This window comes from Carassius carassius, chromosome 27 (genome assembly GCF_963082965.1).
Source record: "Carassius carassius chromosome 27, fCarCar2.1, whole genome shotgun sequence".
In the NCBI taxonomy this organism is placed as follows: domain Eukaryota; kingdom Metazoa; phylum Chordata; class Actinopteri; order Cypriniformes; family Cyprinidae; genus Carassius; species Carassius carassius.
This window is the reverse complement of record NC_081781.1, coordinates 29,215,918-29,504,275: the sequence shown is the minus strand read 5'-3', so window position 1 is coordinate 29,504,275 and position 288,358 is coordinate 29,215,918. Positions and strand designations below refer to the sequence as shown.

General features: G+C 39.5%; 2 protein-coding genes across 4 annotated transcripts; both read right to left on the bottom strand.

Moving 5' to 3' along the window:
* Nucleotides 1-53,352: 53,352 nt before the first annotated feature.
* On the bottom strand, nt 53,353-242,858 carry scara5 (scavenger receptor class A, member 5 (putative)). Of its 3 annotated transcripts, none has more exons than XM_059513342.1 (10): nt 242,648-242,858; nt 222,729-222,850; nt 177,152-177,283; nt 122,854-123,039; nt 93,358-93,846; nt 86,532-86,612; nt 85,289-85,396; nt 72,381-72,446; nt 65,587-65,775; nt 53,353-54,161 (listed from the first exon to the last, which is right to left on the bottom strand). In XM_059513342.1, the coding sequence occupies exons 2-10, from the start codon at nt 222,838-222,840 to the stop codon at nt 54,028-54,030; spliced, it is 1,497 nt and encodes a 498-aa protein (XP_059369325.1). In that variant the 5' UTR covers nt 222,841-222,850; nt 242,648-242,858; the 3' UTR covers nt 53,353-54,027. The 3 variants fall into 3 exon arrangements, with proteins under 3 accessions (XP_059369325.1, XP_059369326.1, XP_059369327.1); XM_059513343.1 differs by having other exon boundaries at nt 177,152-177,280; XM_059513344.1 differs by lacking the exon at nt 122,854-123,039.
* LOC132107372 (E3 SUMO-protein ligase ZBED1-like) lies at nt 228,631-230,945 on the bottom strand. The gene is made up of 2 exons (XM_059513596.1): nt 230,728-230,945; nt 228,631-229,762 (listed from the first exon to the last, which is right to left on the bottom strand). The coding sequence occupies exons 1-2, from the start codon at nt 230,928-230,930 to the stop codon at nt 228,631-228,633; spliced, it is 1,335 nt and encodes a 444-aa protein (XP_059369579.1). The 5' UTR covers nt 230,931-230,945.
* Nucleotides 242,859-288,358: the final 45,500 nt, after the last annotated feature.

The window sequence follows — 288,358 nt, the reverse complement described above, 5'->3', positions numbered from 1 at the left end:
ATTAGGAAAACAGTGTGTCAATAATGCAAAATGATAGTTAAAGGCAGTTCATCATTGAAATTCAGTGATGTCATCTCTGTTCAGTTTAAATAGTGTCTGTTCATTTGTTTGCAATCAAGTCAACGATATCGCTGTAGATGAAGTGACCCCAACTAAGCAAGCCAGAGGTGACAGCGGCAAGGAACCGAAACTTCATCGGTGACAGAATGGAGAAAAAAATGGGAAAATGGCTAATATGGTCACCCTATGCTAAAGGTGAGTGGTATAGCGCCTTGATCATTACTATAAAATAGACATTTTGCAGCTCTATGTAGTTCATCCAGCTCTAATGCAGCTTCCAGATAATCTTGGTCAGTTTGTTTGAAGCAGGGAAGTTCTAGTTTGTCAAGAAAATGTTTACTGGTACCATCATCATCAGAAATTTCTGATTTGTATAAATATTAATAAAATCTTAAGAATGTGTTATTAATGGCCTGAGGATTAGTGGTACTTTTGCCCTCGGCTGTATTTATTGCTGTAATGTGAGCTTTTGTTTCACATTCTTTAAGCATAAGAGCCAATAGGTGACTAGGCCTCTCTGCTTCAAAATAGTACTTTTGTCTGGTTCTATGCCATATAAATTCTGCTTTTGATATGACCATTGTATTGTATTCATCTTTTAAAGAGGCCCGCAGTTTAGACTGATCATCTGAAAAGCTATGTTTTTGTAGATTCTCTAATGATTATATTTTGTTTTCAAGATTTGTGATCTGAAAAGCTTTTGTTTTAGCTAAAGTTGAGGAGAATGAAATACAGAAACCACGGATAAAACACTTTGTGGCCTCCCATAAAACTTGTGGATTAGAGCAATCCTTTGTGTTAGTATCTAAAAAATCCTTTAGTTGTACTTTTAGTGAACTAAGAAATCCGGAGTTAGTTAGTAAAGATGTGTTTAAACGCCATCTGGGGGCCTTTGTCTTAATGTTGCATAAAAGTGCAGAGGGATCAGATAATAGAATTGGCTTAGAATTGGCTTAGAAATTACGATATTAATGATAAGATATTAAGATATTAATGGACTTATGTCCTGTAATAAGTGTTGGGTTAAGAAAGATATAATTTATCCGGGAATTTCTTTTCATGTCTATTGGAGAAAAATGTTTAATCAGTAGTATTTTGTATACGCCAGATATCCACAAGATTTAAATCTTTGAGAAGCGACTTCAGTAAGGTAGATGAAGGATTGCCTATTGCATCTGAATTAGATTTAGAAACAAGTGCAAACAATCAACTATGTTGATTGGTTCACCCCTTCAAGCGAGTGAACAATGCGAGTCAAGTTAGGAATTTTACATCACATTCACGATAGCCCATCGGGCAGAGCGGGGATATATTTTGGAGCACGACTGGAAAACACAATAGCCCCAGGATGTCGGGCTAGGGATTTTAGGAGCCCTGCACCTCAGATCTATCCAGTTTGTGAAACATTGGTTTCCACACTGGTTTCGTTCAACAAAATAAATTATTATTTTAAAAGATTGACTCAAAAGAATCATCTGTTCACGAATCGGAAGATTATCTATTATTGAATATCTCGAATAAATAAGGACTTAAAGTTCATCTGTACAGCACATAAAGCTATCGTTCAAGTTTATAAACTTCTATTTCATGCATGATTCCTATTGATCTGTTAACTGAATGCAAAGTGAGACTTTTTGGTCCAAGTCCGCCCCTGTATTAGGTGTTAAGTTATCTAAGATTATTCCGCCATGTCCACTAAATTGCCTTCTCTGGTGTGAGGAGGATCCCCATGGTTGTTTTCTTTGGTCGGGTTTGAGGCTGCATCAGTAGCACCACCGTCTCGCCATACAGGTGTAGAGGTGGACCTCCGCAGAAAAGAGTTGATAAAATCTTCAGCGGGCTGGTAGAGTTGAACAACTTCCTTTTGCCTTTATACTGTAGTATTATGCATCCAAACCCTCCACTGCTTCTGATAAGCCAATAAGCCTTACATTATTTCTTCGTTCCCTGTCCTCCAGGTCTGTCAACTTTGTAGTGAGCTGGTCAAGCTGTGTCTTTAGTTCGATAACCGATCGCCTGTCCTCTCGTGCAGCCATCTGAACAGATTCCACATGGTCTTGAGTCCGTTTAGTAGATTTGGCTACCTTCTCAAGTTCACTGCTAATCTTCTTCACTGTTTCATTAGTCTTTTGGATTTCCATTCGCAAGTCACATAGTGCTGGGAGCAGAATGGATTACACAGCTTCCCTGACAGTGGAGGCTACTGCCACATCTAGACCACATTGTTTTTCTTGGAGGGCTAGCTTTATGCCATTAGCAAAAGCTGCATTGAGTTCTTCCTTGGAGATGGCAGAATCCTTGAATTTTTTCTTTATAGGCGATTGTTCATTTTCCCTTTTCTGTGCTTCTTTGCTTGGGGAAGGATTCATGATGAGATAGATGTTGAAGTATTTGAAGTGTGTTAAAGGATTATTGAAAAAATAAGAATAAGGATATAAATAAGAAAGGATGTGACGTCCCCGATCTGAGAGATACTGCCAGTCGCTGAATAGTCAGGGATCGTTATGGTGTAATCCATGCCCACATCTGGGCAGAGTCTAAGATCGTCCCCAGAAAGACAGCCGCTGTCTGGGTGACCAGTGACACTTTTTGCGGGTTGATCTTCAACCCAGGTGCTCAAAGTGGCTGAGTAACAGTGACTAATTCCTGTTGCGATCTGGCTAGTACCAGCAAATCGCCGAGATATTTCAATATGCGGATTCCCATCTTTCTCAGAGGGGAAAAAAGTTATCTATGCATGTTGCGGCAAACTGCCCGTTACCCCGCCTTCCCTCATTCGTACCAGGTGAAGCAAATCCACTATCTGTTTACGCTTGCCTGGGCTGAATAAAGCAGCGCACCGGTTTAATTATTGTACACACGGGGAACTGACGCTACGCAAAGAGCAGTGCTGACTCAAAGAAAAACTATTATTCAAGCTTGATATCACTGTGGGGAAGCAGGTACTCACCAAAGAACTCTGAAGTGAAAGCCGGTTTTTCACCTACATAGCTTAATGCTATAAGCCAATAAATGGATGAAAGAAATTCACAAGGCCTATTCATTGAGTGGAATCCAGTTTAATTCTTCAAATAGTGAGACCTATCTTTTTCAAGTGTGGGAGAGCGCATAGTTAAAGAAAACACTTGACAGTGAAAAACCGCCGCCAGGATTGGAGGCTTTCACCTGGAGGCCTGGAAGAAAAAAGGTAAACTGCTGTGGTGTCATTCCAAAGTGTGCATCATTATTCCGCCGTTCCAACTGGAGGGTATGGCGGAAACAAAGCCATTGGAGCAGCTTAAAGCTGAAAGAACCAGTGCAAAAAGACTCTTCTCTCGGCTCATCAATTCCATTTCAAGAACCCATATGGATATGGGGGATGAAGAGCTCAGAGAAAGCCTCAACAACCTTTCACTTCAAGCCACAAAAGTCATGGAGGCAAATGAGGATGTGGAGGCTGCTTTCATTATGGAAGGTGAGGCTGAGCAGGATGCAGAGGATGTGCCAGCATTAAGTACACAACAAAAGGCTGACCTAGAGAAGACTGCAAGAGAATGTGATCAGAAACTGAATGAGAGCAAAGATCTAATTCTAAAGACTCTCTGGACCAGTTTTGGGGATCCCCAAATGTCCCTGGCTTTCCAAGTGGCAGAGGCGGAATGTGACCGGGTCTTTTCTGTTCAACCCTGTGCGAACCTGGAAGCATATGATTTCATGCTGAGCCACCTGGGAGGATTGGTTAAAGCTGCAAGAGATGCGCATACCCGGTGGAATCGTTGGGCCCCTTCTCCTAAGCAGAAAGATTTTAACAGTCGGCTGAGGGAGCTTGAGATTTGTCTCCCCAAGCTGGTTTCCAAAAAATCTAAATTTATTCAAGCAAAATTCAAGCAGGATTCTGAGAGCGAAGCAGGTATAGCCCACAGTTCTCCAAGGCCAGCAATCAAGTTGAAACCTACTTCCCTTCCCAGGTTTGCTGGAAGCTAGTGGGAAGCTCTGCAGAGGCAAGGCGAACCAACCAGGTCAAAAGAGGTGAAGAAATTTCAGCTGCTGGATAGTCTTGACGATAAAGTGGCAAAAGAGTTTCGACTGAAAGCTTATAGTTCAGCAGAAGAAATATTCCGTGTCCTGGAGAATCGCTTTGGAAATAGAGCTGCTATTGCCCTCAAAATTGTGGAAGAGTTGCAAGCAATGCCACCAGTAAAAGGTCACCAAGCCAGGAAAATAGTGGAGCTGATTCAAACGGTTGAAAAGGCCCTGTATGACCTAAGTGAGCTTGGAGACACCGGTGCCATGAAGAATCCCTTGGAGAGCAAACTCCCAGAGTCACTAAAGAAGGAATGGCTGGTTTATATTGCTGGTTAGGAAAATGTTGTTGCACCACACACACGTTTCGATAAGCTCCTTGAATTCCTTAAAGAGCAAGAGGCAATATATGAGCAGCTGGAGCAGTTAAGAGAAGATGAACCGAGCAGGAAGGATACCAGGTCTGATCCGAGGCATGCTAGAACAAGAGCCACCAACGTGAGCAGTGACCCAGCAGGTTGTATTGTCTGTGGAGACAGTAAACACAAGAAGAAGCTGTATTTCTGTAGGAAATTTAAGACCCTAAAACCTTCAGAGAGAAAGGATATGGTAAGCAGGCTCAGAGCATGCAACCGGTGTCTGGAAATCCATGATAGTGGTGCATACTGCAAAACCACTTACCTGTGCAGAAATGTGGAATGCAAAGACCAACAAAATCCTGAGCACCATTTTTACCTGTTTTCATATGCTGAAACCAAAAGTAATCCCTAGAGAAGAACAAAGTCTGGCTCCGTGGGAGGTGGAAAGGGCACAGAGGCTCAGGAGGAATTCCTCTCCAAGCTGTTACCTGAATTGGCTCAGCACTGTCGAGATGCATTCTGCAATTCAGCATCCAGGACCTTCAACTCCGTGGCAAGTGAGCAGGGGCTACTAGCAGAAAGTGGTTTGCATGAATTTCCTGTCATCATGATGCTATTGCAAGTAACGGCCAATGCAGGACAAAGAGTTGGAACATTGATTGACCTGGCCTCGGATACAAATTACATCACCCACAAGGCTGCTAAGGAATTAAACCTTCGAAGTGAAGACGTAACTTTGGTGGTCCATGGAGTTGGCGGGATGAAGGTATCAGTTGAAACGAAGCGGTACCTACTGAAGATCAGAGTTCGCACCCCCAGAGGTACTCTTAAGTCACACCAGTTAGTGTGTTATGGACTTGACAGTATTGCAGAGATCCATCGGCATGTGACAGCCAAAAAGCTGCAAAGAATATTCCCTGACATTCCACTGCATGAATTGGTAAGACCCCAAGAAATCCAACTCCTTATAAGCCACAAGGAAGGACAACTGGTGCCCCAGAAGATTCGTGTAGTTGGAGATCTTGTCCTCTGGAATGCTCCCCTGGGGATAACTATTGGAGGTGCTCACCCTGACCTTTTTGAAGAGCTTGCTGTAACTGCACATATGTCAAAAACTCATTTTGCACGTTCAATGAGGACTGCGGCAGTCAAGTACGAGGAGTTCACCTGTAAAGGTCCAGCTACTCCTCAGTCTCCTGTGTATCCCACTGTTCAATCAAGCACTGCAGCCATAAAGCGAGATTTCCTGGAATGGTGGAAGTGGGACAGTACCGGAGCCGCTTGTGAGCCCAAGTGTGGAGGTTGTCGCTGCGGAAATTGCCAGCCAGGGGGCAAAGAAATTACACTTGCTGAAGAAAGAGAAGTGGAAATGGTGAAAAATGGCTTGACATATGTAAATGGAGATGAGCACTGTGAGGAACCACACTGGCATGCTAAGTACCCATGGACAGAGGATCCAGCTTCCCTGCCAAATAACAGAAGGGCTGTCGAACCAACATTCCTCAGGACAGAAAAACGGCTGGCAAAGGAACCAGAATGGAAAGCTGCCTACGCAGCGCAAGTGCATGACATGGTCCATCGCAAAGCAGCAGTAAAGTTGTCAAATGAGGAGATTGAAAGCTGGACTGGGCCAGTGTGGTATGTCAGCCATCTAATCGCTCCAAACCCTCACTTTGTCACAACCCCTGTAAGGCTAGTCTGGAACAGCAGTCAAAAGTTTAGAGGTTTGAGCTTGAATGACCTGTTCCTCAAAGGTCCAGATGTGCTCAACCCCATTCGTGCTGTTCTGTTGAGGTTTCGAGCTGGAGCCTTTGCTGCCTTGGGTGACATACGGAAAATGTATAACTCTATCTGGCTGGAAGACACAGAAGTCCATCTGCACAGATTCCTCTGGCGTGACTCTGGAGAAGATGAAATTGAAGCAGTGTTGTATCTGCGTCGGAGCTGCAGTCAAGGTATAACTGTAAGGCTTGTTGAATCTAAGGCCAAACTAACCCCCCTCGACCATAACGGTGATGCCGTAAAAGCAGAAGTGTGCGGAGCTGTCTTTGCTGCCCGATTAAAAAAATATTTCCAAAGACATTGCAGGGTTCCAGTTGAGAAGTGGTATCATCTTGTTGATAGTCAGACCGTTTTAGGGGCAGTGCAGCGCGAAAGTTATGGTTACCAAACCTTCTTTGCGAACCGAATTGGGGAGATTCAAAGCAGCACCAACGTCCAGGATTGGTGGTGGATTCCAGGTCAAATTAATATCGCAGATATCATCACAAGAGGAGCTGGACCAAAGGATTTGGATGAAGACTCTGAGTGGCAGTCAGGTCCAAAGTTCCTCAGTTTACCAGTGAACGAGTGGCCAATTAAATCTGCTAAAGATGTTGCTGCTGCAGCCAGAGAAAACATCACAAAGATTCAGAAGAAAGCTTTTGTTGCAGCACTTACCAGAGCTCAGTTGAAGAAACAAGAGCCGGAAGAAAATCTGAGTTTAATCCAGACAGAGCCGAGTAGACCACCTGGTGGAACAGTAGTTCAAGAGTTAATTGATGTGAAAAGATTCAGCAATCTAGCACGGTTGATAAAGACGGTGGCATTGGTCTGGAGAGCTGCAAAAAAGTTTCTTCAAGTCAAGACAATGGACAAACTAAAGTGGGAGGCGGTATCATCAGCTGGTATTATCACTCTCAAAGAAAGAGAAGATGCATTCAGAGACCTCTGCTTAGCAGTGTAAATAGATGTGATCTTCTCAAACACCACAATAGATCGACTGGTTGTTTACAGGGACATGGCAACTGGACTTTTGGTGTGTGGTGGCAGAGTTCAAGTCTTTAAGGAACACTTCAAAACTGTTCCCCTCTTGCCCTTTGATGCCTGGATCGCAACCTTGTTGGCTTGTGAGGCTCATGAGGAGGCTCATGATGGAGTGGCGGGCACCTTGTTGAGGATGAGAAGCAAAGCATGGGTTTTGAGAGGAAGAAGAGTTGCCCAAAAAGTCGTTGATCGATGCATCTTCTGCAAAAAAACAAAGGCCAGAGTATGTCAACAAATTATGGGTAAACTACCTGAAGAGAGAATGAGACCTGCTGCACCATTTGAGTTCACTGCCATTGACCTGTTCGGACCCTACCAAGTAAAGGATGATGTCAAGAGAAGAGCATCAATGAAAGTTTGGGGAGTTGTCCTTTGCTGTATGGCAAGTAGAGCTATTCATGTAGAGCTAGCCAATTCTTTTTCTACAGAGAGCTTCCTATTGGCATACCAGAGGTTTACGGCAGTTAGAGGTCATCCCCGAAAGGTCTGGTCAGACCCAGGAACCAATTTTATTGGTGCAAAACCTGTATTGAAGGATCTGTATGCTTTTCTGGAAGGTCAAGATAATGCAACTTTAGAGGAGTATGCAGTTAAAAATGGAACACAGTTTGCCTGGAAAGTGCATCCAGCCGATTCATCACACCGAAATGGAGCTGCGGAAGCTGCAGTGCGTGTTACAAAGAAAGCTCTCCAAAGTCTTGAGAAAGGGTCGGACCTTACGTTCAGTGAGTTCTTAACCGCACTTCAAATAGCAGCCAATCTTGTAAACGAGCATCCTATTGATGTAAGAGTTCAGAGTCGGGAAGACTGCATACAATATGTTACGCCAAACTCACTATTGCTTGGTCGAACCACACAGACAGGGGATTACAAGACATTCGACTTTGCCAACTACCCCTATAAACAGCTGAGAGAGATACAAACCCAAGTCAATTGCTTTTGGAGATCCTGGAGCCAACTTGCTGGTCCAAACCTGTTTGTGAGGAACAAGTGGCATACAGCAGAGAGGAACGTTGCCGTTGGAGACATCGTGTGGCTCATGTGATCAAAATGCACTAAGAGGGCAGTTTAAGCTTGGAAGAGTCATCAGTATAAACTCTGATCAAAGGGGCATCGTAAGGGACGTAAATGTTCGGGTGTCTCCAAACTACTGTGTTCCTGTCCAGAATTCAACGGTCAAAGAATCTGCATCCTGTGAAATGAAGAGGGTCTGTCAAGGTACTGTGCTGCATAGAGACGTTAGACGCCTTGTTGTTCTTCTCCCCATCGAAGAGCAAATGAGGATTAAGTAAAGGCTATAAATTGGCACGGTTGCTAAGCTGTGCGATCTTCCAAGTGGACTCTGAAAGGTCGAGTGGGAGGTGTTGCGGCAAACCGCCCGTTACCCCGCCTTCCCTCATTTGTACCAGGTGAAGCAAATCCGCAATCTGTTGCGCGTGCCTGGGCTGGATAAAGCAGCACACCGGTTTAATTATTGTACACACGAGGAACTGACGCTACGCAAAGAGCAGTGCTGACTCAAAGAAAAACTATTATTCAAGCTTGATATCACTGTGCGGAAGCAGGTACTCACCAAAGAACTCTGAAGTGACAGCCGGTTTTTCACCTACATAGCTTAATGCTATAAGCCAATAAATGGATGAAAGAAATTCACAAGGCCTATTCATTGAGTGGAATCCAGTTTAATTCTTCAAATAGTGAGACCTATCTTTTTCAAGTGTGGGAGAGCGCACAGTTAAAGAAAACACTTGACAATGCACTTTTTAAAAGTACGTGGTGCCAGAGACAGTCTAAATGGTATAACTGCATACTGATAGGCCACTCCCTTGAATGCTAATTTCAAGAACGGTCTGTGATGGGGGGCTATATGGATATGAAAGTAAGAATCCTTCACATTCACTGTTAAAAACCATTCCTCTGGGCAAATATGCGCAAGGAAGTTTACAGCAATACATGAAATTGCATAGACATGAACAACCATCAATCACTTAATTAACCCTCGCATTGAGTTCCTCAATGAGGTTAAATTATATTAGATACAGCAGTACAGATCAGAGTCTGGAGGTACTTTACTTGTGTTGCCTGTGTAAAGGGGTTCCTTTTGTTGTCATTAAAAAGGGGATTTCCTGAAGTTGCTGATTGGCTGGATGTTCAGTAATGGTTGAAGTGACGTTTTGGGAAGCGGATATTGGGTGTGGCGGGTCAATCCTAATATCTGACCTTCGACCCTTGCAGGGTGTCTACACTGTAAAATATTTCACATTGGTTAAACTTATAAACGAAAGTTCACCTGCTGCCTTAAAAATGTGAGTTAACTCAACTTACAGGTAAGGATGGCTGAAGCGAAACAGTCGTTCCGAAGCTTTGCGAGATCCCGAAGCGCAGATGTGTCGAAACACTGATCCGAAGCGTGATTCGAAACACCCATGTCACGTGACTATGACCAAAGGAAGCCTTGAAGTGTTTCACTAATTGTTTCATCAGGTGTGGTCCGCCGAATCAGCGTTTGATTGGAACGGTCGGGAACAGACCACACAATCGCACATCTGTATAAAAGTGAAATAAACGCATTTTGACCTCGTGGGTTTTTGTGAGAGGAGTTTGACTTTGAGATAGCGGATTTTTAGTGATATAGTGACATAGTGCGATTTGATTAGTTATAGGCAATTTAGACTTACATTTAAATTTACACAACACATTGACTGAGAGGCTAGAGACAGACAGAGTATACATATAGTGACACATTAATAGATACATAGATATAAATATATATAGACAGCTAGATTAATAGATAGATACATATATAGATAGATTACAGATACATATATAAATACATATATTATAGATAGATACATATATAGATAGATTATAGATACATATATAAATACATATATTATAGATAGATACATATATAGATACATAGATTATAGATACATATCTAGATACATAGATCGATTCATATATAGATAGATAGATAGATTTGGATAGATAGATAAAATGGAAGCTCCCCAGAAGAGATGCCGTACATCTGTTGTGTGGGAGCATTTCCATTTAGAAACCCCAAATAAAGTGAGATGTGTGTATTGTGATCGGCAGCTAGCCTACTGCAACAATACATCATCCATGATGCGCCATTTGAGGAGCACTCATCCTGCCATTTTGCAGGGTGCAGAGGATGGCATTCCCCCTGTACCTAGGCCTGCTACTGACACTGCTGGGCCATCTAAGCAAGGTATGCATTGTTTGGGATATAATTATAATTGAAATATAATTACAACCTTTTGGGACACTGTTTATAAAGTTTATAAGTTATATAAAGCACTGATTATAAACACTGGAAGGTTTCCAAATAATGAACCAGTAGGCTATACTTTTAATAGATGTGCACTAATTGAAGCGGTATTTTTCCAATGTATTTGTCTGAAAGTATGTTTTGTCTTCTCTTTTAAAAGCCAGACAGAGGGAATTGGATGAGGCTCTTATAAACATGGTGGTGAAGGATCTGCAGCCCTTCACCATCGTGGACGATGAGGGATTCAGGGCATTTGTGAACAAGCTTGATCCAAGCTATGTCCTCCCATCCCGGAAGGTGCTTAAAATAATGGTCAGCGAAAAGTACAACAAAGCCAAGGAGAAGACAATGGAGGACCTACAAAAGGCCGAATTTGTTAGCCTTACAGCTGACATGTGGTCCTCCATTAATATGGATGGATATCTTGGTGTGACTTGCCATTACATAACACCAGAGGCAAAAATGGCAACTGTTGTACTGGGTGTAAGGAGGTTTTACCAAACCCACACAGCCCAGCATCTCATGGAGGCTAAAGCCTTGCTAATGGCTGAGTGGGGAATAACCTCCAAAGTTCAGTGCATGGTGACTGACAATGCATCTAACATGATCCTAAGTGCCCAGCTACTCCACCTTCGCCATGTCCCATGTTTTGCTCATACTTTAAATTTGATTGTGAAAAAGGCACTAGATCAAACCCCAGTCATCAATGAAATACGCCAGAAGGCCAGAAAGATAGTGGGGTTGTTCAGATCCAGCTGCAAAGCAAAGGACAAGCTTGTGGAGATGCAGAGCTTGATGGGAAGACCAACTCTGAAACTGATACAGGAGGTTGACACGAGATGGAACAGCACATTTGACATGCTACAGCGCTTGTATGACCAACGTGAACCAGTGGCTGCTGCACTTTCCAACTTAAACAATGATACTGCTCCCCTGACAAGTATTGATTATGACATTATTGAACAATCATTGTCAATACTGCAACCATTCAAACTCGCAACAACAGAGATGTCAGAGGAAAAGAGAGTGTCTGCTTCAAAGCTTATACCACTGTACAGGATGTTGCAGCACAAGCTTGCACAGAAAAAAGGAAATGCAACGCAGGAATCAACTGTTCAATTAGGTAAGCCACAATGACCATACTACCCATGTGATTGGCCATAACTGTCATATTATTGTCTTTTATTATAAATATGTGTTTCTCCTGTTTTGGCTCATAGGCTCACATCTGCAAGAAGGTCTGCACTCCAGATGTGGAGGTTATGAGAGTTTTAGAGCCTTGGCACTGGCTACACTGCTGGACCCAAGGTTCAAAAATGTGGCATTTGGAAATGCTGCCAAAGCCCAGGAAGCTGAAAAGCATATTACACTGGAGTGAGTGAATATGGGTGGTGTTGGCGCAGTGGATAAGAGACACGTCTTTGACGTGAGAGACCCGGGTTCGAATCCACTGTGAGACACCAATGTGTCCCTGAGCAAGACACTTAACCCCTAGTTGTGCGTGCGTGCGACCTCTGACATATATAGCAATTGTAAGTCGCTTTGGATAAAAGCGTCTGCTAAATGAATAAATGTAATGTAAATGAGTGTGCTTCACTGATGCGTTCAAACACAAATCCTGGTGAGCAGTTTCAGTCTGTGTTATGTTATGTAATCTGAATCATGTAATATAATATATCCTTCATATATGCCGTCAGTTTAGGATTTGTTACTAATTGCTGTTTTCATTTTTATTCAGACCCAGAAATGTCAACATCACACCCATCATCATCACCATCAACATCAACACCAGTAGAAACACAGGACAGTTTATGGGAACTTTTTGATACTCGCATCCATCAAACCAAGATGATACACAATGCTACAGCTGATGCCACAGTGGAAGTGAAAAAATACATCAACGATGCGTATTTGCCCAGAACTCATGATCCACTAACTTACTGGAAAGAGAGAGCAGTAATCTTTCCTCATTTGTATGTCCTTGCAAAAAAATATCTTTGTATGCCAGCAACAAGTGTCCCTTGTGAGAGGATTTTTTCAAAGGCTGGAGAAATTATCTGTAAAAAAAGAAGTAGGCTAAGTCCTTCCACAGCAGATAAATTAATATTTTTGAATAAAAATCTCTAAAAAAGTGAGACATTGTGGCTTGATTTCTTTTATTAATATTCATTTTTCATGACCAAAATAACATTATGCACAGTGAGGAGCCTATAGGTTACAAGCTTCACATATTAGAACATTATAATAATAAAAAAACAACACATTATTTTAATGGCTCGTCAAGGTTGTTTCAGATCAACACCTGCAAGTGACCACTAGGTGTCACCATTGAGACGGGTGTCGGATTGATTCGAAGCCTCGAAACAATATGGCACATTTGGTTCAACTGTTTCATTGGTTCACGAGGCCTCGATTTTGCCATCACTACTTACAGGTACTCTTTGTTTCAACTCAAGAAGTTAAGTTTTACAATTTATTAAACTAATGGTCATTTGTTGTTTCAACTTGATGCTAATTGATGAGTTAAAACAACTTACTATGTTACATTATCAGTTCAAGAAAACGTACTCGGTTACTAAACGTAACCTCGGTTCTCTCTAGAAGAGCGAACGAGTACTGCGAGTACTCTTAGCTAAGACGCTACGGGAAAAGTCTCTTTTCACGAAATACTGAAGCAAAAAATTATCCTTAATTTTGTATTTTTGTAAAGCGCATTTGCAGCAGTACACAGCCATAAGCGAGACGGCTCGTTCGCTCATTGGCTTGTTCTGCGGCAACTGCACAGCCTATCGAGCGCAGGCTGATGCAACATCAGACCATTGCAAAGATATTCTTGGTTCTCTTAGTATATATATATATATGTGTGTGTGTGTGTGTGTGTGTTTGTGTGTGTGTGTGTACGTGTATACGTTTCCTTGATGTTGTCAGGCCTTTCATGTTAAAGGATAATTTATGGACACTTAATTCCTTCACTGTAAGTTTTGTTCTCAGGATTGTATGTTGTTGTTGTTGTTGTTGAAAGGTGGGGTGGTGAATGTAATGCTTCGCACCCTTCTTGCCAGTTCCCGCCGAAACGGGTGTGGCCCAACCTATAAAAGGAGCTTGAAAAGGCTGACTCACCTGATTTATTTCATCGCCGAAGCGAACCAGAGTGAATCGTACGCACGGCAGAGAACGCAGTACTCGTTCGCTCTTCTAGAGAGAAACGAGGTTACGTTTAGTAACCGAGTATGTTCTCTTACGAGAGCTCTCTTGTACTGCGTCTTAGCTAAGACGCTACGGGAACCCAATGTAAAACGCCGTGCGCGCAGGGATCACACACCAATAAACCTGAAGCAACGCCCAGGATTTACAGTGCACAGTCACCTGAGGGACTCACAGAGAGTCCAGGACAGGAAGGGGGGAAGCCCTCCGTTCCATATCTAGCAACATCTGTAGATGCGACAATATGACATCTCTATTCATAAACTTTGAGCATGGATGGGGCTCTGCCCTTATCCAACAGCTCCTGTAGGAAGGAGAGAACCTCCGTCACTTCACAACTAAGGGGTGAACATCCTTGAGCTGTGCACCAGCTGGAGAACACCGACCACTTCGAGGCATACAGACGTTGTGTCGACAGGGCTCTAGCCTGAGTGATGGTATTTAGCACTCCCACTGCGAGATCAGCGGGTAACCGTTGAGCCCACACATGGAGGGACCACAACTCCGGTTGAGGGTGCCAAATCGAACCCCTTGCCTGCGAGAGGAGGTCTCTCCTCAACGGTACTGGCCACGGGGCGACATCTGCTTACTGTATCAAATCTGGGAACCATGGTTGGTTCTTCCAAAGAGGTGCTACAAGCAGTATTGAACATCTCGTTTCTCTCACTCGTTCAATCACCTGCGGAAGGAGGGAGACGGTAGGGAAAGCATAAAGCGGGCAGCACGGCCATTTCCGTCACAGCCCGCTTTCGTTCTTGGAAACGATTCTGCAGATTCTGTAGCCCAGGCTCATGCACTGTCCTCAGCGAACGCACGTTGCGCGGAGCCCAAACCAGGAGGCGTTCCGCCAGCCTGTACAGGTTTTGGGACCCGAGACCGCCCTGGCTATTTATGTAGGACACCACAGACATGTTGTCCGAATGGACCAAGACGTGTTGGTCCTTGATTTGGGGACAAAAGCGCATCAGCGCGTTCTCCACTGCCAGCATTTCCAGAGAGTTGATATGATGGAGCTTTTCCCGTTCTGACCACAGGCCAAAAGACGGTCTGCCCTCGAGCAGCGCTCCCCATCCCAAAGTGGAGGCGTCCGTCCACACCATCTTCACATTCGGGGAAGTCCCCAGGCTTACACCTGATCGGTACCAGCCGTTTGCTGTCCAGGGTGTCAGGGCTGTGGCACAGCTCTGATTGACCTTGAGACGCAGCCGGCCAGACACCCAAGCTCTGCGCGGCACCCGCGCCTTCAGCCAGAGCTGCAGGGGGCGCATGCGGAGCAGGCCCAGCTGCAGAGCCGGAGATGCTGAGGCCATGAAGCCCAACATCTTCTGACAGTGCTTGAGCGACACGGTCACGCCGCAACGCACTCGCTGCGCACTGAATGCCCAATGCGCGCTGTGGTGACAGCCGCGCCATCATGGAACACGAGTTCAGAACTATCCCCAAAAACAGAATCGTCTGACTGGGGTTCAGCGAACTCTTCGCCCAATTGACACTGAGACCGAGCTTCTCGAGGTGATCGAGTAAAACGGCCCTGTGCTCCACGAGCTCCGCTATATATATATATATACATATATATATATATATATATATATACATATATACATATATATATATATATATATATACATATATATATATGTGTGTACTGAAGCAGTAGCATATCAGTAGAAGCAATATAAACTAAGCATATGGCATTGTGCTATAAAAAAATCAGTAGACAAACAGCTGTCAGAAACTTTTAAAAGTAACTAAAATATAAGCACTGAAAACCGAAGTGAAATATTAAGCAATTTTAGCGTTTGAGGCTCTAGGAAACTGTCTTGATAAGTGTGGCTGGTCCCATGGATTTTTCCATCGGTTGGGCTGAAAACGGTCGTAGACATGGGTGTCACATTCTCTGTGCTCTTGATGGAAGACTCTGGTGTTGTGATGCCACTGGGTGTTGTCCAGTGCAAGGCTTGAGTCTTTGTTAACAGAGTTCAAGAGTGTGGAGGTTCTGTTACCTTTTTTTGAGGCTATCTTTTGCTTGTTTTAGGCCTTCTGTTTTAGGTCATGCAACTGTTGGATGGTCATGGAGCATAGAGCATGGTGACTGACTCCAGGGTGCAGATTCTTTAGGAAGAGGCTTTTGAAATTCACATCCTCTTCAAGGTCTGGCTCGTTGGGTGTACCAAAGTAGGCTTGTCGGAGTCAGTTGTTGTAAGCTTGTGGAGTCTCTTGTCGACTTTGTTTGGTTTCCAAGGCAGTCAACAGTCTGTGTTCAAACTCTTTAATCAGGACCTCACGAAGTCGCTGGTAGTTTGACTTTGTTTGACTGGGCTGTCGATCTAGAAAGTTTCGTACCACGGGACTGGACGTGGCTCTAAGGAGGTATAACCAGTCTCTGTCAGTCACATGAGGTCTCATTTCCAGAAGAAATTCAATATCTCGCAGGTAAGCCTGGATGTCGTGGCCCTCTTTGGAGTTCGGGTTGAACCTGCTGATGTTTTAGGCCAGCTTGTTGAGGTCTTTGATGGTCATCCCGTGTGCAGCTCCAAGGTCAGCTTGGACGGGAGATTTTCTTTCGTTGTCAGGAAAGGGTTGTGTGGCAAAGGCAGGTGAGATTTTGGGTTGTGGCCCTTCGCTCCTTTCGTCATATGCCAGTTCTTGGACGTGGGATGTCGATTTCAGTTCTGTACCTTTCAAAGTGGTCTTCCAAAGCACTGATTTCAGAATTCTTGTTCCTGATGTCATTCTTGGCTTTCTCTAGTAGCTGTTCGGCATACTAGGGTCTGTTTACAACATCTTTCTGGGCAGCTGTTGCATGTTGCTGGTCGAGCTGAGCTGCTGCCAGGGCTGCATGGAGCTTCTTAACTTGTTCCATTTTTTCCTGCTCCCTCTCGCTGGGTGCTTTGAGTTGATCTTGAACTTTCACTTCCAACTTGTCTATGCGATGATGAGCATGTGTCAGCTCCTCTTGAAGGTGGGTGATGTGCTTGTCGCTTAGTTTCAGCTGGGTTGTGAAGCTTAGGGAGCTGGTGATCTTGACTAGCTCCTTGTGGTTGTTGTTCTGTCAGGAATCTTGTGTCAGGAATCTTCTCAGGATTAGGATTATTATTAAAAATAATAACAGTTCAAATGTCTTGGGGGTGAGGCTGTCTGTCATGCCTTTCTGCCAAGTGTTCACATCTTCCCCATGGGACATTGGGTCTGCAATCTGCGGCATGTTGGCACGCTGGGTAGAAGACAGCCTGACAGATCTGTGTGGAGTAAATGTGTGATGGGACAACTAAGTGTTGTATCAGTGATTATGAACCACTAGTGAAGTGTGGTGATGACTGTGTTGGTTTTAGGTTGTCCAAGTAGACTAGAGATGTGAAGACTGTCACTCTAATGAGAAAGTGGAAAAGAAAAAGAGGTGAAAAACAAATTCAATGAAAAGCAACAATTTCTGTTTTTCAAATGAGGTAATAGAAGGTTTAGGACAAAAGAATACAAAAATAATGCTGATAATCTCTTTCCTTAGTCTGACAGGAATGACACAGTGACACAGTACTTGCAGTTGAACCGCTCACCAAGGAGGCTGCGAAGGTGACAGTTGTTCAACACATCTCTATTAGATTGATCGTTGGATGAGATGATAAAACTTGGATTGTGTTTCCAAATGTAGGGAGGTTAGTAAGAACAAAGGAGGGGTTGATTACAATAAAATTCATAAGGATTATTCATCGTCTTTGACACGATTGTGTATTTCATTCACTTAGAATTGATTGATGGTTCTTACAGGTCCCTACAAATGTGAAAAGTGAAGAGGAAAGGAAAGGAGAGAGGGGACTGGGACAGTAAGTCTCAGTTGCGGTTATCTCAACTACGAGGACGGAGAGTGTTGTTTTAGTTGCTGCACAACTAATCGAACAAAATAAAATTTAAGTGAAAGAGAGTTGTCTTTCTAATTTATTTAAACTCATAGTGAGGGATAACAATGTCTCCTATTAGGGCTCAGGTGTGTCGTTCCCAAGATAGGATACAAAGAGGAAAGGAATGGTAATAAAAAGTCAAATTAAAAAGTAATAAATGGGTAAAATAAGCAAAAAAATTGAATAAAGGAGGAAATCAATAAATAATGCAATAGTGACTAAGTGTATAACCAAAACAGGAAGAAAGATGGGTAAAACACAATAAAATGAGTAAGTACAAGTCTGAATAGAATATATTAAGATAGGTAATAAATAAATTAGGTACAATAAGTTTACTTAAACTTTCAAAGTTCAAGGCTTATTCATTCCTAAAATAATTAGGCCCAAAAGAGAATACTAGTAGTAATGATCATATGAAATGATCTGAGAGGGAAATTTGAATGATTCAAAATAATTTGAATGTTTCAATTAAATGTGAATTTGACACAATTAATAATTGAGAGTCAGTATTTCCGTTTCTAAAATCCAAATAAATGGTATAGTGAGAAAAGGGAGATATAAGAGAGAGAAAGACAAACAAGTGTATTAGTTGAGATGTTTAAAGGGTTAAATCACTTCAGCGTTGCCCAAACAGACACTATTCAACCACTGGATGTTAATGCTAATGGCTAACCTTTGAGGCTACTTTCTTTAGTATAGACGTCGATGTAAATACAACTGTTTTGTTAGCCTAGCGACGTGTGGAGTTTGTTTACACTAGCGTCGATGCGCTGTGCGTGCTCAGTTCAAAGTTGCTCTGGAAGTACGTTAAGACTTCTGTGTCACAGTCGTAACTGTGGCAACCAAAACAAACTCTAGTGGACTAGCACTTGAATCATTGTATTGCAAGTACAGTTAAGCATGTTACATGAAATGTTGGCTCATTTCAACATTGTACAAATAACAACAACGCTTTTAGTTTTTTTTTTTTTTTTTTGCGATGTGGCACTTAAAATCTCAGTTCTTATAGAGTTAAATTTAACTTAATTCAAATAGCAGCTTCGTGCTGCAGTTAAGGAAAAATGGCGATCTAGGCGGATCTGAAATCTTCGTGCCAGTTTCTCTGGACACAGACACAAAACAACAAGTTTTCTTTGCTGTTGGTACAAACTTAAAATTTAATTGATCAAACTTTTAAAACACGCCCATTCAAATTACTCTCGGACACACGCAGTGTTATGCGAGATTGCATTCACTTTGTGAACAGACGCAAACATTATTCTTAAATGTTTAACCCAGGAAGTACAATAGCATTTGATTCGGCAGTGGAACATGCACAGCCAATCAATATTGTACGATCTCAGATGTTAACTTTAAGTTCACTTACTGCCATTTAACAATAGAGAGACGGACTTAAGTTACAGCCTCCTCTGTGTTCATTCATTTAACCAGTCACGCGCTGCTTACGTCAGAAGTCACACACACACACACACACACACACACGTCTCGACTCAGCTTCTCAACTTTCATCCATAACAAAATAAAACATTAAAAAACTTGGTTTATGCTCACAATTTAGATTAAACTGCCTGCATTCTCCACCAATAATATGAACAGAAACAGGAAACGGGTCAATTTAGCTCAAAGGGAATCAATTAAGATTTTAAAGTGAATTTGAACAGAATCACTGTGTAACGGCTGATCACAAAGACAGCCAGTGATTTGTTGAACGAGCCGTATAACATAAACTCTGCAATGGATATTAATATCCAAAATATAGTAAAAAACACTATGAAATAGCACAGTAACAAGATCGGACATTAAGACATTAACTTGTAAGCACGAAACACAAGATACTTATCTTTTCAATATGAATAAGGCTTTATTAGATAAATTTGAGACATAAACTAATCTAAAATTTAAGCACACGCACTCACACATTCACACAAGTTGAAGGAAGATAGAAAGTTAGGAAAGAACGAGTTTAAGAGAATGGAAATGTGAAATCCCAAGTTTACAGCAATACGTGAAATTGCATAGACATGAACAACCATCAATCACTTAATTAACCCTCGCATTCAGTTCCTTAATGAGGATAAAATTATATTAGATACACCAGTACACAGATCAGAATCTGGAGGTACGTTACTTGCATTGCGGGTGTAAAGGGGTTCCCTTTGTTGTCATTGAAAAGGGGGTTTCCTGAAGTTGCTGATTGGCTGGAAGTTCAGTAGTCGCTGAAGTGACGTCTTGGGAGGCCCGTGGTTGGGCGTTGGCTGACAATGTTGAGTTGTGGGCTGGTTGTAGTTTTAGGCGTGCACTCGAGGTCAGACTCGGAGGCATGGCATTACAAAACTTAAATCAGAACACGAAACTCTCAACAGAAAAGAAAAGAAACTAAAGTAAAAGAATAGAAGTAAAGTCTGATGAGACGAGGTGGTGTTTCTTCTCATCGTGGCTAAGTAGCAGCAGGTGTGCAGGCCGAGGCATGCTGGAACAGCGCTCAAAGAATGCAAAAAGTGATGACTAAAAGCTGCAGCTAAAAAAAGTTTGATGGTGTCCTGAGTATTTAAACTAATTAGATATTGTCTTTGCTCGTGGTGTTGCGATGTTTCTCTACCCCCATAGATAAATCATATGTTATCATATCAATCACGTGTTCCAAATTTTCCCGCTCTTGCAGGGTATAATTTTGGAAATATTTTCTATAACAAGAATATGACACATTTGACAAATAACTGATGGTCAGAAACCTTTCAAGTAAGCAGATTCAAACATATACATACTAAACATGAATATGAATCCTTAAGCTGCTCAGTAGTTATTAAAAAGACATACACAATAAGGGATTAGAAACATGATAGTGAAATGTTTGGGTTACAAATAAATGAATGTAGAGTTAAGGAATGGACTGATATTCATTTTTAAGTCTTTTTGAGTTCATTTTGGTGCATCTACATCTATAAAAGACAGTTTCTGTGCCATTCTCTGACATATATGGATGTTCTGTGGAGACCAGAGGTTAAAAAGTCCCCTTAGGAATTTCAGTCTTCTAGTCTTCTAGGTCTTGTGATCATGATTATTATCATGGGTTTACATGTGATGGTCAGACTGTGCATCTCTTTGACCATCAATCTAGATTACTTGCCCCGAATTTGTCAATCTCTTCTCCGAATTGAAATTGTCAATAATTCTTCTAATGGTGTTAATGTTAAAAGCTGTTCTATGAAAGAGTTGGTTGGTTATCTTGCTTCAGACTGTGGTGCCAGGAGTTGATTAACAACATCCTGTTGCCTTTCTGTGGAATTCATCTCATGTTTCAACCGTGCTCCCGATCGAATCTTTAATTTGTCTGGTTCAGGTCTGATACGCTACAAAAGTGAGTGATTCAGATGCCTTGTCTAATGGAGATGAGGAAGTAGTGGCTGAAGAAGCTGACTCCCTGTCTGCTGGAGGTACTGCTTCCACAGCACCTTTTGTAAGTAGTGTCTGTACTTCATGATGGAGAATGTAAGCCTCGTTGTCCAAAACCAAAGTCTGAATAATTCCTCTGAAATGACATGGCCTGCGAGCAAACTGAAGTGAATAACATCATTCTATTTTGTTTAGAACCCAGCTTGACATGCCTGGGATGGCTGACCAAGACTAGAGCTGGGATGCAAGGGGCTATAATTTTGGTGAATGGAAGATTCTGCAAGGAGGGTGGGGAACTTGCAATCATGAGTGAAAGTGAGAAAAGAGGAAATTTGATCTGGAGTATGTGGGTTAACTATAACAGCACTAAAACATTCCGGTACACGCTAAACCTGCAGGATGTCCCCCATTTGAGATGAGTCTCCATCGCTCAGAAGTGTTTATAGGGGTGGAGAATTAACATGAACTTTGAGGGGGTTCCAGCCGAAGCGAGAACTGACCCTCTACTCTTCTTCTCTGCAAGCGATTCAAGATGGCTTCTGAGGCTCAGGGTCATGCACTACTCGAGGGTGGGGATCCTGAAGCTTATGGTAGGGAAATCACTTCACCGTCTGAGGGCACTGCTGAAGCCCACGCTCTGACTTTCACTGGTGCTGATGCAGCACCAGCTTTGCAGGCTGAGTGGCAGGGTTTTTTTTGCGACTGGCAGTCACAGAACCGGAGCACTTGGGGAGGAAATGACATGGCGCCTGCAACATCATCTGAGCCTACGAAAAATGCACTTCTAACCCGTTCATGGCGGGGCCAAACACGCCCTTTTGGTGAGACTGGCAAGTCAAGAAAGGCCATCTTCTCAGCGTCATCTCTGTGAGGTTTAGCCAGAGATTGTGTTCCAGTACAGCAAACTGGCCTTGGCCATGACTTTTTTGAGCGCAGAGCCAGGTCTGTTGCTGTGCGCAGCTCCTTGAAACCTTCCTCTTGCTGTTGGCCAGACTGATCCATGCTGCTGAGATGCTTGGACTGGAACACCTGAAGTATCTGTGGTAGGTCCCGCAGGGCTTGTAATGATGCATATATAAATAGGGCATGGAGGCAACCACTCCAAGCCTAGGTCCTCTACCACCTTAGGACGCGGATGAGTTCACTGTCTGGTCTCTCCTGAGCAGGTTGAGAAGTAAGCCATCTCCAAAGGCATTTCAGAGAATTTGGCAGTACATCCAATCGGCCCAATAACTGCAGACCATGTGTAATCACACAAGCCAAGGACCTCCACATTCAGCATCTTCACCTCTAAGATCGTCTGAGACCAGCCACCCGGACAGCTGCTGCAACAATCAGTTTGCATAACCAAAGGATTTCTGTCAGAAATCATCTCAGGGAAGCTCATCTGCATGCTCATCATCCACATCGGGGTCTCGACCTGACTGCAGTTCATCGACGTAACCAACTTGAGTACCATAACCCCACTGCCACCATGGGCCACTCGATCCACAGCACTGACATTAGCAAACTGCTCACCCACATGATGCCATACATGCCGTCTGCCATCTGCACTGTACAGTGAAAACCGGGATTCATTTGTGAAAAGTACACCTCTCCAAAGTGCTAGACGCCATCGAATGTGAGCATTTGCCCACTCAAGTTGGTTACGTCAACGAACTGCAGGTCGAGACCCCAATGAGGACGACGAGCATGCAGATGAGTTTCCCTGAGACGGTTTCTGACAGAATTCTTTTGGTTATGCAAACCGATTGTAGCAGCAGCTGCCCGGGTGTCTGGTCTCAGACAATCTTAGAGGTGAAGATGCTGGATGTGGAGGTCCTGGGCTGGTGTGGTTACACGTGGTCTGCGGTTGTGAGGCTGGTTGGATGTACCGCCAGATTCTCTGAAACGCCTTTGGAGACGGCTTATGTTAGAGAAATTATGTCATGCTGTCTAATCAGCATCTTGATATGCCACAGCTGTGAGGTGGATGGATTATCTTGGCAAAGGAGAAGTGCTCACTAACACAAATTTAGACAGATTTGTGAACAATATTTGAAAGAAATAGGCCTTTTGTGTACATAGAAAAAGTCTTAGATCTTTTAGTTCAGCTCATGGAAAATGGAGGAAAAAACAAAAGTGTTGAGTTTATAAATTTGTTCAGTGTAGTTGTGTAATATGCATAGGAATAAAATTACCCTGCCTCAATGTTTAATGTGTTTAGTTAATATATTGTCTAAGGGTGTATTTTGCTTATTTCCTGGAAAGGCCTCATACAGGCAGATGTGTTACTTGTTGTAGAGGAAATTAATCAATTGTCCTAATGCAAATGTGCCTTTCCTATGTAATATCTTGGTACTGTAACCAAATACCCATGCTATTGTAATTGTTTTATTAAGAAAGTGGTTTATTAAGAAAATGTTTATAACATATAAGGAAGAGCAAAGCTAGAGATTAAGCAAGAGCTTTGAAGAAAAGAGAAGGTGGGCATTACCTCAGCTTGTCTTCTGTGTGTTTCAGAAGAAGCGTAGAAGACAGCAGAGCAAAGAATCCTAAAGAAGAAAAATGGAAGGCTTTATAAAAGAAACTTCTGAGGGAATTTCCAGACCTCATGACATCACAAGACATCGGGATGCACATGCGGTCTATAAAAGACTGAAGTGTGATGATGAAATCAGATTCGATACCTGAAGAGCTCTCCAGCACCAGAACCATCGCTTATATTGCCTTGGGCAAAAAACTTTTTCAGAATTAAATTATATTTATTTTACTTGTATACATACTTGTAGAATACTTGAACTGTTTACCAATTGTAATAAATAAACTGACTTGTGTGTGAATATATATAAAACACAAGTCTGCATCACCTGGCATTTATTTATAGTTAATAGCAGACCTGTTACTGGTTGCTGGTATGTGAATGAAGGGGGCTAGAGGAAGACGATATACAAAAGGGTACTTTTAATAATCGTAGGAGAATAAGGGCACATCCAACATAATACTATATACAAACATAGGATACAGCATTAATCAAGGACAAGGAGGAACTCAAAAGACAGGGTATTTAAACACGAGGGAGAAATCAGGTGAATGGAGACAGGTGGGGATTAATCAATTAACCAAACAAGAAAAGGAAGATGACCAAATAAGGGAACATAGTTAATGTACGTAACAGTTCGCCCCCTTCCGGAATGGTGCGTCTTCGCACCACAAGAGGAATACCAGGGGAGGGAGGGTGGGGGTTCTGGAGGAGGGCGTGGGCCAGGCAAGGGGCAGGCAAAGAGTGAGCAAGGAGCTTGGAACCATGGCGGAGTGGATGGATGGAGGAGCCAGGGAGAGCCAGAGCAGAGCAGCCGCAGAGCCAGGGTGACGCAGAGGGTCCGGAGGTCCAAGGCAGCGCTGAAGGCACTAGCGACGGAGAACGGAGGTGGAGCCGGAGGGATGGAGTGATGAGGCGAAGTCGTAGGAGTGGAGTACTGAGGCGGCGGATGGTCGACGACTGACCAAGGTGGAGCCTGAGGGACGAGGGAGCCCGGTGGAGCAGTTGGGATGACGGGCCACAGTGAAGACGAGGGAGCAGGGTGCCAAGGCTGAGCCGCAGGGTTGAAGGACTGAGGTGGAGTCCAGGGCTCGGAGGCTGGAGGCGGAGACAGGGAATCCACACGCCAAGACCGAGCTGGAGACTGGAAGTCCCGCGGCGAACCATCGCGCCTAGATGGCGCTGACTAAGGGTGAGCTGCAGGACTAACTGGCACCAGCAGAGATGAGGTTGAGGAACTGGCTGGTCTAGGAGGAGATGAGAGAGGGAGGCTGGGAGGAAACACAGGAGGAACAGGACTGGACAAAGCCAGCGGATAAACAGGAGATTCAGGGCTGGGCGGAACCAGAAGAAATGGAGCAGAGGAACTGACTGGTCTAGGAGGAGATGGGAGAGGGAGGCTGGGAGGGAATACAGGAGGATCAGGGCTGGGCAGAGCCAGCGGAGAAACAGGAGATTCAGGGCTAGGCAGAACCAGGGGAGAAACAGAAAATCCAGTGCTGGACAGAACCAACAGAGAAACAGAAAATTCAGGGCTGGACGGAACCAGCGGAGAAACAGAGAATTCAGGGCTGGACGGAACCAGCGGAGAAACAAAGAATTCAGGGCTGGATGGAACCAGCGGAGAAACCGAAAATTCAGGGCTCGACGGAACCAGCGGAGAAACAGAAAATTCAGGGCTGGATGGAACCAGCGGAGACACAGTAGATACAGGGCTAACCTCCACAAACCATTCTATAAGGTCCTCCATATAATTCCCAGAAAACTAATGCAGCTCACCCTCAGTCGCAGAAGTGTGGGTAGGGCTTTCCTCCACGCCCTCGATCTCCACCAATACTCCCACGATGCACGGTGTTGCCGGCTCACACACCTGGTCAGTCGCGCTCTCGAGTCCTTGCTCTCCGATAGCGATTGGCTCGGGCTCTGCGGCTGCAGTGGACTCTGGCTGTATCTCCGTGCAGCGGGATGGCGGCTGGCTGGTCTCTGGTGCGGGAGTGGGGCTGGAGATATCCTCTTCAGCGGTGCAGATGGTAAACGAAGATCAATTTTTCTCCAGCACCCACTCCACGAAGGCAGTGAAATCCTCTCTGGGACCGTTCGCTGGCAGGTGTGCCTTACACCGCTTGCTCAGGCCAGTGTAATAGAAGTTAGAGAGCGAGCGGTCAGGGAAGTGGGTAAGGCACGCCAGATCTAGAAAGTCCCTGGTATGGTCCTCCAGCGAATGGTCCAGTTGCTCCAGGCATAGGAGTTGGACTGCTGGTAATGCATTCCGGGAGAGGGAGGGAAGCAAAACAAAAAGAAAGAAAAACGCAGCAAAATAAACTGTTGGGTCCGTGATTCTGTTACGGGTTGCTGGTATGTGAATGAAGGGGGCTAGAGGAAGACGATATACAAAAGGGTACTTTTAATAATCGTAGGAGAATAAGGGCACATCCAACATAATACTATTTACAAACGTAGGATACAACATTAATCACGGACAAGGAGGAACTCAAAAGACAGGGTATTTAAACAAGAGGGAGAAATCAGGTGAATGGAGACAGGTGGGGATTAAACAATTAACCAAACAAGAAAAGGAAGATGACCAAATAAGGGAACTGAAAGTCCATGTACGTAACAAGACCATGGAGAAGTCTTCTGTGACCTGTTTTGTAAGTATGAATTCAGATGCTTATGAGATAGGACAGATTTAAACTGACAAAAAATAAAATAAGGTTGATGGTCTATCAGGGCCATGCACAGACATTTTGAGGGGCAGTGACCCAAACCAAAAAAAGGGGCACAAGGAGGATTGTTTCTGGTTAATACAAATTATCAATTTGTTACAAATATACAATTAAAAGAGAAGATTGCATACTCTGTAATAAATGACTTAATTGTAGATGTTTTGATAAACAGATGTAGATGTTTTGATTCATCTTCAATGGAAGTACGGGAGAGTGGGGTAAATTGAGCCAGTGGGTAAGTTGACCCACTCCCAGCATCTTGGGAACTGTACACTTTTACTGTCATGTGACCATTTATTTTGGAACCACCCATCATTTCTGCCAGACGTTGAAAAGGAGAAACACATGGGGGAACTACGGCCATAGCCGTGCTATAATAACCCCACTCATTATATACACTAAACACTTTAAAAGAGACAGATATGTAGATGTTTGTGAAAGATTTTTTCTCTGTTTTGGAGGAATGAGCATTAAGTAAATTATATCACATTGCACCATTACTTTAGGTTAGGGGTATATAATTTTATCAGTTTATTATTCATTTAGCAATTCATAGGCCTATTACTGTTATATTTTTCATTAATAAACATTGCGATATAGATGATAACTTTGTCTAGTGCCCTTATGAATGTTGTTGGCACGACTGAAAATTTAACTACAGTATGAAATGGCATAGACATAACATACTTGTTCGACAGATCTCTGTAGTGTTATATACTACAGTGATAAAATTTCTGATGGATAATATCATGATGTTTTTTCATGATCGCGTTTGCCTTACTGAATGTGGTATCCTGTCAACAATGTCTGTGGGCTCTTTTGATTAAAGTCAAAGTCAAAGTCACCTTTATTTATATAGCGCTTTAAACAAAATACATTGCGTCAAAGCAACTGAACAACATTCATTAGGAAAACAGTGTCAATAATGCAAAAATGATAGATAAAGGCAGTTCATCATTGGATTCAGTTATGTCATCTCTGTTCAGTTAAATAGTGTCTGTGCATTTATTTGCAATCAAGTCAACGATATCGCTGTAGATGAAGTGTCCCCAACTAAGCAAGCCAGAGGCGACAGCGGCAAGGAACCGAAACTCCATCGGTGACAGAATGGAGAAAAAAACCTTGGGAGAAACCAGGCTCAGTTGGGGGGCCAGTTCTCCTCTGACCAGATGAAACCAGTAGTTCAATTCCAGGCTGCAGCAAAGTCAGATTGTGCAGAAGAATCATCTGTTTCCTGTGGTCTTGTCCTGGTGCTCCTCTGAGACAAGGTCTTTACAGGGGATCTGTATCTGGGGCTCTAGTTGTCCTGGTCTCCACTGTCTTTCAGGGATGTAGAGGTCCTTTCTAGGTGCTGATCCACCATCTGGTCTGGATACGTACTGGATCCGGGTGACTGCAGTGACCCTCTGATCTGGATACAGACTGGATCTGGTGGCCACGGTGACCCCGGAACAAGAGAGAAACAGACAAATATTAGCGTAGATGCCATTCTTCTAATGATGTAGCAAGTACATAGGGTGTTACGGGAAGTGTTTCCGGTTCCGGTTTACCTAATTAATGCAGCCTAAAAATCCTTTAACGGATTTGGATAATAAAAGCATATTAGTATGTTATGTGTATGCCAGGTTAAAGAGATGGGTCTTTAATCTAGATTTAAACTGCAAGAGTGTGTCTGCCTCCCGAACAAGTTAGGTAGGTTATTCCAGAGTTTGGGCGCCAAATAGGAAAAGGATCTGCCGCCTGCAGTTAATTTTGATATTCTAGGTATTATCAAATTGCCTGAGTTTTGAGAACAAAGCGGACGTAGAGGATTATAATGTAAAAGGAGCTCATTCAAATACTGAGGTGCTAAACCATTCAGGGCTTTATAAGTAATAAGCAATATTTTAGAATCTATGCGATGCTTGATAGGGAGCCAGTGCAGTGTTGACAGGACCGGGCTAATATGGTCATACTTCCTGGTTCTAGTAAGAACTCTTGCTGCTGCATTTTGGACTAGCTGTAGTTTGTTTACTAAGCGTGCAGAACAACCACCCAATAAAGCATTACAATAATCTAACCTTGAGGTCATAAATGCATGGATTAACATTTCTGCATTTGACATTGAGAGCATAGGCCGTAATTTAGATATATTTTTGAGATGGAAAAATGCAGTTTTACAAATGCTAGAAACGTGGCTTTCTAAGGAAAGATTGCGATCAAATAGCACACCTAGGTTCCCAACTGATGACGAAGAATTGACAGAGCAACCATCAAGTCTTAGACAGTGTTCTAGGTTATTACAAGCAGAGTTTTTAGGTCCTATAATTAATACCTCTGTTTTTTCAGAATTTAGCAGTAAGAAATTACTCGTCATCCAGTTTTTTATATCGACTATGCAATCCATTAGTTTTTCAAATTGGTGTGTTTCACCAGGCTGCGAAGCTCTATATTTCTGAGTATCATCAGCATAACAGTGAAAGCTAACACCATGTTTCCTGATGATATCTCCCAAGGGTAACATATAAAGCGTGAAGAGTAGCGGCCCTAGTACTGAGCCTTGAGGTACTCCATACTGCACTTGTGATCGATAGGATACATCTTCATTCACTGCTACGAACTGATGGCGGTCATATAAGTACGATTTAAACCATGCTAATGCACTTCCACTGATGCCAACAAAGTGTTCAAGTCTATGCAAAAGAATGTTGTGGTCAATTGTGTCAAACGCAGCACTAAGATCCAATAAAACTAATAGAGAGATACACCCACGATCAGATGATAAGAGCAGGTCATTTGTAACTTTAAGGAGAGCAGTCTCAGTACTATGATACGGTCTAAATCCTGACTGGAAATCCTCACATATACCATTTTTCTCTAAGAAGGAATATAATTGTGTGGATACCACCTTTTCTAGTATCTTGGACAGAAAAGGGAGATTCGAGATTGGTCTATAATTAACTAGTTCTTTGGGGTCAAGTTGTGGTTTTTTGATGAGAGGCTTAATAACAGCCAGTTTGAAGGTTTTGGGGACATATCCTAATGACAATGAGGAATTAATAATAGTCAGAAGAGGATCTATGACTTCTGGAAGCACCTCTTTTAGGAGCTTAGATGGTATAGGGTCTAACATACATGTTGTTGGTTTAGATGATTTAACAAGTTTATACAATTCTCCCTCTCCTATGGTAGAGAATGAGTGGAACTGTTCCTCAGGGGGTCTATAGTGCACTGTCTGATGTGATACTGTAGCTGACGGCTGAATGGTTGCAATTATATCTCTAATAGTATCGATTTTAGAAGTAAAGTAGTCCATAAAGTCATTACTGCTGTGGTGTTGGGAAATGTCAACACTTGTTGAGGCTTTATTTTTCGTTAATTTAGCCACGTATTGTATTGAATAAATACCTGGGGTTATGTTTGTTTTCTTCTAAAAGAGAAGAAAAGTAATCGGATCTAGCAGTTTTTAATGCTTTTCTGTAGGATATGTTACTTTCCCGCCAAGCAATACGAAATACCTCTAGTTTTGTTTTCCTCCAGCTGCGCTCCATTTTTCGGGCTGCTCTCTTTAGGGTGCGAGTATGCTCATTATACCATGGTGTCAAACTGTTTTCCTTAACCTTCCTTAAGCGTAAAGGAGCAACTTTATTTAAAGTGCTAGAAAAGAGAGAGTCCATAGTTTCTGTTACATCATCAAGTTGTTCTGAGGTTTTGGATATGCTAAGGAATTTGGATACATCAGGAAGATAACTTAAAAAGCAGTCTTTTGTGTTAGAAGTGATGGTTCTTCCATACTTGTAACAAGAAGTAGAATTTACAATTTTGGCTATATGAATTTTGCAAAGAACTAAATAATGATCTGAGATATCATCACTTGGCTGAATAATTTCAACACCATCAACATCAATTCCATTTGACAGTATTAAATCTAGAGTATGATTTCGACAATGAGTAGGTCCTGAAACGTGTTGTCTAACACCAATAGAGTTCAGAATGTCTATAAATGCTGATCCCAATGCATCGTTTTCATTATCAACATGGATATTAAAATCACCAACTATTAAAACTTTATCTGCAGCCAGAACTAACTCGGATGTAAAATCACCAAACTCTTTAATAAAGTCTGTATGGTGCCCTGGTGGCCTGTATACAGTAGCCAGTACAAACATAACAGGGGATTTATCATTAACATTTGTTTCTCTGGATAATGTTATATGAAGCACCATTACTTCAAACGAGTTATACTTGAAGCCTGCCCTCTGAGAAATCCTGAAAACGTTGTTATAAATTGAAGCAACACCTCCACCTTTGCCTTTTAGACGTGGCTCATGTTTATAACAGTAATCTTGGGGGGTGGACTCATTTAAAATAATGTAATCATCAGGTTTTAGCCAGGTTTCTGTCAAACAGAGTACATCTATATTATGATCAGTGATCATATTATTTACAAAAAGTGTTTTCGTAGAAAGGGATCTGATATTCAATAAGCCAAGCTTTATCATTTGTTTATCCATATTGCTTCTGTTTTTTATTTGTTGAACCTCAATTAAATTGTTAATCTTAACTTGGTTTGGACGTTTTTTGTTTTTTCTAGTTCGGGGAACAGACACAGTCTCTATAGTGTGATATCTAGGTGAAAAAGTCTCTATGTGCTGAGAATTAACTGACCTCTGTGACGGGAGGCAGCTAGCAGACGGTCGGTTTAGCCAGTCTGTCTGCTTCCTGACCTGGGCCCCAGTTAGTCAAGTATAAACACTAAGACTATTTGCCATATTTCTAGAGAGAAGAGTGGCGCCACCCAAGGAGGGATGAAGACCATCTCTTTTAAACAGGTCAGGTCTGCCCCAAAAGCTCGTCCAATTGTCTATGAAACCTATGTTATTCTGTGGGCACCACTTAGACATCCAGCCATTGAGTGTTGACAATCTGCTATGCATCTCATCACCACGGTAAGCAGGGAGGGGACCAGAGCATATTACAGTGTCTGACATCGTGCTTGCAAGTTCACACACTTCTTTAATGTTATTTTTAGTGATCTCCGACTGGCGAAGTCGAACATCATTAGCGCCGGCATGAATAACAATCTTACTGTATTTACGTTTAGCATTAGCCAGCACTTTTAAATTTGCCAAGATGTCAGGCGCTCTGGCTCCCGGTAAACATTTGACTATGGTGGCTGGTGTCTCTATATTCACGTTCCGTACAATAGAATCACCAATAACTAGAGCACTTTCATCAGGTTTCTCAGTGGGTGCATCACTGAGTGGGGAGAACCTGTTTAATGTTTTGATCGGAACAGAAGAGCGGTGTTTTGACACACGACTACGCTGCCTCACCGTCACCCAGTTGCCCTGCTGCTGGGGCTCTGTTTCCGGAACCGAACAATGTACAGGAATCCCTGAGCTAGACGCATCCAAAGCCGTATCTAGAGCCCTAACATTCTTACTGTCCTCAATTAAAGTTTGGATGCGTGTCTCTAATTCTGAAATCTTCTCTGTCAGCCTAACTATTTCCCTGCATTTATCACATGTGAATCCCTCATCAGTGACAGAGATAGATAAACTGTACATGTGGCAAGAGGTGCAAGTAACAATGACGGGAGAAGCCATTACTCACTGGGTTGATGAAATATTATTACTGCGGTTGTTTGATGAACTTGTGAAAAACTGGAGCGAGGGAGAGGAGAAAAGAAAACAGCGATAGGTTCGAATGAAAAAGCTAATGACAAGCTAACGAGTGCTAACGCTTTGCAGGTGTACTGCACTCACGGATATAAAATAAAAGTGAACGATCAAAGTTAATCTGATAAGATTGATCGATAATATCAGAAATATGGTGTGAATTAAGTTATATTTTACCACTTTAAAAAACAGAGAGTGATAGTAAGATAAAGATTCTAGAGAAAAAATAAAATAAAAACAGCTACACGGAGCTACAATTTGCTACAGAAGGCCAACAGGAAGTAGAGAAAACACTGTCCAACAGCGAATTACTGTCAGTTTAAGTTCTGTTTAAGCAGTGTTGCCAGATATTGCTATGAAAACAAATAAAAATAAATAAATAAAAATATATTTCCACCTGTAGTCACTAATGGCCAATAAACTCTGTTTAGTCTGTTTTTAGGAAGGCTACAACTTTGTTCAACATACTGTTTCAGAAACAAACAATTAAATATTGAAATTTAAACTTCATTTGGTTGGTTTTATGTTGTTAAAATACCTTTAAGAAAATAATGTTTATTTCACATGGGTTTGAATCAGATTCGGTCTGATTACTATAAATAATAATAAAAAAATTTGTCTATAAATTCTGACAACAACAGTGAATTTGGTGTTGTCTATATTAGATCTGATCAGGTACAATAATTTGATTAGACATTCTAATTCTAAGAACATATTTTATACAACACTTTTAGAAGGCTGAGTCATTACAGACAAAAACAAACAAACTACCAACTAATTACTAATTCAGTGGATCAACCACTGACTAATGTGGATCTTACTGCATCTATCTGTTAATGCAATGACATTTGGGTGGTCTCCACTCTCCAGAGAGCAACACACAGATTGTGAATGATGCTGCAGAGTAGACGGGAAAAACACAGAGTGGATTAGCATAATCAACGGATCATTAACAAAGGTGTTTGGTTGAAATTATTTACAAATCTAAATATTCTTAAGCTTCCATTTTAATGGATATAGCATATTAAACTAATTTTAAATGCTCAGCAATAGGGCTGTAGTACAGTCCGGCCTGGAGACATTTTTCTATAGTCTCGGACTTGTCTCGGACTCGTTGCGTTTGCACTTGGACTTGTCTCCGACTTGGTCATTGGACTCGCCAAATGTTCTCCATGGTCTCAACCAAGTCCAGCAAAAAAAATAATAATAATAATAATTCTTCTTCAAAACAAAACCACATTTGCATGCCGCGACTGAAAACATGTGGAAAACGCTAGGCGCGCCGCTTTCTTTTTTTTTCCAGAGCACTCTGCAGCCTGCGATCTCTGCTCGTGCTCCAGTGGCGCCTACTGTTGCTAGGCAACAATGACCTGCTCTCCATGAAGAAAAAAAAATGGATTTCCAGCGCTAAAAATCCCTTGCAGTAGTTTTGCTAATAAATTCATTTAAAAATGGCTATCCTTGTACTGCTATGATCAGCTGTTTTTCCATCTTGGCTTAGCTTTAAATTGTTACGGGAAAGGATGTGCATGACCAGCGGTGCACTTGCTGCTTTCTGAAACATTTTGATGTTTCTAATTTAGTTTTCTACCTGTTAGATTGTGTTTTATTTACGTCTACACCTAGATAGCCTTAAACTTCTCAAATCTTTAAAGAAATACGAATTAATACTGTACAGTATACGGGTTGAGAGACTACTGATTTCTACTAGTCGATTTTTTATTAAAAAAATACTTGAGTTACTCGACTACGCTATTGTAAATGAAAACACATTAAATAGTTTTTTTTATCAATAAACGCTTATTAATATATAACATTATGCAACAATTACATATGTAAATTTTATACATAAAAACTTTATAATTATGACATTACATATTTAAATTTTCATGTAACAGCCAGGATTTGTATCTGTAACAATCACAACATTTTTCGTATCTGCATTCGGACACAACGTCGTACAGTTACTTGATAAGACCGTTATGACTTGTTAAACTAAAATAATTGTTAATTTCTAAAATAATATTTATCATGCAAGCAGAGAGATGTCATGCCAAACGTTTAGTGATCGTTTGAACATGACTGAATCCATTCAAAACGCACATTTTCATTACGCAGAACTCTTTAAGCGAGTTTTAATGTTTGGTTAACTCCAATAAACAAATGTGTGCATGCCGCGCAAACCAGCAAAAGGTGAAGATGCAAACATGTAGGACAAGTAGAAAATTTATCCGTATCAATCGGATTATAAGTCTATTCTCTAGAGAGAGAACTGGTTTGGTTTTTGAGAGACTGAGACGCGCAGCATGACTGTTTGATTGGTGAGCGCGCTGTTCTTATTCATTTCATATCGTAGCTTAAGGTTTAAATCATTGCCTTTATATATATATATATATATATATATATATATATATATATATATATATATATATATATATATATATATATTTAACGTGTATGATGTATTATTATAGGTGATATTACTCCAATTGATTTGCCCTATTTTCATTAATAAAGTTTACATTGATTCACTTCACCCTCGTGACTTTAGAGTTCTGTGTATAATATTGCGCTGATTCCCTGGCTCACCTGTTATCTAGCAAACACCAGACTGTGCCAGCCTCAGCAGAGTATTCAGGCAGAATTTTTCCTTGTCCGTTATTCGTTTTTGAAGTTATTATCTGTGCCATTCCGAATAAGGTATTCGGCTTCAGGCACAACCCTAATTATTACATTACACATTTTATTTTTACATGCAACATAGATAAGGTCATAGAAAGTAACATTTTTGTTAACAATATTGTAATTCTAAAATTCACATCGTACTTGCAAACATTTTGTATGTATTATGGTTAATGCATGCTCGAGTAGTCGATAGTTTCGACAGCGCCGACTAGTCTATGCAAGCCCTAGTACAGTATGACAAAAATGTCACTGTATTTATACACGCATGCCCAGTAGAGCCAAACGTTTACCTTTTTGATCATAAGAAAATAATAATGTAAAATTATTTTCTTATAATAGGATATACGCTGTCTCTCACATCACATACAATATCAGTAGTTAAGTATGTGGTCTTGAAGAAGACCCTTTTTTTTTCTCTCATTTGGACTCGGTCTTGACTCGGTCTCGACTAGTCCTGGACTTGGACTTGACTTGGACTCGACAAAGCTGTACTTGACTACAGCTCTACTCAGCAATACATTTTATTAGAAAAACAAACAAACAAGGGGTCACGTGATGCTAAGGAGCTGAGTGGATGTGAAAGACAGCTCCTTGAACTAGTCTCGGTTTAACCTTAAAACAATAATGAATATGCTGATATTCGACAACTTTGAGTACATACTGTATACAGGTGCATCTCAATAAATTAGAAGGTCATGGAAAAGTTAATTTATTTCAGTTATTAAACTCAAATTTTGAAACTTGTGTATTAAATAAACTCATTGCACACAGACTGAAGTAGTTTAAGTCTTTGATTCTAAGTGTGATGATTTTGGCTCACATTTAACAAAAACCCACCAATTCATGATCTCAACAAATTAGAATATGATGACATGCCAACCAGCTAATCAACTCAAAACTCATGCAAAGGTTACTTGAGCCTTCAAAATGGTCTTTCAGTTTGGTTCACTAGGCTACACAATCATGAGGAAGACTGCTGATCTGACAGTTGTCCAGAAGACAATCATTGACACCCTTCACAAGGAGGGTAAGCCACAAACATTCATTGCCAAAGAAGCTGGCTGTTCACAGAGTGCTGTATCCAAGTATGTTAACAGAAAGATGAGTGGAAGGAAAAAGTGTGGAAGAAAAGATACACAACCAACCCAGAGAACCGCAGCCTTATGAGGATTGTCAAGCAAAATTGATTCAAGAATTTGGGTGTATTTCACAAGGACTGAGGCTGGGGTCAATGAATCAAGAGCCACCACACACAGACATGTCAAGGAATTTGCTGAACCACAGACAATGTCAGAGGCGTCTTACCTGGGCTAAGGAGAAGATGAACTGGACTGTTGCCCAGTGGTCCAAAGTTATCTTTTCAGATGATTGCAAGTTTTGTATTTCATTTGGAAATGTCTTGGTTACGTATGTTACCCTCGTTCCCTGAAGGAGGGAACGGAGACGTTACGAATGGGATCTTGCCCGATAGCCCAATCACCTTCGAGTGGTACGAAACAAGCCAATGGTATAAAGTACATTGGTCTGCGGAATTTGCATCGCGAGCTCCTCCCCGCAGAGCGGGTATATAAGGAGCAACGAGAGCAACTCGCATTCAAGTCTTCGCTGAAGAGCCGAGCCAGTGACCCGGCCGTTCAGCGGAACAGCGATGTGGCAAGGGGATGTAATATCTCCGTTCCCTCCTTCTGGGAACGATGGTTGCATACGTAACCAAGACGTTCCCTTTCAGTCGGTCACTTTCGACGTTACGAATGGGGTCCCTTACAAAACGCCACATGGCTGTCTTCCAGCGACCCGTGTGAGTGATAGCACCCTGTCGTGAGGCCAGCACAAGTGAGGGCCTATAGCTCACACAGAATACACTGGGTAGCATATTCCAGCTGGACATATGCTAGCAGGCTGCCTGCCCGTGGGAGGACTTACAGAAGGCAGGTATCTACCAAGGTGGTGATAAATAAGAACTCTGAGGTACCCAGCCCGCAGGGTGGAAGTTTCAACGACAGAGCTGGCAAGGGGCTTGCCAAGGGAAAGACACATGCTGTGGAGAGACTTACTGTGGACATACACACGTGGGATTACCCAGAAGGGGAATCACGACACATGGAGGCACCTAGTCCCACACATGGCTGACCAAAGGGCATGTACACAAGTGTTGGACATCAACAATGCTGGAGGAACCCAGGGTTCTGACTGAGGAACTCACCTGAGGGGAATAGCGCACGCATCCAGTCCGCGGAGTGGAATGGTGCAGCAAGCGGATTGACACCAAGCAGGTCCTTACTGGCCCGAAGGGGCGAGTACCCGGGAGGACACGGGCTCTACACGGAGATTATAAAACCTCGCGAATGTGTTAGGTGTTGCCCAGCCCGCAGCTCTACAGATGTCTGCTAGCGAGGCGCCATGCGACAGCGCCCAGGAGGAAGCTACGCTCCTAGTTGAGTGAGCTCTCACCCCTAGGGGGCATGGCAGGTCTTGAGCCTGATAACCCAGGACAATAGCATCCACTATCCAGTGGGATAACCTCTGCTTGGAGACAGCCTTTCCCTTCTGCTGGCCTCCGTAACAGACAAAGAGCTGGTCTGAGGTCCTAAGGCACCGAGTTCTGTCCACGTAGGTGCGGAGCGCACATACTGGACAGAGCAGCGCCAGGGCTGGGTCTGCCTCCTCCAGGGGCAGCGCTTGCAAGTTCACCACCTGATCCCTAAAAGGAGTGGTGGGAACTTTGGGCACGTACCCAGGCCGGGTCTCAAGATAACGTGAGAGTTAGCCGGCCCGAATTCCAGGCACGCTTCGTCAACTGAAAATGCCTGCAGGTCCCCGACCCTCTTCACCGAAGCCAAAGCCGTCAGGAGCGCAGTTTTCAAAGATAGAAATTTTAGCTCTACTGAGAGCAAGGGTTCGAAGGGAGCTCTCTGCAGTGCTGATAGAACCACTGCGAGGTCCCAAGAGGGGACTTGCTGAGGGCGAGGTGGATTGAGCCTCCTTGCTCCTCTCAGGAACCTGATGATCAGATCGTGCCTCCCAAGAGACTTACCTTCAACAGGGTCATGGTGAGCCGAAATGGCGGCCACATAGACCTTGAGGGTGGAAGGAGACAGCCTTCGTTCCAACCCCTCCTGAAGAAAGGAAAGCACTGACCCAATCGGGCATTTCCAGGGGTCCTCACGCCATGAAGAACACCAAGTGACGAAGAGGTTCCACTTCAAAGCATAGGCATGTCTGGTGGACATGGCTCTAGCTGAAGTGATGGTAGCTACCACCTGTGGTGGCAAGGTACCTAAACCTTCCTTGACCCGTCCAGAACCCACACATGTAGGTTCCACAGATCGGGACGTGGGTGCCAGAGGGTGCCCCGTCTCTGAGAAAGAAGGTCCTTCCTCAGAGGAATTGGCCAGGGAGGGGCTGTCGCGAGGAGTACAAGTTCGGGGAACCAGGTCCGGCCGGGCCAAAAAGGCGCAACCATGAGGACCTGCTCCTCGTCCTCCCTGATCTTGCACAACGTCTGTGCAAGAAGGCTCACTGGGGGAAACGCATACTTGCGCAGGCCCAGCGGCCAGCTGTGTGCCAGGGCGTCCGTGCCGAGGGTGCCCTCGGTCAGGGAGTAAAACAACTGGCAGTGGGAATTTTCTGGAGAGGCAAACAGGTCTACCTGAGCGTCTCCGAAGTGTTCCCAAATCAGCTGAACCGACTGGGGGTGGAGTCTGCACTCCAGAACGTGCTTGTCCTTCAGCAGGGCCCTGAAGCGGTGCAGAGCAAGACGTACTGCTAGCAACTCGAGGCAATTGACATGCCACTGAAGTCGGGGTCCTGTCCAGGAGCCTGACACAGCATGCCCGTTGCACATGGCACCCCAGCCCATGGCAGAGGCATCTGTTGACACAACAACATGTCTGGACACCGGTTCTAGGGGCACGCCGGCCCGTAGAAACGAGGGGTCCAGACACGGGGTGAAGTATCGGCGGCAGGCTGGAGTGATGGTCACTCGGAGCATGCCCTGTTGCCATGCCCATCTCGGGACTCGGTCGTGAAGCCAGTGTTGAAGCGGTCTCATATGGAGTAGCCCGAGCGGTATGACCGCCGCCGCGGACGACATATGCCCCAGGAGCCTCTGAAACAGTTTCAGTGGAACCGCTCTCTTGCCCTCGAATTGTCTCAGGCAATTCAACAGTGACTGCGTGCGCTCGTTCGTAAGCTGCGCGAACATGGGAGAGCTTGCTCTTTTCCCAGTTGACCTGAAGACCCAGTCGGGCGAGGTGTCTGAGCACCAGATCCCTGTGCTCGCACAACCGCTCTCGAGAGTGAGCTAGAATCAACCAGTCGTCGAGGTAGTTGAGGATACGGATTGGCCGTAACCCACCTGTCTTCTTGGGTACTATGAAGTACGGGCTGAAGTTGAAAGGCAAAGCGTTCTTGAGCTGTCTTTGCATGGAAACTGGCAAGGGGAGAGGAGAACGAGAGCGGCGAGGAAGCACGTCGCCAACTGTTGTTCGTGGCCTCTTGGGACCCGGAGGTGGAGGAAACAGCTCTTTTAGTGAAGGTTTGGGTACCACCCCAGTGGCGGAACAAAAAGAAAACGAGAACAAATGATTCTCCCCCGGCCCTCCTCCGGGGGAAGGAGTGGTCCTGCTACCATCTCCTGATGAGCTGACGTCTCCAACTCCGGGTCGCCAGTCTCAGGAACGCCGCTTGGCCTGGCGTTTGGCAGGTTTAGGGGCAGAGATGGGTTGCGCCGGCCTTCTGCGGCCATCTCCTCGCTGCGGCCGGGGTGAAGGCTGCTGCTGTGGCCGAGCGGGAGTGGAGGAGGCCGCAGGGGGGCGCCCTCGGCGACGAGCAGGCTGAGGCAGTTGCGCCGGCGGCGGGGTGGAAGCAGCAGTGGGCCGCCGGGGCAGGACTTGTCTGATGGCCTCAGACTGCTTCTGGGTGGCAGAGAACTGCTGGGCAAAGCTCTCTACCGCGTCGCCGAAGAGGCCATCCTGGGAGACCGGGGAGTTGAGGAACTGAGCCCGATCAGACTCCCTCATGTCTGCCATGTTCAGCCATAGGTGGCGCTCCTGGACCACCAAATTTCTGTTTTTGCTCTGTTATACTATTGTTAGCAATTTCTTTATCGTCCAATTTATCTGGTGTACACACTTTTATTTTCATAATAAACTTGTTTGTTAGATTATAGACAGTTACAGGGGTCTATAATAAATATTAACGGGTTTTATTCAACATGTTTAGAATGATTGAAGTAGGCTAATTTTTTTAAATGTAAGTCCAAAAAATAAATCAAATAAATAAATAAAAAACATTGGAAAACAATAACTGTTGTACTTTTTTTATACATTTTGTATAATTTCATAGTTTATGCATTATAATTATAAAAACAAAAATAAATTTAGCCACTCACATAGAAATATCTTAGGCCTTATCCTTTTCTGACAGTTTTAGGGTTTTTTTTAAATCCTGAAAAAAACTTATTTGTGCTGCAAATAATAATTTCAAACTCATTTGATACTGACCTCTGACACCCTGTGACATGACATGTATCTGAATTTTCATAATCTCATGGATGTAACAGTAAAACTGTTCAGCTCACAGATCAAGACTAAGCTGTAATGCAAGCAGAACTTTCACAAATGCTTATAAGTCATTAAAGGATTTTATAACACTGTAAAATAATGTCTAATTAGTTAACATTAGCAAATGCATTGATAACACTTCATAATAACTGCACTCATTAGTAAATAGTCAGTTCATGCTTTATAAAGCCTTGTCCCAATATTAATAGTCAGGAGTAAGCAGTTTATAAATACAGCTATAAATAGCTTGTTCTTGGTTTATAAGCACATTTATTAAAAAGGAGAGTAAAGGGTCTGTTATCTTCCTATGAAAAAAATTAAAAAACAAATAAACAAACAACAACACTGATTGATACAGAACTCAGAAATTTTATTGTGGATTTATGATAAAATCAGCCTGTAAATGAATTCATACTCCTCCAAGAAGACACAAGAAGTTCACACCAAACTTTTTCAACATGATGCCAATATACTGAAGATGTTAAATTGCGAATGGGTTTAGGATACCTTAAATGGTGTGGCCATAGCGATTTATTAAAGTAACATAAAACAATACAATAGTTATTTTACTATATCTTTACAATTTTTCATTCTAACTCTTCATATTTTTTTATATACGTAGAAGTCATCATTTGAAGGAAGCACAGTAAGTTTCATAGCTTTATTATGTTCAGGAGCCATCATAAAATTAAAACTATCATAACTTATAAATCAAGCTTGCAATTCCTAGTACCAATAATGGCCACCAGATGGAGCTATAGGATTACTTTTAAATAATTATTGTAGAAACGAGTATGATTTAAATCATTTATAGAAATTTTTCAAAGAAAAATAATCTATATTTTATGTATTTTACTGATGAAATGACCCTCACTTAATTAGAATAACATGCTGAAGTATTGTGAAATACTGTATATTAAGAATAGTTCTTTATAGGCTTTATGGACAGATGAGTTTTGACTGACTCTTGAAGGATCAGCACCACATCCTCTTTTACCACTGTTTAAAGAATTTATCTTACAGAACAGGTGCGAATGAATTTTGGATAGCTTGAATGGTTTTGTCGTGTTGATTTTTTGAAATAACAGTAAAAAAGGAACCAGTAAATGTGTGTGTGTGTGTGTGTGTGTGTGTGTGTGTGTGTGTGTGTGTGTGTGTGTGTGTGTGTATGTGTGTGTGTGTGCTGAGTTTGTGTGAATGTGTGGGGGAGGGGGAGGGGCTGGGTGTCAGAGAGAGAGAGAGAGAGAGAGAGAGAGAGAGAGAGAGAGAGAGAGAGAGAGTGAGTGAGAGGTAGGGAGACTTAATCATCTCCTTAATCACCAGAATTATAGGTCAATAAAATCATTACAAACCACAAAGAGAGAAAGAGAGAGAGACAGAGAGAAACATCTCAGAGTTAACATCTCTTTAATCACCAGCAGAAAAAAATCTGTAATTTTGTGTTGTTGTTGTTGTTTTCATCATTACAGCTTAAGAAATATCTTAGGCCTCATCATTTTCTGTCAGTTTTAGGGACAAAAAAAAACTAGTACAAGTTAATTTGTAATCCTAAACCAGTTAATTTAATTAATTTACATAACACATTAACTGAAAAAGAATTAAGAATTAAAGTCAAGAATTAGGTGTGAAACTATCAGGGAGCATTTAGTCTCCAGCGCAGATGCACACACACAGAGCAGTGAACACACACACACTGTGAGCACACACCCGGAGCAGTGGGCAGCCATTTATGCTGCGGCGCCCAGGGAGCAGTTGGGGGTTCGATGCCTTGCTCAAGGGCACCTAAGTCGTGGTATTAAAGGTGGAAAGAGAACTGTACATGCACTCCCCCCACCCACAATTCCTGCCGGCCCGGGACTCGAACTCACAACCTTTCGATTGGGAGTCCGACTCTCTAACCATTAGGCCACGACTTCCCTGTGGTCAATGACAGTGGTCAATGACAATGGTCAAGTCTTAACTTATCCATTTCTGTATTGCATTTGTGTTTGATATTTCTCATGGGGATTTCATAATTTTCGACTTTACAGTTTGAGTTAAAACTCTTTTTTAGCGCATTTCATCTGTAAAAGAAAATATGCCAAAAAATTCTGCACACATGAATATAAGGAGTTTTTCTCTTCCAGCTTTCCTGGACTATTGTATATCACTCATAAATTAATTAATAAAAAATAATGGTAGTTATTAAGATTGATATGGTTTGGAATTGGTAAAATGTGCTTGGAAAAAAATACATAATAAAACAATGTTTTAATGTTTAAGTTTGGAATATTAACTGACATGAATGAATGCTATATAAATATTGTTCATCTTATTGTAAAGTGTTACTAAAGTTATATATATATTGTTCTGTGAATGTGTCATGAAAGTCATGAAACTTGACACACACGTCAGAACTGGCAAAAGATTAGGTATAATATGGTTTGCTAAGGTGGGTGTGGCAAAATGGCTGGACAGCGCCACCTATACATTTTTTAACGAAGTGCATCTTGAGCTACGTTTCACGTACTTGTACGAAAATCGGTACACACATGTAACACACGAATATCTACAAAAAAGTCTCGTTGTACGAAATCCAAATCCCAACAGGAAGTCAGTTATTATTTTTTTTCTCAGCAAAAATTTTGTCTTTTTTGCCATTTTCAGGGGTTGTACTTTTACGAACTCCTCCTAGAGATTTATTCAGATCAACACCAAAGTTTGTCAGTGTAATCTAAAGGCCTTTGCGATGTTAAATTGCGAAGATCTAGAGTTTTCGTTTAAGGGCGTGTCCATGGCGGCCTGGCAAATTTCGATGATTCGCCATGAAAAATGAAGTTGCTATAACCCAGACATACAATGTCCAATCTGCACCAAACCTCACATGTTTGATAAGACTCCTGACCTGAACAGATCAACATTCCCAAATTTAGTTATAGTCATAGCGCCACCTGCTGGCAACAGGAAGTGAATGCTTTACGCTGCAATGAACTACTCCTAGAAATTTTATAAAATCAAAATTGTGTTTTGGTGAGTTTAATCTAAAGGCCTTTGCGATAGTGAATTGTGAATATCTTGAGTTTTCAATAAAGGGCGTGTCCTTGGCGCCGTGACAAATTTTGATGTCTCGCCATGGGAATAAAATTTGTAACTCAGGCATAAAATGTCTGATCTTCCCCAAACTTCACATGTTTGATAAGAGTCCTGCTGTGAACACATCTGATGGCTAATAGTCCATCGGGTGCATGCATGTGCCAGACAATCTGTCCACAGGTCTGTCACACTAGACGACCGTGTGTCAGCTCTTCAAGAGCATGATTACCTGTAGACAACCGAACCAGTTAAGATACTGCTAATCACTTCATGTTCTCAGATGGCTATTGTTTAAGTTTGTGTAAGTTATGGAGGTAATTTTAAGACTATAAATATATACTATAAGTCACATAAATATGAATAAATACAGATGTAAATATTTCAGTTTAGATGTGTGTGTATTTATACATGCATATAAATGTACACATTGCACACACATAACCGGGAATTCGTATTACAGTTATTTGAAATTCTAGTAGCATATCACAAATGTCACTTGGGGGTTATATTACTTTGAGTTTAATTTTGCAATATGTATTACTTTATCCCCGGGGTAATTTTAGATTTCCACTTTTTTCCCCACTCATTTTTGATACCCAAATTTAAAGTCCTTATCTTGTACACAACAGTTCATTTTTCTGACATTATTATAAAAACGTCTTAAGAAATTCCCTTTTGGTGTTGCTTTAAGCTCTATTATACTACTTTATGCAAAAGTTAATGTGGTTTTGTCTGAAGCTTTCTGCTCTTTTTGTAGAAATTAAAAAATAAAATAAAATAAAAATAGAGAGAATAGTTTTAAATGTGACTTGGTGTATGGATATTTCTTTAAAGTGGGGCCCCCATTCTCAAGACAACATTTTTCAGATGTTAAGATGTTGCTTGTTTAAAAAACAGCTGGAAACTGCTACAAAATCAGTGTGCACACATGTAACACACAAAGTTACTCCCTATTAAGCACTTAACAACTGATAAAATAGCTACTGGAAATACCTGGAAATTAATATTATCAACAAATCCGTGAATATCCTAACATAAATACATGTAAAGAGTGTGTTTAATTAAGATTAATTTTCATGTTCACTTACTCAAGCCCTTTGATTGCAGCATTATGGTTTCTAGTGAAGAAGTCTTCATCAGTGGATGAGAACAAGTGTGTGTTCATCAGTCCCTGTAACATCAAAACATGATTTAAACATTAGTGATGATTAATGATCAATGATCAAGCTGAGGCACTTATTAACAATAGTTTGCCATGCAAGGTATTGTAGCGTATGTCACCTACAGCAGCAGCAGCGCGCCAGCGCCGCGTCAGGCACGCATCTGGTGTGACACAGAAAACGCAAGGCAGCCGCCACGTTCCTGACACGCAGCAGAGACGCCACGCATCCAGTGTGTCACCGGCTTAGAATCAGCTGCAGGGTGGGATTTGCGCTGAACGCGGAGACTTCCGCCACTTAACATGTTCGTTTGGAAACACGAAAATGTACTTCTGTTCCGCGCACAAAATATTGCATTGTCATTCGGTACACACGTGCACCGTACCGAAAGCCCTGTACCGAAATGGTCCGGTACGAATACACATACCGTTACACCCCTAATATATATATATATATATATATATATATATATTTCTTTTCGTCTAGTATTTTTCTGTTTTTGCTTACATTACAGTTCAAAAGCATAAATAAAATTTTAAAAAACAAGCGTTTTTACAAATTCTGCCTCTCATTTGCTACCCCAGTTGAAGAATGACCCTTAATCATTATATATAATTGTCCATGAAGGCTGGAAGTGAAAAATCCTTATATTCAGGTATGCATAATTATTACACAGGTTTTCTTTTACAGTTAAAATGATCTAATCCCATTGCTTAAAAAAAAAAAAAACAACTAGCTTTCTAATCTTTTTGTATTCTATCGGTTTTCTTTTCTTTTTTTATTCAATTAGCAAAAGCAAAAACGACCTCTAACACTAGCTTGCTCTATTATATTATTTTTCTGTTTTATCAGTTTCCTTTTTATTTATTATTTTATGTAAAAAGCACTTGCTATGTGTAATGTGTTAAGCTAACTGAGACTTGTAACAGTCAAAAAAGAAATTCTAAATTTGCACTTTATGTAATTCAATTACATAACAATTTTCCATCCATTTTGATTACATAGTTTTAACATAAGAAATCGTTAAATTAAATGTGATTCATATGCTTCAGTCATACATGAATTAAACCGGTAAGTTTTACGCATGTAATAGTATACAGCAAAGTCCATACACTGCTCAGTGTTCATGTGTTTCCGCACTACAAAGTGTTAAAGTAGCATTGAGATACTTTTTTTTCGATAACTTTTAGATAACTTTTTTTTTCATTAATATGACCATCCACAAAATGCTTGCTACAGTGCATGCTTGGTAACGCTATAGTAAAAACTCCCATCATGCACTGAATGAATGAATGATAATTTTCACCACTGTTGAGAATCGCATGATAAGTATTCACGTTTAAGTCTGAGCTGATATGGGTCTTCTTTTTCCCCCCAATATTTAAGCATTAAAGTGTTACTTGTTTAATACGATTTTTCATAGTTCAGTAATAGCTAAATATAAGACAACAAACCAAAGAGAGACACCTTCATAATGTTCATTCAAATGCTTTATAATCAGAAAGTATAAGCTAATTTGCGATCTCAAGCTTTTAATTCAATGGGGCACTAATGTTTATTGTAATTCTTAAAAGAGTCAAGAGACAAATTAAAGCAAACTGATCTTAAATCAGCTTAATTATGTAGTTTTAATTAATTTAATGAATTTTGATACTTATTGCATGCATAACAGAAAAAGGAGAATGATATTTAATAACTTCTGATTGACCTAGTTTACCAACCCTTGCCTAATAACACACAAAACCAGCACTGTTCATTAATAAAAGAAAGTCAAGTTTAACAAACCTTACATTTACTGGTATTTCATTATTTCTTTCATAATCACATTTGCAATTGGTTTGTAAAAGGTGTAATTATACATGTTTGGATTGAGTTTTCGTTTAGTTTACACCATTTTGTCAGCAGGTGGCGCCAGCCTGTGGGGTTTTCAGCACTTTGAAACAGTGAATCATTTTGCAAGGCTGTGAGCGCTACTAAGCCTTGTTTCTCTCATTACTAATTTCACCAGTTTAGATGGAGTTTGGGAAAGGGAATTGTGTTGAAACTGTTGAGAGATTGATTAATTTGTTTTGCCATCAGTGTTTGATATTCTGGAATATATTATTTAGCATTAATGTTTAAATATATAAATAACTTGATTTTAAGGTGGCCCCTGGCTTGGCCCTGGTGGTTGGCAGTCTTTGCTCAATGGTTAAATCTCTCTCTACTGGAACCACCCCTATAATGCAAAGGCTGTCCAGCTGTTTGAATTCCTCCATAATGATTCACAAACAATATTCTGATATAAACATACAATTTCTGAATGCAATTCAGCAAATTTTTGAAAGGGAAATTGTATTGGTAAGGATAAGTATACACAAAGGAAAGCCTCACTACTATTAGTGTAGCAGGGAGGCCATGCCAAATTAGACTACTTCAATCTGTTGTCCATTGTAGACATTACTATCCTTCAAGCAGGTAACATTATTATTGCTAACATAGCAGACCCATCAGAAAATACATTGGCATCATTTGTATTAAAGAGAAAAAAATTACTTCATCAGATGTTTAAGTGAATAAAATAGCCTTGACAGCCAAGTTCCACAACTATTGACTTTGATCTCTCTCACCGGACTTGTGTGTGTATGTGTGTATATATATGTGATGCAGGGTTGACAGGTTTTTGCAAAAAAAAAAACACCCAATTGCTTCTCAAATCTAGCCAAATTGCATTTTAAGGGGGGTTTTCCAGTTCAAATCACATTCCAGGGGATAAATATCATGTTACTGGGGTCACTTCAACCAATGGACATAAAAAGCAAACTGTAAAATCAGTGTTAGTAACCCATTTGGCAACACTGAGGTGATGTAAAAGAGGAAAGCAGGCATTTGATTTTAAATGATGATTTTGCAGGAGTAATGAACACCTGCTGTTATTGAGAATTACAGAGGATCAGATGTTGATGTTTTATTGGTTAAAATCAGTGGAGATCAGTGTTTGCTTTAGTTGGGCTCTGTGTTAGCTCTTTAACAATGCACGTAGTGCTGAGAAGCAGAGAGATCAGATAGTCATCAGCAGCTGGCCTGATTACAATCAAAATAACTTTTTACAAGTATGAGTTTAAGATTTGCACAATCTGCCATGTGAAAATGCAGAACACAAGCACAATACAGCCCTGATATTTTCATGGAATAATTTTATATATATATTTCACAAGCTAGGACCACGCCACAAACAAACTAAGGAACTGGGGAAGAGTAGAAAGAGGATGAAGGGGTCGAGGGAATGGGATGATGGTCAGGTTGATCAGGGCGTCTTGAATTGAGGGCTCAGAGAGACTCAGGGTGGGGGTACCGTCTCTAGCGTATATTTAGGCCAGACAATGATATTGATTTTCAATATCGAAGCATTATGACACTGTTTTAGTAGGACTTTTATTTGCAGATCAGGAACAGCTGAATGTCAGACAATAAACCAAAGAGAGATCACTCAATGATGTTCATGAGTTACAGACAGAAAGAGTAAACTAAGTTGCTACTTCAAATTTTGATTCAGCAAAGCTCAAACATTTGTTGTGGAACAATTTTGCAATTTTGCTTAGAAGCAAATTACTTCGATTTAGTAAAAGGGTCAAGAGACTACCTTGAAAAGCAAACCTTGACCACAATTCTTTTTTTTCTTCTTCAGTTTATTTCATCCAAGGCTGTGGCAGTGAGTTGCAGTTCTTGTGTTTCTCTTTTCTTTAGTGATTCTGCTTGTTAAGCAGCTGCTCATCACTACATATATATACAGAGTTACAGTTACATGTCTGTGTGTATATATATATATATATATATATATATATATATATATGTATATATATATATATATATATATATATATATATATATATATATATATACATACACAGGCATGTAACTGTAACTCTGTGAAACATTAGTATTATAAGAATCTTAAAGGTTCTTCTTATGTAACACACCCCGCTAGAAGACAAGGATCATAAACATTCCCTCCGAAAGTATAACTCCTCACTGGCTCACTCAATCTGAAATTGTCACTTCACGATTTCGTGGGGAAGTCATGGTCTAGGAGTTACTTTGGATGGGTTAAATGCAGAGCTTGAATTCTGAGTATGGGTCACCATACTTGGCTGTATGACACTTCACTTTAAAAGATCAAGAATGCTGAATTCTAAGAGAGGTCACTGAAGATGAAATCAAAGATCAAATACTTCCCTAACTTTTATAACCACTATTATTGTATTCTTTACTCTTCTTCTACTATGAAGTCCCCAATTTGAGTAGAGCTATATAGTAAGAAATTTATTTCCCATACCACAGAAATTAACATTTCTCAGATTTAATAAACAAATTACACTGTGTTCACTGCCCAATGGGTTAAAAATGAGTTAGAATTATCTTAATTATTAAATATAAATATAAATATTAAATATATTAAATATAATATACATTAATTATTAATATTTTAGAAGCTAATTTGCAACAACGTGTAATTATATATGAGCATGAAGAACCAAAGAAATATAGCAGTGCTGTTCAGTGCCTCTGATTCTTCACACTTCATCCCTGGTTTAGAGAGAGTATGCCTGAAGCTAAAACATAAAATAAAAAATAAAACACTTTGATCATATGTCTGGAGTATTTGTCTTGAGTAGAACAGTTCCACTATTCTCTTCCTTGAATTCCCTTTTCCTTCAAATCCTTCCAGATTATTACTGGAAAGTCACAAATAAAGAGCCACTGTTTTATTTCAAACATCAAAGACTTAGAAGCTCTTTTTCTGGATGACCATGTCTTACATTAATTCTGTTGTTAAATGTATATCCGTGAGTGGTTTTCTTCCCCTATAATATATAGGAATATATAAGAAGAAGAATTTAGTTATAAGAATACATGAGTTTATGAACACATTATTTGCTTTGTAATCTCTTCAAATATAAGTATACACAGCTATGAAAGAAATGAATCTGACTGCAAAATCTGAAACCTGTATGAATTCAAATGAGTCTGGATGTGCGCAGACTTGTGCATACGATTCACTCTGTGCTATCCTGTCTATAGACTGATCATGTAGCCGGGGGCGTACATTTCGTCTAATAGTAGAATTATATGCCTGAAGAAGGTCATGGACTGAAGCTTTATGAGCAAATACATTTATATTTTTCTTACTCAAATTATTCTTATTGTATTTTTCTAGTGCTCAAATAAATCACTTATATGATGTCTAAGTTTCTGTCTAGTGTTTTATAATTAAAAAAAACTATGCAGTGGTATGTTTACTGACTAAATAGTTTGTAGAAGCCTTCAATACTATTGGGAAATATATTTTTGTATTTTGGGTGGGTGATGGGTCTTATCATAGTCTCATAAAAATATTTGCAGGAGTCTCATTTTTCATGATATCTTATTCAGATTTTAAATAGAAACTCATGAGACATGTGGCTTTCAACCCATTACTTTTCTAGATTGCTCCAGGACTCATTTAATGTATTTTTATATATATATATAAAAAATTTAAGTGTGGTAAAAAAAATTCAATGCACTTCAGTGTCTATAACTTTTAATATTTTTGAGCATTATCATATCTGGTTGATAAAAAGTAAAGCCCAAAGGGTCTTCTTTCCAAAGACACCAAAATTATGTTTGTAACACACTGAAGTAGTAAATTGTTAGGAAAAAGTTAGGTAGAGCACTTTCAGCTGTGAGTCCCATAATGGGGGGTGCTGGCTAACAGGTTAAGAAAATAAGGTACAGAATAAGGGACGATCCAAATATTTGTAATGTACAATAATATAGGCCTACATCTGCCTGCAGTTAAAAAGTTATCATATTTGTTTTGCTTCACCCATTTATGTTTTACAATGTATTACAATTATTCTAAAAAAAATTATGATAATGGTAATAATAATATTGTCATAAAAAAAAATACCATCGGCCTGAGTAAATTTTACCATTATAGAATTGAGATAGTAATTTAGGAGGTGAAAATACTGTGAAATTAGAAATGCATATTTTAAATTTTAAAATTTTAAAGCATAATAACTGAAGGTCTATGCAACAGTCAATAAAGCATGTTTTTAAACAATGGCACTTAAAGTTTTGAAGTAAAATATTATTTCAACCATATAGCCTGTGAATAAATAAAAAGCATACTTTTCAATGAAAGAACTCTTAGAGAGTGTAGACTGCTCCTGGTGTTTGGATTTGTAATTCAATAAAATGACATCCAAGTTTAAGGATAGCCTACACTAGTGTTTTCTTTACTCTCTATTTAACAGAATTAACTTACAATGAAATTCGTCTTCCTTTAGGTGGACTGAATGTTTTCCTGACTTGCTAAATGTTGGGCTCATGTTATATTCGGCTCAAACTGATTTTGTAAAATCAAAACATGCGGATGGTGAAGCTGCATCAGTTAGCGCGAGTCACGCTCGCTATGAAGCGGGAGCAGCTGGCGGAGGATTCCGCTTGGTCTTAAAGAGGTTGGTGTTTGGTATAGATCTGTATAGCTTTTGGGGGTTGTGAATTTCTTGCTCTTTCATATGGACAGTGTCTTATGAGGGTTTCAAACTTGCAGAAAAGGTTTAGGACAAATGCCAAGTCTTTTTGGTTTTAGGACAACTTTGAAAAAAGGTTTTGATCTACTTCAAAAGCTGACTACTGTATAGCGCAATAAAGTTGATTAGTTAGCCTATTATAACTTAATTTCAGAGGAAGTTGCCTTAACTCAAAAATAAATAAATAAATGATGCAAACTGTAAATTTTATTTGTTGCGTCCATACAATATTTTTAGAGTGTAAAATATAAATTCTCACAGAATGTAGCTTATTCATCACCATTATTTTGAACCATCTCTTTATGTTTTTCTAAATCCCAAACAGAGTCTAGACATCAGTAAAGTATCCGTCTATGATCTGTTTTATAGGCTATTTTATATTTAGGAAATACACATGCGTTACAGACCTGATAATATATTCTGTAGACTTTATGTGATTTACAATGCACAAGCCAGAAGCAACAATATCTGGAGTGAAGGGTTGGCCACTCTCAAAACATAAAACATACATTTTATTTCAATTTTAGCTTTTGTGTTTCAGAGGAAAAATCAGGGGCGGGGCGGCAGTGGCTCAGTGGTTCATGTAGGTTGTCTACAAACCGGAAGGTTGGTGGTTCAATCCCCGGCTCCACCTGACCAAGTGTCGAGGTGTCCTTGAGCAAGACACCTAACCCCAGCTGCTCCCGATGAGCTGGATGGCGCCTTGAATGGCAGACACCGCAGTCGGTGTGTGAATGTGTGTGTGAATGGGTGAATGTGAGGCAAAATTGTAAAGCGCTTTGGATGGCCATGTGGTCTGTTGAAAGCGCTATATAAATGCAGTCCATTTACCATTTACCATTTAGGAAAAATCCGTGTTAAGGCATCTCTCCATTACGGACCATTTTGAAAGCAGAATTTATGCAAACGTGTATAAAATACTTTAAAAACTTTAACAGAGATGTCTTGAGGGTATTTAATAGGTCTCCCCCCCAAGTAAGAGAAATTTGTCATTATTCAACTAATCGCAGGTTTAGATTAAATTTACATCTATAATCAAGCCTTAATATATTCTGCGACATTTTAATTATTTATTAATAAAAAAAACATTCTGTCGGCTGCAAGATGAAATTCACAGTGCTGCCTCTCATCTCCACAGTATACTGTATGCGCCTTTAGAGAGAAAAGCAGCCTTCACAGATTACATAATTATTTCGTTTTGAATTGATTAATTTATAAGCAGACAAAAGTAGCTTTATGTAGATATATTTCTCATGCACAAACACTTGAATATGAATATGAATAATAATTCACATTTTGCATATGCATTACAAAGTAAATAATTTTTTTTACATGCAATAATCAAAAATAACCAAAAAAGATTTGTAATGAAGATAAAATATGTAGACAAATAAGTATAAATGCTGCGCATGCACTCAGCATCACACGCACCTCGCAATTCTTGCACTGTGAGATTTTAAGACATATGATACACACCAGCATTTAAATGTGGGCTGCAATTTATTTATTTATTTTTCCTTTACTTAAGTTATATAAAGACAAGTAAAGAAGGAATCCCTTTAAAATCACTGAAGTTGTCAATTAATGAAGCGCTTTTTTACTTTGTGTGCATTTTGTTGATTATAATGAGAGAACTTGAATTTAAACTTGAGGATGTTTTATCAATCAGTTCATTATTTTGAGTTTCAAGGATTAATTATATCTTGCATGTTTAATTTATTTGTTTCTTGATTTAATTAAGTCAAAATAATGGGAGCAAAATTATACAGTGCCTCACGATTTACGATTCATAATTTCTTAATCAGTGTACAGACAAATATCTTTTCCCAAAAAAGTTAACTGTCAAAATAAAGGACAGGTAACGAATAACAAAATAGTGCGTGATAAAAATACATGTTTTATTAAAGGAATTTTAAAATATAAATTAAAATACAGGACTAATATGTGAGAAAATTTACATTTTGCATATTCCACCAAACATTGGACGTCGGAAAGACGTCGGATATATCAGGTCCATCGGTCCATGACCATTTCTGAACATCTATTAGGCGTCCAAACTAGCTTCACTATTTGGACGTCCAACCATGACCCAACTTGGACGTCATCTTTTACACTACTTCATATAGTGTAGCTCACTAAAAAAGGCTACCACTTTTAATGCTCCGATGCAAAGTAAACCACCATTTCTTTAGGATAATATAACACATAATTAATATTATATAAATAATACTGCACATCTATCAAATGTGTCAAATCTATGTCTTGTTTGATAACTTGTGGTTAAAGTGTCCACTAGAAAATCCAAATAGTCATCTTTAAGTTAAATATAACATATTTACAATTATTTTGTTAAACATTCAAAGGCCATAGTATATATTGCATGTTGCAATTAATCACTATTTGATAAATGATATTTAGAATATATATTTTATTGAATCATTCGCATTATTCGCATTGGATAATGCTATTCAACACTAAATTAAGTAAAAAAAAATGTACTGGTTAAAGATGAACCAATACTGATATTTTAGTGTTATAATGAAGCGAATGAACAATTAATACTGACTGTAATTGGTCCTCACCATTAACTGAGGTATACAATTGCTGACCATGCCATGACATGACATGTCTGTTATGATTGATGTTTTAGGCACATTTGGAACTACATTACTATTTTAAATCCTTATGAGTTAAAAGTTATAAAAAATATACTAGTGCGTGTCCATAAATCTCTTTGGAAAGTTAAATGCATATATCTATAAACAACATAAACTGCAACTAGGTTTTTGTTTAAAGATAAAAAAATCTACAAAAAAGCAACAGCATAGAGCACTCACGCACGCACGCACATGCAAACGCATGTGGAATATTCTTCCCCCATCTGATGGATATGGCTGAAGTATTTGGGTAGTAGTTCTTTGCAGGTAGGATTTGAGCCTGTGGCTGATATGTTACTCTGCCACAGATTGGTTCATAATAAGGACACAGACACGGCTTCCACAGAGCCTGCAAATAATCCACATTTACATCTTAACTGTCCATTTTACAGGATATTGAAGACTTGAAACAGGCTATATGTTACAGGTCACGCCTGCATCTTCTACGTGACCGCAGTTGGTTTTTCCCCATCCTGAGAATTTACACTGGTGAATAGAGTCTTCAGTACCAGCACAAGCAACATCATCCATCCAGATTAACCCAGTGCCTAAAAGAGAGAGAAAATTAATCTCATGCTTCTCATCAATCTTTATGGTCAATTTACCCTTCTCAAACCATCATGACTGTAAACTGTTAGAAATCGCTGTAAAAAAACAGCCAAATTTTGACAGTAACATGCCGTTTATCATTCAAAGAATGCATTCTGGGTAATATTAGTCATTTTCAAGAAAGTAGCCTGCTGCTATTTATCATGAATTAACAGCGTTCAAAGTCAACACTCAGAGACTGTGTTTCAAATCACATCCTAGTCCCTCATTCAGTATTCCCTACATGAGTTTACTAATATAGTCCACCTGACAGGGAGAATGAACACTAATGAGTGAATTCAGTCACTGATGAACAGCTGCTGTTAACAAACAGAATCACTGAAGAAAAGAGAAACAAGACTTCAGCCACAGCCTTGGATGAAATCAACTGAAGATTAAACAATCATCAAACAGCTTTACCAGCTTCACTCATTACTAACCAGACTTACTTTATTTCTGTCAGATGACTACAGAAGGTCTTATTAAGAGTTACAACTATTTAGATGATGACATTTAATTGTTTCATTTGACATTACCATTGCAGAGATTAGTGTTCTCTTTAGTTGTGATCCTGACCCTTGACTTCTGAACATTAGTTCTCTTACGAGAGCTCTCTCGTACTGCGTCTTAGCTAAGACGCTACGGGAAAAGTCTCTTTTCACGAAATACTGAAGCAAAAAATTATCCTTAATTTTGTATTTTTGTAAAACGCATTTGCAGCAGTACACAGCCATAGGCGAGACGGCTCGCTCGCTCACTGGCTTGTTCTGCGGCAACTGCACAGCCTATCGAGCGCAGGCTGATGCAACATCAGACCAATAAGGGCGCTTCGCGCCCTTCTTGCCACTTCCCGCCGAAACGGGTGTGGCCCAACCTATAAAAGGAGCTCGAAAAGGCTGACTCACCTGATTTTTCATCTCTTCAGCGAAGCTCACGCATCGCTGGATCACGAGGAAGCAAGCGCCGTCTGGAAGAGCACATCAGCAGGACGAGCCACCCTGAAGCCGCTGGCACCGCCGCCTTCCACTGCCGTTCCTGCTGCGCTATCCGGCGCCCATATCCTTTATAATCCTTGTTCTGTCATAATCTGTGTGTGTGTTCGCCCTGCGACGCACGTTCACAAAAGAGCTGCGTCTTTTTAAAGATGCCTTCATGCGGCTCGTGCAGAACCCCGCTCAGCGAAGGAGATCGTCATGTCATCTGCGTCTCCTGTCTGGGTGAAGACCATGCAGCGCTCGCGCTCGCTGATGGAGGATGTCCTCATTGCGAGCTGATGCCTATGGTGACTCTGAGGACTCGCCTGGCATACTTCTCGAAGCCTGCATCATCCGCTGCGCCGCAGCGCCGTAAGAAGCGCCGCTCGCAGCGCCTACCAGAACCGCCTCCAGCTCGGCCGAGCTCGCCGGTTCCCTCCGCTTCGCCGGTCTCCCCTGCATCGCTTCCCGATGCTCAGTGTCCGCTGCTTGCCGACGCGTCATCGGAGGAAGTGGATCTCAGGCCCGCGTCGGAGGAAGAAGACACGTGCTCTCTGCTGGCTTCGGGCAGTGAGGGTTGGACGAGCTCCGTGGATCTCGCGCCAGCTGCTCAGAGGCCCAGCAGACGGGGGGATATCGATAAGGAGCTGATGCGTGTACTCTCGTTGGCCGCGGCGAGCCTCGGCCTCGAGTGGTCTGCACCAGCGCCCCCTTCACGTTCCCGGCTGGATGGTAGCTATCTTCCGGATGAGCGCTCTTCCTCAAGCTCAAAACACGCCCCTTTTCTTCCTGAGCTTCACGAAGAAGTGGCGAAGGCTTGGGACGCTCCATTCTCGGCGAGAATCCGCTCATCTGTTTCGCCAGCATTCTCCACACTGGACGGTGCTAAGAACAGAGGCTACCTGTCACTTCCGCCGGTGGAACAGGCTATAGCAGCGCACCTTTGCCCGCCCTCTGCTGGACGGCGGACTAAGGCGGCGTTGCCATCCAAAGCCTGCCGCATGACGTCATCGCTGCTCACACGGATATTCTCTGCTGCTGGGCAGGCTGCGTCTGCGTTACACACCATGGCGACGCTACAGATTTTCCAGGGCGATCTTCTCCGCAAGCTGGATGAGATGGGACCTGAAGCGATCTGTCTCGCGGATCTGAGGAGTGCTTCGGATCTCTCCCTCCGCGCTGCTAAGTCCGCTGCACAGGCCATGGGACGGGTTATGGCTTCCGCTACGGTGGCTGAGAGGCATTTGTGGCTGACGCTTTCTGACATCAAGGAGTCTGAGCGCGCTGCGTTTCTTGACGCTCCGCTAACTCCTACCGGCCTCTTTGGATCTTCCGTCAACGAGTTTGTGGAGAGATTCGCCGAGGACCAGAAAGCTTCACAGGCGTTCAAGCACTTCTTGCCGAAGCGCTCCAGTTCTGCAGCTAGCCGCTCTAGACCGGCCCCACAGAGCTCTCAGTCACGCCCACCGCCTCCTGCTGCGCCATCACGACAGCGTCAGCAACGCAGCTCGGGACCCCGTTCTCGCTCTTCGAGCCGTCGCCCCGCGCCGCGGGAGCCGCGGCAGAGGATTGCGGTGAAGCCTGAAGCCCCGAAAGCATCCTAGCACTGCTGGGAAAGCGCCGGTGTTCGAGTTCCGCTGCGGCCGAGCTCTCACCCAAGCGCGCCGCTGTTGCAGTTCCAAGAGTTGCGACTGCCTCAGTGTTTTCTGCAATGAGCAAGCCTGCACGAGTGCCCGCTTGCCTGCACACAAAAGCCGTTATCACGGCTACCCAGATGTTTCACAAAAACAGCGTTTTTTCTGGTGTCCCGGCCACGGCCGATGGTGCTATAAATGTTGTGACGATGCCCACTCCTCAGTGCCCATCTCCACATGTAAGCACAGCCCTACACACAGGGCCTGCGCTCATAATGTCGACTCAAGTCGGTCGCGCACACTACATAGTAAACGTGCCCACCCCTCAGTGCCCACAATTACTATGTCACACGCGTCATGCGGTTTCTGTAAAAACGAAACCCGTGCACGCTCGTCCGGCCACGGCCGATGGTGCTTTAAATGCAGTGACGATGCCCACTACCCAGTGCCCATCCCCACATGTAAGCACAGCCCTGCACACAGGGCGGGCGCACATAAGATCGACACAGATCGGTCGAGCGCGCCGCATAGTAAACGTGCCCACTTCCCAGTGCCCACATACACTATGTCACTTACGGCGCGGGGCTTCTGTAAAAACGAGGCCCGTGCACGTACATTCTGCACAGGCAGACGGCGAGTTGGAAGTGGTAAAAGTGCACACATGCAACCCACGGTTACTCGCAGATATATTGAGTCCCACGGGACCCGCTCAGCCTCCCTCCAGTCGGTTAAGCGCCGGAACGGGGTCGAGGATGAGCGATCTGCCCGCTGTGATCAGCGCGCTCCCCGCCTCAGATGCGCAGCACACTCGAGCGCCGCCGTTGCCCAGTCAACGGAGCGCGTGTCACATCCAGCCCTTAGCCATTCATGCGAATGCATGGTCAGCGCTTCCAGGGGTTTCGGATTGGGTGCTAGGCATTATAAAGAGAGGCTACTCGCTACAGTTTTCTCGACGCCCACCGCGCTTCTCAGCGCGCGTCGAAACTACGGTCAAAACAGAAGTAGCACACATACTTCGGGCCGAAATATCGAAACTGTTGAGCAAAGGGGCTGTAGAGCCTGTGTCTCAAGCCCAAAGCGAGGGGGGGCTGTACAGCAGATACTTTCTGGTGCCCAAGAGAGACGGGGGTCTCAGGCCCATACTGGATCTAAGGCAGCTGAACAAGGCATTGATGAAACGCAGTTTCAAAATGCTCACGACCAGGAAGCTCCTCGCGCAGATTCGCGGAGGGGACTGGTTTATGTCAATAGATCTGAAGGACGCGTATTTTCAAATACAGATAGCGTCAAACCACAGGCGGTTTTTGAGATTCGCCTTCGAGGGCCAGGCATACCAGTTTGCAGTCCTGCCATTCGGCTTGTCCGTAGCTCCTCGTACGTTTACGAGGTGCATGGATGCAGCGCTCGCTCCTCTCAGACTCAGAGGCATACGAGTGCTGAATTATTTGGACGACTGGCTAGTTCTGGCCCAATCACGAGTGGAGCTCGTGAACCACAGGGCTGTTTTACTCGATCACCTCGAGAAGCTCGGCCTCAGTGTCAATTGGGCGAAGAGTTCGCTGAACCCCAGTCAGACGATCCTGTTTCTGGGTATAGTTCTGGACTCGTGTTCCATGACGGCGCGACTGTCACCACAGCGCACGATGGGCATTCAGCGCGCAGCGAGTTCTTTCCGCTGCGGCGCGACTGTGTCGCTCAAACACTGTCAAAGGATGCTGGGTCTCATGGCCTCAGCATCTCCGGTTCTGCGGCTGGGCCTGCTCCGCATGCGCCCCCTGCAGTTCTGGCTGAAGGCTCGGGTGCCGCGCAGAGCGTGGGCGTCTGGCCGGCTGCATTTCAAGGTCGATCAGAGCTGCGTTGCGGCTCTAGCACCTTGGACAGCGAACGGCTGGTACCGATCAGGTGTAAGCCTGGGGACTTCCCCGAGTGTGAAAATGGTGTCGACGGACGCCTCCACTTCGGGATGGGGAGCGCTGCTCGAAGGCAGACCGTCCTTTGGCCTATGGTCAGAACGGGAAAAGCTCCATCATATCAACTGCCTGGAAATGCTGGCAGTGGAGAATGCGCTGACGCGCTTTTGTCCCCATATCAAGGATCACCACGTCGTAGTCCATTCGGACAACATGTCCGTGGTGTCCTACATAAATCGCCAGGGCGGTCTCGGGTCCCGAAACCTGTACAGGCTGACGGAACGCCTCCTGATTTGGGCTCAGCGCAACGTGCGCTCGCTGAGAGCGGTGCATGTGCCTGGACTGCAGAATTTGGGTCCAGACAGGCTGTCCAGAGGCAATGTCCCTACGGGCGAATGGTCTCTACACCCGCAAACAGTTCGGCTGTTGTGGGAGAGATTTGGCAAGGCGGAGGTGGACCTCTTTGCGTCCCACGAAAACGCTCACTGCCCCGCATTCTTTTCCAAGAACGAAAGCGCGCTGTCACGGAAATGGCCGTGCTGCCCGCTTTATGCGTTCCCTCCCGTCTCCCTCCTTCCGCAGGTGATAGAACGGGTGAGAGAAACGAGATGTTCAATACTGCTTGTGGCACCTCTTTGGAAGAACCAACCATGGTTCCCAGATTTGATGCAATTAGCGGATGTCGCCCCATGGCCGGTACCGTTGAGGAGAGATCTCCTCTCGCAGGCCAGGGGCTCGATTTGGCACCCTCAACCGGAGTTGTGGTCCCTCCACGTATGGGCACTCAACGGTTACCCGCTGATCTCGCAGTGGGAGTGCTAAATACCATCACTCAGGCTAGAGCTCCGTCGACACGACGTCTGTATGCCTCGAAGTGGTCGGTGTTCTCCAGCTGGTGCACAGCTCGAGGTTATTCACCCCTTAGTTGTGAGGTGACGGAGGTCCTCTCCTTCCTACAGGAGCTGTTGGATAAGGGCAGAGCCCCATCCACGCTCAAAGTTTATGTGGCGGCCATCGCGGCGTTTTCTGAAACGGCGTCCGGTCAGTCAATAGGAAGGAACGATTTAGTCATCCGGTTCCTCAGAGGAGCTAGGAGGCTGAATCCTCCCAGGCCTCTGTCAGTCCCTATGTGGGACCTCGCGGCGGTTTTGGAGGCCTTGAAGGGTCCCCCTTTTGAGCCTATCCAATCGGTTAGCCTTCAGCATCTGTCGTTCAAGACAGTATTCTTGTTGGCTCTCGCTTCTGTGAAGCGTGTGGGTGATTTGCACGCGCTCTCGGTGAGCCAGTCGTGCTTGGAGTTTGGGCCCAATGACTCAAGGGTCATACTCAAACCTAGGCACGGTTATGTGCCGAAATCCCTCAACACACCGTTTCGGGCTCAGGTTATTGCCCTGTCCGCCCTGCCGGTGTCAGGGGAGGATGGAGACTCGAGTCTTCTTTGCCCTGTCAGGGTTTTAAGAGCTTATGTGTCTCGCTCTGCTGCCTTTAGGCAGACGGAGCAGCTATTTGTCTCATTCGGTGGACGTTCCAAAGGAATGGCTGTTTCGAGACAGACTCTATCCAGATGGATAGTTGACGCCATAGCGTTAGCTTACGCTTCCAGGGGCCTTCAGTGCCCGTTGGGCGTCAGAGCACACTCCACAAGAGGCGTTGCCTCATCGTGGGCGTGGTCTACTGGGATCTCCTTGCAGGATATATGTATGGCGGCGGGTTGGGCCTCGCCGTCTACATTTATCAGGTTCTATAACCTGGAGGTTCCCGCCTTGCAAGCAAGGCTGCTGTCGGTATAGAAGAATCAGGGCCCTGAGGGGAATTCTGAATTCATGAGCGCTAGACGCTGCCGACTGTTATATGGGCAGTATTGCGTAAGACCCGCATTGCCACATTGGTCAGGCCTTGCCTCGGCTGTGTGATGTCATATTGCCGCATCTACGGATGCTGCTAGATATGGGACGGAGGGTTTTTTCCCCCTTTTTTCTGTCCCGGACTCTCTGTGAGTCCCTCAGGTGACTGTGCACTGTATATCCTGGGCGTTGCTTCAGGTTTATCGGTGTGTGATCCCTGCGCGCACGGCGTTTTACATCGGGTTCCCGTAGCGTCTTAGCTAAGACGCAGTACGAGAGAGCTCTCGTAAGAGAACGTACTCGGTTACTAAACGTAACCTCGGTTCTCTCTAGAAGAGCGAACGAGTACTGCGTTCTCTGCCGTGCGTACGATTCACTCTGGTTCGCTTCGGCGATGAAATAAATCAGGTGAGTCAGCCTTTTCGAGCTCCTTTTATAGGTTGGGCCACACCCGTTTCGGCGGGAAGTGGCAAGAAGGGCGCGAAGCGCCCTTATTGGTCTGATGTTGCATCAGCCTGCGCTCGATAGGCTGTGCAGTTGCCGCAGAACAAGCCAGTGAGCGAGCGAGCCGTCTCGCCTATGGCTGTGTACTGCTGCAAATGCGTTTTACAAAAATACAAAATTAAGGATAATTTTTTGCTTCAGTATTTCGTGAAAAGAGACTTTTCCCGTAGCGTCTTAGCTAAGACGCAGTACTCGTTCGCTCTTCTAGAGAGAACCGAGGTTACGTTTAGTAACCGAGTACGTTTTTGTTTGATTGCTATAAATCTGTCTTTAAGATTAATCTGTTATAGCAGAAGTGTTGTGGTTGTTTCTAATACCTATTATCTACAAGACTGATCTACAATGCGTACTATAGTGTACTATATTTAATTTTCTGGTTATTTACAGTGTAAGATTGATCAGTGATGTGGTAACCACAACATAAAGCTTAGTTCTTAGGTCTAAAACATTAACTACCATGTCATTAACACGCAAAGAGAAACATCAAAAATCAGCATATGAATCTCAAAAATGGTGACAATCAAAAGCTTCATGACACAATGCATGCTGGGTACCAGCATAGGACAAAACTTATAAACTTAAAACTTAAGTATATGGAATAAATTAAGACGCTGAATTGTCCACTTATTTTCTTGAATTCTTAATCTGTGCTTATATTTTTGCTTTTGTCTTGAGTTTCATGAGAATGTTTTGTGATGTTCAGAACTGATCTGTTTATTTTGTGTATTGTCACCATTGTTGCAATTTAGACAGACACCTCAAGAATCAGTGTATGATTCACAACAAAGATTTTTTTAGGGAGTGATGTCTTTTTAATGCATCTTTTTCTTTAGTATTGATACCCAGTAAACGAAAAAGACACTGGATAAAATCAGTGTATCAGAAATTAGATGAATGTTCTTAGCAATCTATAAACAACACCACCATATTTTTTTTTCGTTGACAAGTTTCAAAAACACATTTTTACAACAGGCAAAAAAAAAAAAAAAAACACCTAAACCTCTGTAACTCTCAATAAGATCTTCGTTAGACGTCTGATGGGAATAAAGACTGTCTGGTTAGTAATGTGAAGCTGATTTAGGAGTTGTTTAATCAGACCTTGAGAGATTTAATTTTTTTTTAAGACTGTGGCTGTAGTTAGTTGTAGTTGTGTTTCTCTTTCCTTCAGTGATTCTGTTTGTTAACAGCAGGTGTTCAACACTAATTCTCAATCATCAATTAATCACATAATCATCTCATTAACTTCACTGATTCAGTGTCACTCTAAGGGGGCTTTCACACTGGGAGTTTAGTGTTGAGGAAACAATGATATCGACAGTGTTACGCATGCGCGGGATACTTTACTTCCTGAACAGTTAGGGAGCAACCAAACTCAGACCACCTTCTCCAGGTAGTGTTGGGTTCGGTACCCCAGTGCGCACCAGGGTCCGATGACAGCGTTCACCTTAGCAATTTTTCATGCGAACCATGCCCCGTTCCGCACTAAACTCCCAGTGTGAAAGCCCCCTTAGAGTGACACTGAATCAGTGAAGTTAATGAGATAATTATGTGATTAATTGATGATTGAGCATTAGTGGTGAACACCTGCTATTAACATTCAGAATCACTGAAGGAAACAGAAACACAAGAACTACAACTGACTTCAGCCACAGCCTTGGATGAAATCAACTGAAATAAAAGAATTCATCAAATCTCTCAAGATCTGATTAAACAACTCCTAAAACAGCTTCACCAGATTCACATTACTAACCAGACTGACTTTATTTCTGACAGATGTCTACAGAAGATCTTAATGAGAGTTACAGAGGTTTAGGTGTTTTTTTCCACTACCATGATGGAGATCAGTGTTTAATTTAGTTGGGCTCTTGAATAGTGACTTTTCAAAACTAAGTTTTATTTTTATTTTTTACATACTGTAACAATGTGTCTTTGGAACTTGTTATAGCAAAAAAGTCAGCTGCAAAGAAAACCTGGTATTGTTGTACAAACAAACCTTCTCTTATTTCTTATCCAATCCTGTGTACCTTCTCTTATTGAATGTTGATACTACAGCAAAAGAACACTGCAGAGCCATAAGTTATGAAAGACTTAAGAAAATATCACTCATTTAAAAAACAAAAAAAAACCTTCAAGATATATCAAGAATCAGCGTAAGAATCACAACAATGGTGACAATCCACAAAATAAATAAACAGTTAAGTTCTGAACATCACAAAACATGCTTCTAAAACTGAAGACAAAAGCAAAATTATAAGCACATAAGAATTCAAGAAAGTAATTGGTCAATTCAGGGGCATAATTTATTCATGCTGCAATGCATGCTGGGATTGATTGATGCGTTTTATCCTGTGCTGGTACCCAGCATGCATTGCATCATGAACCTTTTGATTGTCACCATTGCTGAGATTCATATGCTGATTGTTGATGTCTCTCTTTGAGTGTTGCCGACGCTGAAGCTCAAAATATTTCAAACCAACCTGCTCTTATATCCCTATGTTCTGGTTATCACATTACTGTTCAATCTTATGAAATTAAAGAAAAATAATTATGTTATACACTCATATATCTCCAAATATTCTAGCAATACTTTAAGGCAGTTTAGTAGATCGTGGCTGTCAAAAACAGCCATAACCACTTGACCGTCCTCATAAATATTGCTATAACAGATGTATCATGAATACACAAATAGAGCAATCAAACAAAGCTTAAAGTTCAAAAGTCAAGGGTCAGGGGCCCAACTAAGTCAAACACTGATCTCCAGAATGGTAACGTCAAACGAAACAGTAAAACATCATGATCTAAATCTCTGTAATTGTCAATAAGATCTTTTGATCTCTGATCTGACAGAAATAAAGTCAGTCTGGTTAGTAATGTGTGAAGCTGGTAAAGCTGTTTGTTGATTGTTTAAATCTTCAGTTGTTTTAATCTAAGGCTGTGGCTGAAGTCAGTTGTAGTTCCTGTGTGTGTCTTGTTTCTCTTTTCTTCAGTGATTCTGCTTGTTAACAGCAGCTGTTCATCAGTGTCTGAATTCACTCATTAGTTTTCATTCTCCCTGTCAGGTGGACTATATTAGTAAACTCATGTAGGGAATAGTGAACGAGGGAGTAGGGTGTGATTTGAAACACAGCCTCTGAGTGTCGACATTGAACGTTGTTAATTTACAATATATAGCAGCAGGCTACCTTCCCAAAAATGATGAATATTACCCAGAATGCACTGTTTTAATGAAAAACAGTATGTTACTGTCAACATTTGGCCGTTTTTTTACTGCGATTTTTAACAGTGTAGTTTTTAAACTTGAACTGTTTGAAGCAGTGGGAGCGGAGTTAATTTCCATGGTAGAATTTTGGTAAAACACTGTAAAAAAAAAATAAAAAATAAAATAAGAGTTGTAAATTAATGGTTTGGAGCTGTAAATTAACAGTACCTTACTGGCACCCCTGCTGCCAGTAAATTACTGTTATTTAACGACACATTTTTTTACAGTGTAGATATACTAAAAGAGTTCAAGCATATAACAATGTTTACATTTTAAACCTAGATAAATTACACTATATACTATACAACAGTCTGTGCGGAGAGTAGAAGCTATGCACGCTTTGACATGGAGACGCCAGCATGATCACTAGCATGTTCTCCATGGATACGCCGTCATTTTTGCTCATAAGGTAAGAGTAATTCATCATTCGTAACTGTAAAGGGTATACTTCTATTTTTGTTCACTCACAATATCAACAACATGTGCTTTTATAAAATACAGAAAACAAACGTGATGCGATTTTTACCATCTGCTCTTGAACAGGAGTGCTTCACAAAAATGAATACATGCCTAACAGACATGATAAATATATCTATAGAAAACTTTTAGCAATATCCAAATAAAACATTGAAAACATCCGTATAGATGCATTTCTTAAAGGTGCATCTAATGAGGAGATGGCGAGCACTGCACATGACCAATTGGCTCATTGTTTGTCATGGTAAATCAAAACTCTTTCAAAATGCAGCTTTTTCTGAATCATTGGGAACTTTTAATAACTCCCCACGCTCCAACTTCTCCTAATGCTCTGCATGGTTAACTGTCACCTGCAAGCTAATGCGTGTGTATATGCGTTGCGTATTGCACAGGCGAGGTATATTATTTATAATAGCCTATAATCATTATAACAGTATTTCATACAGTAGCCTATGTGTGCTCTGCATGTATATGGGCACAATAAAAGGAGATTAAATGAGCTAAATGAGGCCGACCCAAGCCCGATTTTTAAAAAAGAGCCCAGCCTGAATGGACTCAGCATGTCGAGCCCCGTCGGTAACCAACGGGCTTGCAGACCTCTAATTCACACATTGTCTACTCTCTCAGCTACAGAAAGTTAAGAAGTCAAGCATGGCTATTTGTACAAAATGACTAAAAATCCTTTTAGGGCACAGTACTATAGAGTGCACTAAATGCAGTCACTCTTGGTTGCTTTGTAACTCTTTGCAAGCATGTCTGTAACTGCCTTGGAGTCACTCTGACCTTGTCCAAACCGGCCTGTTTTGTGGATTTCTTTGGCGCCACGGTAGCCCAGCATCCTGCACACAACGTCTCCATCTTTCATGTCCCAGACATCATCACACACTGTCCCCCATCGAAGCTCATGGAACACCTCCACTCGACCCTGGTGGGGCCCAGAGCCATTCACCAGCCTTACCAGTGTTTCTTCCACTGAAACACAAATTCATCATAGAGTTAATCAATTGGAATAACAGCATACAGAGAAATAATTAGTCATGGAAAAATAAATCCCATTTATATGTGCTTTAATTGACTTTGTGTCACAGAAATTAAGTCTAGTATAAGTGTGGTGCATATTATACTGTATATACGAACATACAAGAAATATATACATGTTAAATTCATAATAATAATAATAATAAAGCATAAAAGTATAGGTGGATTCAAAAATATCTAGTATCTACATATACTGTAATTGTGAAAAGCTTTAAAAAGAACATTGCAGGAGAGGATGGAGGACTAAGCATGATGTTTTGACATGTCAGTCTTTGTCAGCTTGGAAAGTCTCTGGGAACAAGGCCTGCAGCAATTCACTTTGTGAAGATGTAGATCTTGTGTAGATCAGCACCTCAATCGATAGTTAAATCCTCAACATCTGTTTCAACAACTGTATAATCAAAGTTTGTGAACAGTATGTCAACATTAAGGATATGCACATAAGAACAAGTGATTATAATTACAGACTTTGAGAAAAGGTATTTGTACTAATTTCAGATTCAAAGAAAGTCGTGATATTTTGCATTTAACCCATCCAAGTGCACACACACAGCAGTGAGAAGTGAACACACCATGAACACACACCAGGAGCAGAGGGCAGCTATATATCCAGCGCCCAGGGAGCAACTGGGGGTTTAGTGCCTTGCTCAAGGGCACTTCAGTCATGGGTATTGAGGGTGGAAGAGAGCACTGTTCAATTCACCCACCCCCCACACAGTCTCTAACCATTAGGCCACAGCTGCCCCTGATTGTTTATAATTGATTATAATACTTAAAATATATTACATTTTGTCATTTACCAGATGCTTTTATCCAAAGCAACTTTCAAATGAAGACAATGGAAGCAATTCAAACTAAGAAAAGAGCAATAATGTATAAGTGCAAATGACAAGTTTCAGTTAGCTAAACACAGAACACGTAGCAAGGTATATATATATATATATATATATAACCACACACACAAAGACACACACAGACACACACAGACACATACCCACAAAGATACAAGTAGATATAATAGAAAAAAATAGAAAGCTAGTGTTTTTTTATTTATAAAAAAGATATATAGATATAATAGAATTAAAATAGAATACAGAGTCCTAGAGGGTCAAATAAAGATGGAAGAGATGTGTTTTTAGTCATTTCTTGAAGATGGCTAAGGACTCAGCTGCTAGGATTGAGTTGGGCAGGTCATTTCACCAGGAGGGAACAGTTAATGTAAAAGTCTGTGAAAGTGACTTTGTGCTTCTTTTGGATGAGCAATAATGCGTAATTCACTTGTAGAATTCAAGTTTCTAGAGGCACATAAGTCTAAAGTAATGAATTTAGGAAAATGGGTGCAGAACCAGTGGTGGTTTTGTAGGCAAACATTAATGCCTTGAATTTTATGCGAGCAGCTATTGGTAGCCAGTTAAAATTGATAAACAGAGGTGTGACGTGCATTCTTTTTGGCTCATAAAAACGAATCTTTTTGCCATGTTCTGGATTCATTGTTAAGGTTTGATAGAATTGGCTGGAAGACCTGAAATGAGAGCATTCCAATAGTCCAGCCTGGACAGAACAAGAGCTTGAATAAGGTAGTTGTGCAGCATGTTCCGAAAGAAAGGGCCTGATCTTCTTGATGTTGAATAAAGTAAATTAGCAGGACCGGACAGTTTTAGCAATGTGGTCTGAGAAATTCAACTTATTATCAATCATAACTTGTTTTTAATGTTTTTGAAGGAGTTATGGTTGATGTGCCTAACTGGATGGTGAAATTTCGATGAAACGAGGGTTTGTTGAAACCACAAATATGGCGTTATTTCCCTGTCAAATGTCGAGAGCACATTATTGTTTTGCAAAAGTACATTAATATAATGTGCGAGCACGAATCTCTCTCCTCGATCGCGGAATATAATGTGTGGAGCACGAATCTCTCTGCTCGCGCATGGGAACTGGGCGAGCGCTCTCAGATACACGTTGCTCTTGTAAGAATTTTCTCTGGGCTCACTCAGAGAGTATGCCTGCACTTAAAACATGTTCAGTGCAATCGCGAATCTCTCCTCTTCGCTTAAAATAAGAGTGTATTCGCTTAAAATAAGAGTAGACTGTGTCCCGTGCGTTCGTGCATGGCCAAGTAATCTTCTCTTCGATTTCTTTCTCTTTGCTCTTGGCATAAACGCTGTCAAAACGGCAACAACCAATCAGAAATAGGCTTCAATGACTGACCAATGAAAACGCGACATCGTACATGGAATCTAATTGGTTGATATTGAACTGCACATTGAACACATGGAATAAGTTCACTGAAGTTCAATCAAGACCAGCCGAGATAGATCGACGATCTCAGGTAACCAGTTTTATTTGTTTTGATGTTAAATATGTAAAATGTATCTTAGAAATGTCTGGGAAGAGGGTGATTGGAATATTTTACATATAAATTACCTAGACTGTCTATCTGCACAGTATGTTTTGTAAACATTGGTACTCCACACTCTAAAGTTATCTGAAACGTGTATCTGAGAGTGGTCACCCAGTTCCCGCGAGCGAGCAGAGAGATTCGCGCATGCGCATTATATTAATGTACTTTCGCGCTACAATAATGCGCTCTCGACATTTGACAGGGAAATAACGCCATACACAAGCAGTTCTGTCTTAGGTTGAGTTATATGTATATTTATATGTATAGTTATATTACAAGTAATTACATTTATATTATTTTTTATATTTACCATTATTTCTGAAAAGATATCATGCATTAAAACATACATTATGAATACCTTTATAATGTTTTATATGTAAAGGCTTTAAGGAAAGTGTCCATACAGAATGTGACTAAGCACACAGAAGACAAGTGACAAGCACATTTAGCTGGAATGTGTGCATGAGTCTGAAACTACAGCAATCCATTATTAGAGCATATATCCACCATACTATTTCTACCATTTTAAGCAATTGTTATTGATGTCAAAACAAAAGTTCGGTCATTATTTACACACTTTCAATGCTCGTTCCAAAAAATCTGCTGTTATTCAGACATTGTATGTTACATTTGGTTGCTCCACATACACACCTGCGCATTAAATAATGCTTACTAGACTCAAGGTGCTGTTGAGAGGTGAATTATCAGGTAATAATGACTTTTGAGTTTTGTTCGGTTCATATCCCCCTTAATCATATACAGTAAACGGCAATATATGCTTATGTTCTCTGAACCATGGCAAATATGAAATTACTTCATTGAACATGACCTGCTCACCCCATGTGGATACAGTTTCCTACCAGCCATGATGTCACATTGTTTACACAAGTAACGTTTCAAATCATTAGCCTAGCCCCAATACATTTCATGCTTTAGTTAGCACTTGACCCGTGTCTTCCTCCGTTCCACTCAAAACACTCCTGAGCTCCGAATAATCAAAGCAATAAGTCAACACCTTACACAGCTATACAAAACCTGGACTTCATCTATGTTTCACTCTAACCATATTCTACATTACAGGAGTGCCCCACATTAACAATAGGTAGAAAGCGCAAACATTAATTTTATCTTTTTCCAATCTAAATTTTGTCCGTTGCATATAGTACTAAGGCCCAATCCCAATTCTATTTTATACCCCTTCCCGTACCCCTCCGCCTACCCCTATCGCATGTCCCTTGAAACAGAGTGTCAAGGGGTAGGGGAGACAATATTCCCCTAAGGATTAGGACACCACTACCATGACGTCACACGCCATCATTCGTCGTCTAGCTCTTACAATACACATATATACTGGTGTGCATTAGAGCCTTTAATTATCATTCTGCATTAATGAGCTGCTTACTGACACACACACATATCGGAAATCGCGCAGCTCACACAACCAGGAGAAAATAAACTTGTCAACGCTGCCCCATGACTTTTATTAAATACAGTTTAAATACTGAATCGCTACATTATATTTTCCAGCGACGAGAGGATACAATCGCTGTTTTTAAATAAACTCACTCTAAAAAGATAAATGCACAGACGCGAATACACACAACTTCCATTTCTCTTTCTCTCTCTCACTCTTCTCTCTCTCGGATAGGCAATATTTGAGAAAATGGTTTAACGATTTCTAATTATTGGGGGATTAGTCAACGGCAGTTATCGCCCTGATCAGACATGTGCTGTGGCACTATCATGCAGTCTGTAATGATATGATGTTAGCAAATATTGGCGATTTTTTGCAAACATTTCTTTGAGTAACATGACCATTAAGTAACATGAACTCACAATTGAATGTAACATAAAACAAATGATTACTTTTCATTAAAATCTTTATTTATGCCAAAAAAGCTTACATTTATGTGTCTTTTTGTTCGCTGTAGCAGCCATGTTTCCAAGATAAAAATTCATACCCCTTCATTTGAAGTGTGGTCCCGAAAAATCTTCGTTTGAAGGGCTATCTGGCCCTTACCCCTACCCCTCCAATCTAAGGAGAATCGAGACACCCAAAGGGGAAGGGCTAAGGGGTAGAACTGGGATTGGGCCTAAATGTCTGTTTACACCACATCAGCTAAATGTCATCAATCACAAAGCAATGACAGGATTTTCTGCATTAAAACTATCTACACTAAGCACTAAACAGTCATCCAATATAAGCCAAAATAAAATGCTTATGTGCTTCCCAAATCAGATCGTTTGTCTTTATATGTTAGCAAACCACACAATGGCTTTAAGTGACACAACTGAGGTATGGCTGTGCAATTCATGTGGTTGAGCAAAATAGGAGTGACTTTTAAGACCTGTCCACACCACAGCTATAACGATAAAGACACAGAGAAACTATATCGTTGGAATAACTTTCAGAAATATTTTTTCCAGCTTATGAAGGATACAAACATTGGCAGCCTATCAGAATCCACCCTGCTATAACGAGCAGATGAGCATGCGCTTAGAATCAACAGAAAATATTGTCCTCTGGTGTGGACACTAATATTGTTATCTTTATAGTTATGGTTCTTGGTGTGAATGGGACTTAAGTATTAGACTTGTATTAGTATTAGTATTAGAGTATTAGTATTAACCATAGACATTTATTTATCCTAAATCATAAACCTATATTCCAAATCCCCATGGATTAAACCCATGGCAAATTACCATCCTACAAATTGACTTCATGACTTACTAACTCTGCTGAAAGGTGCACTTTTGTTGCATCTTTGTTCTGTAGTGTTTCCTTTAGTCTGCATTGGATTCGCTTTTGGAGTGAAGAGACCATTCGTTGGTAATCTTTCTCTTTTTTAACATCACGTTTGGCACTCGATGTGTGTGCGTTGATCAATGTTTATATGAGAATATAAAGCACCTAGAAAGGACCTCTACATCCCTGAAAGTCAGCGGACACCAGGACAACTAGAGCCCCAGATACAGATCCCCTGTAAAGACCTTGTCTCAGAGGAGCACCAGGACAAGACCACAGGAAACAGATGATTCTTCTGCACAATCTGACTTTGCTGCAGCCTGGAATTGAACTACTGGTTTCGTCTGGTCAGAGGAGAACTGGCCCCCCAACTAAGCCTGGTTTCTCCCAAGGTTTTTTTCTCCATTCTGTCACCGATGGAGTTTCGGTTCCTTGCCGCTGTCGCCTCTGGCTTGCTTAGTTGGGGACACTTCATCTACAGCGATATCGTTGACTTGATTGCAAATAAATGCACAGACACTATTTAAACTGAACTGAGATGACATCACTGAATTCAATGATGAACTGCCTTTAACTATCATTTTGCATTATTGACACACTGTTTTCCTAATGAATGTTGTTCAGTTGCTTTGACGCAATGTATTTTGTTTAAAGCGCTATATAAATAAAGGTGACTTGACTTGAGAATAAGAGTGTTTGAAATAAAACGTTCTGTGAGATGATGTGGCTTCTCACACAGAATAAGGCACGCAACGTTTTATAGTAATCTAAGCAGTGATAAAGACATTGCATTATTATGTAAACATTTCATTATAATGTAAACATTATAATAAGACGAACTCAGATAAACCATAAAATGTTGAAGTTGTGTGTTTATTAGTCACGTTGGCTCAATGAAAGTGGTTATATCTTTGTTTGTTCAGCTAGCGCTCTAGTTCTTCTGTGGGGTGCATTTGGAGTTTCTCTGGCCTTCGGATGGAGATCACAGCTTCACTGACAGCCGCAGCTTCAGTCTAATTATCCATTTTGATTTATCGTGCAGACCTAATATAAAGTGATCTCGAGTCTCCTCAGAAAACTTGGATTAAATTGCTAAATTCATATGATTTTTTAATAATCTCAGTATGAACTTTTGAAGCATCAACTGTTTGGTCAAATGAACTGAAAATGGTCATTATTACTTCTGTTTTTCTAAGTGATTATCAAGGAATATGATCCTTTAAAAATACATTACATTATATTAACAAAATACTTACACTAGGCATCATATGTTGTAAAAACATAAATGCAATGTTATAATGTAGCGATTTATAATGTTAAGAGAGAAAACATATCAAATTAGCTAGCTGCATGTTCATTTATGTTTACTTTCTCCATGAATAAAATCTTCACCTGTTTTCCCTCCTTTGTCTCCACGCTCTCCTTTCTCTCCTTTCTGTCCTCTTTCTCCTTTCACACCTGCAGATGAAGCAGAGTCATGTTTACTGGCCAGTAAAATTCTTCACAATTTAGAAAATTATACAGTTCTGGAACAACATGAGGGTGAATAAATAATAATCTTTAAAAAAATTAAATGGGTCATGGGGAACCAAATCTTTCTCAAAAGTTCTGATGAGCTGTAGAATGCACTCTGAACTTATAAGTCACAACTACCAGTTCTGCAATACAAACACAAATGTTATGTTTATATAATGCAATTTTTGCTTATTAGTATGTTTGAGTTGGACCAATAAGTGTCAACAGCAAAGACATTGCTTAAAAAAATGGTAATTAAATATATAAAGGATATTTGTGTGTTTTTTTTTCCGTTTAATTACTGCAGGTTTGCATTATATTCTGAGTTTGCATTTTACTGTTTTTATTCATTTTGAAGAAAACCAAATCTATTTTTGTGCAGGTGAGATGAGTAAATGCATGCTAAAAATTTAGTCTAGAACTACAGTGAGATCATGTTCACACAGTGCACACAACCCCTCTGCACTTACTCCTGATTTCTCTAAACATGAGGACAGGAGAGCTGTCAATCAATACATGGAAAACAAAGGAACTGGTGTTACTTATTTGAAGAAGTAACTCAGATATCAGAAAAAACTCAGAAAAAAAGTAATCTGAAAAAAATAATCTGAAATTTAGTGAATTAACCTGTTAAATTCACTATTTACATCATGTTTACAAGAGCATGGAGATCTCAGTGAGCTCAGAAAGAAAGTTTATTTTGAGATTGAGAGTTGAGCAAGTTCTGACAAAGTTAACCACATCTGATTAGCCTTTGCATTCATGAACTCAACAGACATCATTATGATTGACTACAATACTCAACCGCTGCAAAAACATGGTGTTAATTGAAACCTGTGATATTCCTCTGAGCATGGAGTTGTTACTCTGTAGCCTACTATAGATGATGGCTGCTATTGCCACATTTCTACAAGTTCAGTAATTACTTGGTTACAAATAAGAAATACATCCCTCATAAAACTTGTTCTGAAACACACAAAAATAATCTAGAAACTTTCCTAAATTAAGTTTAAGTCTTATAATGAGGTGCCAATAGCCTCATGGGCAATGTGCACATGCTACTCGAGTTTGATTCCCTTCGTCACTCCTATGTCTCCCTCTCTGCCCAATGCTTTCCTCTCTCATCTGTACTTAATAAAAGTATAAAAACTCCACAAATATAATCTAATATTACACTGGACTTAATTCAGTGTAATAATTATTTTCAATTGGTGACAAATGAAAATGAAAACTGAATCTGAAAGGGAAAGTGGCTCTATTTAAGTGATTCAAAAAGATAAATACTAATATTTCAGTTGTTTTCGACCACAGAGCTCACTCTGCTGGGCTGTGCTAAGCAGCAGCATGTTTGGCCAAATCACACTGATCTTTCCCAGCTGTTTGTCTCACACTGTGAAAACATGACTCATCTATTTCAGCCAAGTGCGGTCATATGTTTTGTGAGGCCCGAGGTCACAGCGAATCTTAGTGAGAAATAGTGATTCTGTTACAAAAACAAGGTTCTGATTTCAATAACATGAGAATGAGGCAATGAAAAAAGGAGCAATGCGTGTAATGTTTTGATGGAGGTTGGGGATGAAGAGCAATTGGGGGATGGTGTGGTGTTCTGGAGAACATTAGGGGAAATCATTACATGTTTTGGAAGGTGTTAAAGGAGCAGCACATGTTCAGAGAATGAGATCATTGTGTTGGAGTCGGAGCTCAGAGTGAACCTGAAATACAGAGTGAAATAGATACAAAGAAGTAAGTAAAGTCTGAAGTCAAAGCTGAGATAGAAGCTGAGATAGATACCATGTCCAAACAAAGCTTCCAGTGAATTGTCTTTTTACAGTGAACAGAAAATTTCTGAGCGACATGAGACAATATGAAATCAGGATAACAGAGTTTGAAACTACAAGAACACACAGAGTCCCCCTTCTCTTCCTACTGTCCTGGGCTGTTGCAAAAGCATCGTACAGTAGGTGGCCAATCAAAATGATCATTCTGCTGCCGTGAGTGCCGCCACCATCGCGAGTGGTACTTTATCCACAAGTTATCAAATAAGCTTATCAAAACACATTATCGTAAATAGCCGTCAGCTTTGCCTCACCGATGTGTTACATTTGACAACTGCAGTCTGGGAAAATGAAAGAAAAACACTGTAGTTAAAATATTTAATATTCGCAGATAAAAGTTTATTACTTGAAGTTATTTGCATTTCTTAGAATGAATTCAAGCAGGATAAATGTCAAGCCTTTGAGCCTGTGCTTATATTTTCTCTAAGCTACACAGTATTACACCATATTTTAGATTTGACACATTTAATAGGTGTGCAGTATTATTTATATAATATTAATTGTGTGTTATACACTGTAAAAAAAAAAAAAAAAAGTTTAGTCAACTTAAAAAAATAAGGCAACTTATTGCAAGCGCTTTTTTGAGTAAACTTAACAAACGGGGACTAAAGTCCACCCAACTTAAAATAACTTAATATCACAAGTTGTCACAACATAAATAGTCATGTTAACCTAAAAAAATGTCAGAACAAAATGTTTTTTGTTTACTGAACACAAGGCCTATTATCTATAAGCAATTTTAAAGTGACGTGACATTCAGCCATGTATGGTGACTTATACTCAGAATTCATGCTCTACATTTAACCCATCCAAAGTGCACTCACACACACACACCGTGAACACACACACAGAGCAGTAAACACACACACCGTGAACACACACCTGGAGCAGTGTTCATCATTTATGCAGCGGCACCCGGGGAGCAGTTGGGGGTTCAGTGCATTGCTCAAGGGCACCTAAGTCACGGTATTGCCAGCCCGAGTTTCGAACCCACAACCCTTGTGTTAGGAGTCAAACTCTCTAACCACTAGGCCATGACTTTATATTATTCAAATAGTCTAAATAAATAAAAGACCATAACACGAGTCAAATAACTTTTTTTATTATTGAAAGTTTGTGTCCAAAGCACAAGGACATACCAAGTCTTGTATATTAACTTCTTTACTCAATGCATTTTACACTGAACTCAACACATGGTACATAATGCATGTTAAATAAATCCAGTGTTAATTATACCTTCATACGTTGGCAGTCCCCCTAACCCTAAAGGAATTATTACGTGAAAATTACTATACTGTGTATTTTAACATCAACCTAATCCAGTGGGCAAAGTTACGTCCAGTGGACGTCTTTTTATGTCTTTGCAGACGTTGAAAAGACGTCCACTGAGGAAACAATGTTTTTATGACGTCTTTTTTTTAAATGTTTTTTATGTCTTCTGTACATCCGATATAGACGTTCACAGATCCTCCTTACAAGGTTCTGTGACTTTATTTCTGTCAGACATCTAGAGAAGCTCTTATTGAGAATTAACAGAGGTTTAAATGTTGATACTTGATTGCGTGCGTGCGTGTGTGCGTGCGAGCGCACACTTTGGATGGGTTAAATGTAAAGCATGAATTCGGAGTATAAGTCACCATACTTGGCTGAATGTCACGTCACTTTAAAATTGCTTATAGATAATAGGCCTGGTGTTCAGTAGACAAAAAATATTTTGTTCTGATATTTTTTAGGTTAACATGACTATTTATGTTGTGACAACTTGTGATATTAAGTTATTTTAAGTTGGGTGGACTTTAGTCCCCGTTTGTTAAGTTTACTCAAAAAAGCGCTTGCAATAAGTTGCCTTATTTTTTTAAGTTGACGAAACTTTTTTTTTTTTTACAGTGTATTATTCTAAAGAAATGTATATATATATATATAATATTATAATATTGAAAAAAAAGTGGTAGCCTATTTTAGTAAGCTAGGCTACATGGATTTATATGCAAAATGTCAATATTCTCATATATTAGGCCTATATTTTAATTTATATTTTCAAATTCCTTCAATAAAACAACATGCAATTATTATTCACATGGTGCGATTTGTGAGAAAAAAAAGGTTTATTAAATGGTTTTAATACGATGTGTTACGAATTAACAAAAGTCTCTACTCAAAGAGAACAGAAGAAACATTCATAACAAATAACAGGGATCCAAATAAGATCCCTGGAGTCCCCGCTCTCACTCCCAAGGCTTCAAAACACCAAAGATACTTTAAAGTATAAAGAGTAAGTTTATTAAACATAAGGTAGTAAAGAGCATATACATTTCAGGAGGGGGAAAAGCCAAAACAAATAACAAAACAAAACTAACTATATTAAGGATTCTAACCTAGAATTCAGATAATAAACAAAATATACAAAAGCTTACCTCCCTACTTATCACAAACAAGAGAAAACGAGTAATAAATAAAAGAGGCACCCACCTCCCTACTATGCTCCAAATGATTAGGGTTTAAGATAAATATTAAAGTTCCACATAACAGATCAACTTAGAAAAGTAAAGTAATGATTTACAACAGTTGTCTCATTCCACAGTCAGCATGTACACCGTATGTTACAGCATAGACACAAAACAACAAGTCTCTCAATCAAGGAAGCCATGAGAGCGGGGAGCCCCAGATCCATGCTTCAGGTGGCTTTAAGTAGCAACAATCACTCCCGTCCCCAATCAGGTTACTCATTATCAGCTCCACCTGCGAGTCATGATAGTTAAAGGGTAACAAGAAAGAGAAACCCACCAAAAGGAACACTAGACCAACACAACACAATGCATTCCCACGTAACACCTCCCCACCAAAAGAAATGCTAACAAGAAGTTTGCATTACCTACACTGCACCGCCGCATTTAGATCTTACACTTCAGCACCATAAACGCGGGACAGCGCATCCGCAACAGTATTCTGCGAGCCTTTTTTATGTCGAATATCCAAGTCAAACTCTTGAACTATCAACGCCCAGCGCATTAAGCGTTGATTTGAATTCGTCATCCGGGCCAAGAACACAAGTGGGTTGTGGTCCGTATAGACAATAATTGGAAATGAACTTCCACCTAAATACACCTCGAAATGTTGCAACGCTAATAACAATGCAAGAGCCTCTTTTTCGATGGTACTATACCTGCGTTGACATAACGTGAACTTTTTCGAGAAGTAACAAACTGGGTGATCAACATCAAACTCACTCTCTTGAAGTAAAACCGCACCAGCGCCAGTAGCAGAGGCATCCACTTCCAGCTTGAAAGAGCGTGTAAACTCTGGCGCTGCCAAAACAGGAGCGTTACACAGCAAATCCTTAGCTGTACGAAAAGCTTCCTCACAAGCAGGAGACCACACAAATACTCGAGCTGTGCTGAGGAGATCGGTTAAGGGTGATACAACACTGGCAAAGTTACGACAGAACCCTCTGTAATAACCTGCCATCCCCAAAAATCGACGCAGTTCTCTTTTATTCACTGGTACTGGAAACTTCATAACAGATGCAATCTTCGCATCAATCGGGCATACCTGACCCTGACCCACCCTTGTCCCCAAGTAAACCACTGTTGCCTTGGCGAACACACATTTTGCTAGGTTCAGAGTCAGAGACGCATCACAAAAACGTGAAAGCACTTCACGCAGGGAACTCAAATGTTCTTCCCAGCTAGAAGAATATATTACAATATCGTCTAGATAAGCCTCACATTTCTGCACTCCACTTAGTACAATACGCATCAAACGTTGGAAAGTTGATGGTGCATTTCGCATCCCGAACGCCATAACGGAGTACTGCATAAAATCATCAGGGGTCACAAACGCTGAAATCTCTGAGGCCCGAGAAGTAAGAGGTACTTGCCAGTACCCCTTAAGAAGATCTAATTTTGTCACAAACTTTGCGGGACCCACCCGATCTATACAGTCTTTCATCCGTGGAAGTGGGAATGAGTCAGGTTTAGTTACTGCGTTGACTTTGCGATAGTCAGTGCAGAACCGAACCGATGAATCAGCCTTGGGAACCAACAAGCAAGGCGAACACCACGCACTCAAACTGGGTCTCGCAAAGTTATTCTCACGTAAATACTCGACCTCCGCTTTCATTAACTCACGCTTTCTCGGATTAAGCCGAAAAGGGTGCTGTCTTATTGGCTGCGCGTTTCCGACGTCGATATCATGCTGAAGTACTGTAGTCTGTGATGGAATGTCACCAAATAGTGAACGATGACTTTCAATTAACTCAACGATATCTTTCTTTTGATTCGGAGCTAAATAACTTAAGTGAGATTCCAATTTATTCAAGATTACGGAGTTCGACAGATGACCACAAGGTACAGAAAAATCCTGTTCCATCTCCTCTATTACAGTCGACCCAACGACGACACTCGGCTTAACAAGGGCAGACTCGTCTTGCACATAAGATTTTAACATGTTAACATGAACTATCCGCGACTTCCTCCGACGATCAGGCGTGCAAATCAGATAATTCGTGTCACTCAACTTTTTCGTCACCCTATAAGGACCTGAAAATCTTGGTTGCAGAGCAGACCCTGGCACTGCCATTAATAGCAAAACAGATTCACCAGGATGAAAAGAACGAGCGACAGTTTTACGGTCATAATGCTCCTTCATCTCAGTCTGCGACTCAGACAAATTTTTCTTCGCAATGTCACAAGTCCTACGAAGACGTTCACGAATAGAATGAACATACTTGGATACGAGAACAAGCGGGGTGTCATTACTAACAAGTTGTTCGCGTAATAACCTTAAAGGACCTCGAACCGTATGTCCAAAAATGAGCTCTGCAGGACTAAACCCCAACGATTCTTGAACGGTTTCCCTTATCGCAAATAAAAGCAAAGGGAGATCATCAGCCCAGTCGTTACCGGCTTCCACACAGTGTGCCCGCATCATTGATTTGAGCGTCTGGTGAAATCTCTCTAGCGCTCCCTGCGACTGCGGATGATATGCACTCGACACTACGTGATTAACGGAAATTCCTTTCAACACTTGCTCAAACACTTTAGATTTAAAATTTGTTCCCTGATCGGTCTGGATCACACGAGGTAACCCAAACGTTGAACAAAATTTAATCAACTCTTTCACAATGGTTTTCGCTTTGATGTTACGCAATGGTATTGCCTCTGGAAAACGAGTCGTGGCACACATTAGCGTTAAAATATACTGGTAACCTGATTTCGATTTCGGTAGGGGACCAACACAGTCAAGAATGAGTCGCTCGAATGGTTCTCCCATCACTGGAATAGGCTGCAAAGGAGCTGGACGAATTGTTTGGTTTGGTTTACCAGAAATTTGGCATACGTGACATGAACGACAATGTCTTGACACAGCAGATCTTAAACCAGGCCAATAAAAATACTTAGCTACTCGCATAAAGGTTTTAGTACTACCTAAATGACCAGACAGTGGGTGGTCATGAGCAAGTTTAAGCACAGCCTTTCGGTAACCAGAAGGTAATACAATCTGACAATCTGGACTTACTCCAGCCTCCTTCGCATTACGAGATAGCCACTCACGCATTAAGACGCCTCGGTCCCAGAAATACCGTACCCCATCAGCATTACCTCCTTTCACTTTACCCTCCACGGCCTCAACACAGCGCGTTAGAGAAGGGTCAGACTTTTGAGTTTTTCCAAGTTGTTCTCTCCCCATCGTCAGAGAAGGTTCTTGATCAGAAATATCATTATCACTGTTGCCCACACTAGGATATACAGATAACCTTAATTCAGAGGGAGAATCTGGAGAAACAAGAAAAGTGTCAGACAGATCAATCACATCCTCATTTTTGCGTGCCTGTGCACGAGTGACAGCACATGCTGAAAATGTTGAAGGAAATCTACTGGCAAGCTCCGCATCACAAACCGGAGTCTTCGCTACAATTGGGTGAGGAAAAACTTTAGCACCCGCCAGGTCATTTCCCAAGATTAGACTTACGCCCTCTACAGGCAGTCTTGAGCGTAACCCCACTTTAACAGGACCTGTAACTAAATCAGAAGTCAAAAACACAGAGTGAAGAGGAATTTTAACACAGTTCAATTCGATTCCCCGAACCAACACATCAGTTCCAGTGTACGTCACATCTGAGAAGGGTAATGCACTCTCCAATATAAACGATTGAGCTGACCCCGTATCCCTCAAAATCATGATTGACTTCATAGCACCACCAGGAGAAACTGACACACTACCCTTAAATACAAAGGGAGTAAATGCAGAACTGTCTGAAAAGTTCTCAACACCGGACATTTGCTCAAGAACAATATTAGCTACCCCTTTAGGTTTGAAGGCAGCATTCTTTTTCTTCCAAGCATTACAATCAACAATAAGATGATTTGGATCTAAGCAATAGAAGCAAACCCTTTTATTCTCACCACTCTTGCTCTGTTCCTTACCCTGCACTGCAGAGCGCATCATAGGTTTCGTTGAGCGAGTGTACATCAAAGGTTTCTCCACACTTGAAAGCATCGGAGTACAAAACACCAAAGATACTTTAAAGTATAAAGAGTAAGTTTATTAAACATAAGGTAGTAAAGTATTAAAGTTCCACATAACAGATCAACTTAGAAAAGTAAAGTAATGATTTACAACAGTTGTCTCATTCCACAGTCAGCATGTACACCGTATGTTACAGCATAGACACAAAACAACAAGTCTCTCAATCAAGGAAGCCATGAGAGCGGGGAGCCCCAGATCCATGCTTCAGGTGGCTTTAAGTAGCAACAATCACTCCCGTCCCCAATCAGGTTACTCATTATCAGCTCCACCTGCGAGTCATGATAGTTAGAGGGTAACAAGAAAGAGAAACACACCAAAAGGAACACTAGACCAACACAACACAATGCATTCCCACGTAACAATGGAAACTTGAAAGCATCAGAGTACTATGATTCGGGCTCGAAGCAGAAGAAAATACAGTCTTATGTGTCAGAATATATTCATCCGCCAACACTGCAGCGGCTGAAAGGGAATTAACCTTTTGCTCATTTAGGTAAATCACTAAATTGTCTGAAAAACAGTTTTTAAAATCCTGCAACAGAATCAGTTCTTGAAGTTGCTCAAACGTAGTCGTTTTAGAAGCAGCACACCATTTTTCTAACAGAGCCCTCTTATCACGTGCAAACTGCACAAAAGTTTGTTTAGCAGATTTAGTATAGTTACGAAACTTTTGTCTGTACGCTTCAGGCACAAGTTCGTAAACTCGCAAAACAGCAGCTTTCACCAAATCATAATTTAGAGACTCCTCAATGGGCAAAGCAGAACATACTTCTTGAGCTTTCCCTACTAAACTGCATTGTAGCATTAACCCCCACATATCTTTCGCCAGTTAAGCTTAGCAGCAATGCGCTCAAATGCAATAAAATAAGCATCGGCTTCTGACTCTCGAAAAGGAGGCACAAGTTTAATGTATTTACTTGGATCGAACAAATTAACAGCAGCAGGCTGCGTAGATAAAGGCATGCTTACATGCCCAGTAGTCACCACAGGTGAAACAGCAGCAAACGCACGCTCGCTCTCTTTTTCCATGTGCACCAGCTCTAATTCACGTAGATGTAACGTACTATTCTCATGTTCTTGACGTTTTATTTGTAACTCCACTTCTTTTAATCTTAACAAGAGCAAAGGATCTGGTTGAGAGGTCAAATCAGTTTTAGCAGCTTCTAAAACATCACTCTTTTCAATTTCGCTATCCATATCAGCAGAAAAAAACCTCGCTCAACCAGTTTAGCATAAACTTCAGCTTTCACTACCTGTTTAGATGCAGAGCTTACTACAGAAACCTCCAAAACTTCAGCAATCTGTATTAGATCTTTCTTTCGAAATGCCTCAAACTGCTGTATAGTAGGTTTTTCTATAAATGATCTGACATCCAACTCCATTATTAACATTCATTACTGCTTTACACTTAAATCAGCACGACAAAATTGGAGTACATTTTACTCACCAAGACGACAGTACATGGATTGTTAACACTTGTTCGTTCCTCATACAATTAGACAAGCGGTCACTTCCACTTGTTAAATCAAAAAAAAAAAAAAAACAAGCGGACGAGCCCCCAATTGTTACGAATTAACAAAAGTCTCTACTCAAAGAGAACAGAAGAAACATTCATAACAAATAACAGGGATCCAAATAAGATCCCTGGAGTCCCCGCTCTCACTCCCAAGGCTTCAAAACACCAAAGATACTTTAAAGTATAAAGAGTAAGTTTATTAAACATAAGGTAGTAAAGTATTAAAGTTCCACATAACAGATCAACTTAGAAAAGTAAAGTAATGATTTACAACAGTTATCTCATTCCACAGTCAGCATGTACACCGTATGTTACAGCATAGACACAAAACAACAAGTCTCTCAATCAAGGAAGCCATGAGAGCGGGGAGCCCCAGATCCATGCTTCAGGTGGCTTTAAGTAGCAACAATCACTCCCGTCCCCAATCAGGTTACTCATTATCAGCTCCACCTGCGAGTCATGATAGTTAGAGGGTAACAAGAAAGAGAAACACACCAAAAGGAACACTAGACCAACACAACACAATGCATTCCCACGTAACAATGGAAACTGTTTTTAGTGTGATCTCAGTTTAATAAAAACAATGTAGGTCTACTTAAGGCCTATTAATTGTAATGATTTAATGTCCACTGTTATTCAAACAACAAATTATATAGAGAAAGCGTGCAAAGAACACAACAAGCTTTTTGAAACTCCAAATATCAGTTAAACCATTGCGTCGCAAAATGATTCACTGTTTCAAAGCGCTCCAATCGGATCGTGTATCATGAATCACTGGATTCAGATTGGGACGCCAGAGCGGAATAATTCAGAAGATCCAGGGTGCATAGATCCCCCCCCCCATCCCCCCACCCACCGGTAAATCGCACCACGATTGTTCATATTCAAGTGTTTCTGCGAAAATTATTAATTGGCATGCATGACAGAGGCGGCCTCTTGATCACTTAAATTTTTTCCTGATAATAAAATAACTTAAAGTTGGAGTGTCTCACATACATGAGAAATATATCTACAGAAAGCTTGAAATGTCTACTTTAAAATGAATCAATTCAAAATGAAAGCATTATGTAATTTGTGAAGGTTGCATTTCTTTCTAAGCACTGTGAATTTCATCTTGCATCCGACAAGAAAACATTTGTTTATTAATAAATAATTAAAATGTCTCCTTTTTCACAATTATTAGGCTACTTCTGCTTGTGCTTTGTGGCGCGAAGCGAACAGTAAAATTTACGAAAAACTTTTTAAAATGTTATTTTTTTAGGTACAGTCTAGCTTGTTTTCTGTGTGGGTGGTTACACACCGTGTGCTTCACGTGGACCATTATAATATCTTTAGTGCACTCAGCGCATGGGCCCCAGAGGGTTAATCAAAAAAAACAAAACAATGTTGTATTTTGAAATTTTTTTACTAATCTAGAGAATTAACTAATGACTATTTTGGTAATTATGTAATCTACTGATTATTCTGATAGGGAAGTTATCTGATATTTTTAGCAATAAAAATAGACCTCAGTGAAAACCGTCTTAGGTACGAGTGGATATGTATATATTAAACTGATGATGAGATGATAATTTGTTTAAATAAAGTATCAGAACCAAGTAATCACATTTATTAAACAACACTATTAAAATACATAATGTAATATAGATACATAATATGAAAATAACCCACTTAAGTACATTATGTATTATAACAAATACCTGCAGAGGTTGCCAAAGGCCCGGTGATGTTTCACTTTACAGCGTGATTCAACAACGATTAAATCCATTTCATTTTAATATTTGCAAACCCAGCAAACTTTTTATTTTGAAATCACAATTTACAACAAATCAGATATATGGAAATATGTTTATGTATTCTCGTGTGTTGACAGGTTTGTAAAGGATTTACGTTACACATAGTGAGATAACATGCACTGTTTTCCAGTTTTCCAGCAACCCAAACTCACAGTATATGCAGAGGAAGAGTTTATGTCCCGAGCGGCTGAGATGGAGACTCCACACTTGTAAATGATAACAGCACAACCCAAAGTGCATCAGACTTTACATGCTTAACCAAATGCACATGATTGGAAACCCAAACAAACAGCACATGCACCAAAGAGCGAGTCATATAATGCAAACACTATCAAAGGTTTTACCACAAAACCAACTTTATACTGATATCGCGAGACCGCTTTTCACCTCGAGGAGTAATATCACAAGATCTCATGCACTGCCAAAAGCCAGGCAAAATGGCTGTTTTTTTTTTTTTTGTGAGAAAAAAAAGTTGTTTTTATCGAAAACAATAATGAACACTAATTTCACCAATACTGAATTTTAAACATTCAAGTAATTTTCATGTACCCTTTCAAAAATATGGCTATTTACAAGGGTTTATTAGGATCAAGTCAAATTCAAGTACTTCAAGCACTCTAAGTTCCTTGTGCAAACCCTGTATGACACATTAGGCTGGAGAAACATTTCATTTTGAGTCGGAGAGCACTAGGTTACCTCAAACAATGAGAGAGTGTGAAAAGATTAAAGGCCCTGAGATACTTCAAGCGAAATCGAAGAACGAACTCCTATGACATCAAACCAAATCATGGGTTACACTTTATTTTGAAAGTCCCATTTATACATTCTACAAAACTATAAGTAACTTTGTACCTACACTGTAAAAAATGATTCGCTTTATTTACTCAAAATATTACTGATTAAATTTAAGAGATTAGAATTAATTAGAATTAATCAAATGAGATGCTTACAAGCAACCATTTAAAATGAGTAAAATAACATGAAAGAAATTAAGTAAAATTTACACAAAAATGTTGATTACATTTAATCAAACAAAAAAGCAAACAAACAAACAAAAAAACACTATGCTAAAGAATACTGTGTTGTGAATGCCAGGCCAGTAGGTCTAACCTTTGGGTCCTTCAGGCCCAGTATCTCCTTTATCTCCATTGTGTCCATCTTGGCCACTTTGTCCTGTCAGTCCCCGAGGACCTTGAATGCCCTTTTCTCCTGGCAAACCTGACAAAGACAAAAAATCATGATATATACTCCCAAATGCTCTTAAACAAGACATATAACTTTGAGTCAAGATGAGCCGTTGTGCTGTGCTGTGTATACATGTGAATGATCATGTGGTTGTGTGAATATTCATGTTAAGCCTTATTCGGACAGTGATTGTTTCTCATGTGGACATCTGTAAAAATACATTTACATGCCACCTTGGTAATAAAAATTCCAAGTTTATTCACAGTGGAGGAGCGAGTTCTGTGATCCTATGAACCTGGGAATGCACTGCTCATGTGGGCATTCACATAATTGTCTGCTGTAAATAAAAGGAATATTATTTCCAAAGGTATTCTTATCATTGTCTCAAAGGTATTAAAATATGTATGCTTGTTATTCCAAGCATATTTCATAATATATAATCCTATTTATTATTTATTTAAATCTCCTGTTTAAAAGTAAGAGAATAGACACACTACAGTTGTATATGATTACACATAATATAGTTATTAACTTAACTGTATATAATACATATTTAAAAAATTGTATTGCATACCTGCTGCTGCCATTATAAAGTACGATTTTAAGCATTTGCCTGCTTTTCTTCTCTTCCTGCTTCCTGTCACTGTGGTGAAGCAGTTCTGAAGTATTACTCTTGTAAAAATTTTCCACCATTTCAGAAATAAATACACATGCAAATTACAGCGAAGTACAACAGTTACCGTACGTTGCTCAACAGTGGTAAGGAACATTAATAATTTTAAAGGATTTCTTGTCTTAAAATAAGAGATGTGGATTCAGATGACAATAAAATCACCAACTACCCCCTGTGAATACTGAAAATTAAATTAAATGTATGCATTTAGCAGACGCTTTTATCCAAAGCAACTTACAGTAGTGCATTCAGGCTATCAATTTCTACCTATCATGTGTTCCCGGGGAATCGAACCCCCAACCTTGCGCTTCATAGCACATTGCTCTCCCAATTGAGCTACAGTAACACTTTTTTGAATTTGAAAATAACAATTACTGTCCGAATATTGCTATAGACTGTGACTGAGCATAAGGCGAAGAGATATAACTGAAGGAGTAGCTATAATATCACTGCTCAGACAGTTGCTGGTGGTAATGTATTTTGGTTGTGCTAGACCTCTTATTCCTGTCAGACCAGGAAGTCCAGCTGGTCCTAGGGGCCCCACATCACCTTTCTCGCCCTTTGGTCCTGGTGGCCCTGAAAAGCAGATAAACAACATATAAAAATTGAACACAAAACTGAAAAACGTTTAATTACAGGCTCTTGATTCACCCAACAACAGACTTCTTTATTATGACCTAGACTAGCAGACTCTGTTCCTTTTGTTTAGTCTTATTTGTATAATCCAGGACACGTTTACATAGCTCTTTGGAGTGAGTGAGTGAGTGAGTGAGTGAGTGAGTGAGTGTGTGTGTGTGTGTGTGTGTGTGTGTGTGTGCGTGTGTGTGTGTGTGGAGTATCAATGGAAGGAGGTCTTCTGTGGAGACTTTGAATAAAATGACTTTTACTTAGTTCTTTAAAAATGATGTGTTGTTTCTTTTTTTAATGCTATATTACTCTGTCCCATCATTATAAGTATTACATTCACAAGTTGATTTTCCCCCGAACGGTTATTCTGTGATGCTTTCAAATGTTTGTTTGAGCATCACAAGCAGCCCGTCACAGCAACACTGACTCAACTAATTGACCTATCGGTAAGCCCCTGCTCTCGAACGCAGATGAGCCAATGATAGTCGAGTATTAGTTGCATGAGGAGTGGAACCCAGACATTTGTAGGTTTCAGCGCCATAGAGAGACATTGGTAAAAATTGGTATGATAGTGTTTATGCTAAAAATGTAAAAACTATGTCCCTGTGGTACTTGTAACACTGATTCCAGATATCCCAAGAGGATGGGCAATATCATTTATTTTATTACATTTCCTAAACCCAAACAAAACTGAGAGCATTCAACCCCAATCCCAATGAAGACAAAAACATACATTTTCTGGATGTCATACTCTCATTAAATTACAGGTTCCATCTGCTGAATCAGAACATTAATGTCATCTTGTTGTTTCGGCAAGGTATTTCAGGCTCAAACTAGTAAACGTTAGTAAACTAGTAAAAGTTAGTGAGTCAATGCTATTACAAACCTAAATAGAGGACTATTCTGACATCATGTACAGTGTTGGTCAAAAACACAGACTAAGGTCTACATACTCTAAAAAAGCATGACCTTTTCACTTTTTATAAGTGAGGTTTACACCATGACAATTTTGAGAGAATAAGCTCTACTCGGAACATGTCAATAATAACAGTAATTATAACAATAATAATAAAACTATAAATTATTACTTAAATTATTAATTTAAATGTTTTATTATTATTATTATTATTATTATTATTATTATTAAATTAGTTGTTTTTTATAGTGTTTCTAGAAAACACATTGACTTGTCTTATGGCAGATTACAGTACAGATTGCATTACAATTGGTTTGTAAGAGGTTGTTTTATCCATTACTTCTACTGAGTTTTGTTGCATGTACATCACTTCAACCTGCAGTTACCGCAAACTATCTCTAACATCTCATGTTCAAGAACTGCCATCTGGCCAGTATGACATCAACACTCATTATCAACATCAAAATTTGCACATAAGACTAAAACATCTCTGAACATTACAAAACAAGTTAGAAAAACCTGCACAAAAAATAACAATCACATTAAAACCAGAAAGTAAGACCGTATAATTGAGCCGCAGTGCATGTATGCAATTTATTACAATGCGGGCACCCAGAATGGATTGCAGCATCAATCTTCATTTTCTTCCTTTACAATAACACAAACCAGAATGATTCCTAGAAACACTCATGCATTGGCTAGAGAATAAATTAAATACACATACAATAAAAAAATAAAAAAAATCATACAATCCTAAATCTCATTGGACCTAAGTTCCAGTGGCGGCTCTAGACAAATTTTACTAGGGGGGCCAAGGAGGGGCCAGTGTTTAACCAGAGGGGCACATTAAAAATGGCAACATATTTTATTTAAATGTAATGCAAATAAATACAAAAAGTAGTTCTTGAAAAAATCCACACAGTAATTTTATACAGTCTAAACATGTTAATAAAAACAAATTACTATTCGTACTCTTATATAAATTCAATCAGGCAATCATACATTTCACAATTTAATATTTATATATGAATGTCAAGAATTCAGAAGTGTATATATTTATAATGCTTACACTACACTACACAGAAATAATATACAATTAAATTATGCTTATTTTAAATCTATTGTGCAGGCTAAAAATATAAAAAGCTTTTAATAATCTTTCAGTGCGCAAAACCATGATAATATGAAACGCTTCAAAACTGAGCTCACAAAGTGATTTTAAAAGATTATGGCTTTTAAAACATGTGTGTGATCTAACAGGCACAAGCGAGTCTTTTAAAGAAAGCAACAAACATAAAATACAAATACACAAAATAAAGTCATTTTATGCAAATCCACAGCCGTTTTATCTACAGATTAAGCATTATAATGTGAGTATATAATATTGGAGAGAGTTTTACCATACATCCTGCTGTAAATGGACGAGGTGCGCGCTATTTGAATACTGAATGGAGAATGATTGACAGCCGCAGAGGAGGGACAACAAGGTTTCCGTAAACTTTAATTTAATGATGTAAATAGTCTTCTGTCCATAACATTAAGCTATGGAATTGCTTCAGATGACTTTGAGAAATTATAATCAGACCCAAGTCACCCAAACTGATGTGAAAAAAGCGCGATGTTTGCATCCCTGAATATGATTAAGTTCTTAAAGTGTTTGGGTGCGCTGCACATAGTTACCCATGTAGAAAGTTGCATCACATTAGTTCCGCTTTTGGCGCTCGCGTGTAAAATCATATTACTTTTTTTTTTTTTTTCAGCACGGGGGTGGCCACAGAGGTGTCCAGGTCTACAGAGGTAGGGGCCTCCCTAGGCCTCCGTGTAGAACCGCCACTGCTAAGTTCCACTCCTCATGTACTGAATATTACACACTGTTGAAGTCACACAGCACACACTGATTGTGGAAGTTTAGAATAGGATATTTTATGATAAATCCCTCGATTTCCACAGCAAAAAATATCAAATCACACAGCCTGGTGAATCATCAGGGCAGTCAAGAAAGTATGTTAGAGGACACACAATGCGGAGAAAGTTTCCCATACAATCAAACACTGCTGAACCAAGATAGTGTGATGCATCCCTGCAGAAATTAACTTGCAAGTTCCACTTCCGTTGTTTCAACAGTATAGAACTGCTTGTTAATGACAGTTGTTTATTAATTCCCCACTGGTGGTAGAGAAATCATTTCTGTTAATTGGCTCGAAATCAAGTTAATGTGTTAATTATTATAGCTTATTTTCATTGGCCATCAAAAAAGCCATTTCTTTTTATTTTTGAATCACTTTTACAGTACATGCACTATGTAACTGGCAGACACTTGTCTCCTGTATGTGCAGCTTTCACTCACGCTGCTGTAATTAGTAAACATTCTCCACTGTATTGCTTAACTTTGAGCTGTTTCTTTCCCTTTTGTGTACTCATCAAAACATTGCATTACACACACACACACACACACACAGGGAGCTCCATGGGCGTATTGGTTTTTAAACAGTATTATCTATCCCCTTTCCCTAACCATACACCTAAACCTAACCCTCACCAAAAAATGTCCCTACAATAGAAATATAATGGCATTACTATCCCTTCTGGGACATCTGGTCCTCATCCTGTAGTGAATACCAGGTATATACACACACACACACACACACACACACACACACACACACACACATAAATACAGTATATACACTGTATAACCTGACAAGTCACGTTACTCAAACCGTTTGAGTAAAAACATTGCCTTGGCTTAAACCATGTAAGTTTTAAAACGTTGCAATTAAGTAATTAAGTGATTAATTAAGTGATAATTAGGCATTAGTGATGAACACCTGCTGTTAACAAACAGAATCACTGAAGAAAAGAGAGAAAAGAACTACAACTGACTTAAGCCATCAATTGATGATTGTCATCATAAATACACATGCTGGTCATATAATTAGAATATCATCAAAAAGTTGATTTCACCAATTCCATTCAAAAAGTGAAACTTGTATATTAATTCATTACACACAGACTGATATATTTCAAATGTTTATTTCTTTTAATTTTGACGATTATAACTGACAACTAAGGAAAATCCCAAATTCAGTATCTCAGAAAATTAGAATATTGTGAAAAGGTTCAATATTGAAGACACCTGGTGCCACACTCTAATCAGCTAATTAACTCAAAACACCTGCAAAGCCTTTGAATGGTCTCTCAGTCTAGTTCTGTAGGCTACACAATCATGGGGAAGACTGCTGACTTGACAGTTGTCCAAAAGATGACCATTGACACCTTGCACAAGGAGGGCAAGACACAAAAGATCATTGCAAAAGAGGCTGGCTGTTCACAGAGCTCTGTGTCCAAACACATTAATAGAGAGGCAAAGGAAAGGAAAAGATGTGGTAGAAAAAAGTGTACAAGCAATAGGGATAACTGCACCCTGGAGAGGATTGTGAAACAAAACCCTTTCAAAAATGTGGGGGAGATTCACAAAGAGTGGACTGCAGCTGGAGCCAGTGCTTCAAGAACCACTACACACAGACGTATGCAAAACATGGGTTTCAGCTGTCGCATCCCTTGTGTCAAGCCACTCTTGAACAACAGACAGCGTCAGAAGCGTCTCGCTTCAAAAAGGACTGGACTGCTGCTGAGTGGTCCACAGTTATGTTCTCTGATGAAAGTAAATTTTCAGAGTCCCAGAATCTGGAGGAAGAGAGGAGAGGCACACAACCCACGTTGCTTGAGGTCCAGTGTAAAGTTTCCACAGTCAGTGATGGTTTGGGGTGCCATGTCATCTGTTGGTGTTGGTCCACTGTGTTTTCTGAGGTCCAAGGTCAGCACAGCTGTATACCAGGAAGTTTTAGAGTACTTCATGCTTCCTGCTGCTAACCAACTTTATGGAGATGCAGATTTCATTTTCCAACAGGACTTGACACCAGCACACAGTGCCAAAGCTTCCAGTACCTGGTTTAAGGACCATGGTATCCCTTTTCTTAATTGGCCAGCAAACTTGCATGACCTTAACCCCATAGAAAATCTATGGGGTATTGTGAAGAGGAAGATGTGATATGCCAGACCCAGGAATGCAGAAGAGCTGAAGGCCACTATCAGAGCAACCTGGGCTCTCATAACACCTGAGCAGTGCCACAGACTGATCGACTCCATGCCACGCCGCATTGCTGCAGTAATTCAGGCCAAAGGAGCCCCAACTAAGTATTGAGTGCTGTACATGCTCATACTTTTCATGTTCATACTCTTCAGTTGGCCAAGATTTCTAAAAATCCTTTCTTTGTATTGGTCTTAAGTTATATTCTAATTTTCTGAGATACTGAATTTGGGATTTTCCTTAGTTGTCAGTTATAATCATCAAAATTAAAAGAAATAAACATTTGTAATACATCAGTCTGTGTGTAATGAATGAATATAATATACAAGTTTCACTTTTTGAATGGAATTAGTGAAATAAATAAACTCTTTGATGATTTTCTAATGATATGACCAGCACCTGTACACTACAACTACTGATCACATTGTCTCTTAGCTTTTGTGTTATAACAAATATGTTTCAGAAACACATAGTTATAACAGCCTGAGAAAAAACTAAGACTGAGGTCAAGGGTCAAGAGCCCAACTAAAGCAAACACTGATCTCTAACTTCAAATGAAACAATAATTCAACATCTAAACCGTAGTTAATTCTCAATAATATCTTCTTTCACTCTGGTTATTAATAGGAGGAGCTGGTGATGCTGTTTGTGAGGTTGTTTAATCAGATCTTGAGAGAATTAATGTCCTCTTTTATTTCAGTTGATTTCATCTAAGGCTGTCTCTGAAGTCAGTTGTAGTTCTTGTCTCTCTTTTCTTCAGTGATTCTGCTTGTTAACACAGTAGCTGTTCATCACTAATGCTCAATCAGCACTTAATCACTTAATTACTTAATTGCAATGTATATCTTCTTTTAGTGAACTCAACTGAATGAAGTTCAGAGTACTCATAACTGTTAGTTTGAAAACTTAAATGGTTTAAGGCAGTGGTTCCCAACCACGTTCCTGGAGGCCCCCCAGCACTGCATGTTTTCCATGTCACCTTAACCAAACACACCTGATTCAGATCATTATCTCATTAGTAGAGACTCCAAGACCTGAACTGGGTGTGTCAGACAAATAATAGATGAAAAATCGTGGAAAAAATGTGGTTGGGAACCACTGGTTTAAGGCAATGACTTGTGGGGTTTTACAGTGTACACTGTAATATTATGCATTGTTAATGTATTTCATGTTTATGTTCATGTTTCAGGCTCCGTTTTTATGTTTATAGTGGATAAACATGATTCACTAGAATCTCGTGGCATTATCAGGTAGGACAGTGTCAGATACAAGACCATACAAATGAAATCCCCACTCACAATATTTCTACACTCTAAGCATAACAGTATAAAACGTTTGGTAAATTCTCTGACTAACACATTTTTATGGATGAACTGGCAGCTGACCAAATTTCTGTCAAGCACAAAGGGGAAAGATTTGTAAGGCAACCAAACACTATCAGCAATCTTTCACTCACTGAAGGAACACCTTGAACCACACAAGTTGAGCTATGGAAAATCTCTATAATGATGAATTCCACTAAAAGTATTTATTATTAGTATGACTACTCAGACGTGCCTACAACTTTTAACATGTTTATTCGGTGAGTAACTCGACACAGCCATCTATTTCTAAACACTTTAACCAACAACTACTTTTGATTTTAGTAAAATTGTATAATTGAAACAATAAAAAGGAACAAAACATACCTTGTAATACAGTTAAGTTTTGGAGTGCCATGGAGTGCTCCCATGCTTTTAGCCTCAGATCTGCGGTGATGACATTCAGCACTTCAATCTCATTCCTGAGCTGCTCCTCCAGGTGTAACTGTGTGATCCTCATGCTTGTGGTGTCATGAGACACATTCCCAATCTTCTCCTGCAGTTCACAGATTTTCACCTGGTGCAGACTCACATCTCCACTAATCGAATGGTTTAATGTCTGTACTGTCCATCCCACCTCCTCCAGACGCTCCTGTAGTGTCTCTACTTTTACCACCATTGTCTTTAAAATTGCGTCTTGGCTTCGAATAGAGCCAGCAGCAAAGGCTAATTCTTCTCCCAGTCTGCTGCTGTTCCTCTGGCTGGAGTGGCTGATCATGGCCAGATGGTCCCAGAGTTGAGCCACAGAGTCTGTGGTGTGTTCAGAGAAGGCCTGCAAATCTTTGATGTCACGCTCCAAGCCCTGTGCCAGACGCCCTGCTCAGGTTAGTAACAGAAGTGTGAGGACAGTATTAATCACACTTGCACATGTAAACTAATTTTTATGTTGGTGTGATGTAAGCTTTGTTCACAAAGGCAGATCAAATCCAGATAGACTAAAATAAGTGTTCATGTACTGTAGCTCAAACAATAGACCGTGGGGCTAGTATTGGCATGGGTTAAATCCTCAGGGAATGCATTTAATATTTCTAAATGTATGGGCCTATGCACTTACCTTAGGGTTAAGTTTAGGTAGTACAGGTTTAATGGCTTGGTTAGATTTAAAAATGGGTACAGGCAGGGTCAACACTTTAATTAAAAGCAATTATTAATTGAAATGTTGGTACATATTAGTTAAAGACACTTAATATAAAGTGAGTAAGATGCGTTGCAAGCATTTGCAAATGGATAAGTGTAATTACAAGTTGTTTTGTTATATTACCAGCATACAACACTCCTTTCACCTTTGCCAATTTTACTTAATCCGTTCATGTTGTGATTACTTAAAAAAATTAATTTAACAATGTGAACTTAATTTAATCTAGTTCATTCAACAAAATAGTGTGTATTGTCAGCTTTACTTCAAAATTATTTGTTCAGCCAACATAACATTGTTGCATAAAAGTAACAGATTAATAAAACCAATACAGACTGGCATCTCATTGGCTGAGGATTTTGCAGTGTATTATGGATAATTGTTGCTCTGTCAGCCTCTTGCAGAAGTGTAGCACCATTAGATAGGTAAGTGAGTAATAAGTTGTCAAGTTTGAGTCAATGAACTTGTTCCAATATACTTTAAAACAAAGCAAACAAATAAACAAATGGTTTGAAATGTTATAATGCATTTCAAATATCAACAGAGAAGGACAGCAGCTTGTGAGTGTTTTGTCTCGTTTTCTCATTAGACTACTGTGTGATCGTCATTGCTAGGAAAGTTTTTGGTTTAAATTGTGTGTGTCTTACCCTGGTAAATACGTGCTGAAAGTGGCGCTTGGTTTTGGGTTTGCCTATCGCGGGACTGCCCAGTTTCGATCTGCTAAATAGTGAGGCGTGGCCAAAGACAGTGAAAGTACTTAATTAGCTGTTTTGAAAGCACTTGTCAGAAGAAACCGTCAAGCAACAGAGAAGGACAGCAGCTTGTGAGTGTTTTGCCTTGTTTTCTCATCAGACTAGTGTGTGATCGTCATTGCTAGGAAAGTTTTTGGTTTAAATTGTGTGTGTCTTACCCTGGTAAATACGTGCTGAAAGTGGCGCTTGGTTTTGCGTTTGCCTATCGTGGGACTGCCCAGTTTCGATCTGCTAAATAGTGAGGCGTGGCCAAAGCCAGTGAAAGTACTTAATTAGCTGTTTTGAAAGCACTTGTCAGAAGAAACAGTCGAGCAACAGAGAAGGACAGCAGCTTGTGAGTGTTTTGTCTTGTTTTCTCATTAGACTACTGTGTGATCATCATTGCTAGGAAAGTTTTTGGTTTAAATTGTGTGTGTCTTACCCTGGTAAATAAGTGCTGAAAGTGGCGCTTGGTTTTGCGTTTGCCTATCTGCTAAATAGTGAGGCGTGGCCAGCTGACTTCAATCACAGGTAATCAGGCAAATACAAAAGCGGTAGGTTTCACTGCGGCAGCCCTCGTGTGAATCCTCCTCGTGTGAAGACGGACGAGTGTAAAGACCATCGACTCTACCTGCGCGACTCCACCAGGCAAGGACACCGACCGGGCACTTGAGTATTGCTTTTCTCCTCTTTCTTTACTGTTTGTATAGCTTGTTCTCAAATATTTCTTACACGTGTAGTCACTATGTGCTTTCAGATCTCTACTATCACTACTTACACTCGGAGAGCACGCTACGTACATCGCAGGAAGGCCTGTCTGACAAACGTACGGCCTGTTCCTCTGACCTCTACTTCTACTACTACTACTACTACGCGCTCTATTCCAGTTGGTCTCTGGAACTGCCAGTCTGCAGTTAACAAAGCAGACTTCATTTCTTCTATTGCTACTCATTCCCGTCTCAACCTCATGGCACTGACTGAGACTTGGATCAAACCTGAAGATACTGCCACCCCTGCAGCCCTCTCCACTAATTTCACTTGTTCCCACTCTCCTCGTACCACTGGGAGGGGTGGAGGTACGGGTCTCCTTATATCAAAAGAATGGAAATTTGATCTTCAGCCATCACCTACAGGTAATGGTTCATTTGAATCACACGCCATTACTGTAACCCACCCTGTTAAAATCCACTTTGTGGTCATTTATAGTCCCCCAGGTCAATTGGGAAACTTCTTGGAGGAGTTGGATGTGCTGCTATCAAACTTTCCTGAGGATGGTACTCCTCTGGTACTGCTTGGTGACTTCAACATCCACCTAGATAAACCCCAGGCTGCTGACTTCAAAACTCTGCTCGCCTCATTTGATCTCAAGCTAGTGTCTACTACAGCGACTCACAAATCAGGCAACCAACTGGACCTCATCTACATGTGCTGTTGCTCTGTGGACAACCCTTCAGTTGCTCCACTGAACACCTCAGACCACTTCCTCATTACTGCTAACCTAGCACTTACTCCTGAAGCGCCTCACACTCCAACGCAGGTCACCTTTCAACGGAACCTACACTCACTCTCTCCATCTCGCCTATCTTCTGTGGTTTCATCCTCACTTCCTGCACTCTCTCAGTTTTCAGCTCTGGACACGAGCAACGCTACGGACACTCTTTGCTCCTCTTTAACATGTGTGTATCAGACTCTCCTTTCTTCCTTCTCTGCAAATGCCTTTACGGCTAAAACATCCTACTACCACAACAAAATTAACAGCTGTTGTGACGCTCGGACACTCTTCAAGACTTTCTCTTCTCTTCTTAATCCGCTGCCACCACCTCCTCCATCGACCCTTACAGCAGACACTCTTGCAGTTTTCTTCACAAATAAGACAAGAACCATCAGTGACCAATTCCCCACACCGCAGACTGAGGACAACTTCGCAATGACCAACGCACACTCTTTCTCCTCCTTCTCCCCACTCTCAGAGATGGACGTTTCCAAACTTCTCCAGTCCAATCATCGTACTACTTGTCCACTTGATCCGATCTCCACTCAACTCCTTCAAGCGATCTCTTCTTCAGTCATACCTTCGCTTACTCACATTATCAACTCCTGTCTTCACTCTGGAACATTTCCCTCAGCATTCAAGCAGGCTCGGGTAAGCCCACTGCTCAAGAAACCATCTCTAAATCCAGCGCTTCTTGAAAACTACAGACCGGTATCCCTTCTTCCATTCATTGCAAAGACACTTGAGCGAGCGGTGTTCAACCAGCTTTCTATGTTCCTTGTACAGAACAACCTCCTGGACAGCAACCAATCTGGCTTCAAAAGTGGCCACTCAACTGAGACTGCTCTGCTTTCGGATACTGAAGCCCTGCGACTAGCAAGAGCAGCTTCACAATCCTCAGTACTCATCTTACTGGACCTGTCTGCTGCTTTTGACACTGTTAATCACCAGATTCTCCTGTCCACCCTCAGAAAGATGGGCATCTCTGGAACCGCAGTCCTGTGGGTTAAGTCCTACCTCTCTGACAGATCCTTCAGTGTGTCTTGGAGGGGTGATGTTTCAAAGTCACAACACCTTGCTACTGGGGTTCCTCAAGGCTCAGTACTTGGACCAATTCTCGTCTCCATCTACATGACGTCATTAGGATCTATCATTCAGAAGCATGGCTTTTCTTATCACTGCTACGCTGATGACACCCAACTCTACTTCTCATTCCAGCCAGATGACCCGACGGTAGCTGCTCACATTTCAGCCTGTCTGAGTGACATTTCTAGCTGGATGAATGACCATCACCTTCAGCTTAACCTTACGAAGACGGAACTCCTGGTGATTCCAGCTAACCCATTGCTTCATCACAACTTCTCTATACAGCTGGGTTAATCAACCATTACTCCTTCGAGGACAGCCAGAAACCTAGGAGTTGTGATGGATCATCAGTTAAGCTTCACAGACCACATTGCTACAACGAACGGTCCTGCAGGTTTGCCTTATACAACATTAGGAAGATTAGACCCTTCCTGTCAGAGCAAGCCACCCAACTTCTTGTCCAAGCTCTTGTTCTCTCCAGACTGGACTATTGTAATGCTCTCCTGGCGGGCCTTCCTGCATGTACTGTCAAGCCTCTGCAATTGATCCAGAATGCAGCAGCGAGGGTTGTCTTCAATGAGCCAAAAAAAGTTCACATTACTCCTCTCCTCATCAGGTTACACTGGCTACCAGTAGCCGCTCGCATCAAATTCAAAGTACTGATGCTCGCCTACAAGACGACCACTGGCACGGCACCAACATACCTAAACTCACTGGTTAAATCTTATGTGCCCTCCAGAAGTTTGCGCTCTGCAAGTGAACAGCGTCTTGTGGTGCAATCCCAAAGAAGTTCAAAATCACTCTTACGGACCTTTTCCTGGACTGTGCCCAGCTGGTGGAATGACCTCCCAATCTCAATTCGTACAGCTGAGTCTTTACTCATTTTCAAGAGACATCTAAAGACTCATCTTTTTCGCCTGCACTTAACCAACTAATACTAGCACTTTTCCTTTTCTTGTCTTTTCATTTATAAATATATATATATAAAAATAATAAAAAAAACTGGCTCTGCGTTCTATACTAGACTAACTGAGACTTGTCATGGCACTTGTATACTGTTGTTGTTCTCTTGTTGACCTGACTGCATCTATTGTTCTCATTTGTAAGTCGCTTTGGATAAAAGCGTCTGCTAAATGATTAAATGTAAAATGTAAATGTAAATATGTTTGTGATATGTTTGATAAACTATAATTTAAAAAAAGTCTGTATGATGAGTTGTATTGAGCAGTTGCACTCTGATTGATTGATTTGGTGTTATTGACATTAAATCCTACAGTCAAATGTATTTCACTAAATTAAGAATGAACATGTAACTAAAAAAAAAAAAGCAAATGAGTTTAATGGAAATGTTAATATCATGTTTAACCAACACATCTATTTTGTGTTCAAATAACATGATAAAGGTTGGTTGACTTAACTTGGTTGGTTTAGATGGAATATAGGTGGCATGATTAAATCATGTTCATCCAATTAAAATTTTTTTTTTTGAGTATAATTTCATGACATGCTCAATCTCATTTTGACAGGGAAACAGTAAGATTTTTTTTTTTTTCAAAAAGCAATTTGTGTGCTTCATTGCAAGCAAGAAAATGTGTCTATCTGTACAAAGCAATTAACCCAGTCAATGTCACAAATTGTCTTATTCGATTAGTGACCAAGAAGTAGTGCAGAATGTAATATCATTTATTGTTTTACATTTTAAAATTTAGTTAAAATCATTCCAGATTTTCCGTTGTTTAATGTATCTCATAAAATCACCAGATGCCACTGTTTTCAACATTTCCATTTTCTGCTATTCCATAAAGCATTTAAACAACTAATAATTAAAAACACATTGTATGAATTCAATTTAACTAAGTTTTTTAAGAAAAAACTCTTCTCCCATATAACAAATCATCATCATTTACAAGTATTTCACATTAATGAAAAGAGTTTTGCTCCTAATTACTGCTGGCTAATTACTGAAAGGTAGCTTTTTTAGAATGTTATGTTTGGGTATTGGTTACGCTTAAGGGATCCAGAATATGGTCATGCAGAATAAAGCATTAACATGTGCTTTGTAAGTACTAATAAATAGCCAATATTCTAGTAATATACATGCTTCTAAGCAACAAGTTAATAGTGTATAGTGTAGCTTAATCTAATGTGTTACCTTGAATGGTAACATATCTGACCAAATTTACTAAACAGGGCAAATGAGAGTGGACCTCAATCCCATAAAAACGCAGATAGTTCCGCGGATGATCTACTGACAATGCACAGTTTAAACATGACAGACGCAACTCACATCCATAATGACCAATGCAGTCTACCAAGAGCAGGTTTGTCAAGTGAAAAATTGGTGAAGATGCTTTTTTACTAGTAAAGTGACTATTGCAATCCTTAGTAAATCATTTCATTTAAATACTGTCCTCCCATAAATTTAACATCTGAAAGGGACACTCCTTTGGCCCTTAGTCTTCTAATGCAGTCTCATGAAAAGTATGCTAAAAAGTACAAACCAATTCAATTTATTCTGACAACTAAAATTATTCATGAGGACTCAACACTAAATTATAAAGTTAACTTTCATTTGAAAAATGTAAGCGAACTGACGATTATGAAATAATGTTGTGACAAAATGTTCAGGAACTGTTGGTTGCTTCAGCTCATTTTGTAATTTGGAACTATGCTATTGTCTACTACAGCCAAAAGGTACGAAAACTACATTGCCTGAAAAAAAGAATCTGTGAAAAAAACCAGTGGCCCCTCAATATGATATTACAACAGTGGGTGTCAATGTGATTTACAGTTCTTTTTTCCAACTACTTACATTTTCAAAACTTTTGCTTTTTTCCAAATCCAAGAATTACACACACAAAATGCTAAATGCCTGACATCTTTTGCAAAAAAAAGCACTGCATTCAAAATATCACAAAATACCAAGCAAACAACGTTGCTAACAGCTTTACCATAATATAATATTTTTTAAAAACCTAAAGCTCTTCTTTCATAAACTACATTTAGGTACCAGACGGTAAATTTCACGGTAAATATGACAGCAAGATTAAAACTGATTTTTCTTTTTTTTTTCTGTAAGCATTTGTCGCATGAATACAGTATTACTGTGTATGAAAGAAAAGAAGTACATTAAGCATGTGTAATTGTGTAGATGTGTCTTTATAGGCCTGTTCTAAAGCATGATTGGTTGGTGTTCAGTGAAGCACATGTGAGGAGTTAGTGATGAATTAGTGTGGCATTTTGATTGGTTGTGTTTGAAAAAGGAAATCAAGATACCATATTTTTCGGACCATAAGTCACACCTAAGTATAAGTCGCATCAGTCCAAAAATACGTCACGACGAGGAAAAAAAACATATATAAGTCGCACTGGACTATAAGTCGCATTTATTTAGAACCAAGAACCAAGAGAAAACATTACCGTCTACAGCCGCGAGAGGGCACTCAATGTCTTCAGTGTACATAGACTACAGGAGCACTGAGCAGCATAGAGCGCCCTCCCGTGGCTATGGACGGAAATGTGAACTCTTGGTTCATTTCTCTCGATTCATGTCAAATTAATTTTGATAAATAAGTCGTACCTGACTATAAGTCGCAGGACCAGCCAAACTATGAAAAAAAAGTGTGACTTATAGTCCGGAAAATATGGTACTTCCTGTTAGATTTTTGAGTATAACATAGAGAATTATGTGTTGTGCAAAAAGTGTGAGCTTTCAGAAATTGTGTCAATTAACGATTTTGTATGCAAGCAGTTGAAAAAAAATGTATGTGGACCTTTTTATTATTTTGTGCTGTGATGTGGAAAACTTCAATAATAAGGTTAAAAAAAACAAACAAAAAAACACCTGAAATATTTCAGTCAGTGAGCTTACTTAACATTTGTCACATTCTGTGTTTGCTCTAAACTGGTCCTAAAGCATACTATCAGATTTAAGAGTCTTCATGAGTCCAGTGATTACTTCAACCACTAGTCAGTGATGTCGGAAACAATCGACTACTCAGAGTTTTCAAGTACGACGTGATTTTTAGGACTACAATATTGTGTGTAGCTGTTACTTTCTATGACTTGATCTATGTTGAATGTAAAATTAAAATATGTAATATTTAGGGGTGTGCCTGAAGCTGAATACCTTATTTGGAATGGCATGGATAAATTCTTCAAAAAGGAATAACAGACAAGGAATAATTGTGCCTGAATATTCAGCTGAGGCGGACACAATCTGGTGTTCGCTAGATAACAGTTGAGCCAGGAGATAAGTGCAATATTAAACACAGAAATTTAAAGTCACACAATAGAATGTGAAGTGAATGGACTTCATCAATGTAAAGATCGCAAATCAAACACCACATTGCTGTTGCCTCTCCGTGCATCTCTCATAAACCAGAGCTTGGCAAGAGTAATATCACCTATAATTATACACCATACACATTCTGTTATATGTATATATTTAAAAGGCAACGATTTAAACCTTAGGCTACAATATGATACTAATGAATGGAATAAGCACATCGCGCTCACCAAACAGCCGTGTAGTGCATCTCAGTTGCCTTGTTTCCACTGTCGGGCCTAAACCGGGCTTGCAAATGCGTGCCAGGGCCAGTCGCGTTTCCACTGTCACTTCCGGGGCTTGATCGTGCCTCGTCGGGGCTTCCTCGGGGCTAACGGCCAGGGTTTTTTGGCCCGACAAAAACCTTGGGCCAAAGTGGGCCAGTTGGGGCTAGAGGAGTGTTTATGAATAAAGGCGGAGTTTCGCCACGTCTGGAGATCATCAGCCGCGGATCATTTCAGAAAGGTAACAGCATTAAAGACTTTTTAGAATAAGTTGAGCTCAAAACTCAGCAGGAGTGTTTAAAATAACTTGATCCGATGTGGATTATAATCACCATACCATGCAGAAATATTTATAAGCGATGCAAAAGACTATGCACGCTAGGCATTAACATTACCATAGTAAACATTGTAAATATGACCACTTGAAGAAATCGGATGTCAGCTTCTTATTCTCTGTCACAATCGTGCACTTATTTAGTAACATATTTTATCTGTCATAAGTCTTGTCTAGTTTTTGTTCGGGAGCTTTTATAAAAATATATAAATTATTATTCTTTCTAAATGTGATGTAAAGGCGACTGTGACTTCAAATAAACAGAAACAGACTCGACTGAATAGGAGACTATGTTCATAACATTTTATTTCTGTGACTAATTTTCCATCCTGATAAATTAATTCATTATGATCAATGTAACACTTCTTATAGTAAAACAATGAGGCTTTTGGATTTAAATATTTAACAAAGCAAGCAAACAAACAGACGCTTTTATCATCTTCGTTTTGAGATCACGCTAGTTCCAGTGACTTATTTCTTATTCGTTTTCTTGTTTTAGTGAAGCGCAGCCGAGCTTCAGGCCCTGACTGTGTAAACCCTGCACTATTCTGGCCTCGGTGCTACTGGCCCGAGACTATTAGCCCCGCACGGCCCGTTTAAAGCCTTGGCTCACAATGGCCTGACAGTGGAAATGCGGCTACTAGTCTCTCAAAAACCAGTTCTCTCTCAAGAGTAGGCTAATAATCAACTTAGATACAGATACATTTTCTATTTGTCCCACGTTTTTATCTTTTTATTTTGCTGGTTTGCGTGGCACATGCACATTTGTTTAGTGAAGTAAAAAAAAAGGACTCGCTTAAAGACTTCTGCGTAATGGAAATGTGCGCATTGAATTAATTAATTCATGTTCAAATGATCACTAAACGTTTGTCATGACATCTCTATACTTGCAAGATAGATATATTTTTAGAAATGAATAATTATTTTAGTTTAATATGGTATACTTGTTCAATGATAGTCATAGTCATAACGGTCTGTAGTGACTGTACAGCGTTCCACCTGGTTTTATCCGAATGCAGATACAAATAATTTAGTGATTGTTACAGATACAAACACAGATAAAGATACAAATACTGGCTGTTACATGAAAATGTAAATATGTAATGTCATAAATATAAAGTTTTGACAATTTACATAATTGCTGCATTTGGCTATAAATAAAAAAGAGTTTATTGATAAGAACTATTTCATGTCTTTTCATTTACCACGAGTAATGAACCATGAGTAGTCGAGTAACTTGAGTATTTCTTAATGAGCAATCGTCTAGCAGAAATCAGTAGTCGTACACCCCTATTGGACACAGACCTGTGCAGAAACGAGAAGTGCCATAAATGTATTACCAGGGCCTGGCTGGAAAACTAAAGACTCAAATTTGGACCTGATCGGCACAGGCTCCACAGCTAATTGCTATTAACAAGTTAATTTACAAGTTGTGAAAATTAAACTTTCTTTCTTAGTTAATGTAAACTTAGCAGCCTTCTCCCCTAAACCTGACCATGATGCATACAATCCACTTCTATTCTATGGCATTTGGAAATGCAAGAGCTCTCAATAAAATCGAGACACCCCACGCTGCAGACTGTAGCACAGTGATGTCACGTACGTATGTGTTTACCGCGCAATTTGCAAAATGACGTAAGGTATGTCAATAATAGTGTTTTCGGGAGGCGGGTTTCTGTAGTGTAGTGGTTTTCACGTTCGCCTCACACACGAAAGGTCCCCGCCTGCCATTCCTCACATACCCAGGTGGCCAGTCTATAAATATCTCACTGCACTGGGTCAGTGAACATGGCACACGGAAACCCTGGTTGTATTGTGCAGACAATGCACTCCAGTTCACAACACCTAATTTACATAAAAGAACAAACATTATTAAAGCAATATTAAATTATTTTGAAGGCAGAAGAACCATATAAGCAAAATATTTTAAATATATTTTTAAATATATTATAGGATGGTGTTAGAAAAAGTGCTATTTGCTTTGTCTGTAAAGTGTAAAGATTTAATTTATAACCAGCATTAACATCAACTAAATTAATAAAGTTTGTCGAGTCAAAATTTAGGTTGACTTGGCTTGAGAAAGCATAGCCTGAAAGTTTTCTATATGAAAATTTTACAGTTGAGGGCACTACAGTCTATCAGATAAAAACAAAAACAGATAGTTGAGAGGAGTCAGACCCTCATACTTTTTACAGTACTCACTACATATTAAAGGGATAGTTCACCCAAAAATCAAAATTATGTCATTAATAACTCACCCTCATGTCGTTCCAAACTGACTCTCTGATGTCACATTGACTACTTTGATGATGTTTTTCTTACCTTTCTGAACATGGACAGTAGACTGTAGACACAGTTTCAATGGAGAGACTGAGAGCTCTCGGACTAAATCTAAAATATCTTAAACTGTGTCCCAAAGATAAATGGAGGTCTCACGGTTTGCATCTCCAATAAGCATTAATCCACAAATGACTTAAGCTGTTAACTGTTTTAATGTGTCTGACACTCCGAGTTAAAAAAAAACAATATCCCGGAGTAATTCATGCACTCAAACAGTACACTGACTGAATTGCTGTGAAGAGAGAACTGAAGATGAACACCGAGCCGAGCTGGATAACGAACAAAATACTGACTCGTTCTCGGGTAAAAAAAAAAAAAAAAAATATATATATATATATATATATATATATAAACATTGCAATTCATGCAACTATCAATGGCATTACTTATATTAATAAAGTCTTTCTGTTCTATTTTAAGACCTCTTTAAAAGCTCATCTTAGTCAAAATAAGACATTTGAAGACCCTTTAAAGACCAGCACTTTGAATACTATATCATAAAACATGTTTGAATGTTGTTTGAATGTTGAACATGTTTAAATGTTTGAAATCGCACACATTGGCAATGACAATCTTTATGACCAAAGCATCCTCACAATTAAAAGCCATTTACAAACGCAAATTTTCAAGAAAACAAAAGTAATTAAATGATTTTTGCCTTTATTGTTACCTAATCTCAAAATCCACCATACCTTACGAACATCCGGAAGTAAATGGACCTGGATATGCGCATTAACCAGGGGGCAGGGTTTAATATTTTTTTGAAGCATCCCTGGGCGCCGCCATTGGCTAGCAGACCCCCACCTGCTGTTAGCATTCCATTGACTCCCATTCATTTTGGCGTCACTTTGACAGCGAATAACTTTACATCTGAGGGATTTAAAGACTCCATTTGTCCATTCATTATTTCTAAAGAAACACGAACATGTATAAAAGGCCCCATTACCTTGTATCTTATGCTGTGGCCCTGTAGAAGCAGTTTTTGTAAAAATAGGCTAACGATTGCATCATAACCTGCGACTCTCTGTCGCACAGTATAGAAATTACCATATGGACAGGAGGAGAAACTCAGAGGCAATCTTTTACTGTCTATGAAGCAATCGGGGGGATGTAGAGGCATAAAGTCAAGGGAAAAGCCCATAGAGAGTCCATAAAATCAAGGGGACAAAATCATTCAACAACGTCTGCAAGATTCGGTGGGTGATTCAGATTTCTCTTGGCACAGCGATTAGAAGACTTACAGGCTGCTCACGTGACATTTACTTCATCTAGCTCAGTTTGAGTCTGCGCAGTACACTTGACCCCCAGGAAGTGCGTGCTTCTAATTGACTTCACTTGTCTCCGTTGAATCCAATGGGGTCGCTGTGTCCATTTTTTTTACTGTCTATGGCATGAACGCCAGTCAGAACGACGCGCATGCGTGTTTACAGTAAATACATATGTTACTGCGCACGTGCGGTAAACACATACACGTACATACGTGACGTCACCGTGCTATGTAGTCTGCAGCAAGGAGTACTTGATCAAATCAGACGATCTAGCTGTAAATCAGTCCCTGATTGGTCTTTATTCATTGTCCCTACTCACTAAACCCACCTAGTGGTTGATCGTCCCTATGCTTTCAAATTATGTTGGAAAACACAGCCCAAAAGCCACATGTGTATACTATTAACTAGGGCTGAAACGATTCCTCGAGTAAACCTCGCGGGCAAACGTAAAGAGAACATCGTGGCGTGTGTCCATTGCAAGATAGAGCTGGCACACCACAACTAGGGCCCTATGATTTCCGCGATGCAGAAAACGCGGAGGGAATCGCGGAATCCAGTCATAAAAACGGATTTTACAGTTTAACACGGAATGGCAAGGAATTTGCCAAATTTTGAATGAATTCATAAAAAATAGGTCATTGCACTTACATCAAATCATGATATGGACTAATATCTGTAAATATTAAGCTGGAACAGTATTTAACAGTATACAGAACAGTATTTAAATATGGATCCTGCATGTTCTGCGTGTCTCTGTTAATGAATGGAGCAGAAGCGCGACTTCCTTTATCACACACAATGAAGCGCACGTGACGCTCGCAGTGATTTCAGCCAGCATATGCTGTCTCACTAAATAAGGACGTGAACACATGAACAACATCTCCAGAACTGCTCTGACAGTCACTTCATGAGCATTTGACCATTTGACTTGAGTAAAACTAGCGTCACATCACATACACAGAACTGTAAAGGTACGTTAAATGCACTTAAATCATCTGTCAACATTATTGTCATTGTTCACAGTACAAGTACAGACAGAGAAACAATGGGTAATAATTAAATGTTCATTTTTGATGTATGCATTGCATTCTATGCATTTTGTTGGCATTAATGGAAGTGCATTAGCATGGTTTAAAACGTACTCAAATGACCGCCATCAATTCGTAGCAGTGAATGAAGAGGTATCATATCAATCGCATGTGCAGTATGGAGTACCTCAAGGCTCAGTACTAGGGCCATTATTCTTCACACTTTACATGTCATCCTTGGGAGATATCATTAGAAAAACAAGGTTTTAGCATTCACTGTTATGCTGAAAAAAGAGAGGAGTTAATTACAGGACCTAGAAACTCTGCATGTAATAACCTAGAACAATGTCTAAGACTTGATGGCTGCTCTGTCAATTCTTCATCATCAGTTAGGAACCTAGGCATGCAATTTGATAGCAATCTTTCCTTAGAAAGCCATGTTTCTAGCATTTGTAAAACTCCATTTTCCATCTCAAAAATATATCTAAATTATGACCTATGCTCTCAATGTCAAATGCAGAAATGTTAATCGATGCATTTATGACCTCAAGGTTAGATTATTGTAATACTTGGTTGGTTGTTCTGCACACTTAGTAAACAAACTCCAGTTAGTCCAAAATGCAGCAGCTAGAGTTCTTACTAGACCAGGAAATATGACCATATTAGCCCTGTTCTGTCAAAACTGCACTGGCTCCCTATCAAACATCGTATAGATTTGAAAATATTGCTTATTACTTATAAAGCCCTGAATGGTTTGGCACCTCAGTATTTGAACGAGCTCTTGTTAAATTATAATCCTCCACATCCGCTGTGTTCTCAAAACTCAGGCAATTTGATAATACCTAGAATATCAAAATCAACTGTGGGTGGCAAATTCTTTTCCTATTTGGCACCTAAACTCTGAAATAACCTACCTAACATTGTTCGGGAGGCAGACACACTCTTGCAATTTAAATCTAGATTAAAGACCCATCTCTTTAACCTGGCTTACACATAACACACTAATATGCTTCTAATATCCAAATCTGTTAAAGGATTTTTAGGCTATATTAATTAGGTAAACCACTTCCCATAACTCCCAATGCATTTGCTACATCATTAGAAGAATGGCATCTACGCTAATATTAGTCTGTTTCTCTCTTATTCCGAGGTCACCGTAGCCACCAGATCCGGTCTGTGTCCAGATCAGAGGGTCACTGCAGACATTCAAATTCCTCAGCACAATCATCTCAGCAGATCTCACATGGTCAGCCAACACCATAGCAGTCATCAAGAAGAAACAGCAGCACCTTCACTTCCTAAGAATGCTGAAAAAGAACAACTTGGTGGAGAAGCTGCTGGAGACCTTCTATCACTCTGCAGTGGAGAGCCTGCTGACACACTGTATCACAGTATGGTATGGCAGCTGTACTAAGGCAGAGAGAAAAGGAATACAGCAGATCATCAACACCGCGCAGAGGATCATTGGCTGTCCTCTTTCCTTTCTGAAGGACCTTTACAACTCCCGCTGCCTCAGCAGAGCTCAGAACATTGAAAAAGACCACTCTCACCCTGGTTCCCACCTGTTTAACCTGCTGCCCTACGGCAGACACTACAGGTGCATCTAACCACGGACAAACAGACTCAAGGATAGTTTCTTCCCCAGAGCTATAATCACACTGAACACACACACACACGCACTAACACCCCCATCTTACTCCATGCAATATCTGTATATTAGTGACGTGACATTCAGCCAAGTAAAATGGCCCCTACTCAGAATTGGTGCTTTGCATTTAACCCATCCAAACTGCACACACACAGCTGTGAACACACACCCAGAGCAGTGGGCAGCCATTTATGCTGTGACGCCCGGGGAGAAGGTTGGGGGTTCGGTGCCTTCCTCAAAGGCACCTCAGTCGTGGTATTGCCGGCCCGAGACTCGAACCCACAACCCCAGGGTTAAGAGTCAAACTTACTAACCACTAGGCCACAACTTCCCCCTATATCATATTTCTGTGCAATTATGCCATGTTTTTCTATATCTTATTCCCTCAGAACAGTTTAGCAATATCTTTTAGTGCAATATCTTCACTTTTAGTGTAATTTTTTTGTTTTTATTTCATTTTTAATTAATTTATTTTATATCCATTCCTTCAGTGCACTGTGTAATGCTTGTAATACTATAATAATTTTACTAAGAGCCAGAAGTTTACCTCATATCAGTGCAATAATCATTTTAACAAGCTGTCACTTACTATTAATCTATTTTTAGACACAAACAATTATATCTATTTCATTCTCTTGTCTTAGCTTAAACGTTTTAATTGTACATCTCTTTTGTATCATGTATATTTCTTTTTATTTTCTTTTGTATATTATGTACAATGCACCTTACGCAGAAGCTCTGCAATTTCATTGTCTCTTGTGTACAATGACAATAAAGTATTCTAATTCTAATTCTAATGCAAACATTGCACCATCATGGTAGTGCCCAAAAACAACAACACCTAAATCTCTCTTAATTCTCAATTTGTCATGCAATGTGAAGCTGGTGATGCTGTTTAATACAGTTTGTTTAATCAGATCTTAAGAGATTTAATGTCTTCTTTTTTTCAGGCTGTGTTGGCTGAAGTCAGTTGTAGTTCTTGTGTTTCTCTTTTCTTCAGTGATTCTGTTTGTTAACAGCAGCTGTTCATCACTAATGCTCAATCAGCACATAATCACAGAATTATCTCATTAACTTCACTGATTCAATATTACTCTAAAGCCGAGTTCAGACTGTACGATTTTCAAAGTAGTCGGGTCACGGTTCTTTTCACACTGCATGACTATCTTGTCCAGCATTCAGTCACTGCTGTGTTCACACTGCGCAATGGATCGGCAACAGAAGGTTTCACACTGCATAACGGTCAGGGTATATTCTGGCTAACTGTTTAACAATCACGTTTCGCAATCGGCAAAGCAATCTCTGGTACATGTCACTACCAACACGCGATGGGTAACTCTCAAAGCACAATGTCCCTCCGTGTTTTCAGCACGATACCATAGAAAGTAAGAGGTTTAAGAAGTAGAAGGCGGGGGAACAATTAAAATATTTATAAGTTAAAGTTCATGCAAACAGATATTAATAGACAAGTTTCAGTCAAATATTTATTGTTTAGGCCTATAACAAAACCCAGTGTTAAAGCAGAGCGCGAACATTTATATTTGGAACATTATAATACTGTAGGCTATCCAGTATGCAGTCACTTACGCGTATTCATCGCGGGGATAAAGAACACAATTTTATTAGGGATCACCTGAATAATTATGTCCAATAACAATATAATAACAATATAAGAAAAATTTAGCCATGGTTTAAATGTCCTTTGAGATAACGCTAACCACTTGTTTTGGTATGGTGGAAATTTTAAGTAGATTATTAATTATTACATACATTTACGGTCATATTAATCTATATTTAACACATATATTGGGTTGATATATGGGTGTATATATATATATATATATATATATATACACATATATTGTATATATATATATATATATATATATATATATATATATATACAATATATTGGGTTGAGATCCGGTGACTGTGGGGGCCATTTTAGGACAGTGAACTCATTGTCATGTTCAATAAAAACAAATTTGAAATGATTTGAGCTTTGTGGCATGGTGCATTATCCTGCTGTAAGAGGATGGGTATATGGTGGTCATAAAGGGATGGACATGGTCAGAAACAATGCTCAGGTAGGCCGTGGCATTTAAACGATGCCCAATTGGCACTAAGGGGCCTAAAGCGTGCCAAGAAAACATCCCCCACACCATTACACCACCACCACCAGCCTGCATAGTGGTAACAAGGCATCCATGTCCCATGTCCCATCCATGTTCTCATTCTGTTTACGCCAAAATTCTGACTCTACCATCTGAATGTCTAAACAGAAATCGAGAATCATCAGACCAGGCAACATTTTTCCAGTCTTCAACTGTCCAACTTTGGTGAGCTCGTGCAAATTGTAGCCTCTTTTTCCTATTTGTAGTGGAGATGAGTGGTACCCGGTGAGGTCTTCTGCTCTTGTAGGCCATCCGCCTCAAGGTCGTGCGTGTTGTGGCTTCACAAATGCTTTGCTGCATACCTCGGTTGTAACGAGTGGTTATTTCAGTCAAAGTTGCTCTTCTATCAGCTTGAATCAGTCGGCCCATTCTCCTCTGACCTCTAGCATCAACAAGGCATTTTCGCCCACAGGACTGACGCAAACTGGATGTTTTTCCCTTTTCCTACCATTCTTTGTAAACCCTAGAAATGGTTGTGCGTGAAAATCCCAGTAACTGAGTAGATTGTGAAATACTCAGACTGGCCCGTCTGGCACCAATAACCATGTCACGCTCAAAATGGTTTAAATCACCTTTCTTTCCCATTCTGACATTCAGTTTGGAAAACTGAAGTTTTAAACTTAATTTTTATATATAAATGTACACATCACAGACACACACACACATACTATATATATATATATATATATATATTAGTGCTGGCCAACGATTAAATATTTTAATCGCGATTAATCGCAGCATGCGCAAAATTCAATAATGAAATCAAAAGTAGTGTATTGCATAATTTTATACTTTCAAAGTACTGCTGTATGAACAAAAGTGCAATAACATTTGGTTTGTCAAAACTTTAAACAAATAAAGTGTTTTTTTTACAGCAGTTAAAAGTTAGTAGCAGTTAACATTTCTTGTAAATCTTAACTTAAACATTAATGTAATCAAATTAAATATAACATTAGCGTATAAATAAAACATTAAAACATTAATGTTTTATTAAATAAAACATTAACGTTTTGTTTAGTTTGTAAAAAAAAAAAAAAAAATGTCCAGAACCTCAATCCTAACATAACTGGCCCCTTCCGAGCAACAACATCAATCTCCTTTAAGAGACTGAGAATTTCAATCCCAAAAAAAAAAAAAAAAAAACTTTCAGTGATGCAGGTTGAGTGGACAAAATTAACTGCATTTATCCATTCTTCCAACTTTACATTTACTTACTCATCTGCACCAAGCCAGTTGCTAAGACACAAAAGGTCATTCACATTTTCAGATGATAAAGAAACTCTTCATCTATACAATATGACCAGCAAGAGAAAACAACCTTTCACAGGGTACGGATGTTGCAGGTGTGGCCAAGTACTTCTGTGCAATTGAGGCCAGCCTGCTGTGTGAGCCTGCATGTTTGGACCACCACTGTAATGGACAGGCCTCTGTATTGATGGTGGGTTCTGCTCTGTATCGACGCACACCGTTCTCAATTGAGTCTTCCTCGTGTTCAGAATCAGACTCTGATGAAGCAGCCAATAGGGCAAACTTTCTCTTTGATGGCTTTGATGTTGTTGTTTCCACAGGTTGCTCTGCATCAACCCTCTGTTCCTTGAGTTAGTTAGTGACTGAGGCCCACACCTCAACTCTCTCAGCTCTGGGTATACACTTGAGGTTCTTGAATCTCGGGTCCAATGCAGTTGCAATCTTCAGATATGCAAAGTTGGCATTTTCCTTGCGTGTCTCCAGGTCTGTTCTGAATGTAGACTTGAATTTGACCACATAGGCAGGGTCATCATCTGAGCTCTCCATCACCCAAGTGAGATGGCAAAAAGCAGGCAGAACCACAGAGCATGAAACATATTTTTCTCCACCCAGAAGTTCAGTCACATACCTGCAAAAAATCAAACCAATTTCACTCAAATGTTTTGCATTCACTTATACACCCAAAAAACGTCCTCATATCCATGCTTACACACACATACAAACACATTGTTTCTCTCTCACATGCACTCAGACAAGACAGTGAGAAATATATGATGTAAAATATACCTGCAGGGCTCCCGTAGCATTTCCTCTGCAGTTTGTCCATTTCAGCTGTTGTTGGCATGCCAATCTTCGTGTTGTGTGTGGTGAGGACATCCCTGTTCGTTTCCGTTAATTAATTAATGCGTTAACGCAATAAAAACACGTTAACTTGCCCAGCCCTAATATATATATAACTAATATATATATATAATATATATATATAATATATATAATATATATATATTATATATATATATATATATATAAATATATATACTGTGACAGGATGAGCACAACACAGACTCAGTGGGTGTGGCGTCAGGCCTCGGAGAGGCTTTTATTAACAGAAAATCAAATAAAAACAGTGGATAAAAGGTGGCCAAAGGGGAAGAGTGTCCAAAATAAACAGGGGATCTGGTGTCCTCGTCGTGCTGCTGGGTTTGTGTGGGTCGGGCAGTGTTCATGGAGGAAGGGTCCAGGTAAGGGGCGGAGTCCGGCGGCCGCACGCACTCCCCTCTTCGGTCCGGGGCGCGAAGGGCGGCAGGTTCCTCTAGCGGCTGCATCACTCTCGTTGGCCGCGGCGCTGACAGGGGATGGACGGCCTGGCATCGTTACACGTCGGCCGTGTAAGTGGGTGCGGTTCCGATCCGGATCGCAGGTCTGGCAGCTCACGTCTTGGTGGCGCAGGAGTCCCTCAACGCACCCTTCCTGGACCCACAAGGACACCAGTGTGCATGCACGGGGAAGAGACCGGTCTCCCGAGGAGAGGCGCGTTGGGATTTTAAACAGCGGCGGTGATGAGGCTTCATTTCCTTCAGGTGTGCCCCAGTTTTGCCAGATTGAAAATGTCCAAGTATCGTACCAGAAGTTCAAAATTATCGTATTTGGACAACATTTTGACACGACCTGCAAATTACCACAATAGATAACAAGGCATATTGTTGGATGGAAGCAGTGAGACAAAATACTATCCCATTATTTTCAGTGACTGTCTGCGTCGCGGCGCATATTAACACATATTAAAATGATTTTTAACACTTGCTTTGTCGCGTCCAGTGAAGAAGGAATTTAGCTGTTGCTGCTTGGTGCAGTTAACTCCACATCTGAGCCGCTGTCATCGGAATCCTGTGTGTTGCCAGATGTTGAAGGGGTTTTTGCTGTCATGGACCGCAACTAGTGCTCGTTGGCTTTAAAGCAGGGCAGTCTCCTGCATTCTTAACACACCCTCAGGTGCACATAACGCATTTAGAGTGTCTGTAATGAGCCGATTTCTTATATGAGTAAAGAAGCCCTATGACTGCAACTACCATCATTTAAATTTTCATAAAACTCTGAAATTATCATACATTACGGGATTTATTTCATTATTGATCGTAGATCGTACAGAGGTAAAAATTATTGTACAAATACGATAATTATCGTACTTCTGGCAACACTGGTGTGCCCCATCACACGCCGCCAGCCCTGACTCGTCCAGCGCCCCTCCTCTCACACACCCACTCCAGTTGGGAGCCTGGTGAAGGGCGGCGATTTAGGACGGGTTGCCGATGACAATCAGGGAGGAGGCAGCTGACTCGTCACAATATATACACACATACATACTAGAGCTTAAGATCTTTGCCCGAACCCGACGGGACCCGATGGGACCCGACAGGTTCGGTCGGGTTCGGGCTTAATTTATATCATCTTACGCGGGCTCGGCTTGCGCTCCGGTTTGCGAGGTAAACGAGCGGTCATGTGATGTCTTTAGATTAGCGTGAGAAAGATGCGAAAATGGATGCAGAGTAGGTGTAACAGAGTCTTGCCTCTGTGTCACGCTGTCTAGTCTCTGTTTCCCTGGGTGGGCTCACTTCCCCTTCCCCTGGAATCACTAGAATTCCACTAGTCTTTTCCTTTCATCACAGTAATTGCACTCCTGCTAATTGCACCAGGTGCCTTCACTTAATTGTCATTAGTCTCCCAATATTTACCAGTCTTTTCATGTTGTCTTTATGGAGTCCTTACCCTTCGTGATCCCAGTCTTCTCATCCTCCGAGATTCCTCATCTTCCTGTTCTCTTCCTGTCCTTTTCCTGTTTGTTTTATTTTGGATTGTTCTCTGGATTTGACCCTGGCTTGTTTGACTTCGTTTTGGATTATCCCATTAAAATCATACCTGCAGTTGGATCTCTCCCTCTCCTGTGTCTTACTTGGGTTGCGATCATCACAGAAGGACTACAACCATACCGATCCAGCGGTATGTCCTTTCATGTCTCCTCCCCATAGGGTATGGTGGAGTGGAGGGCTAAATATTTAAAGTTAACCTCCCTCCAGCAGGAGGGTAATGATGTGGGGGACATGGCACAGGTGTTCTGGTCCCTGGCTGAGGGTATGGGTTATAATGAGGTGGCCTTAAAGGACTATTTTAATAGCGGGCTGGATGACCCGATTCCACAAGAAGAACTGGCTCAGCTGGACACATATGGGTTCTGGGAATTCGTGTGTTACTTACAGCATCGACTTCCGTGGGATGCCCCAGCCACTTCTGTCTCTTCCGGTGGGATGGCCGCCAGCCCAGCGCCACTGCCCAAGATGGTCGCCAGCCCAGCACTACAGCATAAGGTGGTCACCAACCTAGCGCCACAATGCAAGATGGCCGCCAGCCCAGTGCCACAGCACAAGATGGCCACCAGGCCATCGTCACGACGCAAGATGGCCGCCAGCCCAGCGCCACAGCACAAGATGGCCGCCAGCCCAGGACTACTGCCCAAGATGGCCGTCAGCTCATCGCCACTGCTCAAGATGGCTGCCGGCCCAACGCCACTGCCCAAGATGGCCGCCAGCTCATTGCCACTGCCCAAGATGGCCGCCGACCCATCGCCACTGCCCAAGTTGACTGCCGGTCCACCGCCACTGCCCAAGATGGCCGCCGGTCCTGAGTCGAGTCAGGTTCCCGTTGACCCTCCAGAGTTGAGTCAGGTTCCCGTTGACCCTCCAGAGTTGAGTCAGGTTCTGGTTGACCCTCCAGAGTCGAGTCAGGTTCCCGTGGACCCTCCAGAGTCGAGTCAGGTGCCCGTTGACCCTCCAGAGTTGAGTCAGGTTCCGGTTGACCCTCCAGAGTCGAGTCAGGTGTTTGTGGACCCTCCAGAGTCGAGTCAGGTGCTTGTGGACCCTCCAGAGTCTGGGTTAGTCACCGTTGACCCTCCAGAGTCAGGGTTAGTCACCGTTGACCCTCCAGAGCCAGGGTTAGTCACCGTTGACCTTCCAGAGTCAGGGCTAGTCATTGTTGACCTTCCAGAGTCAAGTCAAGTCACTGGTGATATTCAAGGACAGAGTCAAGTAACTGGTGATCTTCAAGGACAGAGTCAAGTCACTGGTGATCTTCAAGGACAGAGTCAAGTCACTGGGGTTCTTAATGGGAGAATTCAAGTCACCAGTGATCTTCAGGAACAGAGGCAAGTCACCATTGATCTTCATGAACAGAGGCAAGTCACGATTGATCTTCATGAAAAAATACAAGTCACCAATGATCTTCATGAACAAATACAAGTCACCAATGATCTTCATGAACAAAAACAAGTCACCAATAATCTTTGTGAGCAGAGTCAAGTCAGCATTGATCTTCTGGAATCCAGCATAAACACCATGGGATTACCAGAGTCTCGTCACGTCTCTGAGGGAATACCAGAGCCTCCCCACATCTCTGCTGAACTATCAGAGCTTCTCCACGTCTCTGATGAACTACCAGAGCCTCTCCACGTCTCTGCTGAACTACCAAAGCCGTTCCACGTCTCTGCTGAACTACTAGAGTCTCTCCTCGGCTGATCTACCAGAGTCTCTCCTTGCCTCTGCGGAACTTCCACAGTCTCGTCACGTCTCAGTCGAATTCTCTGAGCACCCGACTGATCCTGTTGTGGCCACGGAGGCTACCCTTAACTTGTTCATGTTTTCTGTTTCAGACTTGCCCAACCAGACTTGTCCTCCTGTTTATTCGGCCGCACGGAGGTGGTGGTCTTCTGCTCCACCCTGGGGGGTTTCCGTCCCGACCACATGGTTGTGATGGTCTTCTGCTCCGCCCTGGGGGGTTTCCGTCCCGATCACACGGTTGTGGTGGTCTTCTGCTCCGCCCTAAGGGGTTTCCTTCCCAACCACACGGTTGTGGTGGTCTTCTGCTCCATCTGGGGGGCTGCTGCCTCGACCACACGGATGTGGTGGTCTTCTGCTCCGCCCTGCTGGGCGTCACGTTATGTCCATCTGGACTTGTGTTTTTGTGGTTGTTTTGTTTTGTTCTTTTGTCTGTTCTTCCATCTATGGACCTGGCCCTCCATCCCTCTCCCTGAACCTCCGCCGGTCCACCTCCCTCCTGGGTTTCTTGTCTGTGTCTTTCTTTCTGTTTCCCTTTAAGGACCTGGCGCTCCGTCCCTCCCCTTGATCCTCCGCTGGTCCACCTCCCTCCTAGACTCCTTGTTTTGTGTTGCACTTCTCTTGTCTCTGTTTTCTTCATTTTACCTGGTCCTCTTGTCTCTGTTTCCCCATTTTACCTGGTCCTCTTGTCTCTGTTTTCCCCATTTTACCTGGCCCTCCGTCCCTCCCCCTGGTCCTCCGCCGCTCCACCTCCCTCCTGGTCTCTTTGTGTCTTTGGTCTTCCCTTGGGTTCGGGTGGAGCATCTGGCAGCTGCTCCATGGAGGAGGGGGTAATGTCACGCTGTCTAGTCTCTGTTTCCCTGGGTGTCCACTAGTGGGCTCACTTCCCCTTAGGCACTTCACCGTAGGCACTAGAATTCCACTAGTCGTGTCCTTTCATCACAGTAATTGCACTCCTGCTAATTGCACTAGGTGCCTTCATTTAATTGTCATTAGCCTCCCTATATTTACCAGTCTTTTCATGTTGTCTGTATGGAGTCCTTACCCTTCGTGATCTCAGTCTTCTCATCCTCCGAGACTCCTCATCTTCCTGTTCTCTTCCTGTCCTTTTCCTGTTTGTTTTATTTTGGATTGTTCTCTGGATTTGACGCTGGCTTGTTTGATTTCTTTTTGTATTATCCCATTAAAATCATACCTGCAATTGGATCTCTCCCTCTCCTGTGTCTTACTTGGGTCGCGATTGTCACACTCTGGCAATTACGTTTTGGTTGCACCAGCAACTAAAGCAAAATCTGAGGTGTGGAAAAGTTTTGACCATGTTTATAATGAGAATAATGAGTGAATAATGACGCACCATCAGTGAGCGCAGGTACGCACTGAAGCCATCTACAGTGGATTCAATCATTTTCCAAAAACATGTAGGCTTAGCCTAATCGCTGTGAGTAATAAAGTTTTTTAAAATGAAAACTAAATATTCATTGAGTCTTAAATGCATAATGTGGGCAGAGTATATACGCTAATGTTGGCATTATTATTTTATTAAATGACAGCTGCTAGTGGCGAGGCAAATCCGGCGGAGCCTTTATCTCAATTTCGTTATTGCCAAATACCCATCTTAATTAAAAATTTATCTTAATTTAATTTGTCAAAAAAACAGTTGTTTTTATTGGTGCGTTGGTCTATTTATAGGTTAAATGAGCCTATGTCTAGAGTGCTGAGATGTTACGATGTCACAGAGGACTTATTTTATTTCTTTATTCCAACTTCCAAGTGGTGTAGTTAATAAATTATGTTAAAACATGAATAAATGACTCATTCTTGACAAAAGAGCTGTGTACGTGCATACATTTGAATAATGTCGGGCTGTAAACGGGTTCGGGCTTTTAAAAACCTTTCAATCAAAATGTACTTGTCGGGCTCGGGTCCTGTCGGACCTAACTTTTAAGGCCCGATTACAGCTCTAATACATACAACACACATCCATAAATACATACACACATACAAAGAAAACAAGTAGATAGAATTTAAAAAAGAATACAGAAAGCTAGTGTTGAAGTTTTGTTTTTTTTGTTTTTTTGAAAAACAAACATTTTGAAAATGAATGAAGAGTGCCAGAGGGTCAAGTGTTTGTTTGTTTTGTTTTTAATAATAAAAAAAAAGATAAAATATACAAACCCGATTCCCAAAAAGTTGGGACACATTGTCCAAATAATTTACAAATCTTTTTTGAGATGTGTTGATGCCATTAAATTTAAAATCAACTGATTTTTCCCTTAAAATGATACATTTTCTCAGTTTAAACATCTGATATGTCATAAATGTTGTATTCTGAATAAAATATTGAAATTTGAAACTTCCACATCACTGCATTCTGTTTTTATTCACAATTTGTACAGTGTCCCAACTTTTCTGAAATCGGGTTTGTAGTTGGAATAGAGAGTACTAGAGTTCGAGGGTGAATAAAGATGGAAGAGATGTGTTTTTGGATGTTTCTTGAAGATGCATGTGCATTACTGAGTGTGTTACGTACCCCTTTAAAAAAAGATCTAGGGATGAAAGGGGTGTAACAAATAAACAGTGGAGAGAGACTGAGAGAACTGCCGTCTTCAAGTTCCAGGGCTGACACACAAGAAAGCTCAGTAACACCAGTTTGAGCAGACAAACAGAGGTATTTTATTTAACAGAATGGAAAAAAGATACGTAAGGCTTCAGGAGAGGAAAAGCCAAAACAATAAACAAAAATTTCCTCTAACTAAAGTTTTAAGTATTAACTTACCTATCAAAAGAAAAGAAAGAAGAAAAAAAACACAGATACTTCCCTGACTTCCTCTATAACTCAAAACAGGAGAAAAAGGGTAATTTCTAAAATAAATGACATCCACCTCCCTACAAGAAAATATTCCACTTCCACTTAAGCAGTTAAACAAAAAAACTGAGACACTCTGCTACTCTCAATAACTTCACTTTAACGCTATAGGTGAAGCAATCAACAAACACTTAGGTAGGCAAGAGTTTAAACAAGAGCTTAAATCACAACACTGGAACTGGAAGATGGCAGTTGCAAGGATGGAACACCTCAGCCTCTCACACTGGACTGCAGCTCTTGGGGGTTCTTTTATACTCCAGCCAACAAGCTCAAAACATGAGTCAGGTGGCACTCATTAGCCTGTCAAGCAGAGAGAGCAGGAGGAGTAAAAGAAACAAGATCACAGTCTACACACACATACACAAAAAACCCAATTGTTAATTAAGTCATAGAAGACAGAATAACTTATGTCCCTATGGACGTAACACATGTAAAATATATTTTGCTTTGCAATATAACAATTTTAAAGGTAACAATGTAATTAAAAAGGCAATGGTTGACATACTGTAGTGTACTGTTTGTGTGTATTGCTATTAGATCTTAAATATCAAAGTACAGCTGTGCAATAAAGGCGTTCTATTCTACAAATTCAGTATAACGAAAGTGTGTAATATATTTAACTGATACAGTAATTGTCAGGTAAAATACAATAACAAACATTACAGTATGTCAACCATTGCCTTTTTTATTACATTGTTACCTTTAAAATTGTTATATTGCAAAGCAAAATATATACAGCCCTCTGATCAGCATTAAACTGTAAAAAGGCCTACATCTTAAATCAACTTTAGATGCAGCTTATCTCATCTCTGAAGTTGCTTTTAGATGTAGGCCTATTTACAGTTTAATCCTGATCAGATGACTGTACATGCATTTACATAGCAATTACAACTGTATAATGAAATAATATGAACATTTTTAACAGAAAGATGTAATGACAAAATGAAATGAATGATAGGTCTACTTTATGATACTTATGAAAGTAAAATTGGTGATACTTATAGGTGGTGGTAAGTCACTGTGTTAACAAAGAAGCTTTTTATTCAATCTATTCGTTCAAGATTATGATTCATTCAGGAATAAATTCAAGTGTCTGTCTTTAATAATTGGTCACTGAATTGTCTATTATAATGGGTCTTGTTATAAGCCTAAACAATCAATATTTGACTGAAACTTGTCTATTAATATCTGTTTGCATAAACTTTAACTTTGAAATGTTTCAAATGTTGCCCCGCCTTATACTTCTCAAACCTCGTACTTTCTATGGTATTGTGCTGAAAACACGGAGGAACATTGTGCTTTGCGAGTTACCCATTGCGTGTTGGTAGTGGTGTGTACTACAGATTGCTTTGCCATTTGGTAAACAGTTTTGGTAACAGAATTGCCGACAACTCTGTCTGGCATGCAAACTACGACGAGATGTGACAAGGAAACAATGCGATATCCTGCGTAAGACCAGAGTTCTCACCTGAGACTGGGATTTTTATTAAAAATGGTAGCCCGCAAGAAGCTTGCAATACCAATTTCCTGTGCGCTGATTTGCGGAGAAAACAAGAAAAAGAAAAGAAGCCATTCTTGCTGATATTGTGTTCTATAACTCCTCTCCAAACTCTCCACTGCTCTGTATCTTGCTCTCTCATTGGCTATCGGTCATCGCCTATGTAGTTTTCAGTCAGAACACTTTTTAAACAGCATGATTTTGAATCGCCGACAGGTCCAGATATTTAGCATGCCAAATATGTCATGGGCGTCAGCGACTTGTCGGCGATTCTCTCAGATCGCGTCTTTGCTCATTCACACTGCAGGGTTGTCACTCGCATGAACGAGCACCGATTTGCCTGTGATTTTCTCAAAACCTGCCAGCGAGCCAAAAACTGGGCTAAAATCGTGCAGTCTGAACTCGGCTTAACACTCTTAACACTTAATTGTAGTGTGCACATTATAAGTGTTCGCTTAAAACTTTAGGTTAAAGATGGAAGATGAAAAAAAAAACAGCATTAAATGTAATTTTACAGTAATAAACTGCAATTAATTTACAACAACAGCAGAAAAACAGCTATTTATTGGCAACTGTGTTATTAACAAGTTATTTTCACTGAAATATTGGTGTCCATATAAAGGTCCATAGAAAAAACGTTATGCAAAGTCATGAACTGATAATGAGGGTAAATACTTAACTGTTAGTTTAATGTAGTTTTGTGGTTCACCATTGTGCTGGAGAGTAGAGCCTGTGATTTAGTCAATGATGAGCCACAAACACTGATGTTCTGCTGCTTTATTTAAAGACAGTAAATGTGGAGTTAATGTTAATACAGTGATGATCTCTGGTTTAAGTACTTCATCACATATGTGTACTATATAACAGTGAAGTACAACGATTTGAGTTAAAGTCATGTTTTTTGTTACATTACTTTTATATTACTTCAAGACATATTTTTTTTTTCTCAGTGGACTGAAATAAAATAAGTTCACAGTACTGTCCCTTTATGAATTTGAAACATGATGAGATGTGAATTAAAGGTACATAACAGGCAATCCTGCTTCCAGTAGATTACTGATATTTAACAGCACATTTTTTTTACATTGTGCATTTCACATGCAGCAATTAACTGTAATTTGTTTCGCTGTATTATACTGTAATCTATTTTACAGCAATTAGAATGATTTTAAAGGATTTTATTGGCATCTTTTTTTACTAGTAAAATATTGTAAATTCTACACAAATGTATTTACAGTGCACTAACATTAAAAAAGTGAAATCGCAATAAACCACCCCTTTAAATGTATGCTCCTTTCATGCATTGCCGTCATAGAAATTGCACGTACCAATTAATTGTGCATGCCATTTGAAACATACACAAATACAATACAACTGGAATATTGACAATTAGTGTGTAGTCTGTAATCCTATTGGGAATCCAATACTGAAAATAAAAAAGGCTTAACAACATGACCCCACATCTCATTGTATACTACATATTTTCAATGAAATGTAATGGCAGCATACAGCTGGAGAAAAACATGCTTCAAATACTAGAGTTAATATTTCTTGATCAAGCGAGACTTACATTTAGACTCTAGACTTACTGTCCTTAGCCCCTTCTGTAGTGGTAGTTTATTTTTTTTTTTTTTTTTTTTACAAACTATTATTAACAAATAAGTTTTTGCATACTGTACCCTATATAAAAATAAGACAACTTCCTCTATATACTGCAAAATAAATTAGTAGATGTAATTAGGGTTATTAAAAACATGTTTGACTATCAAGTAAGTATAAATAACTTTCTAGACTCTTCTGCTGCATATTTTGGCGGTTACCTAACAGCATCAGCTGTTCGCTATGATTATGGAAGAGGCTCTCAAGCTTCCAGATGTTCTCCAGAAGGTCACTTTGGGAGGGCAATTGGCTAAGAGATCTCTGCAAGGTCTCAGAGTGCTCTCCCAGACGAGTCACATTCTCCAGCAGTGCCTCTTCCCTCTTTGAGGATGCATGGGATTTTGATACTGGAAAAGGTGAAAAGTAAAAAAAAAATAGTTATTTTATATTGACATTCATGAAACAAATCCCACAACTCTACTTACCTGGGCACAGTTTAATCACTGCAACCAAACTAATACATAACTTGCACTAAACTTAGATAACTACTTAGATAACTAACTAAAATTGTATACTTAAGTACATTTATTCATATGTATACTGTATACTGTACTTTAGTATAAATAAATGTGTGGGACACTATAAATTGGTATACTTAAAGTCTGCTAAATTGAGACAACTAATTCTGTACCAAATGCATTATAATTGTGCAAAAGCAGTGCTGAAGTTCAACTAAAGTTGTATTAAATATACTTGTTTGTGCTAAAGTGGAACTATTCCAAGTGTATTTAAGTACCTTTAAATATCCTTTGTTTTATTTCATTTTTGAAATGCAGAATTCATTCAGCATAAACTTCAAATGTATTTTGGTGACATTATAATTACAATTCAATTAAAAAGAGTATTGAACATACATTAATATTTGACTAATAATAAACTGAGGTTATACTATCCCTTACTTTTAGTGACTTTAAAATGTATTGCAATAGCATTCCAAGTAAACTTGGAGTTTGCTAATGGGACAATTATTGTGTGCTTCTTATACAATAAATAAACCTTTATAAATAAAATGGCCTTTTACTAACACCCAAATATGGAGCCCCGCACATAACATTCAAGAAAAAATAAATAAATCATACGCACGATTTACTAATTCATTCCCTCGATTTGCTAAGTCGTGTACACGATTTATAAATCGAGAGAATGAATTAGTAAATTGTGTGCATGATTTAGCAAATCGAGGGAGCGAAATAGTAAATCGTGCGCATGATTTAGCCTATTTTTTTTTCCTGCATGCCATGTGCGGGGCTCCATACCCCAAGCATACCAGTCAACTCAATTATCCAGAGAACATCAGTGGAACACTGGACACAGACATTTTAACATTGGCTGAGGGAAACACTGCAGACTGGATTCAAACCTGGGTCGCTGCCACACCTGTGCACTCACTTTAAGCACCACCAAAGCAGACATGTGCTGTGATAAACTGCGGTTACTTTGCAGTCATTCTGTACTGTTACAAATACTACTATAAGTAAACAGTTTTTTTTTCCATCAGCGACAGCACAAATTATATGGACTTAAAGACTGTGAATCACCAAAAAAGTCTAAATATAGGCACAGTAAGTGGTGCGTGGAAATAAACATATAGAACACGAAAGTGTTAAACTTGAAGCTGTTAAAGTCAGCGGATACAACATTAAATATCATCTGCAGAATGTTTTGCTTCCCTTTTACCTGACATGATCTGTCACTAACTCTGCAGAAAACAACTGGATAATCCGACATAACATTAGTTCTTGTACATGCACTAAAACACAGACAGTTCTGTTAGTTGGTGAAAGAATGTAAATGTTCAGAACTGCTTATGTTTCAGTGCATGCAGAAGGAATAAACCCAACTGTAACATATCTGCCCATTGTCTCTGCATGCTTCGACTCTCACTGCGCTGCACAAATGTTAATATAAAATGCAATTAAATGTTTTAGTGGTTTGGTAGCGGATTTATTTAAATTGTTTTAATACTTTTGTCACTTTTCATGTATTTAACGTCTTTGGATTTATTTTACATTTTAACTTTTTGTGTAGTTTTGAGTGCTGGACAGAATAATTTTAATAATTTGTTTAATAAATCATAATATTTTGACAGCCCAAAGGTCTGTACATTTCCAAGTGCAACGTTGTCGTTGTTTGTTCGGCAGTCGGGACAATAAAGAACTGTTAATGGAAAGAAAGTGTGTCGGTAGAGGTGCATTGGAGAGTATTGGGAATATATTAAAGTAATAAACCTTCTGATCAAGTTCATGAATTTCTTTCACCATTTCAGATCCTTGACTAGATGTTGTTTACATATCTTTACTTTTGTAAGTATATGTTACCCTGGACCACAAAACCAGTCATAAGTGTCATATACATCATCTGAAAGCTGAATAAATAAGCTTTCTGTCGATGTATGGTTTGTTAGGATAGGACACCATTTGTCTGAATTGCAGCTATATGAAATTTGGAAACTGAGGGTGCAAAAAAAATCAAAATATTGAGAAAATCACCTTAAACGGATAGTTCACTTTGAAATTAAATTTTGGTATGTTTTAGCTTACCTCAAGGGCATCGAAGATGTAGGTGTCTTTATTTCCACAGTGGTTTCAATTTTTATATTTTAAGGTGAAACCGTTCTTGTCTGTCACTCATATAATGCAGGTCTATGGTCACCACCTCAAAGAGCATGCACAGAGAAGTCCAAATTAAACAATTCCCCATCTTAAGTACACATTGATGACCTAAGACACGAAACGAGCGGTTTGTGTGAGAAAACAAACAGTATTTATATAGTTTTTACCTCTTATACACAACCACATCCAAGTGATCTGAGGGGCACGCGTGCTTCCTGGTGTGTGACGTGTGCGCGCCCTGGCTTAGTCTGCACAAGCGCTGGAAGTGATCTCTCGCATGTGTACGTCACTCATTGTTTACTGTTTACCACATGATACGCCACCAATCTGCACTGTCTCAAATATAATGCAGTAATTGTGCAGGGGTGGTGCTAGCGCAGTGGATAAGACACATGTCTTTGGTGTGAGAGACCCAGGTTCAAATCCACTGTGAGACACCAATGTGTCCCTGAGCAAGACACTTAACCCCTAGTTGCTCCAGGTGTGCGACCTCTGACATATGTGGCAATTGTAAGTCGCTTTGGATAAAAGTGTCAGCTAAGTGAATAAATGTAATTGTAATTAATTAATTGGTTTATAATGCACCCTATAATCTTTGCGATCATAATAAAAATACAACACATTACTCACTCTATTGACAGCGTGCCATTGGGTCCCTCTAGCCTTGGACATCGCCTCCAATTTATACGTGTAAAACTAAACGCAAAATGCATAACGCTGCGACTCAACAGCGGAGAAAACCCAGGATCTTCAGTCAGGCAGGTGTGTGATGCGATACTGTCAATGTCCTCGTCGTCTTGTAGTTGTGGCTTTGCTATGTTCCATTTGTGACAACATATGCTCTCCACTTCTGTTGGCATCTCACAAGACTTGCTACTAAAACACCACCAATTTTGAAGAGATCTCTGTCTCTCTGAGGCCTGAAGACGTGCTGCTGCAGTGGATGCTTGCTCCATCGCTCCTGGGTACTTGATCTGTGTATTCTGGTTCAAACAAATATGGTTGTGAAAGAAATTCAATGTTGTCTGTTGATATATCGAAATCGTCTTCCATTGTGATTTCCTGTACGTCTAAATATGTTTAGATCTTCACAGTAAAAGGTAACACGTGCAAGAGATCACTTCCAGCACTTGCGCAGACTAAGCCAGAGCGCGCACACGTCACACACCAGGAAGCGCGAGCTCCCTCAGATTACTTGGACGTGGTTGTGTACAAGAGGTAAAAGCGATATAAATACAGTTCATTTTCTTACACAAACCGCTCGTTTCGTGTCTTAGGTCATCAATGTGTAATTACGATGGGGAATTGTTTAATTTGGACTTCTCTGTGCATGCTCTTTGAGGTGGTGACCATAGACCTGCATTATATGAGTGAGAGACAAGAATGGTTTGACCTAAAAATATCAAAATGGAAAGTACTACGGAAACAAAGACACCTACATCTTGGATGCCTTTGAGGTAAGCTAAAACATACCAAAATTTTATTTGAAAATGAACTATCCCTTTAAAGTTGTCAAAATGAAGTTCTAATGATTATTGGCATAAAAGAAAAATCTATAATTTTGACCCATACAATGTATTTTTGGCTCTTGTTAATATACCAGTGCTACTTAAGACTGTTTTATTTATTTTTTATTTTTTTTAGTCTAAGGCAGGGATAGGCAACTCCAGTCCTGGAGGGCCACTATCCTGCAGAGTTTAGCTCCAACCCTAATTAAACACACCTGAACAAGGCATCAGTGTTTTCGGGATTACTAGACTAGGGCCGCTATGGGGAACACCTCGTCGTGACCCGTGTCTGAAGCATACATTGAAAAAAACACCAACTTGTTGGTCGGCGACAGCCTCCGACGTCACTACCGGCGAGACTATAAATCAGCACCGGGAGAGCACGTCACTATCTTCTTCATCTTCACTGACTGTTTTGTTTGAAGCGTGCATCTGAAAGAACCGGTAAGGGTAAAGATCCGGTAAAGATCGCCTTTCTCTGTTTATCATGGCGACAACTAGCAAGCGTTTAGACGATGTATGCATCCGTGTCTGCGTTATTTGACACCCGATGACACACGCGATCTTTGCGTCATTTGTTTGGGTGAAGAGCACGCACGCGATGTCTTTGAGGAGGCAATCTGCATGCATTGTGAGCATTTTTTCAATGGAAAAAGCTCCGCTCTCGTTCGTCTCTCTTCTGAAAAAAAAAGGCAGCCATTTGCTTAGAAGTGAATGAGCTCGTGAGAATACAGGTGGATCTGTCTGAATGGTTTAAAGAGGGACTTTCCCTTTCGCGCTTGTAAAAAAAAAAATTTAAAAAAGGGCGGCGGATGAGAGAGAGCCTCGGTAGGATGATGTTATATCTTTAACACTTTCTGATACTGAGGTTAGTGCTCTGCTGGGTTTTTACCCAGGAAAAGCAGGAGATATTTGAGGATGGTGAAAAAGCTGAGGCTGAGCCTTCTCAATTCACCTGCCCTGCGTATGTAGAGCTGTTGGAGGTTATTGAGCGAGAATTACCTTTTGACCATAACCCTCCAGCACAGGTGAGCCTTTTATTTCTGCATGATCTCCATACAGAGATTAAAGAGAAATGAAAGATGCCGTTTTCTTCTCGCATCCATTGGTTTCGGCATGAAAGTAATCTGCCGACATCGAGGTAATGCGCCAAACGGCTATGAGGGAGTGCCCCCTGTAGAAAGAGCAAAAAATTTTATAAATAATTTATAAATAATTTTTGTCTGTGAAAATTGTTTCTTTCTGCAGGGGAAACATCCTCTCTTAATTTCCCTCCTTGCCATTTAAGCCCCTTCAGAAAATCATCTCGCTTAAATGGCAAGGCATACGCAGAAGCAGGTCAGGCTGTGGCTTTATTAACACAATGCTGGTGCTTCAAGCATATCAGACTGATCTGCTAAGAGACCTGGATAGAGGCAGGGGCCTTTTTCTGATCTGGTAGCTGAGCTGCGCTGCACCACGGATCTCTCTCCGTGCTACCAAGCAGGGCACCTCCGCCATGGGCAGGACTATGGCGGCCATGGTGGCAGCGGAGAGACATCTGTGGATGAACCTGGCAGACATCGGGAGGAAAGAAAAATGCTTTCTTCTCGATGTTCAGGTTTCGCCTTCTGAGCTTTTCGGTATTTCCGTTGAGACGGCGATTTGAGAAGTTCAGGGAGACGAAGGCGCACTCTGCTGCTTTCGGATCCTTCATTCCACGAAGGTCCAGGTCTGAGCCCGAACAACATAGGGGTCCTGGCCTGTCTCGATCTGAGGATCAAAGACGAGCACAGAAGGCTAGTGTCGCACCTCACGCTCCTCCCCCACCTGCGGGCAGGGGTTAGAGGAATCGTGGGTCACGAGGAGGTAAGCAGAACCTAAGAGGTATGATCTAGACGAGGCAATGTTCTCGTCCAAATCAGAGTGATACCGAGTTATCTACTCATTCCCTTTGGGGATTTTTAACCCTCTGGAGTCTAAGAGGTTATCAGGAGAAAATAGCCTCATAACGCGTATATGCGTTAATCGACTTCAGAGGGTTAACTTCTGCTTTTATCCTGCCCTTCCTAATTCCCCTTTAACCACCAGCTCTCCACCTGATCGAGGTTAGGTGGAAACCTCTCGCATAAGTCTCCTATGCTGGACCTATAATGTTTTTATGGTTCTTTGTTCATAGCAACCACCTGACTGATGGTCCAGACTAAAAGGAGGCGCCCCTTGAGCGGGGCTCCAGCGCAGGAGGGTGGGTGAGTAAATGTAACCCTCTCTGTATATACTTAAGTGTATTTAATTGCTGGTGGATACGTGTCTACTAATAAACTCTGTGAGTTTCCTTTGCAGTGCTCAGTTACATTGTTTACTAAACACTCGCCAGCACCAGCCATCCTGCTTCATGTTCCGGTATTAGACGGCTGAGATCACAGGTTTCTGAGGGAGCCTCCTTGATCATCAGAACTGGCACAGCACTGCAGGGAATTTCATGGATGTCCGGCCAGGTCACCCTGAGGGGTCTCCTGGCCGCTTAGGGGTGCTGTCGTATCTAGCGGGAAGTGGAGGTGCCAGTTACAGAAGTCTTCTTGTATATGCTGCCTCAGGTGATGCTCCCCTCACCCGAGGTGTGTAAAATTGAGCTTGCCTCTCCCGTGAGATTCAGCGCCTCTGCGATGCTTAGGAACCTTTAAGTACACACGCTAAGCTTTGTGTACTTCCTCAAAACCACATGGTGGTAAGTTTGCACGCAAGACTCTGTAAACTTTCTGAAATCTTTTATGATAAGGGTTACGTGCTCCGCTTCATTCCCTTTCTTAAGATGATTAGACCTTGGTTCCTTGGGCTCCATTCAGCCAGTGTGTATTTGTTTATACACCTCAAGCATCGCTTCCCTCAACATGAGGGGCTATTTGGGGGATTCTCGTGGTAATTTAGCAGCGCTCCCCTTTTTCCAAAAAAGGGTCGCCTATGAGTGCGCTACTCTGAGCTCGGAGTTCTTCTCTCATATGAGACTGAGTTCTCTGTTTTTTCCCCAGAGCGCTCCAGTATTGTTTCCATAGATCGAGTTGATGACTCTCAAACATACTGTTTTGAGATACACTATTCCATCTATGAGCTGCTCTATCGGAGTGCCACGAGAGCCCCTCCTTAGAACAGTATTTGAAAATCCATGCTATGGTAAGTGTGCACGTGAAGTCTTTGCACACTTTCTGAAATCCACACTGTGGTAAGTTCGCACTCTAGTATTCTGCATTCTTTCTAAAATCCTATATAATGAGGGTTTCGCGCGGTTGCTTCGTGCCCTTTCTTGAGTTGGTAAAAGCCCCGTTCATCCTGGGCGCCACTTCACTTATGTATCCTCGGATACCTATCTAAACAGGGTGTTGCTACTAGAGAACTGTCGAGACAGCTCTTTCAGCAAGCTTATGCGTAAGTTAGCGGTAGCCCCTGTGTGACAGAAAAGACTTGGTAGAAATGCTAGGTTCTTAGCCTTATCCCTTTAAAGGAATCTTTCCTGATTCCAAGCCTTCAGCTCTACCCTGGGCCGAGGCCCTAACAATTAAGTTGGGTATGTAGCTTAGGCCTTTTGGCCGTAAGGGGTACTGTCACAGACAGCCGTCTAAACATCCCGGGGGCAACTCCCATGGAAATGGTAGAGTTGGTACTTAGTGCTTGCCATGATTCTGGCCTGCATTCCCCTCAGCATGGCGGCGAGGGTATGCTGTTCCCAACAGCGGCCCCTAGAGGACGCAGTTCGAAGTTCCCTCAAAAAGGGAACTGTCTCAGGTTACGTATGTAACCATAGTTCCCTAAGTAGGGAACGAGACACTGCGTCCTCTAGCTCCCTGCCATGCCTCGGACGCAAGCTTCAGATGAAGAAGATAGTGACGTGCTCTCCCGGTGCTGATTTATAGTCGCGCCGGTAGTGACGTAGGAGGCTGTCGCCGGCCAACAAGTTGGTGTTTTTTTCAATGTATGCTTCAGACACGGGTCACGACGAGCTGTTCCCCATAGCCGCCCCTAGAGGACGCAGTGTCTCGTTCCCTACTCAGGGAACTATGGTTACATACGTAACCTGAGACAGTTTTTATGAGGGCTGAAGCTAAACTCTGCAGGATAGTGGCCCTCCAGGACCGGAGTTGCCTATCCCTGGTCTAAGGTCATATATGAATTTAAAGCTACTTTACGACCATGCAAAATTGAAACTATTTGGCATGTGGTTAAATTATTGAAAAAGTAAAGTTCATAACTACACAAAGCATCTTTATGAATCTTTATGAATTATGATTATAATTGTTTGCAACTCAAAACATTTCTTTTTATCCATACTATTTTTATACTCAAGTAGAACTCAAATACAGTGTATTGTATTGTACATTTAATCATAACTACAATAAATTACTGAAGTGTTACTTCAGTATTTAACAAATTAAATTGTTTTATTTGCAAATCACCCATTGATGCATTTGTGCTGTAGGCAAAAGTTGTGTTTGGAAACTCTACACTTAGAGCACCTGTTAGGAAAAACATACTGGATGTTTCAATTCATATACCTCACATTTTCTTTGGTTTGCCCAAAAAAAGAAAGTCTCATCTTAAAAAACAAAAAAATAAATAAATTACACAGCATCATCTTAAAATAATTTAATCATTCTCAGATTTAATTTAGTCTTTAGCTGCAATGAGTTTCTAGGCTCTAAAGGTTTCTTCTGAAAAAATGTGCCAAATCTGAAACACAGATTCCCAATAATGTGCAATCTACTGAGTTCAGATGTTTAGAAGAAGTACAGTAAAACTGATTGTTGGTGAATTTCAGAGCTCCATAAATATAAGGTGAGGAGAACATATTGTTCACTGAACATATTGCAGCCTATATTTAGGGTCGATGTTAAAATAACATTATTAAAATACTTAATACATTTTGAAGGGGTGAAGGAACAAACAAATATCAATACACAGTATGTGATATTGCTTTTTGTGCCATAGTCTTAGGTGAGAACTCCTACAACTTAAATTATAGTACAACATACAATGCAAACAATCCCCACAGACATACACTGTATGGCCTTCATACAGCTACAGGAACATAAGATGTGTTGCTTCATTCATCCCTTATTGACTCTAGTTGTTGGGATGAGTGAGCATGGACATGTCATTGGGGTTATGAAGTGGTGTCCTCTTTCAAAGGTTACGTCCAAGTTAGTTTATATAGAGTAAGTATGTATGTAAAAATCACTTTTAACAAGTTTTAAAGGTAGTAGATGGAATTAAGAACCCAGTCAGTGTACTTTATTAAATATAAATTTATATATTTCATCCTTCCCCAAATGCATTTGTAAAAAGTATAGTATTTTACAAATGAATTTGTGTAGCACTAAGTTTGTGCTTGATGAAAGCATGAAATAACTACATTTAGAATGTATTTTCAGTTTATATAGACATGTCAGTCTATTTATAGAATACTTTACATGAAATAAATATATTTTAAATACAATTAAGTATATTTATTTTTCACTATAGTAGCACTGACCTCACAACCTCACCTAACATACTATTTTATGCGAGATGATACTACCTTAACATTTAAATAGTCTTCTTAAGTTATTGTTGTTATTGTCTAGATTTGTGTACATGCTCAATGCACAGACAGGCTCTCGCACCAGAGAGAGAGAGACAGAGAGAGAGAGGAGTCTAGAAGCAGAAACACCTGCAGCCCCCCAATCCCAGAAACCCTTCCGAAAAACAGTACAGCTACGACCCCAGCTGAGAAACAGCCAGTGAAAACAAAGGCTGACATTGGCATTTTCTTGGATTCCAAGGGGAAGTTCATATAAGGAGAAAGACTGATAAGTTTCCAGGCCGTAAAACAACAAAACTCTGGTGCGAGGGTTTTGGCACGCCCTCACATATCATCATACACACAGGCAGTGTTGGGAAGGTTACTTTGGAAATGTAATAGGTTACAGATTACAAGTTACCCTGTTTAAAATGTAATAGTAGTGTAACTTTTTCAATTACTTTATTAAAGTAATGTAACTAATTACTTTTGAGTACTTTTTGATTACTTTTTTTTAATTAAAGAATAATAAATAAAAGCATATACATCAACTTAAATACAGTTATCTAATAAGCATGTGACGTATTCTGTGTAATAAACTCCTGAAACATTGGTGTTTTTTTTTAAACTGCTGTCTCTTTGTATATGGTGATAGTTTTCTCAAAATAAGTAAAATGCACATGAAGTGACACAAAGCAGTTCTAGAAATTATGTTTATGTGCTCGTGTACTCCTATATTGAGGCGGCAGAGGTTGAAAACACTGCGAGCTTCAGCAGGCCTATGTGTAGTAAATGAAACCATGTCTTTGCCATTCATTTACAGCAGGGGCGGACTGGAAAAAAATTCGGACTGGAAAATTCAAACTCATACAAACAAATTCATGGACAAAACTATTTTTTGTATGGACCTGACATAAAAAAAGGTTTAAATCTTTAATTTGGGGACATGCTAAATAATTAAAAGTTCTCTCCTGAACTGCACCTTCACTTCCATTTTTCTCTCCAGTCTCTTTATTTTGCCCTGTTATCCATCTCTCTCATGACTTTAATACTCAAGATTGAACAAAACTATACTTTACAATACAATACTCTACAATACTACAATATCTTTATAGAAAATCCTAATACTGTACACGAGTCATGTTTTTCCCTTACAAAAATTAACCTTGCTTTTATTAGCCTATATAAATGTAAAATAACCTTGTTTTGTTTTTGTTAGTTTTTTTTGCAAATGGATTTGTATTTATTTTTAAATAAATACATTTGTAAAATAATTTTACATTTTTGGTTACCACATTTAAACAATAGTAACCATTTTCTCTGGATTTATAGTTAAATATTAAAATGTTAATTTTCGTATGGGTTGTGTTGTTGTCTGTCGTAGCTCCCCCTAAACCTATAAAAAAAATCGGAATTTTTTTCAGCTAAATTACTACTATAACATTACAACAGATAATAATGATGTCCTTTATATAGTATTTTGAGTGATGACTGGTGAGCAACGTGCTGCTGCTTGATTAAATAAAATAAAATAAAAAAAGACAAAAAAAAGCATCTTTACAGATGAAACTGACCTGAAACCCTGAACAGTAGTTCTGCTTCTCTGCTCCAGCTGTGCGCTTCCACAGTGCACTTTATTCTCTCTCTCTCTCTCTCTCTCTCTCTCTCTCTCTCTCTCTCTAGCATTGATTACTCCGAGTCTGATCCAAACCGTTTGGCGGAGGCGCGGAGAGCGCGCGAGTCATGACTAACAATTCATGACTTATTAGAGATTTAATTATCAAATGGCGGATTCGCAAATGATCGCTTTAGTACATTCGGCAGGCAATTATACAATAATGATATTAAATAGCGGGGCAAAATCGGCTGCCAGGCCACCGGGAATTGTCCCGGTTCTCCCGGTGTCCAGTCCGCGCCTGATTTCCACAGACACGCAGAATGTGCAAGTCATATATTGCATTTTTGGGGCTTTATATTCACAGACACTAGTCCATGTCATGTTTTGATTCAAGTGTACTGACCTACTTTTGATTTAGTCATCCAAAATGTGGCATATTCCGTCCGCGTTAGGCATTCCGTTTTTATGACTGGATTCTACGAACCAGACTGTATTTCCGCATCCCGGAAATTATTAGGGCGGTATGTCTCAGAATAGTCAGTGCAATTTGGGAAAGAAATCAGTTAAATCTGTATGTGGATGTGTGTAAATATTCAAATGTAATCCCCTTTGTAATCGTTAAAAATTTCATAAGTAACTGTAATTTAATTACTCATTTTTTCATAGTAACTGTAACTAATTACAGTTACAATAATTTTGTAATTAAATTACATAACGCCGTTACATGTAACTAGTTACTCCCCAACACTGGTCACAGTGCTGTTCATGATGGTGAGTGGGGGGAGTGCAGGGGGGTTTGACTCGAATCTGTCCCTTAATGAGGTTGATGACTGTAGTGTCATCTGCAAACTTCAGGAGCTTGACAGAGGGGGATTAACAAGTGTAGAAGCACCTAATCCCGATCAAAAGCCTAAAACAGATATTTCCTGAAAAGTTATATCTCAATTCTGATTGGTTGATTGTAATGTTGTTCCAGGATCAACAAGGATGTTGATCCAGGAAAATGTTGTACTTGGTGAAATCATGCTCACCGTGTGAGCAGCAACCTGCAAAAGTTATTCTGTAGCATAATAAATGCTCGACAATTAGACTTCATCACCACACACAATGTACTGAGCAGAATTGGATTACGGTATCATATCAGATCTGACCACATCTATACATAACATACTCTAATTGAAAAACATGTTAACAAAGATAAAGGTAAAACATATGGATGCTTTATTGACTTTAAAAAAGCTTTTGATTCAATTTGGCACCAATAACTATTTTACAAAATTATAGAAAGTGTCATAGGATGTAAAACCTATGACCTTATCAAATCAATGTAAACTTAAAAAAATGTGGCGTAAAAATCAGCACCAGTATGTAGAGTCTACTATGCAATAAAACAGCAATGTCCTATAGAAATCCCAATTAGAATTTGGCTGAAAATGTTAGAATCAGTTACTTAGCCCATTCCCCAGAGAAATCCAAATCAATATTTCACCAAACGGAAAAAATCGTCCAATTGAAACCCTGCATTCAGATCTCTGTAAAAATATATTGCACGTGCGTCAGCACACAGGATAAGGTCTTTGAGAAACTTATAAAAAACAATACGTGCCTCGGCCTGAATTTTTCACTCTGCAACTGGATTCTTGATTTCCTCACCGGCATACCTCAAGTGGTGAAAGTAGGTCAGTTCACCTCCAACTCCAATCACCCTGAACGTAGGAGCAGACATAACTGTGTGTCTTCCCACAGCTCCACATTTATTATCAAATTTGCTGATGGTACTGTGGTTCTGGGCCTCATTTCCAGCAATAATGAATCCACATAATTGGTAGAGAAACTCACATCATGGTGCCAGGACAATTGTCTCTTTATGAATGTGAGCTGATTGTGGACTTCAGGAAGAGACAGCAGTGGCCCTATACTCCTCTTATGATCATTGGGACCCCTGTAGAGAGGGTGAGCAGCTTCAAGTACCTTGGTGTAAACATCTCAGAGGACCTGACTTGGACTACCCACATTTAAACACAGGTTAGTAAAGCCAGGCAAAGACTGTACCATCTACGACAGCTGAGGAAATTCCAGGTTTCACCAGCAATCCTGAAAACTTTCTATTCAGGAGCCATAAAAAGTGTATTGACTCAGTGTATCTCAGTGTGGTATGGGAACAGCTCTAGTGAAGACTGCAAAGCCCTGCAGAGAGTTGTGCGCTTAGCTGAGCACATCTCAGGGTCTGCTCTACCCTATCCAGCAGGACATCTACCTCAAATGCTGAAAATGCAGAGCTGTTAAAATCATTAAGGACTCTATAACCACCCTGGTAAATGTCTTTTCATCGGACTGCCATCTGATAAGCTCTTCCGTAGCTTGAAGGCAAAAACCGAGAGACTTAGGAGGAGCTTCTTCCCCCAGGCCATCAGGCTCCTAAACTCAAACTCAGTCTCTCATGACTTCACTTAATTATCAGTAAGATACTTAATATACTTGAATTGTCACTAGCACAAAGCATTTTCTATCATTTGTTCATTTTTTACTATTTTTTTTATTACCTCTATTGCTGCTATGCAAATAGCCTGTACAACCTTTTGCACATTCTTCTCTTGTACATTCCTGCTCATAATATTTATTAAGTCTACAGTATACTGTCCTGCACATTTTAGTTTATACTTTTTTATCTGACTTTTTTCATACCATATTTATATATAATTGTCTTGTGTTTGTATTATTTAATAATTGCACTGTCCATGGAGTGGACCTGACTTACATTTCACTGCTGGTAATATGCTCTCCATATAACAATGTATGTGTCAAATAAAAATCTGGAATATGGAATGTAAAAAAGAAAAAAAAAAAATCACATGAGCTATAAAAGCAGTCAGTTATGTCTATTAAGGTAAACAGCTGGGAAAGAAATTGCATGTTTATATTAGATCTGTGTGGCAGTAGCATAATATACAGCAAACAAAATCAATAAATCCACTGCTCTCTTGTCTCCTCGGAGGCTGGGACTCTAAACAGTGTTCTGTGCTTGTCAGTGCAGCCAAAGGCAGAATTGTTAGCATGCTCTGCTTGAACTTTCACCATGGTGTTAGAACTGGTAGACCATTGGCAACTCAGTGGTGGGAAACGTTCTACTGTGCATGGATACGTGCAGATTTAAAAATATTTACTGGGTTGTTCGTTTTCATGGTTGGTAGATGACCCGAGTTTAGCACTTAAACAGAAAAATTCAGATTTTCATATGATGTCACTTTTAATAATAAAACAAATTTACTGTTAGATTTCATATTTAAGAAACCTTAAATGTATTTTCTCTTATAAAATCTCCATTAAATCCAAATCAAGCCCTAGATTTCTCATACCATTGTAACATGCAGACTCTGAGACAGAAGGTTAGTATGAACTGGTATGATTTATTGAAACAAGAGAGCAATGAGAATGAAGGGGAGATCAACAGGTGAGCAGATCCGTCAAGGAGATAGTTACTTAGAGATGGAATGCGTGGTTGATCTCTTACAGGAGAACTGAAAGGCCGACAGATAGGGTGATAGGGGCACACACCTCAGTGACGATGTAGGAGTATTCTTGGCAGGAGATCTGAGGAGAAATTCGCTGGAGAAAAGGACATACTCGCTGGAGAAGAGGAGATATTCACTGGAGAGAAGGTAAATAGACTGGTAAGTCGATGCTAGTAACTAGACCAGAGGCAGATTCCACTGTGTAGTCACAAGATCGGACAACTAGTGAGACTGAGGTGCATGCTTATATGTGGTGGTTGATGGGTGAGTGAATTACCAACAGGTGCCAGTGATTAAAACTCAGGAGATGGGGTGTGCTATGATTGGCTGGGAAATGAGCCTGAGCACTCTGTGACAACCATATGGAGTTTTGCCAGTATTGTGATTTTCCTTACCTGATTTCAGGGGCATTATGCACTCATTATTTTTGAGGGAGCACAAATTGGGTGGTCGGGGGGTTGTCTTGTGACAACAGATATGGGTGTGATGCCATAACATATTTTTAATATGACTGAGTTTATATGTGAATATAACATTGAAAATTAAAGTGAATAAAAACATTGCAAGTTGGGCTACTAATAACAATTTCATTGTACAGAAAGAGAGCAAAGAAAATTTACTTTATACATTTTCCCTGAAAATCTACTTCAGATACTCTCAAAAACTACTATTAAAATCACTTACACAGTTTACACATGCAATTAACATCTTACATATATGTACACACATTTGCACTTTGTTGTATAGCTATGTGTTCTGTTCTAGACTAACTGAGACTTGTCACGGCATGGTCTGATTGCTTCTATTGTTCTCATTTGTAAGTCGCTTTAGATAAAAGCGTCAGCTAAATTATTAAAATGTAACTGTTAAATGTCGTTTCTGATGAGAGAATTCGCCAGAAAGAGGTATTCAGTCAGTGAGCGAATGAAGAAAACATCTGCATTTTAGCGATGACTCATCTGAACACCTCTGATTATTCCATGCATTCATTAGCTCAGTAGCATTGTGTATGATTGGCTATAATACACACTCCTGTAAACACGCATCTACATCTAGCTTAGCACCAGCCAGCAAATGCAGATTTGAATTTAGCACCTTATTATATTCAAGGATTCAAACCGTTTATTGTCATATATATATATATATATATATATATATGCGAGGATAGAGTAGAATTATAGTATATGATATCTATACATTCAAATGTACAGTACAGTAACTTATGTGAAAAAAAACAATAATGCAGTAACGTACAAATTGAGTGCAACTACATGATAACAGTAGCACCAGTAACATTAACAGATGTGAAAATTGAGATGAGGCAATAATAACAGCAATAACATTACAAATGTTCAATGAGATTAAACTATTTGAACCAATTGTTCTCTGAGATAGATAAGTCCACTAGCTAGCTACCTTTTTAAGAGTCTACCTGTATATGACGCGCTGAATGATTTAAATCACACAGGTGTGATTGTATTAAATATAGAAAATATTTATTAATGTACGTTCTGCATTTGTTTGGCTCTTAAAAGTCCTGCAGCAGCCCTGCATTAACCCTCTAGAGTCGATTAACGCATATACGCATTATGAGGCATTTTCTCCTGATAACCCAGAAAAGAACTTAAATTACACTTACACTTTCAGTTTTAATCGTACAGATAAGAGCAATACATCAATCGAATCTGTAAAGGGTTTACTTTTTTTGTATAAAGACATAATAACAACAAAACTATGTGCATTTATAAAATAAACATAACAAACAAGGTGTGCTGTCTGCAGCCTTTGTCTGCGCTGATCTTAATTTACAAACGTATCATTAAAATGAACTGTAACTCTGTGAATACTCAACGAAGAGACATGAGAGAGATATCCATAGAAAGCCTGACATGTCTACTTTTAAACAAATATTCTGTGATAAAGTAATCATATGAAAACAACGCGATGTCCATTTTTCACATCTCTCTTCATTATATCTATATGTGACCACGCCCCCGCGCTGAACGCTCTATTTCAGATTCTAATGTTTCACTGAAGCGTGCGGCTTGAATACGCCCACACAACAGAAGACAACACAGCTAGACTGTTCAAGTTTTTTTATTTTACTGTTTGCTTTAAAATGAGAGGAATAGGACATAATTCACCCCAAAAAGATGTGATGTGGTTGAGGATTTGAGATTTGGATTTCCTCAGTAAAAAAAGAATGAAGCACTTTATTCAGCCGAGATCATAAACATGAGTAAGTCTCTTTATATTTATTTATATACTTGTACTAGTTTTCACATAACGTTTAAACATTTTACTAGTGTAAGGAATCCTTAACTGGACTGCTATTTTCCTCCTGGTCGGCAGGTGGCGACCCTCACCAGATTCCTGCTGAACACTACCACTAATTATGCCTGATGCATCACACCTGTGTCTTGCCCTATTTAAGTGTGTTTGTGCCATGCCTTATTGTTCAGTCTTGAGCCTATGTTACCTGTTGCAAGCTAAGTCTGTTAAAGTTAAAGTTTAAGTCTTTGGACCCTTGTGTCTATTTTTCTTTGTACTGTTTTTTGGAAGCACGACTGCTCTTGTTTTGTTGCACCTTTTATTAGTAAAGCTTTGTCTTGTTGAAGACCCACGACTCCTGGCCATTTGATCATCCCTGCTCTTGGATTCATTTAGTGGGGAGTTAGCTCAATCCATTAACTCAGTGACTTTGGACCCAACAGACCTGGGTTCAATCCCCACCTGGAACAGCCCCGTTACAGCAAGACTGAACCAGAAGACATGAATCCAGCGGAGGAGAGTCCACCACCATCTAATGTGGATCGTATTCTGTCTGCCATATCAGGGCAAGCTGCTGCCATTCAGCAACATGAGCAGATCCTTACCGAGATTCTTCAACAATTAAATCTTCAGGCTCCAGCCTCTTTGTCACAAGAGCCTCAGCTGTCACATGGTAATCCTTCTCAAGCAGTGGTAGCCGCCCTGTCAGAACCCAAATTACCAGCACCAGAACGATTTGATGGCAGTCCCGAGAAGTGTCGTGGGTTCGTCACTCAGTGCACCCTAATATTTCAGTTACAACCTGGCAGCTTCCCCACAGAGAGTAGCAAAGTTGCTTACATCATTACCCTTCTTACTGGCAAGGCTTTAGACTGGGCCTCGTCTTTGTGGGACCAACAGGGACCACTCACTGCAAACAGTGGCAGCTTCATTGCTGAAATGAAGAAAGTCTTCCAGCATCCAGCCAGCACAGGTGATGTGGACTACCGTTTGACTCTCTTAAGGCACTCGAAGCGTGGCGGAGTTTGCCATTGAGTTTCGTACCTTAGCTTCAGAGAGTGGCTGGGACCAGCGAGCTTTAAGGGCCACATTCCACCAGGCCTTGTCTCCGGAACTTAAGGATGAGTTGGCTTTTAGAGACCCTTCTCCAGATTTGGAATCTTTAATTGAGGTGGCTATCCGAATAGATCATCGTCTCCGAGAACGACAACAGGAACGACGTCGGGAGACCAGTGTGTATCGTCCTCAGGAATTTTCCAATACTTTTGAACCACTCGGGAAACCCAGTGATCTAGAGGAACCCATGCAGCTGGGTTGAACCAGATTAACCCAGACAGAAAGGGATCGACGGATGAGGGAGTGACGCCGTCTGTACTGTGGAAAGTCTGGCCATTTCCGCTCCAACTGTCCTGAATCGTCGGGAAAAGCCATTTCTCGTCCAGGAAAGGGGGAACTGGAACGAGAGTAGATATCTTCCCTCATCCTACAACCTCTATCCAAGTCACTATCCAAGCCACCATCTTCCACAACAACCAGAATCACCAGCTTGGTGCTTTCATCGACTCTGGGGCTGCTGGGAACTTTTTGGACCTAGATGTAGCCAGACGTTTGGGCATTCCTTCCAGGCTCCTCCAGAAGCCTCTAACCATCACCGCTCTCGACGGCAGACCACTGGGGTCGGGACAGTTTAGTCACTGCACTTCGTTTATTCAATTTGAAGTCGGGGGTCACAAGGAACTAATACAGTTTTTTCTTATCCAGTTACCAGAACTCCCCTTAGTTCTTGGATTTCCATGGCTAACTTGTCACAACCCAAATATTGACTGGTCTAGAGGCGTAGTTAAAGGTTGGGGAACTAACTGTTGTGTTTCTGCTCTTTCTTTTTGCCGTTCTACTGAGAAACTGGAGGTATGCCCAGAGCCAATGACGACACTATCCAGGTGCCTTGCCAATCTCAATCCAGACAGGTCTGATACTCAAGAGCTACCCGTATCTCAGGGTGAAATGCTGGGCACTTCGCGGTGGCAGATTTAAACTGAGTCGCCTCAAGTTCCCCAGGCCATGGATGCACTGCAGCTTCCCATTTCGAAGACCCAGAGTATTATGCCTCCTGTGTGTCTCCCTGATCTGTCCAGAGTATGCTGACCTCAAGGAAGTCTTCAGCAAGTCCCGAGCCACCTCCCTTCCCCCCAACAGACCATATGACTGTGCCATAGACTTGGTTCCTGGAGCATGCCCACCGCGGGGTAGGCTTTACTCTCTCTCTGCCCCAGAGAGGACCGCCATGGAGAAGTACCTCAAGGAAGCCTTGGATAATGGTTTTATTCGTACTTCAACCTCACCTGCTGGAGCAGGGTTTTTTCTTTGTTGAGAAGAAGGATGGTGACCTCAGGCCTTGCATCGACTACAGGGGTCTCAACCGCATCATCATTAAGAATCGCTACCCCCTGCCCCTGATGACCTCTGCATTTGAGATCCTGCAAGGTGCCACCATATTCACTAAATTAGATCTCCGAAATGCCTACCATCTGGACAGGATTCGAGAAGGGGACGAGTGGAAGACTGCTTTCAACACCCCGACGGGCCACTATGAGTACAGGGTAATGCCCTTTGGCCTGGTCAATGCCCCAGCTTTCTTCCAGGTGCTGATTAATGATGTCTTACGGGAGATGCTGAACAAGTTCGTTTTTGTCTACCTTGACGATATCCTTATTTTCTCACGCAACTATCAAGAACACATTCAACATGTTCGACAGGTCCTGTCCCAGTTACTTAAACACAGCCTCTTCGTCAAGTTGGAAAAGAGTGAATTTCATGTGTCTTCAACCCCATTTCTTGGCTTCATCATTTCCAAGGACAACATCCAGATGGATCCTGGCAAGGTGCGAGCAGTGCAGGAATGGCCTCAACCTAATTCCGTGAAGCAGGTACAACGTTTTCTTGGGTTTGCAAACTTTTATAGAAGATTTATTAGAAACTTCAGCTCTGTGGCAGAACCTCTCTCCGCACTCACCAAGAAGTCTGCCCGGTCATTCATGTGGACTGAGAAGGCCAATCAAGCTTTTAACAAGCTGAAGAGACTCTTTACATCTGCCCCTATCTTAACCCTTCCAGACCCAGAGTTGCCCTTTGTGGTGGAGGTTGACGCTTCTGATGTAGGGGTAGGGGCAGTCTTGTCCCAGAGAGCCAGGGTCGACAACAAGCTTCACCCATGCGCCTATCTGTCTGGACGACTAACTGCAGCAGAGAAGAATTATGATATTGGAAACCGAGAGCTGTTGGCAGTAAAGGTGGCTTTGGAGGAGTGGAGGCATTGGTTGGAAGGGGCCAAGCAACCATTCCTCATCTGGACAGACAACAGAAACCAAACCTACATTCAGATTCAAAATACATTCAAAATAAATCCAGTAGCTTACCGCCTACAGCTGCCCAGGTCCATGAGGATTCACCCAATGTTTCATGTCTCTCGGCTAAAGCCTGTTGTTTGTTCTTCTCTGTCCCCAGCTCACAAGACTGCCCCAGCTGCCCGTATTGTCGATGGACAACCAGCTTACACTGTGCGTAGGTTGGTGGATTCTCGTCAGGTCCGAGGAAAAGTACAGTATTTGGTCGACTGGGAGGGTTACGGCCCAGAGGAGCGCTCATGGGTGCCTGCTCGAGACATTCTGGACCCTACGCTCATTACGGATTTTCGTCGCACCCAAAGACTCCACCGAGTGAACGTCAGTAGCCGTTCTTAGAGGGGGGACTCCTGTAAGGAATGCTTAACTGGACTGCTATTTTCCTCCTGGTCGGCAGGTGGCGACCCTCACCAGATTCCTGCTGAACACTACCACTCATTATGCCTGATGCATCACACCTGTGTCTTGCCCTATTTAAGTGTGTTTGTGCCATGCCTTATTGTTCAGTCTTGAGCCTATGTTACCTGTTGCAAGCTAAGTCTGTTAAAGTTTAAGTCTTTGGACCCTTGTGTCTATTTTTCTTTGTACTGTTTTTTTGTAAGCATGACTTCTCTTGTTTTGTTGCACCTTCTATTAGTAAAGCTTTGTCTTGTTGAAGACCCACGACTCCTGGCCATTTGATCATCCCTGCTCTTGGATTCATTTAGTGGGGAGTTATCTCAATCCATTAACTCAGTGACTTTGGACCCAACAGACCCGGGTTCAATCCCCACCTAGAACAGCCCCGTTACAACTAGTTAGACTTTATCCAAAGACTTTTTCCAAACTATAATTCCTGACTAAATGTATAATCAAGTGAAACATTATGACGTTTCAATAACAATATACAATACTATACCATTCAAAATCTTGATGTAAATAATATAAATTTTACAAATAAATGTAACTTTAACAAACAATGCTGTTCTTTCTATTTAACCCACCCCCCCCCAAAAAAAAAACCTGAAAAAAATATTCTCAGCTCTTTTCAACATTAATAATAATAGTAACAAAGATTTGTTTTTTTTGTTTTTTGTGTGTAGAAAATCAGATTGTTAAAAGGATTTCTGAAGGATTGTGTGACTGGAGTATTGATGCAAAAAAATCTCTTTGAAAGACAGCTTTGATTGTTCCTAATAAACTGATTATCTGCACTCGCAAGTGAATATTAAATTATGTTGTGGGATAATTAAATATATTCTAAATAAACTACAAAATAAAATTATATATTTATTTTGTCCTCACATTCTTTCTTGTAACTCTTCCCTCACAGTGACACAGCTGACTTAGAGGCTCATTATGCAGCTCATTATGCAGCTCATTATGCAGGTCTTTGTCTTCTCTGGTGTAAATCACAATGATATTCATGATAGTTGATGCCTACTCACATATGACTTTTACCAACAAAAAGTGTCTTAGAAAATTTTATTGTTTTCTGTGAGTGGGTAAAGAAGATGATTTTCACATCATTTAGAAAGAAAAAATCTAGGCTACAAGCTCCAGTTCTCAAAAGTCACGGGAACCAATGTTCTGTATGTGTTTTATCGCCTTATTCAAGTGATTTAACATTTTTAGTTTTTCACTAACCATGCATAACATTTTTTTTTTCTCAAAAACACAATCATGTACATACATGCTGCTCACATATTAGTATAGCCCAGTTTGTGCTGATTACAGTGAGATAAGACTTTAGCCATTTAGATATTTATAAGAAACTGAAAAAAGCACAAATGTCAGGGCACAACAAAACTTCTCCAGGTCCCAAAAATACCATTAGACTCCAGAGGGTTTTAAAGTAACTCATGCAGTGTCCTGACATGTGTTACAATGAATCAGTCTAGTTCAATCACTTCATGAAATGCCTGAATTGCTGCTAACAACATGTTCAGTATGTGTGGGAGAAATTTAGTTAGTATGAGTCGTGTTCTAAAACACTGCAATTCCAAAAGGCACTTCATTTCCCCCCACCTCTGTTTTCCTTCACTTCTAGATCTTTCTCCCCCATTGCTCATATTACATTTCAAGCAAACAGATGAATGATGTCATGGCTTGTGCTGTGAATGACTCATTCAACTGTGTGTGTGTGCCTGTGCTGCCCAGCATTTAATACAAAACACTGAATGAATCTGCAGTCTAGTGTTGGGATATTGCTTTAAGAGTTTACACTATGCACTTACATAAAGGACAACTGAAACCAAAACTGAAACATATATATTTATATTCCACTTTTCAAGGATGAGAACATGTTGTCATGCAACTGGTCCATGTTGCCACCTTCCTAAAACTGAGTGGCGTAGAGCATAGACCAAAGAGGCAACTGAACTAATGCTTTGTCTGGAAAAAGAAAAAGAAAATCTGGTGTCTGTTGTTACTGTGTGAAAGAGTACATTTCTAGAGTGCATACATTAGCCAGGGCACAATTTTAGATCATATTGTGAAACTGATGCTAAAGGAGTTAATTATGTTGCATATCATATACACAATTCAGTGTAACTAAATGTCTCTTACTCCATCATTTGTTGTTCTTCATAAGAATTGTAGTTTTGATTTGAGCAATTTCCCTGCTGTAGGCTATTGGCTGTGGTAATTTGAAGGCGGCAACAGCTGTTTTCACTGTAGTATCTTAGACTGTGTATGTCTTTGTAACAATCGGCTTCATTGCAAAATCATAGCGCTGTATGCGCCAAGAAGTGGGTTGACTGGGTACTCGGTACCACCGGTACTTAAAGAAACCTGGTACCGTGACAGTTTCATTTTTTTAGTACCGACTTGGTACCTAAGTACCGGGTCTTTTGACAACTCTACTTGCATATAATTTGCTGAAGTATTGTAATGCATATTTGGCTAGCTGTACGGGGAAGGGCTCTGTACTCAGGAATGGCCCGAACCTACAGTACCCCCCATACAAGTGTATAAGGTTCGCCATAAGGAACCATACCACCAAAGTTAAATTGTGTTCAATAAACTCAAGTAACTTGCCAAAGTGGTCCTGTCTGAACTTATTGTCACCTCACATCAATCTTTTATCTGTTTCCCTACAACCCTATTATGTACCAAGATAGTTCCCACAGCTGTTTGTACTGCTTGTTTATATTCACCTGAAGGCTAATGTTGATAGGCAACTAGAATTGTTGCAAAAACTTTGCAAAGACTTAAAATGATGACGCTGGATGCACCAAACTTCATTATAGGGGATTTTAATCATTGTAAAATGGGGAAGTCCTTGAGTGTTTTTTATCAGTATGCAACCTGTTTTAGACCTTATAAGAAATGTCTTGATCTTTGCTATGGATCTGTGAAAGGAGCATTTAAATCTTTTTGTAGAGCTCCCTTAGGTATGTCAGATCATTATGTGGTGTACCCCAACACCAGCAACGGCCCTTTTCAGAAAGTTCTTTAAACCGGAGGTGTGAAAAAGCACCTCTGAAACAGGGGGTTTCATGACCCTTTAAGAAGGATCTTAAATTGGCAAGGCTTAATAACAAGGATAAAGGTTTTAATCTTCATCTTCTTTTAAAAAAGCTTCCTTTGAGCAAAACAGCACAAGTGTTGATAGGGAGACATTCTTAAAACTTTTCTGGGGTGTTAAAGAGAGGAAAAGTCCAGGCCCTGAATGTATTGGATGCCGTATTATAAAATTTTATTTTTATTTTTAGTATGTCACTGAACCTTCATAAGGTTCCTCATCTCTGTAAGGAAACTATAATTGTACCTGTGCCTAAGAATCATTTACCAAAGTGTTTAAATTAGTACAGGCCAGAAGCACTTACCTCTTTGATTATGGAAACATTTGGGAAGGTTGTGAAGGATAAGCTTTTGACCATGGTTCAACAAAATTTATCTTATGTTTCAGTTTGCTTACAGGTCTGTTAGGGATGTTGATGATGTGATAAGTATTCTATTAAACATGATTTTAGCACATCTTGAAGGTGCAAAGACTTTTGTGCAATGTCCAATGATGAACTGCCTTTAACTATCATTTTTGCATTATTGACGCGGTTTTCCTAATGAATGTTGTTCAGTTGCTTTGACGCAATTTATTTTGTTTAAAGCGCTATATAAATAAAGGTGACATGTGCAATTAGTTTTTGTAGATTTTTCATCTGCCTTTAGCTGTATCCAGCCTCATATCTTAGCAGAAAGGTTAAATAGGATTTAATATTGATTCTGGGCTGATAAGGTTGGTGGAGAGTTCCTGCCTCAAGTGGAGGAGTTCAGGTATCTTGGGGTCTTGTTCACAAGTGAGGGAAGGATGGAACGGGATATTGACAGATGGATCGGTGCAGCTTCTGCAGTAATGCGGTCGCTGTACCGGTCTGTCGTGGTGAAGAAGGAGCTGAGCTGTAATGCAAAGCTCTTGGTTTAATGGTCAATCTACGTTCCTACTCTCACCTATGGTCATGAGCTGTGGGTCATGACCGAAAGGACAAGATCCCGGATACAGGCGGCCGAAATGAGCTTTCTCCGTAGGGTGGCTGGGCGCTCCCTTAGAGATAGGGTGAGAAGCTGGGAAGGCATCCAGGAAGCATCCGAAGTAGATGCCCAAGCCACCTCAGCTGGCTCCTCTCGATGTGGAGGAGCAACGGCTCTACTCTGAGCTCCTCCACATCGAGAGGAGCCAGCGTGCCTGGTGTTCCAGGCACGTCCCACTGGGAGGAGGCCCCGGGGAAGACCTAGGACACTCTGGAGGGACTATGTCTCCCGGCTGGCCTGGGAACGCCTCGGGGTCCCCCTGGAAGAGCTGGAGGAAGTGGCTAGGGAGAGGGAAGTCTGGGTGTCTCTGCTTAGACTGTTGCCCCCGCGACCCGGCCCCGGATAAGCGGAAGATGATGGATGGATGGATGGGCTGATAAGTTGGCTGACAGATTTTTTTAACTAATAGGCCTTAACGTGTGAAAGTAAACAAAGTTTTATCTGATATACTTTTTTCTTCATCTGGTTCACCAGGATGTGTTCTTTCACCTCTTTTATTTGTCCTTTACATTAATGAATGTCAAACACAAGTTGAGAGGTATCATATCATCAAGTTTGCGGATGAGTCAGTGATTTTTTTTCCCCTTTAAACAGTGAGGATCTTGATCATGGTCCTGTACTGACAGATTTTATAGACTGGTGTAAATTGTTCTTTCTGGACAGTAATTAAATTCAAGTTTTTCAATTCAAGTTTATTTGTTTACATTATAATCCTCTATGTCCGCAATGTTCTCAAAACTCAGGCAATTTGATAATACCTAGAATATCAAAATCAACTGCGGGCGGCAGATCCTTTTCCTATTTGGCGCCTAAACTCTGGAATAACCTACTTAACATTATTCGGGAGGCAGACACACTCTTGCAGTTTAAATCTAGATTAAAGACCAATCTCTTTAACCTGGTTTACACATAACATACTAATATGCTTTTAATATCCAAATCCGTTAACCCTCTGGAGTCTAAGGGTATTTTTGGGGCCTGGAGAAGTTTTGTCATGCCCTGACATTTGTGCTTTTTTCAGTTTCTTATAAATATCTAAATGGGTAAAGACTAATCTCACTGTAATCAGCACAAACTGGGCTGTAATAATATGTGAAATGCATGTATGTACATGATTGTGTTTTTGAGAAAAAAAATATTATGCGTGGTTAGTGAAAAACTAACTAACTAAGACTAACTAAGGATTTTTAGGCTGCATTAATTAGGTAAACCGGAAACACTTCCCATAACACCCTATGTACTTGCTACATCATTAGAAGAATGGCATCTACACTAATATTTGTCTGTTTCTCTCTTATTCCGAGGTCACCGTAGCCACCAGATCCAGTCTGTATCCAGATCAGAGGGTCACTGCAGTCACCCGGATCCAGTACGTATCCAGACCAGATGGTGGATCAGCACCTAGAAGGGACCTCTACTGCCCTGAAAGACAGCGGAGACCAGGACAACTAGAGCCCCAGATACAGATCCCCTGTAAAGAACTTGTCTCAGAGGACCACCAGGACAAGACCACAGGAAACAGATGATTCTTCTGCACAATCTGACTTTGCTGCAGCCTGGAACTGAACTACTGGTTTCGTCTGGTCAGAGGAGAACTGGCCCCCCAACTGAGCCTGGTTTCTCCCAAGGTTTTTTTCTCCATTCTGTCACCGATGGTATTTCGGTTCCTTGCCGCTGTCACCTCTGGCTTGCTTAGTTGGGGTCACTTCATCTACAGCGATATCGTTGACTTGATTGCAAATAAATGCACAGACACTATTTAACTGAACAGAGATGACATCACTGAATTCAATGATGAACTGCCTTTAACTGTCATTTTGCATTATTGACACACTGTTTTCCTAATGAATGATGTTCAGTTGCTTTGACACAATGTATTTTGTTTAAAGCGCTATATAAATAAAGGTGACTTGACTTGACTTGTACTGTGCTTTTTACGATACAAATAATTACAAAGCAACTTTACAGAAAATTACATTTCTACAATATTTAGTAGTAGCTTATAAGTGGTGACTGTCAGTTTGTGTGCATATGACAGGATTTTTTCAGAAAAATTAATACATTTTAAACAACAGTAAGAAATACTCAACCAACTCTCCAATCATTACTCATTTGAATCTTATGCGTTCATTTGTAGGTTGTGGTAATTTACTGCTCTCCTGGGCAGCCTGGAGGATGGCAGTGTACTTTTAGTCTTTTGCAACTAAAAATGCTTGTAGAGTTTTTATTTTCTCATGTGGTTTCTTTGCTGTGGTTAATTCCTCAGTATGAGAATAAAGAACTTTTGTAGATCTCTTACCCACCACACCAGAGACCTGAGTTCAAGCCTGGCTTCTGAGTCAGCCATGTACCTACAAGGACCTGTTGGCAGTGATTGCCAAACACGAGTCATCTTTCCAGTGCCATGAAAGTGCTATCAGCCATCATGAGAAGCTAATGACCAAACACTCTCAACTCCTGGCCGATGTGTTGGGTTCCATCTGCCAGCCCTTTGAATGGCTCCCCGGGCACTTCCACTCCCTCTGTTTCACCCTTAAGTGGCAACGGGCCTACTTCAGTGGCAGAGCCTTACCAAATCCCAAGCCCTTGATCCTGCCAGGATTTCCTCACCCAATGCTCCCTGATCTTCAGCCTTCAACCTTCAAGTTTTCCCAATGACTGCTCCAAGATTGCTTACATAATTACCCTTCTCTCAAACAAGATGCTCTACTATGCCTCCGCGATGTGGTAATCCCAGGATGCCTGTTGTGAATCCTACGCGGCCTTTGAAGAAGAGTTCAAGCGAGTGTTTGGTCATCCAATCAGTGGTCGGGAAGCTTCCAAGCGCCTGCTTACTCTCAATCAAGGCTCCCACAGCACTGCAGATTTCACCATTGAGTTTCGGACTATCACGGCAAGAAGCGGATGGAACAATTAGGTGTTGATGGACTGCTTTCAGGGAGGTCTGTCCGAGCCCCTTCAAGATGAGTTAGCCACTAGCGAACCAACTGCTGATCTCGAGTCCCTCATTGCGATGGCCATCTGCCTGAAAAATCGCCCAAGAGAGCAGAGGATGGTGATGGGGAAAATTAGAGCTCCTCCTACTAATGATGTCCTAGCTATTCCAGTTACTCTGTCCTGGGAGGGCCACCAGCATCTGGTCCAAGCCATGATTGATTCCGGTGCTGGATCTATCTTTGGCTAAGGAACTTGGGATCTCTACCGAACTTCTTCCTCATCTCCAGGCAGTTATGGCATTTGATGGCAGACCTATGGAACTGGGCAGAGTAACAGAGACAACTCAGCCCCTGCGAGGGAAGATACTTTCTATCTTATTGACTCTCCCGAGTATCCTGTTATCCAGCTATTACAAAGGGCTTCCATTTTTACAAAATTCAATCTACGCAAAGCTTACCATCTCGTGCAGATCCGACAGGGGGATGAATGGATGACGGCCTTTAACACCCCCACAGGCAACTATGAGTATCTGGTGATGCAGTTCGGGCTCACCAAAAGCCCCACTGTTTTCCAAACACAGATAAATGACGTTCTCCGGGACATCATTAATCAGTTCGTCTTTATATCTTGACGATATACTCATTTTCTCGGGGTCATTGGAGGAGCATGAGGAGCATGTCAGCAGGGTCCTCCAGAGACTCCTTGACAATCATCTCTACGTGAAGCCTGAGAAAGATGAGTTTCATGTTACCCAGGCTCAGATTCTCAGGTTCATCATCACTCCTGGCTACGTGCAGATGGACCCTAAGCTGTCCTCAACTGGCCTATTTCCACCACAGTTAAGGAGGTTCAACGTTTCATCAGCTTCACAAACTTCTATAGGAGGTTCATTATGAACTTCAGTTTTGTGGTGGCTCCCTTGACTGTGCTGACCAAGGGAGGAGAAATCAAGATTCACTGGGGTCAGAGGCAGTGGGGCCACTCCCATTCTCTAATATCCCCGACCCAGAAAGACTTTTCGTGATGGAGGTGGACGCCTCGGAGGTGGGTGTACGGGCCTTTGTGTTCTGTCACAAAGGGGTGAGGATGGAAAATTACACCCTTGTGCCTTCATGTCTCGACGCCTGTCGAATGCCGAGCGCAACCACCATGTGGGGAATCGAGAGATGTTCGTGCCTTTCCTTGGAGGAGTGACCACACTGGCTTGAGGGGGCTCAGCACTCTTTCCAGGTTCTCATTGACAACAAGAAACTGGAATATCTCCAGCAGGCCAAGCGGCTGAACCCTCGGCATGTTTAATGGTCCTTGTTTTTTTAATCAATGTCAGTTTCTCCTGTCTTACAGACCCAATAATGTCAATCCAGATGCTCTGCCCCAAGCCTACTCTCCTGAGACATAGGAGAAGCCTTTGGCATTGATTGTTCATAGGTCTAGAATTGTTGCACCCTTTCAGTGGGAACTGTAAAGGGTGGTGCAAGAGGCTCAAGCCTCAAGGGTAGATGGTCCCCTGGGATGCCTGTATGTTCCTCAATCTTGAAGTGGGGTCATGGGTCTCCCTTGACATGCTATCCAGGAAAAGCTTGCACACTTGGCTTCCTCCAGCTGCATTTTTTTTGGCTATGCATCAAGGAGGATGTGAAGGTATATGTGGAGGCCTTCCCAGTGTGTAGCCAGGGAAAGTGATTGGGGCCACGGTCAGCCTATCATCTGAGTTCCATCCAGAGTCTAATTGGCCAGATGGAACAGATTAACCAGGATCTGGAGACCACTCTGCAGTGTATGGCAGTCAATAACCCCACCTCTTGGGCCACCTACATCATGTGGGCTGAATATGCCCATGACACCCTCCAGTCCTCGGCCACTGGACTATAACCCTTTGAATGTCAGTTCGCCACCGGATGGCCCCTAATTTCTGAGCTGGTCAAAGAGTCTGGTTAGCCACCAAGAACCTGCCCCTCCGGGTCAATCAAAGAAGCTTTCCCAGAAATACATTTGCACTTTTCGCATAGCAAGAAAAGTTAACCCTGTTTCCTATCATTTGTTTCTTATTTGCCCGGCTTGTGACAATAACAAGTTAATTTTAAAAGAAATAACAACATTCATGCTAAATGTGAGTACAGCAGTTCTGGCTAGCATCAGCATAGCTGCAAGAAAAGATAAAGCACTGAGCCAATTCTTTTTTCTCGGTGCACTGAATGCCGAACTACAAAAGTACTACAGAAAATAAAATAAGAATGCACTGTAAATACATTTATCAACACCATGTTGCTATGTTATTGCAAAATTGTTGTCTGTTGAGTTGCACTGGGGAAAAAATACACTGTGTATCTAAAAAATATAAAAATTCATGGCTCAAATGCAGTGAAGGCAATAAATACACAGAGATGCACAATAGGTAATAATTCAGCAAACAGAGATATTCCAGAGATTATGTTCTCTAAGCTCTGAAATGATTTAACCAAACATTGCTTTTTTTGCAGTTCCAAAAAAATGTGGTTCTAGTTAGATCAGTCGACATTGAGGTAAAAACTCACACTTGCCCACCGTAAACACAGAAACTGGGTGCTGAACGCAGGAGTTACTATGGAAATGGATGCTAGCTGTGCAGAACTTTAGTGAACAATGATAAAATAATCTGTACTTGCTAGGGAAATACCTAAATGGTCTCCTATGGTCTCCTGGGTTTGTTGCGGGTCACCCCACATTTAAGCACTGAAACCTGGTCTTGGTGTCCTGCTGTGGGTTTGATTAAATTTTGCCTGTGCTGCAAAGGTCAGGGTAAAGGACAATATAAGAAAAGTCAGCATTTGTCTTCCTTTAAACAATTCACTGTCCATTAATTGGGAATTAAATTATTTGGGTTGCATTTTATTTTAAAGTATTTGCACTTACAATGTACTCTCCTAAGAGAGTACTGGGTTATAAGGTAACTACATTAGTGAAGTTTAGGTTTAGAATGGGTCTAGTCCTCACTATATAAATGAACAGTAATTGTAGTTTGTGAGTAAAGCTGCAAGCTCATCCATTAGCTTCATCTGCCTCTGTAATAATGTTTTGATATGTGCAGCACAATTTAATTGAAAATTGCTGTGTTGCATAAGTGATTAATCTATCAAACTGTCTATTTATTTTCCTTTTCTTCAGACAAAGAGAATGTTGCAGCATTGTGGCTGCTGCTTCTTCATCCAGTTTTTTGTTTTGATTGGTTGTTTGTTTTAAAAACAATTGTATATTTGACTATTTTACACATTGTTTTGCATCACTGTGTATGACTTTGGCCACCTTGTGAACTTGGATTTTACTGTGTACAAGTACTTTGATCTACGGCTTGCCATCATTCACAACTGCTGCGTTGGAGCTCTCGGTTCCTGTGAGTCTGACCGGAGCTTGAACTTGCTTCGTGTCTTGGATTGTGTACTCCGTCTATGGTGATGAGTGTCGACGTACTTGGATATTACTACATGTAACCTGCTGGATCTATAGCTTCTGTCAAGCGCATCTGCATGCTAACCATTTTCATCTTCATTTCTACTCTGACTGGAATTTGTAGTGAGCGGATCCTTCAGAACTTGGATCCTGACATGTTAAGGTACTCTCCTTCTGAACTCCTCTCATTGAAACATGAACTGCCTCCTGAAATTTTCTAAATCTTAATTTGACTACTCCATCTGATTATATGTACATTGAAAGGCCACAGCTAACCAGGAAATGAGGAGGCCTTGCAGTTATCTATAGATCTTGCCACTACTAGTTTAACATCATTTGAGGGTATTGCTTTTAGAGTTAAATGTGCCTCCTCTGTTCTTATTGTTTATCATCCACCATCCATTCTGTATGAACTAACTAATGCAAACAGAACTAACTAATGCAAGGAGATCAGTAAATTCTTCAATAAACAGAGGATTTGATTCTCGTTAGTGACATTAGTATTCATGTGGATAATTCAACTTGTTGTCAAACTGTAAATTTCCTGGAGACACTTAAATGTTTAACTTGACCTAGCATGCTATTTTTCATTTTCAAAGGTCACATACTTGATCTAGTGTGTTCTGTTGGTATTGCCATCAAACAGCTTGATAAGCATGAGATTTGTATTAGTGACTATAAGCTTCTTACTTTTAATATACCTGTCCCTTCTACAAGATAATCTTCTCAGAAGAGAGTAATTAGGTTTAGGAATGTTAAGAATATTGATCCTGATAATTTCTCACATCTTATTTCTGAGCATCCAACAAGTTATACTGTTGATGATTAAAATTCCATTTTATCATCCACCTTGGGTATCATTGCTCATATGAAAGAACATGTTGTCTCATTCACAAACTCATCTCCTTAATATACAAATGAGTTAAGGGCACTCAAGGTAAAAAACAGGCAACTTAAGGGGCAATACAAAAAAATCAAGCTTAACAGTTCACAAGCTTATGTATGATGAACATTTAATTCAGTACGATGAGGCCCTTAAGGTGGCAAGAGCTGAATACTATTCACGTATTATAAGTGATGATGATGCAAATAGGATTTTTAAGACTATTAACAACATTTTAAAAACAAACAAGTCACCAACATGTTCCTCTCTTCAGCCGTGTAACATAATTTTTTTAGGATATAATTGAATCTATCTACAAGTCTATTGGTTCTCTCCCCAGCTCTGTTGTCCCTGAGGTTCTTCCACCAAGTATTACTATGGTTTTGTTCTCAAGTTTTGCAACAATTTCACTAATGACATCTCAAAATTTTTGACAATGAACTCAAACACTTGTATCCTTGATCCTATTCCAAATACTGTTCTTAAAGCAAGGCAAGGCAAGTTTATTTATATAGCACATTTCGTACACAATGGTAATTCAAAGTGCTTTACATAAAATAAAGTAAAATAATCATGAAGAAAAATAACAAAAATAAAACAAGTAATTTTTAAACTTTTAAAATGATTTAAAAATGTACTTATTTAAAATGAATTTAAAAACAGAAACAGAAAATGATTATGCATAAAAAAAACAGTGAAAATACAGTGGAATCAGTTCGGACATTGCACAGTGCTCATTCAAGAAATGCACAGCTAAACATATGAGTTTTAAGTCTAGATTTAAATGTGACCAGTGTTTTAGCACATCTGATCTCTTCTGGAAGTTGATTCCAACTGCGGGTGGCATAGTAACTAAAGGAGGACTCCCCTTGTTTTGTGTGAACCCTTGGTATTTCTTTTTTTTTTTTTTTTACAACTGTTTATTGAATTTTCTTTTGTGAACAACAGCAGAAAACAAAAAGCAACTGAGCAAATGTAAAACCCATCCCATCCCCTGGTAGACTAAAGAGTACAGAATAAAAATAATAAATAATTATTATATTGAGTTTTGAGATTCTGGAAGGATTGTAAACCACTATCATCATAAATACTGTATCTCCCAGAGTATTTACTTTGTGATGAGTCCATTGCGGACAATGGAATGGAGTGTTGCCTGACAAAAGATTATTATTGTGAAAAATTGGTGTATGCTTATGCCAAATTTCAACTAGTTGTAAACGTCTTTCAGCATCCCTCCATGTTGACAGGAGATGGGTTACAATGGGTCCAAACCTAGATTTACACTGCCTAAGCGCAACCCCCGATAAAACTAGATCAGAGATAGGCAACTCCGGTCCTGCAGAGTTTAGCTTCAGCCCTCATTAAAACTCACTTGCCTGTATCTATCTAGTAATCCCGAAAACACTGATTGCCTTGTTCAGGTGTGTTTAATTAGGGTTGGAGCTAAACTCTGCAGGACAGTGGCCCTCCAGGACCGAAGTTGCCTATCCCTGATTTATATGGATACATAATAGATTCCTCAATTGCTTTCCAAGATGCAAAAGCATCAGGGTCAAACCAAACTGATAAAGGGCGTAGGGAAAAGGCTTGGGCATACAATCTAAAATTAGGGAAAGAAAGACCTCCATGTAATCTACTTCATTGTAAAGTAGACAGTTTAATACGAGGACGTTTCCCATCTCATATATACAGTCGTGGCCAAAAGTTTTGAAAATTACATAAATATTAGTTTTCAAAAAGTTTGCTGCTAAACTGCTTTTAGATCTTTGTTTCTGTGATGTACTGAAATATAATTACAAGCACGTCATACGTTTCAAAGGCTTTTATCGACAATTACATGACATTTATGCACATGACTTTTTCAGGACCTCTGCAATTCAACTGGGCATGCTCTCAATCAACTTCTGGGCCAAATCCTGACTGATAACAACCCATTCTTTCATAATCACTTCTTAGAGTTTGTCAGAATTTGTGGGTTTTGTTTGTCCACCTGCCTCTTGAGGATTGAACACAAGTTCTCAATGGGATTAGGATCTGGGGAGTTTCCAGGCCATGGACCCAAAATTTCAACATTCTGGTCCCCAAACCACTTAGTTATCACTTTTGCCTTATGGCACGGTGCTCCATCGTGCTGGAAAATGCATTGTTCTTCACCAAACTGTTGTTGGATTGTTGGAAGAAGTTGCTGTTGGAGGGTGTTTTGGTACCATTCTTTATTCATGGCTGTGTTTTGGGGCAGAATTGTGAGTGAGCCCACTCCCTTGGATGAGGAGCAACCCCACACATGAATGGTGTCAGGATGCTTTACTGTTGGCATGACACAGGACTGATGGTAGCGCTCACCTTTTCGACTCCGGACAAGCCTTTTTCCAGATGCCCCAAACAATCGGAAAGGGGCTTCATCGGAGAATATGACTTTGCCCCAGTCCTCAGCAGTCCATTCACTATACTTTCTGCAGAAGATCAATCTGTCCCTGATGTTTTTTGGAGAGAAGTGGCTTCTTTGCTGCCCTTCTTGACACCAGGCCATCTTCCAAAAGTCTGCCTGCTGCCATTCCTGAGCAAGCTCTGCACTGGTGGCACTCCGATCCCACAGCTGAATCCTCGTTAGGAGACGATCCTGGCGCTTGCTGGACTTTCTTGGACTTTCTTGGACGCCCTGAAGCCTTCTTTACAAGTATTGAACCTCTTTCCTTGAAGTTCTTGATGATCCTATAAATTGTTTATTTAGGTGCAATCTTAGTAGCCACAATATCCTTGCCTGTGAAGCCATTTTTATGCAACGCAATGATGGCTGCACGCATTTCTTTGCAGGTCAACTTGGTTAACAATGGAAGAACAATGATTTCAAGTATCACCCTCCTTTTAACATGTCAAGTCTGTCATTCTAACCCAATCAGCCTGACATAATGATCTCCAGCCTTGTGCTCGTCAACATTCTCACCTGAGATAACAAGAAGATTACTGAAATGATCTCAGCAGGTCTTTTAATGACAGCAATGAAATGCAGTGGAAAGGTTTTTTTGGGATTAGGATAATTTTCATGGCAAAGAAGGACTATGCAATTCATCTGATCACTCTTCATAACATTCTGGAGTATATGCAAATTGCTATTATAAACACTTAAGCAGCAACTTTTCCCATTTCCAATATTTATGTAATAATTAATAATAATAATTCATTACATTTATATAGCGCTTTTCTAGGCACTCAAAGCGCTTACATTGTCAGGGGGTATCTCCTCATCCACCACCAGTGTGCAGCATCCACCTGGATGTAATTCTCAAAACTTTTGGCCACGACTGTACCGTGAAACACATGCATCAAGTTTGTTCCAGTAACCCACTGGTGGAGCTAGAGGAATCATAGAAGAGAAGAAATTAATACGTAGGAGAACATTCATTTTAATCACCGATATACGAGCCTGAAGAGAAGTAGGAAGATGAGACCAATTTTCTAAATCTGAGGATATTTTGCCTAGAATACTACTATAGTTTTTTTAAAATAATTTCTTGCAGGGAAGGAAAAATATCTATCCCCAGGTACTTAAAGTTTTGAACCACTGGAATAGATACAGAAAGAGAAATGGGATCAGATTTAGAATCAAGGGGAAGTAGACATGACTTACTCCAGTTAATTTTAAATCTAGAGAGAAATCCAAAATGGTCAAATAAATTCAATACATGGGGAATAGAATGTGACTGCTTCTCCAGAAACAATAAGATATCATCAGCGAATAAAGAAATATGATGATGAGTATTCATTATACTTATGGGAGAAATAGTTTCAGATAGTCGGACCGCTTGAGCTAAGGCTTCCAAGGATAAAGCAAATAACAGACGAGAAAGCGGGCAACCCTGACAAGTACTTCGATGTATAAAGCATGGTTTAGAGCAGACAGAACCTGTGAGAACAGAGGCTGCTGGATTGGCATACAGAACTTTTATCATGTTTATGAAACTTGATCCTAGACCCAGATGCTGTAGAACCGCCCATAAATAGTTCCATTCTAGCTGGTCGAAAGCTTTCATTGCATCTAGAGATAATACTGCACAAGGGGAGGATGAACTATTAGTTGAATTAATAATATGATATAACCTGCGTAAGTTATCTGAAGCGGAGCGAGATTTAATGAAACCTGTTTGGTCATGTTCATATATTTCTCTAGACGATGAGATAGTACCTTAGCATATAATTTAACATCAGTCCGTATCAAAGAGAGTGGCCGGTAACTAGAACATGAAGTCGTATCCTTATCTTTTTTTGACAAGAGAGAAATCACAGCTATATTAATAGATGGGGGAAATGAACCTTGAGTAACTGAAAAATTTAACATATCTAACATGAGGGGGCCTAAACTCGACCAAAAAGTAATATACAATTCGACAGGAATACCAACCCTTGTTCACAGATCGAATTGCTGACTCCAGCTCTTGAAGGGTGGTGTATCCGGATTTCTGAGTTCTGTCACGTGTACATTTGCTACGTGCTCAAAAGCACAGGACAGTCTGTTCTGAAGGCCTTAACTGAGCTGCAGACTTTAGAAGACTTCTACATCAATATAGAAATAGAACAAAAAGATGCAGATTTCCATCTAGTTCCACAAAACGTTTATATTTAGAGCTATTTGTGATTCTGTATGTCTGAGTTTTAGTTCCACATGTCTGTATCTTGAGTTATTTTTAATCCTTTTGAGTTTTGATAAGGGAGACAATACAGCCATTCTCCTGAGGTATTTGTAACCCTGCATTTAACTGAGTGAAGTCCAAACACCAATGATTATATGCTTTGACCTTCTAAAATGTGGAAGTGAAACTGGACTGCAAGGCTCATCTGGTATTTTTGGATAGATAGGAGACATATGACCAATACTTCATATCTATTTGAGACGTGGCTGCAGAGATGGGTAATCGGTTCAGCCAGGGAATCAGAGTCCGAATCTGACAGCCTAGTAAATCAAGGTTGGACAGAAAAGATGCAAAAAAAAGTCAGGGTCACCAACAGCAGAAGATGTATAGAGGCTAGAGTAAAAAGAAGGAAAATAAATATTTATGTCTTTTGGATCTGTCACAATGAGTCAACAATGGATTGGGATTTCACTGCTGAAATATTAGCAAACTTTTCACTGTTGCGTATTCTTAAAGCTAAAAGGTGGCTTGGTTTACTTCCTTGAAAATAATAATTCTGCCTGCATCTTTGAAGCAGGAATTCTGCCCTGGATCTCAGTAATGAATTAAGCTCGGATCTAACCGCCATGATTTTGCTGAGTGTATTGTCTGAAAACAACGCTGATTGTCTCTAGTCAGATTCTGGAGCTGTGATTACAATTCTTTTGTGATTTCAAATCATTTTATGTCGGTTTTTCTGAGGGAAAGAGGCATATAAAATTGAGTTATTCCATATAAATCCTTTAACCGCGTTCCAAAGTATTCGTGGATCATCCACTGAGCCTTGGTTAATTTCAATAAACTCAGCAAAATTATTTCTGAATTGACTACAAAAGTTTTCATCTAACAATTTAGGGTTAAATCGCCATCTAGTCGCACGAGACGGTTGAGGGATCAAAGATAATCTGCACAAATTTCCATCATGATCAGACAAGGATAAGGAACAGATATCAGCATCACAAACAGCTGAAGATAAAGAAGTAGAAATGAAAATATAGTAAATTCGCTAATAGGATTTATGAGTAGCAGAAAAGAAAGTGAAAGACTTAGCAGAAGGATTTAGTAAATGCCAACTATCCACCAATGAAGACGAGGTTACACATTGCCTAAGTTTGTCAGAACAAAAGGCTTGAGAATGTGATTCCTTTGGTCCAGATCTATCTAGGATATGGGACATTACAGAATTCGTGTCTGCACCTAATACAATTTCCAAATCTGAACATTTTAAAAGATAGGAAGACAAAATAAAGAAAAAAGTAGGTTCATGAGTACAAGGGGCATAAACTGAAATAAATACAATATTCCTATTCTCCACTATTGTTTTTATATGTGTTATTCTACTGTCCATATCACAACCTTTATCTAAAATAGTAATATTTAAAGTCCTCCGCACCAATATTAGAACACCCTTGGTTTTAGCATCCGAAGATGAATGAGATACCACTTCATAAAACTTATTATTACACCTGTGTACATCCTCCTCTTTCAAATGGGATTCTTGAACTAACACTATATCAATCTTTCTCCTTCGCAAAAAATCCAAAAAACCTGTACGTTTGTGTGGGCCATTTAGGCCATTAATATTACAACTTAGAATATTAAGGTCAGTCATAGGTATCAAACAGCATTACTGCATAATAAGACAAAATACAAATTTGAAAACAAAACCAGTTGAGTCTACCATCAAACCACCCCCAAACCCACTCTTCCCGTCAGTTTTCAAAAATATATTAACACATTTCCATGAACTATGGCAGACCAAACCAAGAACAAACCTTGATCTGCCAGCACCCCTTAATATGATCCGTGGCGTCAACAAAAACCTGCACATTATAGAAGCACCAACATTGGCCCCAAAGTCACATTTTGACTAAGTAGTATCTCTGTTGAAAAAAATTAAAGAGTTGATGGATGAATGGGATCTGAAAAACACTCTTGCTTCTTCTGGAGAGTATAACAATTTAGGTTAACCCTGATTGAGAATGACCTTCAGCGTTGCAGGATAGAGAAGAAATCTGGAAAAAAAGACAGCATTGCTCCTTCGGATGTTTTCACCGGGGCGTGAAGTCTGGCGGCCTGCAAAATGAGCTCCCTGTCCGTGTACCGCAAGAATTTAAAGATGAAAACCCATGGTTTAGCGCGATCTGAGGAGGGCCTGGTGTACACGCTATGCGCTCGTTCCACTTCAATCTCTTTGCCTACCAGAGACGGGAGCCACGCCGGTAGCGATCTTTTCAAAAAACCCATAGGGTCGTCCTTTTCGGACCCTTCAGGCAATCCAACCAGACGCAGATTAATCAACAATCTGTTGCTCGAGCGCTGCTACTAGCCTATCGTGATCTGCGACAGTTTTCTTTTATTCTCGCATCTCCCCTGTAAGAAGATCCATTTTGGAGCATAGCGATTCAACAACTGAAATGTGAGAAGTGAACTCGTTCCGCATCGCCATCAACTCAGATCTTAGAATGTCCTCAAAGTGTGTAACAGTATTCGCCATCTTATCCACCATATCATCCGTGGTCGGTGGTTTAGATTTCTTCTTAATTGGAGAAGCCGACGGAGACATCTCCTGCTGTTTCCGATTTCCAGACATTAGGAATAGTGTTGTTAATGAAATAAGCTTAAAATAAAACAAAAAAAATATCAGCAAAAAGGGGCCAAACGTATGGAACTCTATTCAAGTGCAACTAGGTTCATGAGCACGTCGCGTGACTCTTCAACCTTTGGTATTTCTAACTGACTCGATCCTAATGATCTGAGTGCTCTGTTAGGTTTATGCTCAGTGAGCATATCTGCTATGTATTTCGGTCCTAGGTCATTTGGTGACTTATATACGATTAAAAGTACTTTAAAATAAATCCTAAATGTAACTGGAAGCCAGTGTAAGGACCTGAGGACTGGTGTGATATGCTCAGATTTTCTGGTTCTAGTCAGAATCCTGGGAGCAGCGTTCTGGATGAGCTGCAGCTGTCTAATGGTCTTTTTGGGAAGGTCGGTGAGGAGCCCATTACAATAGTCCACCCTGCTGGTGATGAAGGCATGAACAAGTTACTCCAAGTCTTGGCTGGAAACAAAACATCTTATTTTTGAAATGTTTTTTAAATGATAGTATGCTGCTTTAGTTACTGCTTTGACATGACTACTGAAACAAGTCAAGGTATGCATTCACCTTGAAAACTTCATCTTTGTTTCCAAATGCAATGACTTGAGTTTTTTCCTTGTTTAACTGAAAAAAGTTCTGGCACTTCCAACTATTAATTTCCTCAATGCCTTGGCAGAGGGAGTCAATGGGGCTGTAGTTATTTGGAGATAAGACTAGGTAAATCTGGGTATCATCAGCATAGCTGTGATAGGCAATTTGGTTCTTTGTCATTATTTGACTTAGTGGAAGCATATACAGGCTAAACAAGAGCGGTGCAAGAATTGACCCTTGTGGGACTCCACATGTCATGGACATCCACTTAAGACTTATGCTCTCCTAGACTCACATAATATCCTCTCCCTTCTAAGTATGACCTGAACCATTTGAGTACCATCCCAGAAAGCCCGACTCAGTTTTCCAGTCTCTCTAGTAGCATGTTATGATCGACAGTGTCAAACGCAGCACTGAGATCTAGCAATACCAGCACTGATATTTTGCCAGAATCAAAATTTAAGCGAATATCATTTATTATCTTAATGAGTGCTGTCTCTGTGCTGTGATGCGGTCAAAAACCAGATTGAAATTTGTCCATGTGTCCATTTGAGTTTAAGTATTTGTTCAGCTGATTAAAAACTACCTTTTCTATAATTTTGCCTATAAAAGGAAGATTAGATATTGGTCTAAAATTGCTCAAAATGGTGTTATCGAGATTGCTCTTTTTCAGGAAGGGTTTAACAATTGCTGTTTTCAGGGAGTTTGGAAATGTCCCAGTAAGAAGTGAGGCGTTCACCACTTCTAAAAGATCTGCTTCTAAACAGTTTAGCACACTTTTGAAAAAAAAGATGTGGGAAGTGTGTCAAGATAGCATGTTGACGATTTTAGGTACTGCATGTCTTCCAGATTTTTGCTATGAATTGCTTCAAAAATAGACATAGTATCTTTTTGATATTCTGACTGAATCTGTCTGACCTCTGCATTACTTGAGGATGTGCTAAACGCCTTCCTGATATTGATGATCTTCTCAGAAAAGAAGGAAGCAAACTCATTGCATTTGCTGTCTGAGAGCATTTCACTTGGAATCTGACTTGGGGGGTTTGTCAGTCTCTCAACAGTGTTAAGAGTACGAGTTTTATTTAAGTTACTGTTTATAATGTTTGAGAAGAACCTTTCACCTTTCACATTAAAAGCATGAAGGCTGTCTTTATAGATGTTATAGTGAATTTCAAGTTTTGTCTTCCGCCACATCCGCTCTGCTTTTCTGCATTGTCTTTTCATAGTCTGAACTGCTGTTGATCTTCTCTAAACTGATTTCTGTCTGTTTGTTTTCTTACTGACTATTATTGGAGCAATATCATCAATAACATTCTTAACTTTTGAGTTGAAGGAATCAAGGAGAATATCAACAGAGTCTGCAGAAATGCTTGGTGTTAAAGATATAGCCTCCATAAACAGTACACCAGTCTTCTCGTTAATGCATCTCCTTCTGACAGAGACAGATCTAGATTCAGTGGTAGCAGAGATCAATATATCAAAGAAAATACAGAAGTGATCAGATAGTGCTACGTCCTTAATAACAATGGATGAAATGTTTAGACCCCTACTGATGATTAGATCTAAAGTGTGTCCACCTTTGTGTGTGGGTCGATGCACATGCTGAATCAGGTGAAACGTGTTTAGAACCATTATCCATTCTTTTGTAGTTTTGTTTTCTGCATTATCTATGTGAATATTACAACCCGAATTCCGGAAAAAATGGGACGTTTTTTAAATTTTAATAAAATGAAAACTAAAGGAATTTCAAATCACATGAGCCAATATTTTATTCACAATAGAACATAGATAACGTAGCAAATGTTTAAACTGAGAAATTTTACACTTTTATCCACTTAATTAGCTCATTTAAAATTTAATGCCTGCTACAGGTCTCAAAAAAGTTGGCACGGGGGCAACAAATGGCTAAAAAAGCAAGCAGTTTTGAAAAGATTCAGCTGGGAGAACATCTAGTGATTAATTAAGTTAATTGATATCAGGTCTGTAACATGATTAGCTATAAAAGTTTTGTCTTAGAGAAGCAGAGTCTCTCAGAAGTAAAGATGGGCAGAGGCTCTCCAATCTGTGAAAGACTGCGTAAAAAAATTGTGGAAAACTTTAAAAACAATGTTCCTCAACGTCAAATTGCAAAGGCTTTGCAAATCTCATCATCTACAGTGCATAACATCATCAAAAGATTCAGAGAAACTGGAGAAAACTCTGTGCGTAAGGGACAAGGCCGGAGACCTTTATTGGATGCCCGTGGTCTTCGGGCTCTCAGACGACACTGCATCACTCATCGGCATGATTGTGTCAATGACATTACTAAATGGGCCCAGGAATACTTTCAGAAACCACTGTCGGTAAACACAATCCGCTGTGCCATCAGCAGATGCCAACTAAAGCTCTATCATGCAAAAAGGAAGCCATATGTGAACATGGTCCAGAAGCGCCGTCGTGTCCTGTGGGCCAAGGCTCATTTAAAATGGACTATTTCAAAGTGGAATAGTGTTTTATGGTCAGACGAGTCCAAATTTGAAATTCTGTTTGGAAATCACGGACGCCGTGTCCTCCGGGCTAAAGAGGAGGGAGACCTTCCAGCATGTTATCAGCGTTCAGTTCAAAAGCCAGCATCTCTGATGGTATGGGGGTGCATAAGTGCATACGGTATGGGCAGCTTGCATGTTTTGGAAGGCTCTGTGAATGCTGAAAGGTATATAAAGGTTTTACAGCAACATATGCTTCCCTCCAAACAACGTCTATTTCAGGGAAGGCCTTGTTTATTTCAGCAGGACAATGCAAAACAGCATGGCTTCGTCGTAGAAGAGTCCGGGTGCTAACCTGGCCTGCCTGCAGTCCAGATCTTTCACCTATAGAGAACATTTGGCGCATCATTAAACGAAAAATACGTCAAAGACAACCACGAACTCTTCAGCAGCTGGAAATCTATATAAGGCAAGAATGGGACCAAATTCCAACAGCAAAACTCCAGCAACTCATAGCCTCAATGCCCAGACGTCTTCAAACTGTTTTCAAAAGAAAAGGAGATGCTACACCATGGTAAACATGCCCCGTCCCAACTATTTTGAGACCTGTAGCAGAAATCAAAATTGAAATGAGCTCATTTTGTGCATAAAATTGTAAACTTTCTCAGTTTAAACATTTGCTATGTTATCTATGTTCTATTGTGAATAAAATATTGACTCATGTGATTTGAAAGTCTTTTAGTTTTCATTTTATTAAAATTTAAAAAACGTCCCAACTTTTCCGGAATTCGGGTTGTATATTATATCAATAAAGATTTAAGTTGTCAATGAAATTCACTCCTTTTATATCACAAGATCTTTGTAGCCATGTGTTCAGCCCAAGCAACCATGAAAACTTATTTGTTCCCCTTGCTGGGAGTGGTCCACTGATGAACGACTTAACTTTGAGTCTTCTAAGTGTTTCAAAGAAGACTTTCACTGAAGTCCTTCTTAATGAGTTCTGACAGCTCTTTCCGAATATCATTCTTCCCCACATGGATGATGACTCGATTTGCAGTCTTGTGCTTCATCAGAATTTTCTGAAGTTCCTTGTTCACATCAGAGACCATTGCTTGAGGAAGGCAGCATGTTTTTGTTTCCTGCTACTAATGTTTCTGATAATAGAATCCCCCTCTATCAGAGTCCTTGGCTCGGCTGCGCCCTGAGCTAAATGCCGCTGTCTGCTCATCCTTGAGAACCTGTTAGTAGCAATGTTAGCTGCTGGCTGATCCGATCCATGTTAAATTATATTTGGGGATTCCTTCCCCACATTCATTAATGCTTCAAATCTGTTCTCAAGATGCATAGGCGGAGTTAGAATACCGGTATTTACAAGCCTTGTCATAGTCGAATCTGGGGTAGAGGAAGCTACTGCAGCTATATGAGAAACTCGTGACAATCTGATATCTCCTGTTCCTTTGGGTCTCACTCCCTGTTTGTGCCATCGATTAGTGTGGCGATCAGTTTCAGCTTGTTCCTCTACACTTGGTATAAACTGTTGAGATTCAGAAGATTCATGGCACTCACCGGCTGTATGCTGAGGTGGTCCATGAAGACGATCTGCTGAGTTTTCCGCCTGTTTTGGAAGTCCAGCAAGTAACTTTGTTTCAAGAATCACAATCCTTTGAAGAAGTTTGCAGCAGTTCATGCAACAAGTAGATCCAACAGGAGGCATTTTCTCTCTCTTCTGTTTGAATGTAGGCAGTTGTTATCCCGTCTCCGGAATGTAAGCTACTAGCAGTGGGAGGCAAAGTCTTCTTTTTGTAGTATTTTTCCAGTCCCAAAGTTTTCAGTTTTAGCGTTTGTGCCAAAAATCTGTTGTTTGAGCACTGTGCTGTTCTGCTGAAGTAAAAATCTTAGAAAAATCTGAGAAAAGTACAAAAATAAGAAGCAAAGCGCAGAGCAGTAAGCTAGAATGTCCATATGGTGGCAAAGCCGGAAGCTAATCTTCTAATCTTAGCTGGGATGCTAGTCTTCTATACTAATCTTAAGGAGTGTCTGTCGACAATCAGTCCCCTCATATTAAATATTGTTAACACTTCTCTTATTACTGGGATTGCTCCATGTGAACTTAAGGTTGCAGCTATCACACCAGTCTCTAAAAAGCCTGGATGTGATACCTCTGATCTAACAAATTACAGGCCCATTTCAAATCTTCCCTTTCTTGCTAAAGTCCTTCAATGTGTTGTTTTGGCACAATTACATTATCATTTGTCATTAAACAAACTTTTAGAGCCTTTCCAATATGGGTTTAGGTCAGGGCACAGTACTGAGACCGCTTTGGGTTGCATTATGAATGACCTCCTGGTCTCAGCTAACTCTGGTGCATGTAGCATTTTGGTTTTGTTAGACCTGTGTAGTGTATCAGACCCGAACCAGACAAATTAAAGATTCGATCAGAACCATGGTTGAAACATGAGGAGTTGAGTTCCTCAGAAAGGCAACAGGATGTTGTAAATCAATTCCTAGAAAGACATCTAAAGGAATATCAGTCCATTGCTTAAAGGGATAGTTCACCCAAAAATCTAAATTATGTCATTAATAACTCACCCTCATGTCGTTCCAAACCCGTGAGACCTCGATTTATCTTTGGAACAGAGTTTAAGATATTTTAGATTTAGTCCGAGAGCTCTCAGTCCCTCCATTGAAACTGTGTGTACGGTCTACTGTCCATGTCCAGAAGGGTCAGTTAGAATTTTTTGAAGCATCGAAAATACATTTTGGTCCAAAAATAGCAAAAACTACGACTTTATTCAGCATTGTCTTCTCTTCCGTGTCTGTTGTGAGAGAGTTCAAAACAAAGCAGTTTGTGATATCTGGTTCGCGAACGAATCATTCAATGTAACCGGATCTTTTTGAACCAGTTCACCAAATCGAACTGAATCGTTTTAAATGGTTCGCGTCTCCAATATGCATTAATTCTCAAATCACTTAAGCTGTTAACTTTTTTGATGTGGCTGGCACTCTCTCTGAGTTCAAACAAACCAATATCCCGGGGTAATTAATTTACTCAAACAGTACACTGACTGAACTGCTGTGAAGAGAGAATTGAAGATGAACACCTTCTATGTATGACCTGAACCATTTGAGTACCATCCCAGAAAGCCCGACCCAGTTTTACAGTCTCTCTAGTAGGATTTTATGATCAACAGTGTCAAACACAGCACTGAGATCTAGCAATAGCAGCACTGATATTTTGCCAGAGTCAGAATTTAAGCGAATATCATTTATTATCTTAATGAGTGCTGTCTCTGTGCTGTGATGCGGTTGGAAACCAGATTGAAAATTGTCCAGGTATCCATTTCAGTTTAAGTATTTGTTCAGCTGATTAAAAACTATATTTTCTATAATTTTGCCTATAAAGGGAAGATTAGATATTGGTCTATAATTGCTCAAAATGGTTTTATCAAGATTGCTCTTTTTCAGGAGGTGCTTAACAACTGCAGTTTTCCGGTACTTTGGAAATGTGCCAGAAAGAAGTGAGGCATTCACCACTTCTAAGAGATCTGCTTCTAAAAAGTTAAGCATACTTTTTATAAAAAGATGTGGGAAGTATGTCAAAATAGCAGGTTGACGATTTTAGGTGCTGCACTATTTCTTACAAAATTTTTCCATCAATTGCTTCAAAAATAGACATAGTTATATTTCTGCGGCAATCTGACTTGGGGGGTTTGTCAATCTCCCAACAGTGGCAAAAAGAGTATGAGTGTTGTTAAGTTACTGTTTACAAGGTTTGAGTAGAGATTCTGTCTACTGCGGCTAGTTACACATTAAAAGCATGAAGGCTGTCTTTAAAGATGCTATTGTGAAATGCTTGGTGTTAAAGATATAGCCTCCATAAACAGCACACTAGTCTTCTCATTAATCTCCTTCTGACAGAGACCGATCTAAATTCAGTGGTAGCAGAGATCAATATATATCAAAGAAAATACAGAAGTGATCAGATAGTGCTACATCCTTAATAACAATGGATAAAATGTTTAGACCCCTCCTGATGATTAGATCTAGAGTGTGTCCACATTTTTGTGTGGGTCCATGCACATGCTGAATCAGGTCAAAAGTGTTTAGAACCGTTATCGTTTATTTTGTAGTTTTGTTTTCTGCATTATCTATGTGAATATTAAAATTCCCTGTAATAGCAAAACAGTCAAACTCTGAGGAAATCATTGATACAATTTCTGTGACCTCTTCAACAAAGGCTGCAGAGTATTTGGAGGCCTGTAAATAATGATAAACAGAATGAGTGGAGCACCTTTCAGCACAATCCCTAGACCCAGCTAGCAGGGAACGTTCTCAGAACTTTGGCTAACATTCCGTAAAAGATTTTTAAATGTTTGAAAGAAAACATTTTACTGTAATGTTTAAAAAATGTTCTAAGAATGTTTATAATTTAAAAAAATGTTCCTATAACGTTAAGTGTAAACAAAGATAAAACATTCTTCCTGCAACATTTTGAGGATGTTTTGAGGATGTTGTTGAGGTAACATATTATAAAATGTTCTGAAAAACACATTGGCACAATGTTTCAAGACAACAAATGAAGAACATTCTCTCAGCCACATTAGTAGAACGTTCTAAGAACATCATTAAGGCTTGAGGTGATGAAATGTTTTGTTTAAAACATTCTTTTAATGTGACGGTCTAACAAAGATAGAACATTTTATCTAAAACATTTCGAGGAAGTTTTGAGGATGTCGCTGAGGTAACAGATTATAAAATGTTCTCAAAAACAAACTGGCACAATGTTTCAAGACAACAAATGAAGAACATTCTCTCAGCCACATTAGTAGAACGTTATAAGAACATCATTGAGACTTGAGGTGATCAAATGTTTTGTTTGAAATGTTCTTTTAATGTGACGGTTTAACAAAGATAGAGCATTTTATCCGCAACATTTTGAGGATGTTGTTGAGGAAACCGATTATAAAATGTTTTCAGAAACACATTGGCACAATGTTTCAAGACAACAAATGAAGAACATTCTCTCAGCCACATTAGTAGAACGTTCTAAGAACATCATTAAGGCTTGAGGTGATGAAATGTTTTGTTTAAAACATTCTTTTAATGTGACGGTCTAACAAAGATAGAAGATTTTATCCAAAACATTTTGAGGACGTTTTGAGGATGTCGCTGAGGTAACCGATTATAAAATGTTCTCAAAAACACACTGGCACAATGTTTCAAGATAACAAATGAAGAACATTCTCTCAGCCACATTAGTAGAACGTTATAAGAACATCATTGAGACTTGAGGTGATCAAATGTTTTGTTTGAAATGTTCTTTTAATGTGAAGGTTTAACAAAGATAGAGCATTTTATCCGCAACATTTTGAGGATGTTGTTGAGGTAACAGATAATAATATATTCTCAGAAACACATTGGGACAATGTTTCAAGACAACAAATGAACATTCTCTCAGCCACATTAGTAGAATGTTATAAGAACATCATTGAGACTTGAGGTGATCAAATGTTTTGTTTGAAATGTTCTTCTAATGTGACGGTCTAACAAAGATAGAACATTTTATCCGCAACATTTTGAGGATGTTTTGAGGATGATGTTGAGGTAACAGATTATAAAATGTTCTCAAAAACACACTGGCACAATGTTTCAAGATAACAAATGAAGAACATTCTCTCAGCCACATTAGTGGAACGTTATAAGAACATCTTTGAGGCTTGAGGTGAAGAATTTTTTTTTTTTAAACATTCTTTTAATGTGACGGTCTAACAAAGATAGAACATTTTATCCACAACATTTTGAGGATGTTGTTGAGGATGTTGTTGAGGAAACCGATTATAAAATGTTCTCAAAAACACATTGACACAATGTTTCAAGACAACAAATGAAGAACATTCTCTCAGCCACATTAGTAGAACAGTATAAGAACATCATTGAGGTTTGAGGTCATGAAATGTTTTGTTTAAAATGTTCTTCTGTGAAAACATATTTGTTCCCCTTGCTGGGAGTGGTCCATTGATGAATGACTGAACTTTGAGTCTTCAAAGTTTTTTTTAAAGAGTTCACTGAAGTCCTTCTTAAGGAGTTCTGACTGCTCTTTCCAAAAATCATTTTTCCCCATATGGATGATTATTAGATTTGCAGTCAAATCTGTTCTCAAGATGTATAGGGGGTCCGTTATTTGAGCACTGTGCTGCTGAAGTAAAAATCTGAGAAAATCTGAGAAAAGGACGTCCGAATGGTAGCGAAGCCGGAAGTCAGAAAAAAAGTTAATCAAGATTAAGCTATTGATTAGGGTTTTGATTTAATTTATTTTGCTGTTTTATGTTGTATCTTTGTATTTTAATTGGGAGTGAGATTTTATAAATAAAATGTATTATTATTATTATTATTATTATTATTAGTGAAAACACTTTTCTCCTTAAAGAAAAGTTCCACCATAATGACACAAGCAATGTAAGTGCAGGCCAGTGGGGGAGTGTAGAGAGGGACAACTGCACTCAGGCTCAAAACAATGCAACCGTGCATAGTGTGAGTACACACATGTACAGTACAGTACAGCCAATCTGATAAAGGTTGCAGACAACATTCACTGTGCTTGGGACAATAATAAACTGGAACTTTATCCCTCCAGACATTCTATTCACTGAGATAACATATGATGAAGGCACAGAAAATAGAAGAGAGGCAAGATAGGGGACCTGCAAGCTAAGATAAGATAAAACTGGTCGCTTAATGCAAGTGCATGCACTGTAATAATGCTTGCAGACTTGACACACTCATATTAAATATATTCCAAATCAGCAACAAAATCTGAGGTAAACTGTCACATTAATGCTTTCTATTATGCTCAAATTACGTTAAAATGCATATTTTATTTTGATCCAGCTAGCACGCATGTGCAGTCTCAAGAATGTCTCATGTTTCTATGGCAACCAGTGAGGGACACAATGACTTTCGACCACCAAACCACACTTTACATTTTCTCACATGTTTATTATAATGTAGATTAACCTTTTAATCTTAAAGTTTTAATGTCATTATGTTATTATTATAAAGTTATTATGCGAGTTAACTCGAGTCAAAATGTACATGTGCACAGTTGCATTTGTCATCCTTCACCCTGACATCAAGTGGACTTTTGAAGCTGAAATAATGAGTGGATAAAGCTTGGATTTGGAATAACAAGAGGAATAAAATGGATAACTTTCTTGTCGGAGGATTGTAATGCATCACAGGCAGTAAGGTACAAGGAAGAGAGACTACGGCACCTTAAATTAGGTAAGACAAAAAGTTTTATTTTTTTGCAACAGGTTTATTGACTTGTAATAGCAGTTTAAGGTGGAATACTGTATGTGACAATTGGGTCCAGTAGGGTTAGCTTTCCAGCTTTCAAATAATAGAAGGGTCCAGGTCAGGACTGGTTAGGCATTTTTCGGATATACATGGGTCGGGTCCAGCTTTTGAAATAATAGATGGGTCTGGGTTGGTTCGTTGTAGTACATTACGGGTCTCTTTCGGGTACAGGCACAAATTTTTGGACCCATGAAGACCTCTAGCAGGAATCTAATTTTTCATGAGATCTTTCATGAAATCTTCTTCAGATTTGAAATAGAAACTCATGAGACATTTGACTTTCAACCCATTACTTTTCTAGATTGCTCCAGGACTCATTTCATGTATTTATATATCATATAAAGTGTTCAGTGTCTTCAGTGTGGTAAAAAATGTTCAAGGCACTTCAGTGTCTAGAACTTTTAATATTTTTGAGAATTATCAACTTGATAATGGTTGATAAAAAGTACAGCCTAAAGAGTCTTCTTTCCAACGACACCAAAATTATGTGTGTAACACACTGAAGTAAGGAACTTTTACAATTTTAAGCTAGGTAGGGCACCTTCAGCTGTGAGTCCCATAATGGGGGGTGCTGGCTAACAGGTTAACACACCTGATTCAGATAATCATTTCATTATAAGTGAGCTCTATACAGTGTTCCTTGCTCCCTACTCTCTTGAAGTTTACCTCACTTCGGAACATTCATTCAAGGATTTGCGCTGCACAACATCTACAGTACACAAACGGATATTTAAATTCACATATTCCACCAGAGTATGTGAGCGGAGTGGAGCGGCAACAATTTCCCCTCTGCGCTTCAAGCATTCAAAAATCACTCCGCCCCTGGTTCACCATTTCCCGCTCCCCATGCCACTCTTCACTCCACTGATCAGAAACTCAGCTTCAATTATTTCACTATGCCTGAAAAATCAGTTTTGTTCAGAATTTATATTAAATGTAAAATACATGCATTGTAGCACCGCCACATAAGGAGAAGTTTATTTATGAGAAGTTTACTCGCTTTCCGAGTTCCTGTTCCCTTCCTGTTCCTTCTTTGTTTGTTTGTTTGGACTGTTTTCTGGTTTTGACCCTGGCTTGTTTTGGATTACGTTTTGGATTACCCTAATAAAAACATACCTGCACTTGGATCTCTCTCTCCCTGTGTTTCACTGGGTCGTGATCGTCACACGTTGCTCCCCAGTCTTCACCTTTTCTCTTGCCGCCTTCATCTCTACCTGCAGACTGAGCTCATGCATCATCTTCGCGCCAGTTATTCAGCCAATAAAGTGTAGGCCTATGTATTTCAAAATTGTGTCTAGTACTTTATAAATTATAAAGGTTTAATTGGCATGTTTATTTCAAACGACCAGACCGAACGCAACCCGAATATCATTGAAAATATTTTTGGATGACTCGTAACAACCTGCTCATTTTGGATCAACCCGCGCATCACTGATGTGTAGCAATGTAGCAGCAAATTAGTTTTGAATGGAGATTAACAAACGGTACAATTTACAACATGCTTTTTTCAGCTCACGCACTCGTCTCTAATTATGTTTAATGCGTGAGTTGGCATAGCGTTCTCGGAGCGAGTGAAAATCTAAATGCTCTGACTTTCAAGTAATCCGCTCTTAGCTCCTGACAAAATCACATTCATATAATTAATTAATTCATATATTCATTTGAATAATTCCCTTAGCACTCTTTTACAACCTCCCAGCTTTTCTGCACTGTTTTGACTCAAAACGAAACTACTCTGCTGTATGCATCTGAGACTGCTTTATTAGATTAGATTCAACTTTATTGTCAATGCACATTTGGGTACAAGGCAACGAAATACAGTATGAGGGAAGAAGGGTACAGCATAACATTAGGGAAGCGAGAAGAAGAAAACCAACACCCAGACAATGCTCCTTTGGGAGTACAGTATGACAACAGGAAAAACACCTCAGCAACAAAAGCACATAATCAATACAGCATAAAAACGCGACTTTGCAACAGGGGTCAAGGTAATCCAGCACAGGCAAGCAGCCATCCGGTCCATCAGCCCTACGGCGCTGGTCACAGACCCACTTGTCAGACTGGCGGTACAAAGCTGTCAGTATTATGCTGGACAGTATTCATTTATTGCCAGTTGTTCAAATCACAGTAATCTAATATGGTTTTAATGATAATAAAAATATGAAACGATAATACTACGATAATAATACTAATCGTGGGGAATTTTATCATTTATATATTTCAGCATGACACAATACCACTCAAAAGCTTTTGAACAGTAAGTATTTTCATGTTTTTGTAAAGAATTTTCTTCTGCTCAAAAAGCCTGCATTTATTTGATCCAAAATACATAAAGTTTCATTTGCTAAAGCATTAATATTGTGAAATATTTTTACTATTTAAAATAACTGCTTTCTTTTTGAATATATTTTAAATTGTAATTTATTCCTGTGATCAAAGCTAAAGTTTTAGCATCATTACTCCAGTCTTACTCCAAGTGTAACAATATACAATATACCATTCAAAAGCTTGGAGTCAGTATATATAGAAATTAAAACTTTTATTTATCACACAAGTAATGATTAATACAATAATCATGTTACAAACAATGCTGTTCTTCTGAACTTTCTATTCATCAAAAAATGAATAAATTATTCTCAGATCTTTTCAACGTTAATAATAATAATAATAATAATAATAATAATAAATATTTTTTGAGTAGAAAATCAGAATATTAGAATGATTTCTGAAGGATCACATGTGATGATGCTAAAAATTCAGCTTTGAAAGTCTGTTTTGATTGTTCCTAATAAACTGTTTAACTGCACTTGCAAGTGAATCTCAAGTTATTTTGTGGGATAATTAAATATATTCTAAGTAAACTACAAACATAGAAATATATACATTTATTTTGTACTTACATTCTTTCTTGTAACTCTTACCTCTCAGCCACACATCTGACTGAAAGGCTCATTATGCTGCTCATTATGCAGGCCTTAGTCTTCTCAGGTGTAAATCACACTAATATACATGGTCATTCATGCCTCCTCGCACATACCCATTTGAGACAAAAAGTGTCTTAGAAAAGTTTAATCAATCTATTGTTTTATGTGAGCGATTAAAAAAGATTATTTTCACACCGTTTTGATCACACCGTTTTGAAGAAAAAATTCTAGGCTAAAAGATCCAGGTTTGAAAGTCTTGTGAACAAATGCTCTGTATGTGTTTTATGACCTTATTTCAGTGACTTGAAAATTGTAGTTTTTTACTAAACATGTATGAACATTGTTTTCTCAAAAACACAATATCAAGTACATGCATGCTATTTACATATCATTGTACCCCAGTTTGTACTGAATACAGTGTTTTCAGACTTTAGCCATGTATATTTTTTAGAAGCAACTAAAAAAAAAAGCACAAATGTCAAAACTTCTCCATGCCCCAAAACACTCTAGACCTCAGAGGGTTAACGGTTAAAGCACAGGGTTAAACCACAATAGGAGCTGGGAAAACACCCATAGAAACAATTCCATGATCCTGACACATTTACAGATGGTAGAAAATGCTGCTGCTCATCTTTTAAAAGGGACACGCAAGCACAAACAAATTACACCAATATTGGCTTCTCTTCATTGGCTTCCTGTTTGTTTTAGAATTGATTTTAAAGGTTTTAGTTTTAGTTTATAAGTCATTAAATGGACTGGCACCAAGTTAGCTTTCTGATTTAATACAACCGCATGATCCATCAAGAGCACTTAGGTCTGATGACTGTTTACTCTTTGTTGTACCTCAAACGAGACTGAAAAGCAGGGGTGACCGGGCTTTTTCTTTTGCATCCACAAAGCTTTGGAATAACTTGCCTCTATATGTTAGACAGTGCCAAACACTTGCTGTTTTTAAATCCAGTCTTAAATCTTATTTTTATGCTCTGGCATTTAATGCAGCATGGCAGATGTTTATGTATTTGGTTAGTGTTATTGTTTGTTATTTATGTTATGTGTAAAATTCTTTTACTTTGATCATGCTTGTACAGCACTTTGGAAAACAATAGTCATTTTTAAAAAGTGCTCTATAAATAAACTTTGATTTGATTTGATATTTATATATATAAATTTGTCTATTTCTTACAACACCTGCAGAAGTTATGTTACTGTTACATTACTGTCACAAGTTTGTTTGCGGTTTCTCAAACACTATTTCACATGTGATGCCAATGACATATAAAATCTACAGTAACAAAAACAGCAATTAAATGACTAGCATATTGACTAACATTGCAAGTGGAGCTATTATAATTGATTTAATTAAAAAATCCATTCCATTTCAAAACTCATTCAATTATATTGCCAGAAATACATAGAACTTTTTTTTTAATCAAATAAGTCTAAATATTGTATTTTTTGTGTATTTATTTTAAGAAAGAACCAGTCTGCCTGATTAGAATAAATAATGATTTAAATAAAGTATAAAATTATGTTAAAGCTAAATGTCAAATGAATGAGACCAACATCTGGAAAAGCATTCGGCCCAACAAATATGTAAGGTTTAAGACAGACAATGACAAAGAGAGAAAAATAAAACATGCCTACCTGCTATGGAGAGGCCAAATATGGTGAGCAGTACCAGAATATAAAGGGACACAATGGCATATTTGATTGCAGAGAAGGAATCCAATTGACAACAGCAATTATTAGTCTTTCTCCTGCCCTTTGCTGAACCTACTGTGAAAGATAAAAACTTATCAACACGAAGTCTATAAAAGGAACACAGATTTTAAATCAGGAACTAGGAAGGTAAATACAGTTTAGAGCAGAGGTAGGCAAATTTGGTCCTAGAGAGCCGCAGTCCTGCAGAGTTCAGATTCAACCCTAATCAAACACACCTGAATAAGCTCCTCAATGTCTTCAGGATTACTAAGGCTACAGGCAGGTAAAGGTTTTTTTCAGGGTTGGAGCTGAACTCTGCAGGACTGCAGCTTTCTAGGAACGAACTTGCCTACCCCTGGTTTAGAGTGAAACTCAAGATGATTTAATATTAGGGGTGTAACGGTACGTGTATTCGTACCGGACCGTTTCGGTACAGGGCTTTCGGTACGGTGCACATGTGTACCGAATGACCGAATGCAATATTTTGTGTGTGGAACATAAGTACATTTTCGTGTTTCCAAATGAACATATTAAGTCAAGTCAAGTCAAGTTTATTCACATTTATTTATATAGCGCTTTAAACAAAATACATTGCGTCAAAGCAACTGAACAACATTCATTAGGAAAACAGTGTGTCAATAATGCAAAATGATAGTTTAAGGCAGTTCATCATTGAATTCAGTGATGTCATCTCTGTTCAGTTAAATAGTGTCTGTGCATTTATTTGCAATCAAGTCAACGATATCGCTGTAGATGAAGTGACCCCTACTAAGCAAGCCAGAGGCGACAGCGGCAAGGAACCGAAACTCCATCGGTGACAGAATGGAGAAAAAAACCTTTGGAGAACCAGGCTCAGTTGGGGGGCCAGTTCTCCTCTGACCAGACGAAACAAGCAGTTCAATTCCAGGCTGCAGCAAAGTCAGATTGTGCAGAAGAATCATCTGTTTCCTGTGGTCTTGTCCTGGTGCTCCTCTGAGACAAGGTCTTTACAGGGGATCTGTATCTGGGGCTCTAGTTGTCCTGGTCTCGGCTGTCTTTCAGGGATGTAGAGGTCCTTTCTAGGTGCTGATCCACCATCTGGTCTGGATACGTACTGGATCCGGGTGACTGCAGTGACCCTCTGATCTGGATACAGACTGGATCTGGTGGCTACGGTGACCTCGGATTAAGAGAGAAACAGACAAATATTAGCGTAGATGCAATTCTTCTAATGATGTAGCAAGTACATTATGTTATGGGAATTGTTTCCGGTTCCGGTTTACCTAATTAATGCAGCCTAAAAATCCTTTAACGGATTTGGATATTAAAAGCATATTAGTATGTTATGTGTAAGCCAGGTTAAGGAACAAAAATCTAAATTGTATAGAAAATATGCTGTACAATGTAATTTTTACATTTTTTATTGAAAACTAAAAAATATTTTGAAATGTTAAACATCTGGTTGGTAGGTTGAGACTGACAGATCCATTTAATAGTATGGGTAACCCTTGGCCACAGCATGCATATCTTGAGATGTATAGAGTGGATCAAGGTAATATTTTGTGAGCATGTTCTTTAAATTGAGAAAATAAAGCCTGTCAACTTTGACTCAATAAGCTTTCCTCCAGCACCATCATGAATGCCTTAATCTGTGAGGTGTGTGTATGTGTGTATACTTATTTATTTTATACTGACCCTGTCAGTTTTATTATCAAATGGCCAAAATGTCAACTTTATGTAATGTAATAACTAGATTTCCATATTTGATGAGTACATTTTACTAACATTCCGTTGACAAGTACCAGTGGTTAAATAGTAAATAATTACCTATTTGCATTTATAATTTCAGTAGAAATACTCGGTTGCTAATTAGAAAATTTGTACATGTAACTTAAAAATAAACTAACAAATTTAGAAAAACAAAGTAGATCCTACTTGAAATTTGGAATATGGTTGAATAAAAAAACATAAAGAATACACATTTAGAACTCTTAAAGTAATGTAGATCACGCACACAAAAATGACTAAAGAAATACTAAAATTAAGTTTACTTTATATGTAAACATTCTTTCAATAGCCAGAAAAATCAAGCAGTTTTTAAGAAAACTAGTCTTGTTTGATTTAGTATTGTTTGATCTACATAATTTATGCAAAAAATATCATCACATGTTTTAAGGAAATCGAGCAGAAAATTTTTATCAGTGCTCGGAAGGGAACAAATAATAATATATACTGCTGTTTCTATATTAATCTAAAGACTAGATGTAAAAAGTGGTGCTAACTCCCTTTTAGTATTATAGTGAAATATTTGTTTACCCAGCGCTAAAAGCAGTTTTGGAATGACAATAACCCTGAGTAAATGAAAGAGTGAAAAAATCTTCTCGTGAAGAATTTGAAAGTGAAAGTCGTGTCATTTTCCAAGTATGGTAACCCATACTCAGAATTGGAGCTCTCCAAGTGCACACACACAGCAGTTAGAAATGAACACACACCCAGAGCAGTGGACAGCTATATCCAGTGCCCAGGGAGCAACTGGGGGTTCAGTGCCTTGCTTAAGGGCACTTCAGCCATGGGTATTGGGGGTGGAAGAGAGTGTTGTTCATTAACTCCCTCCCCTACCTACAACTCCTGCAAGCACCGAGACTAGGACCTGTGACCTTCAGGATACAAGTCCAACTCTTTAACCATTAGGCCACAACTGCTACTATGTTGAGGTCATTGTCTGAGGATTGTAACTGTGGTGTAATATATGTGATTCAGAGTGTGTACAATGCTTGCCCTATCTGGATCTGTTCAGAGGTGTGTAGCATTTGAACCAATCAGACACACAACTATTTGTTATATTTAAAAAATAAAATCCAACGCCCCTTCACCTAACCAAAGGGCCAACTATGAGGGTCTATGGACCCTTCCCTTGAAATGCAACTAACACCCCAAAAGAGCAGAACAGGCACCTGGTTCCATGGCATCCAAAGACAAAACATCAAATAACACAAGTTTTATTGCTCAAAGGAATGTGGTCAGAGCAACTCTTACTCAAGTCTAAAATATTCATATAATGCACATAAAAATTGACTCTTCTCTAATTAATTCATAGGAAAACCTTTCTTTGAACGAACACACATATATTTCAGATCATTGTGTATGTTGTTACTGTTCTTGTATATTGTCTTTTGTATTGTATGCTGTTTTATGCATGCTGAAAAAAATTATATCATGGTGGCGATTACACATGCAGCGGCTTCTCTCTGTCCTGACAGAACGGTGTTTTCGTGTTTTTTGTCTTGTGAGTCGCAGTGTTTTTCTACGTCGTCATCGCATCTACCTGTCTGTAAGCACGCATACAGTCTCGAGTTTCTGCTCGATGTCGGCAGAACCGCATTTTTACAGTTAAACTACGTGCATGCAACAGCTGCAGTATCTCGGTCTGCTACGGAGGCCTACACCATCACCAACCCCCACTACTGCATCTCGCCCACAGTGGAGGCGCCACAAGCGGCATGAGAGGAAGCAGTAGAGGGGTAACCAAAGACAAACCATCTATCCCCACCATCATACTGGATAACGTACGCTATTTGGACAATAAACTGGACTACATTCGATTATAATGTTCAACTCAGAGGACTGTAAGAGACTGTTGTGTTTTTGTGTTCACAGAAACATGGCTCAGCAACAGAGTTCCAGACGGCGCTATTCAGCTCAGCTATTCAAACCAATTCAAAAACAGATTCAAGTGTGGCCAGAAGGATCATCAGAGGTTCTTCAAGACTGCTTTGACACAAATGACTGGGAAATGTTTAAGCTGGCTGCCACATACAATAACTCAACTGACCTCCAGGAGTACTCAGAGACTGTCACTGCCTACATCAACAAGTGTATTAATGATTTAACAGTCAGAAAAATCATCACTGTCCGGGCCAATCAGAAGCCGTGGATGACAGGGGAGGTCTACAGACTCCTGAAGACACGGAACGCTGCCTTCAGAGCTGGAGATGAGGTGGGCCTGAGAACAGCCAGGGGCAACCTGGCATCAGAGAGGCTAAGAGACAGCACTCCGGGAGGATAGCCTATCAATTCAGCGACAGCAGAGACACTAGGAGCCTGTGGCAGGGGATACAGACCATTAAGGACTACAAGCCCCCACCACAGACCTGTGACAGCAACATCTCTCTGCTGAACGAGCTGAACACCTTCTTCGCTCGCTTTGAGCAACAAAAAAGCACCACTGCACTGAAGACTCCACCTCCTCCCGGCCACCAGGTGATGACGCTGACCCCAGACAGCGTGAGGAGATCCTTCAGCAGGATCAATGCACGCAAAGCTCCAGGTCCTGACAACATCCCTGGGCGTTTACTGAGAGACTGTGCATCACGTCACTTCCTGTTTGTTGTTGGCGGCTGTACTGCGTTTGAGCTCCGTCACTATATTCTTTTCATTGACTATTTTTAACTCAAAAATCAATTTTATACATCATCGTTTCCGTTTATATAACGTGTGAATATATCCTCTATTGTATTCTACAACAAAAACAATCAGAGCGCCTCGCTATCACTAGTTTTATTTTGATCTCCCGGGTCCGCTATTAGCTTTTAGCCCGTTAGCATCAGCGGCGTGGTTGCAGCTAACTGCGCTTACATTGCTAATACTCTATTCACACACATTACCACTGCTGTACTCACTGTTACTTGCTTTAATGGCGGATGAATGTCTCCACTCTGTGCAGCTCGAGCTCGAGGCCGTGGGAAAGCAGATTCGCGACCTGGAGGTGAGGCAGGCCCAGCTCAGAGAGCGGAGAACCGCGCTGGAATCATCCCGGGCTGACGCTGACAAGGGGAAGTCGTGGCCTAATGGTCAGAGAGTCGGACTCCCAATCAAAAGGTTGTGAGTTCGAGTCCCGGGCCGGCAGGAATTGTGGGTGGGGGGAGTGCATGTACAGTTCTCTCTCCACCCTCAATACCACGACTTAGGTGCCCTTGAGCAAGGCATCGAACCCCCAACTGCTCCCCGGGCGCCGCAGCATAAATGGCTGCCCACTGCTCCGGGTGTGTGCTCACAGTGTGTGTGTTCACTGCTCTGTGTGTGTGCATTTCGGATGGGTTAAATGCAGAGCACAAATTCTGAGTATGGGTTACCATACTTGGCAGAATGTCACTTCACTTCAAGTCCGGGGTAAGTATACAGCGCTCTGCTAACAGTCCCACCACGTCTACTCCGTGTGTTTCTCTGCACAGGCCCGGTGCACCCAGGACGCGATCTTCCCAGATGTCCTTCACTGCGACGCCGGGACACCACGGACCCTGGGTGCATCCACAGCGGAGGACGCGAGCCGGGTCCCGGGCGACGACTTCTCCCCCTCCTGCCTTCGACATCTCCATCCGGAACCGCTTCGCTCCCCTCCGCGAGACAGGACGCGACGCTGTGATCATCGGAGACTCCATCGTCCGACACGTAAGTGCTACGTTAGCCGAAGGTAAAGTGCACACTCATTGTTTGCCTGGTACTCGTGTTTTCCGCGAAAAGATAACCGCGATCCTGAAGGTCGACGAGAGCCCCAGAGCGGTCATGCTTCACGCCGGGGTTAACGACACCACGCTGCGGCAGACGGAGACGCTGAAGAGGGACTTCAGCAGCCTGATCGAGACGGTTCGCAGCATGACGCCCGCGGCGACGATCGTCGTGTCTGGACCACTACCCACGTATCGACGAGGACACGAAAGGTTCAGTAGACTTTTTGCTTTAAATGAATGGTTGTTGTCATGGTGTAAAGAACAGAAACTGCTATTTGTTAATAACTGGAATCTTTTCTGGGAGCGTCCTAGGCTGTTTCGCGCTGATGGATTACACCCCAGCAGAATCGGAGCGGAGCTGCTCTCTGACAACATCTCCAGAACACTTCGCTCCATGTGACTAGTAAGACAATTCTCTAATAACTATTATGATGACTTTTGTTCCACCCGCTTAAATGATAAAAGTACTTGTGCTGTAAAAACTATTAAGACTGTGTCTGTTCCCCGAATAGTGAGGTCAAAATATAATGTAGGATCTAGAAAAAATCTTATCGTAATTAAACCAGAAAAATGTAAAGTAAATGAACAAAAACAATTTTTAAAGTTTGGGCTCATAAATATTAGATCACTCACACCCAAAGCAGTTATTGTAAATGAAATGATCACAGAAAATAGTTTTGATGTACTCTGCTTGACTGAAACCTGGCTAAAACCAAATGATTATTTTGGTCTAAATGAGTCTACTCCACCAAACTACTGTTATAAGCATGAGCCCCGTCAGACTGGTCGTGGCGGAGGTGTTGCAACAATATATAGTGATATTCTCAATGTTACCCAGAAAACAGGATACAGGTTTAACTCTTTTGAAATACTTCTGCTAAATGTTACACTGTCAGACATGCAAAAGAAATCTAATGTATCTCTTGCTCTGGCTACTGTGTATAGACCACCAGGGCCGTATACAGAATTCCTAAAAGAATTTGCAGATTTCCTCTCAGACCTTCTAGTTACAGTTGATAAGGCGCTAATCATGGGAGATTTTAATATTCACGTTGATAATGCAAATGATACATTAGGACTTGCGTTTACTGACCTAATAAACTCCTTTGGAGTCAAGCAAAATGTCACCGGGCCCACTCATCGTTTTAATCATACACTAGATCTAATTATATCGCATGGAATCGATCTTACTGCTATAGATATTGTACCCCAAAGTGATGATATTACAGACCATTTCCTTGTATCGTGCATGCTGCGTATAACTGATATTAACTATATGTCTCAGCGTTACCGTCTGGGCAGAACTATTGTTCCAGCCACCAAAGACAGATTCGCAAATAACCTGCCTGATCTATCTCAACTGCTATTTGTACCCAAAAATACACATGAATTAGACGAAATTACTGACAACGTGGGCACTATTTTCTCTAATACATTAGAAGCTGTTGCCCCCATCAAATTGAAAAAGGTTAGAGAAAAACGTACTGTGCCATGGTATAACAGTAATACTCACTCTCTCAAGAAAGTAACTCATAGTCTTGAACGCAAATGGAGAAAAACTAACTTGGAAGTTTTTAAAATTGCATGGAAAAACAGTATGTCCAGGTATAGACAGGCTCTAAAAACTGCTAGGGCAGAGCATATCCACAAACTCATTGAAAATAACCAAAACAATCCAAGGTTTTTATTTAGCACAGTGGCTAAATTAACAAATTACCAGACGCCACCTGATTCAAATATTCCACCAACGTTAAATAGTAATGACTTTAAAAAAAAAAAAAAAAAAAAAAGTGAAGTGACATTCAGCCAAGTATGGTGACCCATACTTTGTGCTCTGCATTTAACCCATCCGAAGTGCACACACACAGAACAGTGAACACACACACACACACTGTGAGCACACACCCAGAGCAGTGGGCAGCCATTTATGCTGCGGCGCCCGGGGAGCAGTTGGGGGTTCGATGCCTTGCTCAAGGGCACCTAAGTCGTGGTATTGAAGATGGAGAGAGAACTCTACATGCACTCCCCCCACCCACAATTCCTGCCGGCCAGAGACTCGAACTCACAACCCTTCGATTGTGAGTCCGATTCGCTAACCACTAGGCCACGACTTCCCCCTTTATGAATTTCTTCACTGATAAAATAGATAACATTAGAAATACAATAGCGAATGTAGATTCTACAGCGTCTAACACTTCAGTTTCATCCATCGCACCCAAAGATAAACTGCAGTGCTTTACAAATATAGGACAGGAAGAGCTAAATAAACTTATCACTGTATCTAAACCAACAACATGTTTATTAGATCCTGTACCCACTAAATTACTAAAAGAGCTGTTACCTGTAGCCGAAGAACCGCTTCTCAATATCATTAACTCGTCGTTATCTTTAGGTCACGTCCCAAAACCATTCAAGCTGGCGGTTATCAAGCCTCTTATTAAGAAACCAAAACTAGATCCTAGTGTACTGGCAAATTATAGGCCTATTTCAAATCTTCCATTTATGTCTAAAATTTTAGAAAAAGTTGTGTCTGCTCAATTGAGCACCTTCCTGCATAAAAATGATCTGTATGAAGAATTTCAGTCAGGTGTTAGGCCCCACCATAGCACAGAAACTGCACTTGTTAAAATTACAAATGACCTGCTTCTTGCGTCAGATCAAGGCTGCATCTCATTTCTAGTCTTACTTGATCTTAGTGCTGCGTTCGACACCATAGATCATGACATACTCATAGATCGATTACAAAACTATACAGGTATTCAAGGGCAGGCTCTAAGATGGTTTAGATCCTACCTGTCCGATCGCTACCATTTTGTTTACTTAAATGGGGTGTCATCTCATTTATCATCAGTAAAGTATGGAGTGCCACAAGAATCCGTCCTAGGTCCCCTTCTATTTTCAATATACATGTTGCCCCTTGGTAATATTATTAGAAAATACGGAATTAGCTTCCACTGTTATGCTGATGATACTCAGCTATATATCTCAACGAGACCAGATGAAACTTCCCAATTATCTAAGCTAACAGAGTGTGTTAAAAATGTAAAAGATTGGATGACAAATAATTTTCTCCAATTAAATTCGGATAAGACAGAGATATTAATTATTGGACCAAAAAACACCACACAGAATCTTGTAGATTACAATCTGCAACTAGACGGATGTACTGTTACTTCCTCTACAGTCAGAAATCTGGGTGTTATATTGGACAGCAATTTTTCTTTTGAAAAACATATTTCCAATGTTACAAAAACCGCATTCTTCCATCTTAGAAACATTGCCAAGCTACGAAACATGTTATCTGTTTCTGATGCAGAAAAGCTAGTTCATGCTTTCATGACCTCTAGACTGGACTATTGTAATGCACTTCTAGGTGGTTGTCCTGCTTCGTCAATAAACAAGCTACAGGTAGTCCAAAATGCAGCAGCTAGAGTCCTTACCAGGTCAAGAAAATATGATCATATTACCCCAATTTTACAGTCTCTGCACTGGCTACCTATTAAGTTCCGTATCAGTTACAAATTATCATTACTTACCTATAAGGCCCTAAATGGTTTAGCTCCTGCGTACCTAACTAGCCTTCTACCACGCTACAACCCATCACACACCCTAAGGTCACAAAACACTGGACTTTTGGTAGTTCCTAGGATAGCAAAGTCCACTAAAGGAGGTAGAGCTTTTTCACATTTGGCTCCCAAACTCTGGAATAGCCTTCCTGATAATGTTCGGGGTTCAGACACACTCTCTCTGTTTAAATCTAGATTAAAAACGCATCTCTTTCGCCAAGCATTCGAATAATGTATCTCTTAAATTGTGAGTGTAGTTGCATCTGCATTTTTATTCTTTAGCTTGGGTTAAACTAATTTTACTTTGTTGGATCAGCAGCTATGCTAATGATGTCTCTATTTTGTTTCTATGTTTTGCCACGGGATTTACATCCCGTGGTAACTAGGATTTACACAAGCTCCAGTCTGGATCCAGAACACCTAAGAAGAGATGATGCTGACCCTCAGAGGACCCCAGATGATCCTAACCTTGAATCAACAAACAGAACTAACAATTATTGCTACATGTGTGACTGCATCATATAATTACTATTAATTAATAATATTGATAGTTCATCATCTAGCTGACTACGTCTTGTATTATTATTATTTTTATTTTTCTAAAATCCTGTCAAACGTGCACAAACTACTAGCTACTACTAAATATTGTAGAAACATAATTTTCTGTAAAGTTGCTTTGTAACGATTTGTATTGTAAAAAGCGCTATACAAATAAACTTGAATTGAATTGAATTGAATTGCAGCAGACATTTTCAGCATCTTACTTAGTCAGGCTGTTGTTCCCACATGTTTCAAAACTACCACCATCATTCCAGTTCCGAAGAAGCCATCTCCATCCTGCTTCAATGACTACCGTCCCGTTGTGCTTACTCCCATCCTCATGAAGTGCTTTGAACGGCTAGTCATGCACCACATCAAGTCTGCCCCCACCCCCCCTCTCTGGACCTCTTCCAGTTTGCATATTGCTCTAACAGGTCGACCGATGATGCAATCGCCACTACTGTCCACTCAGCACTCACACATCTGGACAAAAAGGACCCATACGTCAGAATGCTGTTCATAGACTTCAGTTCAGCATTCAACACAATCATCCCTCAACAGCTCATTTACAAACTGGTCCAGCTGGGGCTCAACACTTCGCTGTGCAACTGGCTGTTGGACTTTCTGACTGGAAGACCTCAGGCAGTACAGGTCGGCAACAACACATCCAGCACCATCACACTGAACACTGGGGCCCCCCAAGGATGTGTGCTGAGCCCCCTCCTCTTCACTCTGCTTACCCACGACTGCACACCATCACACATCTCCAACCTCTTCATTAAGTTTGCAGATGACATGACTGTGGTGGGCCTCATTAGGAACAAAAGCCCTATTCGTACGGGACTAGTTTTACAGGGGGTTGTTAGAGAAATATGTGTTTCACAGACGTACTTGGTGATTTTAATCCCGTCCGAATCTGCCACGTCTGAGTTTTTCTCACACAACCTCTGTGATAATTCCAGAGCAAATTACCTACTGTTTTTAAGCAAACTCAATGATCCTCTGAGAAAACTAATCCCGTCCGAATGCGAATGTCTGTGATTGCCGGTGATATTTTATTTCACAACGTGTTTCCTTGTGTGTTTTGGCCAACGTGAATTACCGTAGATGCTCTTACCGCACGCATATTTGATATATTTGCTTACCGGCAAAGAAATAATAATAAAAAAATAATAATAAAAATAATAAAATCAAGAGCAAGATCACATAAACTGTTAATACCGGTTTTTGTAATATCAGCATCAGGTAAGATTACTCACGTTCATTTATGCACTCAGTTATATAATGTTTTAATTACATATGTACCTTTATGAAAATTAAACATACGGTAGATTTAGCCTACTACACAAAAAAAAGGAAAACAAGTTAAACTAAAGAAACCACACATTAACATGGTTTTGCTATACTAGCCATTTAGTATTTATTGTGTAATAATACTAATGGCAATCATTCTGAATGAATGCAATGCACTCATACAGAGCGCGTGATCTCTGTGACGCCCAGATGCACAAATCAGACCCTCCCACCTCTGTAATAAACACGGAGATGTTAGTCCCGTCCGAATTGGTACATGAAAATCGCAGACGTAGGGTGGTAAGAATCGAAACTCAAACGTAGTTTAGAAAACTAGTCCCGTCCGATTAAGGCTAAAGATGAGACAAACTACAGGAGCGAGGTGAGCCGCCTGGCCGGATGGTGCAGTGACAACAATCTCTCTTTGAACGTGGAGAAGACGAAGGAGATTGTTGTTGACTTCAGGAGAGCACACATTCAGCACGTTCCTCTGACCATCAACGGTGCGACTGTGGAGAGAGTGATCAGCACCAAGTTACTGGGTGTGCACATCACAGAGGACCTCTCCTGGACTGAAAACACAGCAGCATCTTTACTTCCTCCGCAAACTGAGGAGAGCCAGAGCCCCACCCCCCATCATGTACACCTTCTACAGAGGCACCATCGAGAGCATCCTGACGAGCTGCATCACTGTGTGGTATGGTGCCTGCAACGCGTCCTGCCGAAAGACTCGCAATGCATAGTGAGAGCAGCTGAGAAGATCATTGGTGTCTCTCTCCCCTCCCTCCAGCACATTTATGGAACCAGTCTCACTTGCAAAGCCCTCTGCATCACAGGTGATCCCACCCACCCGTCACACAGCTTCTTCAGTCTGCTGCCATCAGGAAGGAGACTGCAGAGTCTCCAGGCCAGGACCAACAGACTGAAGGACAGCTTCATCCATCAGGCTATCAGGAAGTTGAACTGACGTCATTCTCATTTCATTGACGCTTTTATCCAAAGCAACTTACAATTGCTATATATGTCAGAGGTCACACGCCTCTGGAGCAACTAGGGGTTAAGTGTCTTGCTCAGGGACACATTGGTGTCTTACAGTGGATTCGAACCCGGGTCTCTCACACCAATGGCATGTGTCTTATCCACTGCACTAACACCACCCATTCAGGTGGTAGAAGTCAGTTAAGTAAAATAACTGCTCTTGAGCCCTTTGTAAATTTATTAGACTGAATAAGCTTCTTTTTTGCATGAAAAGTCTTTTATCTGCACTGTTTGTTCACTTCACTGATTTGCACTCTATCTGCCATGAGCCTTGCGCTGCTTTATTTTAAACTTTTTTTGTAATTGTATTGTGTATTTTTTACATTCCCTTATTGTATAGTTGTATCTTATATTTTATGTTGGATCTAGATTTTTAGGCTCTACTGTTAATGTTATCTGTATGCACCGGGGGTCTGAGAGTAACGAAATTTCGATTCTCTGTATGTATGTACTGTACATGTGAAAGAATTGACAATAAAGCAGACTTGACTTGACTTATGATAGAACCACTCGTTCATGTAATCTTACCTATATGTAATCTTACCGTGTTTAGTGTCTATGAATTAGTCTTCTGAGTATCTAAACAAGAGTGTATATTATATGTTGGTACATAGACAATATATCAGTGTTCTAAGAATCTTTAGTAATTTTGCATCAACATCCAATCAAGTTACATATGCAAATTAACATCCTCTCAATCAAAGGGCCGTAAAACCAGTATTTCCAACCTCCCGCTTGGAATTTCAGCCTTTCTCATTGGACAAGCTCTTCCTGAGAGGCCTGAATCTTCACAGACCTTAACGGCCTCACATCAGTGATCCACCTTCAGTCTGTGGTTCTGTTAGATTCCCAGAAGATGAGGATGTGAGCTAGAACGCTTCTGCAACTGTTAAAGCGCAAGCCCTCGGCTGACTGCATGCACACCTTCCCAAACGGACAAGGCTTTTATACTTGTCGCATTTGCCATTATACTATTCTTTGAAATGACATGGGGCAACGAGGAGTAATTGTACTCTAAAACCATTGGGAATCACCAGTGAGAAGTCATCAGTTGCCAGTACAAGTCTTCTTGTGTGATGAATGAGTTGATGAATTAATATTTTTTTTTATAATATTAAAACAGTCTATTGGTCTATTTTTTTCACATCAAAAACAAGACAACTTTAAGCAAATAGTGTATTATCAGTATCTAAATTAATTGTAATTCTATTTTATACAATAAAAATAAAACATACTTAAAATTAAAGGCCTTGAACAAATTATGCAAAAGAAAAAAAATGCATTGTTTTTCATCAAAGTGTCAAAAATCACCTGATGGAATTACATTAAATGGCTTCTGTTTCACACAAATGCCGGCAAAGACGTGCATGTTCGGTTAGAATCACCCTGAACTCATGCATCTTTGGTTGCAGAGCTGTGCGGAAAGCTACAAAAAATGGCATCCACTCCGCCACGCAAAATGAGTTTGCGCACACTCTAAGTGAACTTCCGGAAACACCATGATGATGTCATATTTGCTGCGTGCAGGGACGTGCACAGACATTTTGAGGGGCAGGGGCTCAAGTGAAATAAAGGGCACTTCTCATAATTAGGTTTTTTTTTTTTTTTTTTTTTAACAAAAAAGTATATATATATATATATATATATATATATATATATATATATATATATATATATATATATATATATATATATATATATTAACGCAACTCTGACTTCCTTTAAAAAAAAAAATAATTAAAAAAGTTAATTAATTTTATCTTTCTCAAACTCACGCAATTGTTTCATTTTCAAAAGATGTCTACAAAAGAATCAGTTCACAGAAACCAGTGTCTCCTTAGTATTCACTAAGTTTATAGAGCAGCAAAGGAAACCATTCCACAATGAGCATTTTCTATGCTACTAGTTTCAAGTATATATGAAGAGTTCAGATGCAAAAGCCTCTAAGTGCCATCTGAAATTTTCTTATGAGCTTTTTTTTTCAAGCTCGTATTTAAGTTCAGTAATTTAACTTAAATGACAATTAATAGGTAATTTTCATTGCCAGTAATGTGAAATAAGTGAACATAAACATACAAGCTTGATAAAAATGATCATTATTGAAGGAAATTTCAGATGGCACTCAGAGGATTTTTCATCTGAACTCTTCAAATTTAGAATAACCTAAATAACTGCATCAAACAGAGAGGCGTGTTTTACTAATAATTTGTTTATTTTTGCACAAGGCACTAAATCGTTTTAATTATTTTGGTGTTATCAGAATAAATAACACTTTAAAATTAAACTTACCAAAATTATTGAGTAAAAATTCAATAAAAGCCAATGTCATGTATGTATTTGTGGTGGTATGAAATACTATTTTATAAAGGTTTCGAGGAAATAAAAAAAGTTAAATTACTTAAATAGTTAATTTATAAATATTGTTATTTTTAAAGTTTAATGTTAACTTATTTCTACTCAGTTTTATTTATTAATGTACCAGATGCAGTTACTCAGATTTACTAAATTTTTTTACTCCATCTGTTTGCATCTGTAGATTTCTTCTAAATTCACCAATTTAGATTTCTAAATTTCAGGGGCAAAGACTCTTGATGTAAGTCATTAACTGGGGACGTTCTGTATGCAAATTAGGCGTCAACTAGTTAAAATGCGCACATTTGCATCTAATTGACAGGGAAATGCAGGTAAATAGGATAAACAAAATAACTTGTTTTATTAACTTATTTTATTGCATGGCTTGGTTGAATTCCAATGTAGAATGCAGACCGCTGTGCGGAGTATAACAGACCGTTGCTATAAACAGAGCGTTGCTATGGACTCACAGGATTCTAACCGTAGAGACGGAGTGGACTATTTTCTTTAGCGGAAGCAATACATGTGTTTGTCGTGCAGTGTACAAGGCGAAAAGAGAGGCGATTAACCTCTCCCGACCGGCAATCGTTTGGTCGGATGGATTTCTGACATGTCAGAAATTTTGGTCTCCTCTCATGAGCTATTGCACTATTGAAGCAGGGCTACGAACCGATTTTCCGCGTCTCCCTCACTGCAAATGCGCGAAACCATAAACGAAACCATGGTGACACAGCGTGTAGTGTGGGCTGAAGTGATGGAAGGAAAACTTGTGGAGTTATGGCAAATAAAAAGAAAAAGAAAAACAAAAGAGGGATGAAAACGCCTGCTTGCCTCCAGTTCGCATTGCAAAATGGATAAACCATATTGGCCACGTCTTCCGAGCTACCTGCGTCGCCTTATTTTTTTTATTTTTATATATATATTTTTTTGGACGTTTTAGCACACAGAATTGCGCATATCACCAAAGCAGTGTGTTTATCCCGGGAAAGCATGTTTATTCTGAAACAGCCACAAATATCCGGGTTCTGAGGGATCCTATGTGTTGATTCCCCACGTATAGTGTGAGCAGTCAAATCGCAACTCGACGATCGCACCGTACAGTGAGCGCATAAAAATCATGAGCTTTGGCCTGACATCTAATGCGATCTACTCATACAGTGTGAGTTGGTACCTTGCCGAAATCGCACAGTGTATGCCCAGCTTGATGAAGTCTGTGGCTGATTGAGGCTAATTAATTGAAGGGGTGGTAAACTGCATGAAAATTGAGTGGCAAAAAAAACGTCTCAGGTTACGAATGTAACCATGGTTCCCTGAGAGGGAACGAGACACTGCGTCCTCTGAGGGGACACTATGGGGAACACCTCGTCGTGACCCATGTCTGAAGCATACTTTGAAAAACGCCAACGTGTTGGCCGGCGACAGCCTCTGACGTCACTACCAGCGCGACTATAAAAACACGCCTGTAGGACCCGTCACTTATCTTCTTCGTGAAGCTTGTGTCCGAAGCATGGCAGGGAGCTAGAGGACGCAGTGTCTCGTTCCCTCTCAGGGAATTATGGTTACATTCGTAACCCGAGACGTTCCCTGTCAAGGGAACTTCGAACTGCGTCCTCTGAGGGGACACTATAGGGAACAGTATACCCACGCTGCCATGCTGGGAGAATCATGGCAAACACTAAGTACCAACTCTACCACTTCACCGGGAGTCGCCCCTGGGACGGTTCGACGGCTGTCTATGACAATATCCCTTACGGCCAAAGGCCTAAGCTACATACCCAACTTACCTGTAGGGCCCTGGCCCGGGGTAGAGCTGAAGGCTTGGAATCACAAAAGATTCCTTTAAAGGGATACGGCTAAGAACCTAGCACTTTCCTCTACCAAGTCTTTGCCTGTCACACAGGGGCTACTGCTAGCTTTCGCAAAAACTTGCCAAAAGAGCTGTCCCAACAGTACTCTAGTAGCGGCGCCCTCTTCTAGATAGGTATCAGCGGATACCTGGGGGAAGTGGTGCCCAAGATGAACGGGGCTTTAACCGACTCAAGAAAGGGCACGAAGGAGCCGCGCGAAGCCCTTACAATATAGGATTTTAGAAAGAACCATTTAGGATTTTAGAAAGAGTACTAGCGTGCGAACTTACCACAGTGTGGATTTCAGAAAGTGTGCAAAGACTTCACGTGCACACTTACCATAACATGGATTTACAAATACTGTTCTAAGGAGGGGCTCTCGTGGAACTCTGATAGAGCAGCTCGTAGATGGAATGGCCCGGGAGCAGAGCAATTGGAGGACGGAACATACAGATGAAGCCTCGGCCACGCCTGTATCATGGCGTCCAGCCCCCAAAGGAGCTGGATGAATCAGAGGAAGCCAGAGGGGATAGTGCGATGCTCTCTCGAGCCGCAAAAACCAATCCACCCAAGTCCGGCCAACCTCTCTAACTCTGCCTCAACACCTTGGTGCGAAGGCGCCATTCCCCGAGCCTCAGCCCATGCCTCAGCAGGATGTCTGCTCTCACAGTGCGTCTCAAAACAGTATGTAGTACTGGAGCGCTCTGAAAGAAGCGAGAATCAGTCTCCCGAGAGAGGAGGACTCCGAGCTCCGAGCAGCATGCTCATAGGTGATGCCCATGTTGAGGGGGCTTGAGGTGTACAATAAGTACACACCGGTTGGATGAAGCCCAAGGAACATCGGGGCTAATCATCTCAAGAAAGGGAACGAAGCAGAGCGCATAACCCTTACCATACAGGATTTTAGAAAGTGCGCAGAATCTTGCGTGCACATTTACCACTTACGTGGATTTCAGACAGTGTGCAAAGCGTTAACGGGCACACTGACCACCATGTGGTTTTGAGAAAGTACACAGGCTTAGCGTGTGTACTGAAAGGTTACCTGACAACCACAGTATGTGGGAGCTCACATTCAGAGAGACCTGTGAAGCCTGCTACCTGATAACCACAATATGTGGGAGTTCACCTACAGAGAGGCCTAGAGAGGCCTACTACCTGTTACCAGATAACCACCTCACGTGGAAACTGAAAGTAATATGGAACTCGACTCCAGGGAGGCCTGGTGAGGCCTACTACCTGACAACCACAAACCGTGGGAGCTCGCTTTTTAGTGGAAACGCACAGTATGTGGGAGCTAAATCTTCAGGGAGGCCTGGTGAGGCCTACTACCTGGCAACCACAATATGTGGGAGCTCGCCTTCAGAGAGACCTGGTGAAGCCTACTATCTGAAAACCACAATATGCTATTTAGTGGAAACGCACAGTATGTGGGAGCTAAATCTCCAGGGAGGCCTGGTGAGGCCTACTACCTGGCAACCACAGTATGTGGGAGCTCACCATCAGAGAGGCCTGAGGAAGCCTACTACCTGATAACCACAATATGTGGGAGTCCACCCAGCCCCTCATGTTGAGGGAAGCGATGCTTGAGGTGTATAACAAATACACACCGGTTGAATGAAGCCCATGGAACCCAGGGCTAATCATCTTAAGAAAGGGAACGAAGCGGAGCGCGTAACCCCTACCGTACAGGATTTTAGAAAGTGTGCAAAGTCTTGCGTGCACACTTACCACTTACGTGGATTTCAGACAGTGTGCAAAGTATTCACGTGCACACTGACCACCATGTGGTTTTGAGAAAGTACACAGGCTTCAAACAAAACAGTCAATGAAGACGAAGAAGATAAGTGACGGGTCCTAAAGGTGCGTATTTATAGTCGCGCTGGTAGTGACGTCAGAGGCTGTCGCCAGGCCAACACGTTGGCGTTTTTCAAAGTATGCTTCAGACACGGGTCACGACGAGGTGTTCCCCATAGTGTCCCCTCAGAGGACGCAGTTCGAAGTTCCCTTGACAGGGAACTGGGAAGTGGCAACTGCGGGACAGAGAGAAAAACTTCCAAACACCTTACATTATGACATTCTCACACTTTTTAAATTAATAGTTTACAATACAGTAAAGTACCTTTTTTCTTTGATTGGGCTATACTTGTTTGTGTCCCCTCATTTTTGCCACAGGCTATGAGCCGGCCTGTGACACAATGAATTTGTTTGTTTTAATAAAACAGAAAATACAAGTAAAACATTTTTTTGTTTGTTTAATTATTACTCTTTTATTATTTTATATAAGGTTTTCGACTTTTTTTTTTTTGAGTTAAGGTGTTTTATCCTAATAATTTGGGAAATATCTTAATATCTGGCAGCCATAGTTGACAGTCATTGACTGTTTCTTTACACTTTTTTTTTTTTTTTTTACTGTGTGCTTCACTACATTTTTGAATGAGTTTCTGTACTATTTAGTTTACTACATTTGATAGAGTGTTGCAGTTACACATTACATTTTGCATTGTAAATCGCTTTTTCTGCAGCAGTTTATTTCTGCAAGAGATGGGACATATGACACTGAGGCTCCAATGCCTGTTTCACTCTATTAAAGCAGACTGGTTTGAAAGACTGTGCCGAGGCTTGTATCAAATCTGTGATCACATGATCGATGATTGAGACTTAATCATAAATCACAATGAAACACCTGAAGCGAGGTCGCTATTTTGAATCTTTGGCAAAGCTTCATTCATTATAAGGAAACGTGAAATGCTTGGTGTTCCCTCCCTGCTTCATAGTGACATAGTAATACTTTCATGTGCTTCACAAGGCTTCATCTGCTGATCTCTAATTTCTGCTTCAAAAGATTTGTGATACTGCCTACTACACGAAAAAGTACTAGATCTTATGAGTTTTGCACTTAAGGCTGATTTATACTTCTGCATCGGACAAACGCCATAGCCTCTATGCTGTAGGCTGTGTGTTGGTTTTCATTTATACTTCTGCGTCATTGTCCATGTCGATGTGCAGTAAACCAACTGCTAGTCTGTAGTGTCCATGGGCATGTGGCTAGTGTAATTTGCAGTACCACGACAAAAGTTGAAGAAGGAGCTTGTTGGAGAAACATCAGCCGTAACTAAGGTAAATAAAGATCAAAGAACAGAATTTATTTAAAGCTACAAAAAAAGAGACGACTACAGAAATGAAGATGGCATTCTTTCAATCTTCACAGGACTTGTACCATGGCAGAACAACTGTTTGTCGCAGACAACAAAGTGATGTAATGCTACATTTGATAATAAATGATAAGACTCTTGTTCTTTGCTTTGTTTTATTTTAAATACGAAGGTCTAACATTAAAATATATGAAAGTGCAAGGAAACACACACAAAACTCAAATACATACAGAGGGAATAGTACTAGCAGATCCATCACAGCCCTTGCAGTCCTCGTAGAGTTGACACGCTGTGACATTCTTGGAGAGGTGCACATCAGGCTTGTATTGCATGTCATGCACTTGCCATGTCAACAAGGCGTTCATAAATGCAGATTCTTTAATAACCCCCCACCCCATTACTTTCTTATTTTTCCACAATGATTTAATTGCATTCTTTAAATCCATAAAACTCATGCGTCATAGAAAATCCCTTTAACTATGTAATATTTTCTATGTAATATTTTTTGATGATTAAGTCCTTTGTGTTGTATTTTATTTTTGTATTTATTTATTAATGCATTTATTTTAAATGTCTTCTTTCTTAATTTTCTAATTATGTTTATATTCTTCATCTATGTTATGCTCAATGTATATATGTGTGTGTAGTCTATTGGATATCTTACTGTTGAGGCCACAACCAAATACAAAATACTTAAGCTATCTCGAAGGACTGTGTGTGCACTGCCGTTGACATGATCTCTTTGATATTTGGACTTCTTGAATTGTAAGATTGTTCTTACTGTCTACTTTAGGTGAATGCCAGCTCCTTAGCAAGTAGTTATCAATGTCGTGCTAGTTACTAAGAAATAGTAACTAGTTACAGTTACTAGTTACTTCATTCAAAAAGTAACTCAATTACTTTCTTTATTACTTACACCAAAAAGTAATGCATTACTGTTAAAAGTAACTTTTTAGTTACTTTTTTAAAGAACGTTCTTTAGTGTTCCCATTAAAGGTCCCCTTCTTTGTGATCCCATGTTTTAAACTTTAGTTAGTGTTGTTGTTGTTGTTAGAGTATAAATAATATCGGTAAAATGCTAAAGCTCAAAGTTCAATGCCAAGCGATATATTTTATTTAACAGAATTCGCCTACAAAAACGACCCGTTTGGACTACATCCCTCTAGTTCCTGCAGTAATGACGTCACTAAAACAGTTTTTTGACTAACCTCCGCCCACATGAATTCACAAAAAGGGGGGCGTGGTCTTGTTGCGCTCAGACAGAGCGGAAGAGCTGCGTTTGTGTTTGTCGCCATCAGGGCTTGAAAACAAAAAGAAAATTCAATCGGTTCACTCCGAGCAGAATCGATATTTTAACGTTTCTGTTCCTGCATTCCTCTGAATTATTACCGTTCCGAAACCGGTTCAGGTGGAAAAAATACCGGTTAATAACGTTATTTAAAAAAAAACAATATTATGTGTCTATAATTTGCCTAATAATAATGTAACTGTGGCGAGTGGGGCGGGGCCGAGGGACGTGGGAACACGAGTGAGGCCGGCAGTGATTGGGCAAATCAGTGGCACCTGCGGCCCACCCACGGTCTTGAGTCCTACGTAGGAGATGGAAGGATATAAAACTGGAGCGACGACAGTGAAGGACGAGAGAGGACCAGGCCTGGGCTTTTAGTTGTGTTTTGGTTTTATTTGCGCGCACCAGTCGTCCGTGAGGGGCTGGTGCGCTGTTTTGTGTTTATTTTGTATTATTAAAATGTTGTTTGATTGTCCGCCGGGTTCCCGCCTCCTCCTTCTGGATGAATATGAAGGTTTTATTCATTACAGTGGTGCCGAAGCCCGGGAGAAGGAGGGACGCGCTGCTGAAGATCCCTCGCCGCTGTGGTGAATCCGCGGTGCCATCGAGCTGGCAAAGAGGATGCCGCCATGGACGCTCGAGGCGGTGGACTGGAGCGAGTTGCCGGGGACGGGCGAGCTCGCTGCCGACCGCCCACGATAGGGAGGGGCGGCTGCCTCCGTGAGGGAGCGGAGGAGTCGGCGCCGTTCGCCAGGGGGCCGGAGCCTGCTGCCTCCGTGAAGGTATCCGGAGGGGCAGGGAACGGGGGACTCCTGCCGGCTGCCCAAAACCGGAGGAGCCGTCGCCGTCCACCGGAGTAGAGCGCAGTCTCGTGGTTACCCCCCGGCCTGCGAGGGGCGATGGGGGTATGTGGCGAGTGGGGCGGGGCAGAGGGACGTGGGAACACGAGTGAGGCCGGCAGTGATTGGGCAAATCAGTGGCACCTGTGGCCCACCGCCGGTCTTGAGTCCCACGTAGGAGATGGAAGGATATAAAACTGGAGCGACGACAGTGAAGGACGAGAGAGGACCAGGCCTGGGCTTTTAGTTGTGTTTTGGTTTTTATTTGCGCGCACCAGTCGTCCGTGAGGGGCTGGTGCGCTGTTTCGTGTTTATTTTGTATTATTAAAATGTTGTTTGATTGTCCGCCGGTTCCCGCCTCCTTCTTCCGGATGAATATGAAGGTTTAATCATTACAGTAACGCTCTTCGTTTGTATATGCAGGCTTTACATTTGTTACCGTGCGCTAGCTCGTTGGCTTTGTTGGAAGGAGGACACTGACAGGGAGCTCGGCAGATCATAACACTTGATTTATTAAACATGAAGAGGTGAACATTAGGAATTAGCCACATCGGATTACACAGTGTGCGTCATCTCTCTCACTCTCTCTCTCTCTCATAACTGCGCGCAGACTAATGAGACTATTCTCTCCCGCGATTCTTATCGCAGGTCTCTGTTCTCGCAATATTACCTTTAGATCTTATTTAAAGTTATAGAACATTCATTTTAACCTTACATTTCACTCCCTACAATAATAGTAATGTAATAATAATAAAGTACAGCATTTTATATACTCAAAAAGAAAAAGAAAAAATAGAGATCTAACGTTAGTCAATAACCTGTTGTGGTTAGTCATCTTTTCTAGATTTTGGCCAAATGTAGGCTACAAAAAAAAAATCTATCACACTTTACAGACATCAAAGTTGTTTTAAGATATTAAAAAATATTTGCTGCATTGTAAAAAAAAAGAAAAAGAAAAAGAAAAAAAGGAAGGAAGTGAAAAAAGCGTTTTGAAAGTAAAAAAAAAATAAACTAAAGTTGAGGCATTGCATTTTATTAGCCCTATTACTTTACAAAATAATGAAGGCTAAAATCCCTGTAGTCTAAAGCAAAATGTTTAAAAACATTATAAAAACAGCTATTAGTTTCTCTTGAAAACAAAAGTTTAGGCTATAAAAAAGTCAATCCAAAAACAAATTGATTTAAGCTGAAGCATGCTTCTCTCATCCGGCACGAATCCAAATGTTTCCATGTTCCTGACGCATTTGGATGCTAAAATATTATTTATTATATAGTGTTTATACTTTTATCTACATAAAACATCCTCCTTCACATCGGCTGTATCAGCACAGTGAGGCGCGGTCATGCTGAACGCAACATGTACAACGGAGCAGTCTAACTTTTCATTTGTTTCATTAACTCTATTTTATTTTGATAATTAACAGACTTTAATAAAGCTAAATTATGTTGTGTCAGCGCGATGGTCATACCAAAGCTGGTTGATTATATAGAAGCAAGACATTATTCAAAGCTGTCAGCTTTTGCAAAATAATTAAAACTGTAAAGCTTTTAAAGCAAATTTCAAATATTAAATAGAACAATAAAATAACGTTATTAATCGGTTAATAGCCATTTCAAATTTTCGATTCTGTTCGGAATTATAACATTTGATTTCGTTTCTGTTTCTGGTTCTGTTCCTGTCAAAATTTCGTTCGTTTCCGGTTTTCGTTTTCGTTCCTTGAACCGGTTCAGAGCCCTGGTCACCATGTCCTTGAAACGCTGTTATTTTCATCTCGGAGTCCAATCATCTTTGTTTGGGCTTCCCAGGGACGCTGTACTTGGAGATTAATGGTTACAATTGATGTTTAACTCAGTTCCCAAAAATTATAATCCACATGTAAAACTATGTGCAGCACATTTTGCTGAGGACAGCTTGCTGAGGACAACTTCCTCAATCTCAATCAGTTTAATGCCGGATTTGCACAAAGATTATTCTAGAAAGATGGAGCAGTTCCCTCTTTGTCTGGAGAAGGCGTTGTTTATGGACCACAACCAGTAAGTGTGTTTTATTATTTAAGTTGGTGCGTTTATCAGTTTCTGTAACTTATTACACAAAGGGCAATGCTGTTTAGCTTTGTTAACTAGATGTTAGGGCTGTGCAAAAAAATTGAATGCGCATCTCATCAGTAAAAATGCTCCTGTGATTATAAGTACATCTCCAGCACATGCTCCTGCCCACTTGCTTCTCAAAACTAGTCCAATCGCGTTTCCAGGAGGGCAGCCTGCTCTAAGCTGGTGTCGAATCACAACACAGGAACCGCTGGCCCAATCAGAACTCGTTACGTATTTATGAAGGAGGTACTTTATAGAATAAGGAAGTCATCAGCCCGTTTTTATGACAGTGAAAACAGCGGTATACAGATAGGTGAAAAATACGGTGTTTTTTTACACATGAAACATGAACACATGTTATATTGCACACTGTAAACACAATCAAAGCTTCAAAAAAGCGCGAAAAATGGGACCTTTAATGCCCTTGTATGCGTTATGGTCTATACAAACACAAAACTGACTTAAACAGAAAGTAATTTTTAAACACTATTTTGATTAAATCAGGCCAGCACAAACTGAATATTGTATATCACAAGGATTTCTGAAATAAATAACAAAACACCTGAATAATATATTCAGAATCAAAAATTAAAGTGGTTTCTGCATCATAAAAGCTGTTGTGTTGAGCCCTTAAAAATGTTCCTTTCACAGCTTAAGTAAGAAAACTATCAACAATGTACAACATAACACAAAACATTTTGAAATAAATAAATGAAATCAATCTGAATTATTCAGAATCATTACAGAATCATTATCTCGGATTTGTAAACTCACGGCTTTGTGGCTCCGCCCCCACCGGCAGATTCATTTATTTTTATTAAACATTATTTTTTCATAAAATCATATGAGACCATGATCAGCTTCTTAGCGTTTATTTTACATTAATCACAAATAGGATAAGACACCGCCGCCTGTGTTTTATAGCCTAAAATAAAAGCTAAAAAGAAGAAGAAAAATTGTAATTGTAATTGTAAAAACTTTATTGTCCCCCATAGGGGCAATTTGTTCTGCAGCATGATATCACCACATACAAGACAAACACATACACAACATTAATAGCACATTGGAAAGTTATAAAACTTATATTTCTACCTCTTCCTATTTAAATTAAAGGTCCCATGACATGGATTATTTTCTTTTCTTTAAATGCTTTTTAATGTTTCCTTAGGTGTACTTATATTGTTAGTATGATTTTTACATTTAAAATTTTGAAATAAAAGCATTTTTTATATCCTGATATTAGCCCTCTGGCTTGAATGCTCTGTTTGAAGGGGCGTGTCTGCTGTAAGACTCCGAGTAAATGACAACTGTTGTGATTGGCTGACATCTTTGCATTTGAAATGTGTATTACATGTGGACCCCTTTCAAATATATATATATATATATATATATATATATACTACAGCTGTCGTACTGATTAACGAATCGTGGATTTGTTGATTATATAATTATTTTTTTGATCTTTTCCCATCATATGAAAGGCTGCAGTGATGAGCAGCATTGAGTAGACAGAGTCTGTTTATCGCGTGAATGCAGTGATCTCGTCATTATTGCAACACGTTTTCTCTCACAAAATGCTTTCACCACAACTAACAGCAAACACATGAATACAGTAAGAGCTTTGTTGTGCAGCATAACAGCGTCATTCATTGTAACGTAGAGCTGAAACAACGAATCGATTTAATCGATTAAAATCGATTATTAAAATAGTTGTCAACTAATTTAGTCATCGACTTCTTTGCTAAATAACTTTTATCTGCCGTAAGCGGCTCATTTGGTGCATATTTCAAATCTGCGGTGACCAAAGTGTGGCAGTAATGAGCCACCGGAGGTTTTACTCAGCCAGTACAGCAGCAGAAGTAGCAAATAGCCAATAGCTGGCCTCGTTTTATGTCACGTGCTTCCCGAACAGCGTCTCTGCAGCATTCAGCGTGATGTGGGAGTACTTTACTTTGAGCCTTTAAAAAAGAAGAGTAACCTGTAAACTCTGCACTACTGAACTGTTTAAGGGGACGTTCACATATCACGTCTTTTGCACGCTCAAGTTATTTCCAACACTGCACCGCATCGAGTTAAAAACATTTCAACTTTTCAGAATGCCGCAACCGCACCGCGGGTCATGTGACAAGAACTAACCAATCAGCTTCATCCTTTCCCGTAACAACGTTAAAAGCTCAGTCAAGATGAAAGGAACAGCTGATCATAGTTGTATATAGATTTCTATTTTGAAATAAATTTAGTAGCAGAGCTACTGCAAGCGATTTTTGAGCTGCAAATCCATTTATCCTTTGCTGAAATTTCCAAGTCTTCAAGGAGAAAGCACGTCATGGTTGCTTAGCAAAGGCAGACGCCTCAGGGGCGCTTCTGCCCGAGCGCTTTGGAAAGAAGGAGAAAGCGGTGCGCCTAGCGTTTTCCACGCGTTTTTAGGCACGATTTGTGAACGGCCCCTAAGACTTTCATCTGTGCAGATTCTCCAGTACAATGTTGTTTGCAAATGTTTAGTCGTAAAAGCTGATAACATTGCTTTTTAACAGTTAACATTTAAAGCTTTACAAACATGTTCTGTGATCAGTTTGTCGTTTACTAGGGATGGGCGTTTTCCACAAATATCACATTCGAATATTTGGGCTCACAAAAAACGAATATTCGAATATTCGTTTATTTAAATTAAGTTTAATGAGTCAGACGTTATTTTCAGCAACATTTGTTTTCGTCATTTTGAAGAAGCTTACAATAAGCTTGAACATTACACATCGTGTTTTGTAGCTGAAAACCTTTAACAATGCGTTCAAACAAACAAAAGTACAGATTAAAAGCAAAAAAAAAAGTGAACAAAGAAAAAACGTAAAGCAGCCTGCAGCAATTAGGCTATTGTACAGAATGTAGCTTACACTTAACTTTTAAACTGTCAGCAAATCTTTTTTGCTTTTTTTCTATTGTTTCAAATGTTCTTGTTAAGAAATACGGGCATGTAAGCATGATTGGGGGAAAGTCGGCTCCTTAGTCTGTTAACAATAAGGCCGGCCACGGAGAAAACGCGCTCTGACGGCACAGACATTGGCGGGACTCACAAATAACGGTGTGCTATACGAATACGTTTTGTGAAGCGCTTCGTGTTTTCGTTTCACCACTGAATTGGATCCTCATCTGGTGGAATAAATGGCTCCAGCAAGAACTGTTTCCACTCGTCTCGGCTGGACTCTCTGTAATCATCGCTGAAGAACTGGCTCAGCCTTCTCCGAAGAGTGGGCATTGCATCTTCTTCATCGTTTGTGACAGCGGCTGCATCTGCACCACTCGCATCAAGGAAAATGTTCTGATAATGTTCAAAAAAGGTTTTTTTTCTTACTTCTCTCATGTCTTCATCGAGAAACCTGAGATGTTTGTGCCGAGGGTCTAGGGCAGACGCGAGAAGAGGAGTTTTCACTGCATTCTCCAAGTTAGCGGTGTTTATTCGTTGCTTGAGAGATGCTGCAACAATGTTCTTGGATCACTTTCTGTGATTCTCCACGGCATATTTGATGTACTGTAGAAGACCGCAGTTCTTTTAGGGGGCGTTCACATATCGCGTCTTTTGCATGCTCAAGTTCGTTATTTCCAATGTAGGCGCGCGGAATGCGCGCCCATAATGAAAGCGACGCGGTCGCGATGCGCACGCGGTGCGACGCGGTCCCGTTTTTTCCTGGCGCGTCCGCACAGCATCGAGTTAAAAACATCTCAACTTTCAGAATGCCACAAGTGCACCGCAGGTCATGTGACAAGAACTAAACATTCAGCTTCATCCTTTCCTGTAACAACGTTGAAAGCTTAGCCAAGATGAAGGAACAGCTGATCATAGCTGTATATGGATTGCCATTTTGAAATAAATTTAGTAGCAGAGCTACTGAAAGCGATTTTTTTTGTGCTGCAAATCCATTTATCATTTGCTGAAATTTCCGCGTCTTCATGGAGAGAACGCATCGCCTCAGGAGCGCTTCTGCCCGAGCGCTTTGGAAAGAAGGAGAAAGTGGCGCGCATAGCCTTTTCCACGCCTTATTAGGCGCGATATGTGAATGGCCCCTTAATCATTCATTAATTATTTTTTTGCTTGCATACACCTTCAAATATGCCGTGGAGAATCACAGAAAGTGACCAAATTAGGTTTTATTGTGAACTTTTTTTTATTTTTTTGCGAAATTCGAATATCATTTTTATTTATCGAATAATTAGAACAGAACGAATATTCGAATGTTCGACTATCCGTGCACATCCCTATCGTTTACCAGTTCAAAATTCTGTCGTGCAGCCTAATTATGACTGAATGAGAGAGGTAAATGTTTAAAGATATTTGAAATGCACTTTTTTTCTAAGTATTCACTGCTCTTTTTCACACAGCAGGTTTTTTTGTGTGTCTCCAACCTTCTGATGGATTTTACTTTAAATTGTGAGTTCCATTCAGGTTTCATGCCATTGGCACTTTATTCGAAGGATTGTTTACAATTTCACAGCAAAAGCTATAAAGCTGTTTCCCAGTAAATAATAAAATACATTGCACTGCAATTTTATTCTGTTTTATCCTTATTCTTCGTGAAAATATGTTCTGAAAGATTCCTTAATATGCTTTGTTCGGGATGTTAAACTACTTTAGGAGCTCTAAGGACTGCCATGGTGAAAACATTATTTGAAATCTCCTTGTGAAATTTGCTAGAGTATGGGTCAGTGTTCCGATTGCAGAAGAGTTCGACAAAGGATTACTAACACAATGAAACAACTCCAGGTATATTTTTGATGAGGATATGACAGTGCAAAATGGTTAAAATCTCTTAAAAATCTATGCTGAAGGATAAAGACCATTTATTAATAATTTACTTGGGGAAAAATGGGAAAAACTCAAATATAAGTACATAAACCGATTAATCGATTATCAAAATAATCGTTAGTTGCAGCCCTATTGTAACGGCAGTTTAGGCAAGTGGGCAGATATACTCACGATGTGTGTGAGCTCCGGAAAAAAAGGGAGCGTTCTTTGATCGCTCTCTGTAGTTAAATCACAATTTAAATAACAGATTTGTTTCATGCTACTAAGAGAAACAACGTGAAGTTGATCGTTTAGTCACTGGCTTGATTCACTGATGCATAAACAGTATTAAACGATTTAGAAAGAAAGTCTGTGTGAACTTGAATGATTAACTACACATCAGAAATCACTGATCACAGATCAGGCATTAATGAACACTGTTACTCACTGTTTGTGGCGGTGCTGTCGAATCCATATCATAAAAGTCTGTTTGTAACGCCTTTGCTGACATTGCGACTGAATTATATGTAAATATTTGGGCGGGCAAAGCAGAGAAAGGGGAGGTAACATTTCTCTTTACAACGTCACAAAGAGGAGATTCCAGATCAGCCCGTTTGAGCTTCCATTTTCTCAGAGGCAGAGAAAGATAGTAAAATCTCGATTTACACCGATTAAAATTTTTAGAAACTTGGGGACCACATACATGCTAGGGGAAGTCATATTAATGTTAAAAAACCTCAGAAAGTGACATTTAAGGACCTTTAAAGGTCATCATAGGACCTTTAAGCACCTTAATCGCATATGGAACAAATGAAAATTTGAATCTGTTAGTCTTGGCTAAAGGGACCCTGTACAAAGATCCTGAAGGGAGGGTCTGAAATGAATCGTAAAGAGGGTGAGATGCATCAGATATAATGTGATGCACTTTCTTTATCACCTGAATATCAAACAAATCTGACAGCTCAGGCAATTTCACACCCAATACCTTACTGCAATTATTTACAATCTTTAATAGAAGTTTTTTCTGTTTGACCTTTAAAGAGGCAAACCAACAAATCAATAAGAAAGTTAAAATCGATTCAATATATGCCTTATAAAAAGCAATCATCAGTGTCCTATCAATATTAAATTTCGCCAATTTCCGTAAACAAAAAAGTCTTTTTTGGCTCATCATGCACAATCTATTAGTAATCTCTGCAAAATTTAATTTGTTATCGATGATAGTACCTAGGTACTTATAACTATCAACCAATTCAATCATCTGATTATCGATAAAAGTATCTGGAACTGCTGCCTGATTTCGCCGCAGGTCAATGCACATGTCCTTAGTTTTCTCAGCATTCAGAAGTAGACCAGCCTCTCGACACCAATTTGCTAAATAATTAACAATTGGCCCTTGTTCCCTCTCCTCACCAACCAACAAACTCACAATAACTGTATCATCACCAAACTTAAGAATATACCGATTCTCAAGCTGACTACGACACTCATTTGTGTATATGATGTAGAGAGGAGAAAGTACACACCCCTGTGGGGAGCCAATAGATGTGATTATGGGATCTGACAGCACGCCATTAACCCTTACCCTTTGAGACCTATTTGTAAGGAAATCCAGCAACCAAGCAGCCATTCTTGCATCCACACCAAAACTCGACCTAAGCTTGTGAACCAACAAATTTGGTCGAATCGTGTTAAACGCAGACGAAAAATCTACAAATAATATCCTTGCATGGTTACTACTACTCTCCAGATGTTTATACAACAGGTCCAATAAGGTCTCTTCCCGCCCTATAGGCAAATTGCACCGGGTTGAGAAATGGTGTAGTTTGTTCCAATAGTACCTCCTTTACTAATTTCTAAAATACCTTCATTATAAGCGAGGTCAAGGAAACCGGTCTATATTCTGTCAAGTCTTTAGGACAATTATTTTTTGCAACTGGAGTAATGATAGACTCTTTCCAAAGTTTTGGTACATACTGAACCTCAAAAGACCAATTAAAGATATAATTAAAAATAGGACCCAATTCTTCAGCACATTGTTTCATGACCCTACCACTTATTACATTTGGACCAGGACTCACTTTATTTTTGCATTGTTTAAAAAGATTGACTACATTTTCTACACTAAAGGAGACAAGTGAACTTCCCTCTTGAGAGGAGTTATAAAACTCATGTTCTAAGTCACCGTTCAGCTCTTCAAATCGAGCGTAAAATTTATTAAAATCCTCTGCAAGGACACTATCTAACTCATAACCGGATACTTTCACTTGTTTTCTACATCCACTATTTAAGCCCGTCATTAGTTTAAGAGTATCCCATACTGAGCCCATACAGTTTGTTCTTAATTTAATTTCAACTTTTTCCTTATATCGTATTTTTGCCCTCCTGATTTCGTGTCTAATTAATTTCTGTACATTTTTAACTTCAAGCAAATCCCCTCGTTGAAAAGCAGTTCTTTTCTTAATCAACAAACCCTTAAGATTGGTGCTCACCCATGGCTTATTATTTGGATATATCTTCACAACTTTTTCGGGAATAACAGAGTCAACACAATAAGTTACCCAGGAACTAACCACGTCATTAAGCTCATCAATATCAGCAGATGAATCCATTAAAACATTCCATATGGTACAGTCAAAACATCCTCGTAAACTCTCAATAGCATCATCAGTCCAAGATTTCACAGTTTTTGTTTAAACTTTTCCCCTCTTCAGTTCCGTAATATAACATGGGATTAGATGAATACAATTATGATCTGACGAACTCAGAGGAGGTAATAGAGAAGCTTTGTATGCTCCCTTAATAGAGCCATAGCATTGGTCCAATGTCTTTTTATACCTGGTTGGACACGTGACATACCCATACATGCTCTTAGCAGAATTTTCTAATTTACAATTATTAAAATCGCCCATGATAAAGATCGGAGCATCCGGGGATAGTGACTGATGTTTCATAACGCTCTTTTCAATATACTCTATAGCCAAGTTCACGTTCGCCTTTGGGTGAATGTACACCACAGACACACATATTTGGGGAAACTCTCTAGGCAGATAATGAGGCCGGAGCGATACCGTGAGCATCTCAATGTCCTTTGTGCTTAATTTCTCTCTCACAACAACAGTCTTGCACCAACGCTCATTCACATATAAACATACTCCCCCGCCTCGCGACTTGCCAGTTATCCCAGAGTCTCGGTCAGTTCGAAATGGGCCACTAAAACCATTAATTAGCAGCTCTTCATCAGAGTCCATTTTCGTTAGCCAAGTCTCCGAGATTGCAAGCAAACAACTGTCTCTGAATTCATGTTGAAAACGAACATGTGCATGCAGTTCCTCAATCTTTTTCCGTAAAGACCGAACATTTGCTAATATAACAGATGGAAGCGGTATTCGAGACACCGGTCTCTTTCTCAATCTTTCACGTACCCCACCTCTTCTCCCTCGCTTCCTCGGTCGCTGACTCGATCCGTTAAAGTGTGCTTTAGAGTTGATTCCATCAGCGAATGCACTCAGATCTGGGAAGAAGAGGTCCACAGGTGGATTCACCAGCGAGAGTAAAACAACATAAAAAACGCCAGTACACTCAACGCTACCACGCTGCTGGTCGCTGCACGAGCACGCGCCCAATCGGTAATAGGTAAAAAGCAATACAAAACAAATAATGTGCCGGTTATGTTGTCATTTCTTTTCTAACTGAATGTAATGTTATAATAGGCCTAATTATTTAATAATAACATTAACAGTGAAGCATGCATCTAACTCTGTTTGGGGCTTAGTATAATAAAATCAACAAAATAAGTCTTAATGTTAAGAAAGAATAGTACACAAACATTTCCAAAACTGTAAAAGGTTATTTAAAAGGCATTCATGAATTATATTATGACAAACATTTTTACTGTCTTAAGTGCACTCATTGATTAAGCCTATAAATTAAAATAATAATAATAATAAAAATAACTATTATTTTTATCAGTATTATATATTATTATACAATTTATGCATAAGAAACCTTTATCCAAAACGACTTACAAAAGAGGAACAAATTACTCCTGAGTCAGTCACAATGCCAGGATTATTTTATAATAATAATCAAGTGCTATAAGATTATCACAAATTAAACAAGATTTTGATGCACATCTTTCTTATTAAATCGTTGTATTCCACCTCGTACTGCACTTGAAAGAGAATTACTTAAGACACTTTGCTGTAGACCTATTCCACATAATAATATTCATTAAAACAGTATGTTAACACGTAGGAGCTTGCTGCATGAATCCGTGAGTACAGTTTATAAATCCAAGGGAACGGATTGCGAAAGCGTGCGTACGGATAATGAATTCGTGGGTACGGTTTACATTGTTAATCCGTGGGCACGATTTGTTAAACCGAGGGAACAGTTTATGAATTCGTGAGTACGGTTTATGAATTGACAGGACGGATTGCAAAACCGTCGCCAAGGAATGATTTTTTTTCTCCTACAGGTGACGTGCGGGGCTCCGTACATTCGAACCAGAAAGACACAGCTCACATTTGACTAAAATGTTTTTGTCTTTATGCTCAACTAAAGTAAAATAATGAGCATATTTCCACTCGTCTTGCTCTCGCCTTGACTAGTTGCCATGACTGCCGCACATTCTTGAATAAACGGAAACACGCCCACAGTGCGTATTCATGTTTACAGTGGTTGGCATCCACCAATCCCACAATGCGTCGCTGCTGCAAACAGGTTAGGCTGTAGGCTATACTTTAGCCAAAATTAATTAATTAAAAAAAGTAACGGACAATACACCATGTGGTAACAGTAACGAAGTTAATTTATTTAAAAAGTAATGCGTTACAGTATTAGTTACTGTCAAAAGTAACTGCATTACAGTAACGCGTTACTAATAACGTGTTACTGCCCAACACTGGTAGTTATGAATCGCATACATAAGATGAGGACATGACTGCAGCTGACAATGAGGCCGAGACCAGCACATCCAGTGCAAGAAGGTTTTGGACTTTTTAATTTTACTTAACATTATTATATGTACTCGCAAGAATGAGCGGCTTAGTCCAGCAGACGGCATAAAGTGTGTTCGACTTACAGTAGCACTGAGCAGACTGATCGGTTAATGGGTGCTTTGATATCATACACCCGCATTGCAGTTTAAAGTCTAGTATACCTTTTGTTTGGGGTCTTCAGTGAGTTCAGTCATGAGATGTCATTCAAGGTGACCAATCAGGTTGTGAACTATACTTTTAGGTTTGCTGTCAAAAATGTCAGTGTGAATGCTATACGGACCTGGACCGAATAAATCTTTTTATTTTTTGGTCCAGACCAAATGAACCAAGAGAACCGAACTACAAGTGTGAACACACCCTCTAAGACAGGGTTCCTCAATTGACCCATGCTAATTTCAAATAATGTAGCATGCAAATTCAAAAGCAGCATCAGAAAGTGAAATTAACTTATATTGTGTCTTCACTGGACGTGAACGGTGCCGTGCTATGTAACTAAATACAATAGAACTTATTATAAACAGTGATGATCTCAAATCCCCAACAGAAAACTCCTGACTCGTTCTACAATGAACAAAATTAAAAACACAACACTTTTGTTTTTGCCCCCATTTTTCATGAGCTGAAGTCAAAGTCAAAGAAAATCTGTCTAAATCTGTGTTAGTGAGCACTTCTCCTTAGCTGAGATAATCCACCTCACAGCTGTGGCATATCAAGATGCTGTTTAGACAGCATGCTTATTGCACAGGTGTGCCTTAGGCTGGCACAATAAAAGGCCACTGTAAAATGTGCAGCTGTACTGTATTTAGGGGTCCGGGTGGGGGGGGTGGGGGACCTCCAAATGAGGAAAACCTCCATTTTCCTCACACAGTGCAGCAGATCTCCTTCACATAGAGTTGATCAGGTTGTTGACTGTGGCCTGTGGTATGTTGATTCACTCCTCTTCAACGGCTGTGTGAAGTTGCTGGGTATTGGCAGTAACTGGTACACGCTGTCGTATACACTGATTCAGAGCATCCCAAACATGCTCAATGGGTGACATGTCCGGTGTGTATGCTGGCCATGCAAGAACTGGGATGTTTTCAGCTTCCAGGAATTGTGTACAGATCCTTCCAGCATGGGGCCATGCATTATCATCAGTGGGCAAGTTACTCTGAAAATGTAATCAAATTACTGATTACTGGTTACTTTTTTTAAAAGTAATCACGTTACTGATCTGATTACTTTATTTCAAAAGTAATTAGTTACAATACTAGTTACATTACTTTTTCTCTATGAAATTTATGAAATCCCAGCATACACACTCCCAATAAGAATTTTTTATTAAAGCATCAACATTCACAGAACATTATTATGTTTAACTAAAGCTAGCGGCTGCTGCATGCATGGTTTGGCAGAATTCAAGCAAAGAGCGCTTCACTTATAATCTCTAAAAGGCATCTCAGTCGTAGGCGGAGCGTGTGTAAGGCTGCGGCCACGTATGGGGACTTGGGGCAAAAATGCCACTTAATTGGACAAAAAAAAAAAACGTCCCTGCACAAACAAATATTATCTATTACATCTGTTGCTAACAAAGTGAATATGAATAGACCGTGTCGAATACGGCATTAAATCAAGATCTTCTTATGTTGCGCCGTATTTTATTTTAGGCGTTTTTACAGTGCTGCACATTTTAACCAATCACACACAATTCTGTTGAATTTAGGAATGCAATGGCAAAACAGAAGCGTTCAGATGAGTCCTCGCTGAAACTCATGAGTTTTGTTGAGCATGTGGGCATTTGCTGACTGAATTCTGGACTCTTGCGAATTCCCTCATCATAAACAACAAAGCGCAGATGTATGAACAAAGTAAGAGATTGAATTCACAGTTTATACAGCTTTAATGATTATAACGATAGTTTTGTTTTGTTTTGTTTTTTGAGAAAATCTGCCAAAACAATAACTATAAGAATAACTTAAACTAATAAAAATAACTACTAACTTAATAACTACTAAAATAACTTGTGTACTTTAAAGAATAAAGTGCTTAAACTCGCGATACATCAATGTTAGTGATAGTCACTCTATATATAATTTATTCGCTGTTTGAATAATCGTGGAAAGGAAACATTATATAATTATAGATTTCTGACGTTATTATTAAATTGTAATAATTGTTAAATAAAAATTATGTCCCATTAAAAAAAAAACAAATATTTACCCTACACTGTAAACCCCGATAAGTTAAGATAACTCAAAAAATTTGAGGAAACTTATTACCTCAAAACTTTTATGTTGATAAAATTAATTGTTTTAAGTCAGTTACACTTATATTCATAGAACAGATTAACTCAAAATTATTTATTTGAATACACTTTTTGTATGCATTTTATAACTCAAAACTTTTAAGTTGATAAAATGTATTGTTTTAAGTCAGTTACACTTAAATCCACAAAACAGATTAACTCAAAATCATTGATTTGAATAAATTTTTCTTTTATGTATTTTATAACTCAATTTTTATTGATCACAAATTAAAAGTACTAAATTTTTGTTATACATTTAAAAATAAATAATAAATAATATTAAATAAATACTTAATAATAAAAATAAATACTTAATTTGCAATTTTCAAAGAAGTTTGACCTCAAAATTAACATTAGCAAAATATTATTTCTTAAACATTAGAAAGACAATTTCAAACTTTCATATATGAAAGTACGTTTTATTTTGCAAAAGGCATTTTTTGCAGCATTATAACAGACCTCTGTATACATTAGAATGTAACTGTATGAGACACAACAAATGTAAAGGACAGAGGTGTAAAAAACTAGTGCATCCAGAGATACAGGAAAAACTCTCTTAACAAGTAAATTATTTTTTTTAAACTGCAATCTGGGTGCTAGTGGCATTCAGTAACACAATCCCAGTATTTACCAAGTGAACACAAAATCTGTGTTCTGCAAAATTTCTACATTTGAGATAAGTATTACAACAGACTGTAACAATATTAAAGTCACAAGTGAAAAAAGAAAATTAACAGTCTCTTGTGCATCCAGAAAATTTAAACCGCAATCTGGGTGCTAGTGGCTTTGAGTAACGCAATCCCAGTAAATACTAGGTGAACACAAAATCTGTGTTCTGGAAAATTTCTAAATTTGAGATAAGTATAACAACACTGTAACAATATTAGTCACAACAAGTGAAATAAAAGACAATAAACAGTCTCTTGTTTATCCAGAATATTTAGACCGCAATCTGGGTGCTAGTGGCATTCAGTAACGCAATCCCAGTAAATACTTAAATGAAAATGCAATTCTCCACTTCACTGGGAAATTTAAAATCTTGAGCTCAGTGTTTAAAAGGGCAAATACAGTAGTCACAACAACTGAAAGGAACCAAAAATAAATTGTATCGCACTTGTACATCCATTACTCTTACTCCTTAATCAGTAGCTCATTTTTTAGACTCAGCAATCTGGGTGTTAGTGGCTTTGAGTCATCCAAACCCAGTAAGACTTTTTGGATTAAGTTAAAAGTGTGGGTCAGCTCTTTGGGGTAGTTGAGATGTAATGCATATATCAAACCAAACATCAAAAGAAAAGCATCAGCCAACCTGGAAATGTCCCTTAGAACAATGTCACCTTCCAGCACAATAGCGATCCCAGCAGGGTCAAACTAAACAGTGGAACTCGAGTCTCCATTCACCATGCTGACAAGAGCTACAGCTGAATCTGCAATGTCTGGCTCATCCACCTCTTCAGTCTGAAAAGCATTAGAGAACTTCATAAACATAATCAGATAAATAACATTAAAATTCAAATGAGATGTATAAAAACCTACATTCCACATCTTGAAAAACACAGAGTCATCTTCGCGCAAGTAGACAGGGAGGGCTCGAAGTGCAGCTGTACGTCTGTTGTTAATATCGTAGTGATCCTGTAAAAAGACAGAACTGTCTTAGTGATGCAAGAGAAAAGAATAAAATAGAAATAAAAGTACAGATGAAAGAAGGGAAGAAATTTAAAGCAAAAAAAGTTCAAAGCCAGGTTTAAACAATTACCAGATAGCAGTAAAAAACTTGTGCACATTAACCAATTAACTTGTACTATAAATGTAATTAACAAAATTCACCGTAAGATCATAGGCACTACAGATGCTTCTCAGTGCTTCTGCTGCCTTGCCTGTACGGGCAGCCTTCTGCCTGTAAACAGCAATCAGTCGAGGAGTATGGTTGTCCAGCTCTGCATAGAACTTGTTTTTCAAGCTGATATTAGTAATTCTGTGGAATTCTGCAGCAATCTGAAAGCAAGCATTCAAACGAATAACATAAAGAAATGTTAAATAAGAAAACAAAAGTAACAGACACACATAAACACAAAAAAAATGGAATCTAACAGATAACAACTGAGAAAATTACCTGAGATTCCAAACGAAGTGCAGGCCACTTTTCCAAAAAGTCCTTCACTGGTTGTGATGGGTTATCTACAATGATCTGTTTGCGACGCAGAGCAAATGTACTTTGCATGAGTCTCTCTATCAGCCCAAGACTTCTTTCTGTCTTAGACACTTCCTCAACTATTTGCAATCTTTGTTGTTCCAAGCTTTCAGCACTCTCTCCTTTTGGAAAATTTGGTAGGTAGTTTACCTCAGCTCGACGAGCTCTTTTGATGTTGGAGTGGGGAGACTCCCTCTCTGGATTATTTTGGCTTCTCTTCCCCGAGTTAACAGCCACCTCTTGACAGCCAGATCTGCTGAGTTTTGTGCGAAAGTTGCCCATATTAAACTTTAAACTTGTCTTCCAGCCATACCATCCACATTGACTTCCTGGTTCTGTGAGGCAGGGGTGCTTCGAAATAAGAGCCTCAGCTGCTTTAGCTACTTCTTTGTCGCTGGGGTAAGCCTTAAAGCTGTGCATTGCCTTGGCCATATTTTCTAGAATGTCGTGTTTTTGGCCTTTAGTTAATTTTAAGAACTTTCCACTGTTTTGATAGGCCATATTTCCACCATTGAGGCTGTGCTCGACATCATAAGAAAATTGAGGAACTGGGAAGACATCAGGCCAACTCTGCAAGCGTCCTGGGGCATAAGGGAGTATTTCTGTGTGTGAAGTTGCAGCTGACCCAGCATCAGTCTCAGATCTGTGTACTTTCAATACAGCCTTCTCTGGCAGTTCTGAAATGTCTGTTAGAAAGCAGAGTTGCCCCCCAAAGTCTGGGTCTTCATATTGGGGGTTGAAATCAAAATCAAGACGAGGTCTGAATTTCTCTTTAATCACTGTAATCAACTCTTCTACTGTACTTGGGCGTGTAGAAAGGGTCATCTTGTGGGCGATGTCAGGAGCAATGTAAACTCTCAGTAAAAGTTTCTGGGATTCTGCCATCTAGGAGACAAAAACAACAAGGTAAAAGACAAGTTAAAAATATAGTTTCGAACAAGATGGACTGGACATGGATTTCCAAATAATGTAGAAATCTTACCTTATTGTAAAGGTAGAAATCGCTTTGGCATCAACAGCACTTTGCCCTCTATGCTGTAGGCAGAAAGGGGGGATGTGTCACTCAAATCTGTTATTGTTTTAACAGATATATCACCTAAACACAGATTAAAGGCTCTTAGGTGTTCAATATAATGGGACTTGTGCTCCCTGCATAGGAAGGCCACATGATCGTTCACAAGGAGGATTGACTCAGTTTTACAAAACTGAGGTAACCCTGCTTCAAAACCAGCAGGAAAATATTCCCCAGTAGAAATATTTGTCCCATCAATGGTGATTTGAGATGCACAGTATATAGTGTTACTATCAGTCTTCTGTTTAATATACTGTATTGCCACTTCAGGTAGTGTTGAAACTAAAACAGATGTCACAGCTGATGCCTGCAAATGTTTGAAGAACGCTGGCGCACTTAGATGGTAAGCCATCATATGCTGGTGTCTGCTTGCCAGTGTCTTCAGCACATTTTTAAAGTTCTGTGTATCGTGCACAACCCGTTTGAAGAAGCGGTGTTTGCCTTCAAAACGCATAAATGTACAAGAGGTCCAAAACATCTGATCAGCTCTGGATAATGTTCGACGTAGTGATGCTTTGGCCTAAGCTTAAAATCTGGAAATACTTCAAGAAGAATTTGCCTGTGGTCCCTAATTTTACTCTGTAAATATTGAATCATCTCTTCAGTAAATGTTGGAGACAGCACTAACTCCACAATGTCTTTCAATTCCATTAACACTGCCCATGCACTATCTCCCTCTGGTACAACACTGCCAACCATGAATGGAAGTAGCCGAAGTAATGCAGCATTTTCATGACCATTACCACCTATTGTCATTTTTGTGGTATACGTTTTGGAAATTGGCTTGGGTCTATCAACCTTATCTGTATGCTGATATGGAAATGATTCAATTTTATTGTTCAAATAATCAAGTGTGAAGTGTTTCAGACGAATCATTTTTTGAATGCATAAAGCCAACTCTACTGGCACAATACCTTCAAGGAGGTCATGGAGAATATCAGGAGGGAAACCAGTAATTGGATGAAAATACTGCAGCTTTTGTTTTAAGACACAGTCCCCTTTCACACCACAATTACTTTCCCCATTTCTACTGGAGACATTCTGGACATGCAGATCATGAGTTACCTTAGTTCTCAGACTGAATTCACCCTCAGCAACTTCATGCGATTGAAACTGGTCTTGAGTTGCCAGACAGAATCTGCACACATACTCTGAACGGAATGACTGTACAAAGCCTGCCAATCCGTGAGCTGCAAGATTATCTGATGCAACAAAAAGAACAGTGCCTTTAACAGATTGACCAAGAGACACAATGAACATACCATCTTGTTCTAATGTACATATGTCTTGCAATAAAGGGCCAAGCACACTCTCATAGCCACAGTTCTGGACATCAGGAACTTTACACAGCAAAGCTAGCTGTATCACATGCAAAGCTGATCGGTATTTGCTAGGTAGATCAGCAAGTACCCAGTACACCGAACAGAGTTTGTGTATTTTCCTCGAAGTACCTAATGGATTTGCAACTTCTATCTCATCGATGTAAATCAGCAGTGGCAATTTAAACTCCTCTGATGCTGATAACAGCTCATTTTCTTGAAAATACAAACCATCTCGATGATTTGTGTATTGACCGGATTGTGAAGGATGTAATTCTTTAATTCTGTCAAGTACATCAGTATGTTTAAACAACAACTGAATCATAGGCAGTATTGGGACATAAACAGCTGTGCGCCCAGGTGCTACAACATACTGAAACGGCATAACCATTGGGTAATTTCTCTCAATAAAGGTTTTTCGTCGCTTATTTGAGGACAATTCTGCTCCTTTAGTAGTTGCACTGACAAAAACATTACTGTTTATAACAACACTAACAATTTCATCAAGAGCAGCTTCACTCACAGTATAGCAATGTCTCTGTAATACGTCATTAACTGCTGCTCTCAGCAGCGGCCTTGACAAAGAAAACAGCTGACACAAATGTTCTACTATTTCCTGTGCAGATATGTCTGACACATGAAGTATAGCCTGCATCTTCAAAAACAGAGAGGCTAAATTGCGTTGTAGTTGCGCTTTTAATTGGCTTGTGTCACACTGTATATCAACAATATCCAAAATGTCTGCATTCTCAGACTGAGTAGGATCCTCAAATGGAGGCTCCGCAGCTGCAGAACAGCCATCATCTTCAGCAACTACATCTTCAAAAAGGTCCAAGCAAGCTGAACTAACATCTACTCCATGGGCCCTGGTTTTGTGTGAATTAAATGAGGAGTAAACGTTTGTCGTATACCTACAGTTTTTATATGGACATGTTACCATTTCATGACTTCTCAAATGCCCTCTTAAATGACCAAAGAGATTTTTTTCTGAAAAAGGTTGCTTGAACCCACATAAAGGACATGTGTACACCACCTGGATTTCTTGACATGCGTGCCTCTTATCCTTCTCATTGTGAAATCGTGATACATGAATTTTTAGTGCATTGAATGAAACAAATGTGCAAATGCAGGAGTCATAGAGACACGGTAAAGGGCTAACCTTTGAAAAATGGCTATGTTGCAAACCATAATGGCCAAGTAACTGTGCTCGGGTAAGTGAGGAGGAATCACATAACCTGCATTTCCAATCCATCATGAAAAATCATGACCATGACAATGACAAGACATGAGCAAACCCTGAGCTATGCCAACCTCTAAAATCAGTTGTTATCAGTTTTAAAATGCTGCATACTTTTAGTCTTTACATATGTATTTTCACCCCCAAATTCCAAATTGTAATTTTACTCACATATATGCTCTGGTCTCACAAGTTTTAACCTGTAGAGAAAATAAAAACACAAATTAATAGTGAGGCAGAGACATGTCAAAGTCATTCAACAATTTCAGAATTTATAACATTTGGCTTCCATTGCAGCTAATTTAATTTTAAGCATTGGATAAAAAACAAGTAATATTGAATGAAAGTGGTTTTAATCTATTTTTTTTCTGTTTCAATTTAGGTTCTGTAACCGAAAAGCTTCAATACAAGCAACTGCGATAACCAGCAGTACCACAAATTAATATCCGTGCAATGCGAGCATACATCAACTATGTCCCTAAATGGTTAAAATTTAGATCAATCACTCCACAAATAACATCAGGCCTAAAGTGTGCCTGATCATTTTAGGTCGTCTATTAGCTAAACGCAACAATAGTTTCAGTTTGATGACTATATTGTCACATTCTGATGCAGATTACTAGAATAACTTTTTAAAAAGTTTTAAGAAGTACTTACCAGATTATAGCCGCTAAACAAACCGCAGCAAACACAGAAACGATGACGATGATGAACGATACTGATTCCACAGAACCACTTTGAGGCAACGACTCCTGCATGACATAGCGGGCTTCCAAGTTCAAATCCGAGCGCTCAATTTCAAATGGGAATTATTTTTACTCCGTTATTTTTTACAGTCATTTGAGTAAAACATGAAATAAACGGACATGGAATGATATGTTGACTCTTTGTTGCGTTTTGTATAGTTTTACCTGGTATGGTATGTTATGTTTTTAAAAACATGCAAATAAAGTAAACCGAGTAGACTCTTCCTTTTCGTTGGCAGATTGGAACGCGATAAAGCCTCATTACTGCCACCAAGAGGCAAAAATGAGGCTTTGGTAATTCGTTTTACTTCGTTGTTATTTTTACAGGCATGAAATAAACGGACATATCATGATGGTCATGTTGACTAGTATGTTTTGGAGAGTTTTACCTACTATGTTTTAAAAATAGCAAATAAAGTGCACTGAGTACACTACAATTTAGATTCATGCATTTCCATTAATAGTAAAATTCCATCAAATTGAATTAAATAACCCATACATATTTTAATTGAATAACTGAACAATCCATCCCTAAGCAATTATTCAATTACAATATGTAAGGATCATTAAATTCAATTTGATACAATTTTACTATTGATTTTTGTATATCTATTAAAAAGGCTTTAAAATGTTTTTGAGTGTAGAGACTCTTCTTTGTTGAATTGGCAGATTGGAACGCAATAAAGCTCATTACCGCCACAAAGAGGTAAAAATAAGGCTATGGTAATAATATGACGTCATGTTTTACTTATTTTATTTAAGTTCCTGGAAGTTAAAACGCCCAAATCGTTGAACAAACTTAAAAGTTTTAAGTTGAATGAACTTTTTCACAGTTTTAAGTATAGTTTACTTATTTTTTATAAGTAGGTTATACTGTTCGGGATGTACATGTTACAGTGTACATGACACCCATGTCTGGTTCTTGCCAAAAAAGACGTGCTTATGATGTTTAATACACAGTGGCGGAGCCAGGATGTTTGTATGGGATGGCCAGGGAGGGTCAGCAACCAGTCTGGGGTAGCACAGAAATCTCCATTATTTCAATATAAAAATATGTTTGATTATAATGTACTGAACTGTTTAAGTACCTAAAACACAACTGAGCACAATTAATTACTACTTAACTACGATTGAGATATTTCTAAATTAGATCAAGCAATACTGGGTGAATATGACAATTTTTTTTATTATTCCTCACCTCCAGGTATTTTAATAAAGGGGCTCACTATAGCTTTATTGTTTCTTCAGCTTCTAGAAACTCCCAAATGCTTGCTCTCCAACATTGCATACTCCTGGATGAGGCATGTGTAGTGATGATAAAATTTGAAAAAGGCCGGTCAACAGTCATAAATGCCAGAATATAAAATGTTATGGATTTAAATGTTTTCATTTTTGCATGTTTTCTAGTATAAGTTCACTGTGCTCGAATTTATTTGTGCATTAAATTACAAATAAAAAAAATACATATCATCTTTGCCTTATATGGTAGGCTAATCTGGAATTGCAGAATATATTTTAGTATATGCATTTTGCAGTTTTAATCACTGTATACACATACATTTTGTATCGTATAGGTGTTTCATTGTTCCATGTTCATTTGTATTCTGCACATAAGGTTTAAATGCATAGTGAGTGAAAGTGACGTGACATTCAGCCAAGTATGGTGACCCATACTCAGAATTCGTGCTCTGCATTTAACCCATCCGAAGTGCACACACACACACACACACACACACTGTGAACACACACCCAGAGCAGTGGGCAGCCATTTATGCTGCGGCGCCCGGGGAGCAGTTGGGGGTTCAATGCCTTGCTCAAGGGCACCTAAGTCGTGGTATTGAAGGTGGAGAGAGAACTGTACATGCACTCCCCCCACCCCCAATTCCTGCCGGCCCGAGACTCAAACTCACAACCTTTCGATTGGGAGTCCGACTCTCTAACCATTAGGCCACGACTTCCCCGAAAAATATTTCAGAAAAAGGGTACAAGTCTTCTTCTCCATTTTTAGTGTACATCTGTGGCAGAATTACAGCACCACATGCTGGTCTGGCATGTATACTAACTACATCGTTTTGTGTTGGTTTTGTGTGGATGCAGATATCTCTTGAGACAAGGGGGAAAAAAAGATTGAATAGGGAAAGCTCTGACTTCGTGTGGATGTAGCATATTTATGAACAATTTTTGAGAGAAATAGGCCTTTTGTGTACTTAGAAAAAGTCTTAGATCTTTAAGTTCAGCTCATGAAAAATGGGGGCAAAAACAAAAGTGTTGCATTTGTAAATTTGTTCAGTGTATTTGTGACAAGCTGACACAAAGTTCAAATGATTTAATGTAAGTTTTCTTTAGTCTGATTTATTTTCAAGATCTGAGGTAAGATATCTAATGTTGTGTTTACTATGGCTATAAGGATCATGCAAAATAATATTCAAACACACATTAGACAGTTTTAAAATTGAATAAAGCATATAATCATTACCTGAGGTTCACTGTCATCACTGTCATATGTTGCATGTTGTTCCTGCTGCGATGTCGCAGAAAATAAATAAATTCTAAAATAGAATTGTCGCTTGTGGTGCACGTGTCGCTGTCGTGAGTGGTTGGGACAAAAACTACACAGAAAAGATACTTTTTATCGCGTTGCATCACGTCTAATATTTTAATCTGCACTTATGGAAAGTGGAGAGAAGAGATCCAGTCCTGAGATGAGCAGTATATGGTATATGTGCTTTTAGTTTTAGCTCAAGTATGGTTTTCAGGAATTCTAACTACACCTCTGGCGATGTTATAGTTTCTGTTACTGTTTTCAACAAGATTTTCTGCATATTTTCTTTGGCATTCTCAAATGACCTGCTGTTTAACATTTTACATAGACGGATGAACAGTAATAAGCATCAGAAGGAGGAAGAGAGAGACAGAAAGTACTGTCAGACAACTGGGAACTGACAACTGTATTGACAAATTGGAGATGAAGTATTGTTTTTCCAAGAGTTAAACTATAATCTAGGAAAGTCTAGTACCAGGACATGCAAGACTGCCAATGAGCTTTTTGTGAGAGAGAGATCTGAGATGAAGTAATAGAATAGTAAGAGACCCTTAATTCCTCAGATGGGAGAACATTGATTACCCTGAGCCGTGCAGCCTAAGTGCCTGATTATAAGAGTTTATTTTCTTCTAAGTAAGACTGCAGCTATAGGGCAATTACATTTTCTAAAACTTTTATGAGAAATAATAAAATAGCAAATAACAATAACAAATAACAAAAATTCCAGGGTCTGACTGAGGTTAATTAAGAGTTTGAGTCAGCAGCAATTTCAAGATAATATGAAAGAAGGCTGTATTGTTCACATAGGAAATGAGCTCTGTGATAGATGCTGAGCTGGAGTGCTGTAAGATCCTTACCTTCTTCACACAGGTTGAGTTTTGAAAGATTCATCCCATCATAGCCCTCCTCATAGAATGAGCTGTTATCCCTGTCCTCATTGGTGATCAGATACATTGCCTTGTTCTCCATTCAAAACCCACTGGCAAAATGACAAACAAAAAGGTACAAAACGTAGCTGATGAATTGAAAGACGGCAAGCTGTGACCAACAGTTTTATTAGTTACATTTATACAATTACCTTTACAATATTTAGTTAGATTTATACAGATTCTTAGATTTCAACAAATAATTTGGTAATATGTACACTTCAAGTGTACTGTTTAAATTTCTCATAAATAACAATAGCCTACAATGTAAATGGAAACAACTGGAAAGAGTTTATCAACATACACTTGTCATTAGCATTATCATTCGAACCCATCGCTGTTTTCTTTTCTCCTCTCTCTCGCTCCAGTTTTTCACAAGTTCATCAAACAACTGTGGTAAGGATACTTCATCAAGCACGGTGAGTAATGGCTTCTCCTGCTATTGTTATTTGCACCTCTTGCCACATGTACAGTTTATCTATCTCTGTCGCAGATGAGGGATTCACATGTGATAAATGCAGGGAAATAGTTAGGCTGACAGAGAAGATTTCAGAATTAGAGAAACGCATCCAAACTTTAATTGAGGACAGTAAGAATGTTAGGCTCTAGATACGGCTTTGGAATTCCTGTACAATGCTCGGTTCCGGCAACAGAGCCCCTGCAGCAGGGCAACTGGGTGACGGTGAGGCAGCGTAGTCGTGGGTCAAAACACCGCTCTTCTGTTCCGATCAAAACATTAAACAGGTTCTCCCCACTCAGTGATGCACCCACTGAGAAACCTGATGAAAGTGCTCTAGTTATTGGTGATTCTATTGTACGGAACGTGAATATAGAGACACCAGCCACCATAGTCAAATGTTTACCGGGAGCCAGAGCGCCTGACATCTTGGCAAATTTAAAAGTGCTGGCTAATGCTAAACGTAAATACAGTAAGATTGTTATTCATGCCGGCACTAATGATGTTTGACTTCGCCAGTCGGAGATCACCAAAAAACAAGTGTGAGCTTGCAAGCATGATGTCAGACACTGTAATATGCTCTGGTCCCCTCCCTGCTTACCGTGGTGACGAGATGCATAGCAGATTGTCATCACTCAATGGCTGGATGTCTAAGTGGTGCCCACAGAATAACATAAGTTTCATAGACAATTGGACAAGCTTTTGGGACAGACCTAACCTGTTGAAAAGAGATGGTCTTCATCCCTCCTGGGGTGGCACCACTCTTCTCTCTAGAAATATGGCAAATAGTCTTAGTGTTTATACTTGACTAAAGAGGGCCCAGGTAAGGAATCAGACAGAATGGCTAAACCGACCGTCTGCTAGCTGCCTCACATCACAGAGGTCAGTTAATTCTCAGCACATAGAGACTCTTTCACCTAGATATCACACTATAGAGACTGTGTCTGTTCCCCAAACTAGAAAATACAAAAAACGTCCAAACCAAGTTAAGATTAACAATTTAATTTGTTTTTAATAAAAAACAGATGCAATACGTATAAACAAATGCTAAAGCTTGGCTTATTGAATATCAGATCCCTTTCTATGAAAACACTTTTTGTAAATAATATGATCACTGATCATAATCTACATGTGCGGTTTGACAGAAACCTGGCTAAAACATGATGATTACATTATTTTAAATGAGTCAACCCCCCAAAATTACTGTTATAAACATGAGACGTGTCTTAAAGGCAAAGGGGGAGGAGTTACAAATGACCTGCTCTTATCATCTGATCGTGGTTGTATCGCTCTATAAGTTTTATTGGATCTTAGTGCTGCGTTTGACACAATTGACCACAACATTCTTTTGCATAGACTTGAACACTTTGTTGGCATTAATGGAAGTGCATTAGCATGGTTTAAATCGTACTTATATGACCGCCATCAGTTCATAGCAGTGAATGAAGATGTATCATATAGATCACAAGTGCAGTATGGAGTACCTCAAGGCTCAGTACTAGGGCCGCTACTCTTCACGCTTTATATGTTTCCCTTGGGAGATATCATTAGGAAACATGGTGTTGGCTTTCACTGTTATGCTGATGATACTCAGCTCTATATTTCTTCGCGGCCAGGTGAAACACACCAATTTGAAAAACTAATAGAGTGCATAGTCGATATAAAAAACTGAATGAAAAGTAATTTCTTACTGCTAAATTCTGAAAAAACAGAGGTGTTAATTATAGGACCTAAAAACTCTGCATGTAATAACCTAGAACACTGTCTAAGACTTGATGGTTGCTCTGTCAATTCTTCGTCACCAGTTAGGAACCTAGGTGTGCTATTTGATCGCAATCTTTTCTTAGAAAGCCACATTTCTAGCATTTGTAAAACTGCATTTTTCCATCTTAAAAATATATCTAAATTATGGCCTATGCTCTCAATGTCAAATGCAGAAATGTTAATCCATGCATTTATGACCTCAAGGTTAGATTATTTTAATGCTTTATTGTGTGGTTGTTCTGCACGCTTAGTAAACAAACTAAAGCTAGTCCAAAATGCAGCAGCAAGAGTTCTTACTAGAACCAGGAAGTATGACCATATTAGCCCGGTCCTGTCAACACTGCACTGGCTCCCTATCAAACATCGTATAGATTTGAAAATATTGCTTATTACTTATGAAGCCCTAAATGGTTTAGCACCTCAGTATTTGAATGAGCTCCTTTTACATTATAATCCTCTACGTCCGCTACGTTCTCAAAACTCATCCTTTTCCTATTTGGCGCCTAAACTCTGGAATAACCTACCTAACATTGTTCGGGAGGCAGACACACTCTTGCAGTTTAAATCTAGATTAAAGACCCATCTCTTTAACCTGGCTTACACATAACATACTAATATGCTTTTAATATCCAAATCCGTTAAAGGATTTTTAGGCTGCATTAATTATGTAAACCGGAACCGGGAACACTTCCCATAACAACCTTTGTACTTGCTACATCATTAGAAGAATGGCATCTACGCTATTATTAGTCTGTTTCTCTCTTATTCCGAGGTCACCGTAGCCACCAGATCCAGTCTGTATCCAGATCAGAGGGTCACCCGGATCCAGTACGTGTCCAGACCAGATGGTGGATCATCACCTAGAAAGGACCTCTACATCCCTGAAAGACAGCGGAGACCAGGACAACTAGAGCCCCAGATACAGATCCTCTGTAAAGACCTTGTCTCAGACGACCACCAGGACAAGACCACAAGAAACAGATGATTCTTCTGCACAATCTGACTTTGCTGCAGCCTGGAATTGAACTTCTGGTTTCCTCTGGTAAGAGGAGAACTGGCCCCCCAACTGAGCCTGGTTTCTCCCAAGGTTTTTTTCTCCATTCTGGCACTGATGGAGTTTCGGTTCCTTGCTGCCGTCGCCTCTGGCTTTCTTAGTTGGGGTCACTTCATCTACAGCGATATCATTGACTTGATTGCGAATAAATGCACAGACACTATTTAAACTGAACAGAGATGACATCACTGAATTCAATGATGAACTGCCTTTAACTGTCATTTTGCATTATTGACACACTGTTTTCCTAATGAATGTTTTTCAGCTGCTTTGACTCAATGTATTTTATTTAAAGCGCTATATAAATAAAGGTGACTTGACTTGACTTGACTTAACTACCAGACAAAAGTTTGGACACACTTTTTAATTTAATATAATAGTCAACAAAACCATGGTAAATACCCCTTAATATGTTTTCTTCTTTTGCTTTGATGACAGCTTTGCACACTTGTGACATTCTCTCAGTCAGCCTCATTGGGTACACTTTCAGGAACCTTGTGCTTCTTGGCCCAAGATTGTAGCTTGTCTTACGAAATAATGGTTTCTTTGCCACAATAGGGCCCTGAAGGCCTGACTCATACAGTCTCCCCTGAACAGTGGAGAATTATGTCTGTCTCTTTAACTATCACAATCATTTATGTGTGCTGTAATCTCAGGTGCTGTCAACAGGTGGTATCTGAGGTTGGTAGTTCTAATAAACTTATCCTGTGCAACAGAGGTAGCTCTTGGTCACCCTTTCCTGGGTCGCTCCTCATGAGAACAAGGGTGCTTCTCAATATCCCTCCTCGTCTCTTCGCTCCTCCGTCCTCCATCTTATGACCCGGAAACCGATCGAGCACAGCCATCTTGAAGGACATCTCAATTCTCTAATTGCACCATTAGGAGGCGAGGATCGAGGAGGGAGGAGGCTTCATGAGGAGCGATGAGCGAGGATACACAGGTGTATCCAATGCGGAAGTCTTTTATCGACTTAACGTGAAGCACTTATAAATTCTCCTCCCCCTTCACATCTGTTGTAATAATTTTTATTTATATTTTACCTTTCCACTTCAAATAAACCATGCATGTCATATATTTCAAACAGGGCATCTTGCTTTATTAATATTTATTATGAATGTCTTAATTAACAAACTTTAACAACAAAAGGGCAGATCCCTTTAAACACAGCTGATGAGACTTTGAAGTAACGCTGAAGGGAGTGAGGATAAATCATTTCACATGATTCAAGTCCTCCATCCTCACGTCTTTTCCTTGCGTCCTTCCCCTCGCATCCTGAAGAGGTGGAGATAAGACATGAGGAAAGGAAACGAGGATGCACAAATAAGAATTGAGAAGCACCCCAAGTTTCATCATAGCATTTGATGGCGACTGAACTTGAGATTTTCTTTGAGAAGTTCTTGAGATTTTTTTGGATTGACTGACCTTTGTATCTTATAGTAATGATGGGCTTCCTTTTCTAGTTTCTTAACTGAGTGTTTCTTGCCATAATATGAATTTGTACAGTAGTTGTAGTAGCACTAATAGGGCTATTGACTCTGTAACCACTCTTACCCTGCTCAAGAAAACTGATGGTCTAAGGCACATTAAGAAGGCATGAAATGTCACAAATGAACACTTTTCAAGGCACACCTGTGAAGTGAAAACCATTCCAGAAGACAACTCTGCAAATCTGATGAGAGAATGCCATGACTCTGCCAAGCTGTTATAAAAGCTAAATGTAGCAACTTTGGATGATCTTAAATATAAAACTGGGCCGTTATACTATTTTTTTTTTTTACTTCATAGATCCATACATATTCTTTCACATTTTGGATGACTTCAGTATTAATATACAGAGTAAAATCCAGTGTTAAATTAATTAAATTGAAAACTATATATTTTTTAAACCGGGACCCAGAGCGGATAAATTTGAAAACGCCGCCTTTGTGTTTTCGTGTGGACAGCGAATCTGTATATTTTCTGAAACAATGATGCCATTAACCCATGTCTCGCCCCTAATCAGACATCTCTATGTCACGTATAGGGCTGCAACTAACGATTATTTTAATAATCGATTAATCTGTCGATTATTTTTTTGATTAATCGATGAATCGGATAAAAAACAAAAAACAAGAAAAGCATTCATTTCAAACTCTTTATTCAAAAACAGAACTAAAATCTTTAGAAAGTGCACAAACATGTTGCTCCTTGAACATCCCTGAGTTGTTATAATAATAATAAAATAAAATAAAAATGGACTAACACTAAAAACATACACATGTATGCCTTATATCTGCCAAATATATAGACTTTAGTTTTTTTTATAAAGTGCCACCTGAGCTGCCAGAACAATAAATAATTTATAAAAAATAAAGAACAATACAAATCAGAAAATTTAACAGGATTTGTTTGAATGTCAGAACTTGTTCTCTACACTACACTGCAGATGCACACACACACACACACACACACACACACACACACACACACACACACACACACTTACTCTCTCTCACTCCCTTTGTTCAGACACTTTGCATTGCAATGCAAAAATGTGAGCATGTCCAAATGCTCCAGGCTCAGGCAAAAATCACTGTGTTTGGTGCTCCATCTGAGAAAGCAGTCTCCCTTTTCCATCTCTCCTGCAACTGCTGCACCGCAGTGAGTTGGAAAGCCCGCAGCGGGGCTGACTCGTAGACAGCACTCTGGGTGGACTTCAACAGCCCCTTCACAAGTGGAGGTATTGCAGATATTGTTGCATATTTCTGTCCACTCATGAACACAGTGACACATTCAAAAGGTTTGAGCACTGTTGAAAGCTCTTCCAGCAGGCTCCACTGGTCTGGTTTCAGATCCAGGTACCTTTTGCCTCTCTGTGTGACAGAGCTGTCGGACAGTGTTGCTGTTACAGGCCACCTTTGCTCAAGCAGTCGACTTATCATATAGAATGTGCTATTCCACCTTGTGCTTATGTCTTGAACAAGGCTGTGCTCTGGTGTGGCCATTTGTTGTTGTTTCTCTCTGAGTTTACTGCTGGCTAGCTCGCTTTTCTTAAAATGTTCTACCAGACATCTTGCAGCCCCGACAGCTTTTTCAATGCTTGGATGCTTCAACGCAGTATTGATCACAAGTTGCAAAGTATGGCCAGTGCAACGGACAGAGGACCACCCATGCTTCTCCTCCAGGATATTTGCTGCAGCCACGATATTAGCACCATTGTCATGGACTATGGCAATGATTTTGCTAGGAGGAATTTCAAATCTGGCCACTACCTGCTCCAACCACTCTGCAATGTTAGATGCAGTATGTCTGTCATGCAGTGGCATGGTGGTGAGGCAGAATGACTGCATGTCCCAGTCATCTGTGATGTAGTGGCATGTAATGCCAAGGTAGGCTTCAGTTGCTACACTTGTCCATACATCAGTGGTGAGAGCAAGTTTGCTGTTGTTGGTGTTTATTGCAGTTTTCACTTCTTTGAATGTCTCTTCATATTTTCTCTCCATGAGCTTTGTGAAGTGAGTCCTGGAGGGCAGAGTGTAACCAGGGTTCAAGGTGTGGATCATTTTAGTGAAGCCATCATCTTCAACCATTGACAGAGGCCTCATGTCAGTGACGAGCATGTTGAGGATACTATCCGTCAAGATAGCGGCTTGCTGTGGTGTACATGATGCATTTCCCATCAAGAAGCCTCTCATGGTTTGCTGTTTTTTTCTGGAATCAAAAAGATAGTATGAGTATGTGTAATAGCAAAATTTTTACATCAACTAAATACATACTTACATACATACATGCATACCTAACCCAAAGAGCAATTACAGACAAGACACACACAAACACACACTCCCTCTCTCTCTCTCCCTCTCTCTCTCTCTCGAGTTCACTTGAAGCTTAGTCATTAAATTATTACCATCATTGTAGTAAGTGCAAGGTTCATTTATACACCACATTTAAACACAGCTTAAGATGACCAAGTGCTATAAAAGAACTTTAAAATTAGATTAAAAAGTACAACACACACAAATATATTTGTCATTAATAACCTATTTGGGACAAAGCACAGAATATACACTGTAAAAAATGCTTTTCTAATTTAGTAGTTTTGTCCTGTTCAGTCCAAATATCAAAAAAATCTTAAATCAAGATTTTTCATTCTTTTACTAGACACATGAAATAGCATAAGAAATTGTTTTGTTTTCTGAAAAACAACACCTCAAAATTAAGTGATTGTTAGTTTAAAACAAGCTAAATTATCTGCCAATGGGGTAAGAAAAATAATCTTAATGATATATAATCAAAAACTGAAGTTTTAAGCATCACTTAATTTTCTCATGCCATTTTTCTTGTCTAGTTATCTTGATTTAAGATTTTTTTTATATTTGGACTGGAAACGAGACAAAATTACTAAGTAAGAAAAGCTTTTATTGCAGTGTAGCTATACATGACAACAGATTGAAAAATGAATGGTCCAAAAAAGGCGAGTGAATAAAAACATGTCTTTAGTCTTGCAATGCAAAGTGCAAAGTAATTATACCACCCCTGCTTTACTACTCTTATTAACGAGCTAACGCTAACTTGTCATGCTTGTCAAGCTGGATAACGAGTATAAACACCAGCGGCAGGGACATTACGTTCCTCACGTCAATACGGAACAAAAGTAGGATTCTGTAGTGACTTACCCTGCTGTTGAACTCCCTTCCTCCTCATCAAAGACTCCAACATGTTTGCGTTTCAGGTGCTGGATCATTGCCGTGGTGCTCCCGTGCCATGCCATGTCGCTTTTGCATATTTTGCAGTTAACACACTTTTTCTGTTTATTTAGTGTGAAATGCTCCCACACCTTGGATGACTTGGGGCGCACGGATTTCTCTGCCTCCGCCATGTATCTTTCCTCTACCTCTGCTCATTTTTTTTTTTTTTTTGCTCCGCCCTGTCTATGAGGCGCCGAACTCTGCTAGCACTAGCATCAGTGCGCGAGAGAGACCGAGTGTGTTCATTCCGCTCCGCGATCAACTAAAGTTTTTATTTTTACATAATAATCAAACGTCTCTGCGTCGCGCGACACAACGAATCGATTATGAAATTCGTTGCCAACTCTTTTAGTAATCGATTTTAATCGATTTAATCGATTCGTTGTTGCAGCCCTAGTCACGTAACAGCAACAAAAACATGAACACACACTGAATGATTGTCTTTATTAACTAATATTAACACACATTAATAAATGTATTGTTCCATGTTCGTTTGTGTACCACGCGCAAGGTTTATATGCATAGTTTATGTCTTCTTCTCCGTTTTTAGTGTATCTCTGCGGCAGAATTACAGTGCCATGTGCTGGTCTGGTATGTATACTACATCGTTTTGTGCTTTCGTGTGGACGCAGATATTTCTTGAGACAAGAAAAAAAAAGATTGGATAGGGAAAGCTCTGGCTTTGTGTGGACGTAGCCTAAGACAACATTAAATCTCTAAAGATCTCAGCAGAAGACAATGAATCATCTCCACAAACAGCATCACCAACCTCACACATTATTAAACAGTTTGAATTTCTGTTTGTCATCTGGCAAAAAATTAAGTATTAAGAATTAACAGAGATTTAGATGCATTGCAACATTAATAAATTATGCAGCTGCATTTTTATTTTTGTCATTTTAATATAACTGCAACAACGTCGAAAGCATAAATGCACTACAGTTTTGGACAAATTGCAATAATAGACTCCGATACATGACTTTATCATAAAATCCTTGTCATCACATATGTGTTTAATACACTAAGGCCCGGTTTCACAGACAGGGCTTAGACTAAGCCAGGATTAGACCATAGATCAATTAGGACATTTAAGTAATTTTTATAAACATGCTTAGAAAAAAACATTACCGATGTGCATCTTAAAACTAAAAAGGCACTGATATATTTTTAAGATCAGTCAGTGCAAGTTTATTTCAGTGGAAACAGCTCAGACTTACATTTTAGTCTAGGACTAGTCTTAAGCCCTGTCTGTGAAACCAGGGGTATATAGAGACAGCCAAAGAGAAACTTAAATTTAAAAAGTCAAGTGTCAAGATGCAGCTGAAGTAACCACTATTCACAAAAATTGTAAGAAAAAAAAATTATTAATTCTCAATAAACAACTTCTGTTTTAGATAATCTAACTGGTTAGTAATGCATGAAGTTGGTGATGCTGTTTGTGGAGTTGTTTAATCATCTTCTGCTGAGATCTTGAGAGATTTAATGTCTTCTTTTATTTCAGTTGATTTCATCTAAGGCTGTGGCTGAAGTCTACGGAGCCCCGCACATGACATGCAGGAAAAAATAGTGGGCTAAATCGTGTGCACGATTTACTAATTCGTTCCCTCAATGTACTAAAATGTGCACACGATTACTATTGCGTTCCCTCAGTTTACTATTTCGTTCACTCGATTTATAAATTGTGCACACGATTTGCCAATTAGTTCCCTCGATTTGCTAAATCGTGCGCACAATTTAGCAAATCGACGGAACACAATCGTGTGCACATTTTAGTACATTGAGGCACTGAATTATTAAATCGTGCGCACAATTTATTAATTATTTTCTTGCATGTCATGTGCAGGGCTCTGTAGAAGTCAGTTGTAGTTCTTTTCTGTCTTTTCTTCAGTGATTCTGCTTGTTAACAGCAGGTGTTCATCACTAATGCTCAATCATCACTTTATTAATCACTTAATTATCTCATTAACTTTAACACAGCTTCAGTGTTAATCTAACGCTCTTTTAGAGTGGGACCATATATAAGGGTTATTCAAATCTTGCCCTGGAGGGCCAATGCGGTGCAGAGTTTGGCTCCAGCCCTGATCAGAGTCACCTGCCTGTGATTTTCTAATGATCTCAAAACCATTGATTAGCATGCTCAGGTGTGTTTGACTGGAGTTGGAGCCAAACTCTGCACAGCATTGGCCCTCCAGGGAAAGATTTGAATAGCCCTGCCATATATGCTTTGAGCAGTGTTAATTTAACACTCTGAAATTTACTGTGTACAATGCTGAAAAAAATCTAATTGTAAACAAACCGCAAAAGAATGTGTATCTGAACTTCTGACTGCAGTGTAAGTACACAATCACATGTAAAGGAGCATCTGAATTTGGTTTCATATAAAATTATACATACTATATAATGATAATTAAAACTTAAAATAATAATAATAATAAATACCACTGTGTGAGAAGCACAGCAGGATGAAAACATTTCTAATTACTAACCCAGGGCTGAATATTTAAGCATCATAAACCAGAACTGTTTGCGGTGTAAGTCTGCTTTGATGTAAATATCATACCTAAAACAGAAATCTTTTAAATAGTATTGTCTCTGCAATTCTTAAACTGTGGGCTTCCAGACAGTAAATGCATTTTCCTGGATAAGTTAACTTCAAAATGTATAAATTATTATTATTTTACGCTATTTATTTAGACTACTAGTTTATCTACAGAGGCAGCAACCAATGAGTACAAGGTTTCTCTTGGATGTTTAATAAGGAAATATATAATAAGGAAATCCACTGAAGAGGTCACTAAAACTTTTTATATTAAACAATTATGAGTGCGGTCTCCATCTCATATGAGTGTACACCATTCAGATGAATCTTCACAATAATATCACTTACTTTTAAATGTGTAAAGCCTTTTGAAATTAGCATCAATCTACAGAATACATATTTACTCTAGTGTTTTAAAAGGTATTAGGTTTATAAGGCTGTATGGTAGGCCAATAATTATATTCTTTACAAACCCATCTGATCACCCCAAATTTCTAAATCAATAACCAATATTATTAAATATTGACACTAGTAATTGATTATTTTCTAAATTGACATTAAAGATCGATCAATCATTGAAAATCAAAAAGACCCATTATTGGCTTTCTTCTGTAATGATGAAAAACAGAATTATACAAATACAATTATTCACTGTGTTTTTCTTATAAAAATACTTAAATATAAACTGCAAAGTTAGACTACATGTGTGATGTATGATAATTGATAACATTTAAACTAATAACAGACATGAACCCACATGACATCCAACATGATAAAAAAAAATCAGGGCGCTAACAAAAATGAAAACAATGTAATTTAAAAAAATAAAGAAAAGTTTATACGTGTTCAATACTAATTGCTCATAGTGTCCTTCATTTGTAAGGACACATGCTAAAAGAATATTACTTTTTTAAAGTAATGTTTTACTTTATTACTGCTGTTAAATTTGTCTTTATTTTAGGTGTGTGAAGTAGGGCTGTAGCTATCGAATATTTTAGTAATCGAGTATTCTACCAAAAAATCGGATAAAATGTGTTTTTGCTTAAAGTGCAATATTAATTATGCAAGAGAAAATAAGACTCCTGGGTCTCTTACAATGAACAAGTAAGTTTCCTTTTTTAGAAAAAAATATTTTTTCATTTTAAATGCATAAAATGCAATGCATACATCAAAAATAAACATTTAATTATTACCCATTGTTTCTCTGTCTGTACTTGTACTGTGAACAATGACAATAAAGTTGACAGATGAATTAAGTGCATTTAAGTGCCATTCAGTTGGGGTTTTAAATAAAGCATTTTCTGATGCACATTAAACACATAAAACATTAATTTAATTTATCTTTTAATTATTAAAAATTAAGCAAACTTAACTTTTTGGTAAACAAAGGGGATTAACTATTAAAAATAAAACGTGAAAGAAATGTTGTGTAATTAAACCTTAAAAAACGGACTTTTATTTTGACGGGTTGACGTACCTTTACAGTTCTGTGTATGTGATGTGATGCTAGTTTTAATCAAATCAAACGGTCAAATGCTCATGAAGTGACTGTCAGAGCAGTTCTGGAGATGTTGTTCATGTGTTCACGTCTTATTTAGTGAGACAGCAGACGCTGAAATCACCGGAGCGTCACGCGTGCTTCAGTGTGTTTAATAAAGGAAGACGCGCTTCTGCTCCATTCATTAACACAGACACGCAGAACATGCAGGATTCATATTTAAATAGACTGTTCCGGCTTAATATTTACAGATATTAGTCCATATCGTGATTTGATGTAAGTGCAATGACCTATTTTTGATTATTTCATTCAAAATTTGGCAAATCCCATGCCATTCCACGTTAAACTGTAAAATCCTTTTTCATGACTGGATTCTGCGATTCCCTCCGCGTTTTCTGCATCGTGGAAATCATAGGGTCCTAGTTGTGGTATGCCAGCTCTATCTTGCACTGGACACACGCCACGATGTTCTCTTTACGTTTGCCCGCGCCCTCAAATCAAAACACTGCTGACTCCTTGCAGAATGAGATTTCAGACTCCGCGCTTGTGTCTCTTTCCGCTTTGTGGGTGACGTAAACGCGTTGTGTCACATTAAAAAGCATTGCGAAAGAACCTGACGTGAGATTTAAAATAAATTAAAAGAGGCTTTTAATTGTAAAATTAAATTGTAAAATTCCTCTGCCTCGATCATTTTTTGTAATCGAGTAACTCGAGTTACTCGAGGAATCGTTTCAGCCCTAGTGTAAAGTTATCTAGCATGACAAGCATAAAATATTTTCCTGAATTGCAGGATATTAAATATTTGCATTAATCCTTAAAGACTATATAGTTGAGTCATTAAATGCATTCTTAATAAGTTATACTTAGTTTTATATTTAGCATTTGTTTATAGCAGGGATAGGCAACGTTGGTCCTGGAGTGAGTTTATCTCTAAACCTAATCAAACACACCTGAACGAGCTAATCAAGGTCTTCAGAACCCTTGCAATGGGCTTAACTGGAACGTCCTAAGCCCTTGAACACTTTAAATCCACTATATAGTTGGTTAATTGTTTACTTTTTCCCCTTACAAATTTGTTTGGTGCAGTATTCTATATGTAAATAGGTATGTCTGGGCTGTTATAAAAGTAAAAAAAAAAAAAAGTCATAATCTTGTTGCATTGTGATCTATGGAGCGGCCTGAAGTGTGCATATGAAGCAGACTCGCTCCCTCTGTAAAAATCGATGGGTCGAGGGTTTATCCATATTAACTTAATTCGTCCAGTTTGCGACATGGAACACACTTCAAAATGGCAGCAGCGATATTCCCCTAAATGCTTACAGAAGTGTGTGTGTGTGTGTGTGTGTGTTTAGAAGTGGAGTGGAGTTTTTTTCAAGGTGGAACTCTGCAGGACATAGGCACTCCAGGATCGACATTGCCTATTCCTGGTTTAGAGCATCAAAATGAGCATGCCTTCACTGATCCTTAAAGGAAATATATACAAAAGAACATATTGTTGATTAAACATGATCACAATCTTAATTTATACAGTGCATGTTGTAACATTATAATATAGTTAAAAATGGGTCTATTCTCCATCACTGCAATGCTGGCACATTGTTACTATGAGAAGAAAGCTCAAACAAAAGAAAAGTTTGACAAATACACTTCTGCTTGTATTGCCATTGTAACCACTGTCTACTTGCAAAACAAACAGAGGCCAGTTTGAAAATGTCATTAAAAAGCACTCTATCTGGTCTCTCTGATTATACAAGTGCACACTGACAGTTTGGCACAAAGTGTGGACAGCGCTGTGAGCTCATGTGGCTGCTATGCAACTCCGATTACTGTAAATCTACTGGATAATGGAGACCGGGGAAAAAAAGGGCCAACCTCACTGCTCTGCAAACCTCCTTTTCTCTCTCTTTTCCCACATCTGTCTCTAATATTTGTCTTTGTTTTTTTTTTTGTTTTTTTTGACTGTCTTACATGAGAAGTTGCATATCTTTGTTGCAGCATTCTGTTTCAAAACTAAAGTAAAATAGCAATAGTCATCATCATCACAGTGACTTCTGAGACAGGACAGGTTCATTCGTAATGCTGATAAAGGACCCCACTTAGCCATGTCATAAGATAGGAACATTCTGGGCGATCAATATTGGTGCACTGGGGTTATTTAGATTGGCCTATGTTTTGCTCATTCTACACGTTTTCCGCTATGCAATGTTACATTCTACATTCATGGCATTGCATTGCTAAAATCTGCAATTATGATCCAAGTTAAATCAATGTTTTTTGGGGATTTTTCTACATGTGTATGTATGCATGTATGTGCACCTTACTGTATTATGTATTCGCTAAAAAGGCACGGTAAAGTTAGTTTTAGGTTTGATATTCGCTAAATGAAAATATTTAACCAACATGTCGCTACAGACAATATCTCCCTTTATGTACAGTACACACAAGCTATTTTCGTTAAAGAATTTCTATAATTCATCAAGGTTTTTTTTTTTTTTTTTCAAAGGTTGTAGGACATTTGTAGTTACAAGACTGACTTACTACAGGTGAAATTTTGCCAATATCTCCCTTACAGTATGTACAGTACATAATTATTCTTAGAAAACAATTACTTTAACCATAAGGCTATTTTTATGTTCCAAAGGTTGTAGTACATTTAAAGTTACAAGACTGACTTACTACGGGTGAAAGTTTGCCAATATCTCCCTTACTGTATCTACAGTACATAATTAATCCAGTAAAACAATTACTGTAATTGACCTAAAGGGTGTTTTTATGTTCCAAATGTTGTAGTACATTACTAGTTACAAAACTAACTTACTACAGGTGAAATTTTGCCAATATACCCCTTACTGTATGTACAGTACATAATCTTCAAAAACAATTACTGTAATTGACCAAAAGGGTTTTTTCATGTTCCAAAGGTTGTAGTATGTTTGTAGTTACAAGGCTGACTTACTACAGGTGAAATTATGCCAATATCAACCTTACTGTACATACAGTACGTAATATTAGAAAACAATTACTGTAAAAAAAAAAAATTCGCCTTAAGGGTTTTTTATGTTCCAAAGGTTGCATTACAAACCTTGTGGCCAGACTGACTTAATACAGGTGACATTTTGCCAAAATCCCCCTAAATGTACATACAGTACTTAATTATTTCAATGAAACAATTACTGTAATCCAACAAATGGGTTTTTTATGTTCCAGAGGTTGTAGTACATTCATAGCAGTGATGCGCGGGTTGAACCAAAATGAGCGGGTGCCAATCAAACTGTTCACTGTTGCACGAACGCCTCCTCAACAATCTCAAATTGTAGAGCACACGCGCTGTTCGGTCAGGTTAAGCAGCCATGGCCAGTGTGGCCACGAAAAAGAGAAGATACACTTTTAATAGCGAATAAACCGCAACATACTCTTGGTTAAGACTTGTAGATGGCAAAGCAAAGAGAGCTTTTTGCATTTTATTCAAAAGGAGTTTTTCTGTGGGACATGGTGGAGAATATGACGTGAAGCGAAATGGTGCATGTGAGTAGCCTACCACAGAAAAAAGCAAGTCATCAAGAAACATGCAAATCAGTGCAATCATTTTTCAATAAACCAAATGACCCACAGGCTGACAAAGTTTTGGCAGCAGACGTGACGAGCATTTATCTTGCCGTACATCACACACATTCAAATCGCTTGAATGCAGTAACAAGTTAGCCCCAGTAACTTTTATAGATTCTGAAATAGCTAAATGCTCTGCATTTATATAGCACTTTCAACAGACCCCGTGGCCATCCAAAGCACTTTACAAGTTGCCTCACATTCACCCATTCATACACTGACTGCGGTGTCAGCCATTCAAGGCACCATCCAGCTCATCAGGAGCAGCTGGAGTTAGATGTCTTGCTCAAGGACACCTCGACACTTGGTCAGGTGGAGCTGGGGATTGAACCACCAACCTTCTGGTTTGTAGACAATCTACATGAACCACGGAGCCACTGCCGCCCATAAGCTAAGAAAAAAGCTGTAGAAACTTTGGGTGATATTTTGGGTCAGGTAGTGTCTTAATCTTTTAGTCGGTGGGTTTTAAAAGAAATATAGGCAATATATATCATCAAGTTTGAAATTTCTATTTTAAACGAACATATTCAAACCAAAATAAATAGGCTACTCTCTGATTAAGTAATCCATATGAAATGTGCATTTCTCTCTCGAGTTCATGTCGAGTCCACATCGTCAACTTCATCTTAGCAGCGACACAGAAACACCAGTTTACCAAACAATTAAATGTCTCCTTACCGTAAATTACCGTAAATCACCAAGAGTTTTTTTTTTTCATGTTTCAAAGGCTGTAGTATATTCCTAGTTGCAAGACTGACTTACTACAGGTGAGACTTTGTCAATATCTCCATTACTGTACAAACAGTGCATAATTATTCTTAGAAAAAAATACTGACATTTACCAAGTGTTTTTTTCCAAAGGTTGCTGTACATTCGTAGTGACCAGACTGACTTACTAAAGGTTACATTTTCACAATAACACATTTACTGCTTGTACAGCACACAAATATTTTCAATAAAAAAAATTCACCTAATTCACTTTTTTCATGTTCTAAAGCTTGTAGTACGCTCCTTGTTGTTGTTTTTTTTTATTCTAAAACAGATTATTTATATTTATATTCATATTTATTCATTTATTATTTATTTATTTGTGTGTCGTGGCAAAAGTTTTGAGAATTACATAAATATTGGAAATTGGAAAAGTTGCTGCTTAAGTTTTTATAATAGCAATTTGCATATACTCCAGAATGTTATGAAGAGTGATCAGATGAATTGCATAGTCCTTCTTTGCCATGAAAATAAACTTAATCCCAAAAAAACCTTTCCACTGCATTTAATTGCTGTCATTAAAGGACCTGCTGAGATCATTTCAGTAATCGTCTTGTTAACTCAGGTGAGAATGTTGACGAGCACAAGGCTGGAGATCATTATGTCAGGCTGATTGGGTTAGAATGGCAGACTTGACATGTTAAAAGGAGGGTGATGCTTGAAATCATTGTTCTTCCATTGTTAACCATGGTGACCTGCAAAGAAACGCGTGCAGCCATCATTGCGTTGCATAAAAATGGCTTCACAGGCAAGGATATTGTGGCTACTAAGATTGCACCTAAATCAACAATTTATAGGATCATCAAGAACTTCAAGGAAAGAGGTTCAATTCTTGTAAAGAAGGCTTCAGGGCGTCCAAGAAAGTCCAGCAAGCGCCAGGATCGTCTCCTAAAAGAGGATTCAGCTGCGGGATCGGAGTGCCACCAGTGCAGAGCTTGCTCAGGAATGGCAGCAGGCAGGTGTGAGCACATCTGCACGCACAGTGAGGCCAAGACTTTTGGAAGATGGCCTGGTGTCAAGAAGGGCAGCAAAGAAGCCACTTCTCTCCAAAAAAAACATCAGGGACAGATTGATCTTCTGCAGAAAGTATAGTGAATGGACTGCTGAGGACTGGGGCAAAGTCATATTCTCAGATGAAGCCCCTTTCCGATTGTTTGGGGCATCTGGAAAAAGGCTTGTCCGGAGAAGAAAAGGTGAGCGCTACCATCAGTCCTGTGTCATGCCAACAGTAAAGCATCCTGACACCATTCATGTGTGGGGTTGCTTCTCATCCAAGGGAGTGGGCTCACTCACAATTCTGCCCAAAAACACAGCCATGAATAATGAATGGTACCAAAACACCCTCCAACAGCAACTTCTTCCAACAATCCAACAACAGTTTGGTGAAGAACAATGCATTTTCCAGCACGATGGAGCACCGTGCCATAAGGCAAAAGTGATAACTAAGTGGCTCGGGGACCAGAATGTTGAAATTTTGGGTCCATGGCGTGGAAACTCCCCAGATCTTAATCCCATTGAGAACTTGTGGTCAATCCTCAAGAGGCGGGTGGACAAACAAAAACCCACTAATTCTGACAAACTCCAAGAAGTGATTATGAAAGAATGGGTTGCTATCAGTCAGGATTTGGTCCAGAAGTTGATTGAGAGCATGCCCAGTCGAATTGCAGAGGTCCTGAAAAAGAAGGGCCAACACTGCAAATACTGACTCTTTGCATAAATGTCATGTAATTGTCGATAAAAGCCTTTGAAACGTATGAAGTGCTTGTAATTATATTTCAGTACATCACAGAAACAACTGAAACAAAGATCTAAAAGCAGTTTAGCAGCAAACTTTTTGAAAACTAATATTTATGTAATTCTCAAAACTTTTGGCCACGACTGTACTGGTATATATGGATTATGAGAACACAAATGTGTATAATGTCATGGGTACTACAACATAAACATGGGTTATGAGGACACTTCCTGTGTCCCAGTAAAACAAAAGGCTTAAAAAAAACTAACAAAACAGTGTTTTCTGAAATTCAAAAGTTGCCATTAGTTTTCTGTGAGGGTTATCCCATCCAAAGTGCACACACACACACAGCAGTGAACACACACCCGGAGCAGTGGGCAGCCATTTATGCTGCAGCGCCTGGGGAGCAGTTGGGGTTCGGTGCCTTGCTCAAGGGCACCTAAGTCGTGGTATTGCTGGCCCGAGACTCAAGCCCACAACCCTAGGGTTAGGAGTCAAACTCTCTAACCACTAGGCCACGACTTCCTAACTTCCCTATAGGTGTAGTGTTGGTGTAGGGTGATGGAAAATTGTTTATTAAGTATAAAAACTATTACACCTATGGAGAGTCCCCGCAAACCACAAATTGTTTTCAAAGAATAATTATCTACTGTGCGTACAGTAAGATAGAAATTGGCAATTTCACCTACAGTAAATCAATCTATTAACTACAAATGTACAACAGCCTTTGGAACATGAAAAAACTCTTTTTGGTGAACTACAGTATTTTTTTCTTAAGAATTGTACTGTATGTACAGTAAGGAAGAAATTGGCAAAATCACACCTGTAGGAAGTCAATATGGTAACTACAAATATACTACAGCCTTTGGAACATGATAAAATCCTTTTGGTCAATTACAGTAATGGTTTTTGAAGATTATGTACTGCATGTACAGTAAGGCTGATATTTGCAACCTTGCACTTGTAGTAAGTCAGTCTTGTAACTACAAACATACTACAACCTTTGGAACATAAAAAACCCTTATGGTGAATTATGGTAATTTTTTAAAGAAAATAGCTTGTGTGTACTGTACATACAGTAAGGGAGATATTGTCTGTAGACGACATGTTGGTTAAATATTTTCTGTTAGTTTCTGTTAGAAGGCATTTACTGTGGCGTTTGAAACATAATTTGTATTAATTATTGGGCTTCGTTTTGTACAGAGAAGTAGATTTGCAGACGGTCCCTAAAGCAAGCCTAGGCGAATATCCTGCGAATATCAAACATAAAACTAACTTTACCGCGCTAAGAAAAAAGGGTGACATCTCTGCAAACAATAGTTGTATCTCAAACGACTAACACTTGCAATATTAAAAATATAATATAGATTTAGATCCCAAATACATAACATCTCCCCCATATACCATCTTAGTTCCTTAAATCGCGCAAGAGACGAAAAGCGGTGACATTCCAATAGCAGACAAATGCAAACATTTCTGCAGAATTGCACAGATTATCTATTATTTACTTCACATAAAACGTGCACTAACAGAAAATACAGAACCTGTTTTTATCGCAAGGTTGGGTCACGAAACAGAAAGACAACTCCACAATAACGCGCATAGAAACCGAAGACGTCTACAGAACGTACATAAAACATTTGATCTGTCAACTCTGAGCGACATCACATCAGCAGAAGAAACAAGCCGCTTGTGTTATTACCGGAGTGCAGTTGGAGGAGAGCCGCAGGTTCTCGAGCTGATGCTCACTGAAGGAGAGCCGCGCAAAGATCCGCGAGTTAAACTTCAGGCTTCGGTTTTATTGCCGTGCTTAAGGATATTAGATCTGCGCAACGTTTTTCTCTGTGTTCTGTGTACAGAGCAAATATATTCTTGCCTCAATCCATCGTCTAGGGTCCTGTGCGCTGAGGAAGGTGTCCAATTTCATGTGACTCCCACATGTGGGAAAACACACAAAGTGCTTCCCAGGGTTGCCAGATTGGATTGACTATTGCCCTCACTATCTATCAGTAATGTGTACTTTCAGAGCAGAAAACCGCTTGTTGCGAGACAGCTTAAAGACACCATTAATTAAAAATTGACATTCTTATTTTTGGGTCATTCTTCAATTGGGGTGGCAAATGAGAGGCAGAAATTTTAAAAATGCTTGTTTGTTTTCTTTTAATAAAATGTATTGCTATGCATTTAAAATTAGTTTAATATTATATATCCATTAAAATTGAAGCTTAATAAAATTTAGATTTTTAAATAATTTGAATCAAACACTGGTGAAACAACCACTAATGTCTATGGTGTTACCAATATTTGAAGTAAAATTTTGGTTTGTTTTAAAATGAGCAGGGATATGCAACTTTAGGTAATAATTAATAAATACATAAATTACTGTAAGGACTCAGTTGCATTGATCATTTAAATTTAATTTTTCAAAAGAAATGTTTAATTGTTCATCTTGGCCCCTATTTTTTCCAAAGAAGAATTGTTTAGTTTTTTTTAAATGTGTATATACATAAAAAAAGGCAGGAAAAATGGTCTGTGTTACTTTTATAGTCTTTATTCTAAAATATTAACACCACTTTACAGTCTAAAAACATTAAATTATACGATCAAATGGCTCTGAAGGAAAGAAATTTCAGATACTTTTTGAAGTAACACCACAGACATAATATAACACCACAGACATAATATTGCATAAAAGGTTTAACAATTTAAAGTTTATTGAGCAAAATACTGAAATTCATCATGAGTAAGATTACAAGAACTATCTTCTCTGATAAAAGAACATTTAGAGAAAAACTGAATAAAAAAATTATTAAAACACTACATAAACACTGTTTCTCACAGTGAGTGTTTCTCACTCTCTCAAAAAATTGTCTGCACAATGGGTTGTGCTGCAATCACAATGCGTGATATGTTTCAATAGAGAATACAAAAAAACTGTCCACAGACTTGACACAAAACATTCAAAAAAAATAAATAAAATAATAAAAAAAATCTGAACATCTTCAGTGAATAAATCATGTATCCACAAACTTATTTAACACAAAACACAAAAAATGCAGAACATCTTCAGTGAATAAATCATGTATCCACATACCTGACAAGAGAGATACAATTATGTGATTATGGCTGTTCTATGTGTTTTATTAAAAATACAACATTGCTGGTTGTATATTGTCTGTGGAGTTACTACAGAGTTACTATAGAGTCTGTGGTGTTACCAGGATAGGATAACACCACAGACAGTAACACCACAGACAAATTAGCCTAAATCCAGACTTTTCTAAAATGGAGGCTGCCATCATGATGATTGAAAGATCAGGGCATATTTTGGAGATATGAATAAACATGCAATTATCAAAATTTTGATTAAAATTTGTAAAATCTGCAAGTTATCAACATAACACCACAGACACTAATAAAGTGCGACACATGAAATTGTCAGGAATTTAGCTAACTTTAAGAAAATTAATAAGAAAGAATGTACTCACCATGCACCCCTCAGATCAACCAGCACCTGCAATGGCCTTTACACACAGGAAGTAGGCCAAATAGATTTCCCCCTTTTCTTAAAGGGACGATGTCCATTGATGTAACACCACAGACATGAATTTGGGGGACACTACTTTATTCTTAAATATTACAAAATATGTATTTTTAAAAACAATTTAATAGAATTGTACATGTTGAATTAAATCTATATTCACAATATAACCACTTTATTTGTGTTAAAAATGTTATATTGTTGCCATTACATTCTATGAAACCTCTCTGAGGTATGGCGGGAACATGCATATTTTGTTACAAAAGTAATCTTTCAAACTCAATAAAATATGTATTTTAATACCAAAATGTAATTATTAATAGTGCAAAAATTGTTTTTATCCTACAGATTACAAAAATGCAACAACAAATTTTTTGGTATTTGGTATTGGTATTTAAAGTTTATTTAAACTGTTTTAAAGTAGAGGGACACCACTTGCCACCACAAATGAAGAATGACCCTTTTATGGAATATTGCAGTGTTCGTTCTATATGACAACAATAATCAATTCCACACAGACAATGTACTGTCACAGTGTTTGGGAATGGTAAATGGGAATGAAAACATCATATCAGAGTTTAAAATCAAACATTTTGAAGAGCACAAAACCTCAAGGAGCATCTTGCAGACGTATGTGTGCTGTCTAGTGAGCATTGCGTAACGTTATCAGGAACGAACACTGTATCACCATCCTTCCTTTTAGTCGGCGGAGTCAGATGAGAGAGAGAGTTTGTTTAAGATGAGCAAAATCTTTGCAGAACCACCATGTAGAAACCTCTGACAGCGCTGACTTCTTTATTCTTATTATTGCTGTTAATGACTTACATCAGAACTGTACCATGAGAAATATTCAAATGTAAAATAAAAAACGATAAACATTAATAAATGAAGGACAGTAACAGAAATAAAAAAAATAAAAAAGGGCCTCACTTTATACAATAGCATACCTGATCAAATCCATGATCATTTAAAGGGTTAGTTCACCCAGATAGCAAGATTATGTAATTAATAACTTACCCTCATGTTGTTTCAAACCCATAAAACCTCCGTTTATCTTCGGGACACAGTTTAAGATATTTTAGATTTAGTCCCTCCATTGAAGCTGTGTGTACAGTATACTGTCCATGTCCAGAAAGGTAATAAAAACATCATCAAAGTAGTCCATGTGACATCAGAGGGTCAGTTAGAATTTGTTGAAGCATCAAAAATACATTTTGGTCCAAAAATAGCAAAAACTACGACTTTATTCAGCATTGTCTTCTCTTCCGTGTCTGTTGTGTGAGAGAGTTCAAAACAAAGCAGTCTGGATATCCGGTTCGCGAACGAATCATTCAGTTCACCAAATCGAACTGAATCGTTTTAAACGATTCCCATCTCTAATACGCATTAATCCACAAATGACTTAAGCTGTTAACTTTTTTAATGTGGCTGACACTTCCTCTGAGTTCAAACAAACCAATATCCTGGAGTAATGCATTTACTCAAACAGTACACTGACTGAACTGCTGTGAAGAGAGAACTGAAGATGAACACCGAGCCGTCTTACGGGTTTGGAACAACATGAGGGTAAGTTACTAATTACATAATTTTGCAATCTGGGTGAACTAACCCTTTAAGTGCCTTATTACATCAAAACCACTCAACTGCAGAGAAATGTTACATTTCATCTTTATAAACGGCTCCATATAATCAAAAATATTTTTGTATGTACACAATGAAAAAATAAATGAAAAATAGTTTTCCTTTTCACCCTTACAGAAATCATTGCTAACAAAAAATGGGAGATCGGATACCCTTAATGACTTCAGGCGTGATGGGAAACACCTTGCAGGCGACAACGCTTGATGACCATTGGTTTAAACAACTATGAAGTATGAAGTATGATTATGTGCAGCTATAAATTATGTGTGAATATTTCCAAAGGTTTTGAATGTGATATCTCTGTAGGGATATTTGATCATAATCATTTCAAAAATTATAATTTTATTCCTAAATCTCTTCTTGGGGGAAGTTGTGGCCTTAATGGTTAGAGAGTTGGACTTGTAAGGTTACGGGTTCGAGTCTCAAACCAGAAGGGATAGTAGGTGGGGGAGTGAATGTACAGTGCTCTCTCCACCTTCAATACCATGACTGAGGTGCCCTTGAGCAAGGCACCGAACCCTCAGCATAATTGGCTGCCCTGTGTTGTGTGTTGGGTTAAATGCAGAGCATGGGTCACCGTACTTGACTGCATATCACCTTCTAAAATGTGTCTTTTAATATAATATAAAGTTGTACCCTGAGGATGTGTTGCAAATGTTATCCGATTCTGACTCTGAAGGGGAATATTTGTCTTTTTGACAATATTTTCAGTCTTTTAAAAGTTAAAATTTTAACATAAAAATAACATAACATCAAAAAATAACTTCAAATATCTGTTAAAAAAAATAAGCCATATTCAGAGTTGAACATTAACTTTCTATAAAAATGAAGGTCAATCAACAGAATTTGTATAATTTTGGTAAAAATTGTTTTAAAGAAAAGGATTAAAATAAAATGCTGGAATCAACATTAAATCAGAAATTCTGTTGTTTGAGCTTATGTTCTATTAAAATAAGAATATTCCTTCAAAAGACAATTTAATAAATACATACTGAAAGTCCATCAACTTTCTGAGATGAGCACACACATGAGGGTTGTCCCTCTTCTCTGAGACTCTGTGTCTGTCTTGTATCCAGTGAGTGTTGTGATTCCAAGAAAACATCTGCACATAAAAACAAGCAGAAGCATCAGGATAAAGTTAAGTATTGAATGAAACTAGCTCAATAAAATAAATGTCAAAATGCCACTTATACAATACAATCAACATTTACCAGTACTTAAAAGGGTTACTCCACCCCAAAATGAAAATCTTGCCATTAATCACTTACCCCCATGTCGTTCCAAACCCGTAAAAGCTTAATTCGTCTTCGGAACAAAATTTAAGATATTTTGGATGCAACCGTGAGGATTGTGACTGTCCCATTGACTGCCAAGTAATGCCCTCTGGCAGTCAGGTTTTAAGGGATACGGCAGTTAAAGGGTTAATGCGAACCATCTAGACTTTGAAATCACATAAACAGAACAATATATATAACTTTAGTAACACTTTACAATAAGGTTTCATTTATTAACATTAACTATGTTAACATTAACAATAAATTTATAGCATCCATTATGTCAGTTAATATACAAACTTAAACATTAAAATATTGTTTTATTGTGAGTTTTTTTTTCCAAGCACATTTAACCAATTCCAAACCATATCAATCTTAACAACTTCCATTCATTTTTATTTAATCATTTATGTGTGATATAATTGTCCATGGAAGCTGGAAGAAAAAGCTGGAAACAGGATTATTAGGCACGTTTTCTTTTACAGAAATTAGCCAAAAAAGAGTTTTAACTCAAACTGAAAAGTAAAAAAATTATTAAATCGCCATGAGAAATATCAAAAATGAATACAATAAAGAAATTGCAAAGTTAAGACATGACCATTGGACAAAAAATGCTGGAAAAAAAAGAAATGGGTGAGGAAGAAGTGAAAAAAGAATTGCTAAAGAATTAAGAATTAATGTGAAGATTAATTTTTAGTAAATTCTGCAAGACAGACTTTTCAGGATAGGAGATGGGATAAAAATGAGCTCCTAAATTTTAATGCCATATTCTGGAAGATATATTCTTCAAACCTGACACCTTGTAATTCTGGAGACTCCAGGAAAGTTGCAGTTCTTGAAAATGATGGCACTGTAGACTAAATGCTCCCTGATAGTTTCACAGCTAATTCTTCACTTAAATTCTTTATTCTTTTGCAGTAAACGTACTTCTGTTCTTCTCCACCTCTTTTATTTTTTTCTGACCCTTCTGACCCAGTGAGCATTTTGCTGTCAAGTGGTCATTTCTTTACATTGCAATTACTGTACTGCTCTAATTTTGAATATTCTCATGGGGATTTTTCAGTCTGAGTTAAACCTCTTTTTTTGGCCGATTTTGTCAGTAAAGGAAAAAATGCCTAATAATTCGTCACACCTGAATATATTATATATATATATATATATATATATATATATATATATATATATATATATATATATATATATTTTTTTTTTTTTAGCCTTCATGGTCAACTACGTATAGATCACACTCATTGTCTTCTCTAGTGCAGCTCAACCAACTCTCATCCCATTCATCTATAATCCCGGAAAATATTTGTTTTAGTCTAAACAAGTTGTTCATTGTAGTTTTTACAATGTGATTTTTGTTAAATGAAATATCTCCTTTTGAATTGGACTTTCAGCTTTGTAACTTTGCAGAACTTTTTTATGCTGAAACAGCAACATTACAGACTAAAGCATAATAGTACTCCTTTAATAGGCATTATTAAGCAGTTCATAAATACAGCTATAAATGTTTTGTTCTTGAGCATATCTATAAAGTTCAGTCATTGTATTTTCATAATTTTAGGATCAATTTATAATTTATAAATTATTACGTTTTTTACAAACCAGTCAGTGGTTCATGAGATCATTAAGAAAGTGAAATTAAATGATTAATAAACTGTTAGTAAATATATAAATCTTATTATTTAGACACATTATAATAGTTGGTCAGTGTGTTAATAACTGCTTTATTAACATATATTCCTGCTGTAATTCATGATAAAGTCAGGTTTTTATAAACATTTAATAATTGCCAGCTATCTATTTTTGTGAGCTGATCTAAAGTGAGGACTATTTATACATTTAAAACATTCACAAAGGAGATTTAAAGAATCATTGATCTTCCAAACTGAAAAGTTAAACACAACACAGAGGGATACAGTACACATAAATATTTTTTTTAAGTTGAAAGAAATGAAACTGTACAGCTGCACACTTGATTAAAAAATGAAATGAAAACCTATGCAAATATATATATATATATATATAATTCAAGTGTACGGTTTCCTTTTATTGCATATTGAAATAAATATTTCTGAGTTCTGTATCAATCTGTGTTTTGTTTGTTTATTTATTTATTTATTTTATAAGACGACTGATACTTTAATCTCCTTTGTAATATATGTGCTTTTAAACCAAGAACAATTTATTTATAGCTGTATTACTGCTTAATAATGACTATTATTAAGGGACAAGGCTTTATAATCAAGAACTTACTATTTACTAATGTTTAGCTAATGAGTGCAGTTATTATATAGTGTTACCAATGCATTTACTAATGTTAACAAATGAAACATTTTACAGTGTTACCAAATCCTTTAATAATTTATTAGTGTTTTGTAATGATTTTATTGACCTATAAGCATTTATGAAATAGTTTTGCTTGCATTGCAGCTTAATCTGTCAGTTGAACAGTTTTACCGTTACATCCATAAATAAAATGCAGATCTTTTTTCTGATGATTAAAGAGATGATTAAGTCTCTCTCTCTCTCTCTCTCTCTCTCTCTCTCTCTCTCTCTCTCTCTCGGGTGCATGCTGGGGAATTGTGGTCGGGGCGTGAGTGTGTGTTGGAGTGAGCTCTTTTAAGGTTGTACCTGCAGAGCGCTGTTCAGTCGAGCTGCTGTTGTCGGTCATGGTTGCATTCTTTCTGCATCAAGAATGAATATTGCAATAGTGATGTTTTTGAACAACGTTGACAAAGTGAATTAAGTTGTAGAAGCCGGGATTGTTGTGAATGATTCCCTCACTCCAGTCATGCCTTTTTTGCAGCCGGCAAAAAGAATAGTATTTTCAAATGTCCCGCCGTTTATTAAAAATTAAATGATTGAAAGGGAATTGTCCAGACACGGAAAGCTTGTGTCAAAAATGAAGAAAATCCCACTCAGTTGCAAATCGCCACAGCTGAAGCATGTTGTATCTTTTTGGAGACAGGTGCACATGATCTTGAATAACCAGAATGTAGAGCTTAATTTGGCAATGAAGTTTAAGATTGACGATTTTCTTTGTTATTTTTGCTACCTCAGATTCGATGAAGTATTTTTTTTTTTGTGGACAAGAGGGTCACGTGATACGCGTGTGCCCTGAGAAAAATGCAGATCAGAATCACAATACAAGCGAAATGCATAATCATGCACAAACAAGTGATACAGTATCTTGTGTTGAAAAAAAAAGTGACGATCGTGAAAGCAATAAAAATGAGAGTGTGGCCGCAAATGGAATTGTGCATGAAAGTGATGTTTCTGAGTCCAGTGAGCAGGCTTTATTAGAGTATGCTGTGGATGTTGACATGACAGAAGATCAGAGTATTTTTAAAACACTGGTATTAAAAAGTAAAACTAAGACTAAAGCAAAAGAAAACAGGGCTAGTAAGAAAGCCACTGGAGCAGCTGTTGTTGATGTAAGCGAGGTGGACTCAGAGTCAAGTAATGTTGAGGAGTCTGTTATGGATAGTGATTGTGAATCATCAGGCTCTGTGACCTCAGCTTCGCAGAAGCAAACTGGCCGCAGCGCTTACGTTTTGGACAAAATTAAAAAGTTTCTTCAGACCACGAAAGGCATGAAAGGGGTAAATGTAGAGGATTACTTCCCAGATCGTGAGCTGTTTATAAATTCTACCAGGGCTTTAATGAAGGAGAGTGGAGCTTTCACTGAGCAAGAAGTCTTTAGGCTGAGAAAAATTGTCCAGAAGTTAAAACTTAATTTTTTAAACGATGCATTTGAACGAGTCTAGCTTCTCTTCTCGTTTTTTGAGATGTTTGTTACTGGTGTGCATATATTACCTTTTTTATGAGTAGGATACGACTGGGCACATTTAACTTAAAAGGTGCACAGGACAGCAAAAAAAGAGCAATGCTTTATGAACTGATTGAACAAAAGAAAATTGATGTAATGCTGGTTCATGAAACTCCTAGTGATGTTATTAATGAGAATTAATGGTTAATGGAATGGGGTGGGTCAATTATTTTAAGCCACAAAAATCACTGTAGTGGTGGTTTAGCTGTACTGTTTAAGAAAAACTTTAAACCAATTTCATATGAGACAGAACATGTTGTTGATGGACACCTAATGAAAATAACAGCAAAATTTGAAAAAATGGTTAGTTTTCATAAATGTGTATGCTCCTGTTGTCAGTCCTGTCAACTCCTGTTGTCAGGGTTGTTATGTTTGATAAATTAAGTAATATTTTGTCAAACTGTAAAGAGGAAGAGTTCATATTTGTTGGAGGAGACTTTAATTGTACGTACAGCAAATGATGAAATGGATAGGAACCATAAAGAGCCACATCTAGCATCTCAACATGCTATGCTCTTCTATAAGCTAAGAAAGCTTATAGAAGAGCATGATTTGTGTGATATATGGAGAACTTTATATAAAGGACAAAGGCAGTACACATGGTTGCAAACAAGAGAAAATTATATTTCTATGGCTAGACTGGATAGGTTCTATTGTTATAAATACCATTTTAATGTTATTAAGAAATGTGAGATTCTGCCTAGTGGGTTTTCTGATCACAGCCTAGTAATCTGCAGTGTTTTCATTAGTTATATAAGGTCTAAGAGTGCCTATTGGCACTTTAACACTTCTTTGTTACAAGACAATTTTTTAAGGATGTTTTTAGTTTTTTTTTTTTTTTTTGGAAACAGTTTAGTTCCAGGAAAAAAAAGAGTTTTCTTCCCTACAACAATGGTGGGATCATGGGAAAAAAGAGATACAGCAACTGTGTTGTCAGTACACTCTCAACATATCCAAGGACATTTCCCAATCAATGAAAGCCTTTGGAGATTGAAATAGTGGAACTTCAGAATTTGGTAGAATCCACAGGAAATCAAGGACATATTGAGCTCCTGAAAGTTAAAAAAATAACTCTGGATAACCTGTTAGCCATTAGAGCACAGAGAGCTTTGATCCACTCATGTTTTCAGAGTTTAGTAGAAATGGATGGCCCAACTAAATTTTTTTTTGGTCTGGAAAAAAAAAATGGCCAAAACAGACTTATACACTCTTTATACTCATTGGAGGGTGTACAAATGTTAGAGCCTAAGGAAATTAGAAAAAGAGCTGTTTTATTTTATTCTGAGCTTTACAAAAGTGAACATACAGAGGAAGGTGAGCTGGACAGCTCTTTTTATATGGGTCTGCCTAAAGTTCCAGATGAGATGAACTCTTGGCTTGAGAGGACGTTATCAGCATCTGAACTGCATGTTGCTCTGCGGAGCATGGATTGCGGTAAATCCCCAGGAATTGATGGTTTACCAATTGAGTTTTAAAAACGTTTTGGTTAGTCCTGGGGGGTGACTTGCTGTCTGTGCTCAGTGATAGTCTGGCCCGAGGGTTGCTACCTTTGAGCTGCAGGAGGGCGGTCATTACCCTGCTACCCAAAAAAGGTGACTTAAAGGAAATAAAGAACTGGCGCCCTGTTTCACTTTTGTGCTCTGATTTAAAGCTCTTTTCTAAAGCTTTGGCCATTAGGTTGAGGGAAGTAGTTTGGCATGTTATTCATCGTGATCAAACTTACTGTGTGCCTAACAGGTCTATTCATGATAATGTTCATCTAATTCAGATATTTTGGATGTCTCTAGGCTATTGGATATAGACACTGGTCTCATTTCTCTAGACCAGGAAAAGGCATTTGACCGGGTTGAACACAGCTATCTCTGGCGCACGCTGGAGGAGTTCGGGTTCAGCTCTGGTATTATCGCCATGATAAGGGTTTTGTACCAGGATGTTGAGAGTGTACTGAAAATTAATGGTGGTCTTAGTGCTCCTTTTCAGATCAACAGGGGCATTAGACAAGGCTGTGCACTTTCAGGAATGCTTTATGCTCTTGCCGTTGAACCTTTATTGGTTAAAATTAGAGAGAGCATTGTATTGACCATACCTTGCTCTGGAGCCAATTTTAAGGTATCTGCATATGCAGATGACATTATTGTATTGGTTAAAGGGCAAAATGATGTTGATCTTCTTAAAGACATTTTAAACAAGTTAATTGGTCCAAAAGTGAAGCCATAGTGAGGGGTAAATGGTCTCTTGGTCTTCCTAAATTACCAGGCGGTTTGCTTTGGAAAAGGGATGGGTTAAAGGTGTAATACGCAAAAAATTTTGTCCTCTAGAGGGCGCTATATTCCAAACAACAACAACGGCGTAGTTTGATGACGATGTGTAGGAGCGTGGAATGATGGGAACTGTTGTTTTCAACTCCACCGGGGATATTGAGTCAGACGGGAATCGAATAATCATTCATGGATGAAGTAAAGTTCTATTTTTATAAATGTTGTGTATAATGACATGCTGTTGTTTCATTAAAATGAATTAACCGCAAGAAAAGTAAGGTTTAATACTAAATCGGTTATCATAGATGTTACTGTATTTGTCGAATTCATTGTTGTGATAACGAGGCGCAGTTTTACGTGTTCTAAACAATTGATGTAAAAGTACATTCGAACATACCCACATCATTTGCCAAAATACTGATTAATCTTTATGTATAACACATGCTATATTTATTTACATGGCCATAAACACCAGACGTGATAAACAATGTCAATAAACTAAACCTAAAGCAATAATACTTTCCTTACATAAACATAACTATTACCGAATGCTACATTTGGAATATATAAAATTTAAGCATGCTGATTTGCAACTTATATGTGACTTAGGATTATGCACTCTACATAACTATGTAAAAGTGAAAACATTATATACATTTTCAAGTTTATTTTTATGTATATCTATGTATTGTCAGCTGCCATGTCATATCTGTTTGTACAATTATTTATATTTGCTTATGTGTTGTGTAACAGTGGTGGTGGCTGCCCTAAACTTAAATTATTATTTTTTTAACGACAAATTCGGGCGCCAGACAGTTTTCTAAAACTGACAAAAATCAAACAACCCAGGATAGCAAAAGAAAACCACTGATTACATACAAAAACAAGTATTTCAAAACAAGTTGGAATTTATTACATAATGTCCATAAACATTATTAAAAAAAAAATACTTATTTCGAAAAAAACAACCAAACAAACAGTAAATAAAGAAATAGGTAGATATAGTTCTTAACGTAACAGTTAAATTTCTCAGTTCCAAATCAGTGTTCACACAATCACAAATGCTATAAAGGAAATCCCAGGTCATACTGGTCACACTCTAGCTGGGCGTCAACACTGGCAGATTCGTGTGTCCATATTCACGCCAAACAATTTTGGCGGACAGAATCGCAAACTGGAGAGTGTAGTTGGACCTCGTCTGGCTCCAGGAAGGAAGTTTAACGCCTTGGACTCGTTTGAGAGTGAACCGCTCACCAACAACAGCCGATCTTTAAGGTGCGTCGCTATGGAATCGCCAGACTCCACGTCGCATCAGACAGCGTGCGCGGGAAGCCTCAGTTCAAACAAACGCCGCCTTCCACTCCACATGGTAACCATTTACTTCACTCTCCTTCTCACGAATCGAAACATACCCCGATGACGTGTCCTCCTTCCACCTGACTAAATAGGCCTCTCCTCCATTTCCCTTTCCGCCATTAATTACTCACTCCACCCTTTCCGTTAAAAGTGAAAGTGAAAGTAAACGTAAACATGGCTGTATAGTTTACTGCACTGTCACACGCTCTTCCCCCCCTGAAACACCCCATGGTTGTTTATTTGGTGTTAAAATCCCAGAAACTCATCTTCTTCATCAGAGTTGTCTTGGAATATTTTTAGGAGTTTTTCCTTACTTTGGGACTCTAACTCTTCGGCTGTCGGGTAGCACATTTTCATCTTGCACACATGGGTTGTTCGAACATCTTCTCCAGTAGTCTCCAGTGCAACACGGTAATTCAGTGGACCCAGCTGTTTTATTACACGGTAAGGACCTTTCCATTTACTTGCTAGTTTAGCAGTGAATTTAGCTTTTGCACTAGATTGTGGAAAGTTCCTTATCCACACACGATCTTCTTCTTTAAATGTTAGTTCTCGTCTGTGTTTGTTGTAATTTCTTGTTTGTCTAACATGAGCCTTTTTGCTGTTTTCCATAGCTTTGGATTGAAGCTGGGTTAAACAATGAACAACATCGTATGCTGGCACATCAGGATTGAGATTTTTACCTCGGAGAAGTTTGTCCATTGGACTCTGTAGCTTTCTTCCCAGTTGCAGTTCCGCTGGAGTCATCCCTATGGTCTCTTGGACAGCAGAATTGATGGCAAATCTGAACTCTGATAAATATTGATCCCACTTGTTGTGATTTTCATCTAGGTATGCCGCTATCATGTATTTAAGTGTGCGGTTGACTCTCTCAGTCATGTTGGTCTGAGGATGGTATGCAGTTGTCAGTTTAGGAGTTACCTTCCATTTTTCGCAGACATCCTTAAATACAGACGAAACAAATTGTGTACCCCTATCAGACAGCAAGAAATCAGGCACACCCCATCTGGTCAGAATCTCCTTCCTGAAAATGGCAGCAACTGTTTGTGCATTGGCATTTCGCATGGGGAACATCTCAACCCATCGAGTGAAGTAGTCGATGAAGACTAAGAGATATGCATTTTGGCTGGAACTACACGGCAAAGGCCCCATTATGTCCACACCCAACATTTCATTGGGGTGAGTGACAGTGGTGTGTTGCAGTTTGCCAGCAGGTTTTTGATTGTCACTCTTAAGTTTTTGACATTTTACACATCTCTTTACCCATTTCTTGACATCATTCCACATTCCTGGCCAGAAAGCCACTTCTTGAATTCTCTTATAGGTCTTGAATATTCCTCCATGGCCACTCAAGGGGCTAGCATGATAATGCTGAAGTACCTGTTGAATGAGGCTACTAGGAACACAAACACGATAATGCAGCTGGTTGTCAGCCAGGTGAGCTTTACGGTAAAGCTTGTCTTCCAGTACTTCATATTGTCCTTTCAGGTTGTCATCACCTTCTGCCATGGTCTGCAAAATTTTCATGATTACGGTGTCTTTATGTTGTTCTTCCCAGATCTTATCCAGAGAGATTGGGAGATCCTCTGACTCCTTGTGGCTGGCATACAAGTTGCAACTCACTCTGATGGGGATTCGAGAGAGAGCGTCAGGTGCCACATTTAGCTTTCCCTTCCGGTATTCAACAATGAAATCGAATCTTTGCAGTCGTAGGGCCCATCTGATTAAACGACTTGAGGTCTTGGTGGACCCCATCACCCACTGCAGTGCAGAGTGATCCGTAACAACAGTAAACAACTTGTGTTCCAGATAATGCTGCCACTTCTCCAGAGCCCAAACTACTGCCAAGCATTCTTTTTCCGTTGCAGAATAATTCACTTCAGCTTTGTTCAAAGCTCTGCTAGCATAAGCTATGACTTCCTCTTTCTCATGGTCCTTCTGTGTCAGCACAGCGCCCAGACCGGTCTCACTAGCATCTGTGTAGACAATGAAGGGGTGCTGTAAATTTGGGTGTCCCAGAATGGTAGGTGTCATCAAGCTTATTTTCAACTGCTCAAAAGCCTGCTGACATTGCGGCGTCCACTGGAAAACTCTGTCCTTCTTCTTCAGGGCATTGAGGGGTTCAGCGATCTGGGAAAAGAATGGGACAAACCGGTGGTACCACCCGGCTAAACCAAGGAATCGCTGGACCTCCTTGAGGTTTCTTGGAATTGGGTAAGAACGAATAACTTCAACTTTGCTGGAATCAGCAGAGATGCCTTGAATACTCACGACATGGCCTAGGAACGCTAGTTCCTGCAGACAGAATTTGCTTTTTTTAAGGTTGATAGTCAGGCCTGCTTTTTTCAGCTTGTATAAGACACTCTGGATGTCAAGGAAGTGCTGTTCAATGGTTGGGGAATAGATGATAATGTCATCTATGTACACAAAGCAATTGTGACCACGTAGTTCGCCCAAAACCATTTCCATTAATCTTTGGAAGGTAGCTGGGGCATTTTTCAATCCAAATGGCATTACATTAAACTGAAATAATCCAAATGGTGTAATAAATGCTGTCTTCGCTGTACTTTCAGGGTCCATGGTCACCTGCCAGTAACCGCTATTCAGATCAATGGTTGAAAAAATAGCAGCTCCAGAAAGAGATTCCAATATCTCTGCGATGTTTGGCAGTGGGTATGCATCACTTTCCGTAACAGCATTTACCTTACGGTAGTCTACACAAAACCGGAGACTCCCATCTTTTTTTGGGACAAGGACGACAGGTGAGGCCCAACCTGAATGAGAAGGTTTCACAATGCCTGCACTCAACATTTCTTCCAGTTGTTTCTCCACAACAGCTTGTTTGGCAGGGGACATGCGATAGGGTCGTTGTTTTATTGGTACTTGTTTGGTGAGGTAAATACGATGTTGGAGAACATCAGTGCGACCTGGTCTGAGTGCACATACCTCTGGATTGGCCTCCAGGACTTGACGTAGCTGGCATTTTCCATCAGCCGGTAAGTGGGCTCCATTCACTGCACTGTCAATAAAGTTTTTTATGTCCATGTCATCTGTGCTGAATGTAAATTTGGGTTGAGGGGGAGGGATTGAACTCAAGAGAGAGATACTCTGGTTGGTATTACCTTGTTGCTTTCCTTTTCTGGGTCTGTTCTCAGGTACACTTGCATAGCCTGGTTGGAATGGGTGTTCCACATCAGGAGTAGATTTGAAGGTATACTTTTTGTCGATTACACTTATTTGTAAACCACTAAAGAAGATGAAATCCAGGCCCAGGACTACTGAATATGACAGAGCTTTGGGTGCTAGAACTGCAGCTGGTATGGTGAATACTTTGTCATGAATATTAATTGAGACATTCAGCCATCCAAGAGGAACCTCTGCTTCACCGTTAGCAAGATACAAAGGTCCAAGTGTCCAGGGTTGGAGATCATGGGGTGATTGAGCAATGTTCTTCCAGAGAAACTCATGGATAAGGGTATAGCTTGCACCTGTGTCCACAATGGCTTTTCCCTTCCATGAGCCAACACTAACAGGCACAATTAACTGTTGAGGCACGCTGACAGGATTGATAGGAGTAGATGATGTACTTCTAGCTGTAATGGTGGAAATGGGTTTACCTGGGGGTGTTTGAGAATTCTTCATAGTTGTTGAAGACACTGAATTGTTGGAAGGTTGGCCAGGTGGCTTGGGTGACTGGAAATTCCGTTTGCTGCTAGGTGGCTTATAACCTGAAGACGGGGTTGATTGAGCTGGAGAAGTAAAGTGAGGGCATGTACCTGGTGCGTGAAGTCCTCTACATCGCCAACATTGTACAGCAGGTTGGACAGGAGTCATCCCTCTGGGTGATGCGACAACAGTTTTGGAACCAGCTTTGCTGTCACACTGCTTCTGTTGTTCATGGTCTTTCTCCAGTTGGTGACCCAGTCGAACCAACTCTTCCACGGTGGTTACATGGCTACGAAGATGACTAGCGAGGTAAGGTTTTATGTTTTTAAGGATCATCTTAACTATGTCTGCTTCAGTTAAACTTGGTTTCCATCTTTTACAGAGAGCTCTGTAGGTGAAAGCAAAATCCCTTATGGACTCCTTTTCGCCTTGAATCCGATGGCGGACACGTTCAGCCAACTCATCTTCATAGTCCTCAGCTAGAAAAGCAGCAAGAAAAACAGACTGAAACTCACTCCATGTTGTGACAGATGATCTTGCAACTTCCCACCAGTCACGCGCAGTGCCATATAAAACTGTCCTGAAGGTGGCCAAGATATCAGCGTCCATTAGAGGATGTACAGCAAGAAAGTCTTGACATCGTGTTATGTACAACAAAGGATCTGGGTCGTCAGCTGGCCTTCCAAATGCGGGAAATGTTAGCTTGATGTGGTCAGTTTTAACAGCAGTAGCAGGGGCTGCTGGATGAGTCACTTGTGATGGTGATTGAGATAAGGGGTTATGAAGAGAAATACTTTTCCCACTCAGGTCAGTTATTCTTTTTTCTTGACTCTCAAACTTTGCTTCCATTTTAGCTTGCAGTTCTTTCAGGTTTGTGGACAATTTGTCAGTGAGTAATGTCAATTGACTACTTTTTTCCAGCAGTTGATTAGAATCCTTCTTAAAGTGCTGTTGAACTGATTGAATGTCCTGTTGAATCTCAGACTGCAACTGTTGCACCATAAAGCGCACTTCTCCCACTAAGGTATTCTCTACCTTTTGGAGTTCCTGAGCCATCATCATTTTCATAGCTTTAATTGTCTGATCAGACTCAGTTTCAGCTTGCTGCTTGTTTGCAGATAATGTAGTGGAGAGTTGTTGCTTGATTTCGTCCATCTTTCCAGCGAGTTTAGTGATCTGGCTCTCATGGCTGGACGAGTTGGACTTGAATTCATTAGTGAGTTCAGTTACAGCTTTCTCTTGTTTGGTCATGAAATCATGCAACTGGTCCCAGTTACCTTGTGCTCGTGCAGTGAGTTGACCAATCTCTCTTCCAGGTGTTGGGAGAGTTCTAGGCAGGTCATACTGTACCCCTGAAGATGAAGAAGGTGGTGGTGAAGCAGCGGCTGGAGATGATGTCCCAGGTGATGGAGTGCATAATTGCATGGGTTCTGGAGGTCTTGGTTCCCGTGGGAAAGGTTGATTTGGAATGCTGCCTCCCAAAGGTGTGGACACAAACTGCACATGTGGTCCTGGCTGCACAATGCGACTGAACTGGGTGGGCATGTGGCAGAAAGTTGGAGCATAGGATTCCTGAGGAGCTGGACGGTACATAGGTGGCCAATTAGGGGTGGCCACATCCGGAGCCTCCATTTCGACAAAGGTTGAGTGTGGGGAAGGGTGCTCTGCCATGATTATGTAAAGGAAATATAATATCAATAAATGATGCAATAAAAGTGTTGCAAATCAGTAGTGTGTATGTCAGTTAATTCATATAATTTACCTTGCCTTTTAATTGTACAAATGTAGTTCACAGTTCACAACATTAAGCAAGTGTCTCAAAACAATTGTCCGAAAAGTCAATCAAAAAAGAAAAAAGAATTTTTTTTTTTTTTTTTTTTTTTTTTTGAAAGCATAAATCAGGGTAATTAGTCACAGATCACCAATCACGTTGAGGTCACGAATTACACAATAAATCCTCACTGCAGTCAGATAATAGGTTTCAATTAAAGTTGCTCTTCATTACGATTTCAAAAAAAAATAAAAAAAAATGTGTGGCAACCAAGAAAATTCGGTTAACAGGAAGTTCAAAATTCCCAGGTTTGAGAAAATTAACAGGTGTAGCAAAAAGGATTCCCACACTTAAGTTCCAAAATTCAAAACTTCCCAATTATGTAAATACAAAAAGAAAATAACAATTCAAGTAAAGAAAAAAATTTAATTCAATAAGTCAATGCAAATTCACATTCACAAGTAGTCACGTATTCACACTCAATTGTGTTCAAGTCCCTGTTCGGGTGCCACTCTGTAACAGTGGTGGTGGCTGCCCTAAACTTAAATTATTATTTTTTTAACGACAAATTCGGGCGCCAGACAGTTTTCTAAAACTGACAAAAATCAAACAACCCAGGATAGCAAAAGAAAACCACTGATTACATACAAAAACAAGTATTTCAAAACAAGTTGGAATTTATTACATAATGTCCATAAACATTATAAAAAAAAAATACTTATTTCGAAAAAAACAACCAAACAAACAGTAAATAAAGAAATAGATAGATATAGTTCTTAACGTAACAGTTAAATTTCTCAGTTCCAAATCAGTGTTCACACAATCACAAACGCTATAAAGGAAATCCCAGGTCATACTGGTCACACTCTAGCTGGGCGTCAACACTGGCAGATTCGTGTGTCCATATTCACGCCAAACAATTTTGGCGGACAGAATCGCAAACTGGAGAGTGTAGTTGGACCTCGTCTGGCTCCAGGAAGGAAGTTTAACGCCTTGGACTCGTTTGAGAGTGAACCGCTCACCAACAACAGCCGATCTTTAAGGTGCGTCGCTATGGAATCGCCAGACTCCACGTCGCATCAGACAGCGTGCGCGGGAAGCCTCAGTTCAAACAAACGCCGCCTTCCACTCCACATGGTAACCATTTACTTCACTCTCCTTCTCACGAATCGAAACATACCCCGATGACGTGTCCTCCTTCCACCTGACTAAATAGGCCTCACCTCCATTTCCCTTTCCGCCATTAATTACTCACTCCACCCTTTCCGTTAAAAGTGAAAGTGAAAGTAAACGTAAACATGGCTGTATAGTTTACTGCACTGTCACAGTTGTTATGTTGCAGGAAGACACAGATAGATCCTCATTGGATGTATCCATGTCAAATACTGATGAGACCTGGAGTCCTCCCCAGAGCAGCTGGCATGAAGCATCACATGGAAGAACAAAAGGTGGAGACAGAGGAAAAAGAAAAGGGATGGGAAGAGCAAAAGGGATTGGAAGAGCTTACAGAGTGGAAGAAAAAACTGGAGCGGTTGAACTCAGCAGTGTAACAAGAGGAAGAACATCAAGTAGACGTAGAAGGTCTACAGGGGGAAGACAAGCAGCAAGAGGAAGAGGAAACACTGCATCATCTGGACTGTGCGAAGAGGACAGATTGAGGGTGTCTAGGCTGCAAGAGGACAGGATGTTGATGACACAGGTGAGTATTGACATACTTCAAGTATCCAAAATAGTTTCAGCATTTGGCATTAACTTATGAAATGTGCAATTTCAGAATCTTATAGGAAATATGAATGTGGCTGAAGCTCAAGGACTCTTGATTAGAGTAATGAATAGAGAACCAGGCCTCATCTTTGATGTCCTCCAACCACCTGCTCATCAAGAGGAACACCAATTACCGGATGTACCTCGATGGTGTTCTTGCACAAGATGCATTGAAATGCCATCTGATATAGAAAAAAATGTTGTGGCATGACAGACAGCACATGTGTAAGCATGTTGCCCCACATGTCGTTATACATATTGGATGAGCAGGTATTGCGCTTGTCACGCCATTTAAGAAATGACATTTATGCAATTCATGACACACAGGAGCCTGGGGATGACAACCGGGAATACCGCTATGCTGCTTACAGAAATTTTGTCTTGTGGCAGTGTGGTTCACTTGGGGCGGGAAACCGCATTGTCATCCCTAGCTGCTGTGTGCGCAGAGTCCGTGAGAAATTCCCTGACCCAAATGGGCAGTACACTGGATTCATCGCTGCTGTGTTGTAGAAACATGCTGCTTAGTCAGGTTCACCTATAAACGGGTATTTATGTTTAAAGGACTTGTTTAGTTGTCATTTATAATTATTTATTCAATGTTACATTTTTATTTATATGCTGTCTTACCTGTTTGGTAAAAAATAGTTTGCCACTGTTCAAGTTAAAATGTTTGTATTACAAATATAAAGAATATGTTATTCTTTATTTGCTGCGTTCTTCTTAAGAACCTGTTTAGAAGAGTGATATTGTAAATAAAACAACTGTTTTTGTTTTTTTGGTAAGATTTATTTATAACAAATAAAAAAATTGTGTGAAATGATTTACCATTTATATACATATTTGATAACTTTTCTAAGGTGTCAGTTACAAACATTCTTAGGTATATGCATCAAGTTTCAGGATAAAATTAAACTATAAAATTGTTTGGCTGACTAAGTTGAAGGTAGACTTCTGAACTTGTGGGTTCAGATTGCTGAGGTTTTAGCTCACTGCTTGTCTCTTGACTCTGGTAGTGTAGAGCTTGCTCATTTTTGAAAAAAGGAAAGAAAAAAAGAAACAATTGAAATTATATGAAAATTAATAAGTGCAATTTATAAATGAAGCCTAACATTGCACTGATCGATAACACTAGTAAATAAAATAGAGAGTTGTCATACAACCTGTTCTAAATTACGATAAATAACATATTTTAGATGTATATATAGATTTGCATAATTATCCTAAAACAGACATCTTAGCTAAGATGTTTTGCTGTACATACCTATGCCTCTACTGACATGTGACTCCAGAATGCTGTCAATCGAAGGAGGTTGGACACTTGGAAGGAGGCCTAGTGTCCTGGGGTCCTCAGGCCTTGGAACCCTACGCCTTGGCATCCCCACATCAGCCTGGAGTCTTGCGCGCACAATTTCCGCTTGCAGATCAGGAATGTAACTGTAGTCTTTAGCCATCTTCAAGGCATATACAGTCCATCTACCAGTTTTCTTCTGGAACTGTCTGCGAAAGCTGTAATGAAAAATAATTTGTATTTAGACAAAAAAAATTACGCAGAAATAGATGGATAATAAGACGCATTCGAAGGACGAAATATCAAGTTCAACAAAAAGTTCTGTGTGATAGAAAATATATTTTTAAATCTTACATCTTTTGGCCATTTTTGTTGAGCATTGGCGGTCGATCTATTTGGTGGTTATAATCCAGGGCTGCGAGTAGAGTTCTTGCCTCGTAGACCAGTGGTGAGAAGCTGAACCGCTTGCTGACGTACATTAACAAGTGATTGTGGAATGATTCCAGCTCACAGGTTGATCTGGAGAAATAAATTAGCCTATGTTCATATTTCGAGTAGTATTCAAAACATTGATCACAGTGATGACTACTGGTTACTAATTCCATTTTGAAACAGACATGAAGGTGCTTCCATAAGTTACCTGAAAGGTAGATATCGATGGACATTTCTGAGCCACCTCTTTTTTAGAACTATCGTTTCCAGTGCCTTGTGAGCTTTGGAACCACTCTCCAGCCATTGCTTGTCTTGTATTTCTGGCAGGCTACCGTGCAGGCAGTGACCAAGATACCATTCGTGCTCATTTGTGACATGGTGCAGCACACTGCTCCATAGATTCTAAAAAACAAATCTTGTAATCAAGACCATACAGTCGAAGAACAAATAAAGCATAGATATTGTAATGTGCTATCCATTCGTCCATCTGCTGTGTAGTGCACAATAAATCAATAAATGAGATTTGATTTCATATTTCAGAAAAAGCATTAAAAAAAAATTTAAACAAGAGGCTAAAAAATTATTGAATTGTAATAATACTTTAAAAAAATGTTTAAAATATTTTCAGCACATAGAATGACATGTAGGTATTGCATAGATTTTTTTTTTTAAATGCCATAGAACATACCTAATACAACTACACCATCCTTACTCTTCATACGTTGAATTGCAGCACATCTTTTGTCCTCCCACATGTCCTTTATTGCTCCTAAGCAGTAAGTCTCCTGTATATTAAAAAAAAGTGTTCTTTCCTACAAAGCCCATGTTCATGTATTTAAACAGGTGTGCCACTTTGTAGTAGTTATTTCCCGAGAGCAGAATGTTAGTGGCCATCATGAAGTCTCCTGCTTGCATTCCAAATTTCATTGTAGGCTGCGAATTCCAAGTCCACACTTTGTGCCCATTTGAACAGATCTATAAGACAAAATACTACAAAATAAGAGTGATTGCAATACATACAAACAACGAATTTCCAAAAATGATATGCATTGAGTTAAAATGTATATGGATTACAATAAAAAACTACTTTTAAAGTCTTGTTTGGAATTTGAAACTGTATTCATCTATATATGTAGGTTCACTAAGCTGAATAGAGACTGAGACTATGATATACATCTTTTTTATAACGAAAACAACAATAGGTTTTGTGTGACATGCACCTATTAAAATATATATTTTTTCATATGCTAATATACAGAATTATTGTTTTGCATTTATTTTATTACCCATTGGATGACACTTGCTGTTCCCCTTGAAGTCAGGTGGACTTCAAAAGGTGGTGAAGCCCGGCAGGTTTTACAATTCACCACTGGTAGCTGTAGAAGTTTGACCAACTGTTTCAACTGTGCTTCATAGATGCCCGTTGTCCAATTATGTCCTCCTCACACATGACTTTGTTGCTAGCATCAGATGTAAGGACATGATCTTCATGTAGGGGTATCACTTCATCTTCTTGTGTTAGATGGACAGTCTCTTCGAGATCAATTACTTTAAGCTCCTCGATTTTTCTAAAGTCATTAGTTCCTTCACCAGTTCTGTAAATACATATATAAATATTTACAACATTGTATTATTAGCATGTACAAGAAAAATAGTTTTTTCTATACTTTCATTTTGTTAGGGAAAAAAGAATGTGTAAAGCCTGGAAGCCAAAAACATTGATAATATAACAGTTACAGTACGTCAATCAGTTGATATTATTTTGTTTTACCTATATCTGTATTAAAATACATGGTTCATGCAGACAAACCTAAGACAGATAGAGGGAACATAATCCTCATCAGAAGTGCTGTCCTCACTGTCTATTTCCCATGATGTATCATCTGGGTGTTTAAAATCAATTCTGCAAAATACATAATAGTAGTATTAGTAGTGGTAGAACTAATACTAAAAATAATAACCAAGTACAGTATACAGAAAATTACACAAACAGGAGTAGACAGCAAACAGCATTTTGTAACAATGCATTACACCACTTACACTGTGTTCTGAAGATCATTGGCATCTTCGCTCACAGTAATGGTGGACTCATCATGGAAGCTCATCTTTGAAAAACTGCACCACAACAAAAAAAGAAAAAAATGTAGGTTTGTAATGGCGGTATGCATAACAATTTATTCTTATTATCAGCCTATATGATAAAATCATTTTTATCAACACATCTTTGTATTACAACACATGTAATAGTCACCTTTCATGTAATAGCTGTTCATCGCTTTCTGACATAGAAAGGTGTTCGACTCCAGGCTCCAGAAAACACTGATCTCTGTAAAGCATATTTCATAAATTTATCCAATATAATTCTATTCATAAACTCTGATAAATTATATAAAACAAATTTGCCAATGACTACCTCTCTGATGGTGAGTCACTGGACGAAGCTATGGTGGAGAGGGTTAGAAGAGGCATTCCAGGTCTCTTGTAAGGAGTTGACGTGGCTGGTCCTCCTTTTTGGTAACTTAATAAAAATAAAAAAAATGTTGGACATTTGACACATCATTTTATGTCGTGAAAAGTTCACCAAAGATGCAGTTTGAAAACATTACAGCCAATAGTTCATAACATGCCTAGAAGTATTCGCAGTGAATATGACCTCACGATTTTTCACATCATATGCATAGACAATCAGACATTCTAACAATAAGACTTACACTGTCTTCTGTATTCAATTTTTATGTCAGTAAAAGAGTCAAAACAATTACTCACCTGTCAAGTAAAACACATGCAAGATCGGCGTCTCTTTCTAGTTGAAGTTTGTCACGAAGTTCTCTCCATTTAGGAAATGCCACACCGATGTTTATCCTGGTTTTATTTCTCTTCTTGTCCCAACTTCTTCTTGGGTCGTTTGGTTGACCTGTACGTTGACGCTTACGTTTTTGAGGCTTGTCTTTGTCGACAGAACCAGCTGCAATTGATAAAGAATAATTGTGCTCCATAACGACTGCACGAAACAGGCTATCGTTTGTTGCTCGATTGACGCTACAACTACAACTTCCGCATTTGTCCAGGACTCCACGCAGTACGAGCGGAAACCGAGGGTAACGCGGATATGACGCAATTGACTGGCGACTCCCAGCTCCCCCCTGCTCTAACGCCCTGTTTCCTTGGTTAAAATCGCAATTTTCTCACGATTTAAAAATAGTTGGAAACATTTGGAATATTGTAAGTAAACAACTTAACAAAATATATAACACTGGCCTTGTGATATGGGGATATTTTAATGCAAAAATATTGCATATTGCACCTTTAAAGTATTTAGGAGTATATGTTGGCAATGACTCAATGATAAGTAAAAATTGGGAAGGAGTTTTAGAAAAAATAAAGGGGCGATTGGACAAATGGAAATGGCTTTTGCCAAAAATGTATTTTAGAGGGAGGGTAATCATAATTAATAACCTGGTGGCTTCAGTTTTGTGGCATTGTTTGGCCTGCATTGACCCTCCAAATGGACTTTTGAGTAAAATTCAAGGCAGTATGGTGGACTTTTTTTGGGGTACTTTTCACTGGATTCCACAGAGCATACTTTTTCTACCCAGAGATGAAGGAGGACAAGGAATTATCAATTTGCCCAGCAGGGGGGCAGCTTTTCGACTTCTGTTTATTCAAAGGTACCTCATAGGACTTAAGGATCTAGTCTGGAGAAAAGTGGCTGATGTTATCTTTAATCAAGCTAGCAGACTGGGATTGAACTCTGTTTTGTTTTTGATGGACTCAAGTAAGCTGCAGTGCAATGGATTGACTCCTTTTTATAAGGGACTTTTTAAATTGTGGGACTTATTTGAAAAGAGGAGGTTTGAGCCGACATCCTCATTATACTGGCTTTTGGAGGAACCTCTTGTACATGGAGCTCGGTTCGATGTTACTTGTGAAGTTACACCTGGATTGACTCATTGTTTTATTACCACTAAGACTTTAAAACGACATCAATTGTTGGATGTTGCTGGTTCTGGCTTGAATAATGCTCAGTCCATGGCCTCATGTCTAGGTGTGTATTTGTTACGGCATGTAGGAAAAATTCAGACCGTTCTCATCCCAAGGCGTCATATACTGACCCCTTTGACATTTCGTCAACATCCTACGCACATGGAATATTAGATGCAGATAAATATGGGCCAGAAGGTGCCTCCTAGCGGTCTAACCCTAACCCTAACCCATAATCTGTGTCTCATATTGACGCTAGAGGGTGTCATATGCGTAGGATGTTGACGAAATGTCAAAAGGGTCAGTATATGACGCCTTGGGATGAGAATGCGTTAGACAAATTCTGGATTTCTTTAAACAGAAACTCACAGAGATAGAAAATAATCTGATAATTGATTATTATAATGGGAAACTGGTTCCTAATAGTACAGATTCTTTTCCAAGTATTTATCTTAGTCCCAATCTCAAAGGACTGTCTGGACCTTTTCTGAACTTGAGGGGACTAGAAGGTTTAAGTTTGCAGGACGTTCAGAGTAAAGTTTTGTATAAATGTCTTGTAAAAGTTTTAAATAAAGCAAAATTAAAAGAGCGCAGTGATACAGTGTGGAGAGAGAAATTGAAAATAAATGATGGAGATAAACCTATTTGGAGAGTTTTATACAAACCACCAATTTTTAAAAATGTACAGGTGATATTCAATGGAGAGTGTTACACGGCGCAGTTGCTGTAAATGCATTTGTGAGCCTAATTAATCCTAATGTATCAAGTGATTGTCCTTTTTGCGAAATGAGGGAGACTATTTTTCATTGTTTTTTAGAATGTTCAAGACTGCCTGTTTCCCTCTATGGACCTGGCCCTCCGTCCCTCCCCCTGATCCTCCGCCGGTCCACCTCCCTCCTGGGCTCCCTGTTTTTGTTTTGCACTTCTTGTCTCTGTTTCCCCATTTTTACCTGGCCCTCCGTCCCTTCCCCTGGTCCTCCTCCGCTCCACCTCCCTCCAGGTCTCTGTGTTCCTTGGTCTCGTCTTGGGTTCGGGTGGAGCATCTGGTAGCTGCTCCGTGGAGGAGGGGGTAATGTCACGCTGTCTGGTTTCTGTTTCCCTGGGTGTCCACTAGTGGTCTCACTTCCCCATAGGCACCTCACCGCAGGCACTACAATTCCCACAAAGCCTTGTCCCTTCATCACAGTAATTGCACTCCTGTTAATTGCACTCAGGTGTCTTCACTTGATAGTCATTACCCTGCCTATATAATCCGGTCTGTTACCTATTGTCTTTATGGAGTCGTTACTTTCCGTCACCTAGTTTCCTCGCATTTCCTAGTCCTTGAGTTCCTGTTCTTGTTCCTGTTTGTTTGTTTCTGTTTGTATTGATGTTGGTTACGACCCCGGCTTGTTTTTGACTCTGATTTGGATTACCCTTAGTAAACCACACTGCACTTGGATCTTCCGTCTCCTGTGTTCCCGTATGTGACAAGAGCATAAGAGACTTATAAATTTGTGTTATTTAATTCACTCAATATATGAGTACATATATAAAATATTTAATATGAAAATGTATACATGTATATATTAAAACAAGTTTAACTAATTAAAAATGTTGTTTTATATACACACAGTTTAAATTATACCATTAAATTGCACACGTACAATGTAATATATATAATAATATAGAATATATGTAATAAATGTAATATGTGTGTGTAATACATATTAATTACATTATGAGTATCATATTGCATTGTTAACATTTTCTGCTTAGAGATCAATTATGAAACATTCACTCTTACAAAGAAACTATAACAATTATATAAAATAACTGCTGTATTTTCAACGATGAGTTTTGTTTAATATTTCCTAACATCACAAACCATTCAACACAATTAACAATACCATTACATGAGAATATACATGTAATTTATATGATATTGTATTTACAATACAGAAAGTTAATATTGCTAAAGTAACGTAGCATTCAACTTAACTTACCTTCTTACTTAACGTTAATTGCGTTGATCTCAAACTCTTACGTAAAAACAGCGGTCACCTGAGGTAAAACTTTTGCGAAGCGAAAGGTCCCCAGTTTGAAACTGGGCGGGAACACTGAATCTCTTTTTCACAATTGTTCAGGTGGGTTTCTGTTGAGGAGGAACTCAACGCTTCCAAGGCTTTGTGGCCAAGAGGCATGAATACAGTCACTAAAGGTATAGTTGATGCGGAAATGAAAAAGCAGTCAATGTTTGACCTAAACCTATCCCACATCTGTGACATTCCAAGCCTGCGTGGCTTTCTTCTGAGGAACACGAAAAAAGAGATTTGTCTGAGTGGCCCTCTGTTGAGCTGCAGCTCTGCGTCACGAAGGCCCGTCTTTACACAGGTGTGAAGATAATTATTAAGCCACACTAGGCAGCAGTAATTGCCACGCCGACAGACTCTGTACTTTTAACCTGGTAGTTTCGATGAACAGACAAGACCCAAAGACCCAATATTTCGTACAACGTATAAAAATATATATATTAAATGAAAGGGGAAAATAAGCACAAAAGAAATGGCCACAGAGGATTCCCGCAGACAACTGGAGAAATGCTTGGTTTGCCGCTAAAAATAGAAGGTATTTGCAGACTGAAGAGCGCAACGCAATCTGTAATTTGATTCGCGCTCCAAGATGCGTGCGATGAAAAGATCTGACACAACCTTGGCCGCAGGTTTCCGTAGTGTAGAGGTTATCATGTTCGCCTTATGCATTTCAGGAAACTCTGCGTAGACTGCCACGCCGAATGAACTCTGCCCTCTTGTGTGTGGGACTTACGCAGATTGGGTAGCACTTTATTTTACAGTCCTGTTCCTCATGTACATACTATGTACTTATTATAGTAATTACAATAACTATGTAATAACTAGGTACTAACCCTGAACCTACCCCTAAACCTAACCCTACCCCATGTAGTTACCTTTTAAAAGATAAAACAATATTCAGCACTTCAGCACTTGCCTGTGGTTGTCACATTTATGTAGAATCCAAGAGGAATAAACATCAAAACATAAAGAATGTAACATCACAAAAATAGCATAGTTGATCTTCAGTCCATATGTTTTGTGCACTGTAGAGTCCATTTTGGTGACTCTCAAAAATCAATTTCCCATCATCTTGACATCTTTGAATTTAATTTACTTACCTGTGGCTTTGACTAGTGACCTCAATATAGGAAGTACACAGTAAAATAGTAATCCTCCTGTCAGTAATGCAATTCCTAAAAACATTCCCAATTTAGTTGTTAAAACCCCTTAACTTTGGATCTTTTCCATCATTTGCTTTATCTACCATTCTTAGCCTTTTCAATTTGATCATTACTTCACTAAATGCTCCTTCTGGAGCAGTATTATTTGGTATATAAATACAGCATTGTCCCCATGCTGTATTTATACATAACACCTACTTTTCCTTCTTCAGTTTACAAATAATCTAGAGCTTTTCTATTTCGCTCTTGTCATTCTGCTTGTTGCATCTAATTGCACTTCTATAAATGTTAAGGCCTTATCAGTGTAATAAATAAATCTTTGCTGATTGTATTGTATGTAATTCATCCATTCTGTAATTTAATATTTTCTTTTTGTAATTAAAATTAATATTATTCATACCTTAATGTAACATCATCTTTTGTATTAAATTTGTTAAGTATGCCTTTTGGTTGACCAATTTAATTTATATAATCTGCAGGGTCTTTTTTATCAGCTTTGTTTTATTCAAATTTTTTCTTAATTTGTTGTTTCCTCTTCTAAAGAGATGTAACATTTTATTTGTCAGCATAACCCTGGTAGATAATCCTTATACTTTTTCTGGTAATGTTGGCAAGAGGCCTTATTCTAATCCTTATTCTAATGTGTCTGCCAATACAATATCAATTTGATCAATTATAGCTGGTGGGCCCTTTTTTCAATAACAAATGATCTTTACATTATGGTATTTTCCATATTTTGATGCATTTCCCTTCAAATCGTTCTACATCAATATTTCCCTTCTCATAACCTTCAAATTGTTGATATGCCATTACTTGACATTATCTTTCCACTTTTTCTTTTCCATTTCTTGGCCCACATCTGCTCCCAAGTATTTTGATCTTGTAGTGTATTTTCGTCTGCCATGAATCTAAGGAATCACACAGTCTCTGGGTTTTGTTTACAGAAGATAGACTTTATTTCAGAGAGAAACAAAGCCGAGATGTTCTCTGCCAGAAGATCTCCCGAATGCTAGGTGGCATCTCATTATATACCCTATACAGGGCGTTCCAAATAGTCAGACTTTTCCTTATGCTTGCAATTTTGATACCTCCCTAGGGAGAAGGGCCCCTAGTTGTTTTTGAATAGAGAAAGGCCCTGTCTATATGTCTGACCATATGTTTCTCATCAGTTTTGTACATTTCAGCACGTAGGCAAATTACTTTCTATACTTTACCTATAGGATTATAATGGAATAATAACATAACAAAAATGGCTAGATTCACATTGATTATTCTTGATTGATTAGAATCTTCTTAATAAAAATCTTCCACAATCTCATTAGCAGTCCCATCACTCTCTCATTCCATCTTTACCAGGGAGACTCTTTGCGAGTCGTTGCAATGGTCTTTCCCTCGTTGCCAAGGGTGGGTCCTTACTAGCACGCCCTTCATCCCTCACTTCATGCTGTGTGGAGTGGTTGAAGCTGGTTGGAGTATTTTAAGGTTAGAGATGTGAACTCAGGTGTCACTCTGTAACCATTTTGCTGATTAATGCAAGGCTCTCCCTTGAAATCATAACTGCACCCTCACTGGTTCTCTTTGATGGAGCGAAGCATTCCTTGGCCTTACTAGAACTGCTGTCACCTGTAAATGGAGTTGTTTGTTAGTGATATCAAGCATGCTAATTTGTTCATCTTGCTAGTCGTCCGTCTTGGTGTGACCTGTGTAATGTGGATTGAGGGCTGTCTTGGCCCCATTTTTGAGCTTTCACAATTCCAGTGCTGTCCTTATAATGAGAAAAGGGTGAATACTCATTTTTTATAATATAATAAAGAATTTGGTTTCACTCCGTTAGCGGTATACTTACTATTTTTAAATTCATTTCAATTTTATTCTCAACAATTTGCTTATTCGGTTATTTCTTTGTTTTGTAAACTGAGTTCCACTATATCACTAGATACTTTATCTAGTCCTATTTTGCTCAGTAGCATAGGCCTTTTGACTTGGAAAACACTCAACCCACTTTATTTATTTTAACAGTCAGAAAGACAATATATTATCCTTTTGAAACAATCAGCTCCATCATGACATGCTGGAAAAAAAATTAGATGTGGGATGGACAGAGCAAGCTTGCTTTGCTCTGCCTTCCCATGTTATATGCTGAGCATGTGTGGCACTGTTTTTCTTTCTGCCACAACAAAGACCTAGGTACTGACCAGGGCTGCGTTTCCCAAAAGCATCGTAAGCCTAAGTTGATCGTAAAAACGATCGTGCTCTGGAGTAATCGTACATCCCCAAGTGCATCGTAAGAAGACACATTTATGAGGACACCTGCAGGACAACCGGCAGATTACACTTTTATCTAGATTTAACACACTGCAACGCGAGTAATATAATAATATTTTGATTGTACTTTATTGTACACTTTATTGTACTAGTTTTTTGTTTACATTAATTTATAAATGAAATAAATAAAAAGGGGAAAACAAGATAAAAAAAAACACATCTAAATTAAATGAATGAACAAAAAAAATCATAAAAGAAGTAATGTGGAAAATTTGCTTCAAAGACTGGGCAAAATAGGAATGAATTAAAAAAAATCTGTCAATGACTTGCTGACGTGCACGAAAACCAGCCATGTATTGGGCATTTCTTGGTTGGCCATGTGGTCCCATGCCATCTTCGTCCTCCACATCCTCCTCCTCCACCTCTTCATCTTCCTCCCTGTTAAGTAAGGGCACTCTCATCTGTACTGCAATGTTGTGCAACAGAGCTGTTACTATTATTACTGCACAGCACTTTTGTGGAGCAAACAAAAGACCACCGCTGGACTGGTGAATTGCCCGAAAGCGCATCTTCCACCTCCCTATTGTGCGTTCCACAATACTACGTGCAACACGGTGTGCTCCGTTGAAATTTGTCTCCCTGTTATTCATAGGATTAGCCACAGGCGTGAAGAGATATGGCCTTAGTGGGTAACCACTGTCCCCAAGCAGCCTCCACTGTCCCTGTAAGTTTTGTGCCTCCTGACCAACAGATGAATTGGTGAACATGAAGGAGTCGTGTGTGCTTCCGGGCCACCTTGCCACAATGTCTGTAATCAAACCCTTATGGTCACAGATCACCTGGCAGTTGATAGCTCCATAGCCTTTGCGGCATATATATACATGGCCATCCACAGATGGTGTAAGGATCGGGATCAAGGTACCATCGATCACTCCAATGACCTGTGGGATGTGATGATGTGTTAAAAAATACTGTTGTATTTCTGTGATGTCCTGTCATGATGCTGGAAATTGAATGTGTTCCACAGCAAGTGGAAGTAATGCATTGGTGACCGCTTGAACAGCTCTTGAAACTGATACCTTACTTAGTCCAAGCTCCTCACCAAGTACCTGGAGAAAACTGCCTGTTGCATAAAATCTCAAGGCTGATAGGAGTTGGATTTCAGGGGACAAGGCAAAATTTCTCCTGGTGGCATGCATCAGCTGAGGTCCAATGCTATTTAGCAATTGGCTATTTGTCCTCTTGGCAGACAGTATCGCCTTATTATAGCCATGTCATCAAGGATATCCAAGGGGTTTTGATGCTGTCTGATGAAGGCATTTAAAGTCACCAGTCTACTTCGTGGTCGTCTCTGTCTTTGTCTTTCTCTGACCCTCAATTGAAGAACACGCTGTAGTGCAGCCATGATTTCCTCTGCAAGTCTAGTGAAGTGTAAACTCTATACTAATCCTAGCTTAATTGAAGAAACCATGTGAAGGTCACCAGGCTATGATAATGTTCACATATCCCACTGCCTATCATCAATTTCAGTAATGACATTAGGCCCTACCTTGAAGAAAGTGAAGGTGTGGCATGCTTAGAAACTGTATAGATTACATATTATATTGCTTTAATCTATCCTCTGTTCATAATGATGAAAAGCTGTGCTTATTATAAAAATGAATACATAGAACAGTACTGGTAAAAAATGTTGTTGATTTTTTTGTCTATACCTGTAGAAATGAATTGGCTAGATAAAGTACTGTATATATATTTGTGTTATCTGTCACGCCAAATATATAGACTTTATATTAATAATATTGAAACTTAAATGCCTATGTCTGAAAATAATCATCAACCATTAGCCATTACTTCAGAAACATTTGGAAGAACTCATAACAATTATTGTATTATTTCATATGGTCTTAGGCCTCGTGTGTATGGTTCAACAAACACATGGACATCAAAAACACTGCATATAGCTTTATTAATAAAAGCATTACATAGTTTTATTAATTTGGGTTATTCAGTTCCCCACAACCTGCAAAATACATTGTACAGTGAGATGAGTCATAACTACATATAGAAAACATTTCACATTGCACAAATTACTGAAACAATAAATCACATTACCTGCGTCTTCTGGAAAGATAATTGGCACAGAAATTGAGGGCCTTGCAAAACTCATCTCCTCTAGTGCAAGCCTCCTCTCTTCTAAGGCCAGTTTGGCCTTCTTGAGCTCAATGAGCTGCTGTTGGAAGTTGTTGTCTCTCTCATTGGCTTCTTGAAGGCATTGCCTAATGTCTTTTTAAGACATCTAGTTTCTCTCTCTCCAGCTGCACTAGGTTCTGACTACAGCTACAGACATTCTCAAACTGCTGAGTTGTTGTGGCTGCAGTCTGGACCACTGAAGATGGAGGCTGTGGCCTGGGAGGGTTTTTTGTAGGACTAGGAGATGGTAGGTGCTCGGAGATGGCAGATGAAACTGATGGTTCCTCTGAGCATGAAGGACCTGACTCAGGTTCAGGCTCAGGTTGAGTTATCCCTACTCCTCCATGGATGTCAATACCACCACTTATTCCATCTGAAGCACTTGTGCCAAGTATTGACAATGCCTTTTCTTCCTCGGCTGTAAGAAGGGGGGACTCATTGGTCCCACCACATGTTTTTTTTAATTGCAGTCCTCTGCAGTGCCCTCTTCCTTTTTGCCAGGCTCGCAAAATCCTGCCACTTCTTGCAGACCTCCTTCCCTGACCTTTGAACACCCCTGGTTGCAGTTATTTTGGTAGCAATGTCCTCCCAGATGTTTTGTTTTTCTTTATTAGTATGGTGTCCTTTAAATCTGGTAAAAATGACATATTTGTTTTTCTCTATCTCCTCTAAGAGGACATTAATTTCATCCTTTTGAAAGGTATCTTTTCTTGTTTTTTTTTGTTCAGCCATTTTGTCAGTGTCTCCGCCTGTATGTAGGTGCTTTATATAGACTTGATTGTCTTGATTGGTAATCCAAAACAGATGACAATTATTAGGTTAAACGTTCAGAATACGATTCCATATAAGGTTAAATTTCAGCACTTCGCGAATGGACAGTGACTCGGAAGTAGCATGTAGAGCGCGTTCTCGCACGTTCATGTTAAGTGCATTTTTGGGAAACGCACGTGGAATTGCTGCGAGCGTTCGTAAGTTTGCACGTAGAAAATGCTCTTAAGAGCTAAGATACATCGTTATCGGGAAACCCGGCCCAGGAAACTTAACCAAATACATCCATGGTCATTATTTTACTGGGCATAAATTGCCCTGTGGGCCCACATTCATATTTGTATACAGCTGTTTTAGCAAATAGATTTTTATTGCCTCAGTGTCTCGTCAGGCACTCTCTTTCATGCCATACAACACCATCATTCATACTTTTTCACATCTTTTCACACCCCCTTTTGGCCAAAAACATATTTTTTTCTCAAAATGTCAGCTGATTGTGAACTAAATTATTTTAGCTGTGGAACGGCACATTTTGTGTAGGGTAACATGAACCTTTTATGTTAGACTCTACATAGTGTCATTTCACATAGTTTCTAGATGTCGCGCAACTAGGCAACATCAGTCACCATAAAGTTTAGTTTAACACCGCTGTATAAACCTCTTTTTCTTTCTTTCCTTTCTTTTTTCAAAATCTAATAGATTAATTTGTTTAGAATAATAGGCCTAGGCATTGGACATTTGAGAGAGCCAATTATAATTTCTCAAATGTCACTTGTTTGTCTAATTTAAAGTTTATTCAAATAATTTTTTGTTATGTTCATGAGCAACTCTGAGAAGTGGATTGGAGATCCTGCATAATCTAGGATCCATGGCAATCAACATTTCCATCTTGTTATCCCCAGTGATTACAGCATATGATATTTCATGATTTTGGATCTTTGGAATAATTTTTATTATTATTTTATTAAATCTAACCCTAGAAAATTACCTTTAAACCAAATGGAGTGACCAATATTTCTATTTTCTCAACCATATATATTTTTTCCTATTGTGCATTTAGATACCCCTTTTTCTTTTTTTCCCAAAGAGCACAGCATTGTTGTCAAGTATTCAGTTGTGCATTTTCCCCTTGTTGGTTAATGAAATAGGCCTTACTATGCCAAATCCAGCTCCATGTTTATCTGATTGGTGAGTGAAGTACTCACTTCTGTCTGTCAAAATTATTTTTTCTTTAAGACAAAAGGCTGGACTGATACCTATTGAAAAGCAGATTGAGAGAGTTGTTAAAACACTGAATTTAAAGAAGTGCTGTGAGACCAGTGAATAATCAATATTAAAATATTTAATAAAAAAAATTAAATAAAATAATTAAAATTGGAAGCAGTCTCTTTAGTGTTCATTTTATATGCAGCACCTATGCACAGAAGGGATGGAAGTCCTTCTGGTTAGATCATCAGCCTGGGCTGTTGTACTGGGTCGTCAGTCTGTGATTGCACTCAAAGACCTGATGTTGTGGTGTATGGTCTCCGTTGTTTCTCTGATTCTTCTCAGTCTGGCTTTTGGTTGCTTTCTGCCAGAGTTCTGCAGTTCAAGATGTTCTCTTCACCCTCAGGAAAAGTCTCAAGTGAAAGATGCACCTTTTCCTGCTTTAATTCAGTCTTTCTCCATGCTGAAGAGTGCTCTCCTCTTTCAGGAGGGGAGGGGAACGTCCGTCAGCTCCTCCCTCTTCTTCTCTCTGCAGCTGTGTTTGCTACTTTGCCATTTCTAGACAGACTACAGTTTATTGCGTCCTTTTGTCAAGGCACTGTTCCAAAAGTCATCTGAAATTTTAACACTCAGGGACTGCATTAATCAAATGTACCTTTGTAACTTCTGACCAAATTGTGTCTGAGTAGTAAGCTCTTTTTCAAATTTTCACTTTTCAACCTCTTCTTTCAGTGGTCCCTTAGTAAAAACAAAATCATCTGGTTGAAAACAGCAGTTCTCTTATTCTATGTTAGTAAAGCAAGTTCTTCATTGCAGGAAAATAGCAAGCATTTTTTTTTCTTTGCAAAATGCAGAAATCAGCTACCTTTATTATCTAATTATACTGCAATAAAACAAAATAAACATTCCTTTTCTAACAGCATGACATGCATATGGTAAGATAAAGCCTTCAATCATAATTTTTCTTCAAAATTTGCGTACATAATTCAGAATAATCTGGTATTGGTGAATTAATGTTTCCTAACCAACATAAAATCATTCCTATTATTGTAAATAAAATAATTTAATTTAAATATTTAAGACCAAGCTGAATCCTCTGTTCCTGCCTCACAGCGCACGGGTCTCGAGGCTTCACTGTCTGCGGTTTGACTTTACTGAATCAGATAGAGGCGAATAAAACTTATTGACCATGATCTCTATCCGACGACACCAGCCCCATGTCTCTATGACCCCGGGGAACCGAGTTACGGCCCCCCAAAATGTGGAATTTGATCCATTATAACTCAGGAACCGGACCACCCACGAACTCGAGGGTGGTCGCATACGGTAGGCCCCTCGACCCTCGACCGAATTTCAGCCCCGGGGTCCACCGCTTCGCGGAGATATTAGCTAAAAAATAGTACCAATCAACCCTCCACTCGCACCTACTCATCCATGCCGGCCAGGGTGCACCCGCCCCGGCTAGAGAAGGCAGCTCGAGGGGGTGGAAGTCGGAAGAAAAATTGTATTATGATGCCTAGAGATAACACTTGTACTGTACTCAGGGCACTCAGAGGAATCCATTTTTGTAAGTTTTATCCCATAATACTGTAGCATTTGCATTAAAACGAACGTTGAATTTTGGTTAATTTGCACCACAAATGGTGTCACACATTTTTCCAAGCTGTAACTCCGCCAAAACGGGGCCAAACTGCACCAAAATCGAGTCAAAGTCAAACCACGGGGCCCTCTATCCGACGACACCAGCCCCATGTACCTATGACCCTGGGGGTCCGAGTTACGGACTCCCAAAATTTAGAATTTGAACCGTTATAACTCAGGAACCGGTCCTCTCAGGAACTCGTGGGTGGTCGCATACGGTAGGCCCCTCGACCCTTTAGGGATCCCCCGAATTTCAGCCCCGGGGTCCACCGCATCGCGGAGATATTAGCAAAAAAATAGTACCATCCACCACCCCCCCCCGCACCTACCCATCCATGCCGGCCAGGGTGCACCCTCCCCGGCTAGAGAAGGCAGCTCAAGGGGGGTGGAAGTCGGAAGAAAAATCTTTGGATGAGGCCTAGAGAAAACACTTGTACTGTACTCAGGGCACTCAGAGGAATCCATTTTTGTAAGTTTTATCCCATAATACTGTAGCATTTGCATTAAAACGAACGTTGAATTTTGGTTAATTTGCACCACAAATGGTGCAAGTCTTGCAGTATATTAAATAGCAATATTTTTTTATTGGCAGTCTATTTCTCAATTCAGTTCTAGTCTAATGAACTACACATGGGGCAATTTCATTGGTCACTTAACAGTTTCTTTATTTGAAATCTTCCTAATTCCAATTTATCCATAATGTATTGTAAAATACGTTTTATAAAACAAGAGTACACACTTTGCAGTCTATTTCTCATTCCACTTTTAGTCCAAACAACTTCAAATGGGACTATTTCCTTGGTCACTTACCAGTCTATTTCTCATTCCTTTTCTAGTCTAATAAAAATACATTTCACTATTTCAGTCTATTTCTCATTCAACTTCTAGTCTAATAATCAGTTTAACTGGTTATGATGATCGGCCTGAATAAATTTGAAATAGAAGCGTATTTATGTGAAAACATCCTAATTTCAAGTTATTCAAAATATAGTAAAATATGTTTTTATTAAACATTTTATGTATAGAAATACTATATATTTATTATGTATTTATTACATATACTTTTTTATTTACATACACAATATATAAATATGTTTAAATTATTTTTATTACATGTAATATATATTTGTGTGTGTGTGTGTGTAAAGTAATGACACCTTAATTCAATTTCAAATATTTATTGAACTTTTTGTTTTGCAGACATTGTAAAGTCAAAAGTGCCTCAAAGTTCTGTACAAAAAAACACAATATATAAAAAGTATAATAGGAAACATGCATTATATAAGAAAAATAAAATAAATAAATGAACATGTTCAGAAAGATTCAGAGCAAACTGACATTGATCTTAACTATAACTATTTACAAAAAAAAGATAAAAGAAAAATGGAACAGGCTATCAAAACAAATAAAAAGATAACCTTACTTGTTTATCTTAGAAATAAAAGGAGTAGAACAATTATCATAAAATATCAAAACAAACAATTTAAATAGCTAAATAAATTATTTATGGGGATTTTATTTTTAAATCTCTCCAGTCTCTTTTTTGCTCACTCCACCAGCTTTTTAGATGCTATTTCCTGTGGTGATTTAAGGTGGGTTGATGCCCTCCCAGTGGGCCCGGGACTCCTCAATGAGCTGATCAACAAAAAGAAAGCACAAGAGAAGGACCAGGTGAGTCAGGTCGATAGCACAGAGGTAAACACTAACAAACATTATTATTATTATATTAAATTAAATTAAATATATAATAAATTATACTATTTATTATATACCACCAATATATATTATTCACTTTAAATATATATATGCATTATATACTTATTATATGTGTGTGTGTGTGTGTGTGTATATAAGTACAGAGTAAGTACAATTTAATAATATGTTAAGTAATGAAACATCTAGACCAATTTTCAAATATTTAACCTGGGGTCCCCTGCTTCGCTGAGATATATATCCGACAATACCAGCCCCATGCTGGGCTGAAACATGCTTGCACTCAGCAGTACTCTTTGTATTCATAATTTTCTCGCAGCCCATATTATTATTTTCACAAGACCATAATGATAATAACAAATCATCAATTAATAATTAATCATTATTTTACGAAAATCATTGTTATTTGTGATCGCGGATGTTTGCGGGAGGCTTTAAGACCAAGCTGAATCCTCTGTTCCTGCCTCACAGCGCACGGGTCTCGAGGCTTCACTGTCTGCGGTTTGACTTTACTGAATCAGATAGAGGCGAATAAAACTTATTGACCATGATCTCTATCCGACGACACCAGCCCCATGTCTCTATGACCCCGGGGGTCCAAGTTACGGCCCCCCAAAATGTGGAATTTGATCCATTATAACTCAGGAACCGGACCACCCACGAACTCGAGGGTGGTCGCATACGGTAGGCCCTCTAGGGATCCCCCGAATTTCAGCCCCGGGGTCCACCGCTTCGCGGAGATATTAGCAAAAAAATAGTACCATCCAACCCCCCACTCGCACCTACTCATCCATGCCGGCCAGGGTGCACCCGCCCCGGCTAGAGAAGGCAGCTCGAGGGGGTGGAAGTCGGAAGAAAAATTGTATTATGATGCCTAGAGAAAACACTTGTACCGTACTCAGGGCACTCAGAGGAATCCATTTTTGTAAGTTTCATCCCATAATACTGTAGAAATATGCATAGAAAAACCACATGTGGTGAATGTTAACCAAAATGTCACAAATTTTTCCAAGCTGTAACTCCGCCAAGACAGGGCCAAACTGCACCAAAATCGAGTCAAAGTCAAACCACGGGGCCCTCTATCCGACGACACCAGCCCCATGTACCTATGACCCCGGGGGTCCGAGTTACGGACTCCCAAAATTTAGAATTTGAACCGTTATAACTCAGGAAACGGTCCTCCCAGGAACTTGTGGGTGGTCGCATACGGTAGGCCCCTCGACCCTCTAGGGATCCCCCGAATTTCAGCCCCGGGGTCCACCGCATCGCAGAGATATTAGCAAAAAAATAGTACCATCCACGTTTCTAGTCTAATAAACAACAAATTTGACTATTTCAGTCTATTTCTCATTCAATTTCAAGTCTAATAATTAGTTTAACTGGTGATGATCGGCCTGAATACATTTGAAATGGAAGTTTATTAATGTGAAAACATATGGCACTGTTTCATGGATCACTTGCCAGTCTATTTCTCATTCAATTTGTAGTCTTATTAACTACAAATGGTAATATTTCCTTGGTCACTTACCAGTCTATTTCTTATTCCACTTATAGCTTAATAAACTACATATGGCACTATTTCCTTGATCACTTGCCAGTCTATTTCTTATTCAAAACTTTTAGTCTAATAAACTACAAAAAGTACTATTTCCTTGGTCACTTACCAGTCTATTTCTCATTCCTTTTCTAGTCTAATAAAAATACATTTCACTATTTCAGTCTATTTCTCATTCAACTTCTAGTCTAATAATCAGTTTAACTGGTTATGATGATCAGCCTGAATAAATTTGAAATAGAAGCGTATTTATGTGAAAACATCCTAATTTCAACTTATTCAAAATATAGTAAAATATGTTTTTATTAAACATTTTATGTATAGAAATACTATATATTTATTATGTATTTATTACATATACTTTTTTATTTACACACACAATATATAAATATGTTAAAATTATTTTTATTACATGTAATATATATTTGTGTGTGTGTGTGTGTAAAGTAATGACACCTTAATTCAATTTCAAATATTTATTGAACTTCTTGTTTTGCAGACATTGTAAAGTCAAAAATGCCTCAAAGTTCTGTACAAAAAAACACAATATATAAAAAGTATAATAGGAAACATGCATTATATAAGAAAAATAAAATAAATAAATGAACATGTTCAGAAAGATTCAGAGCAAACTGACATTGATCTTAACTATAACTATTTACAAAAAAAAGAAAAAAGAAAAATGGAACAGGCTATCAAAACAAATAAAAAGATAACCTTACTTGTTTATCTTAGAAATAAAAGGAGTAGAACAATTATCATAAAATATCAAAACAAACAATTTAAATAGCTAAATAAATTATTTATGGGGATTTTATTTTTAAATCTCTCCAGTCTCTTTTTTGCTCACTCCACCAGCTTTTTAGATGCTATTTCCTGTGGTGATTTAAGGTGGGTTGATGCCCTCCCAGTGGGCCCGGGACTCCTCAATGAGCTGATCAACAAAAAGAAAGCACAAGAGAAGGACCAGGTGAGTCAGGTCGATAGCACAGAGGTAAACACTAACAAACATTATTATTATTATTATTATATTAAATTAAATTAAATATATAATAAATTATACAATATATATATATATATATATATATATATATATATATATATATATATATATATATATATATATATATATATATATATATATTCTAGTCTTGTAGTCTAATAAACAACAAATGAGATTATTTCCTTGGTTCACTTACCAGTCTATTTCTCAGGCAACTTCTAGTCTAATAATCTACAAAAAGCAGATTTATTAATGAAAGTTATTGTATGGTGTTATCAAAGTGGCAAGTGTCATACTCACTTAGGGCTGGCACGTGGTCCGGAAAGGGGTATGGTGCATCGGAGGAGTGGGCATTCTTTGAAGGCCCGGCGATCTCCTCCTCGGGTCCTGTGGCTGGCCCTGCCTCAGGCCTGGTGGCTGGCTCTTCATCTAGTCTGTCAACCTGCGACTCTGAGCACTCCTCCTCCCCAGGGCTGTTGAGGGCCGATAGCAGACTACGTGTTGCCCGTGCAACCTGCCTAGAGGGGGTGGGATTTGACCGCTTCCTCAGCTGCCGGTACCTCCCTGAGACATCACTGAGAGTGCTGGTCAGGGTGTCAACTTGCTTATTTAGGTCAGCCACCTGGTCCTGCAGGTTCTTAATCTTTGCCTTACAGTTAGGCTTGTCACATTCCTCCTCCGGGACTGGAGGACTGTCCAAGACATCCTGGGCCTCGTCAAGGTCCAAGGTTGAAACCATTGGTTCCTCCGGGTTGGAGGCCCTCAAGCTCGCTAGATCTTCCAGTATTTTTTTCCTTTTGCAAGCCTGCATATATTCACGCCGAGCCACCTTGGTCAGCTCAGTGTGGTTGTTAAGGTGGCGGTCCATGCGGGTAGTCGACTTCCTGCACCCTGGGACAGGGCAGACGCCTTTCCGCACATTAACTCTCCCAGAAGCAATGGATAGGAGAAGCTTGCGCTCCTTCACATTCCGCACCTTGTGAAAGACACGAAGGTGTTGGCTTAGCTGATTATAGCCATGAAAGCACAAGGGACAGTCGTCCAAAGCCATATCTGCTTTTGTTAAAACATTAAAGAACTTGTTAGCAAGAGGATGAATCCCAGGGACACTGCCCATGCATTGGTTACTTATAACTTTTAGTTCGTCCCATTTGTAGCCTGTTAATCAAACTTTGAGTCTAATACTATAGAGAGCACAGTTTGCAGTCTATTTCTCATTACACTTCTAGTTTAATAAACTACAAATTTGACTATTTCTTTGATTCACTCACCAGTCTATTTTTCATTCTTTTTCTAGTCTAATAATCTACAAATGGGACTATTCCCTTGGATCACTTACCAGTCTATTTCTCATTCAACTTCTAGTCTAATAAACTACAAATATGACTATTTCCTTGATTCAGTTACCAGTCTATTTTTCATACCACCTCTAGTCTAAGAAACTACAATTGGAACTATTTCCTTGGTCACTTACCAGTCTATTTCTCATTCCACATTTAGTCTAATAAACTGTATATTACCTTGGTCCCTTACCAGTCTATTTCCCATTCATTTTCTAGTCTAATAAACTACACATAGGACTATTTCCTTATTTAACCTACTAGCTAATTTTTCATTCCATATCTAGCCTCATGAACTACAATTGGTACTATTTCCTTGGTTCACCAATATTTAAATGATTTTTTATTATATGTAATATATATTTACGATACGTTTCACTTTAAATATGTATATGCATTATACACTTATTATGTGTGTGTGTGTGTATAAGTACAGAGTAAGTACAATTTAATAATATGTTAAGTAATGAAACATCTAGACCAATTTTCAAATATTTAACCTGGGGTCCCCTGCTTCGCTGAGATATATATCCGACAATACCAGCCCCATGCTGGGCTGAAACATGCTTGCACTCAGCAGTACTCTTTGTATTCATAATTTTCTCGCAGCCCATATTATTATTTTCACAAGACCATAATGATAATAACAAATCATCAATTAATAATTAATCATTTTACGAAAATCATTGTTATTTGTGATCGTGGATGTTTGCGGGAGGCTTTAAGACCAAGCTGAATCCTCTGTTCCTGCCTCACAGCGCACGGGTCTCGAGGCTTCACTGTCTGCGGTTTGACTTTACTGAATCAGATAGAGGCGAATAAAACTTATTGACCATGATCTCTATCCGACGACACCAGCCCCATGTCTCTATGACCCCAGGGGTCCGAGTTACGGACTCCCAAAATTTAGAATTTGAACCGTTATAACTCAGGAAACGGTCCTCCCAGGAACTCGTGGGTGGTCGCATACGGTAGGCCCCTCGACCCTCTAGGGATCCCCCGAATTTCAGCCCCGGGGTCCACCGCATCGCGGAGATATTAGCAAAAAAATAGTACCATCCACTTTTCTAGTCTAATAAACAACAAATTTGACTATTTCAGTCTATTTCTCATTCAATTTCAAGTCTAATAATTAGTTTAACTGGTGATGATCGGCCTGAATACATTTGAAATGGAAGTTTATTAATGTGAAAACATATGGCACTGTTTCATGGATCACTTGCCAGTCTATTTCTCATTCATTTTACAGTCTAATAAACTACATATGGCACTATTTCATGGATCACTTGACAGTCTATTTCTCATTCAATTTGTAGTCTTATAAACTACAAATGGTAATATTTCCTTGGTCACTTACCAGTCTATTTCTTATTCCACTTATAGCTTAATAAACTACATATGGCACTATTTCCTTGATCACTTGCCAGTCTATTTCTTATTCAAAACTTTTAGTCTAATAAACTACAAAAAGTACTATTTCCTTGGTCACTTACCAGTCTATTTCTCATTCCTTTTCTAGTCTAATAAAAATACATTTCACTATTTCAGTGTATTTCTCATTCAACTTCTAGTCTAATAATCAGTTTAACTGGTTATGATGATCGGCCTGAATAAATTTGAAATAGAAGCGTATTTATGTGAAAACATCCTAATTTCAAGTTATTCAAAATATAGTAAAATATGTTTTTATTAAACATTTTATGTATAGAAATATTATATATTCATTATGTATTTATTACATATACTTTTTTATTTACACACACAATATATAAATATGTTAAAATTATTTTTATTACATGTAATATATATTTGTGTGTGTGTGTGTGTGTGTGTAAAGTAATGACACCTTAATTCAATTTCAAATATTTATTGAACTTTTTGTTTTGCAGACATTGTAAAGTCAAAAATGCCTCAAAGTTCTGTACAAAAAAACACAATATATAAAAAGTATAATAGGAAACATGCATTATATAAGAAAAATAAAATAAATAAATGAACATGTTCAGAAAGATTCAGAGCAAACTGACATTGATCTTAACTATAACTATTTACAAGAAAAAGAAAAAAGAAAAATGGAACAGGCTATCAAAACAAATAAAAAGATAACCTCACTTTTTTATCTTAGAAATAAAAGGAGTAGAACAATTATCATAAAATATCAAAACAAACAATTTAAATAGCTAAATAAACTATTTATGGGGATTTTATTTTTAAATCTCTCCAGTCTCTTTTTTGCTCACTCCACCAGCTTTTTAGATGCTATTTCCTGTGGTGATTTAAGGTGGGTTGATGCCCTCCCAGTGGGCCCGGGACTCCTCAATGAGCTGATCAACAAAAAGAAAGCACAAGAGAAGGACCAGGTGAGTCAGGTCGATAGCACAGAGGTAAACACTAACAAACATTATTATTATTATTATTATATTAAATTAAATTCAATATATAATAAATTATACAATATATATATATATATATATATATATATATATATATATATATATATATATATATATATATATATATATATATATATATATTCTAGTCTTGTAGTCTAATAAACAACAAATGAGATTATTTCCTTGGTTCACTTACCAGTCTATTTCTCAGGCAACTTCTAGTCTAATAATCTACAAAAAGGAGATTTATTAATGAAAGTTATTGTATGGTGTTATCAAAGTGGCAAGTGTCATACTCACTTAGGGCTGGCACGTGGTCCGGAAAGGGGTATGGTGCATCGGAGGAGTGGGCATACTTTGAAGGCCCGGCGACCTCCTCCTCGGGTCCTGTGGCTGGCTCTGCATCAGGCCTGGTGGCTGGCTCTTCATCTAGTCTGTCAACCTGCGACTCTGAGCACTCCTCCTCCCCAGGGCTGTTGAGGGCCGATAGCAGACTACGTGTTGCCCGTGCAACCTGCCTAGAGGGGGTGGGATTTGACCGCTTCCTCAGCTGCCGGTACCTCCCTGAGACATCACTGAGAGTGCTGGTCAGGGTGTCAACTTGCTTATTTAGGTCAGCCACCTGGTCCTGCAGGTTCTTAATCTTTGCCTTACAGTTAGGCTTGTCACATTCCTCCTCCGGGACTGGAGGACTGTCCAAGACATCCTGGGCCTCGTCAAGGTCCAAGGTTGAAACCATTGGTTCCTCCGGGTTGGAGGCCCTCAAGCTCGCTAGATCTTCCAGTATTTTTTTCCTTTTGCAAGCCTGCATATATTCACGCCGAGCCACCTTGGTCAGCTCAGTGTGGTTGTTAAGGTGGCGGTCCATGCGAGTAGTCGACTTCCTGCACCCTGGGACAGGGCAGATGCCTTTCCGCACATTAACTCTCCCAGAAGCAATGGATAGGAGAAGCTTGCGCTCCTTCACATTCCGCACCTTGTGAAAGACACGAAGGTGTTGGCTTAGCTGATTATAGCCATGAAAGCACAAGGGACAGTCGTCCAAAGCCATATCTGCTTTTGTTAAAACACTAAAGAACTTGTTAGCAAGAGGATGAATCCCAGGGACACTGCCCATGCATTGGTTACTTATAACTTTTAGTTCGTCCCATTTGTAGCCTGTTAATCAAACTTTGAGTCTAATACTATAGAGAGCACAGTTTGCAGTCTATTTCTCATTACACTTCTAGTCTAATAAACTACAAATATGACTATTTCCTTGATTCAGTTACCAGTCTATTTTTCATTCTTTTTCTAG

Bases quoted from the DNA above. Each gene is read 5' to 3' on its own strand.
- scara5 (XM_059513342.1), bottom strand. From the start codon at position 222,840: ATGGAGAACAAGGCAATGTATCTGATCACCAATGAGGACAGGGATAAC. The intron at 93,847-122,853 runs GTAACCGCCAAA...TAACCTGAGCAG, and splicing joins CGAACAGCTGATGCTGTTAG to GGCGTCTGGCACAGGGCTTG. The intron at 85,397-86,531 runs GTCTAGCACAAC...TGTCTTTGTCAG, and splicing joins TGGTCTGACAGGAATAAGAG to GTTTGCCAGGAGAAAAGGGC.
- LOC132107372 (XM_059513596.1), bottom strand. From the start codon at position 230,930: ATGGCGGAGGCAGAGAAATCCGTGCGCCCCAAGTCATCCAAGGTGTGG. The intron at 229,763-230,727 runs GTAAGTCACTAC...TTTTGATTCCAG, and splicing joins GAAGGGAGTTCAACAGCAGG to AAAAAAACAGCAAACCATGA.